Source organism: Diorhabda carinulata, chromosome 2 (assembly GCF_026250575.1).
Source record: "Diorhabda carinulata isolate Delta chromosome 2, icDioCari1.1, whole genome shotgun sequence".
Taxonomy (NCBI): Eukaryota; Metazoa; Arthropoda; class Insecta; order Coleoptera; family Chrysomelidae; genus Diorhabda; species Diorhabda carinulata.
Window position 1 is genome coordinate 17,645,344 of NC_079461.1, and position 219,503 is coordinate 17,864,846.

The 219,503-nt window shown below is 32.1% G+C and overlaps 6 protein-coding genes across 9 annotated transcripts; 5 read left to right on the forward strand and 1 right to left on the reverse strand.

Annotated features, from left to right (window-relative positions):
* The first annotated feature begins 8,485 nt into the window (after nt 1-8,485).
* On the forward strand, nt 8,486-28,527 carry LOC130903935 (slit homolog 3 protein-like). Of its 3 annotated transcripts, none has more exons than XM_057816334.1 (5): nt 8,486-8,616; nt 12,758-12,837; nt 13,416-13,640; nt 26,118-26,342; nt 27,835-28,527. In XM_057816334.1, exons 2-5 carry the CDS (start codon nt 12,822-12,824, stop codon nt 28,512-28,514), a joined length of 1,146 nt encoding a protein of 381 aa, XP_057672317.1. In that variant the 5' UTR covers nt 8,486-8,616; nt 12,758-12,821; the 3' UTR covers nt 28,515-28,527. The 3 variants fall into 3 exon arrangements, with proteins under 3 accessions (XP_057672317.1, XP_057672319.1, XP_057672318.1); XM_057816335.1 differs by having other exon boundaries at nt 8,501-8,616; nt 12,763-12,837; XM_057816336.1 differs by lacking the exon at nt 12,758-12,837 and having other exon boundaries at nt 8,487-8,616.
* An 8,220-nt stretch (nt 28,528-36,747) lies between these two features.
* Nucleotides 36,748-40,671, forward strand: LOC130903825 (uncharacterized). The gene is made up of 2 exons (XM_057816164.1): nt 36,748-36,893; nt 37,005-40,671. Exons 1-2 carry the CDS (start codon nt 36,748-36,750, stop codon nt 40,669-40,671), a joined length of 3,813 nt encoding a protein of 1,270 aa, XP_057672147.1.
* A 2,476-nt stretch (nt 40,672-43,147) lies between these two features.
* LOC130903828 (general transcription factor II-I repeat domain-containing protein 2-like) lies at nt 43,148-43,978 on the forward strand. The gene has a single exon (XM_057816167.1). It carries the CDS (start codon nt 43,148-43,150, stop codon nt 43,976-43,978), a length of 831 nt encoding a protein of 276 aa, XP_057672150.1.
* Nucleotides 43,979-45,180: 1,202 nt separating this feature from the next.
* Nucleotides 45,181-54,424, forward strand: LOC130903933 (DNA-directed RNA polymerase III subunit RPC3). 2 transcript variants are annotated; one of them, XM_057816332.1, is made up of 5 exons: nt 45,229-45,480; nt 47,005-47,731; nt 49,327-49,844; nt 50,634-50,695; nt 54,227-54,273. In XM_057816332.1, the coding sequence occupies exons 1-4, from the start codon at nt 45,334-45,336 to the stop codon at nt 50,649-50,651; spliced, it is 1,410 nt and encodes a 469-aa protein (XP_057672315.1). In that variant the 5' UTR covers nt 45,229-45,333; the 3' UTR covers nt 50,652-50,695; nt 54,227-54,273. The 2 variants fall into 2 exon arrangements, with proteins under 2 accessions (XP_057672314.1, XP_057672315.1); XM_057816331.1 differs by lacking the exon at nt 50,634-50,695 and having other exon boundaries at nt 45,181-45,480; nt 54,227-54,424.
* A 3,840-nt stretch (nt 54,425-58,264) lies between these two features.
* On the forward strand, nt 58,265-215,183 carry LOC130903929 (N-alpha-acetyltransferase 16, NatA auxiliary subunit). The gene is made up of 12 exons (XM_057816324.1): nt 58,265-58,476; nt 58,731-58,815; nt 65,261-65,523; nt 66,833-66,964; nt 67,038-67,562; nt 68,944-69,141; nt 70,808-71,089; nt 72,370-72,583; nt 204,257-204,450; nt 208,461-208,569; nt 210,629-210,972; nt 214,158-215,183. Exons 1-12 carry the CDS (start codon nt 58,420-58,422, stop codon nt 214,341-214,343), a joined length of 2,589 nt encoding a protein of 862 aa, XP_057672307.1. The 5' UTR covers nt 58,265-58,419; the 3' UTR covers nt 214,344-215,183.
* Nucleotides 91,440-127,561, reverse strand: LOC130903930 (uncharacterized). The gene is made up of 4 exons (XM_057816325.1): nt 127,277-127,561; nt 96,209-96,381; nt 95,649-96,146; nt 91,440-93,976 (listed from the first exon to the last, which is right to left on the reverse strand). Exons 2-4 carry the CDS (start codon nt 96,212-96,214, stop codon nt 91,898-91,900), a joined length of 2,583 nt encoding a protein of 860 aa, XP_057672308.1. The 5' UTR covers nt 96,215-96,381; nt 127,277-127,561; the 3' UTR covers nt 91,440-91,897.
* Nucleotides 215,184-219,503: the final 4,320 nt, after the last annotated feature.

The window sequence follows — 219,503 nt, forward strand, 5'->3', positions numbered from 1 at the left end:
TATATATATATATATATATATATATATATTTATATATATATATATATATATATATATATATATATATATATATATATATATATATATATATATATTATAGGTTTTTACATAAATTTTGTTTGTACTATTTGATCTGGTTACATGATTTAGTAGTGAAAAAATTTTTGTAGCTAACCATTTCTGTATTTTGTTTGTAAATATATTTTTATTGCAAATATGTTTTTTAAAATAAAATATAATATTTATTGCTTAATATATTTTATTCCTCGCCTTTCCTCAATTAGTTTATTTTAGTTTTTGAAAGTTCAATGCGGATCTGGGCCTTGCCCTACATGTCTGTCTAGTACTAATAATAAAACAACAAGAGTTTAGGTCCAATTACAGTTTTGGCCAGTCTGTAACTGCTACAGTCGTCTAAAATAAAAGCCGGCAATATGCCATGATTCACAATATTTGTTATTTGAAGGTAAAATATTTTTTCAAGTTATACCTCGAGTATTTTCGTATGAAATATGTATAAATATACATCGGGTTACACCTATATTCTAACCTAATAAATCTAATTTTATTTTCTTAACAGCCAAAGGTGAGAAAGTGCATTTTTTTCTAAAATGTTTTTCTCAAGGTATTGTCTTATATAAGGGTTTAAACTTCGATTTTTAAACAATGTAACGTACATAAAAAATAATTTTAATATGAAAACTCATCAATCTAAGTAGAACTATTTCTTAAAAATCGAAATTAGAAGTTGAACTGTTGCAACCAATATTCACTATGAGTAGTTCGATCATTTCATCAGTAATATTGTCAAACTTCCTATGAACTACTATATGATTACCTGGTTTCTCCGAGTTCTCAGGCTTCACATTATTTGCAACCTCAAAAAACAACTGCTCAACATCATTTTAAAAGATTTTCTTTTCTTGAAACTTCTCCCTTTCTCTGTGCCCATATCAATTTGATTGGGTTTAGTTCGTAGTGATATGGTGGAGATCTAATCACTATTTTCTGCAATTTTATTCATTCAATTCAATGAATAGAACACAAAGAATAAAGTTCTTTTCTAACAGAACCGATATGGAACTTAATATTCTTTGAATTTAGCCAACTCTCAAAATTTTTTTCAACTTAGTTGTGGACAATTTTTCTAAAATTCTTGAAGAAGAAGATCTATCATTTGTCCGAATCATTCTTCAAAAACATCAGTATTCATGTCCTCATGGTAGTTACCGGAATAAGTAGATACAAAAGTCAATAAACCACTTTTAACAAAGCCTATGTATAGTATCATCAGTTTGTGCCCTTTGCCTGTTGGTAGATTTAAACTATTATTTGAAAAAGTCTGTCTTCGACTTGTAACATTTTCATATTGTCGAAATTTATTTTGTGTATATCTCTCACCGATTCATGTAAATTAAATATATTTTTTCTTTGGATACCTCATTTCTTTTATAGTTCTTCCAATATCGATTGCAGAAGGCAGTTATACGAGGAATAATCAAAATTTGCAAATGATATTGGAAGAACTATATTAGCTCAGGTATATTTATGACAATATTAGGAAATATTTAGATTATTTTGTAATAATATTTAAAATGACCGTTTTGGATTAGTGATCACTATTTCGAAAATAAAATAGACCATAATAGAATTTAATTTCAAATAATCTTTTTTTGACATTGCTAATTTTCCGCATTCCATTTCGTACATCTTCCTTTTTACACTTTCGAACCAAATTATCTCGGAATTGTTCGTTTCAAATTAATATATGAAAATATTGTACAACGCAATCTTTGTTATACTCTCATATATTTATAATAATTGATAGTGAAAGTGATGATTACATCGAGTGATATCAACTATGTTTACTGATATCGTTTTAGTTCAATATTTTGTTATCAATAAAATTATTTGTTGTATTCAGGATCGGTGTTAGGTAACATTTCGATAATATTTGACTCAAATTAAACAGTTAATGGTTGATGAAATGAAGTGCAGACTACTAGAGAAAGATACTGATTGATTATCTGTATATCTTAAAATGAAATTAAAACTATCACTATTGCAAATTATCTAAGAATACCACATTGACTTTATTTTATTTCAACCCCCTGAACTATTGTGCTTAGCTAATCATTCTCATATATTTTTCAGACCCAGAACAAGGACATATCAGATTATTAGGAAACTGCAAAACATCTAGGCAAAGCCAGAAATTTCAGTATAAGAACACACATACCTTTAAAGCTGGGACATTTATATCACACACACATACACAGATTCGATTGTGATCAGTGTGGGATTGGTATGATTGAGTATACAAGCTTCCGGCTCATGTCCGATATTCTTGCTTGCTTAAAAAATTTAGTAATTGCGATGTAGCAATTATTGCACTGTATTTTGAAGGATAAGATCTACAGAAGGAGAGTATGCCACACTATCAATTTATCTGCTGGACCACAAGACAACAATCTTCCAATAATTTCAGAATGCATCATCAATAAGGGAACAGGGACACGCATCCCACGATACAATGAATAGACTTCAGAGATCGGAAAAAATATCGGATTCAGAGGCATTCAGCAGCACATCATATGAGCACAAGTACGGTAAGAGGAATTCTGCATACAGATCTAAATTTCCATCCTTACAAGATAACCGTCCGTCGTGCAGCAGTTAAAAGAGCAAGATTCCCAGTAGCGATTACAATTTTGTCTACAAATACTTACATTTTTGAAGAAAATGAAAATTTTATATTGGTAATGGGTGACAAAGCCCATTTTCATCTTAATGTACTTTGGAGGACCAAAAGATCGTAATTTGTCGACACGTCATCCAGATTGATGTAAACATACTGCAAAGAATTGAGGTCAGTTTCCGTCAAAGGCTACAACAATGTATTGCCCAAAATGGACATCACTAGTCGGACATAATATTTCTTAAATGAAAAAGTAACAAATGCTATGATTTAACAAGTGTTTTTGTACAAATAAAACTTTTTTATAGTAAATATTCAATTTTTTTATGATTATTTTAAAAACATCCGGTTCCCATGACCCTGAAAACAATGTATTGTAATGAATTATGAAGATTGTGGTTGGATATATGATCATGATAATATTACCATAATGCCGAATATGTTTAATGGTAGCCATAAACCAATTCAAATAGAAGAAACCATTTCAACTGATAGTAGCAACAAATTTTTTAATAACTGCAGACAACGATGACGATAATGGAAATGATGTAGATTTTAATGACGATAGTTATATGAAAAGTTAATTATTAATCCTTGTATATAATTTTTGTATGTAATAAATCTCATTCATGTGTGGACCAAGTTCCTCTTAAGGGATAATTAGTAGAATGTATCAGAAAGTTGTATAATAAAGCCTAGAGAGCGTCAGCTGCGGCACGTTGGGTGGGATGACATGAGAAAAAAAAAAGAAATTTAGTCATTTCCTCCCAACTAAAACTGTAACTATCCCAATATCTCGAGGAAACAAAATAAACAGCTGACTATACTATAATGTATTATACGGCACCGCGAACATGAAAAATATATTTATATTTTCAGTAATTTCCCCTCAAATAAAAATTTAATCAATAACAGCTTATATGTAGATGTGAATATATATATGTCAGCTGGCTATATCTCTGAGGAAAAACCGTCAGCTGATGTTTTGGAAGTTATATGAAAAGTTTAGATTTTGTATACCAATATTTAGTTAACGACTCTAATCATTTAAAAATTTTTAACACTACATACTTCACTTCACTCACACTAAAATATCGATGAGCGAGAAATCGCAACACACCCGGTAGAAAACATTTGAGAGAGGTCATTCAAATAAGACGGACGGAAGCTGACGATCATATGATATCTCGTCCGACAGGAGCGCCATTGTCAAATTTTGAATTATAATTTACCGTCTATAAGCGGACATTTTTTAAGCTAAACCCCCATATGAGATGGTTCTCCTTACCTCTACCCTCCATAGTTTTAAAGTAGAAGTTGCCACTTTCAATGTCTGCAACACGCCTACCGTGACCGTACTCTGAAGAAGAGAACACATACCAATTGTTAGAGTACCAGGTTTGAAAATTAATGTTGAAAATAAGTTTTTATGAATTCATTATAGAGAACACAAACAGATATGCATTTGATATTCTTGCACGTAGTGAAGGAGCACAGAGCCGCACTACACAGTGGAAAGATGTTACTAGAGAAGAGTTGAAACCTTTTCTCGGACTTTTATTTCACATGGGTACGATAAAACTAGACAGACTTAACGATTATTGGAAAACCAACTCTCTATTTAAAATTCCAATATTTGGGAAAATTATGAGCAGAAATCGATTTCTTTTGATTCTTCGTGCCTTACACTTTAGTAATAATGACAATCAACAAATCAATATGAATAAAATTACACCATTGATTAATTTCTTTAACGCAAGAATGAAAGATCTATATAATCCACATAAAGAATCAATGATTTTGTGGAGAGGTAGACTTAATTTTCGCCAGTATGTCAAGGGAAAACCCCATAAATACGGTATATGACCAATGACCAAAATGTAGGCGGAGAAAACACGTTCAAAAGGTGGTATTAAAGTTTCTAGAGGATAAAATTAATATGGGTCACTCGATTTATTTAGTAAATTTTTATACTAGCGTCGAATTATCTAAAAAACTGTTGCAAGTCAACACTTATTTGACTGGAATTTTACGACCAAAACGTGCAGGAACTCCTTTAACTGTTACAAACAGATAATTAACGGTTGTTAAAAGTTATTGCGTGTATTTACAGGATGGATCATGTCTATGTAAGTGGAAAGATCGCAGGGAGGGCTTCGCAATTTCTACGGAATTTATAGGCGACTTGGTACCAACTGTTTCCAAGAGAGGTAGGAAGCAACTGAAACCACAGATAATTAATGAATATAATCAGTTTAAGAGTGGTATAGATCATTGTGATCAGCTCATTAGTTATTACAGTTGTGAACACAAAACTCTTGGCTGGTACAAAAAGCTGGGTATTCACATAATTCAAGTTATGTTGATAAACGCATATATGCTTATGCATAATCAAGATGCACCAACGAAGCTAAATCTTTACGACAGATTATCTGTAATAACAAGTCTATTAGATCGTCCAACCTGCATTATTTCATTTGCCAGACCATTGCCCAAAAGACGCAAAGGGTAATACAGATGTAAGAGCTGCTTGTAAACCCGTAATGTGCGAAAAGCATCCCTATATTTTTGTCCTCAATGTCCTGAAGAACCTGGATTTTGTTTAAGTAACACCTTGTCTTAGAGTTTACCACGAACAGTTGTAGATATTATGGAATATCATATATTTCATTATTATCCTTGATTGTTCAAATACATATAACTATAATTCATAATTCCAAGTGTTTTTATTAGTTTACTGAAAAAATGTGGAAGACACGATAGGCGTGTCGGTGGCACATTCCATCAGATATCATACTAGGTGCCTTGAACAAGTTTTTTGTCAATTTATGGAAAAAAATTGTACATTAGTCTATTTGTACAAACAAAACCATATAACATAACTTAAAATTCATATTTTGGTAATCACTGCATGGCACACAGGTTGACATCCCTATGAGCTCATGGTAGTGAAAGTGTTAAGCGGAAGCATCTATTGCATCAGTTGCCCAGGCTTTTCTCGACTCACTGCTAGCTGATTTTTTTTTATATCATAGCAGTATATTAAAAATCAGCTTACAAATTTTCAGCTGGGGGGAAATGACTGGATTTCTTTTTTTTTCTCGTGCGTGGGAGGCTACTGCCACTTATCCCACTTATCGCACCGCAGCTGATATTCACTAGTTTTTTTTACATAACTTTCTGATATATTTCACCAATTATCTTTCGAAAGAAAATAATTGATCAAATTTTAACCTGGCTATCGAACTATATGTGGTCAAGAATAAAAATACGGTGATTATTGCAAAAAATTGTGGTAATGTTAGAATTAATTAAAAGAGATTTATCAATATATTTGGAAAAGGGTTCGAGTATGATTTCCGTGGTGCAATTTTGTAGATCTACCCAAAATATGTCGAAAATGAAGAATAAAATTTTTCGATATCTCGCCTCGTTTTCAAGATATCGATACTTGAATTTAAAAAAATTTATTTTTATTCAATATTTGTATATATCTAACCTAACCTAACATAACCTAACCTTTTCGTGGTGCACTTTGAGTGTAAAAAGTTCAAAAATCGTAAATTTGTTACAGCCAAAATTGTCTAAAAAATTTTTTCTTCGTGTTAAGATTTTATTTTAGTTTTATTTTATTATTATTTTTTTTTCTTATGGGGGGCCTCGCCCCCTGGACCCCGGACCATAGTCTGCCTAAAAGCCACAGGGCGCGACGAACGGATGAGTTTGGAGAGGGCATATTGGGGGAGATAAATTCGGAGCGGGTAGATTTGGAACGATTTCTTACAGTCATTTTTCTTATTCGGTTGATTTTGTCGTTAAAAATAGGATCAATAATGCAAAAATAATTGCTGGAGAACTTTACTAGGATAATTGTGAAATACTATAGTAGACTGGCTTTTCAATTATAAAACAAACGAAAATAAATAACTTTTGAAAGCATTCAGAACGTATTTTTTAATCGAAAGAGAATGTTTTTACATTAAATTACTAATTAAATCTTCATACTATCGTTAAATATTTTTTTTTATTCTATAAATAATGAAAAACAAAAGACAATTCCTTATGAAAAACATCAAATTAATCATGTCTCTATCGTATTCAAGTTATCAAAAATGGCTTATTTTGTTACAAAAATCTGTTTTTTCATTATAATTTTGGAATATCAGAGTAAATAATATAAAAATTGAATAAAAAATCTTTTGTTTATTGAATTACACGATTCATATTTAATTTGAAGTGATAAAATATTCATTTGAAACGAAGTATTGAACGCCATCTGTTCAATAAAGCGAATTTTAAACTAACGTTTGATTTAAACTTAAAGTAACGATATCTCGAAAACGAAGCGAGATATCAAAAAATTCCATTCTTCATTTTCAATTTATTTTGGCCTAATTAAATCCGCGACGCCACGGAAATCGTACTCTTCCCCATTTATTGAAGAAATGTCACGAATGTATTCAATAGAAATTAATGATTATTTGTACCTGTGTAAGCATTTTTATATTTTAATTCAAATTTCGCGCTCTAGAAAGGGAATTTTGAGAGGTTAGGTTACAAGTGTAAATAAATGACTATTGTTAGAAATTGATTTGTGTCATTACATTAGTCGTAACTAATTATATTTAATGATGGAAATTTGAAGATTTAATTGGTAATTTAATGTAAAAATATCCTTTTTCGAGCAAAAAGTACGTTCTAAATGCTTTCAAAAGTTATTTATTTTCGTTTGTTTTATAATTAAAAAGCCAGACTAATATAGTATTTCATAATTATCCTGAAAAAGTTCTCTACCAATTATTTTTGCATCATGTATGCTATTTTTAACGACAAAATCAACAGAATAAAAAAAATGACTGTAAAAAATCGTTCCAAATATACCCGCTCCGAATTTATCTGCCCTTAATCTCCTTAACAAATAATAATAAAATAAAACTAAAATAATATCCTCACGCGAAGAAAAAATTTTTTAGACAATTTTTGCTGTAAAAAATTCAAAATTTTTGAACTTTTTACACTCAAAGTACACCACGAGAAAGTTACGTTAGGTTAGTATATATACAAATATTGAATAAAAATTTTTCTAACTTCAAGTATCGATATCTCGAAAACGAAGCGAGGTATTGAAAAATTTTATTCTTCATTTTCGACTTATTTTTACAAAATGGCGGCATAGTCAAATCCAGGCTACACGGAAATCGTACTCGTGCCAATAAATCTTCAATTCTATTTGAATATGAATAATGTCTTTTAAATAGAAATTCCCCAAAATAGGTATACGATAATGTGATCAAGTACTTCCATAACGAAGTATGTTATCACGAATATCTCGTCGCTCGTCGCTCAATATTTTGAGAATGAGCCTAACCTAACCTAACCTATCTAAATTTTCAACCTCGAAAAAGTATGTGAAGGAATAATTTCCGCATCCTATATATATATATATATATATATATATATATATATATATATATATATATATATATATATTGGCAAAAACTACGATTTTAATCCATAAAAACTAGGCACTGAAATACACTGCCAGTTAACAAAAACAAACAGAGAAAATAAACTTTACTTGTAAAATTGGAAATGTGTTTTATATTTTCCTCACTATATTTACATTTTTGTTACGTCACATTGTATATTTAAATTGATCGTAATTCACAGATTTACAAAGTTTATGTGAAAAATTGTGCATACAATCCTTTAGTTTTTTATAAAATTATTTCCACCTGCCCTTTGAACCTGACCTGTTTTATCTGATCAGTATAATATATGTATCTTATGCAAAGAATAACCAACCGATAATACTTTTCTGTCTGATATTAAATAATGATCAAATAACGGAAAGGTATAATGTGTTATTGATATTATAAATAACTTTTATTTAAATCAACAAAATCTTCTCAGATTACGTAAGTAGCTATTTAAATTTCTTGGATAAAAGCTGATTCATTTCGATATTTTACAAGACAACTAAATTACAATAGGAATAATAATACATAGTGGGTTTGAGAAAACTGTACATCGATATTTGACAGTATTCATTAGATTTTAAGGAAATTTGTTTTAAGTTGTAAAATTTCCCTAATCTCATATTTTTTTAAAATGTCTGGCACATCATCATAAAAGCAATTAGATGGATTATTTAGATATAATGTTATAGTCTTTTTCAAAATGTATAGAGTAATAAAATGGGCAATTCCATCCAGTTTGGATCAATTTCGGTGTAGGTCTTGAAATAGTAGTAGAGGAGATGACAATTCCTCAGAGGACGAAGAATATTATGATTTTTTATTATTTAATTTCTGGAGAATGTATTTTTATATAATATTCAATAAAAAATAAGTGTACCTAATACTATGTACATAATGCCTAATTTTTATTATGTTAAAATAAAATTCTTTTCTTGTTCCTAGTATCCTACCGGCATGCCTTTGTCACACTATTTTCAGTGTTTGTGAATGGATAACAATAGGAATAAACCCATAAATAGACCCCAACCCGGGTGGTAATACGTGCACTTAATAAAAAGAAAGAATTTTACAATGAAATCAATGCCAAACTATGAAAGTGGCTTAAATATTCGTTGGGTCACTCCGTGGTCCCTTTGCATGAGGTTTTATTACCTTTCTGAAATAAACTATAGTAGATTATATTCACACCGTCTTTGCTTAATTGATTTAAACTGCAAATACAAACTCGTGGCCATGAATAACGCACTACCCTTTATTTCAATATCAAAACCTACAATGTTAATCTTTTGGGTTTCTTTTTTTTTCTATCACAAATAGTTAAATTATTTAAATATTAGCGATAAAACATAGCAGAATTTCTTCTTCTTCTTCTTCTTCTTCCTCTTTCAATAGGACCAGGCCCTGTTCAATCCTGTACGTTTGACTCTCTTCTTGGAGCTCCAGCTCTCGTACCACCTCTTTGGTGGTCTGCCTACAGATCTGCGAGTGTTTGGTTTATTAGTTTTAGCCCACTTTGCCCATCTGTCTTCTGGCATTCTTTCTACGTGATCCATCCAGAATCTTTTTCGTGCTTGACCCATTTCGCCACATCCTGTACGCCCAATTTTTCTCTTATGTCATCACTCCTTATTCGGTCCCTGAGGGTGATTCCCTAGATGATCCGCAGTATTTTCATCTCTGAGGCTCTCATTATTCTTTTTGTTGTTGATTTGAATTTCTTATCAACAAATAACTGGTTTTGTAGTTTTTTAAAATTTCATTTTCAAATTTTATGCATATTTAATGTTCCTTTCATTCTATTGTTGTACCAACTTGTGGACAGCAGTAATTTAAGTCAATCAAGGTGTGTTAAAGTCGAGACTAGTTAAACAAAAAATGAATAGATTTAGGCGGTTAAGTGAACGCGAAGTTGAAAGAATAGCCGAGTTAGTTGGGACAGGGACAAAGTTATCGTCAAGTGGCAAATCTGTTTGGCGTACACCACACAACCATTGGCAGATTGATGCAAAGATTTCGAGAGAACGGTACACATTCTAGGAGGTCTGGTCAAAGACGTCCTTCAGTTTTAACTCCTCGAGCATTTTTTGTAATTAAATTCATTAAGAAATCGGTCAATGACAAGTGTCGAGATCAACAGCCTTTTACGAGAAATCCGAAATGTAAATATCTCTGATAGATAAATAAGACAACACCTTCAGAATGCTGGTCTACACAGCAAAAGAACTCTCCAGGCACCTTTGCTAACCAGGCAGCTAGACTAAGATTTGCAAGGCAACATTTAGATTGGAATTTAGAAAATTGGTGCCAAGTTTTGTTTACGAATGAGACAAGTATCAGTCTAAGAGATCCAGATGGACGTAATCAAATTCGAAGACGGAGAGGAGAAAGATTTGCGCAGTCTTCTATCATTCCCAGGGTCTATCATGTTTTGGGGAGGAATTTGTTTTGATGCCCGAACAGAATTAGTGTCATTTCCTAGATCCGCCCTTAACGCAGCAAGATACATAACTGACATTCTTGAAAATCACCGTTTGGACCATTTATTGGTGATGATTTTCGTTTAATACATGACACGTTGCGGCAGATGTTCTGAATTACCTAAACGAAGTAGGAATTTATACCCTAGACTGGCCACCGAGAAGTCCAGATATGAATCCTATCGAGTATGTCTGGAATATTTTAAAACGCCGCATTCGTCGTCGAAATCCAATATAATGAAAATATCGGGTGTACACTTATATTTTATTTTTCCATAAGGTGTGAAGAACTGGTCGAATAGGAGACAGAGATTCGTCGGTTAAATTTGGTGGGATAAGAAGGATTTTTTCATATTTTTCAACTTGAATATTATATATTAAAAATTTTTAACCCCCAAAAATCATCCTTAACGACAAAAAAATCTACCAGCTCCAAAATTTAAAAAAATGTAAATAGTTTTTTGGTTTAGCAAATTAGTCGTTCAAAACGTAGATTTATAGGGAAATCTATAACCTATAAGTTTATAAACGTTTTAAATTTCTTTAGTCTTCTATTTAACGTTTAAAGGTTTCGATAATTGTTATCAGTCATACGCTAGGGTACGATTTGTAAGGTCAAATATGAGTTGTTTTAGAAATTACAAAAAATTTGGAAAAAGCAAAATGTTGGTTAAAAAAAGTACCGACTTTTTGTTCCTTATCAATTTTTATGTATATTTTATAATTTTTCAGAAATTTTGAAAAAAATGTATTTTAAAAAATTTCGAAAATATTCATTCTAAATAGTTGAAACTTTCAGAAATCATTATTAGTACGTTAATAAAATAAATCATCACTGAATTATAATTTTATTGCAATTTGGCTACTATTGCTAAGGGCGAAATTGATGTGTTCTCTACAAATATAAATCGATCTTATTTCGGTCATAACTTTCTTGGTTTTTATGTTAGACAGCAATTACCTCGAAAAGTTGACCGTTTTTCCGTTACTAACAGTGAATTTTAAAAAATGTTCGATCGATAAAAATATTCAACTTTCAATAAATTATAACTTGGTTTGTATTGTGTTTGTGTGTTAGCATATTTAAGGAAATTAGTTTTTTTGTCTTATTATAAGCTTAATTTTAGTTATTCACACTTACTCTGATAAAATCAAAAATATTCGAGTTATTCATGAAAAATCTTTGAAAAACGTGGTTGGTCTCAAGAAAAATTCAAGTTTTCAATCGCGATTTACTAAAAAACTATTGATTTATCAAAAAATGATTTTTAATTTAGAATGATTTAAAATTTAGAATTCTATCAATTTCCGTGCTTATTTTAAACATAAAATTTTCACAAGTGGTAGATATGGAAATCGGAGGTGAAACCTTGGTGGTAGCCTGGACTAATTTAAATTTTATATTGATACAAAGAATGATATTTTTTTAGATAAATACCAAAGGTAAGGAACAAATGTTATGGAAATATTCGCAATGAATATAGAATTTTGATCATTCGATGTATCAAAATAGAAGAACGTCGGCGCATTTAGAGTCAACATATTGATACATCGTCTGTTTAATTTAATCTTCGCTGTTAAATCTTTCACCCCTTAACTCAGCGTTTTGGTTTGCGAATAAAAAATAGTCGGACGAGACCAGATCGGCTATATAGTGGATGTTCAACATATGTGAAGCCAGATTCGCGTCCAGTAGCTTTGGAAAGTGAAGCGGCGTGAACTGGAGCATTGTCATGTAGCGCACAGCTGTGCTGATTTATCCGCACCTTTTTTTTTACTCAACTGTGTTAGTAAATTAAAGTGATATACCGCGTGTACAGTGTACATTTGATTCCTTGAAGTGAATCAAAAGAATACCTTTCTCTCTCCTTTCTGTTGTCACTTCATAGAATCTTTTCTTGGTGTCAGATCATAGTAAAAGGCAATAGTTTTATCGCCCGGTACAATTGATCGGATTACATTTTCTCGGTCATCGCGGCAAAGCTTTAAAAAACACAACATTCTATTTGACGCTGCTTTTATACAGTGCTGCAAATTAGACGTACCCACTTTGCACTAATTTCACTTAGAACAATTTCTTTCACTAATTTATTATTTCCTAGAGTAGTCACCGTCACAGGACCTCCAGCACGTGGGTCATCTTCTAGACTTTAATTGTTAAAACTGATGGATACAAGTCACCGTAAGCAGCCTCCATTCTGTTTTTGATTCGTATTCTTTAGTAAAAAATTTTATAACAGTGTTAAACTCAATTTATGATTTGACTGGGTGGAATGAACTGGAAGCAACAAATAGAAATTTTGTGTAAATCTTGTTGAGATTTGTTACTTACCCAACCGTACTTTATTTACTACAAAAGGCCAAGCACTGATGAAGCACTGTCAATTGTTAAACTTTGTTTGGTGCAAGTACATTTAATAAATTCTGAATTATGAAACGATGACCCCAGTTCAGCATTTATTTCTATGTTCTCATTTATCATATCTATGATAAGTTTATCGGTTCCATGATCCATTTATCGTCTTTCCTTTCGTTTTTGCTTTTGATCAAAAGATTTTATTATAAAAACTTTGCACGCTTTTATTAATATGGCATCTACCGAATACTTTATGAAACTTGTTGGTCTAGTAGAATTACAGAAAAAATAACCCAACTCGGACTAGTTGTTTTAGTTCGAGTTTTTTGTTTTTGCTTTTGAAAATAAAAGTAGTCGCATGTCCGTTCGAAAAAATTATTAATTTCATTCGTTTGATATTTCAGAATCTTTTCCCTTTTTCATTATGAAGATTTCATTGAAAAAATGCGCAATTGTAGTTTTAATGCACTTGATAACCATTTCTTATATGGTTGAAGCAAGGTGTCCGTCAATGTGTAATTGTACACAAGAAACAGTTTTCTGTATAAGTAGAAATATTGAAAAAATACCGAATTTCGATCCGCTAGAAAATAATCCCGTAGTGATTGACCTTTCTGGAAATAAAATCGGTAAGTCGATATATTAGTCTGAAATTATTCTGTTATAGTTCTTCCAATATCAATTGCGATCAATTTCAGATTGGTACTCATACCAAATTAAGAAATGTTTACTCCTCGTATAAAATTCGGTAAAACGTCAGTCCACGCGGACTCATTATCTCCACTATTTACCAATGAAAACATCGAATTGTAAACATAAATGTATTTCTATTGGCCGAAGCTGTCGAAATATTCCTTCCAGACATTCCGCGATAATCATTGGCGTGGTTTGGTGAGATTTAGAATACAATCACAGCAAGCTATTTTAAATATATTCGTATGCTTAGAAAAGGAACATTTTCAGCAATATGATATTGCAATCATAATAAAAAATGCTGAATTAACTGGAGTTAATAAATTTTCCATTTATCGAGTATTTACGAAAGTGTTGATAAAGCTTCTACAATTTACAGTTAGAGTTAAGAGTACAGGGCTAAAACATTAGAAGTAATACAGCAAATTATCCAGAGTACAATTATACCAGTTTAGAAACATTGTATCTAGGTTTGTCAGCATATAATTTTAAGCACAAAAAACTGACTAAACGGATGGCAATAACCGAATCGTCATCATCTTGTCAACATCGAACAATCATCGAATTCTTTGCGTCAATTATATGTTAAAACTTCGAATTTGGATTTTTAAAAACAAAAATTACCATTACAATATATGTTTATTAAGTAAAGTTAGAACAGAGAATGAATTATTAAAAGAAATGCAGTTTTTATTATCTTCCACGTTTCCGCGAAGTCATCACATTTATTATATGTTATCAGCTGTTACTTCATATGTAACTCCTCCCCTCTAAGATGAGAACAATACGGAGTGGTGTTCGATTTTGTACTCTTCTATTGAATTTTCTTCCTTTTTCTGGTTTTTGCAGCATTTTTGCAGCATTTTTGCAGGGTTTTCTTGATTTTCTTCTTAAAAATCCATCCCAGTATAAATAAAATTATGGCTAGTAAAGATAAGCTACCAGAAATTTTGGGATAGTGGTTGGATATTGGGATTTTTAGTGGTATAAGTTGATTCGTCATCCTGCTTATTTCTTGAATGTCTTCTAAATTGATTTTTTCCATTTTGGGTGTTTCGTATTCTGCAATCGTATCGTATTCTTCCGTAATTGGTTTGGGAAGAAGTAGTGGTTTTCCTCGTTGCATTTTGACGACGTTGAAGAATTTTTTCGCGTTGATTTCTATTTGACATGACTTTGGTATTTTTATTAGTGTAGGTTTTTTTACTTCTAGATATTTGTCTGTGTTGCATTTGGAAAAAACTTTTTCCGTTTTTGCTGGAATGATAATTATCTCGTCTTGTGTGATTTGTTCGGTAAGTGATTCTTCTAATTTTGAATTTATTTTTTGGCAACCTTTAGTCGATTGGTTTTCGAGGAGCTGCAGGGTGCAATTGTCGTCAGGACAGTGGTCTTCGATGCAGAAATATACATTTTCTAGTAGTGGACAGATTTCTTCTATAAATTGATTATTCGAGTTGTTTCGTGCCAGATAGGAGTATTTTTGGGAGAATATTTGGTTGTTTTGAATGATGGGGAAGAGGTGATATAATTTAAGGACTTCGGCTTTGATAATTGGTATATGTATAGCAAAAATTAATTTATTATTAGCAACCGAAATTTGAGTGCCTAAAAATTGGTAGTATGTTAGAATGTTTTTAAATTTTGTAATTTGGTTGTCAGGGTAAATTTTCTTTCTAAATATTTGCGAAAGCTATGGAGTCTTCCAAATTATCTAAGAATGTGATAATATTTTGACAGTCTAGATTTATTTGTGAAATGATTGCTTGAAAGGTTAAATACTCGTGTGATTCAGTGATTGATTTTTGCACGCTGATTTGAAATTTTTCGAGAGAATTTGCAAATTTTTCTTGATTTTTTGATAAGGTGTGAATTGTTACATTGTAATTTCTTATAAGATTCTTGGAAAGTGAACTTTGTAAGTTTATTTCCGTAATCATGTTTTGTTGGTTTGTTTCTAGAATTTTTATTGCGTTATCATATTTATTACCGTCATCGGTATCAAGTGTACCAAACAACCATTTTTGTAGTTGACCGACCCCGTCAAAGAAACTTCTTTTATTACGTATATGAGGTTGTAAATTATCAAGTTTCGTACGTGTAATTTTGATGAGAAATTCTGTTTTCAACAGCATGTCTTGAGATAAGGCATGATATGAGATTTCATTAGTTGCATTTCTCACTTCTAAATTATTTTTTATAATGAAAAAATGTTTTTCAATGTTGAACCATTGCTTAATAATAGGTTCTAAATTTAAATAAAGGTATGTTTACTATATATGAGACGGGAGTCTCCTAATTGTATCGGTAATAAAGGATTATCGATAGTAGTTAGGTCTATGTCTTCCGTAGCGTTACTCTTGTGCAGTTTTTGTATTGCCAGAAGTGCTAGGAATATTATTTTCATCTGCCCCATCTTCCTGAAAAATTTGTTTTTTATTAGTTTTGGGTTTTCTTGCACTTGCTTTGTGATAAATGTTTTTATCTGTTATCAATTTATTTTTTGTCTGAGCTAATATTTTCAATTTTTCGAATTTTGGAAGTTTTTTGTTTCTTGTTTTTGTACGAATATAGGCTACTTTTTCGTTCCTATCATTAATAATCTTTTCTTTTATGGTTTTATTGGTCTCTGTCATATTTTCGTAAAGTCTTGTGGTTGCTTGTTTATGAGCTTGTACATAGCCTGATATTATTATGTGATCATTAAGGTCAAAAGGGTTTGTTTCATTTATGTGTCCCTTTATTACCTCGAATGGTGTATATTTGGTGACACTATGAATTGAGTTGTTATACCCAAGTATGGCCCGTTTTATCAATTGATCTGATGTGAGACTTCGATTTTGTTCTCTTAAACATCGTACATGTTCAATAAGTGTGGAATGAAACCTCTCCACGGGGCTATTTGAATTGCTGTTTCTAGCGGTTGTGAAGTGAAGTTCAATTTTGTAAAGTTCGCAAAAGTTTTCAAGATCTTTATTTTTAAATTCCGTACCCGAATCTGCTGTTATTTTTATGGGCAATCCATGGTGTGTTATAAAATTAAATAGGCATTCTACTATAGATATTCCGTTTACAGCTGATAAAGGGTAGGCTTGGCCGTATCGAGAAAATGTATCTATTACGGTTAAGTAAGTGTTTCCTGAAATTTGAAAACAGTCAATATGGATATGTTGAAAAGGACGTGAAGTGGTTGGTGTTAGGTTGAATTTTACTACTGGTGGGTTTCGATCGTATTTGTTTTTTTGACAAATTTCGCAATTATTCACGTATTCTACAATGTCATCGGACATTTTTGGCCAATAAAATCGTTTACCAAGTGCTATTTTCATTTCGTTACTACCGCGGTGGCAAGTTTTAGTTTCATGATAAAATTTGAGTTTCTCTACTTGTGCTTCTTTAGTTTGTAAATCCTCTAAAACGGTGTTACTTTGTATAATTTTAAAAGCAGAATTTTTGAAGTACGATTGCATCGTAGTCGTGAATATTCTAGGTAAATCGCGGTGTTTGAAATAAATAGCGTATCTTTTGTTTGGGGCGATGTGTTCTTTTACAAAATTTATTATATGAAAGGAAGAAATGTTTGAGGGTAGTGTAACATATAATCTAGTATTGTCGAAAATTTTGGCAGTTTTACATTTGATCGATTCTATTTCTCCAGTTGTTATGAATATTTGGTTCTTGTATGTGTTTAATACTCTCTCGGTAATTGGAATAGAAAAAATAGGATTCTCTATCGACGTATGTTGAGTTTCAATGTCAGATTCTGAGTTTGAATCTTGAGGTCTATCTGATTCTTTTTGTATGTCTCGAACTATATTTGTTTCTTGATTTACGGTGTCAGTGGGTCTTATATTATTCAGTATTTCCTCGAGGTCAGGGCTAGAGAGTGGAGGAATTTCGTCAGGATTTTGTAGGAAGTTTTCTATTATTTCGTCCGCATCTCCTACGTTATTTATTATTGATTCATTATCCATAGCATTCAATTCTATGCATGGATTTCTACTTAGGGCATCTGCGGCTGAGTTCGACGATCCTTTTTTATATTTGATGATGTAGTCGTACTCTTCTAATTTCAATCTCCATCTGACTAGCATAGAATTTGGGTCTTTCATGGAGAAGAGCCATTGCAGTGGCTTGTGGTCTGAATATATTGTGAATTTTCGGCCGAAAAGGTATGGGCGAAAGTATTTGCAGCTCCATACTATTGCTAGGAGTTCTTTCTGAATCGTTGAATAGTTTATTTCGGCTGGATTGAGAGTCCTTGATGCATAGCATATAGGGTGGTTATTTTGTGAAAGAACTGCGCCTATTGCGTAGTTGGAACTATCTGTAGTTACTTCAAATTCTCTATCGAAATCCGGATAAATTAAAACTGGTTCAGACGTTAAGATATTTTTACATGTTTCAAAACAATCTATAAATTTTTTTGTATGTATTACTTTTTCGTTTTTCTTCAGGCATTTAGTCATGGGTTTTGTGATTTTAGCAAAATTTTTTATAAATTTACGGTGGTATCCTAATAATCCTAGAAAAGATTTTATTTCTTTTTGTGTTTGTGGTAAGGGAAAGTTCTTAATAGCTGAGAATTTTTTTGGGTTGGGTTTTATCCCGTCTGTTGTTACTATATGACCTAGAAATTCTACCTCTTTTCGTAGGAATTCTGATTTGTCTAATTGAATTTTAAGTTTCACTTCGCGTAGTTTCGAAAAAACAAGTTTTAAATTTTGAAGGTGTTCTTGAAGTCCGGTACTGAATATTATTATGTCGTCCATATAGACCATACACACTTTATTTTGGAGATCCTTTAAAATTCATCCATAACACGTTGAAAGGTGGATGGCTTGTTTCTTAACCCAAACGGCATTCTAAGAAACTCATAATGGCCGTTATCGACAGTAAAAGCTGTTTTTGGTATGGAATTTTTGTCCATTTGGATTTGATGAAAACCAGCCAAAGGTCAATAGTTGAAAAATAGTTTGATCTTCCCAGTTTGTCGAGAATCGAATTAATATTTGGTATCGGATATCGATCTGGGATCGTTTTTTCGTTGAGTTTCCGATAATCGATGACCAGACGATATTTTTGTTTCCCCGATTGGTCTTCTTTTTTATTGACTATCCAAATAGGGGATGACCATGGTGAAGTTGAGGGCCGTATTATGCCTTTATCCAGCATTTCATCTATCTGGTTATTTATTTCTTGATTATGAATATAGGGATATCTGTACGATTTACAATGTATAGGAATTTCGTCGGTCGTTTTAATTTCGTGCTTTGTTCTTGCCGTGAAGGATAATTTATCACCCGGTTTAAAGAAGATGTCTGAAAATTTCAGCTTTTTCTTCCGCGTTCATGTGGTTTGTCCTAATTAATTGAGATATATCGATATTTTTTTTTGATTTATTATTGTCTTCGTTATTTAAATTTAGAAACGAATTAACATTAAAGGTATCATAACTAGTTTTTTCAAATGACTCTACTTCTAAAGGTTCTTTAAGATTAACTGAAATTGTTTGATCTGTTTTGTTTTGGATTTCTACAAGAGCAAATCCGTTTCTGGCATCAGTCAAAATTTGCGGTATATATAATGGTCCTATTTTACCTTCATTTATCAATATTTCTCCATTAAAAATAGAAACAGGTAACTTCTTTAGAATTTTTTGTTGTGGTTCTACTGAGAATAATATATTTGAGTTTTCTTTCCGTTTATATCTGAGAGGTATCTCAGTATTTGGTCCTATTAATTTGTTATTTATAAGATCAATATTAAAGTTCATATTTCTTAAATCATTTAGTCCTATAATACCATCGAAATATTCGTGGAAATCAAATAATAGAAAGGAGATGAAATAGTTTGGATTCTGAAATTCAGGAAATGCTCTAAGTGTTGATTGATATACAATATCTCGACTACCCACAGCTGTCTTAATTTGTGCATTGATTCGATCAACGGAATTTGGATAAGTTTTTTCTATAATATCAGGTTTAATAATTGAACGTGAACTACCGGTATCTATAAGTAATTTTAATTTGGGATTATTAATTTCTATGTAAGGTAATGCGTTTTCTGTTGAGATGTTAATTTCTACTAAGGTATTCCTTGTTGTTGGCTCGTTTGGATAAAATTTTCATTTTCTGTCTTGTCATAGATATAGTACATTTGATTTTGGTCATTATCGTCCGTATTTTGGTTCTGATAGTAATGTTGTTCGTCTGATTGGTCGTAATCGTTTGTGAATAGCTCTTCGGAAGTAAAATTTGAATTCTGTCCAGAATTTCGAAATTGTTGATTTCGATTATAATTGTTATTATTTGGCCATCTTTGTCTTTGTGATAATGTGGAAGAATTTCTTGAAGTCGTTGACATAGGTGTTGGTTTAGGAAGTTGGTGCATGGGTTTTTGGTTTGGTCTGAAAACGTTTTGTGGAGGTCCGAATACTTGTTTGTTCGTCGGGTATTGTCTGGGGGGCATTTGTCTAGGTTGGATGTTAATAGGTTGACTGGGGAATTGATTAACTGGTTTATTATTATCAACGGAATGATAGGGTTGTTGGAAAGAGGGTTGTGTTTGGTTTTCGGGATAGTATCTTGGTTGTGAATAAGGTTGTCGATAATCGTTTAGATAGTATTACTATTAAATCTGGACGTCGTTGCTCGGTTATTGTTATTTAAATTTTTCAAAGTTTTCAAATTCGTTCAGATAGGCCATTGCATCTTCCAGTGAGGCTGGATTTTTAAGATGCAAGTTATTTCTTAAGGTACTACTACAACCTGCTATAAAAGTACTAAGTGCAGTTTTATCATAATGGTTCATTTGGCACACTTTCTCCGCGTTAGTTATGTTAGGATTATTACTAATTTTCTGTGCTATACTACTTCTTAATAATTGAATTCGACTTCCAAAGTTCATCAATGGTTCGTTCCTAAATGGTTTCATTCTAGTGAGTTCTTGTACTAAACAGTCAATATTTCTACGATCAGCGAAACACTGAATCAGGGCTTCTTTCAATCTCGGCCAATCTGTTAACTCAGCACGATTACCTACTAATATTTCTGCTTTATCTATAAGTTTTTCTTGAACTGATTCTCACCTAATTAGAAATTTATTTAACGTGTAGTCTGGTCGAGAAAAAATAAACCTGCCGAAATTAGTTCTCCGTCTCGGAAAAATATGGTTGATGGCTTAATCGATCCGGAATGGCATCCCGAAAAAGACGTCTTTCGTCTTTTTTCCGGGAGAAAAAAATTACAATTGTTATTAACAAAAAACTGGATGAAAAAAAGAGGGGTCCAGTTTTTTGAAAATTTCTCAAAAAGTATAAGTCGTAGGTCAAATATTCAAAAAGATTCTGAAAGAGCAGGAAATTTCAGCTAGGAAGTCTCCGATTCCCGAAATCGTACGACCAATATTTATAATTTTTATTTAACATTGAAAATAGGCTCCCACGCGGCAGTTTTGGCATGCGCGCGACGCTGCCATTTCGGAGTCTCGCTTTTAAATAATTTTTTTATGCAACTAAATGTTTATAAAAAAATTTCAAAAAATTCAGGTATTATCTAGAGACTTCAAAGATTATGACCCCGTGTTTTAGAAAGTTTAATAACCATTTTTCAAAAAGTTAGGCTATTGTTAATTAACAGTTATTTTGCTGATTTTCGCTGTTATAAAAGGCGGTGTAAAAGTTTAAATAATTATCCTGAATTTTTTTCCTCTCGTAGATTCCTTTTTATTAATATCCTGAACAAGATGGCATAAAAAAAAATTAAAAAATTTTTTTATTTCATTAATTATTAATTTTTAATCAAGTTAAAAAAAGAAAAATTGATAAAATATTATTTAAACTATTTTTTTTCAATAACTTTAAGCCAGGTATGATTTTATATTCATCCTTGGCACCATATTGGAATTTTAAAAATTTGTTTATGCCATTTGTTTATAAAAAATTTTTAAACAAATGGACTAATTGAATATTTTTCAAAAATTTTTTTTCACCACATTATTAGCCTGAGAAAATAATGATTTTTTAAAAAAAATTTTTTCTTAATAACAATATCTTATTGTTTATAATCGTTTTTTTAATATAACTATTATTTAAATAAATATTTAAGAAATTTTTTTTTCTTAAAAATCATTATTTGCATTTCTCTACATAATGGCAAAAAAAAAAATTTTTTACTCGTAATTTATTCATTTGTTTATTAAACAAATTGTTATAAACAATTTTTTTTTCTTGTTTTATTTTTTTTTCGGTAGATGAAAAAATTAGAAAAACAACGATCTGCAACAATAGGGCAAAAAAAATTTTCTACTATTTTTTATTGAATTTTATAATTTTACTGTATGACTATTTAAAAAATAGTTTAAATAATATTATATCAATTTTTCTTTTTTTAACATGATTAAAAATTAATAATTAATGAAATAAAAAAATTTTTTAATTTTTTTTTATGCCATCTTGTTCAGGATATTAATAAAAAGGAATCTACGAGAGGAAAAAAATTCAGGATAATTATTTAAACTTTTACATCGCTTTTTATAACAGCGAAAATCAGCAAAATAACTGTTAATTAACAATAGCCTAACTTTTTGAAAAATGGTTATTGAACTTTCTAAAACACGGGGTCATAATCTTTGAAGTCTCTAGATAATACCTGAATTTTTTGAAATTTTTTTATAAACATTTAGTTGCATAAAAAAATTATTTAAAAGCGAGACTCCGAAATGGCAGCGTCGCGCGCATGCCAAAACTGCCGCGTGGGAGCCTATTTTCAATGTTAAATAAAAATTATAAATATTGGTCGTACGATTTCGGGAATCGGAGACTTCCTAGCTGAAATTTCCTGCTCTTTCAGAATCTTTTTGAATATTTGACCTACGACTTATACTTTTTGAGAAATTTTCAAAAAACTGGACCCCTCTTTTTTTCATCCAGTTTTTTGTTAATAACAATTGTAATTTTTTTCTCCCGGAAAAAAGACGAAAGACGTCTTTTTCGGGATGCCATTCCGGATCGATTAAGCCATCAACCATATTTTTCCGAGACGGAGAACTAATTTCGGCAGGTTTATTTTTTCTCGACCAGACTAGTGTTACTGTTACCGTCATACGGTTTAATATTATCAATTCTAGACTTTAAAAGATCCCAGTTCATCTCAGGCATATTTAAAGTTGAATTTATTGATTTGAAAGAATTAGTGAATTGTTTATTAATATTCCGTTGAGTGTTAATATTATTTTTGTTGTCTAATCCTATATTTGAAATTCCGTTAATTATTTCATCAATATCGCTCATGAAAATAAATTAAAATTAATTATTATAATAAGCAATTTATTCGCAATGAACAAAATTTAACTATCTTTACTAAAATCCTTATACAGAGGGGTTTGGAAAGGTAAAAAGGAAAAGGCACTTACAGATTGTTCGTCGATTCGAGCGCTCTGCTTTCCTGCTCCTTTTCTTGATTCCCTGCTCCTGTTGCCACAACTTAAGGTGTAGAAACTCCAAGGTCCCGAATTTCACTTCCGGCACAATGCGAAACTGTTCACTTCCGCAACCCGTGCGTATCCTACTGACTGCGCCAATTATATGTTAAAACTTCGAATTTGGATTTTTAAAAACAAAAATTACTATTACAATATATGTTTATTAAGTAAAGTTAGAACAGAGAATGAATTATTAAAAGAAATGCAGTTTTTATTATCTTCCACGTTTCCGCGAAGTCATCACATTTATTATATGTTATCAGCTGTTACTTCATATGTAACTCGTCAGATAAAAGACTACCGAAGCTCTAATAGACGAATGGGGTACAAAAAGGGCTCAGTTCACGTCTGGTACCCTGTTTAAACCAAATCCCCTTACAGGCAGGTACATTTTACTCGTCTATTTACGTTTTCTATTGGTCTATAACTTAATTCGTGGGGTTTGATAAGAGATCGCGTAACTTGTATATTATTACCTCGTTCCAATATTCCGAACCTGCATTGGAAAGCTACTGTTATTGTACGTCTTTTCAGTATATATCACTCATTTGAATCGTTAACAACAATAATTTTTTTTCACTCAAATAAGTCGAACTTTTTTCCTGAAAAAGTGTTTTGCTGGGAGTTTTTCTTCATTACTTTAATAAGAAGAAAAATGCTGCCGAAAGTCATTGTCAAGTTTATGGTGAACATGCTCTAGCTGAGCAAGCGTGCCAAAAGTGGTTTGCACGATTTAAAAGTGGTGATTTTGGCTTGGAAAACGATGAACGTCCTGGGCAGCCAAAAAAGTTTGAAGATAATGAACTGAAAGCATCAATCGTCGAAGATTGTTGCCAAACACAAGAAGAGTTCGAAGAATCTTTGGATGTCACTCAAGCAGCCATTTCAAATCGTTTAAAAGCAGTTTGATATATTCAAAAGCAAGGAAATTGGGTTCCACATGAACTCAAGTCGAGAGACGTCGAAAGGCGGTTTTGCATATCCGAAATGCTGCTGGAACGTCACAGAAGGAAGTCATTTTTGCATCGGATTGTTACTGGTGATGAAAAATGGATCCATTACAACAACCCCAAGCACAAAAAATCATATGTGAAATCCATCCAACCAGCCAATTCAACGTCGAAGCCGAATATTCATGGCGCGAAGGTAATGTGTTGTATTATCAGCTGTTAAATCCGGGTGAAACCATCAATAGAGAACGCCACCGAATACAATTAATCCGTTTGAAGAGAGCAGTAAGTAGCCAAAAAACGCCCGGAATATGCGACCAGACACGAGGCAATAATTTTCCATCATGACAACGCTCGGCCCCATTTTGCTATTCCGGTTAAGAACTATTTGGAAAACAGGGGATGGGAAGTTTTACCTCACCCGCTTTATAGCCCAGACCTTGCCCCTTCTGACTACCATTTGTTTCGGTCGATGCAGAACGCCCTCACTGGGATACGGTTCGCATCAGAGAAAGATATCAAAAATTGGCTTGATTCATTCTTGGCTGCCAAGTTTTTTGGGATGGGATTTACAAATTACTAGAAAGATAGAAAAAGGTCATAGCTTCAGATGGGCAATAATTTGAATAATACTATTGTACATGTTTTTTTTTTTTAAATAAACGTTCAAATTTCAAATTTGAAAAAAACAGCACGAATTAATATTCAGTTCTAGCAAGTTAATAAGTTATGATAATGATTTTTTTATTAGTAGGTAGATCAAACAAAATTGTCGGCAAGGATTTTTATAATCTGCAATTCATATTGGAAGAACTATACGAATTACTGTGATATTTATTTTTTTTAGGTGAAAGTACATTTTATTTAAGTGATAATTGCTCAAAATATTACATTGTTCTTTAAATAACAACAAATAAATTAATGAAAGTATTTACTAAGCACCGGTTTGTGTAGATAGTGCGGATAAGTTGAACGGTATAATCTAATTTTCCAAATTACTTGATGATTATAAAAAATACTAAAACACTCCAGAAATGAAGTTATATTCTTCAACGAGAAAGTACGTTCCAAATTTTCAACCTTTGAATGACATGTACAACCCCTAAATTTATGAATGGGCTTACGATATTTCGTTTGATAAATTTCATAGTAGGATTGTGGCAAAATTTGAACACCAAAGTGTACTATTTCCAATATATTAACTGAATGAATATGTATGTATTATCAGGAAATTAATTAGTTGAGAATTGCGATGTCATATATTTTATTATTTCTTTACAAAAACATTAAATTCATCAACTTTAACATTCAATATTCATGACAACGCAATTTTCAACTGATTACTTACTTGATGATGAAAACATAGTTATTCGAAACTGTTCTGTAAAGAGTCCTATAAATGATAGACTACTAAAATTCATTAAAATTTATTGTAAAGTGATCGTCCTCAACGTCTTAGTTGAGCGGTTCCATATGTCCCTTAGACACGTGTAGTTCCATTAATTTTAGCTTTTCTATACAATAGGATTATTATTTAAGACCGCATAAACATGCATAGTATGGTTAGTTTTTACAAGATTGTGAATTAACATTTAATTTACATAGTCACTCAAATCGGGAGTCTTCTCAATGTTTCCTGTACGTCTTTGTGGAACCGAACTCCCACAAGACATAGATCGAAAGTTTGGGGACGGAAGTACTTTTGAATTTGGCGACTTACAGACTTTGGGTTCGAGTGACACATTTTGAGATTGTTTTGTTTATTGGCACCAACATTTTTACTAACATTGATTAGGTTTTGCATTATAAGAACCAGATATGAATTGCTATTACGACGGTAAATGTGACCAGAATTTCATTGAATCAAATATTAACGCGGTTCTCTAGAAAACTTTATTATCTTTGTATCTCTTTAAGATTAATTATACCTAGACATAATCTGATATATTTATGTACTATTCAACAAGAACTTTTTTTTAGCATTAATTGGTCCTGACGATCTTTCGTTTGAAAAAAGTATGTACGTGAAAGAATTGTACCTCAATTATTCTGAAATAATAGACATTGATAATGAAGCTTTTGATGATTTGGAAAATCTACAAGAACTTTATTTGGGCGATAATTTACTTCGAGTCATTCCTGATGATTTTATTCAGGAATTAACTGATATGGTTCTATTGGATTTATCAGGCAATCCATTCGAAGGTAAGATGAGACTTAATTTTATCTAGTTGTTTGATAACAGCCCAACATACATTTATGTGATTACGAACTTTTTTTGAAAAATGTATACTTTTTTAGTTATTAATTTTTTTGTAAAAAATTTGACCGTTGCAGACCCTTATAAATTATTTTTTTACGGGGATACCCTTGAAGATATGAAAATGGTTTCGGTTCGATTGCTTTCAGCAAGGTCAAACGTATTTGAATCTTTGTTGAAAAAGTTCTCATTTTATACAGGGTGTGTATAAAATGTGTTGTTGGTTCCACGACCGAGAAATTAAACTAACAATAAAAAAAATCAAAAACGACATTTTTAAAAAATACAATTGTGTATATTAATTACGTTAACGATTATTTAAAATCATATACATATTTCATATTTTTTTATTGTCAATTAAATAAAATTGTTGTAGGAAATATAATAAATAAACAACCTTTTACATTTTTTTTATTAAACGTTTATTATATGTATAATTTTTCAAAAACTTACTTATTTATTGAAATTAATATAAGAAAATTTATATAAATTTAATTAAAAAGATATTTACAATTAACAGTAGACTTATTCAGTAAAATTAATGTAAGAAAATTTATATAAATTCAATTAAAATTATATTTATAAACAAAACAATTACAATTTCATGTTTTTATGATAGTTTACGAAATAGTCAACTAAGCACAAGGGGGGTTTATTTGGATAGGCCAGGCCGGGATGTTCATGATTATGTCGTATTCTAACTTCTAAAAGTCGAAAAAATGAACAAAAATACACTGTGAGAAATATATAAACGATATTGTTTTTAAAAGTTAGAATGGGATAAAGTGAAATCAGAAAAAATAAAAACAGAATGTTTTATGGAGAAATATATACCAAAACTTGAAAAATAACTAAAAAAAACAAAACAAAGAATTTAAAAATGAAGATAATTCTAAAAATGGTCTCAAAAATAAATGTTTGGTCCAATTTACAAAAATGTTTATACACAACTTGCGAAGTTATTTATCAAAAATAGACTGAACGAAATGTTGAAATTAAATATTTTAAATTAGAAAAAATATCAATTTATGTTAGCGATTTAGTTATTTAGTTGTCATATTTATTTTTTAAAATGATTTTACTTACATACAGGTGGAATTAATAGCTATAACAAAAGTAAAATCTACGAAAAATGTGTTTCACTTACCTTCATTTGTCCTATTTTAAAACGGTAAACGGCGTATTGTACACTGTTTTTTCGTTAATCACGGGAGTGCAAAGCCGAGTCCTTTGGTTGTAACTGATAGTCAGTGGTTAAGGAATCGAAGAGCGCGCCGGCACGCTCTCCGTATTGAATATTATCAACTCCTACTTGATTACGGTGTTTCAGTGTATAAGACAAAATTTTTTATAGTACTAACAAAAACAATGACTATCTACATAATACGTTCTTCTATTTTGAGTTGATACACGTAACTTAAAAATCTTTTTTTTTAGGAGAAATGCCTGTAATCAAATCGGAATCCTTGGAGCTACTGGCCCTTAGTAACTGTCAAATCACGAAAGTTAGTTCCGAAGCTTTGAAATATTTGCCAAACTTAAGAATGTTATTACTTCACGAAAATAACATCCAATACATTAACCCGGAAGTTTTTGAACCTTTGTCAGAAATTTTTCTTAAGTTATCTTATAATACTTGGATGTGCAACTGCAAAACAATGGAACTTTTCGATTACTTGTCGCAAAAGAATTTTATTGATACATCGGAGCCTTACCAATGCATTTTTAATAATGTGAGTTACAACATTTTTGAATTCCAGCAATCCGAAGAGCACAGTACTATGTGTGAAGTCAATTACACCCAAAATATAAAGGAAACTGGAGAAGAACAAAGTGTAGGTAATTTAATTGTGATTAACGATAGCGAAGACGCAGCTATAGACATTTCGCAAGGGCATTTCTACGATGAAATAGATCACGAAGAGCAGCATGCTATTTTGGAACAAATGAACAAAAATGGAGAAACGTCCATTCTGTCTCTCCGTATTTTTTTAATTGCGATATTAAATTTTGTAATGGGAGTATTTTTTGGAGTTTTTCTCAATCACTTTGCGAAAGTTAGAAAACAATTAGAAATGTCAGATAGTACTTCTCAACTTATTAACTCGGTTGAATAAAAATTATACGTTACTTTTATTTTTTTTATTCATATCTATTTTCAGTGTCTTCTTCCATCAATTTTTATCCACACAAGTACTTTCATATATATAATAAAGAGCACCAAGTAATGTTATAAATTCTAATGGTTGCAGCTTCTGTTTGAATTTTGAAAATTCCGCCAATTCCCTCAACGCTCACTTGATCCCACTTTTTGACAAGTGGAATGCACCATTAGCGTATGCTATTGAAAATCAATTTTGGCAATCTATACCACCAATCAGAGGCATCGTCTTTGTAAAGTTCAATTTAGAAAATTACATAAGTGTCATACACAATTTAATAGACGTAAAGTTTCCCGGACGACAATATTGGTAACTGTATAGTTTTTGTCGACATTGACAACTCGAAAACTACATACTCAAGTTGTATCACAGATCACTTATATTTAAATGGATGAATGGATCACAAGTTATTTAGTATAACCATATATTTAATACTAATATAAAAGAATAATATTCTATTCTTTATACAATGGTATTAGCATTGTATTTATTACTGTACGTCGTAACTTGAATTACGTGTTTTCTTAGCTTTGGTTGCCGAATTACCCCAATAACAGATGGCGCCAAAATTATTTAAAATATTATTTTCAACCCTTAAGAATTGTTGTAAAGTTACTTATTTTGGGTGCCTATAGCAAAGTTGCAATTTGAATTCATTATTGTATTGTGTTCGTTGTTGAGTTTGTTGTTGAGTTTCGTTGGTTGTGCATTTGGATTATTTTTTTATTTGAGAATCTTTGAACTTGGATATATATTTCATTTTTAAGGTAAGTGGATGTTATTACAATTAATATACATCACTACTCTCTTAGTTAATATATTCAAATTATAAGAGGCGCTAGGTGTATAAATGCTTCAGCTTACAATTTCGAAAAAAAAACTGTATATTTAGCGAACTACTTACTAAAATGTATTTATATAACAAATAATCACTTCTTTTCAATTTTTTAGAAATGGCTGGAAATAAGTGTGTTTATTTCAAGTGTGGACTAAGTAAGAGATCAGATCCTACAATTAAAATGTACCGATTTCCTGTGAATGACTCTACCAGATGTCAAAAATGGGTACATACACTCGGGTGAGTTATTCTTAAGACAATTATTTTTATTTATTTATTTATTTATTTAAAGAAATAAAAAATAGTGAATGTGAATAAATGACTGTTTACAAATTTTCAATACTAAACATAAGTAGGTATTTAATTATCGTTAAATAAAAGATAATTCGTCCAATAGTTTTTTCTGATAATGAGTTTATTTGTATTATGGTCGCATTGCATATTATACGAGTACAATGATTTACTACAAATTCCAAATCCATTCAATCTTATAAACTTATCAAAAGTACTTGAATCATACCTAAATTTAAACTTAGAAGCCACCTTTATAGTAAAGACAAACAGAATAGAATAAAACATTTTTGAAAATATTTCAAACTTATACATAAACACAACTAACCAACTGAACTTGCCTTCGCGAGGCAAACATATAGGTTTTTAATGACGATATGCTTATTTATTATAATTATTAGTCAATTTAAGCGATATAGCACACTTATCTCGAATAACTAACATCACCAATGATTATTCTTAAATAATTTTCTGTCGTAGATACTCGTTTTGATTTTGTCAAAAAGAGATTTACTTTAAACATTACCTGGTGTTTTCGATATAAAAAAGAGCTTTTCTAACCAATGTAATGTCCCTCCATAATATAATCACCATTTTTGTCTATTGTTCATTTTTGTCCTCGTATCTATGAAGGGTAAGAATATAGTAATGCCACCATCTTCTGATTGTTGAATACTTTCAATAAAAATGAATTTTAGTTTCAATTTTATTATATATATTGCAAAAAACATATTTAACAAGAGATAATTTTATTTGCTAGTAAGTACCCGCTTTTATGACCATACATACTTGGTACAGATAAGTAGACCTTTTGCCTGCTTTTATTATACCATTAAACAAACAGATGATTTTGTAAGCATTTATGGTCTCATTGTAAAATATAATTTGTGAAAGTTGAAGGTAGCAACAAGCTCCTCAAGTACATTATTATACACAATACATTACACACAACAAATATTGATGTTAGTTATTTATTTCACGATTTACCTATCCATAACTTCCTACAGTGATAATAGAAATAGCCTATTTAAAACTATAGAACAAATTAATTATTTTTAAAAAATGTTACGTATAAAAAATTCTGGAGAAGAGCAATTTATATTTTCAACTTTAGTAGTTGGTGTCTTCTTTGTATAACTATATTAAATATGACGCCTTGGATATATTTTAAATGGTGTTTATTTTTTGTATTGCACTTTAATAGGTTATAATTTCAAAAATATATGACTCATGCTTGATTTACCTATAACAGATTTGATAATAAAATCATTTTGTTAAAATAGTACCAGTAGCACAGTAGCACTGGTCTGTGACCAGTAGTAATATAAATATATTTAACTCAACAATGAGCTCAGTTTTAACATTTCTATATTATTTTGTGGTCAATCAAAAAATTATGAATATATAATACAATAAATAATATTTTCGATTATTATAACTTTTGGTTCTCCAATGTGAAACCATGACTGGTCCTGGGTTATTTGGTACATTTATCGAATGAGGCCATTGTATAAATATCTTTACACAATGATAAAATTGACAAAACGACTATAAGTAGGTATTTTAGTAGTAGTTGATAGGACAAATTTTTTTTCTTTATTAGAAAGAGTTTTTTTATTTATTGGTCTTATCCAAATTTTCGCATTGATCCGTAACTTTCAATACAAAGCCAATCAATATAATAGTTATATTAAAATCAGATAATTTAAATATCTTTGGTACATATATACTTATTTGTATATTTTTTATTTCTGGTTTTGTTAAATTCTTTTGAATGGACTTTTTTGTTTGATTTTAAACCCTTATTAAAGATAAGTATGAGAGTGTTTTTCCCGTTGTTTTGAGCATACCAAGAAATTTCAATTATGTGTAGTTGTTTTTGAGAATGATACACAGGTATGGAATTATCTTACATAATTCGGGATAATGCTGTCATTCCGACGATGATATAAGATACAATTAGAGAAATTCCAAATAAGGGTACTACTAGTTGTTATTCCATTTATGCCCGTTATTGAAATGAAATAAAGTTTTTACCATAACCATTGCAATAAATATGTATGTTAACATTGATGTTACTTATTTCAGGTAATGCTATTTTGGCAAACCTAAGCCAGAAATCAATAGGAAATAAGCTGATCTGCAGCAAACATTTCAGTGAAAATTGTTGTAAAATTTTTAAGTGGATCAGGTGAAGTAAATAATAAACTTGTGAAAACTGAATACTTTAATTAAAACTCGTAACTCGAACATTTACAAGAAAAGCAAATAACCGACTGACTCTAGTAAAAATACGATACACTTTTTAGACCTCTTTAAACAAGAACAGAGCGTCATTCTTGTCGTTAGCAAAACATACACATGAACGAAAAACTAAACAGTAGATATAAAAACGGTCAACAAACGTTCGATTACAAAAAACTCGTATTTCAGCCTAAATGCTGACACGGCTAGTCAGTGATGCTTTTAAACACTTCAATAAAAATATTAGTCCATCTAAAAGATTGCAAAGTACTGCTGTACCATTCCGTTACAAAAATGATAAAGGTTCAGAAAGTGAATCGGATAGGGAAAATTTGGATGAACAAATAATCCAATTGAATGGTTCCTCACATCCACAAACATATTAAAATAGTGATTTTATTGCCCCGATTTATTCCAGAAACATTGACATGACAGATAGTTCTATTAGTAACCATGAAGATGAAGAGTGGTTGAAAGTGTTACACAGAACCTTCCATATTGTTCTATGGGAATTGGAGGTAGGAAGCAGTCATTGCAAGAAGAAAATGAACGGTTGAGAAAGGAACTAACCAATGCTAGGAAAAAAGTCAATAACCTGAATACTCAATTGAGACCTACAAAAAAAGGATTATGAAAACGCAACTTTCTGCAAACGTTTTGTATGGAGAAGGAACTCTCACGAATTTTTCAAAATCTCTTGTGAATATGCAATTACGACATAAGATGAAATCCCCATGGTTACTATCTGAAAAGAAAACTGTCCTGTCATTATTTTATAAAGGACCTAAGACACACAGATAATAAAATAATAAAATAAAAGGGTTTATTTTGCCAGCAATATCAACAGTGAAATCACGGGTTGCCAATTTCCGTTGCAAACCTGGATTCAACAAAAAAAATTTTTATGCACCTTACTTTAAAGGCGGAACGATGCTTCCTTACGAGAAGAAATGTTTTCTGATGTTCGACGAAATATCTATTAAGAGGAATCTTGATTGAGGGTTTCGAAGATCTGGGCGAGTTTGGAAGAAAGCCTTTCCCTGCCAGTGAAGCTCTAGTTCTCATGATCAGAGGAATCTATAGCAACTGGAAAATTCCCATTGCCTACTTTGTATCGAATGGTGGGGTGTCATATTCTTCTTAATGCAACTGTTGTGATCATAGGCAATACATTTTCAATTTATTATTGCGAACTCAGATTTTCAAATATTCTAAAACTTTTTCAAGTTCATTAAAAACTAACAAACAAAAAAAAAGGATAAATTATCAATAATTCAGCAATACTGAACAACCAATATATTTTGTATGTTTCTTATGGTATATTCTTTCTGTTTTTTTTTGTAAATCAATACACAATCTTTTTTATGTCAACGTTTCAGTAGCGTTGATCCAGCTACCGTTATGTTTTATAAAATTGTTGGTCCCTAGCTGACATTAATGAAAAAATTCGAAAACTAGAACAACAATAATATTATATATTATTATATATAATAAGATGGTTTAAGACTGATGCAAAAAATTGTCGTATATTTTTCAAGGTCCATTCACAGAAGATTATATTTTTGATAAAAGGTGAATATTGAAATATTTGTGTGGATTGTGATTTGATTTCAACAACAAAAAGAATAATAATCAACGTTTTAATTTTTAGTAGATGTTTTAATAGTAAATGTGATTACTTGACCCAAGAATATCTAGAGGTCATCGCGAGTAGATTCTACATGTACTACATTTTTGGGGTTTTACAGTTTTCTTAACGGAGATTCAGGTCGTTTAGTGGATTTTGTCCATTTCTTTCTGTAGTCAAAATTAAGAGCTACTTTGATACTTGATAACACAGTCCAAATGGGTCGGGTACTGGTTATAAAAAAAATAATTTTCAGGAAACAAAAATAATAGAATGTGAATAATGTTCCGAAGCAACACTATCATACTTTTTAACAAACATTTTGAGAATTTAAAAAAGTTTTAAAATTACAATAAGTTTACTCAATTTGTTGGCCATTCGAATTTCCCACTAACAATGTTGTAGCTGTAAAATGCACAAGGAATATATACAGGACCGTACTACTTGTAGTTTTTGATAATTTTTCCAAACGCTCAGTCTATAATTATTATAATTTTATATCAACAATTTCATAAAAAGTGTAGTTATTATTGTTACTTTATTTAATATTTCTAATAAATTCATTTACTAAAATTTTGAGTGTTTTATTTAGTTATCTAATATGAAGGATGCAATTACCTCAGAGCAAAAATCCGTGATTCCTGACGCGTATGCCAAAATCTAACATTTTTTGTATTTACATTCATTTATTTCAATTTATTCATAATGTACTTCATACCTTCACTTCTTCTTATTTTAATGCATATCCATTAATGGATGTTCGCGACCACATTTTTCATGGCTTCTCTATCTCTAGCGGTATGGATCAATGTCTGAATATCTTGTATACTCGTCCACTGCCTCACGTTCCGCAACCATGACATCCTCTTCCGTCCCAATCCTTTCTTGCCTTCAATCTTGCCCTCGACTATCAGCTGAAGGAATTGATATTTATGGCCTCGCATTATATAGCCAAAATATGCAATCTTTCGTTTCTTCACGATGTTAAAGAGTTCATGGTCTGAGAATATCCTCATTCCTCACTTTGGCAGTCCATGGACTTCAGGATTCTACGATATACCCACATACAATACCTTCACATTGTATTGAAAATAAAAAATTTAACTCATCCTACTCTATCTATATTGAAATCCGTCTGTTTACAATTTAACTGAAAGTCCAAGCATTGGGTAATGCCATAAGATGTTTACTGCCCAACCGATCTCTGACCTGTTAGAACATTCATGCTAAAAAATTATCATCTAGGTATCTTTAGAATTATAAGCAACAAATAGATTTAGTAAGTTCCGAATATCGACGACGGCATTTCTTCAAGAAAGGACATATTGCACAATTGAAGAATTCTACAATGTTATTAATTGAATTATTAGTACGATATTGTATTATGATACATTTAGTATATTTCATTTCGTTACCTTTAAAATATTAGTATAGTTAGAACTTTTTACAAGTTATTGTTTTTGATTTTATCAAATATATCAATACAGTACGAAAGCGGAACCAAATCAGAAATATTTTTCCCAGGAAGAAAGGAGAAAATGGATAAATTACATAAATCAAGTGAAAGTTAAAAAAACATACAATATAGCCAGGACTTATTTTTTCGCGTCTTCAAAATATCATCAAAATATGAATGTTTCAAAAATACATTCATGACCGAGGCTCTGAAATCGCAAATTCATATTATTTCAGTCACCAAAGGAAAGTATATATATATATATATATATATATATATATATATATATATATATGTTGCGATTCAACATATGGTAAATACCATAATCGTTAAGACTTTCACAATTTTATGAAATTTTAGACAATGACAAATGTCGAATGTCCTTTGTACCTTTAAACCCCTAATAAATAACTCTCTCTCCGCAAGAGACCAATCGTTAAATTTCTAAAGTGTCACTAATAACTTTCTCTCAAATAAACACAAAAGCAATTACTATTGAAAACTTTTAAAAACCTTCATTATACTTTTACAAACTATTCCAAGCTCATCTGGTCAACCCTTATACAAACAAAAGAGAAATTTCAAAAAAATCTGCTTGAAAAATATAGATTCTTTTTATTGCTTCACGGCAATTAACACAAAATATTACCACGATATTGGGATACTTTTAACCCCCATTTTAGCCCATATAAATAAAATTTAACATTCATGCACGAGACAGTAAGAGAGCAGAAAGTAACACAGTACAGAACAGTGAGAAAAAAGAATCCACAGTAAACAGAAACTAAACATACAGTGCGCGTTAAAACTAACGAACTATATCTAAATCAACTTAACGATTCTCTCTCACTTATCAAATCATAAAAAATCTTAACCTTACAAACGGGCAAAATTACGATTTACCTGAATAATCAAAATATCTCTCGCGTTACGACGCAACATAAAACGTGCAATTTTCTGTTACTTCGTTCAAGTATACCCGGAGAAATATACATATAAACTTCGCTATCTTTTGTAATCAACTATATATCACTGTGGACATTCTTGTTGATTTATCTTGTTGCTTATTTTGTACATCGATTTACGTGTAATATTGTCGTATTTAAGTGTTTTTATTAAACGTTACTTAAAATTACGACTGGTCCTTCATTCCGCAACCTCGTCGAAGAAAACAACACATCTACTTGGGTGCTGTAGTGAACGACAAACTCGACAGTCCACTTCATCCAACTAGTTCATTACAATCCCCCAAGATTGGTCCTTCGAGCCGGATCTAAACCAGTGCAACTCTAAACTAAACAAAATCTCATACACGTAAATCAAAGTGATCTCTCTCGCTAAGCAAAGTGAACTCTCTCGCTAAGCAAAGTGCAAGAAAGTGAAAAGAACAAGTCATCGAGTGTGCCATCAGAAACATACAACCGATCGAATCATCTATAAACTCACACCTGTAGGCAAGAAACCGCAGGTATCTCTCATCGCTGGATTGGAAAAGGTCAGTTTATTCCAATTTATTACTCATCAACATTTCGCTCAAGAAAACTTAAGAAAAAGACATTTATCTTTAAACTCTGTTGAAAAATTGCTTGCAATATTATTCAATTTTATATCTATATATTTAATTGTAAAAACACTGATTTATATAATATATAAAGCATTCCCAGCATCTGATTATATCCGATAAAAATATCATTAACTTTTTCGCTCTTAAACTTAAAATAAACAAACAACAATGGATTTAAAACATTTAATCAGCGAACGTGAATCTATTAAAGGTGAAATCACCAGAATAACTGAACAATTAGAATCAGAATTAAATAGTTTAGATGTCTTTGATCTGGAAATTCTACAAGAGGAAATTATCAAAAACTTTGAACAGTATAAAATCACACAAAATAAAATAGAAAGTTATACACCCAAAAAAAATGAAAAAGAAATTCCAGATCAAGAAGATAGGAACAAAGTAGAAATTTATTATCGTAAAACTAGGAGTCAATTAGCTAGAGCAATCAAAAAATTAACTATATCTGAAAGTAGTTGTAATGAGTCAGTTAGGGAAAACAGATTAGATTCAAACCACAACTCAGGTACTAGATTACCTGAAATAAAAATAAAAAAGTTTTCAGGAAATCACACTGAATGGGAAAGTTTTTACAACTTGTTCAAAACTAGTGTTCTCGAAAATCCGCAACTAAAATCAGATGCTGAGAAATTATATTATTTAAAAAGCTATTTAGAAAGTGATGCACTACATATTGTAGACGTTTTACAAGTGAACGATAGAAACTTGCAAGTAGCTATAAACTTGTTAAGAGAAACTTATGAAAACAAAACAAAAATTGTACATGTATATTTCTCCGAATTATTGAACATACCGCAGTTAAGTAAGCACAATCCTACCGAACTTTCAAAATTTGCTACTATCTGTAGGCGTAACTGGACACTCCTACAGAATCTTGAGCTTGATCACAAAGTTTTATTAGAGGCATTAATAACTTATCTTTATCAACAAAAATTAGATTATGGTTTCAAAAAAGAGTTTGAAAAATGCAGGAACAGGGATACCTTACCAACAGTAGATGAATTTTTACAATTTCTTAAAGAGGAAATTGAAATACTCGACAATGCCACTGGTAAAACTAGCCAATCGCAAACTTCGCAAAACTCATTTTCGCACAAGAGGTCACAAAGTAAAGTAGCGTTTCATTCGCAATCACAACCAAAGTTCAATAAAAACTCAAACAATCAATCATCTCATCTTAAGAATAATTCGATTAAACAAAATCAAAACATGAACGGATGCGTTATGTGTTCAGACACTGCACATAAAATTTATACCTGTGAAACATTCCTATCGTTGCCCATTACTAAGCGTAATGAATTTGCCAAAACCAAAACATTGTGTGTAAACTGCTTAGGCACTAGACACAGTGCTGAAACCTGTCTGTCACAGAAATCATGCTCCCATTGTCATAAAAGACATCATTCTCTTTTACATTTTCAAAACTCACGCAATGTAGAACAAAGGCATTCGTGCAATAACAATTTCAATCCACATAGTAACTCAGACAATTCTCGGTCGCTAAATTCGAATTTCCAACAAAACCCTCAAACTTTTAATTTGGAAAGTCCTATTCAAATTCAGGACAGGCCGTCCACATCTCAAAGCATCCAAGAAAATCAAGCGCGTCCAAATTCAACTAGCCTATCAGCTCTCTCGATAAAAAACAACTTAGTGTTGTTAGCAACTGCACAAGCAACAATTTATAATCGACAGAATCAACCTATTAAGGTAAGAATTCTTCTGGATAATGGAAGTCAGAGTTCCTTTATCAGCAAAGAACTTGTACAAAAACTCAACTACACCCCGTATAAGAAAATCTTAAACATTTCAGGTATATCTGAAACTAGTACTTTGTCTAACGAAATGTTGGACATAGTGCTACACTCAAATGTTGACCCCTCGAAGAACTTCGAAATCTCTTGTGCTTTACTCGAAAAAATTACCACGACTATTCCGCAAGTGAAAGTGAATGTAGATCACATAACAATTCCTTCGCGGATTGTGAACAAATTAGCTGACAAAACTTTTGCCACACCCGGTAAAATAGATCTGTTAATAGGAGCAGATGTTTATTATGAATTGTTAACTTATGGTCTCATCAAACTAGGTGACGGCCTACCTACTCTCTTTAATACCCATTTGGGTTACGTTATCTCGGGAAGACTGAACTCCCAACAAGAATCAAAAAACCCACACGCTATCTCGCATCATGTAGCCAGTGAAACCGAAGACCCTAACCCGGACACTGAATTACAAAACACTCTCTGCAAATTCTGGGAGATCGAAGAACTCCCAAACCTAAAATCTCTATCAACCGAAGATGAACTGACAGAATTCATCTTCAAAACCACAACTAAAATTCTCCCGAACGGACATTTCCAAGTGGATATTCCGTTAAAGTCCGTCACAGAACACAAAAAGTTAGGTGACTCCCTCGCAGTTGCCGAAAAGAGATTTTTCTCTTTAGAAAAACGCTTACAACAAAATCCCGACCTCTATTCGGAATATAAGAAATTTATTCATGAATACTTATCTCTAGGACATGCGAAATATGTACCACTATCGTCGCAAAATTCACGTTGCGAAAACAAATATTTTATCCCTCACTTGCCAGTTTATCGACAAGACCGAGTTACGACTAAGCTGCGAGTCGTATTTGATGCTTCTTGTAAAACCAACTCTGGTTATTCATTAAACGACATTTGTCTCAAAGGTTATCAAACTCAACCCAACCTATACGACATATTGTGTAGGTTCAGAACCTTCAAATACGCGTTGATAGTTGATTTGGAGAAAATGTTCAGACAAATTCGAATAAATCCCAAAGACCTATTCCTCCAAAATATTTTGTGGAGAGACTCAGCAAAAGAACCATTAAAATGCATTGAATTACAAACAATAACTTACGGTATGAATTGTAGTCCATTCCTCTCAACGAGAGTTCTGAATGAGATTGCAAGTACCAATAAACATCTCCCTCTAGCCTCCGACGCTGTTCTTACGCAGACGTATGTAGACGACATTTTAACAGGGTGTGATTCAACCGAATCCCTTGAAAAACTCTATTTGGAACTTAAATCAATGCTTGAACCAGCTGGTTTCCACTTGCACAAGTGGGGATCTAACTCTCAAACCTTTCTAAAAAAGATATCGCAGACTCGAATAACTGAATTTGACATAAATTTAGATCAATCTCCGTCTAAAGTCTTAGGCGTAAAATGGAATCCCATAAGTGATGAGTTCCAAATATCGGTACCCACTGAACTCGTCAGTGAGGACAATATCACCAAGAGAAATATCTTATCACACATTTCACAGTGCTACGATCCTCTGGGGTTTGTAAACCCCGCTATCGTTAAGGGAAAAATGCTAATGCAAAAAATCTGGAAATTAAAGTGCAACTGGGATGATAAGATCACCGACAAAGAAATAAATAGGAAGTGGCAAGAATTTCTAAGCACCATCTGCCAAATCAAGGACTTAAAAATTCCTCGTCTTATCTTCAATAACAAAGAAATAAGCAAAATCGAACTTCACTCCCTTTCAGATGCGAGTACTGAAGCGTACGGCGCATGTGTCTACATTAGAACTATCTACACTGATAAAACAGTTTCATGTGTACTGATATCAGTAAAATCACGCGTCGCACCTCTGAAAACTATCACAATTCCCAGACTTGAACTCTGTGGAATGCTATTATCCGCGAACCTGACTCAAGGAGTCAAAAACATTTTGGAACCTAAAGTCGACATAAACTCAGTTAACTTATGGACGGACTCTCAAATTGCACTGTGTTGGTGCAAAAGCCACCCAAGTCGATGGTCGACATTCGTATCAAACAGAGTAGCGAAAATACAAGCGCTAACAACAAATTTCCAATGGCGGCACGTAGGATCAAGCGATAATCCCGCTGACCTGCTGTCGCGTGGAAAATTCACACCTGAAATCTACTCCATGTGGTTTAATGGACCCAAATTCCTCAATGAGTTCAGTTCAGGTTTCCCCCAATACGAGATTAATAAGAATCTCGTCAACGTACCTGAGGAAAGAAAGGTATCCCTGCCAACCATTTCCGAACAATGTAACTTATGACAAAACACCTTTTCACGCTTCTCTTCATTTTCCAAATTACATCGCACAGTGGCGTACGTCCTACGATTTACACACAATTCGAGAAACAAAGAAAGTCAATTCAAAGGACCTCTGTCAGTCAGGGAACTAAATTCATCATTAAACTTCATTATCAAAAAAGTTCAAAATCAGTCCTTTTCAATAGAAATAGCGGAACTTTCAAAAAATGAAAACTTATCAAATAAACAACTTATATCCTTAAAACCATTTCTAGATACATCCGGCTATCTCCGTGTCGGAGGTAGACTGGAAAACGCTGAAATATCCTTTGACCAAAAACACCCTATCTTCCCGCTATCGCGCTTTCTTTCTTAAATGAAGCAGAGACTTCATTTCCGGCGGGAGAATGTTGCGATTCAACATATGGTAAATACCATAATCGTTAAGACTTTCACAATTTTATGAAATTTTAGACAATGACAAATGTCGAATGTCCTTTGTACCTTTAAACCCCTAATAAATAACTCTCTCTCCGCAAGAGACCAATCGTTAAATTTCTAAAGTGTCACTAATAACTTTCTCTCAAATAAACACAAAAGCAATTACTATTGAAAACTTTTAAAAACCTTCATTATACTTTTACAAACTATTCCAAGCTCATCTGGTCAACCCTTATACAAACAAAAGAGAAATTTCAAAAAAATCTGCTTGAAAAATATAGATTCTTTTTATTGCTTCACGGCAATTAACACAAAATATTACCACGATATTGGGATACTTTTAACCCCCATTTTAGCCCATATAAATAAAATTTAACATTCATGCACGAGACAGTAAGAGAGCAGAAAGTAACACAGTACAGAACAGTGAGAAAAAAGAATCCACAGTAAACAGAAACTAAACATACAGTGCGCGTTAAAACTAACGAACTATATCTAAATCAACTTAACGATTCTCTCTCACTTATCAAATCATAAAAAATCTTAACCTTACAAACGGGCAAAATTACGATTTACCTGAATAATCAAAATATCTCTCGCGTTACGACGCAACATAAAACGTGCAATTTTCTGTTACTTCGTTCAAGTATACCCGGAGAAATATACATATAAACTTCGCTATCTTTTGTAATCAACTATATATCACTGTGGACATTCTTGTTGATTTATCTTGTTGCTTATTTTGTACATCGATTTACGTGTAATATTGTCGTATTTAAGTGTTTTTATTAAACGTTACTTAAAATTACGACTGGTCCTTCATTCCGCAACCTCGTCGAAGAAAACAACACATCTACTTGGGTGCTGTAGTGAACGACAAACTCGACAGTCCACTTCATCCAACTAGTTCATTACAATCCCCCAAGAATATATATATTTTATATACCTTTGTGCAAGGATCCTCTTTCTATCCCAAATTTAAGTGATTAACAGATTAACAGATTAATGAAAAATCATATGTTTCATTTGCTAGTGGTACACGAACTCATTACAAAAATGTTTTTTTTATACATTGAAATTGGTGACAAATAATTAGTACTGAGATTAAGTTTATTCTCGGTTCGAGATGAATACATGCTATAACATTATTAGAAACATGATATTTCAAAATACGCCCTATCTATCTATTATAAAGATTCCTATCGAATAGGTAATTTGTGTCACTTTCGTAATAAAAAATAAAATCGGCAACAATGTACTGTCTACTATCCTATTCTTTATACCAGGGGTCTCCAAACTTTCCAGCCTTAGGGCCATACTGATTACTCCAGTAAGTTCCAAGGGCCAAAACCATATTATCATTGATACCGGTGGTAAAAAGTGAAATAGTCCACTGTTGAAAAAAGAAGTCCGAAAAAGTACGCAACGTTTAAAAAAGGCTGCAAATCGGACTAAAGTCCGCAAAACGGCAACACTGCATATTATTAATTTTCCTGCCACTATCTGTAATTTCTAGATTAATCGTAGAGTACGAGCCATGAGTAATAACGTGACACGACATCTGGTGGACACAAGCGGAAATAGGTAGTACCTTCTATCGTACAGATTAACCTCGTTGGTTCGAAAAAGTTCTGGTGTCTTCCACTCACTACTAGATGGCAGTAATTGTAATATATAAGAAGGCTAGTGGCACAACCACAAGTCAGTTCCTATGACACTGTTGTGAAATAAAATAGTGCGTACCTCCTTAAAACGCGTTTGTGCGTGCTTAAGTTTAAGACATCTTTGTAACAGTATTTTGATTTGAATTGTTGCTTTTGTGTGTGATTTAGTAGAATGGAAAAGAAGAAAAAAATTGATAGTAAATGCAGAAAATTCAAAGATCAGTGGAACATTCAGTATTTCGTAATTGATTCCAGTAACAAGGCGCTATGTTTGATTTGCAATGAAAGCATAGCTGTTCTCAAAGAATATAACATTTAACGTCATTTGAAACAAAACATTTTCAAAATTACTCAAAATATACAGGAAGTTTGCGGACAGAAAAATTCGAAGCTATGAAGCGCAGATTGAAATCGCAGCAATCTTCATTTACAAAACTCAAAACTGAACAAGAGGCTGCAACTCGTGCCAGCTTTCGTGTGGCTCTTGAAATTGCAAAACGTGGAAAACCATTCACCGATGGAGAAATGATCAAAGAATGCATAATTGCAGTAGCCGAAGAAATGTGCCCTGAAATGGTAAATTTATTAAAAACTGTCGGTATGTCAGCCAACACTGTGACTCGAAGGATTGAAAACAGCGCTGAAAATATATCTTCTCAACTGTTCGACAAAAAGGGACATATTGAGTGGTTTTCTTTGGCCTTGGATGAGTCAACAGATGTGTCAGACACTGCTCAGGTGTTGATTTCTATTCGAGGAGTAGATAAAAGCTATGAAGTGCATGAAGAACTTCTTGATATGTATAGTATTCATGGCACAACTACTGGTACAGATATTTTTAAAGGAGTTGAAATGGCCATTAATCAAAAGAACCTTCGATGGAAAAACTTGAAATGTATTACAACTGATGGAGGCAAAAACATGAGTGGGAAATGTAAAGGAGTGGTCGCTCTTGTGTCAAAGGCTATAGAAAATGACGGTGGTTCAAAACCATTAGTCTTACATTGTATCATTCATCAACAATCTTTGTGCGGAAAATGTTTGGATATGTCTGAAGTTCTGAAACCAGTCATATCAACTGTTAATTTTATCAGATCTTTTGGGCCGAATCACCGACAATTCCGACAATTTATTGAAGAGATTGGAGAAAATGACTTACCTTATCATACTGCTGTACGTTGGCTTAGTTGTGGGAAAGTTCTTCAGCGCTTTTTTGAACTTTGAGCAGTGATCGAAATTTTTTTGAATGAAAAGCATCGCCCTCTTACTGAATTACAACACAACGTATGGCTGTGGAAGTTAGCATTCTATCTTGATTTGACAAAACATGTGAACGAACTGAATTTGAGATTGCAAGGAGAAAACCAGCACTTCCTGATTTATACACTAATATCAAATCATTCCGGAAGAAATTGATACTATTTCAATCACAACTACGAAGTAAATGTTTTTCACATTTTAAAACATATATTCAGCCACACCACTGCGACTGAGTTTCCTATCGATTTTGCAATCGAAACTTTGTGTGCTTTGAAAATAAATTTTGATACTCGTTTCTTCGACTTTGATGCCATTGCGAATCAAATTAAGATTTTTCAGAATCCTTTTGATACTGACTTTGAAACCCTAGCCCAGGAACTTCAAATGGAAATGATTGATCTACAGTGCAGTGATATAATTAAGAACAAATATCAAAACTCATCTTTGTTGGAATTTTATAAGAGTCTTCCACTGACATAATTTGATAATTTGCATAAATTTGCTCGTGGGCTGTTTTCTGTTTTTGGTACTACTTATTTGTGTGAGTAGACCTTCTCCAAAATGAATTACACAAAAAATGTTTACAGATCTAAATTAACTGATAAGCATCTTAAATCTCTTTTAATAATTGGTACAAGTAAAATTAGTCCACAACTACAAACTATTGTCAGTGGAAAATCTCAATTACATAAATCTCATTAGTATTTCATATGTCATTATGCTTGTTATAAGTTATGTTTTTATTTAAAATGTATAAAATGTTGTTGGATTCATTTCAATAATTTGTTAGTTATTAAATACTGAAGTTAAATTTTCTGCATATTATACATGTCTTTACTCATTACAATTATGTGTTTCTTTATCCAACTTATCACAAAAACAATAACAATAAGCCTACAACAATGTTATGAGTTGTTAGCCCATGACCATATCAATGTAGATGTCATATTAATAATTATTTAACATAAAATTAGAATACTTCAGTAAAACTAAATTTAATTTGATATAAAAAATATGTTCTCTAAAAGGAGTTTTCAAGTATGCTAGCTCTTCGCGGGCCGGATAACATCTGTCCGCGGGCCGGATGTGGCCCTCGGGCCGTAGGTTGGAGACCCCTGCTTTATACAATGGTATTACATATAATACTAAGCATTACATATAATAATAAGTAATACATATATGGGTATAACCGAATTGACGCGACTGTTGATAAAATAAAAATGAAGAAGATTTGAGGTTGGGAACGGTAATGATGTAAAAGTTTATTTGATTTGATAATTTATTTATTTATAAATAACACATTTTAAATTTGAAAAATTATGTCTTCTCAGTTGGGTAAAGTTGTAAGCCTTATATTGCTTGAACGATTTGGAGTTGTTGTGGAAAAAGTAGGAACTTGTTTATTTCAATACGGCAGTGCTCCTTTATTGCATATAAAGAAAAGAACAGAATTGCCCCTTTCCAAGGTAAGATTAATGAATAATAGTTCATCTGCAGAATTATTTAAGAATAAAATATAATAACCTATAGTCGTACTGCAAAGATTTTGAAATATCAACTTATGTAATCTATAGCTTTAAGAATGTTCCAAATAGATATTATCAAAACTAATTTTATTGGAAACATTAAAACTAATTTCAGACGAAGATAATGATAATGTTTTTCAAAATATCTGAACTGTAGTTCAAGTGCTTGTGAACTACTTTAGAAATTATATATACCTTTATTGAAAAAATATATACTTTTTGTGATTTTTGGTGTGTTAATTTCAATAGTTAAAGTATGTATGCATGTATGGAAATTGTGGTATCTTATACACTGTAGTTGCGACAGATCATCTTGTTCTATTTCAAACACTCCCAGGTATAGTGATCTGGAGTTCCGTAGTGTTTCACACTTCAAGAGAATGTGAATAGAAGTTTCGTCCTTCGTGCAGCAAAATTTGCATGCTACATTATTTGCTAAGTCTAGCATCTTCAGGTGTTTGTTGAGGAGACAGTGCTCCTGTTAGTAGATTATTCTTACTTAGGTTGATACATTCAACAGATCTTCTCTGGTTATAGTTTCCCAGAAGAGTTTTTGCTTGTCTCAGGCCCTGTAGGTTGCCCCAATAATTAATTTCGCTCCTATCTACCTTTTTTTCTAATGTTTTTCCATTGTTCTCTAGTTGATACCACAGAAGAGTTCAAGTCCCATGAAGGGCTTGTCTGACATGCCTTGCACATGAGGTCACGGTGGAACTAGAATGTTTTCTTGGCGATTAAGATTAGGTTGGAGTTGTATGTATTTACAGGGTTTTTGTGTGTTGTGAATTTTTTTGTGTTTAGTGGCTATAATAACTTATTATTTTCTCTTAAAATATTGTACTATGAGATCATAATTTTGCCGCTACATGCAAAAACACTAATTAAAATACAGAAACAGGTATTAAATACTTTGGTTTCCAAAAAAAAAAGACTTGATGAAGCAGTGGATAAGGTCTTGTGGTCTAAACTCTAGAGAATAAAATTATGGTAAATGAATGTCGAAAATCACAAAATAACAAAGAATTTCTATTTTTTTCCAATAATTCTACTTTATTTTTTGTTGTTGTTGATTCACTTGTAGAATTATTAACAGAAACGTTTTCAGTATGGTTGGAAATATTTAGATACTATGCCCCTTATTTATGTGGTATATTCATATAATGCAAAGTGTCTAGTTTTATCAAAATATTTTGATATAGACTGAGGTTAAGTGGAAACGTCAATTTTTTATCAATCTCTCAAAAATGATTAAAAAAAACTAATTTTGAAACAGAGCCATTATCTGCTTACTCCTTGGAATTTCTCTGAGGAAATGAAAATCTCAAACAAAAAAATATAAAATGATTAAAATAGAAAATAAAAAAAAATATGCTTACTATCAAAAACAGTGGGGACATTAACGCACTCGGTGCTGGTCAGTTAGCTCAAGAAGCAAAGAAAAAAACTAATAATTTTTTGTTCTAGGTGAAAGAATCTTTGACTATTCTTATTAAATATCAGCTAGTAACTTTTGTACCAAACCAAAATGAAAATTTGGCAAATTATATCATCAAACCTGAAAAAGTATTACTTATGCTTCGTTATCCTAAATATATAAATCTTATAAAAAAGAAATTTGGAGATACTTCTGAAATGATAATTGAAGAATATCTACAAAGAAGTTATATTGTAGCATCTGAAGCTCTACTTAAGGTAAACGAAAGGTTATCAAAAAATAATGAAAATACAGTTTCTTTTGCCCAATTAAAGAATGAATTTCTCACATTGATCAATGCAAAATATTTAATCAGGCTCCCACAAAATACACAAGAAGAAAAACCTGTGCCCGTAATCGTTTTGGATGACAAAGATGTGGATGTTCAACCACCTTTGATTGATGTTAATTTGTTCTTAAGAGCACAGTCTGGTGAACAAGTGGTTTTTCCAGATAAAGATATTTATTGGCAAATTAACTTTGATAGATTTCACCAAGATATGCGAGACAAAAGTATTTTTACTGCTTTTGCCAAAAAATTTGATGAAAATGCTGGGGAGTTTGTGAAAATACTTTTGCAACAAATGTATATTAGAACACAACCGTGGGCAGATATTTCCAATCCTGTACCTATATTGGAGATAAAGGATGTGGCTAGAAAACAGAAGAATTTGAATCAATTGAATGCATTTTTTGATCAATATGTTAGTGTAATAGGTAAGACACATTTTAGTAATATAAATAGAAAATAATTTCCAGTATAACACACAAAAAATGTTTTACTGCAATTATATTACTACCGTTATTGCCAATCTACAGGGTGATTCGGATCATAAAGTGTATTGAAGTAAATGGTGGACATTTTGAGCATTTGCTTTGAAGTTTTTTATTTTTGTTTACAAATTTGTTATTGTTACATATTTAAGGAATAATAAAATTTTTTTATGAGAAAATTAAAATTTATTGAACTTTTTAGAAGCAAATAACTCGATAACCGATTGAGTTACACGAATCAAAGAAGAGTAACTTTTTTTGTAGAATTTAACGCTTTTTAATATTATTTTTATTATTTTAGTTGTAAGTTTAGCCCAAAAAAAGTTTACTTTGATTTAATTAACACAAACAAGTGTAACTAGCGCCCTCTATTAGCAATTTTAAATTAGAGTGCAAATTATGATTCCTCATGCCAAAAAACGTAAAATTGCCAATTTTCAAAGAGAAATTGTGAAAACAAAAAAAATATTGCGAAAACTTTGAACGCCCCGTATCTCGGAAATTAGCAATATTTGCATAAGGTATGTTGAGTAGAATCATCATATTTTGAGGTCTAGAATCTACAGTTCAGAGATTGGACATTCTTAATGAATCACCCTGTATAGTATTGAAAAATATGAATTTCGTTATAAAATCATTTACTTTATTGGCTCTACAGTCACAGAGGATCTTGGACCATCTTTATCATGCAGCTCCACTTTGTCTATTCTCTGGTTTTATTTTACCAACTATTAACTCACATCATTCTCTTTAGGCATTAATCTACCTCTTCTTACCACATTTTTTTGGTACATATAATAACTCTTTTTCTTTCTACTCTTCCTCTTTCTACTCTTCCTCTATAGACCTTTGTGGCTCTTCCTTTATTCATTTGCTCCAGATGTCCGAGCCACACAATTTAGTTTTCCAAAAAATCTGTGTCAGACTTGTTAGACTAAGAGTAGTCACAAAACTATTCTACGAAAACAGGACCTTAATGTCCCAGGAATAAGGGCGAGTCGTAGTTCAACATTGGACCAGGTCCTACCTGTGTTGGCTGACCCAATGGATAGAACACTTGTGTCTGTTTTTTGCTGAAATTACAGGAGCTTTTCGAATTGTTACATTGAAGTTTTTCAAACACGAATGAGTACTTTTTAATGTTGCAAAGTGTTATCTTCAGGTGGAGTTAACCCTTTTTCATTAGATGAAAAGATCTTTAGTCAGAATCAAGCTCATTTTCCACCAATTTCTGCTAACTCAGTAGAAATAATCGTTATAACTAGCATAGAATAAGTTATAAAATCCATAATTAATATTAACCATGCTGGTTTATTACTGGAGAGAGATAATAGTCTATCAAATGGGTGTCCGCTTAACCGAATTAAACCTTGAATTTTATATAATTCTGACTTCTGATGAGAAATAATGAGATGTATTACAATAAAACTGATGTAGTTCTTTAAATATCCTGCAAATCAAAATTATTGTTTAATTGAAACATGACCGTGTTAATAAATGTTGCACTTTCTATATATTGAAATATATTTTTATTTTAGAACAAGACAGTAGCAATTTAATAAGAAAATCAGGAGAAGCAAGTGGAGGTTCCTTTCAAATTTATCTAAAAGAAGTTTATACGGAATTTGCATGGGAAATAGTAGAACAATGTGTGATGGAAAAATTCGATTCAAAAGCTGCTAGAATATTTAGATTAGTTAAATTAAAACGGTGCATTGAACCAGATATGATTCAGCAGCTCGCCATGATACCAGCAAAAGAAGCCAAGCGATTAACTTATCAACTTTTAGAAGAAAATTTTCTGCAGATTCAAGAACTGCGTAAGCCGGCAGTTGGTGGTAGCGGACCAAATAAATCTTTTACACTTTTTCATATAAATTTAAATTTGGTAGTGAGAATGATTTTAGAATTATGTTATAAAACTCTATATAATGTTATGATAAGGAGAAATCACGAGAAGTTTACAAATAAGAGAATCATAGAAAAAAAACAAAGAGTGGATACCATAGCTTTAGGAATGAGGGCACAAGGAGCTGAAGAGGAACAATTGGCTGAGGTGAGATGCATTCAAAACTAGATATTTCTAAGATTTTCAAGGTGAAAGCATAGAAATATAAAAAACCCTGCTCAATCCTTATGGAAATTGTTGATTAAAAGTATCAATGGTCACAAAATCCGAAAACCAGTTAATTCCTTACATCTATCCCTGTGAGGAGGTACCTTTGGAGGAAGGGAATTAATTTTGGCCAATAGTTCTGAAATTTAGCATAATGTTAATCCAGAACAAGTTGATTGAAAGACTCAATGCCCCATAACCCACCAAATTTACACCTGAAGTATCCGAGGGTACTCTGGAATGAGAAGTTTGACCTCAATTAATTATCAGTATTTCTTTTAAATAAGTCAATTTCTCGTGTATTAATATACGAGTAATTTGTCTACCGCAAGTACCACATGCTAAAGGAAGCTTGAGATGGTGCAAGTAATTGCATGCAATTTATTCCAATGGGAAAATATTCTATGTTGCATGTCGTTTGACATTATGCAAGTCTTCTACCACTACATCATGGCTGCCCCTAACAAAAATTCGATAAGTAAATCGAAGGGTTCAATGGAAAACGTGCCTAACCAAAAAACTTGTAAAATATTACATTTTGTGTTTAACCTACTCATACTGGGTTACCGTATGGTAGCCAATAGTTGCCTATTCGATATTTCCTTTATATAGGTAGCGACATCTATGAGCATTATTGCATTGTACTCGGGTCAAGTTTATTTTTGTGACATAGTTACCCAAGCCACCAAATATGGAGGAAAGTGACTCAGAATGTAGTGTTTCTTTCAGCATTTCTGCCAGATCTAACGATCCAGATTATGAACCATAAGATGGAAGCCGTAGTAAACAAGGTAGGACAAGATATAAGATATTTACTTTTTCATTAAACCATTCATACTAGCCAAAAATGAGAAAAAAAATTACATGTGGTTTATGCATGTTTGCATTTAGTATTTATTGAGGGCATATTTGCCACTCGCATTATTTTAATACAGATGAGGAATAGGCTACAATTTTATTTGATTTTTAATACTGGACATACTGTATAGCTGTACTTTTGTTTTTCCGATGAAACTAGTGTATTGGTGCAGCCGAATGAGTCTGGAATGGAAAACAGAGCCAAACCTTCTAGAAAAAGAAATCAAAGACCAGAACAACACAAAAGGATTGTAAGAAAATTAAAAAGAATGAAAGAAGAGGTATATATCACAGCAAAAGGACAAAAAGTGCAAGCAAAGACGTTGGAATCGGGGAAATATGTGGTTGCAGATTCACAATTTTTACACGTTATCGTGGGGCTTTAAAAATGCTTTATGGCAGGACAAGAATTGATTTTCAAAAAAAAGGAAATACACTACCATTGAAGATTTTAGTAGAAATTGCACAAGAATTTCTAAACTGAATAACAATAGTGTCGAGGTAAAAGTTCGTAAAACTTATTTTAAAGATACATTACTGATCTGTGATGGTACTATTACTAACGCACTAAAAAGAATATTTGTAGATGGGGCTCACTTAGAGGATAAGAGAGGTAAACTCGAACAGGCTAATGAAAGATAGCGATAATAAAAGCAGAAAATATCTAAGACCGGAGCTTAATACTGGTAGCTATATGCACTGTATAAACAAAGGTGTGAAAACGACTTGGTTGTTCTTTTATTTTCCTTTGTCTTTAGAGAAGTTTTTAATACAAAATTCAATCTTCATTTTGACCATGCACATGCCAAAGATGTGACAAATATAACGCAAAATTTCAGTCCACTAATATCGCAAGAACAGAGGAACCGCATATATTTTGAAAGAGAGCTCCACCAGAGAAAAGCAGAAGTTGTAAAGTACACAGTGAAAAGGGACACAGAACAAGCCAAACATGATCCACTTGATTTATAAAAGACTTTAGCAACGCCGGTATTAAAAACGGGCGTCGCATATTATAAACGTCAGATGTGGACAACTTATGATAAAATTACAAATAAAGAATTTATGTACCGGGTGTCCCAATAAGAATGGCTCTCGGTCATATCTCGGGAACCGTTTATAGTACAGCTTCGGGGAAAAAAATTATAACTAAAGTAACCTCGAGAAAAACCTGGAAATTATTTACAGAGTTGTAGGTCCATCGCTAGAGGGCATAATTAAATACCAAAAATTATAAAATGAATAATTTACAAATTTTACCTAATTAAGATACATTTAAACTTTGATTATCGTACTCTTCAAGAAATTACCGGTGACAGCATAAGTAATATTGACATAATAATTAGAACTATTATTAATAGAACAAGGAAAGACAATTTTGAGGAGTCAAAAAATGTTAAAATCCGTTAAGTCAAACCGGAGTAATTTATGTTTAAAGGAAAGTGCTTAAAATTTACTCATTTCGACATGCGGTTTTCGCTATTCTGTTGCTAATTTGGTCTAATTTTATATTCCTTAATTAAAACTGCATGTTTCCATTTAACATTTTTCAAAGATGGCTAGATTTAAAAAAATAAATAAATAGCGTCCTCTAGCGTATACGTTACTCAGTTGTTTCGAAATTATAACTGTTATATTGGTAGAAATGAGCTCTCTTCAAAAAGACCAAGTTTGCATAGATAGATTAAGAAGAACTGGACTTACAGGCGTTTTTTCATAATAAAGTTCCTGTTCCCCACACATTTTATTTAAAGAGATAGACTAAAACTTGTACAATCAAATATACGCTGAATTTCTCGAAGAGTACGATAATCATAGTTTAAATGCATCTTAATTAGGTAAAATTTGTAAATTATTCATTTTATAATTTTTGGTATTTAATTACGCCCTCTATCGGTGGACCTACAACTCTGTAAATAATTTCCAGGTTTTTCTCGAAGTCACTTTTGTTATAATTTTTTTTTCCCGAAGCTGTACTATAAACGGTTCCCGAGATATGACCGAGAGCCATTTTTATTGGGACACCCGGTACATATGGGCCGAAAATGAAGCTTCATGAGGTACTCAAGAAATCGCGTCATATTCAAACATATGAAAAAAAAATTGTTACACGATACTTTTTATAGTAAAGAATTTGGGACAAAATCGCAATATTAAGATGGTACTAATGTTAACAGATTTCCTACAAAAGTCCGAAAATTCGAAACTTTTGTTCGTGGCCACAGCTATAATTCATGCGAAAAGGCAAAAAAATATGTCAACATTTTCGTTCCTGATGATTGACTAGACATGATTAAAGATTCGAAAAAGAAAAGTCCGCGTTTTGATGTATATCGAATGAAAAGAGAAGATTTCTTCAGTAATAAGAACCTCGAAAGCGTTATAACAAACAGAAAATCTTTTACAGATGGTGCTGGATACGAATGGAAAAAGATAAACCGCTTCTAATACAAATAGAACAAAATTATAATGTCGAAGCCAATTTCTCAGAACTAGACCTGTGGCATAAAAAGACCTTAATATTTTATACCCTAATTGAAAGGAATTTACTGCTGAAAAGGTAGAAAATTTATTATTTTTGACTCTGTTTACCGCCAGTTCACCACGCCTTTTATCAAAATTTGAAGGGAAATCTGAATGCATTAGATCTGATTCAGATAATGTTCCAAATGACCTTGACGAACAAAACTGTTTCTGTTCCATCTTATTATTGATTCAATTGTTAGAATTGTAGTTTAAAAACCACTTGAGAATAAAACTATTTGTTTCTGACATTATCGTCTGTTATTCTTACATGATTTAAAACATTAAAACCAAAAAATTTTTCACTTTTTATTATTGCGCCTTTTCCATTGAACCCTTCAATTAAACAAATTCCTAACGTCAAGTTTTTTCGGCTTCGTAAAGCACTAGAAATAAGAATGCGGTCATCCCTAGGTATTGTAGGTCCTGTCTCGTTCTGAACCAGGTCCAAACCCTTCTCTTCGTACCGCTGCTACACTCGTTGTATATTCGAGACACACCAACAGAATTCACGCATCATCAATGACAATACTAAATAAACTATTTGCAATAGGTAGAATAGGAATGTATGTGGCGGGTTATTTTTTTTAAACGATTATCATAACAAGATTTTTTTATTTATTAAAGCAATCATATAGGAAACTATGGTATAACCCATATATGTAATACTTGTAATATGGACAATGGAAGCTATTCCGACTAAGGAAGACAGAATGATAACGATTTCTCTATCCTCCGATGTGCCAGCTCGGTTCTGCGCATTCTCAAGCATGCGCAGTATAGAGTGTCTCGAACAAGAGAGAAAATGAATATATTCGGCACCGTAACGTAGGGACATTTTTTCCCATAATAACTGTCCATATAGGAGTATTACATATATGGTATAACCAAAACAATAAAAATTTGTAAAATCACCCTAATTTTATGCGATTAATTTTCAGATTGAGGAAATGATAACTCCTCCAGAAAAAGAAATATTGGAAAAAATTGAAAAAGGAATGAAGAAATTGAATACGGTAGAATTAGAAATTGATGACAGTATATTTTTGTTAAAATTGTTTTTAATGTATAGTGTCTAGTACTTTTGTTATTTTTTTATATAAGTAATAAATCATATATATTTATGGCTTTATACTAAATTTTAGACTTTGAATTATCAATTTAAGAATTCACTTTCCAGGTAGGGCCGATTCTAGTTTGTCGACCGTTCGTTTTCAATATCTGTTGGGTTTCTGTTTAAGAACAAAAAAATTAAACAGTTATTTGTATGCTTAGGCCGCGAAATATACGAAATATATGAAATATACGAAATATATGTAAGAGATATTTGATTGGCGCAGTTAGTAGGATAGGGCAAACTTGAACGCGCTATTACTGGAAATTAAAAAGCTCTATTTAATAAAAAAATTATATTATTTAATGAAAAATGTATATTATGATTCATTTTAGAAATTTGCTGTTATATATTTGCATTAGCTCGAAATTTAAACTACTTTTCTAACATAGGATTTTATGGAGAAGTTTTCCATTCTTTCAAAAGTATGTCTTTTAGTTGTGACAATTTCAAAGTTGGGTTTGACATTTTCAATTCTTTCAAGCGCCGTTTTTCAAAGATTTTATACGCTGCTATCATACGTTTTTCAAGATGTCTGTCTACTTGATTTTTACCGCTCAAAACTGAAATAGCTTAATCTATAGTTCTCTTTATTTCTTCATTTATTTTTATTCCAGCCATAGTTTCCTCCAAAAGTATCTGATATTGTAATAAATTATTTTGGGAAAATAAGTATATAAAAAATAAATTTTTTGGAACCATATATGCTAAATACCCTCAAAATATGACCAAAATGAATGTTTTCTCAAAATAAGAGAGATAGGGGCATTTAGTTGTACCTGTTAAGTATATAAAAAATAAATTTTTTGGAACCATATATGCTAAATACCCTCAAAATATGACCAAAATGAATGTTTCCTCAAAATAAGAGAGATAGGGACATTTAGTTGTACCTGTTAAGTTCTTATAAATTATTATTATTATCAACTAGGAGTATATTTGACATGTAAGTCTTTTCTTGGTTTTTTCAAATGAACTACCCCGTAGTATATATATAGTATCAAAATTTTCACCAACATACTTATATTTTTATCAAACACAAAATGGCGCTCATATCCTAGTGCCAAAAACCGTATAAACTTTGTGGTTTCGCGAAATACCTGCAATTAGACCATAGATGCTTGTAAGAAACTTCTCATATGCCCAAATGCAGGTTGGAAACTTGCTTAAGTTCAACCCATACTATAAAAAGGAAAAAAGGTGGATCCCAATAACCATCGTCATACTTTTTGAGTTACAGAATTTGCGAATGTCTGAATACTTTTGAAACAAACCTCGTATACGTTCTGTAGTGTTTTTCGAAGCCTCTTTTCAAACTTTGAATTGCGTTTTTGTGTAAATTAAGCATCCGTTTGCAAATGAGTACATTTTAAACCAATAGACTGAATAAGAAGAAGAAACATATACAGGGTGTTCCACTACGAGTTAAAACTAACTGTATATGGCAAAATACTTATAGTAAAATAATGAAAATTTTTACGTTTGAGTTTTCGGATACGATCTTTTTAACTAAAATATTTTCATAAATGGCAGACTCCCTATTCTACCGGAAGTCGACTGTAACTTTGTTATTTTAAATAGAACACCCTGTATATTAATACATTTTTGAAATCTACATGAAATTTTAGTATACTGTGGTTTGAAAACTTTTTTCGGAAAATGCATACTTTTTATGTTTTAACTTTTTTCTAAAAAATTTAATTTCACCGTTTCAGACCCTTATAAAGATATAAAATGGTTTCTGTTCGGTGCTTTTAGCAGGGTTAGACTTATTTGAATCTATGTTGAAAATTTTTTCATTTTATATAGGATGTGTATAAAGTGTTCAAAGTTTAACTTCATATATATAAAATTTCTTTATTTTTTCAAATATGACCCCCCAGTTTTTTTATTTTAATGCATTCAGGGGTAAAAATAAGGTAAATTCATGTATAATTCCCTATACCATTTCTAAGTGCTTGTATCAACGGTTCAAAATAAAATTTAGACCACACCTGCATCTCTAAAAATTTACAGAAAACATGGATAACGGTAAGGTTTAGGTATAGGTGAGTGTACATGAATTTGTCTTATTTTTTTACTTCTGAATGCATTAAAACAGAAAAAACCGGGTGGTTCTATTTAAAAAAATAAAGAAATTTGATATTCATTAAGTTAAACTTTGAACACTTTTTATACACACCCTATATAAAATGAAAAAATTTTCAACATAGATTCATATAAGTCTAACCCTGCTAAAAGCACCGAACAGAAACCATTTTATATCTTTATATGGGTCTGAAACGGTGAAATTTTTTAGAAAAAAGTTAAAACTCAAAAAGTATGCATTTTCCGAAAAAAGTTTTCAAACCACAGTATACTAAAATTTCATGTAGATTTCAAAAATGTATTAATATACAGGGTGTTCTATTTAAAATAACAAAGTTACAGTCGACTTCCGGTAGAATAGGGAGTCTGCCATTTATGAAAATATTTTAGTTAAAAAGATCGTATCCGAAAACTCAAACGTAGAAATTTTCATTATTTTACTATAAGTATGTTGCCATATACAGTTAGTTTTAACTCGTAGTGGGACACCCTGTATAGTCTATTTCCCGTGATAGAAACTATTGATACTATTCCAGCTCTTGCGATTCACCTCTGTACTAAACTATATTATGTACGCGAAAAAACATTAATCAACAAGAGTAATTTTACAAAAAATATAATTATTATTGATGTAATACGGTAATTTGACAAAAATCAGTTACTCCAAAATAAATGTATCGAACATCGTACATTTTGGAGTAGATGCTAATATAGTTGACGCACTGGTACGTCGAGTACATTAAAAAAAATAATAACCGCGATGGCGGTAAAACATTTGTTCATTTTTTAATGTTTCACGTATACAGAGCTTATGTTATATTTATTTAAATAAAAATTTTTTTATTCCGCTATGACGGAACTTTCAGTGTTACCGGCTCCCCGCCTATAATGCATATACTCAACAGTTGAAGAAAAAATGTACTTAAACATTAAAAAATCCACTATGGAACTAATAAATACAAGAAAAAGGAGAATTATGGAAAAATAATTGAAAACTAAAAACCTTTTTAGCCAAACCATTTTTTTTCTTATCTTTTTGCTCTTCAAGTTTATTCCAGATTTCAGTTCTAATGGGTTTGTTAGTCTGCTGTTTTGTTTTTTCAACTTCTTTAGACTCTTCAAGCCGGATCTGTGATTCTAATTTTTTTTCTTTGGTTTCTTCCATTTTCGTAATTTCCATTGCGTTTTTTTCCTTGTTTCGTTGTCTTATATTATCAGTATCTTTCCAGTAGCTCATCTTCAACGATTTCATTATTTTCTTTTTGCGGTCCATCTTTTATTTGGTTATTTTTTTCAAAAGAGGCAGCGGCTTTTGTACCAGCTAATTTTTTTTGCATTTTTTGACAATATTGTCAATCAATGATGTCATATATTCACAGTTTCGTACTCAATCCAAAAATAATCTCTCCAATATAGAATGAATTTAGTTTAAACTTTTAGAAAATCAATGTTGTTACCGCAATATAAATCCATATAAAAATAAAATTGTGTAAAGTGTAAAGGTTAATTATTTATTAATGGTTTATATAAATAACGATTACTTCTGGACATCAATACATATAGGGTGTTTCTAAATTCATGCGACAAAATTTAGGAGGTGATTGCTCGTATGAAATTAAGATGAGTTTTTATTTTTTTTTTCTAACGTGATACGTGAGCAACGTGAAACATTACAGATAACGCTATCTCTTTTAATGCTTCATACTTCCCTTCACTGTTTGGTGGATATGCCCATGTCCCTTATAGTTAAAGGTAACAGAAGCAATCTGTGTTATCGGCGACTGGCATTTATATGTCAACTGTCAGTTTAGGTCACGTGATCACGATCGACATTGGAGAAGTTTGTGGCCACGAGGTTTTAATAATCCTTATAAATTGTATATTTTGTTTTACCGGGTTTAAAACGTTCGCCGTTCAAGTGAAAAATCAGAAATGCCCTCCAGTAACCCGCTACCACCGAAAGAAAATGCCTTATTTAAAAGAATATTGGTTAGTATGTCTGATTAGACCCCCAACAATTCGAATTCTAGATAATATACCGATTGCTTGGTATGGTCCTATGTTATTTTGTATTTAAACATTTATCTTACTGAATTTTAAATTTTAATCTGACTTTTTTTAGATCTTGAATAACATTTGTTACCATTACAATTATATTTGAAGCATTGGTATGATATATTGATACGTTTTATATGATTATTTACATATTTATAGAATATTAATGTTTGGATAAATATTTTCAGAGGTGTTACGAGCAGAAACAGTACAAAAATGGGTTGAAATTTGCCAAACAAATTCTATCAAATCCAAAATATACAGAACATGGAGGTTAGTTTTGTCTATTTATAAAATCCATAATTTTTTTAATATTATACAAATATCATCCCTAGAAGGTGAACCATTGAAATTGTGTACATTATAGGAATGTGTAATCTCAATACAATTTATTTTGACAGATGTACAATTATTCTTTGTTAATTATTTCTAGTCAATTTTGCAGTTATTTATGGTAACAAAAATTCAAAAACAAAGCTAAACAATTTTGATGCCTATCTTTCAAAGTAATTTAATCCTGATCACCTATTGAACTATTTAGGATTTAGGAATTTGTTTTTCAGGACATGACTCAATATGACTATCCTAGGTTTCCCCCTTGCCAGAGTTGTGCGGGTGGAAATGTACCCTCAAAAGGGGTATTTTTTCGGTTTTAGGGTAAACTACTCACAATATCAAATTTATGGTTGTTATAGGGGTTTTAGAGTATTGAATTTTGCTTTGAATGAGACTCATCACACATTTTGCTGACTACTTGTTCTGATACTACTGCATATCAAAGTTGGACCAGTTTGCCACATTTTTGAAAAATTGTTGTTTTAACTTTAGATTTTTGGTACTATCATCTAAAATAACCCATTTATCAATAAAGTGGTTATTATAAAAGCTAAAGAGGAATAAATTCTGTATAGAATGAAACCAAATGTGAACTTTTTTGACCGACCGTTATTGTACAGTTTCTCCTTTAACCCTTTAATGCGCAATGATAAGTAAAGCTACCACAAAAGTTCTTTCACACCTTCCTTACCAAGATTTTATTAGATTCGTTTATTTTGCAATTTGTTTCAATTGGATTTTAAATATAAACATTTTTAAAAGGTTTTGAAAAGAAATACCTCGCCATAAGTGTATGTGACATAACGTCAGCACTCTTCAAGCAGGAAAGAAGAAGGTTTTGGAGAAAAATGAATCTCTTGTTGAAGAAATCAAACCTTTCTTCGAGCATGACATTCAACAGGAAGCTATTGCCAAATCTGGCCTTCGATTTTTAACAACACTCTATGCTGGTAGGCGGTACTTTGAATAAATTGTGACCAATATGGGATCCCTACCACCAACATCCAAAGCAGCCCGCCAACATTGCTTGAGAACACAAGTACAACTGTGGCTCTGACATCGGATGGATTTGTTTCACTGGGTTAGCAGGCTTCAAAGTTTGGTTATGATCCTGTTACTACCTCTAACCAGTGTGCCAACGGTAAAAGGAACTCCTACACTAACTCCCTCCAACTTGTAGAGATTGACAAGCTAGTAAACATGGACTATATATACTATATATATATACATATATATATATATATATATATATATATATATATATATATATATATATATATATATATATAAATATAAACATTATTACGTCCGTACAAAAGTCATACACTGTTGCGTCCTCAAGAAAACCAAGAGTTAACCATGATCTTATTGTGTATACTGGTTTACCAATGAAGTAGATGGATAGGACTATATGTAGATAATTGATATTCACAATTTTCAAATATACAAATTTTCATTCATTCTACAACAATGCTGCTTCCTTATAACAAGTAACTTTGTCAGCTCCATATAATGACTACACCATACATTGCTGCATCCGTGCGGTGTTGTCAAACCGCCAGGACGCAATAATATACTATCATTAAATATCACATGAAATGTATATAATCTTAAAAGAGTTTCCTTGTAGAAATATATCTCTGATTTTAAGAATATGGAAAAGACAATGTAAAATACGCAATAACTCTAATAATTAGCTACTGGTATACACTTTTTCCGACTCAAAAAAATGGAAAGCATGTGGGGATTGATCAGGTATGCCTCTAAAATATACCTCCAGAGGAAAGTGATAACTATACTTGTGAAACATCGCAATCCAACAATAACCATAAATCGTGCAAAGTCAATTGTTACCAACTTTTTAATCGTATTTTAAAGAGAATAGCCGGGAGGAAATGGATTGACCAAATCGAAAATATGGATATAGATAAAGAGAAAACAGAAATTGGGACAATAGCTAGGGACAGAAAGGGAACAGTACAAATAAATCATGAAGCTAAATTTATACCAGTTTTATTGATTTTTTAAAATATAATAGAAATCCTTTATATGCACTATCAACTCTATTTTCTGCTTTTAGTAAAATAATTTTGAACAAATACTTTGATTTTTAGCCAATCTTTGTTTAGAATTTTTTCATATTTTGTTTTCAGATCTTCACATTCGAATCTTTTAGGGGGCTTCTTAGTTTTAATATGATCTTTAAAATAGTTTAGTGTGACTTTTTTTTGGTCATCTGTCCAAGGAACCAGTTTACGAGTTTTTTTCTTTTTAGTCCCTGCAACAGGTTTCCCATCAACGTTGTTTGTTGGAACAAAATCTTGAGCAGATGGCTTTGACGTATCTAACAGTTCCCTTATTATTGGATTTTCATCCTCGTCACTATCATTATCAGAGTCTCGGTCACTTAGAAGATTTTTTTCCATATCAATGTTTATTTCATCAATAGATTTTCCTTTATATTGATCTGCTCCGCCTTTTTCCATTACCATCAACAGTTTAGATATCTTCGTCGTTTGATAAACATCATCGGGTAGTCGATAGGAATTTCTGTGAACACCACTTGTGTGTCCCATAAATGTCGCCAACTGTTCTATTTCCCCATCTGATAAGTTGAATAATTGCGATAAAGTTGCAAGATGTTTGCGCAGTCGGGTTGACGTAATTGATGATGGGTTTTGTGCTCAACATAATTTAGCATGTTTGGCTAACACTTTATAACCTATCAAATGTGAATTTGAATTCGCCATTGCGAAAAGATATGGGTTATTTATGGTCACAAAATGGTGTCTAACTTCTAACATTTTTTTGATATTGTCTTGTATGTCAGATTATTAAATGCTTGAATTGTATCAGACTTTTTTTGATATTGCTGATGGTCGATATCATCTTCTATGATATATTTCATATCCTCAGCTCCTTTAATTAGGACTCTTAAAGATTCTCCAGATAAGTCAATGAGATGATTCCTTAATAAACGCAAATCACTGGCAAGAGGTACAATGGTTACTTTGTTCCATTTGTTAAGATTAAGGTTGTAACTGGCATGTGAAGAAATCTCACAACTCCAATTAGTTTCAAAAAGACGAATCAACGTTTTCAAGTCCGCCTCTATTTCCGCAGTAGATAAAGTGGTACCTTTATTTTTAGTGTAAATATCGCAACACTGTTTCAAAGACGTAACAATATTCATGGCGAAAGTTGGAGACAGATAAACATCTCGTTCCGAATCATATTTAGCAATTCGTTTTGTGGCTTCCACGAAAATGTCGAAATACTTTGGCTTCAAAGCTGAAATGAATGTGGTTATGGATGGATCCAACTTTCTTATTTCCAAAAGGATTTTAGAAAGTTCTCTCATTTTGCGTGATGTTACGTAAATAAAATGTTTTTCACGGTGCGTTTTTAAGTACTTAGCTCCGAACTCGCAAATAAGTGGATCTTTTTGAGCTTCCAAAGACAACTTGTCCGCTCTCATATGCGGGAATTCCTCTTTCAGTCGTTGATCTACTTTGGCATTATGGAATAGTTTTAACTGTTTGCTATTTTGAGAGCTACCAGAATCTCTCTTTACACATTTTTTCTTATGTCTGTATAAAAGTTTCGAGGAAAAATACCCTAAACAGTTGTTACAAGGTACTTTATCTCTCTCTGGTACATAACCCTCCCTAACAGGCTTAAAACAAGTGCCACCGTCGGCCAAATAATTTCCCTTTCTTCTAAGGTCATTGGATAGCTCTTTTCTTTCTTTACTTTTAACGGGCTTTGCTAAAATTCTTGCTACATCTATTTCGTTTGAATGGTTCCGTATCACATGGCGGCCGAAATTTAGAACCTTAGTTTCGCAATAATAACAATGATCCGGTTTTCTCTTATATGGTGTTTTAATTGGTTTTGTACAACTTAAAGTACTCGGTAACCTTGAATTGTTACATAAATCTTGGTCTTTATCCATCGTTTTAGTAGTAATCAACTGTCTACTGCTTGAAGTATTCGGTACATTTAAATCGTATTCGTTATCTTTAGCTGTATCATACACACCAATAGAGGGCGAATTAACATAATCAGTAGTAATCTTCATCTGGGTTGAGCTTTTGTTATTAGGTTTCTTAGTCTTCTTCGGTGCTGGATTCTCATCAACATCTGAGCAGCTATCCTGCGAAAAAAATGTAACGTGAATTATCTCGTGAACCAATTAGGTGATAAATGTATAAGAATTTCTAAAACTAGAAAGAATTTAGTGAATAGCTATTTAAGTTCTTAGTGCCATAATAAGTGTTTTATAGTACGCGTCTGGAAGTTTGCCGAACGAGCTGTATGCTAATTCTCTTACCAGACAAAAGTACTATAAAACAAGAATATGCCATGTATAATATACAAGGTTTTATCTTCGATCCCTCACCGCAATTTCGATCGACTATTTCTGCAATTTTTTATAATCACTAAGAACAAAAGTAATACTAGTTTTTCTAAAACCCCTTAACAAAGTAGAATTCGACGCTTTCAAATCCCAACACAAAGTAAACGTTTTCCGGGAAATCAGTATGGGCCTGGATATTTATCTACTCACAGGCAAGGTCCAAAACCTATATTCACAATTTAATGAAAATGGAAAAAAAATTTTACTTACTTCGTCACTACTAGGACAATATAGAGAATCTTCACTTGACGAAGCATTAAAAGGATCTTCCGGTGTACATGGAGATGACTTTGTATTCATTTGAATTTTATCATATTCAAATATTTTGTTTGAGGTAATATTCAGTTCTGACTAAAATATAAAAAGCAAAAAAACGTTTGGATAATGGAGAAATTATTAGTTTTGTTTGGGAATACAAAATACAAAATGAAGGAGAAGGCGTTTTACCTATTTTGAATTTGAAAAATATTTGTAGAAAAATTAACACATGACAACATGTTTTTCAGTAGCTACAAAATTAAATTAAATTGCAAAATTTCAAAACTATCACTTTTACTCACTAAAAGACAATGAGTGACAATACCAATAATTATTAGTAATTGGAGGTAACTGAAAATTTTTATAAAGACAAAAGTCATAAGAAAGTCACGAATGTAATAATTTCATATATATTATAAAAATACTTACCTTCTTCAGTATCAAAACTCAAGTTACTGAATATTTTATCAATGCGCCTTGTCATATTAGCACACTGGAAGCAACAATGTCTTAGAATAACACGATCTCACAAGCACAAGAAACGTTAAAACACAATATTTTGGGTCTAAAAATAGAGAGCAGTGTTGCCATATCTCGGACGCAACAACATATTACGTTTCTAAAATATATACTTAAGTGTGTATACAATATTTGGTACTCTGCCGGAAAATCAATGAACTAACAATATACATTTTCATCCATATTAGTAATATTATTGCGTCCAATTCCAAATAGAAAATCCAATAAAATCATAGAGAGATCACTAGATGACGTTGAGTTTTATAAAGAAATAGAAATGTAGGAACCTTTGTTGACTGTTCTTGTTAATATTTTTCACAAACGTTGGCAAAAATCCACAAAAACATGGATTGACATTGTTGCGTCCGATATTCGGACGCAATAATTCGAAGGAAGCAATAGTGTATGTGTTTGGGATGTTTATGGACGCAACAATGATAGAAGTTTATATATATATATATATATATATATATATATATATATATATATATATATATATATATATATATATATATATATTTATTATGCTACCTCAATCTTTGTATCAATTGAACAACAGATATCTATGTAAAACCATTTTTTAATATATTTTCACATAATATTCAATCTTAATACTAGTATTATTATTAACAGCAGTTAAACAAACTGATGATTGATGATAATTATGATAAGAAATGATCTGAATTTAAAGTGACACTGTACGAAGACATTTCGTCAAAAAAGTTCAATTTTGGTTTTGTTCTATGCAGAATTTATGTGGGAAATTGGTCCAACTATGTTGTGCAGTAGTATCGTAACGAGTGGTCAGAAAAATGTGCGATCAGTCGATCAGTCTCACTAAATGCAAAATTTAATGTTCTAAAACTTTTATAATAACCATGAATTCCATATTGCCAGTCCTTTAAGATATATTACCCTAAAACCACAAAAATACCCTTTTTGGTGGTATATTTCCCCCTGCGTGAGGGGAAAAATCCAGGATATTTTTATGAGGTAGAAATGAAGCCATTTAAGCAATATAACCTTTTGTAACAATTATTCCTGATTTGAAGTATTTATATCTTTTTGTTTTAAAAGATATATCAACTTTTGCAATGTTTATTTGATCATATAGGCTAGTATAAAAGATTTAATGTACTTAGAGTTTAGAGGTAATTGATATTTTGCATATATTGAAATTTATAGAGACCCTTGCTATGAAAGGTTTAACCCTTAACTGTTTGGGACGAAAAGAGGAGGCCTACGAGTATGTGAGAAGGGGCTTACGAAATGATCTTAAATCACATGTATGCTGGCATGTGTATGGTTTACTTCAAAGATCAGATAAAAAATATGATGAAGCTATTAAATGCTATAGGAATGCCCTCAAATGGGAAAAAGATAACATTCAAATTCTTAGAGATTTGTCTTTGTTACAAATTCAAATGCGTGATTTGGAAGGATACAGAGTGAGTATTATATTTTATTCTTAATTAGAAGTCTGCATAATCAAAAGAGTTTTGCTGTAGAATTTGTTGCCAAATAATTAATTTTGTGGTTCATCTATTTTCTCAGTAATGAGATACTTCATACAAATTTATGTAAAAAAAATATATAAATTATATATTATATATAAAAACATATAAAAAATTTTGTAAATGAAGTATAAACTTTATATATAGAAAGATATGTTTTTTGTGTTGTGCTTCATTTAATTCCCAAGATATGACATTTTTTGAGAAATTCACCATAAAAATTGTTTTTCGACCCAACAAGCTTTTGAGTAACGTAGAATCGTTGAATTGGATTTTACTTGCTTCACTGAAAAATAATTACGAAGCTTAACACCCCAAAAAATATGGACGATTTCTTATTTCATTTCTGTTGCTGACTCTGTGGGCAATTATTAGCTAAATATGTCAGCAATAAGCTCAAAATCATCTCGAAGATACAAAAATTTCTTCAATTTTTTATTTCTTAGACCTTTTGATATGTTTATGTTTCTAAATGTTCTTGATTTTAGGACTCTTCTGTTCCAAAATAAGTTTTTTAATAATTTTTAAGATTGATAAAAAATTTAAGTTTTGACTAATTTTAAATATAAATCAATTTTTTATCAATCTTTTAAAAATTTAAAAAAAAATAAAAAAATTATTTGAAACAGAAGAGACCTAAAATCAAGAACAGTTAGAAACGTAAAGATACAAGAATTATACAAGTCAACAACAATTTGGTAATATTTTAAATATAATTCGAGAATTAGTTCTTTGATTGAATTATTAAAAATAAAGTGAGGATTGGGAATAACATAATTTTAAATTATGTTTGAACAATATTTTACTAGTCCTATAATATGGATATTTAAAAATACTTTTTCTCAATTTTCATACCTGCATGTTATAAATAAAATAATCCATGAGTGGTAGTATCATATTTTACAGTAATTGTAAAATTTATTATAGTTTCATATTTACATGTTTCTAAATTCAGGAGGTGATTGCTCGTATGAAATTAACTTGGGTCTTAGTCACCCTCTTTTTATGCAATCTAATAATAAAGAAAACACAAAATAATGAAACATGTATACAATAATAGCGATTAGTTGATCAGATCCCAATTACAAAATAATATTTGTGTCTGCTCAATAACCACAGTATCAATTAATTTCGTGCCTTCCTGGTGACGGTTTCGGGGAACCTATTTTGGTAACCTCTGAACTAGTAATAAAAACAATTCTCAAAGTATTGAATAGACATATAAAAATGTTTGTACTTTTAGGATACACGGTATCAATTACTTATGTTACGACCTACACAAAGGGCTTCCTGGATTGGTTATGCTATGTCTTTTCATCTACTAGAAGAATATAAAAATGCATTGATAATATTAGAAACGTTTCTTGAACAACAGGTAAGAAATTCAGCTTTTTTTATTGATAAATTATTTTCAATTCAACATATAGTATATTTTTTTTTTGTTTTAGAAAGGAAATAACTTTGACTATGAACATAGTGAACTTTTACTGTATCAAAATCTAGTTATTCAAGAATCTGGCGATTTAAAGGATGCTTTAAGACATCTTGAAGAATCGCAAGATCAAATTGTTGATAAACTAACGCTAAAAGAAAATCTTGGCGAACTTAACCTCAAATTGAAGCAATTTGATAAAGCCGCAGAATATTATGAAGAATTGATGCAAAGGAACCCTGAAAATACTACATATTATAATAAATTGATAGAAGCAAGGCGGCTGTCGACTCCTAAAGAAATTGTAGATTTTTATATTAAATTTTCGGAAAAATTTCCTCGAGCTATGCCTCCAAGAAGACTGCCTTTAAATTATGCCACCGGTGAACAGTTCAAGACATTAGTAGATAAATATATGAGAAAAGCATTGTCGAAGGGCGTGCCGCCTCTTTTTGTCGACTTGAGAAGCCTCTATGTTGACAAAAATAAAGTGGAAGTTATTGAAAGTTTGTTACATCAATATGTAGATGCATTAAAAAAAGTGAGTTTGATTTATTATGATTAGTAGTTTAAATAAATTATGGCAAAAAATCACAAGATGAGAGTAAAATAACTGATGAGTCAATTAAAGTCACCATTCTTTAAGAGTATTGGTGGAATATTTTGATTATTAAATGAGGAGCTAATTTAAAAAACCACAAAAAAATTCCAAATAATACAGTTGACAACCATTATAATAATCTTGACACAAGCATTGTACATTTGAATTCAGGGTATTGAATAAAATTCAGAATTGTTCTCATCTGCTCGGGTTCAAAAGTTGTCTGGGCTTAAGAAACTTTTGATTTGGACGAACCACCCAACTTGCCTTGAGTTGGTTCATTAATGCTAGAAATAGAATTTCGACACCGAGATGTAGCAAAACGTCTCAAAGGCTTGGACATCAGTAAAGCCACTGCCCTCTATAGAATACCACCATTTTCAAAATGCGTAGCTGAACTTAACAAGTTCACTATGCGCCATCTCTATCACATCAGCATTGAACATTTGAGTTTAAGGCATCGACTAACACTCAGAATTGTTATAATTTGCTTGGGTTCAAAAGTTGTCTGGGCTTAAGACACTTTTGATATGGATGAACCACCCAACCTACCTAGAGTTGGTTCATCAATACCAGAAATAGAATTTCGACACCGAGATGTGGCAAAATTTATCAAAGGCTTGGACATCAGTAAAACCACTGCCCTCTATAGGAACCACCATTGACGAAATGCTTTCTGTGTCTTCCCTACAAGGTCATGGAGAAAGCCGTTAACCAGCGATTCTTGAATCTGCTAACATTCTAAATGACCATTAATAGGGCTTTCGTAAACATGGATCAACCTGGGATCTCCTGGCTTATGTCACCAATTTATGGATTGAAGTTAAAAGTGCATCATGAATATTGAGTTTTACTACAGAACTTCAATTTATTGGAACTCATTTCTTTGGTGAAGTGCAAGCCTGTGGAATCAGATATCAAGGCATGTCTTACAACCTATAGAAATTCAAGTTCAATATTCACAGGCATCTCCACACGGTAGGCACCACTCGAGTGTAATAGGGTTTACTCTCTTGTGTTTGCTTTTTACATAAAAAAAAAACTTGAAAATTAATTTTTCTTGTTACCAATATCCAAAATTCCAAATGCGATGTCACTCGCTGTGACTTATGGTTAAAATATTTATAAGGGTAGTTATTACTCCGAGGTGGTTGAAAGTGCTGGTAAATGATTTTATTCTGAAATTGATATATAAACAAATTGACCCATTTCAGCATTTTTTTAGCAATAATTCGTTATGTAGAAACTGACTGTATTGATTACTATATATTGTCAGTCTGCACTTCATTTTGTGCACTTACTATAAATAAATATTTTTCAGGTAGGAAAATATAGTGAATTAGAAGTTAAAAATGGCCCTAAAGAGCCAGCGAGCGCTCTTCTATGGGTTTACTATTACTTAGCGCAACATTATGACTTTCTTAAACAGACTGAAAAAGCATTAAGTTATATTGATGCCGCTATAGAACATACCCCTACTTTGATTGAACTTTTTGTTATCAAGGGTAGAATATACAAGGTGAGTTATATCCTTTTTTATTTATCAACATGAATCAAATTATGAACCCAATAATTGTCAAGGAAAAATAGCAGAAATAGGAATACAAATGGATAAAAAGTGCCTAACAATACTCTTATTCATTGACAATCAAATTCACCATACACATCATAAGGTTTTATTTAGATCATGTATTATTTTCATTTTATAACACCAAAATATGGATATATTTGAAAAATAACAAAACCAATAGAATCCAGGAAATTATTATAGTACAAATATTTAACGAGAATTTAAAAGGTGATGTTGTCAAAGGAATATTTGGAAATATAACATAGAATATAAGGGCGGAACACCAAAAACGAAAGAGTGGATAGAAAGAATTAGGAATGAGATATAGAGAAATGTAACATAGATTGTAGGAATCTGAATGTGTCATCCTTTGTCATAAAAAAGATCAGTGATAATAAATTTGATCCAACTATCAGATCCAGAATTTAGCTATTCAAAAAGCAAAAACTGCATTGAAAGAAAAAAAATTATCCGGAAACAATGATAAACAACATATTTAAGAAAAGGATAAACAGATACTATAATCAATTAAGAAACAAAACATCAAAATATAAAACATTTCTCCTTACCATATGTTCAAGGACTTTTCCAACAACTTTCGAATCATAATATCATTAAATATGATATTAAACTAACTAAACTAAAATCTAAAACACCAAAAAACATGAGAAGTAATTTTATTTATAAAGTGCCTTGTATTAATTGTGACACTGTCTACATAGGACAGACATCTCAGTATTTAGAAAATAGACTAACAGGTCATCAGTACGATAAAAAAAATACATTCAATTATAAAGATTCAACAATTCTTGGAGGTAATTTCCCTCGATATATTTTAACACATTATCAAAAGCTAACAAAATATCTAAGAAGTCGCAGGTGCCTGTTGACTGTCATGTAGTGGACTTCGAAATTTACTTCTCTAATTTGGTTATCCACCATCTTTTTAAGTGTAAACGATGGTTTTGAGTTTGTCCAATCACTTTTATCTATTTTTGGTATGAAGAGGATCTTTCCTTTTTTCCCAGTTTACTGATATGTAACTTATCGCTAAGAATTATTATTATCGCTAACTATTTTTTTAATAGCGAGGAAGATCCTATCAGCCCTAATCCTTAGTTAATAACCAATTTCAGTTTGCAGTCATTTATTATTTCTTCCAGTACTTTCAATATGTATGGTTCGTGTCCAATGTATTTGTTGGTATGATACCTGAAAATTTTTTGCTGAGTGGAAGAATTATTCTATCGTTCTCCCTACTGTTTTTAAAATATCCACCGATTTTAAAATCTGTATAACAACCACCTCTGCAGCCATCATAAAACTTATGAGTCTCAGTAGAATTTAATCATTTTCTCTTCAAGGAACGACAAGTCGATTCCTCATGAATATCTTGTTTATCTTTGGTTGCCTGTCAATATATTTTCCATTTTCTTTAAAAGTCAATTTGTGTTGTTTTTTTATATTACTGGTGTTTTAGTTTATTGTCTAGTTCTCCATTTCTCATTAGTTCTCGTTTTTTTTAATTGATATGATTCGATGACAATGTACCTCAAAGATATATTTGTATCAAACTTGTAGCAAAGGAATGCAATTTAATTATATTTTATTACAGCATGCTAGTAATCCCCAGGAAGCCTACAAATGGTTAGACGAGGCGCAAGCTCTAGATACGGCTGATCGTTATATAAATTCAAAATGCGCGAAATATATGTTACGTGCGAATTATGTGAAAGAAGCGGAAGACACTTGCGGAAAATTTACACGTGAAGGAGTTACTGCAATGGAAAATTTAAACGAAATGCAGTGTATGTGGTTCCAGACTGAATGTGCGCTGGCGTACCAGAGACTGGAAAAGTATGGGGAAGCACTAAAAAAATGTCACGAAGTTGATAGGGTAGGTTGATATATATATCGTCACATGATATGCAGAATTATTTTCAGCGCGCGGTGAAGTGGTAAGGAATACACTCACAGGCCTACCGGGTTCCGAGTGGCTTGCCATTTAGTCTACAATGGAGCGTTAGACGGATGAGCATCGGGGTTATGCAATTAAAATGGCTAGAATTTAGTGCAAACGCGTCGGAATTTTAGACGCCATTTTAATATACCACGTTAAGAAGTTAACGTTGATCGACCTTCGTCATGCCACACACCTTCGAATAAGTCACAGATCTGTGAGAAATCTACTCCATCAAGATCTTCGATATCACCCCTATAAAATACAGGTTGGTGAATATCAACTGCGTCTCAGATTTTGTGAGGTTATGCTTGCCAGGTTGGAAGAAAATTATGACCAAATTAACAACTTGTGGATGAGTTGTAAACAAACAAAATTTTAGGTACTGGGCGGAGGAGAACCCTCGTTTGCTTCATGAAACACCTCTCTATTCTTAGAAAGTGACAATATGGTGTTCAATGTCGGCAAATGGAATCATCGGTTCGTTAATTCTGACAGATACGTTGCGATGATTCGGAACTTCCTCACACCTGAACTTCACCGCTTTCCAGTTAATGAAAACACACAGTACAACAAGCCACACTGCAAGAATTTCAATGAATGCTTTGTTCCCAAGGCGTGTCGTTTCTCAAAACGGGGATATCGCTTGGTCCCCTCGGTCTCTTACTGTCTGCGACTTCTTTTTATAGGGTTATCTTTAAACGAAAGTGTTTGGAACTGATCCATACAAGATACACGCCCTAAAGCAAAAAATTCGTGACGAGATTGAAGCAATACTTTTTGATTTGCTGCAAAGAGTTATGCAGATCTTTCAGGCTCGACTCCATGAATGGTAGTGTAGGGTATTTGGCAAATGTAGTTTCCAAAAAAATTGTTTACGAAATCTTCCCGTTTCATTGCAGAACCCAATAGTTATACAGTAGAGCGTCGATTATCCGAACTAATGTTGTCAGAGGTGTTCTTATTGTGTTCCTTGCCTTTTTCTTTCAGTTGGCGACCCCCCGACTAAGGCTTCACCCACAGATTGAAAAACACTGGGTTAGAGCATAGCTGAGTTAAATGTATAGACTTTAAAAACTATAATGGAAAATGTGTGTTTTTTCTAGTCGAAAACTTATTATACTCATTAAAAAACTCAGTATAAATTTATATGACTATATGTAAAAATCCATATAAACTCTACAGTTTCCGATCTAAATTACGTGCATTTTTTCTAGCATTTTTCCGAAATAATAGAAGACCAGTTTGACTTCCATACGTATTGTGTGAGAAAAATGACGCTACGATCGTATGTAGGCCTTTTAAGACTAGAAGATGTTCTTCGAGGTCATCCATTTTATTTTAAAGCTGCCAAATGTGCCATCGAGGTATATCTTCATCTATTTGACGAGCCCTTAAAGGATGAGAGCGCCGAACAGGAAATGAATACAGGTAAGTACAGATAATATGAATCATCATATATTAAAAATAAAAAAAATGTGATTTTAAATGTATGTGATGAGTTGATATAAAATTCCAGAGCTCTTCATACTTTTTTATAATTTATAATACAGTATTAATGATAAATATTTAAAAAATCAATCTTCATCATATTCTTCACTTGTTGACTCTACCATATATGATGTTATCGTCATCTTCAGAATTATTGGTATCATACTGTTCAGATTCTGTAATAAAAGAAGTAAAATTATATAAATAATAATCGTTACATTAAAACTAAGAATTTTTTAAATTATAAATGGAATACCTTCTGTTGAGGACAGTTGATCCAATGATGTACTTTGTCAAACCAGTAATAATGATATTTATTATCAATAAACATCCTTCCATAATCCTCTGGCGTTTTGTCAGTTGGATTTCTCATGTGCATTGCACCATATAAGAGTGACATCTTATGGGGAACAGTCTGAAATCGTTACAGTGTACAAACTGTGTAGCGAAGACAACATATAACCGTAAAGTTCTTGTTTTGGCCTGGACATGAGTCACAGAAAATAACTAAGTGGTTTACTGTTGGGCTCAGGATATTTTCAATCAAGTGGTTTAGCATGGAACAAACATCATCAGCTTTCTTTCTTCTTTTTCTTCGTTTGTGTAAAATACTGATGTCGAGTCTGACAACACATGAATGTTGAAGGAAACGAAGTTATAGTAGACGTAGTTTTATTAGGAGTGGGTAGATTTTTTTGAAAGTCAATGGTAATTCCTTCAACATTTTTTCTAGCTTCTTTGAGACAGTTTCTTTTGATTTAATAAAACTTTTCACTTTTTTTTTCGTTCTTCTTTTTATGTAGTTATTTCGCTAAATTCTTCATCAGTAACCTTTGCAATTTTATCTTCTAAAACTGTAATCTCAGATTTAAATAAATCATAACTACTGCATGTATCCTTTCGAGTAAAATAAAAGGAAATAATGAAGTTTCCATCAAAAATTTCATGAAATGTTGTCAAATCAACACGGTGATTCTATGCTTTATTTAGTTTTTCGGACAAATATATCCTTGATGTATCTTTTAATGAATAGTGGGATTTCCTCCCTTTGAGTAAATGAAGGAGATAATTCTTAATTTAGATTAATTTAGCAGTTGATTTGGTTTGCTTTTGTGTTTACCATTACAGCAAAAGAAAGAGGCTAAAAATGAGTTTAAAAAACTAAGAAACAAAGTCAACCACGTGGGAAAATACCTCAAAAAGCAATATGTGGAGAGAATAATTTTGGAAGCAAATTGCGACTCAAAGAAAACTTGGACACTAAACTTGGATACTAAACGAGCTGACAAACAGATAGAAGAAGAGTAGTAATCAGAAGATAAGATAAATAAATAGACGTAGTAAAAATTGTAGATGATACTAAAATAGCAGATGAATGAATTCAATACACATTTCTCTAGCATTGGACCCAAACTTGCATCAAATATTAAAAAACCTAAAAATTCTTATTTCCAATAAGAAGAAGGACAACAAATTATGAATCAGTGGAAGATGACAAAGTTAAGAGATATCAAGGAACTGAAAATAAAGCTACACCAGGAGTCGACTACATATCAAAGGATGATATAAATCTCTTGATTAATGAAATAGAAAATAAAATAGTGCAACTAATCAATGAAATACTGATAAGTGGCAAATTTCCAGAAGAACTGAAAGTAGTAAAAATAATCCCTATACACAAAAAGGGATGTCTTGAATTACAGACCAATTTGCTTACTAAGTACATTTTCAAAAATAGTAGAAAAGGTAATCAAAGCAAGACTTTTGTTCAGAGCAGTTTTTGGATTTGATAGAAAGCAGTATGGATTTCAAAAAGGACTCATTACCACCGTAGACTTACTTGAATCCATTTAAAATGAAATTGATAAAACTAAGAATGTCGCTGCAGACAATAACAGAACAAAAATGTGCTGTGACCTAAAAAGTTATCTCCTAAAAATAGACTGAAATATTTATATCCTAAACTATAAGAAATTTAATAATTTGACTTTATTTTTTATTATATATAAAATATTTTAGTTGTTTCGTTAAATTTTAGGCCTTGGTGCCAGTAGCATTGTACTGTTTAGGTATCAGAAATAAAGATTTTGTAAAAAAAATCTATTTGGGATTAACCAAATTCGGTGAATTGTTTCTTTAACGTTAGCACACGGCGGTTTATTATACTGTGTAAGGTTTGTGGCAATCTGTTACATCCATATAAGCTACACTGTGGCATCACCGACTGGTATTTTTTACTCAAAGTATATGTTAATAGATTAACTCGAACTACTAACTAATGCTAGTTGCCCTGTGCTAGCTGTTACATATTTACTCGGACTAAACAGCAGGGCTCACGCAGGGACTTTTTTAAAAGATTAAAAATTCTGAATCTTCCTTATTCATCTTTGAATCTGTTTGCCTAATTCATAAGCACGTTGATAGGACGTTGCATGGCTATCCATGCAGAGCACGACATTTACCTACCTACTCCACGTTCAGAATTAGTTAAGGACTCAATATTTTACAATGCCAAAAAATGCAAAATCATTTGCCAATTGAAATCAAATCGATATCATCTTTTTACCTATAATTTTGTTACTCATTCTGTATATTGAAATTTTATTTTATTTGTATTTTTATGTAGCTGCATTATTGTCTACAAATTGTAACAATTTTTAACAATAAAGCATTTCTCTCTTTCTCTCTCTTAAGTAACTTTGTGAAGTGCTTTCCGCTTATTCATATATCTGTCTAATATGACATTTTAATTGGTTTGTTCGCTTCCGCCTCCGACCGACTGCGAAATACAATCTGTAATCTGTTCTCCATCTATTTACACAGAAAACATTTTATAGGTCGTATTTAAATATTTGTTTTTGGAAGGCATGAAACGTAGACATGAAAAGTAGTTGGACACTATGTACCATCGTAAATTTTGAACAGCTGAATTCAAACATACTATCATGGTGGCCACAAAACTGGAAAACCTGGAAACGTCAGGGAATTTTCAATTTACTGGAAAAGTCAGATTTCTCTAAAAATCTGGAAAAAACGAAAATTTTCAATTAGGATTATTTAAAATTATTCAACTACTAGAATTTTTTCGATTCCTTCAAATGAAAAATCTGTCTTTCGGAAAGGTGTGCGTAAAACATACCAGCTGATCATTGAGCAACTTAACCTTACAAAAGTGAGAAAGATTTATATGCTTATAACTTTTTGGATATTCAAGTTGTTGGATTGATTAATTAAAAAAAGGTTTAATCATGTCTCGATAAATACTGCGAAGCATCCTATTTAGACTGATTCTCAACCACTGTGCCGCGGCACTTTTGTGTGCCGCCAAATTTTGCAAATATATAATAATTAAATTATATCATTTAAAAAGAAAAATATTTTTAACATAAATATATATTTAAATCCACAAAAAAATAAATTATTTTATTTGCTTTGCAACGCGTTTTTTCTTAGTGCCAAATTATGATGAAGCGGCGTGCATAGCAATAGGAATATGTCTCAAGTCGGCGCATACTTGCCACTTCTGCGTACAAAACGTGTTGTTTTAGTGATAGTTGGGATTCACAAGGTGTTGCATAGTAGTTACTGCACCTTTTCTTTCGTTAAAATTGGCAAATGCATGTGATTCGGTTTAATGTTAATTTATTTGTATGTAGTGTCAATTTATAAATTTGTAAACTTATTAACTTTGCAGTACACCTATCCCCCGATTTACACGGTACTTGTTTTACACGTTTTCGCTTTTACACGGTTTTCCAAATAAGTTTTTTTTGTTTTTATTGCACTCTACTAAATGCTACTGTGATTGAACACGTGCGCTGTGTACACATCTCACGGGGAATTCCGAGCTTATGTGCTGACTTGCTGCACACGCGCACTGTGTCTGTATTTCTTCGCATCAAATTTAAGTTTTATCTACGCTAAACTGTATTTGAGCGAAAGTTTAACAATTTCAGAAAGGTTTAATTTTCCATATTCATAAATTACAAGTGAGTGCATAATTTAGATTATTATAAATTCAAAGGTAATATTTGAACCATTTTTTAAAAATGTTTCGACAATATCATTTTTATTTTATCAGATCCTTCTGAAAATGGATAAATGGTTAAAAAGAAGAAAGTTTAATGATGATAATAGTGATACTGATAACGTTAGGAACCAAGTAAATGAGCCAACCCCCGGCACAAGTAAAAATACTTTTTGCTCAAAAAAATACGTTGTCCATCGGAACTATAATTTTATGAAATTTGGATTTACCTCTACCTACCTCTATATGTGGTTTTAAATTATTAAATAGTGCTATGGTTCCTAGCAAATTCCAACGTCACTTGGTGACTAATCATCCTTCGCTTTCAACAAAAAGATAAAAGCTACTTTGAAAGGTCTTTATCATCAAAAATTAAGCAAGTAAAAGTTTTTGAAAAAAAAGTATGTGTGTCTGAAAAGGCTCAAGTAGCTTCTAACGAAATAGTTGAATTGATTGCTGTTAACTTATAAACTGACAATTTGGATGATGAAATTATATTACCTGCTTGTCGCAAAATTGTAAAAACAATGATTGGTGGTTCAGCTGATATTGATATTTGCAAAATACCACTTTCAAATGATACAATCCATCGCAGAATTAAAGATATGTCAGAAAATATTGAGCAAAATACTGCAAAAACTCTTACAAATTTGAATTTTGCTCTACAAGTTGATGAAACAACAGATATTACAAGAAATGCTCAATTAATTGCATTCGTTAGATTTATTCACGAAAATGATATAATTAATCAATTTTTAATTAATTAATCAATTTTATGTTTTTATTTTAAAACATTCAGAAGAATCAATTAATTCTTATTTGTGTGAATTCAGATTTTCAGCATTAGCCAACATTAAAACTAAAAAAAGATCAAGATTGTTAAATGTAGAAGATGATATGAGAGTAGCATTGTCATTTTTACTACCAAATATAAATGAAATTATCAAAAAACATCAACTCAAATTTCGCATTAAAAATATTTTTATTATTAGCTTGTAATTAATCCCTTAATAAACTTTTAGTTATTATTGTAGTATATATTAGTTTATTTCGTATATTTAAAATTTTTGTCATAAACTATTTATGCAGTGTATTGTAGTAATTAAATAATTTTTATCTTTTTCTTTTTGTGCCGCCAAATTTTGAAATCGTTAAATATGTGACGCAACAAAAAAAAAGGTTGAGAATCACTGGTCTAAGATCTCAGCGCTTGATCCTGCAGGTATCTGTTTTTTTGATGAAATTAATTTTAAAGGAATCTTGAAGATGTATGGAATGGATTAAGAATAGGTTGCCTTGTAAAAATTAGCCGCAATTACCTATAATTAATTTTAATGTCATTAATATACTAATATAACTTCCAGCTATATGTTTTTTCAGTCAATCTTACAGCATTTAAAAGAAAATCAAAATAAAAATGGTTGCTAGCTCTCAGTCGGCCGCAGCATTAGGGTTGCCAGGTGTAAACAGGTATATTAGTGTTAATTAACTGCATTCACCATTTTTTTTTAAATTTTTATACAAAATTAAAGTTTTATATACATTGAACATGAAAATCCATTGTTGCCAGTTGCACTATGGCCGCAAACAGAGGTTGCCATGATTTTTGTGAACGACTTTCGCTCCAAGTAAGTGATAACGCAAGAGAGAAGATGCACAAATTGTTACGTGCTGATAATAAAGTAAAGAGTTGTGATTAAGTTTTATTATTTTTTCACTTATTACTTATTAAACATAAGTTTTTGAACATAATGACAATTTTCATCAATTGGGTAAAGACCCATTTTTCTCATTGAAAAAGTTTTCTACAGAATCTTTAGATCAAAATGGAGTGGATACTAAGATTTTTGTTTTTATTTCATTAAGAAGTACATTTGCTTTTATTATTAATTTTAACAATATTATTTTTTATTTGTACAGATTGCACTGGTGAAATAATTTCTTCTGCTTCCGTGGACGATTCGTTAGTTGGTGCTGTAGTAGATAACTCCTCGGATTGCAATGAAGTCGATGCTGAAGGCGAATCCTGGAATAAAATTGTTTTCTTTTTATACACAAAAGTGAATAGTATAAAGCAAATGGGGCAAACGATTCTCATTGCACTGGGCGAAATGGAGTAAATGCTCCTAAATTGACTAAAATATATTTACATTACAATAATGAATTAATTAAGAATAATGATGTACTTACGGTTTGCATTTGTATGCAAATAATTTTCGTATTCATTTTTATCCTTTTGTTTTAAAACGGTAAATTTCTTGTAACATGCTAGATGATAACCATGTGCTTCCATCATATCACTATTGAAGGTTATGTTGCTGTGTTTATAGTTTTTCTTTTTACGAAACGACATAAACTCACACTTTTTAAATGATTCACCATTAAAATCGGTTAGTTTTCCACCTTATTGGCACAAAAAACACGTTTTCATTTTCAGAAACATAAATCAAGGCAACCTCTGTTTGCGGCCATGGATTTTCATGTTCAATGTATGTAAAAAACGGTGAATGCAGTTAATTGACAATAATATACCTGTTTACACCTGGCAACCCTAATACTGCGGCCGACTAAGAGCTGGCTACCATTTTTATTTCGATTTAAGACATCATTTCCCTTCAAATGCTGTAAGATTGACTGTCATATTAGTATATTAATAAACTTTTAGTTATTATTGTAGTATATATTAGTTTATTTCGTATATTTAAAATTTTTGTCATAAACTATTTATGCAGTGTATTGTAGTAATTCAATAATTTCTATCTTTTTCTTTTCGTGCCGCCAAATTTTGAAATCGTTAAATATGTGACGCAACAAAAAAAAGGTTGAGAATCACTGGTCTAAGATCTCACCGCTTGATCCTGCAGGTATCTGTTTTTTTGATGAAATTAATTTTAAAGGAATCTTGAGGCTGTATGGAATGGATTAAGGATAAGTTGCCTTGTAAAAATTAGCCTGTAGTACCTGTAATTAATTTTAATGTTATTAATATACTAATATGACAGTCAATCTTACAGCATTTGAAGGGAAATGATGTCTTAAATCGAAATAAAAATGGTAGCCAGCTCTTAGTCGGCCGCAGCATTAGGGTTGCCAGGTGTAAACAGGTATATTATTGTCAATTAACTGCATTCACCGTTTTTTACATACATTGAACATGAAAATCCATGGCCGCAAACAGAGGTTGCCTTGATTTGTGTTTCTGAAAATGAAAACGTGTTTTTTGTGCCAATAAGGTGGAAAATTAACCGATTTTAATTGTGAATCATTTAAAAAGTGTGAGTTTATGTCGTTTCGTAAAAAGAAAAACTATAAACACAGCAACATAACCTTCAATAGTGATATGATGGAAGCACATGGTTATCATCTAGCATGTTACAAGAAATTTACCGTTTTAAAACAAAAGGATAAAAATGAATACGAAAATTATTTGCATACAAATGCAAACCGTAAGTACATCATTATTCTTAATTAATTCATTATTGTAATGTAAATATATTTTAGTCAATTTAGGAGCATTTACTCCATTTCGCCCAGTGCAATGAGAATCGTTTGCCCCATTTGCTTTATACTATTCACTTTTGTGTATAAAAAGAAAACAATTTTATTCCAGGATTCGCCTTCAGCATCGACTTCATTGCAATCCGAGGAGTTATCTACTACAGCACCAACTAACGAATCGTCCACGGAAGCAGAAGAAATTATTTCACCAGTGCAATCTGTACAAATAAAAAATAATATTGTTAAAATTAATAATAAAAGCAAATGTACTTCTTAATGAAATAAAAACAAAAATCTTAGTATCCACTCCATTTTGATCTAAAGATTCTGTAGAAAACTTTTTCAATGAGAAAAATGGGTCTTTACCCAATTGATGAAAATTGTCATTATGTTCAAAAACTTATGTTTAATAAGTAATAAGTGAAAAAATAATAAAACTTAATCACAACTTTATACTTTATTATCAGCATGTAACAATTTGTGCATCTTCTCCCTTGCGTTATCACTTACTTGGAGCGAAAGTCGTTCACAAAAATCATAGCAACCTCTGTTTGCGGCCATAGTGCAACTGGCAACAATGGATTTTCATGTTCAGTGTATATAAAACTTTAATTTTGTATAAAAATTAAAAAAAAAATGGTGAATGCAGTTAATTAACAATAATATACCTGTTTACACCTGGCAACCCTAATGCTGCGGCCGACTGAGAGCTAGCAACCATTTTTATTTTGATTTTCTTTTAAATGCTGTAAGATTGACTGAAAAAACATATAGCTGGAAGTTATATTAGTATATTAATGACATTAAAATTAATTATAGGTAATTGCAGCTAATTTTTACAAGGCAACCTATTCTTAATCCATTCCATACATCTTCAAGATTCCTTTAAAATTCATTTCCTCAAAAAAACAGATACCTGCAGGATCAAGCGATGGGATGCTGTACAAATTTGAATATTTGATTTTTTAAAATGACATAACCAATGGTTGTGTTACCAAAAGCTATCAAAGAATGCAAAGACATTAAAGAACTTGATGTTGTAGAATTTAAAAAAAGATTATCGTCAAGCATATACTACTTTGACTGAAAAATTACTTGAACAATCTCCAGTAAAGTACAGATCGACCAACATAGCTTTGCCTCTGGGAATTGGATGCGCAGTCGGCGGAGTAGGACGAGAGATCATTAATGTCGTGCATTCAACATAGGTTAGTACAGTCAGTGCAGAAATTATTTAATGAACTGTTCGTTACTTTGAAAATGCTTTTGAACAGTAAAGTGAAAAACAAGGTTCTGAGTGGACAAAACAGAGAAATTGTCAACAATGTTTTGAGATTTATGTAGGCAGAAGCATCGGCAGATGGGATAAGGATTCCTCTTGCGAAGGTAAGAAGTAACGGTAGAAATAAGTCAAAATGTACTAATAATTATTTTTTATCATCGAAGGTTCAAGAACGAATAGCAGAGGCTACAGGTGTATGTATAAGAACCGTAAGGAAAATTAAATCAGAGATGAAAAAAATAGAAGAGGGTGAACAGGAAACGTTTTCAACTCCAAATAAAAAGAGAGTGAAACAATAATACCTCGCAATGGATGATGATGATTTGGCTATTTTACTTAGGTGCATAGTTAATTTTCATATCACAGAAAAAAGAATCCCTATGCTAAGGGTAATTAATAAAAATATCATTCGCGATATGGACTATCAGGGTTGCAAAGAGTCTTTGAGAAAAAACATTCATAAACTTGGATTTCGATGGAGGAAGGTGGAAACGAACAGAAAAATATTAATAGAGCGCTACTGAGAATAGAATATTTAAAAAAAATGCGGACCTACAGAGAAAAGGGTGCACCTATTATTTACATGGATGAAACTTATATGCATGCTACACACACGAACCAAAAAGGCTGGGGTGATAATACCGAGGATGGTCTAAAAAAACTTGTTAGTAAAGGGCAACGTTTAATCATAATACATACAGGTGGAGAAAATGGATTTGTGCCTAATGCTTATATAAGATGGAAATCTAATTGCAATACAGGTGATTATCATAATGAGATGAATTTTGATAATTATAAGAAATGGGTGTCAGAACAGTTTATTCTGAATTTGCTGCCAAAGAGCGTTGTGGTTATCGATAATGCACCTTATCATAATAAACAAATCGACAAAATGCCAACGACATTGACCAAAAAAGCCCACTTGCAATCACAGAAATATTTGCCAAAATATAAGCGGTTTCTGCGACTACCACCATATCATCCGGATTTGAATCCAATTTAATTTAAAGAATTATTTTTGACCTGCCATGCACTTGTCCCAATGTTAAATCGATAACTGGAAGCATTTTTTACCTGAATGGCTTTCATACACTTTATAATAACTTGAAATGAAATGAAATAATGAAAGTTAGAACTGGTTTCCTTTGAAAAAAATTATTTTGAGGAAGTGTTAAAAATCAGATGGTGGTAAATATGGTGATTTATGCAGATATGATAAATCGAGAAAGATTTTAGGGGCTAAAAATTTGAGATATGATGCGTTATCCTGATAATTTACATAACAGCTAGTCAATTTCTCAGGTATCACTTTCTTTGCAATTATTGTCCTCACACGTTCCAATACCTCTGGTACAGTCAACAAACGAGTTAGTCAATTTTTCCATATTTTTTATCGTTTTTAAGTGAAAGGGTGTCCGACCGTTCCTCGTCCTTAGCTGACTCATTTCCACTTTTGAATAGCTCGTATCATATTCGGAAATTAAGTTTATATATTGTTAATGAGGAGAGATTATTTTAATTTCAACGATGTTATGCAACATTGCGATGATTTTTTCAAAGAATTTTCTCCAGGGCAGTGGAAATCTTTTAGCAAAAGAGCGAAGAAATTTGAGGACGATTTCCTGATGAATGAACCCATAATAGACATAGTAGATGATATGGTTATTGATTTAAATGACGAGGATAGCGATACTGAATCAGAACAGGAAGATGAAGGTTGTAATCTATCCGGAATCGAAGAACTGCCTGACGAAAACCAATCTGAGAATGTGTCAACAGTACGAGAACAGTGTCAACCGTGCGAGAATTTTCTCCAGGGCAGTGGAAATCTCTTAGCAAAAGAGCGAAGAAATTTGAGGACGATTTCAAGACGAATGAACCCGTAATAGACATTATCATAGGTGATGTGATTATTGATTTAAATGATGAGGATAGCGACTCTGAATCAGAACAGGAAGATGAAGATTGTAATCTATACGGAATCGAAGAACTGCCTGATGAAAACCAATCTGAGAGTGTGTCAACAGTGCGAGAAAAGTCGTATTATAATCTATAGGCAGTAGTACTCAAAAAATTCTTGAAAATAGTTAAATAATTATTAAATAATCATCAATTTAAAGGTTGTCCATTTTTCCCAAATACTGATTATGCATAATTCCTTTAATTATATTCTACTTGCGAATGAATAAGGATGTTGGGATTCCTATCCTCTACTTGTTTTTCGTTATCGTCGATTGATACCAAATTTGTTTCGACGTTGATTCGGGTACTGCATTCAATCAACGGTTTTGACTAAAATTCTTTTCTCGATTGTACTTCCCGGTGAAAGGGCAAAGTCGGTCTTTGTCGCATCTCAGAGGCAAAGCTATGTTGGTCGGTCTGTACAAATTAGTGAAAGGAATAAGGATAAACGGGGTTGACGCAGATAAAATACTTAATACAAGAAATTATGCAGAAGATCATCCTTTCAAGATGAAATCCTAAATTATTTTAACTCAGATTATAAAAAACTAAATTGTTTGTGGTTAGATAATATTATGGCTACGCCAGATGATTTTAAATAATTTACCAAATACATAAAAATTATTTTTTCATGGTAACTCATCTCTTGACGATGATTTTCTATCAATAGAGACTGCTTATAGTCCTCGGACCCTCGACCCATTTTTTAGATGTTGACCAACAAGCTGGAAATTTGTAAATCGCTTGTTTAGGTCAAGACCGAAAACTTTTTCCTCGATTTTGCGCCTTTCGCCCCGTAGAGAGTGGTAAACATGTAATTCGGGCGAGTTACCAATAATTAATTACCAACTGGTTGATATTTATTTCAAACGGGAGATTATTCATTATTATTACTTCAAAGAAATTTATCCAACAAAAATAATGCGCCATTTCCCCCCTGTCCGACAGGCTAATTATGTCAGTTTACCACGCTTATATTAATGGCTGATTTTTTGAGAACTCGAAGGTTAATAAATTGAAAAAGCGTGTACTCATGTTGTCCGACGTACAGTGCGCGCCATAAAGGGAGTTCGACACTTGGAATCTGCGTTGGTAATCACTGATTACCAACAGGCTGATTTTTTTTCACTTCATAATGACATATGAAACCTATTAAGTTCATTGGCCGATAAAAATCATTGGGCAAACTTTTTAGACAATTAAAAAACACAATTGCTTTTCTGTCCATTATAATGGACAAACTGTATCTTTTTTGGCTTTTTCTCTTGATCTACTTAATTTAAAACAGCTGAATGCGAACATATTCTTATTTTTAATAATAACTAAAACTAAAAATGATAAAATTGAGGATTTTTAGCTTTCTTAGCTCAGTTTTTGATTCGATGAATTCAGGGTTGACTTGTACAAAATGTTTATACAATTGTATAGAATTTTCTAAAATAAATTTTTTTCCAAGCTGTCAATACTCGTTCATTCAGCATAATCACACATTTTTCAAGTTTATCCAGCCAGCACAAAATACTTGTGAAAGATTTAAAAAGGAATAAGTGAAAGATCCCAGAAATATTTCATTATCTTTTTCGGAAATTCTTAAGAGATCCATCAATAGTTTTTTATTGTCTAAGCTTGAAATATTTCAGAAATAAACACCCCACAAAAATTATCGCATCACACATTATTATTTAAATATTTTAAATGTGTTGCTTGTTTTTCGAATTTTATTATTATTACGAATTAAAATACCAATAGATACGCATTTTGCAACATTTATTTTATATCAGTTTGATTAGAGAGAGGACAAAAAGTTTGATTTACCAAAACAGAAAATATTAAAAAAATTGTACAAAACATCTATACACCAAAATGAACGGTGCTTAAAGTAAAACCAGCCAATGAATTTATAATAGCGTTTGTTGCCGCCCCTCGCTCTAATTACAGCTTCCGTTCGTCTTGGAAGGCTTATAAACAGGTTCTGAACGTATCCTTGCGGCATGTTTTTCCAGTTAAAGTTAAAAAGAACGTTTTGAATATCATCTAGTGTTCTTATTGTTGCTGAATTTGCCATCCTAGATGGTCCCAGATATGCTATATTGGGTTAAGGTCCGGGCTACGTGCAGGCCAATTCAGGGTGGGTATCTCGACCTCTTCTAAGTACTGCCGAACCACTCTAGCAGCGTGTGGACGAGCATAGGGCACTACATGGGGTTCTAGGATATTGGTTATGCACCTGTCAGCATTTAGTCTTCCATCATTCACTGGAACTAACTCCGTGCGACCCTCGAAAAAATCTCGATTCATCCGTGAATAAAATATTGGACCAATCTTGAATATTTCAATTTGCGTGTTCTCGAGCAAATTCCAATCTTGCTACTCGATGTTCTCTGGTAAGACGTGGACCTCTAGCTGGCACTCTGTTTGTAGGCTTATTCGGACATTACAAGCAGCCAACAGATTTGTTTGCAGCCTTAGAGAGGTGGTATGCCTAATTCTTAACGCCGTTAACCTCAAATAACGATCATCTACTACCGAAGTTACCCTTCCGCGGCCTTGTCCGGGTCTTCTGGTTAGCTGCCCTGTTCCTTGGTAGCGAATAACAACTCTGGATATGGTGCTTTATTGAACTCTAATTACCTCGGCGATGTATCTTTGACTGCGGTCATCTTGTATGAGCGCGATGATTCTAGCGGCTTCTTCATTCGTCACATATCTTGTTAAACGTTGAGGCACATCCATTATTAACAAAATAAATTTAAATTTTCACTATACAATAACACAATTTGCTTAGAAAGTTCTCGATCTCATTGCATTCACCATGACAGAAATGATTTACTCGAGCATTTTTGCTTCCAAAGAAATTTGTAAGAAATTGTGATATTTTTTTGCCCATGATAAGAGACCAGAAATATCTATTAAGTTGATACATATGCAGATTTTCCCAAAAAAATAAAATTAATTCTTAAAAATATCCTAAAATACCAGTGATGCGACAATTTTTGTGGGGGGTATATTTTGTGTTTTCTGGGTAGTAATATGCCTGAATAACAGAGAAGTATTGGTACTATTCTTCAATCTGTGTGTGCGAATACAGCTCGCCACGAATTCCATGCACATACTCCTATTTGGAAGAGAAGAGCAATCGACAATTGAGAAAATTTTATCCTTATTTCATGTACCTTTCAGCTTCTTTAAAGTATATAGAACAGGAAAAAATTATCAAAAAAGAAAAAAAATTCAAGAAAAAAATGAATTTATATGTTCTTTGTGTCAGACTACGTTTATGGCTCAATATTTCTGTCGGTCAAAGTTATATTCAGTTAGAAAATATGTGGAGTGTCGGACTCCCTTTATGGCGAGCGCTATACGTCGGACTACGAGTACACGCTTTTTTAATTTATTAACCTTCGAATTCTCAAAAAATCAGTCATTAATATAAGCGTGGTAAACTGACATAATTAGCCTGTCGGAGAGGGGGGAAATGACGCATTATTTTTGTTGGATAAATTTCTTTGAGGTAATAATAATGAATAATCTCCTGTTAGAAATAAATATCAACCATCCTCAAAAAAATGAGTCGAGGGCCCGAGGACTATTAATTGAAAATCTTCAAGAAGATTCGCTCATCGCCCAAAGATTAATTTATGATAAATTGAGAAATGTTGGCATTGAAAATATTGAAATATCGAATAGTCTGATTGAGTCGGTTAAGAATTCAAGAGAAATTAAAAAAGAATTAGATGATAGTAAGAATAAATATTTAAAGAAACAGTAATTGAAAAATCTTTTGGATAAAAAGAAAGCTCTAGTCGAAACTAGTCGTTGACATATTTTATCCAAAGATGATGATATTGAAAAATTAAAGAATAAACGAATAATTATAAGATAAAGAAGAGAGTATATTTGTATTACATATGCTATTTAGTTTTTTTGCGCTAAAAGTGTTAATTTTTCATATTTATTCAATAAATATAAATAAAATAATATATAATTGAATATTTTTAAACTTAGTCATGGAATTTTAAAATTAGATCTCTGGAAAAGTCAGGAAATTTTATTTTAAAAACTCTGTGGTCACCATGACTATACGAGGAGTACCCTAAAGTAACCGGAATACCATTGCCATGGGTGGAGCTTTTGTAATACTGATTTCTACCGCTAGTTCGGTGCCGCGCGGGCCGTTGACCTGCTACGTCACTGTGACCGTTTTTGCTAGTGCCGTTTCAATGCTGCTTCGTTTTTTTATGATATCAAATATAAGTGAACCACGTGCCGTTGTGAAATTTTATTTTCCACTCGGTAAAAACGCTGCCGAAACTGTTTTAATGTTGAAAACTGCTTACAAAGATGAAGCTATGGAAAAAATTCAAGTGTATGAGTGATTTTCGCGATTTAAAAATGGCGACATGTCGATTGATGGCAAACCTCCCTCTGGACGTCCATCAACTGCCCGAATCGATGAAAATGTTGAAAGAATTCTAGAGCTTGTGCGCACAGACAATTGATCAACTGTCTGAAATCAGTAGAATATCTTGGAACTCGGTTCAGCAAACAGGTGACTGGTTCTTCCACCATGACAACGCACCTGCACGCTCAGTCATCACTGTTAGCCAGTTTTTGGTTCAAAATAACATGGTTCCACTGCCCCACCCACCTTACTCGCCTGATCTGGCTCCGTGCGACTTTTTATTGCTTCCACGCATGAAAAGGGGCATGAAAGGACGGCGATTTGAAAACATTGAAGACATCAAGAAAAAATGAGACAGGAGCATGCAGCCATCTCTAAAGATGAGTTCAAACAATGTTTCGAACAGTGAAAGCACCGCTGGGACAAATTTATTACTTGTAATGGAAAGTATTTTGAAGGGGATAAGGTTGTTTTGTAAATATATAGCATTTAAAAAATAATTCCGGTTATTTTTGGGTACTCCCTCGTATAATCAAAAGTTCAGTTGGATACCGCGCTCATAACAGTAGAAAAAACCTGCATCTTCAACTACACTCCTGAAATGAAAAAAAAAACAGCCAACATAGTGAATTACAAAGGGCTTCGAAAAGGTTTCATCGGCTGGAAAGTTCGTTCAATCGTTTTTTATCACGGGATTGATTCCTTCGAGTATTTTCCAAAAGTTAAACCACAAATTTAATCTCGAATCTTGTGTACAGTGCTTTGTGGCGGAAAGGAGATTTTTACGGGGAGTAAATAAATCTGGCCAAAAATAATTGTGTGGTTTTTGGGGTTTAGAATGACGAAAATAAAACATGCAAATTATACACAGACAAAAAACTGTATTATTACTTACTCAAAAAAAAAATAAAAGCAAAAATTAAAAAACAATTATTTTTACAATATAATAAATTTATCTCATCCTCGCTTTCTTATTGAAGTGATTCTGATAGGTTTTTCGGTGTGACAGGCAGAAGCATGTTCAATGTTTCAGGTAGAAACGAAGAAAAATTTCTTTTTTTTATAATTGATGCACCGAGAAAAGGATCTGAGCTCAAAAGAAGCCTATTCAAACCAACTCTATTACAGGATTCTCTGGAGAATTTTCTTGAGTAATCCTGTCTGTATGTCCTAAAATATTTGTTACGTCCTTCTGCCGCTTCCTCAGACAATTGGCCTATTGGTACCAATGCATTTTTTATTATGTCTGTTCCGGGCACCAGTACTTTGTGCAGTGTGGGCGTCATTGGATGCCATTGGTATAGTTTTACGGATAAACGAGCAGTTTTTTCTGCGTATTTTTCATATTTTTCTACATCTATAATATAGTCACTCGAGATCGTGACTTTTAATCTATATATTAATTCCTAATCTAGGCTAATTTAGGATCCTTAAAAAATCTTCTGCTCGTATTTCCATCATTTGTATTTCCGAAGTTTGTTTTCGGCATGTCAACTAATAAGCCATTTTCATTGCGAAACCTGGCCTGTATTTTAGTTTTTCCGTTTTTCTCCATTTGTTTTACCTAATCTGTTTTTCTCTCCCGATACTTTTTAACGGGCAGCTTGTATGCTAAATGAAGAATGGTTTCAAAAAAATTTAATTCTAGCTTGTAAAATAGACAGGCCGAATTCAGTAGCACTCTCTGTAATTTTCCTTTTGTCCTCTAAATTATTAAAATCTTTGGAATTTTTTCCAGTAGCCGCGTTGGAGACCTTCCGTCAACCATAGTCATTACCAAATGGGAATGCACCAAAATTTTTTTTCCGTCAATTTCAACCTCAGTCGCAGTTAAATTGCTAATGGAATTTTTAACGTAATTAATCTCTTCATTAGTAATGTCAGTTGTATCTTTGACGTATTGGACGACAAAATCGGGAAGACGAAGGTGTTGGGTTTTGCCACAACATCATTTCATTGTTCTTGCTGAAAACTAGTCGCACAGATACAAAGCAGATTGGAAAATATTTGCGTCTGAGTCAGCCTTATAATCCAATTTTTGTTTGTATTGTGCTTGCTGGGATCCGTCACAGCCCCATTTATAAATCAACTTTAAAGTGTTCCACTCTTAATCTTTTAATGTTAATAAGACCTCTTCCAAGAATTCCGATAAGCGCCGAACGGTAATATATATTAAGGGTTGTAGCTGGGTTTCAGCGTAGGTGCTTGTTATCGTGAACGTTTCTGGGGGAGGATAATAGTTTTTTTGCTTCTTGTATTAAGCTATAACTATATTAAGATATTAAGCTTCATATTGTCCTCGAGTTAAGTCTGCATCTATAAACATTGTTAATGCTTGCATGGGGTTTAGACGCGAAGGATTTCTACATTTAGATGTATCGTAAACCTTTTTATATTTTGTTGCACAGATCGGAGAGCTCGTAATATCTTTGAGTACGTTTGAAACATTACGTTTTCCCGATTTACACAATTCAACTTGAGCTGCGTGAAGTATTACACCGTCTTCTAAATTAGAACGGAACTCTTCCGTTTTTCTTTATTTACTTCTTTCGCTGGATTCGCCAAACGATTTTCGAGGGCGACTTAGACGGTGTAGTGTTGAGCCTGGAATCTCAAATGAACCTTCCTGCCAAAGATGATTGTTTTTAAATAAACGTCTTCCTTTTTATGGGCTTTGACCCATTTTTGTTTTAACTCACGTTTAAAATGTACAAAATCCTTTTTCAATTTATTTAATTGGTTTTCAGTAAGGTCATCACGATTGAACGGATAATCTCTTAAGGAATTTAATTTTCCGTCCAAATTGCGTAAATTTTCATTTTTCATAACATCCAATATGTATTTACGAATCACTATCTTCACTCCAAAGGTACCCGCTGTGCCTGGAATAAACAGAGATTGTTTTTTTAGACTCGAATACTTTTTACGCAAATATAACTTTTTTGACCGTTACATTCAAAGTGCTACGGGTTAGCGCATCCGCGTTTTTCCGTGGCTAATTCTTTTACTATCTAAGTGCTTAAAGGTTGAAGTTATACAAATTACAAAAATTGCTGTATCTACCCAGATACTACAACAAATATTATTTTAAACAGAAATTTCTATGAAAAAATAGCACTATTTCAGACGTCATTTCTCGATTTCCAAAAGTATATGAAAAGAAAAACAAATTTGACTTTTATATTACATTTATGTTGTTACATACCTGTTTTCTCCGAATCAATTGATATTTTGCACTAGACAAACACAGAAAAGTTTAATTAACAAACTTAACGCTTCATTGGAATGTCCCATAACCACAGGTATTCATTGTAGAAGCTTTCTTTTAACTTTATTATTTTGACTTTTGATCGCGTAGATAATTAAAATACCTATATGTGCGTCGTTTCGAACCCAAAGGCGTGGTATTTTGAGCAAAGGCATCATTTTACCTCAAGATAATGCTTGTCCCTATGCGACTAATCGAAGATAAAGTATTCGAAGCTTGCTCCCCACTGTCCCTATCTAGCGCCAAGTGACAATGCCATATGTTCCTTCATTTGAAGAAACACAACGACGATGATGTTATCGATGAAGTTGTTGTCAAGACAGGCGGAAAAATTATTTGAAAATGAGAATCAACAGAAAAAATGTCTTAAATTTAATGAAAATTTGTTAAAAAATATATTGAAGTACAGGCTTTTAGGTAAAAATAAAATTACTTAACAATATCTGCTCGATTTTTAATTTTTAAAATGCACTCAAAAAACATTCCTCGTTAATTGTTTTATACAAATAAGAAGGTTTTTTTTAAACATTGTTTTAACCATAAAATATTTCTTCGAAAGTTGTTTAATTAATTTTTAGTTCAATATCATTTGGACAAGATTACAATAACACATTGATAAATATTTTCCCATTATAATAAATTATTTCCGTTTTTTTTTCGTCAAAATTGTACCCAAGCAATATTGAACGGCCAATCTTATAAAATCCTTCAGTTTTTATCGCTTATCACCAAAACATGATCACAGACCAGTTAGAATAGGCACTAATTAGTTTGAAAAAATAAATCAGTTCAACTGTGTCCCAAATACAATTAATTCATCTTTGTACGTCTAAAGTCTTGTCGTTTCTTCTTCGCCTAGCTTTCGAGAAGTAGAAACCGGCGCCTTGGTCTTTTCTTTGAGCCAATTGAGGTGTGAGAAAGTAAAAATGTGCTCCGTCGTCTCCTGGTAACTCATAAGATATAAAAGAACCGTCCCGGGGTTCACTAGAAGGTACTTCTATGGCTTTGATTATCTGAGAGTTACCTTTTTGAGGATTCCTCGATGAGTATCTCTCCATGCTTGGATACCTCGGGGTATTGTCAATGGGTAGGATTTCAGCGTCCGGATTGATGGTAGGTCTTGGATGAATGTAGTTCACCAGCGTGTCTCCTTCTAAAGATACGGGTTTTTGTTGGTAATTTGGACTTGGTTGTACGCGGGGAATTGGTGTTGTACTTGTCGGCAACTTCCTACCAAACATTGTAAAGTACGTTTTAGTTCTATCGTCAAAATAATTCACTTCAGGTTTAGTGTAATAGTTTTGGTATACCGGATTAGGTGTCACCTCGAATGAATATTCCGATACCGGTTTAGATGTTGCCATATCATTCACGTATCGCGTAACTTCTTGTTTACGAGTTGTACTAGGATAATACGGCCGCTGGGTGGTATGCTGGTACAAAACATTTTCTTGATATTTGGGTGTTATTATTTCTATAGCTTGCTGAATTTCTACTGTATATTCTGCTGGTATACGTTGGAATCGATCTTCTTTGTGTATTTGGGCTGATGGATAATTGGCAGCTTGGAAACTGAATTGATACACCGGCTTAGGTTCTGATCGCAAGGTACTACTAGTAGAAGGAGTAGTATAATAATTCTGTATCTGATTTTTCAATTTACTTATGTGAACGTTAAAAGTATCTCGATTCACGGGTTGCTGAATGAATCGGAATCTTGGTTTTTGCGTGTTGTAAGGTTTCGCTGTAACATACACATATTGAGGTCTTCTGTGTCTCGACGCAAGAGGTTTCGGTCTAACATAATAGGGTTCATTGTTTTCTTTGAACGTGTTAATTTTACGAGAGTTTTCGTCTTCATTTTCGTTGTAAAAATAATATTGTCGAGGTCGAGCGGTAGTTTTATATTTTCTACTTCTACTATAGTTTTCTTCGTCGTTGCTTTCTGTCGATTGGTATCTCGAAGGCGTTGTCGTAGTGACGCTTATTTTTTCAGTTTCTGGTGGACCATAATTTTTGAATGGTTTATTATTGGGTATTTCGTTTTCGTACGTAAATAATCTAGGTGGTGGAGGATTTACCGGTCTTAGAATAGTAACACCATTCTTTTTACCTTGCGTTATTTGGTGTCTAGATTTTTGAGGTGCGGTGTATACTTCTGGCACGATAGTTACCGATTTTATAGGAGGACGTGCAGTAGCCGTTTTCCTAACTTCGCTGAGGTACTGGTGATTTTTTATTGGATAGATTTTAACTGTTTTTGGAGACGAAGTAGCTTTTTTCGTTGTGGATTTTGAAATTGTTATTGTGACTTGAGTTGTCGTTGGCTTTCTGTATCGCTGAGGTTTTCTTGTAGGAGAACTAGTTGAGGAAGTGTCTTCTAAGGGCGCGAAGAAATTTGGAGGAGGAGGTAAAATAATCCCTGGTACCAACGGTCCGGGAGGAACGTTGGATGTATTATCTTTTGGATAATAAAAACTGTAAGGCGGAGGATAATAAATTGAAGGGTCGTCGTAATCTATGTAATCTGTTTGATTTCCTGGTGGTGGTAATATTACGGATCCTGGAGGTAAATAATTCAAAGAAGGCGGCAAGGTTCCGTTCAAGTGGAATGGGGGTAACGGCAACCCCCCTGGATACTCCCCCTGTGGAGGGTTGCTAGATATTGGCAACGCAGCTGACCAGGGAGTAGAGTTGGCCTTATTGGTATTGTGAGGTTCGTAGAACGACGGAGGTGGGGGATATCCTTCGGGTGATGGAATAGCATTGAGGGCATTTTCGTACGTTCCATTAATCGTTCTCGAAGAGTTTGTGCCCAGGATTTGGAGCGGCCCGTTTTCAAAGAGCTGGACAGGAAAGGGCGGCGGTACCTTTGGATTTTTCGGTATTTTCACCTGTGAAACAAAAAAGAATATTTCAAATATACAAACGCTTCATTTGGAATTATTAATGGACACTCTAGATAGAAGGCAGGCGCGGCCTGGGTAGAAAAAGATTTTCATGGTTGAAGAACCTTCGAGATTGGTTCCATGTACGTGATGCCGTAAAACTAATACGCATGACTGAAGATCGTGAGGAATTCCAAAGGATGTTTGCCAACCTTCATTAGAATGAAGCAGGCGCTGAGAGAAGAAGAAGAATGGACAAAATTTATGACAAAATAATGAGGAACGTTAAACATATTAATAGATGATATATTGAATACCTCCTCAACCAAAGAAAATAAAAGAAGTTACAGGCAGTGAAAATATCTAAGATTTACAGAAAAACTTGACATCTGGAATAATACACCAAAGAAATTCGGTATGACGACCAGAGGATTAACTGCTGGGTTGATAAGAAATAAATCTCATAAAAGACAAACAAAAATGTTTATGTAGCAATTTTTAGATCGATATTGACTTGAAGCTGCGAAATATGGACTTGATAGACAATGGAGTGCATTGCAAGCTGAAGAGATGAAATATGGATAGAATTCATTGAGCTATGACAGTTAAGTTGGTGGGGCAAGATTCAAGACTAGTGAAGAGCATATGGGACGCATAAATAAGAAAAAATTAAAAAAAGGGGACAACCTAAAGCGACTTCACTTTATATTCGAACAAGTTGAAGCAATTTTTAAAATGAAATTAAGCTAGAATTCTCAGAATTGGTCAAAGAACTGAATAAAATCTTAGGCGAATAAATCACAATCCGTTACTGGTATTTTTGTATTCAAAGCTTTTTAATAAAAACCCGATTTCAAGCATTATTTTAGAGAAATCTTTCTAATATCATGAACTTATAAATGAAGATTTGGAACTTGAAAGTTCGTAGGCTAGCATAAGAACAATATTTTTCAGTACGATTTGTCTTTAGCCTCAAAATAGCCATCAGTTTCGACAATCTCTTCATCGTCGCAAAATTTCTGTCCAGCTAGCATCTTCTTGAAAACAGGAAAAAGTCTTTGGAGTCAGATCTGAAAAAAACGGTGGACGTGGATGTTATTCGAAGCCTAATTTACTATCATTTTCATTAGTTTGTGACCCGGTGCATTTCTTTGATGAACCAGCACTTTCTTCTTCAAATCGCCCTTCAAACGCTCCATTAACGTTATGATTTTCCCCTTTTTAAGATTGTCGATGAATACCCATTCCAAAATTTCAATGCCATAACCTTGCCAACCACATTTTTTCACTCTTTGGAGTCTGTTGATCACGTGCAGTCCACTAGGCTGATTGTTGTGGACTGGAGTCTGTAGTGGAATGATAGAGCCACGTTCCTTCCATTGTCACACAAAAATTTCAGCTTCAAACATTGCTTGGAGCGGAAATCGTATTTGGTGCTCATTTAGCCTCATTTAAATTTAACAAAGCGTTTCTCAATGGTTGATTTTCCTGTGGCAAAGTCCGAATAATGTTTATCAAGCCAAGAATTAGCTTTAATTGTCTTTTTTGTCAACAGATGAAAGCTTACGAACTTTTCAGCCCACCTAATGAAGTGAGTTCAGCAATTTAAAAAAATATTTTTGGCACCAGATGACTCAAAATCGATTATTTTACATTTATATCTGTTAAAATTACGAACCTGGTGTAAGGGAGCTTTGTAATTGTCCAAAGGTGCCCAAGGTGATTCGCCTGTGTCTTTTCGATCATCGTAAGGTGGAAATACTCCACCTCTCAATACCAAGAGATGATTTTCCGCCAACCAAATATCGTTTTTATCCAAACCCCCTAGATTTTTAATATCGTCATTCGGTACCTCATGATTAATATCGTAACTCAATACTCCCAATTTTTTTGGAGGCTTACTAAATATCTCTTTTTGTATTAGAGCATATTTTCCGTCGGCTATTTGTTGAGATAACGTTTTGGGTTTATCATCATCCGCAGTTTTGTTTTTTGTTTTTTTATTAATTTTATCACCTGTCGCTTCGATTTTCATATACTCGGAATCGCCGGAGTCATCATCTGCAGTTTGTAAATGATTGTTGACGATAGGGTCTGTCGGTTTCAATTTTCGTTGATCCAAAGCCAAAGTTACCGTTGCAAACATCAGAATTAAAAGGAAACGGAATCGGCTCATCTAGAAAATCGAGAAATTCGATTCAAAGTTATGATTAGGTTATATTTTATATGCGAGGATACCTTCATAACAGTTTCCCTACAGTTCTTCCCGCGACACTCTATTCCAAAGGACACCGGCTTGATGACAAAGAGACTTTGAAAGATATCACTCAAAAGATTATTAAGAATTATGCCAGGATATGAAATTAGACTCGATCTTCAAAATTTCGAACATTGCATGGTGTTTCTCCCACCTGAAAAATATTTTTCATGTAGTGAAAAAGTTCTTTATGTAAAATTATGTAGAATTTATTGATATACGAGGTATGATGGAAAAATGTAGTATTTCTAGGGGGCTGATTTGTTAGTAGCACTTTATATACAATAATCGAATTCTTCGATAAATTCTGCGCAATTTTCATTCTACAAGGCTTAATTTATCTCTTCAAATAAGAGAAGATTGAGAACCTTGTTATGAGAAATGCCTGTAAGTCCGGTTCTGCTTTCTATTTCTGTGAATTTGATGTTTTTTGGAATACCTTTTGTCCGGTAATACTAAATATTCAAATACTTAAGGCCGCTTGACATAATGCAATACAACGTACAGTAAAAAGTAAAAGTAAACAAATTCCTAACCTCAAATTTTATCTAATATTTTGTACCTAGTTTAATAATGAAAATAACGAAGTTTTACGAAAGTCAGCCGGATCTGTTGAGTCAAAAAGTAACTAGATCGCAACTTCCATGCAATAAAAATGGCACCAAACCGATGATGTTGCAAGTTCGAGATCTTGCATGAAACAATCAGATGAATTTCATATGCGCATGCTTTTCATCAAGAAATATTGCGCTTTGCATTGCATTGCATCATGTCAAGTAGCCTTTAGTAGTTCTATGAATGTTCGAGGGCGTTGTTCCAATTATTGAAGATAATATTGTGTTTTCTCTTGACAAATTTGATTAGAAGATAGATAGATATCTTGAGAAATATGTAAACAACGAGATTTTTCTTTCAAACGTCTATTAGGTTGGTTCGAAAAATAATTTCAGTTGATAATTTAGTGTTTTATGAAAATTGGACTTAAAATGACGGTATAGTAAATTAACCATGCTGTCACAACTCTTCTTCTGTGATATCGCCTGTTTGGGACTGCTGTGCATACAGTTGCGTTTCTTAAATATTCAATATAAACCCCAGATATGTCAAAAGCTTCTCAATTCGTAAGAATTCTAATAACTGCATTAACTAACTAATAACTTGACACGATGAGTAATTTTTGACATATGTGTGAAATGTTTCGTTTTCATTGATTACTAATTCATATTTTAACTATTACTTGCAGTTCTTCGATTAATATATAGGTTTTCAATTTTATCTTATGCTTTGATTCACTGAAAATCAAATATAACATTTTTAAATTATGAAAGATATTTTACGTTTACATATTGCTTAAGATATCTCGGAAGAGAAACTTTGAACGCTTCTATTTAAATTTGTTAATCACAATATCTAAAATATATGAAACAATGCCTTCTAGCACTCACATGTATCAGAATAAAGGTTTTCTACTATATACTTTTGTCAATATTAACATCCCCAATGGCTTGCAATTGCAAGGAGAGACTGTAATCACTGACTAGTTTCGACGTTATCACGTCTTATCAGAGCAGTTTAACGCCCCTAATTGGGGTTGGAGACCCGAACTGAAGACAACGTCAAAGAGCGTCGCATTTGGTAGTTAAACATTTCCCAGCGAACGCTAATTAGCGCCATCCTCATTTCCAACTGCGAACCATTGGTCAGGTAGGAATCTAGCGTGGTCTCCGATAATATAGATTTCGATGGTAAATGAGGTGTGCAAAATGTATCAATATGAAGAATTTCTACTATTCACCTTTGAAATAATTTCGAAAATGTTTTCCGCCGTTCTTTAAAAGGGAAAACAACTACTTTCATGGCTAATGCCTCTACTAATATTGAATTACAGCCCCTCCTCACCTCATTTGGTCGTCTTCTGCGATGCTGGTCTTCGCAGGTCATACAGCCTCGTTCAAAGTTTGCTATTCAATATTCTACTGTTGATACCGAAGGCGCTAGTTCAGATTGTATATTGGTTGGGCTAACGCCTTTCAAATAAAAGTATCACACAAGATGACCAATTTTTCCTCGTATATCGTATTTTTGCTCTTACCTCGTACATTTGGAACTACGTTCAACGTTACTTGAACTATGTTGAAACGTTGTAATAATAGGCTTTCTATATTTTGTATATAAATAAACTTTTTATCTTGTTCCTCTCCAAAAATTATTGATTGCACCCAAATTTATTTTAATTTTGATATCCACAATGATTAATATTAGTCCTGTTTATTAAAAATGTTAATGGAGCTTTGATGGAAGCAACCTTATTAGATTTCTACACACCAACACGACAAAGTTGCGTCTTAAATGGGTGTGATTGTTGAGATTGTTCGTTCGGCACCTACCCTTAAAGAGAAAGGAATCATGACAAGGTTGTTCCCATCGATATTCTATTGTCTTATTTCGAGACATGTAGCAATCAACTTTTAGAGAAAAATAAAATTCTACCAATTATGTGACCTTTTCTATAAACGATCTTTTTGAAATAGACATTGTTTGTTAAAGCGAGTTTTTTCCTAGGAATTCGGAGTATAAATTATAGTATGTATTATATATATAGTATTATAGTAGTATATAATTATAGTATAGTATATAATCACGTAATTAGCGTAATAAAATATTTTACTATTTATTTTTATGATAAACTTTCTTCATGTTAGGTCGGTCATTTTTTAGTCAAAATATATCAAGATGAAGGATTTTGACTATTCACCTCTGAACTAATTTCGAAAATCAATATTTTGAAAATGTATTCCGCCGTTCTTCAAAGGGGAAAACAACTACTTTCCTGGCTAATGCCTCGACAAATGTTGAATTACATCTCTGAATCCTCTCCTCAATGGCTCGCAATTGGAAGGAGAGGATGTAACCACTGACTAGTTTCGACTTTGTTGCGTCTCATCAGAGCAGTTTAACACCCCTCGTTCGGGCTTGAAAATCGAACTGGAGACAACGTCAAAGAGCGTCGCATTTGGAGTTAAACATTTCCCAGTGAACGCTAAGTGGCGCCATCCTCATCTCCAACTGTGAACCATTGGTCAAAATGTATCACAATGAAGGATTTCTAGTATTTGTTAGTCGGAGTTTTTTTTTTTCAATTTAACGAGAAATTTCAGTTTGTTGCACGTGTTTTGGGACGTGCAAAGACAAGATATTCAATAGCCAGACCTCGTATATATAAACTCATGATAAAAGAAAATTAAAAATGGAAAGTTTTCTCTGTAAAAACATTTCTCTAGTTCGTCCAACCATGTAATGAACGTCTGTCTTGAACTTGGTTTATTTAATTCACTCACTTGAGAAATAGAAGGAAAAAAATTAGCACGTTGTTGGTACACGCCACCTTTCATTAATTTATCTTTATGTTTATGACGTACGTGGGTTGTATATTGCGAGTTTAAAATGTATGAAATTCAAATCTGAAATCAATTACTATACTATACACTTGATCCAAGTTTCACTCCCCAATAGTCCTTCCGATATAGAAATAACACCATATAAAAAGACATTTTCAAATATTATGTAATTTGATTTACTTCAATTCGCCACAATTTGAAATTTGTGTGATTGTGGATTCACTAACAAACAAACAACGAAGCAAAATAAAGAAAATAATGTAAATACGTGTCAATAGTAGGTGAATGTAAATGAATGTAACTGGGGGCCGTGGGGGGGGGGGGGTAGTAGTTGTCCCCCTAGAGATTAAATGTAGCTAGCCACAAAGCAACCAAAGTCCTAAGGCTGTTCAGCAATTGATTTCCTTACCTATTAATAAATTCCGCATTGGGATCATTTACTATAAGTCCTTTTGTAAGTTCAAACATATTCACGAGCAGTGCAAAAAGCACTTCCATAAGGTGGCATTGGAAGCTGCTAAATCTTTTTCCGAAGGTGTGCCTGTTGATTTGCAACTGAACAAATATTCCCAGCGAATTATTGAAGAAAATCGCAAAATCATAAAATCTATTATTTCCTGCGTTAAGTCACACGAATTAGCACTGAGAGGTAAACATTATGGTGAAGGCATTCTCTCTATTATACAGGCTGCGAATTAACTCTGGAGATTTGATTTTAAAGAAACATTGAGCAAGGGAAAAAGAATGCCAGCTACCGTTCATTGGATATTCAAAATGAAATTATTGGTATTTGAGGAAGCGTTATTAAGCTACTAAGAAGCAGCAGCATATAGAGTGCTAGCAGATGAAACAGATAATATTTCTGGCACTGAACAACGATTGGTATGCGATATTTTGATGAAAAAACACAGTCCAAGAAATGTTTGTCGGATTCATTGAGCTAAAAGATTTGGATGCGAAATCGATTGCACATAGCATAGATAACTTTTTAACAAAAGAAGATCTGAATATAAATAAATGCGTTGGTTTTGGTTTTGATGGTTGCTCAATGATGTCCAGAAAAGATGGAGAGTCTTACGCAAAAAGTACTCCAAATCCCTCTACTTCCATTGCTTGTCCCACAAACTGAATCTAGTTATCAATGATCTAAATTCACTTCCCGAAACTAGAAATGCCACTGGAACCACCAAAGATACTATAAACTTTTTTCTGGAATTAGTTTCTTTCGTATCTCCATATATTTCAATTTCGCGTTATCCCCATTCAATTCTCAATATCAATAACCTAGAAATGTTCCACTATCTCATTTTCGCCATCATGATCTCATTTGATTTTCTTTCAGTTAGTTTCTTCTCATACGAGCTTCGTTCTGTTATTTGGAACGCTTCTGGTGTTGAACGCCCACAAGCATTGGCCCAAAAATTCGTAAAAGCTGCGGAAATTGCGACGTTTTATTCCAAACAAAAGAATAAATGCTTATTGCAGCTGTTGGGCTCTTCCACATATGACTCGACTCACGGTAGCTGCTTCGACGAGATTTGGCTGAGAGGATTTGGTTTTGTTGAATCTCAAGAAATACCTGTCCTTCGCTGAGGGATAAAATCATATGTGGCAGCTTTCATATACGTCTCGGCATAAATTTTTAACAAGTTTATGTTAGACTCACCTGTATGTGAGCTTTTTTGTTTGTAACTCTTCTTTGTGGCTTATTACTTTTAGTATATCAAACCACTTTAATTGCGTAAGTTAGCCGAGAGAGTTAAGGCATTAACCTGCGGATTTGGTGGTCGTTGGTTCAAATCCCGTTCAGACTACAATAAAAAATTTTATTCTTGGAAATTATCACTGCAAATTTTCTCTTTACATCGAAACAAATTTTACAACTGTCTGCCCTCTGTTGGAGACTATACTACGAATTTTACATCCGTGCAGTATCTGTTGGAGATTTACAACACTAATGATTAGAACTTGAAGAAAAATTTTATTTAATAAATCGAACCAAAAAGAAGAAATTTTTTTTATAAGCTTGAAACAATAATGAATGTAAAATACTATTAATATTGTGAAAAAAGCGTGGGGTGGTTTGTTCAATATTTCTTGTGCATCGATTTTATTTTCAATATTGTTTTAATCTTATTTTAAAAACTTTTCAGTTTTATATGGTTTAAAAGTTTGTTTTTTAAACTATATTCATTATTATTTGCTACTATAGCTAAATCGTCCGCGTACGCTATTACTTGCCTATTTTATTGACATTTTCTGTTAGATAAAAGAGAGCTAAGATAACACTGGTCGACAAAAAAATTTTATAGATACAATTTTAAAAGTTTATAAATAGAAATTTTATAATAGATAGATAGATAGATAGATAGATATTGTGATAAAATATATACAAATACGAGAATATGAAAAAAATAATTGTAACAGCTAAGGTTTTTATGTTATATATTCATTGGTAAAAAAATTAATATTTATTAAAAAAATAATTTCACGTTTCTTAAATCTTATAAATTGAAAATATTTGCACTTAATTAACTAACTGTTGGTAGTTTCAATCCATATTGTTGCCCAAAAGTCCCCTCACTACACTAACAAATGCCTTCCATGATCTAAGTTCCTGCCTGGCGAGTTTTTTTTGCAAAATTGTCGTCGTCCAGCAATTTTCCCCTTCATACTTTCCTGCTAATGCAACCAGGGATAATTAAGCTATTGAAAAGTGGTACCAGTTAGGGCTTAACAAATATTTTTTCTATTATTGGACGGGAATTTCCATTTTAAAAATAAAGTTTTAGTAGTAATTACTGTTTTAATAATGCTGCTAGTCTATTGTCTTGTCTCACCCCTTCATTTATTTTTTGTGTCATCATAGTCACTTTTTTAGTGGATACTTACAAGAATGATAAACAGTATTTATACGAATCATATTTCGAAATAAATCATTAATGTTACATTTTTTTACTCTGTATCATACGATAAAAGGGATGATAATTATATTTATTACATAAATCATAAACATTGTTGAAATCTTTACTTGGTTCATTAAGATAGTCGACATAAGCGAATACGTATTTACACAACTATTATCAAATTGTGTGGAAATGGACGAAATGTGCGTATTTCAGGAAACTACACGATCAAATTACATTTACGTGACTGAACAACTAGAACATAATGTGGTTTCTTTTCGAAATACTCAACGACCACTCCCAGTTGGAAGGTGGTAATTATAACAAATAATGTTTCGAATGTGCACTGATAACTGTTGGTCTACACACTTACTTGTTTGAATAGAAAATATTTTATATACAATAATAATGTAAATTGTCTTAAATGGCAACGCTGTTATATTCAATTTTCTTCCCTACCAATTACAAAAAATAACTAAGTTATTATTCCGTCTATGAAAATATTTTAGTTGAAAAGATCGTATTCGAAAACCCAAGCGTAGAAATTTTCATGATTTTACTTTGAGTATTTTGCCATATACAAATAGTTTTATCTTGTAGTGGGAGTTATGGAAACGCTTCTAGTAACCCGACACCGCTAGACTGCTGAATTGCAATCCCACGGATACTTTTCATGAAAATTTTAATGTCATAATTAGATATTTTTTAGCTTTCGAGTTGTAAGGTCTCACTTTTAGTTTGTAGAAATAAAAAATTATTTTTAAAAAGTAGTTTTAATAAACTACAAATTTAATTTGGGACAACCTGTATATAGAAAAAAATATTAACGACGAATCGGTACTTATTCGTTATACCACCACCACGGAAATTGCGTATGAATAATAAAAGTGTCTGGATGGCGTGGAAGACTATTTTACATAAAAAATGACTAGGTTAGGTTGGTAGATGCGGAGAGAGTGAAAAATAATTTTATTTTTTTGGAAATTTTTTTTTCAAAATTTTGTAATTGTGAAAAATATTATATACTTTTATTTACATATGTTTCATAAATAAATTTTATGATTTTCACGTGATATTTTTTGGGATTATGTATGTAGAATTTTTTGAAAATATAAATTTTTTTTTGCGTTTTCCACTTTAATTTTAATTGCTTTTAAAACACTGTATTTGTCGTTATTATTATTATTATTATTATTATTATTATTATTATTATTATTAATATTTTGGTGGTGGTATCCAATGTTGCTGCATGAAATATTTTTAGCGGCGGGTCCGATTTCCATGTAATCAATACATTCTATCATTGAAAACGGTTTTTTGGTATGTTTGATTCTATAATTTCATCAATATTCTCGTCAGTATTACAAACAAGTCGTAACATTTTCGAATATTTAATATTTGAAACGAAATCGAAATAAATCAATATGTATCCGTGATAAAGTGAAACCAGTCCACTTCAAATTAACCGATTTCATTGGATTTCTAAACAATTTTCACTTAAAGCTGATGTGTTATATTAAAGTTTACTAAATTATTACCATTCATTAAAGAAATCACGAGCTGTAAATACTTTCATTGTTATGATTTTACTACTGACACTTTATTGTGTTTTGTTGAAAATGTGTACAATACTTGATTTTTATTTTTCTAATTCCGTTATAATATTCATGTTTTTTTTTCATTCATTTGCATTTATAAAGAATGTAATTTCTGAATCGGTCAAAAAGCGTGAAAAAAATCTATATAATAATTAAATCTATTGATCCTCTTGATATTATCAAATATTCCAACTATTTTTTTTACCAATCATTTATTGTCATCCAAAGCGATAAAGTGTGCGACACTTCAAGTTAATGTTTTGCAGGAAATCGCTAAAAAAGAAACCGACCATTGAAAAGCATACAGTCTATTTGTTTTAGAAAAATTATTTTCTATTTAATTTCTATTTTATTTAAAAAAACTTGTAATTCACCGGTTTGTAGAGCTTACACATGTAGGAGCTCCTAGACTTGAACGACGAGGCTTAGCTTGTGCTAACACTGGAAAACCTGACCATTTTATAGTCAGCCAGGCTTGGCAGAACTCTGAATAACTATACAGGGTATCCTACGACGAGTTAAAACTATCTGTATATGGCGAAATACTTTTAGTAAAATCATGAAAATTTCTACGTTTGGGTTTTCGGTACTACCGGAAGTCGACTGTACCTTTCAAAGAGAAAAACCACTTTCAGATTGAAAATATTTGTTTACCATATATTTAAACCCGGTAAAGTAATTAGGTTTCGATGATTTTTTTCGTTCAACCACAGAAAAGCTTTTAAAATTTTAGTACTGTGATTATGCTCCAACATTTATAGGGGCTATACCACATCACACAGTATTTTGAATCGTTTAAAAACATTACAATATAAAAAAATATATAGAAACCCTAGATACTGATACTGAATTTGGATGGGTACGTGTAAAGAACAAAGGTTTGGTAATCAGAAGATATCGCTGTATTGGTAGAAAAATGACACAAGTCAAAATTAGTAAATGTTCAGTAAGGCGGTTGGAAAATTCGAAAGTAAACACAGCATCTAACAAGTTATAAAAAATATTTCATTCAACACTTTTCATGTTATAACTTGAACTAATAATGCATTATTTATTACGGATTAATGTTTAATAGGAATATTTAAAGTACACGACACTTTTTCATAAAAATTACTCATTACTTAACTACATTTCTGAAATCTACGTAAAATTTTAATATTTTAGTATTTTTAGTATTTTGACTGAAAACTTTTTTCTAAAAATGCATACTCTGTATATACTGCAAAATACTTAATAGTAAAATTATGAAACTTTCTACGTTTGGGTTTTCGGATACGATCTTTTTAATCAAAATATTTTCAAAGATGGCCTACTTCCGGTTTTAGCGGAAGTCCACTGTAACTTTGTTATTTTAAATTGAACATCCTGTATATTAATACATTTTTGAAATCTACGTAAAATTTTAGTATACTTTTGTCTATAAATTTTTTTCGAAAAATGCATACTTTTTGAGTTATTAATTTTTTTGTAATAAATTTGACCGTTGCAGACTCTTATAAATTGTTTTTTTACGACGATACCCTTAAATATATAAAAATGGTTTCTGTTAGGTTGCTTTTAGCAAGATCAGACGTATTTGAATTTTTCATTTTATACAGGGTGTGTATAAAAATTGTTAAAAGTTTAACTTCATAAATATCAAATTTCTTTATTCTTTTAAACTGTCATTAATGAATTGTTGATACTTTCGAAAATCGTTAAAAAGGCTCGTTCTCAATTTAATAACGAAGATTATGTAAACAGCAGCAAATAAAGTACATGTTCTCGTAACAACTTTGATACATTCACCATGTTTTAAAAGCAAATTTACATAATCTTCATGATTTTACTATATATACTGCCATATACTGATAGTTTTAACTCTCCCTGTACACCCTGTATAAAGTTTTGTTCTAATATCTTATCCACAAAAGATATTTGAACATTAAAAGTAATAATTTTTTATGAATAAAATTCTTTTATGCATAAAAGACAATAAAAATTGTATCATTTCTTTATAAGTTTAATTATTTAACTAATATTTTCATGTACATTAATTAGTGCATAAGTGCATTGATAGAAATTTGTCATACAACTATAATTTTATTTACAACATATTAAAAATCTATTTTAACAAGCAACAAGCCTGGCCCAGGGATGCCAACCAGTCTTGGGTTTACCTAGACAACCAGGCCTGGTCGAGGCTTGCAAACCAAGCAAGGTACATTATTATCATCTCTGAGGTTCGCCAAGCCTGGACCAGATTTGCAAACTAGCCTGGGACCTATCTAAGCAACCAGCCTGACCCAGGGATGCAGACAAGTCTTGGGTTTATCTAGGCAACCGGGCCTGGTCTAGGCTTGCAAACCAAGCTAGGGACATTGTTATCATCCTAGAGTACCACCAAGTCTAGGCCAATAACGGCTTCCAAGCTAGTACCAGAGTTGTACATATTTGACCTAAGTCTGGGCCTATACTGGGCCCATCGTAAAATCCTATATGGGTAAAGCGGTTGTTTATGGTTAAAATGAAAAAAAAGTAAAAAAGCACTAAAGAAAAGGCATAAAGACAAGTTTATTTCACGCTCTACACGCTACACAGTTGATTAGTGCACACACCACACGCCTTTGATTTTGGCATAACAGCACAAGAACTGATTCGACTTTAATCGGTAATTCGGTTTGTCTTAATTTAGAAGTGGTTTTCTATAATTATTATAGTTAAGATGGAAAGTGAAGATTCCGAGTTTGAAATTTGTACTCCTGAAGAAATCATAGAAAAAGCAAATGTGGCAAAATTCAATTTGTTGCTGGAAAATTCTAAAGAAAACTATCTAAAAGAATATAACACTTTTATAAAATGATAATTTCTACAGCTTTACAGAACGCGTGCTATTAGCTTATTTTGAAGAAAGGTCTAAAAAAATTCAATCCACTCCAGCTATTCTAAACTAAAATCCAAACATAATTATATAATGTGGATTTAAATAAATATGCTAAATTAATAGTAGTTTTCTACGTCCGTTATAATGTTTTTTCTAATCATTTGCATTCATAAAGAATGTCATTTTTGAATCGGTCAATAAAATCCGTTTTGTGTCTAATAAAAGGAGTTATTAGTGATGGAGAGTAATAGTGAAGAAAGTTTAAACTCTACACCAGAAGATGTTGTTGAATCGGCAACTGCAGCGACTATAAATCTTCTCCCTGAGAAGTCCAGGTAACAGTATTTAAAGGAATATAATTCTTTTATGGAGTGGCCCACTAAAAAAAGCATAAATAGCTTCACACAAAGAGTGCTACTAGCTTACTTTGAAATTGATTCCAAAATGTGGAAATCTACAACACTTTGATCGAGTTATTCAAAACTGAAAAGCATCCTAATGGTAAATAACGACGTAGACATCGGTATATACTTGAAACTCATTTAATATTTGGAAAATAAATCAGTTGGAAAAAAATCTAAAACATTTGCCCCTGAAGAAATTAGTAAGTTTCTGTTGCAAGATCCAGATGCATAAGGTATGACAGCAAAAAAATTTAATGTAAGCTTGGACATTATTTGTAACATCTTTCAGGTTTCTTCAATATTCGGAATCACAGGAGCTTTGCGGAGGGAGGAATTATATAATGATATTAATAATACTGAAAATGTTTTAATCATCACAGTACCTGATACAAAATTCAAGTTCAACATCGATTTTACTGTTATTGGTGAAATATCAAACAATAGATTAAACTTTATAAACATTTATAAAAAATATAAAAACCAACGACCCAAAAATGTAAAACAGATCATTTCTTTTTGCAGTATAGAAATGGTGAATTCAAAACCCAAGTTGTAGGTATCAATACCTTTCAAAAATTCCCTCGGAATGTATTTGAATCTATCTAATCCAAAAAAACTACGCTGGGCATACATTTCGACGCTATTTAGTTGATTCCGGTGGTGATATCGTCGGCACCATGTTAAAATAACGAGTTCGATGGTTTCTCGTAGTAATAAAAAAGGGCTACCTACTGGTAAAATGATGAATCTGTTAGATGGTCGTAAGCCAATGTCATTTTTACGAATTCACAGCTTTACTCGATGAATTTATGCAAAATTTATGAATATGATATTCAACAGTTTACACAGTTAAACAAATAAAAAAACTTCCCAAACATTATTATAATCTAAACTAGCGAAAATGACAGATTTTGAGGCTAAAGCAAAAAATAAACCTTACGATGTGACTAGGCTCTAGCATGATGATTTTTTAAATTTTAATCCTTACGAAGCCAAATTTGTTCCAGAAACCACTGAGAAAAGAAAAACCCAAAAAGTTTCAATTCTTGTCTGTGGTTTCAATACCGGAAATCTGAATTGAATCAAATTTTTGTCAAAAGTAATTTTGATGACATTGATTTCCATGTTTTGATCCGAGGGAAAAATTCATTACTCCCAATGATAGCCTTCCTGAACCTTTTATGCCATACGATGGTCAGATTTGTTTATCGGAGGTGAAAAAAAAAAGAAAGATTTATTGCAAATATGCAATCAAAGGCTGGTTCCCAGGGCATACAGGTCTTTTTATGAGCAGCTTCCGAGTTTCAAATCAACTCGCGATTCTCTGGCAGAACCCGATAATACCGAAATTGAACAGCAAATTTTTTTTTTATGTATTATGTGTTTTTGATTAATCGTTTGTAAAATGTAACTAAATTATTTACCTGATTATTATTTATATTATATTTTTAAGGATTTATTGCCTTGTCTTGTGTTCAATAAAAGTTTTTCTTAGTTTTTTTTATCTTTTCATCCATTATTGTTAATTTTATGGCAATTTTGTATCCTAGATGAATGTAAAGTATAGAAAATGGAAGCCATGAAACTTCATAGCAAACTATCGAATATTCTCTAAAATTTCATATTCGATACTTTACCTTCAATTCAGTGACTTTCGAAATTTAAAATAACCAAACGCGCCAGGTGGGAAAAAATTATATTTAGTGTTTTGGCTCTCCTGGTAAGTGCCGATTTTCACATTCGTAATTTTAGCATGGTGCCGACGATATAATTCAACTGAAGAAACACGGTGGGTGGAAATCCAACACAGTTGTGGAGGGTTCCGTAGAAGACACAATAAGAAACAAAATGAATTCCGTAGTAAAAATTTTAACTAGAACAACTAATTCGACTTGAAGCAACATTATAAATGTTCACGATCCTACCAATACAACTATAGACGATGTTATTTCTTTGAACTCGTTAAATGCAAGTACCAACTTCTTCTTCATTTCAAATTGATAATGCTCACAGTTGGATCAAGGTTAAAGAGATGGAAAAGACTATCGGTAAATCAAAATACCTCCTTTTTCATATACTGAGGATTATGCATGCGTGAGTAATCAGTGCGATGGATGCCGCATTTAAATCAAAAGCGCGATGAAAAAGAAGATTTTTCGCTTCGATTCATAACTGCAGTGAAACCTGGATCACCACGTATTTATAGAACAAAGTGCTTTTCCCCAGCGTTTCCCACAGTTGTACTTTTGATATTACTATCACAAAATAAAAATTGATAAAAGTTTTGTTGAATTGTTTCAAGTCTACGGACGTAGAAAAATTTTTGTATGAAACTCGTGAGTAAATTAACGTTTTTTTTTATTAGTAGGAATTGCCAAACCGTCCTACTCGTGAAAAAAAGCATCACCCTACTCACTTGTTGCATAAATAACTATTTTTTTACTTTATTTTGATGTAAATTTCGTAATATATCGGTAAGTTATGTGGTAATTCTTAATGAAGGCTTCAACCTAATTTCGCTATAATTTGTTTAGTTTGGACAATTGGACGAAAGTGTTTTGTTTGAACAGGTTCGCACGTTTATGTTGTGAATGGCGTATTACAATTTTAATTCAGATGTTTTACAAGCAGCGATTCATTTTAATTGTTGGATGTCTATGTAATAGTGTATAAATATTGTAAAAAAATTCATGGTACAACAAGTTCGAAAGTAAATAACTTGATATGAAGCTATGACTTAAAAATACACTATATCATCATGTACTGTTTGCTATTAATAAGCAAAAAAATTTTGTTCATTTATATATCGTGATCATGATCAAGTTGTCTAGAGGTGCATCTCTCGTTCTCTATCGAATGATATTCAAAAATCGAATCTTTTGGATTTACACGGTGCTAAAACATAATCGACAATACATAGTAATTACTTTACATTTAACGTCTTACAAAGATATAATTGATAGATAGACACGTTTTAGTTTGCAATCTACTGTGTGTTACAGTCTATGTTTTGGTTGGTTTTTCTTCTAGAAGCGTAGCGGTGGATCCAGTTTCATCCACAGTTAAGAATCAACGATTTGCGAATGCGCTCTTGATTAAAAATGATAATAACGTTCTCATTTCACAAGTTGGAAGTTGAAAATATATTGAATCTACAATTACCAATGAAAAATTAAGCAAAAAAGTTAATAACGCTCTTAAAAGAACCGATTTTAACGGTAAATAGCCTTTTAATGCAAATATGTCGCTAATTAATGTGAAATAATGGGAAAATCTACATAACCTCAAAATTACTTAACAACAAACTAAAACGTGTCTATCTATCAATTATATATTTTTAAGACGTTTCCGTTAAATGTAAAAAAACTGTATTGTCGATTATGTTCTAACACCGTGTAAAGGCAACTCCATGACGTACACTTGGATTCACATTCACCCCTGAACATATTAAAAAAAATTCCTGTTCCCGTACGTTTTGAAAAAAAAAACGGATATTATCCTTCGTGAGAAACGCATATTTTTTTTATTTTATTGTTTATTTTTAATCTTGGACTGAGTTTTTTTCGTATGACTCTGACATGATTTTTTCCTCTACGGAATTTCATTTGGATTGTTTTCAAATGGTGTTGCTCCGCATTTGTCAATGAACTACGTATATATATTTTAATTTAAATTATAAATGTCTTCTTTTCAACAACCTCCAGCAATGACAATTAATGCGATAACTTTCAACAGTAAATAGTCTTTTTCTGGAGCGTTTCAACTTCTTGCTTTGTTAGCACCTCCGACTGGTTTGGATGGTAGTCTAAACTTTATTTCTTATTCCATCAAACCCTCATAGAACTGATTATGAAAAATGTTAACTTAGTGCGATGTTAACATAAGTATTCGTTGTCGATGGGCGCAGTTTGTTCCAGTACATCCGAAAATTCTTAGGTTTGATTACCACGTTATCGCGGTTGACTTTTTTTTGGTTCATTTTAATTTGATTTCTATCAATTTTATGTCACCGCAGTATCCAAAATATCAGATTCAAGATTCATTTCCTGCTGTTGGTTTTATTTTGTATATGAGAAAATTTCAAATAGCTATGTACTATAATTGGGGATAATTATCATCTATTCTTCTATCCCTATTATTAAATATTCTTAGTTTCATTATATTCTTACAAAATAGATATAGCGTAGTTATTCATTATTTTTACAACTATAGTGTTAAGTAGTGCGTTAAGTGCACAATTTGATAAATCTTATAATTGTAGTTTTCGGAACATATCGATTCTCGAGGAACTTTTTAAATTATTCGGCGGTATGTTTTTGTTTTGGACAAAAAGGAAAGTCAGCGACGATTCACTGAATGAGAACACAAATCATGCAAAATCAATTTCTGTCCCAGATTTTTAGAGTATAACAACATTCGATAAATTGCTAACGTTAATAACATATAGGTTTGAATATGTTGGATAAAAATATTTCATTTTCAGTCTTTTTTGTGTTCTAAAAGTTGTGTCAAAATGACGTTTCGGTGTTGTTGAATGACATCGGTAAAAACAGTTTTTAACGGCTCTCTAGGTTTTTGTTTAATAAATAATTCAAACTATGTACTACGGTTTCAAGGAAACACCTCTTGTATGGTTTAAGTCATACTAAGCCATACTTGTAAATATTGATACAACGATGTCTACTTGCAAGTCAATAGAATATGGAGTGCCCCAAGGCTCAGTACTAGGCCCTATTTTGTTTCTTCTGTTTATAAACGATATCTAGACACTTCTTTAAAAGATTAAAAATTCAGAGTCTTCCTTATTTATCTATGAATCCGTTTGCCTAATTCGTAAACACGCTTCTCCGATTTCAGAAAGAACATTCCACGATCTTTACCTACCTACTCCACGTTCAGAATTAGTTAAACGTTCCATATATGAATTTTTTCCGCATTCCGCAATAATTTGAGGGCATATTTACTGTACTCTGTAAACGACTTCTATTCTTATAATAATATTTAATTCTAGACATGCTGTATACTGCTTTAATTTTTGCTTTGGACTTATTTACTAATTATTACCTATACTACTACCTATATTACTATACTTATAAATTAGTTACTCATTATGATTTTATTCTGTATATTGAAATTTTATTTCATTTGTTTTATCTTTATCTAGATATTCAACAACAACAACAACAATATCATATTTTTTTAACATTCTTCTCATAATAATTATTTTTGTTGCAGGTTAGTTCCCCATTCAAGACGCTCGTAGTAAGTTCAATAAACTTTTGTTAGGTTAAGTTGCATCTCTCGGTTTGTCACTAAACCATTCGCGGACGAAGGATCCTATCTCCGAATCGCAGTCCGCCAAGTACCTCTTTCGGTAGATTAAATAAATAATAGTCGCATGGCGACAAATCGGGACTAAACGGAGGGTGTTCTAGAATTTTATAGTGTATGAATTTCTGCACAAAAAGTCTTAGCACTCATCATCATGAACTATTTGCTCAATACTACCTATGGTAATGCGCCCAATTTTTCAACCGTATTGACTTGGTACTCCAAAATGAGTTTTTCTATAGCGCTGACGTTCTCATCTCTAACACTTGTTCTGGGGCGCGCATGTGGTAAGTTTGCCATAACTTTTCGACCTTTTCGGAAAGCACTATTACCCCGATTTGCTCAAATTTTTGATAAATTTTACATTGTCTCTGACCAAACAACGAATAATGAATTGCGCAATAGACACTGGTAAACGAAGCACTTAAATTTTCCGCGCGCTTATTCAAAAATTTTTCTATATGCCAGAAATAAGGTGAGAAAACTGCTCTGGAGAAGGCTGGATGAATGCAGTTCTTGACTAAGTCCGGAGATTGATGGTATGGTAATCGTAATTCAGTAGTGTTCTTTAAATTTTTCGCCCTGCATAAAACGCTGGCTGTGCGATGGGTGCCGCGTTCGTTCTCTGCGGATATCAACCACAACACTTGTGTTTGACGTTGTTTAAACGTAATCTGAAGAAGTTTCTGCGTCGTTTCGTGACGGTTGACAAAACATGGGTCCACTGTTAGACACCAGAAACCAAGAAATGATCAACCGGCGAACATGCTCCACAAAAGGCAAAGACTGACCATCACCGAAGAGATTATAGCCTAACCTAAAATATTACAAAAATTTGTTTTTCTGTTGTTTTTGGCTCTACTGATTTGTTTCGAGAAGTTTTTAAGGCGTTTGGCAAGTCGCATTTCTTAATTACCATACTTTGTATATATAGTTTTCCAATAAGGACTTGACAACTTTTTTGCAAAATAAAATGAAAACCATTTGAGATATTCCAAAAATTTTATATTATCGGGTTAAAGTATATTCAAAACATATAGCCACCGTGGTCACGTTTGCGCGGTTGATTCGTTGGACCCAATTTTCCATGACTCGGTCACACATTTCGGCCGAAACGGCTGCTATTTCTCGTTTAATGTTCGCTTTGAGCTTTTCCAACGTCATCGGCTTATTAGCATAGACCAATGATTTGACGTAGCCCCAAAGAAAAAAATCTAGAGGCGTTAAATCGCACGAACGAGGCGGCCAATCGACCGGTCCATTTCTTGAAATAACACGCTCATCGAACTTATTCTTCAATAAATCGATTATAACGTGTGCTGTGTGGTTTGTGGCGCCGTCTTGTTGAAACCACATGTTCAAATATTATAATTCGGGCCAAAAATAATCGATAATCATGGCGCGATAACCATCACCATTCACAATAACCACACCAAACAGTTTCTTTTGTGGATGAAGTGGTTTTTCATTAAGAACATGTGGATTTTCACCGTCACATTTCGTTTATTGACAAACCCATTGAGCCAGAAATGACCTTCGTCATTGAAGATGATTTTACCATGAAATTGATCATCTTGACGCAATCGGAGAACGTACGTCGCTTCGACTGGTCCATCGGCTTCAATCTTGAGTGAGGCTGAACTTGTATGGTTTTAAAGTAAGATCCTTACGCAAAATTCGCCATATAGTGGTCTTGGCGATGCCCAACGCAGTGGAATTGAATGATTTGGATCATTTGCTAAGGACGTTTCAACGGCAGCGATATTTTCGTCTCTTCGACCAACCCGTAGTCTCACTGACGCGGCAACATCACACAACGATTATATAGACTCAAACTTTTTCACTGAACTTGTTACTTGGTCGAGAATTACGACCGCAAATCGGATTTACGCTCTTTAAGTAGCGGCCACTGACTCCAACTTTCTGTAGTAAATTTCTAAAATTTGCAGACGTTGTTCTTTCGTGTACTTCACCATAATGAAAAGTTTATGTCTACTGAATAAACGGATAGTGACAGATCGATGTTAAGTGAAAAGGTGCGTTCACAAACTAAATTCAAAATTGTCGAATCCCTATTGGAAAATCACGCATTTGTCAAATGTAATATAAAATAATAGGTGTTCGCGTAAAGTCGTGACCGAATTTATTATTAAATTATTTAAAAAATGTAAAGAATAGTGAAATGTCGCCAATTTTGATGAGAATATCAACACTTTCCCATATTGTATTCAAAATTACCATTGTTGCAGATGGAAGTGGGTCAAATAACACACTCGTTCACAATTACCTGGGATTTTAATAATTATTTTTTACTTTAAACTTGAAAAAGATGCAACTCGTTTTATTTAAACAATTAAAATATTTCAAGAAAACGCCTAAATGTACAAGGTTTCTGTAAAAACTATCAACATATCGGATGAAGTGGATGAAATAAATATGACATTGAGAGAATCTATTTTGGTGCTGTATAAATTTGTGTTTGGTTCAATTTTGGAAAATATTAAATTGTAAAATTTTTATTCGGTAAAAAAAAAATTAAAAATGTACAAAACCCTAATAAGTGATCACATACGCGATGGAAACAACAGTAATAAACAAAAGAAAAGAAGTAGTTAACAAAACCGAAAAAAAGATAATGAGAACTATAACAGGTCCAAACATATCACAGGAAGGAGAAACAAGAGCAAAGAAAAACGGAAAAATGGAGAGAAAATCAACAGAATGACGCAATGGATCCCATTGTGGCCAAGGAGAAGGGGCAGGCCAAGAAATGATATAGAGGAAGACAAAGACAAAATGCCGGAACCAAAAGGAATGGAAAATAATAACAAAAGCAGTCAAAACAAACGATAAACTATAAAGAAAATAAAAATTAGAAAACGAGGAGTAATCCATCTCAAAAAAAGGATTTAAAGCGCCAAAAGCGATAACCACAATTCAAAGGATTGAAAGGCTTGATGATGATGATGATGATGATGAAAGAAAAAATACGAAAAACAACGTATGTTTTGGAACGCTGTGTAAATTTCAATAATGCTGCCGGCCCCTGGGCCGTATCAATAAGTCACGCGATCGCAATGTGTCAGAAAGAAGAATCATGTTTTTTAGAGCTTTTACACTTCATTCGATTCCTCTACGGATGTTTTAAATACTTGTATTCTCAAGTCTACGGATGTTTTAAATACTTACATTCTCAAGTCTACGGGTGTTTTAAATATTTGTATTCTCAAGTCTATGGATGTTTATAAGTAATTACAAGGTCAAGCTAGAAAGACAGTATCGCCATTTCTTACCAGATAGTGGAAATATCTTATTACTTTTGTCGAGAACGATAGAATCTTCCACGAGCTTCGAGTCTACACTATAACCTTCATTAACCATATAAAACGGGTGCGCCGACGTGATGTGAGTCAGTTGAGTCGAGTAATCGAAGCGATAAGGCTGCAGAAGAATTTTAACTGTACTGCGAAGTAGTAATTTTTTGGTGGATATGAATAAACACTCGACTGATCTGAATATAAAGTTATAGAGTAAAAATCTGATTGTCACTCAAATATATTCATATATTCAAGCCTTCGAAACAAAGTTGAGGCTTTGGGAAAATCAGATAAAAAATCAAACTTTGGAGCATTTCCCTCATTTAAAATCATTGGATGAATATTCTCAACTTCTGCAAAATTTGATTTCGAAATTCAACAATCGTTTCGAAGACTCAAAAAATGAATGAAATGGAATTCCGAATTTTCAACAATCTATTCAATTTTGAAGCTTCACAAGCACCAGTTCATTTGCAAATGGAGTTGATAGATCTTCAAACGGACTGTATTTTGAAAGAAACTTTTACTGAGATTAACACACTCTCATTTTATACACAATATTTCAAGAGTTTTGAGAATTACCTGAAATTATAAAAGCATACAGCATTTTCTGCATATTTGCTAGCACTTATTTATGTGAGCAGATATTTTCCGTCATGAAAATAAATAAGAACAAACATCGCACAGATTTACGAATGAATATTTTCAATCAATTCTTAAAAAAACTATAACGAATATGATACCTGACATCATCAGGTATCTGGATCCTCGAGCTCAACATAATCCACCATTTACCATCTTTTATATTATATTTTGTATTTCTTGTATCTCTTAAGTCCTGATGTAGAAAGGGACATTCATTGGCGATGTCGTCCATGATTTCTTATATTTCCAAGGTCCTATTGTACCAAGGGACATTAATTGCTATCTCCTGACGATACCTTCCATGATTTTTTATATCTCGAATGTCCTAATATACCAAGGGACATTAATAGTTATCCCTGGAGATGTCCATGATTTCTTGTATCTCCAAGGTCCTAATGTACCAAGGGATATTAATTGTTATCTCCTGGAGATATCGTTCTCCTAGCTCCTAAAGTACCAAGGGGCATTCATTGGCGATGTCGTTCATGATTTCTTATATCTCCAAGGTCCTAATATACCAAGGGATATTAATTGTTATCCCTTGGAGATATCTTCCATGATTTCTTGTATCTCCAAGGTCCTAATGTACCAAGGGACATTTATTGGCGATGTTGTCCATGATTTATTATATCTCCAAATCTTTTTTCATATCTTTTGGTAGTATATCCCTGTGCTTTATGACATATATAACTCAATCTGATCAGATGGTTGTCGATTTTAGTTGACATAGTCCTTTGACATCAGTCCTTGGTCCAGAATGAATCTATATTTTCCCTTGGTGGTGTAAACGTCGTTGGTCGCTTCCTGGTGGCGATCGGACTGTGAACTTTTACTCGAAAACTTTATTTTCAGAGCTCTAAACAACAGAGACATCTATTTAGGTTTCGATTATATGGAAACTGATTTACATAACGTAATTAGAAGAAAAACTATATTGAAAGACGTCCACAAGAGGTTTGTGTGTATTTTGTAAATTATATATTTATATAATGTATGAAGGAAATATGGGGTGGTAGCGTAGAGTGTGCGCGAAGTGTCTATTCGTCGCCTTTTCTAACAGCTTGGTGTATTTTACGAGAAAATCTTTTTTTTAAAATTCAACTATTTCAAAAACTGGAGTCGACTGATCTACCGAATCGTTTCCATTTTAGTCGTTTGGGTCTTGATAATCTCGCAGATTTTCGACAATATTTTATCGCTTACACTCAAACGAAAGCCCATATTTGGGGGGCTAGCTGATTCATGATCTATTCTAAGTTCAGTTAAACAGCTTGGAGGAGTGAGTTTATTGAAGAATTCATTGACAAATAGAAAAAAATCTATGGAGGAGCAATGGCTCTTGCGCAGATGATGGTATCTACTGTTGAACCTGTGTACAAATTATTTCTGAAATATCGAAACCATTTCAAGAAAGTATGAATTCAAATATAGTTCAAACAAAAAGAAAATCAATAAATATCTCGAAAGCTCATTCGTTCGGATAAAAAAATCTCCTTGACTAACGTCTAAGTATTAATGAAAAAGTATCAGGTCCATTAGTTATATGCTAGTGATCTACGAGTATTTCTGACTTCATTCGAACCACGAACTGAAATCAAAGAAACAGAGAATCCTTTAATTAGTAATTGCTCAACCGACAGTGATTGTAGTTTTTTCAGCCCACCTAAGAAAAAATGTATCACGGACTATTGTTAAATTATTACAACATTTTTCGAGTTCCCATTATATTGTTTTATAAAACACGATGGCAATGTCATACTGACCGCCTTGTTTTATTAATATGTTAGTTTTACATGGACGTGGTTAAATAATTTTAGAGAAAATTAATCTTTGTTCTTACGAAAAAAAACTAAATACACACATTCTTCTTAAATAGTTAATAGAAAAATCGGCAGTTATGATGGAATTTTATTGAATGTACTGGTTGTGAAAAAAAATTTTATTAAAAAAATTCTCCCCTTCCCTCGCCACACACCTTTCCATACGTTTTTTCCATTGATCGAAGCAGTGCTGGAAGTATTCTTTGGTAATGGCCTTCAGGAGCTCTGCCGTTTTTTGCTTTACCGCTTTCATCAGCTCAAATCGGGTCTCTTTCGAAGCAGATCTTTTTCTAACCTTTTAAGGAAATTTAAGCAGACCCGTTGACGCAAGAGCTTTTGGTCAGGAGTCAGATTTTTTGGCACCAACTTCGTACAGACTTTTGTCATGTGTAATTCTTCGTGTCAAATTTTTCTAACTGTTTCTTTATTGACGGTTACAGCCTCGGCAATCATTTGACGATCTGCATGCACAATTTGGTTGATTTTGGTCACTGCTTCCGGTGTTGAAATAGTCACAGGGCGACCTGGGCGCTGGTCATCTTCAGTGCTATCTCGGCCCTCTCTAAAGTGCTTACACCACTCAAAAACACGCGCACCAAATAGAGAATTGTACCCATAGGCCTCTTGCAATAATTTACAGCACTCAGTCAGAGGCTTTTTACAATTTAACGAGAAATTTGAGATTGAGGGTCTCGTTATTTAATAGCCAGACCTCGTATCTGTGAGAGTGGCATCAATAGCCTTCTTCGCGGGTCTGATTCCGAATCAGTTAAGGAACTGATCTCATACGCACTTTCAAAATTGTCAAATTTATTTGTATTCATTTAAGAGAAGATGTGGTGGATTTTCGCTAGCCCAGATAGCAATTGTTGTCTATTTAGAAAAGAACATTCGTCTGGAAAAAAATGTACAAATGTATCTTGTAAGGATAAAATATTCAATGAACGGTAGTGGTTAGGTGATAGAAACTACCCTACCCTTTCTTGTACTTATCTAATACATTGTACACAATTGTACTTATCTAATACTAAATTGTCTACATGTTCACTTTGACGTAGACCAATATGAGCTTTCACTTTCTCGTCTTGCGAAATATGAAATGTGCTCACAGAGGAGCAGATGATATCCATTCCAAAAGAGGACTTGCTCCTACTGAACGCACTGTTTACACCAACACTCGCAATTACATTGTCTAACGCGCGTTTCGATAACCAAGCTATCGTCTTTAGAGATTGAAGGTAAACTTAATCTGATGTCTTAACTTACCTTCCAGCGGGAAAAACTCCTTGAAGGGAATCTTCACATTCATTCCTTGACTACTAAACTATAGAATGGACCGTGAGGAATTAGCCTTTTGTCTCTATTTAAGTAATTTCAATGCTTTTAAATGCTTTCAACAATTTATTATTGGATACATTTTTTAATAAATTCACATCCACAATTTCACAGCTATGTGCTCTTTAAACCTGACAATAACGAATCTCTTAGTCTGCCCAATATACTTCCCGTCATAATTACCATAGATAATTTCATATAAACCCCATTTCTCCAAATTTGGTATTTTATCCTTAGGATTGCACGATAATTGTTTTAATGTATTGTTGGATTTACAAAGTTACGAGTGTTGTAGGAAAAGTATCCGACCTCAACCTCAACCACTTAGTAATATAAGATAACCAAAATGTCAGCTATTGTGGACGCTTAGTTTCTGTTTGATGAGTTAGATACGATAAAACTTCAATCTACACCATAAATTACGACCGCAAGGTGGACTGCGACGCTTAGCGAAATAATTAAAAAAGTTTTTCAAATAGCTTACCGCCGATGTAGGATTAGAGGGACGGAAGAGGTTATCAGCACACCATAAATGAATACAGAACGAACAACTTTCAGATGGCGTCGTCTAAAAACTATATTGACTTTTTATATTACGAGGATGTATTGATATCTAGTTAGCCTAAACCAGTTCCATGCATAAACAAAATATTGCATTATCATAGCAACGAACAATAACTTATTAGAAGTGTAAGTGTAAAGTTTGACGTCAAAAAAGTAAACCAGAGTTACGCAATAAATTAAAAGAAAAAAGATATCTACCGAAATTGTGAAAATCGAACCATCATCAAGTACCTGTATTTAAAAGGGTCAAGAGGTAAGCAGATTTACGAATCTATGCTTAATTACTCTTGGTGATTAATGTCCTTCGTATGCAAGCTTCAAAAGAGGTAAATTTTTTATTGAAGATGATGACCGATCGGGAAGGTGGCCAGTTTCTGTGCGAATTCCCGAAAATATCGATGCAGTTCATGACACGATTTTATCAGACCGTCGAATTGGGCTAAAACGGATATCTGAAGCACTGAAAATTTCATACGAACGCGTTCATCATATAGTTCACGTCAATTTGAACATGAGATAAATTGCTGCAAAATGGATCCCCAATTGTTTGATTGTTGACCAAAAGCGTGAAAGGGTAGAAGCATCGCTGTGCTCGATTTGAAAACGATGTAGACTTCTTAAACCGAATTGTTACTATGGATGAGACTTGGGTACATTACTAAAATCCAGAAACAAAGCAAGCATGATTGATTTTTTTGGATAAGGGTAGAACAATAACTGGAGATTACTATTCTACATTACTGACCACTCTACGGGAAAAAATTAAAGAGAAAAAATGCGGAAAGCTATCCAAAGGTGTTTTGTTTTTGTAGCACAACGCACACAAATTTCATGTTAAGAGAATATTTTGAGTAATAAAATATTTTGACATTGAAATTTTGTTTGGTTCTATAGTAGGCTAAGAATTTTTCTATATATCCTCGTATTTATATCTATCAATGAATGTTATGTGTCTTGTACAATTCATAACCATTATGGAAGGTGTTTTATCAATCAAAGTTTGCTCTTTCTTAATTCATAACCATTGAATTACCTGATTTATTATCAAGAACAATAAATTAGCATTATTTTCTATTACAAAATGCTGTTGAGGTTAATAAGTTAATTAGGTCGTATATTATCTTCTACACACCTTAACGTTTAATATTAGACAAAGCTGAGTTCACAGTGCAATTTATTTATAAATATATAGCGTAGAAAAATATATTAATTTAAGTAATGATCATTAATCTATTTTTATTAAGAAAATAATCCCCGTGTCAAATTTATAGTTTTCTTATTCTTATTTCGTTTCCTTTCAATAGTCGTCCAAAAATTCATATTTATGAAGAAGATAAGGCCAAAGTGGTTTAGTAATTTATAGTGTAAGATTTTTAAATATTTCAAACTGGTCCACGTAAAAAAATAATGCTATTATTTAAATAATTTTCGACATCACTATTCAGGGTTTCTGGCTCCTGCACTACGGTTATTATAGTCAAATAACACAGGCCAACAAAAAACTTTTGCTTCAAGAAGTTGGCAACAATAGACTTATATTCTGGGTCTTTTTCATTTCCCAAAAATTTGATGACAACTTGTTTGAAAGATACCCATGCTTCTTTTTCATTTGAGGTCATTGTGGATTTGAAGTTAACGTCAAACATAATTTTTCTAATATCAGGTCCGATAAAGACGCCTTCTTTCAATTTAGCTTCTGAAAGGTGTGGAAATTTCTGACAGAGATATTTGAAACAAGGACCGTCTTTAGGCAAAGCCTTTACTAACTGTTTCATGAGGCCTAACTTTATATGTAGTTGTGGTAGGAGCACGTCTTTTGGGTCCACAAGGTTTTTGCGTAGAATGCTCTTTTCGCCAGGCTTTAAAGACTCTACCAGGCCAGTTCTTTTTGCACCAATGTTGATTCCTAGCTCTACTGTCCCATTCACACAGGAAATATGAAAACTTGGTAAAACCACCTTGCTGACCAAGGAGAATGCACGTTATTTTCAAATCACCACATAACATTCAACCATGTGCAGAATGACCGACAGGTACAAAAGCATACACGTTACCGTTGTGTAGTAAAACAGCCTTCCAACTATTTTTGGATGAATCAATAAACAGCCTCCAATCTTCTTTTTTGTATTCAATTCCAAACTCACTCATTAGACCAGAAATGTCTGAGCAGTACACCAAATTACCCTCTTGTTCAAAATACTTTGAAAATTGCTGTTCTCTCTTCCTATACACACGAACGCTAGTTCCAGCCGCCAACAAGTTCTTTTCTTGTAGCCTAGAGCCAAGAAGTTCAGCTTTTTCTTTCGTTAGATCCCTAACTAAGTCGTTAAGCTCGACCTGAGTAAACAATTTAGGCTCTATATTTTCTGTAACACATTGAAATTCTTCATCGTGTTTGTCTAACTCCGACTGTACATCAGAAAATTCTTCTGATACAATAGAATTTAATTCCTCTGGTGGTTCAGGGACCAGTAAATCTACACCGTGTCGTACTGGTCGGATAGCGGACGGACTGCAAAAGTAACAGTCATCAAAAAGATTTCTTGGTTCCCTCCAAGTCATAGGAACAGCAAATTTGAAGTGTTTTTTCTCTTTTTTTTACCATTTTTACCAACACGTACATAACAAATCTTATGCGGTGCCCAAGATTTATCCTGATTTCCAAGTTTAGTTCCAAAATATGCTAGATAAACTTTTTTTACAAAGTCTGTAATGTTTCTTTGGTGTTTTTTAATAACAAATTTACCACAAATATAACGAAAACTGTAAGCAGAGTTTTCACAACCGCGATTAGGTATTGCACTGAGCACATGTACATACAGGAAACGGAAACGTGAAACCTAGATTAGATTGAACCTAAACTAAACATCAGCTGTTTAGCATATGTTTCAGCAGTACTATCCCTAGATAGGTATGGAGTCGGTCTGGCTTCATTAGACCTATTTTTTCAATTTTATTTTAACTATAAAAAAAGCTGTTAAATTCTAAAAATGTGAATAAATGGTGGGTGATACAGCTTTTTAAGCATCATATTTGGATTCAGTAAACCTAAAAAACATAAGAATAAGGTATTTTCAGTAAAAAAATTTTTTTATCGTTGGCCTTTGTAATTTGCACAAAATTCAACATTTGGGCAGTTTCTCGACATTGACAGTGCTAAAAATTATGTATAGTCCCTAGAGACTCCACCGTACCATTCTAAACAAAACGCAGTCTCTTGAGTAAAGGCATCATTTTACTTCATCATAAATCCTGCATGTACAATGTGCCTAAGAGACAAGATCTGATTTTTTGGATATGTAAAACTTGGTTATTTTTCCTACAGTTCTGATCTAGCGTTCATGACTACCACATGTTCTTTCATTGGATGAAACACGTGGGCGGTGAACGAGAAGAGATGTATTGCAATCACTTATCGAGATTTGAGAATTCGTCAAAGACAGAACTCAAAAGTGATTTGGCTTCAGGATTTTATCTAAAAACGGAATTGCTAAAAAACTATTTTCATTTTTTCTTCTTTTTAAAACGGTAGTTTCTTGAAAAAATATGATTCGTAAAAAATTATTTTCAAGGAAAAAACTGTATGTTAAAAGATAGTTTGTGAAACAATGTTTGACAAAAGATAGTTGGATAAGAAAATTTGAAAAAGGAAAATATCTGTCTGTCTAAATAACGGCGTCCAATTTATAATGATTCGATTTATAATAAATTTATAAAATGAGGTATCTACGCCTATGGTAGATCAAACAAAATTGTCGGCAAAGGTTTCGAACCAGTTTATATAATCCGCAATTGATATTGGAAGTACCATAAAATATATCGACCACGAACAGCCTAGAACCTAGAACTACGTACACATCTCACATCTATTTTTGAAATTGTATATATATACAAACATCGATCGGGGCTTCCCCGACAAACTCGTGGCACGTCACCTTATCGTGATTTGGAAAATATGATGATTGAGACCTTTGGAACGGTTGAAAAGCGTTGGTTCAAAATGAGCACGAATTTAAGTAAAAGTTCTGACCTTAGAAAATAAGCTCGAAATTAAGTAAAAGCGAAAAGCACTATTTTTCTAAAAACCAATTATTTTTTGACCTAATGTATACTTAAAACGGTATTACTGGATAAGTTGCTTACAAATTGGAGTATAAGCAAAATTGCTTAGAATCCGATTTCTACTCATGACAATGTTATTTGTTCCAATCAAATTGACGGTCTGCTGTGATATGCTATATTCCTTAAAGCTGAATATTTCCAAGATACAGTATCACAAAAATGAAATTTCAAGAAATATTATGAAACAAATGAAATTTATTAGTCGTTTTTGTGCCAGAGTTAACTAATCCAAAACAAAACTTATCACAACGGTGCATCATTATCAATTAATTATTTGTTACAATGAACTCTAACCTCATTAAGTTTATCATTACTATAAATTGTCTGTATTCCATATTTCTGTCAATTTTATAGATTGTCAACTTTTACCCCATTAAGGTATCATTTTCAATTATTTATTATTTAATTATTTTAAATTATTATTAAATCATCAGTTTGCTAAATAAATTGTTTTTAAAAAGCAAGTTGGTGAATTGAGTTATTCAATTCCAGCCATTATTTTGTCGAGTGAAATATAGATAAATTAGACTTCATTTTAAAAAATTTTATTGCTGAATTTATTAGTATTGTTTATAGCTATTAATTATTAATTAATAATTATTGGAAGCTTAAAAACAATTAATTAACGAACCAAAAAGCTATATAATTCCGCAACAGCTTTTAATCTACTACAAGTCCCAGATTCGTCCATCTTTGGAATATTGCTCGCACATTTGAAGTTCGACTCCCAAGCTTACTCCAATACAGAAGAGAGCAGTTTGACTTACCGGGGATCCAGAGTTGATCAAAAACTTGGATAGCTTAGAGCAGTTTTTGCAAGACCTACTCGACAGGCAGACGTAGCTCATAAACACGGAGTTCGCCTGCAGACGCCCAGAATTTTCCTTTGGAGAAGTGCAAGCCTGTGGAATTAGCTACCAAGGCACGTCTTACAACCTACAGAAGCTCAAAATCACAGGCATCTCCACACGGCAGGCACCATTCGAATTACCCTCTCGTGGTTGCTTTGTACATTAACAGTGTAGTCAAAACGACACATAGACACAAGCACAACACACTGTAATCAAGAGAAATTGAACAATTCATACCACAACTAAATCATTCGGCTTGGTGTCAAAGCTACTCCAATGATTATCAATAATGTAGTTTCAATTATCTCTGCATGGGTAAATTTATGAGAAAGCAAGTATTCTTTATGGCATTATTCAAAACCTTCGAGTGGTGGTATTGAAGGTGAGAGATACTGGGAACCTCCGAAAGTATTTATTATTTCCAAATAACTAATATTGGTTTAATTGATTATCGCTAAAAAATTACATACGCTTCATTCACATGTTATGGTAGTTGAATATTTTATTTATTTACACTAACAGTTAATATTATTACCGGTTTGAGCAATACGCTTCCTCAAAAATTATTATTACATGCACGCTAAATTGATTAAAGTTGTTTGTGTTTATAATATATTTATCTACGATCGCATAAAAATTAGATGGACAAAATTTGTGGCCAAGTTAATAGTGAGTTATAAACCTCAAACTAACCAGAAAGTTATACGCCAATTCCAAACAGCCGAGATAATAATATAATGAAGAGACATTTTTTACGGAAACAGAGGTAGAAGAAGAAACTGAAAAGATTATGCAGGCAGAATGGCTGATGATCGTATAGCTAAAATCAGACTTAGGCCTCTATTCAGTTTACCGAAGAGATGGTTCGAAAGCTGGACCTCAACAATACCACCATTTCTCAAAACAGGAAACAGATGAAGCAATTTACTATAAACATTTCATCCTTAGATGTGGGTGTAGAAGAAGAAACTGAAAAGATTATGCTGGCAAAATGGCTGATGATCGAATAGCTTAAATTAGACTTGACCTTTATTCAGACTACTGAAGAGATGGTTCGAAAGCTGGACCTCAACAATAGGACCATTTCCTAAAACATCACCCGATACAGAAAGATTATCTAAATAATTGATTGATTGAACTCGGAGATCCAACTTTAAAGAACGTGAGAACCGTTTCAGCTGCAAACATGATCATTACGATTCTTTGGGATTTCGGATTGTGCTCTAAAATTTGAAAAATTGTTCAGTCGTCGATGATTAAAGAATATTACTACAACAAAATAAAAATTGATAAAAGTTTTGTCGTGTTTTTTAAGTCTACGTACTTAGAAAAATTTTGTACGAAACTCGTGAGTAAAGTAACTTTTTTTTCACTCGTAGGAATTGCCTGTCAAACCATGTTGCATAAATAACTATTCCTTGAAAAATATTTAACAATTTTATCTACAAAATGAAAATTTCTTTGATTTCTTAGACCTTTTGGTATGTTTGTCTAATGTTTCTAAATATTTTTTTTTAGGTCTTTTCCGTTTCAAATAATTAACATTTCGACTAATTTTAAATCTTTATCAAAATATATTTTGATATTTTTATCTACCTTTTAAAAATTATTAAAAAATTTAATTTTGGAACAGACAGAACATTTAGAAACATAAACAAAATGAAAATTATACACTTGAGCCTTATGTTGTTGATATATTAAATTAATTTAAAATACTAATAACTTGATTCACCTTGTATTACATAAATATTTAGTAGAACAAATAAATTTGTTCCAAATCATATAAAAATAAAAAACAAAAAAACCGAAACTACTGCTCTACCATGTTGTAACTTTATTAGAAATTGAATCGAACGATGTGAAAATGTATAAGAAAAATATGAATTTATAAATACCCTTGTGGGTTTCCGTTTTCTGCGAATCCTTATTTTCAGTCCTTAAAATAATCCTTTTGATAGATAACATAAAAAAATCGTTTTTATTACACACTTTTCACTAGCACATTCCTATCAACTAACGTGGATTGTGCCGTTTGGATTTATTTATTTATTTCTTTTATTGTATTTAAAATCGGAGCTAGTACCCTATAATGCGAATATGATTTAAGTCCGGCACCAACTGCACAATCAAAATTCAACAGCAACGTGCTCGCCAGTCCACATTTCTTGTAAGTGGGGACGTCTCCGGTAGTCCATTGTCCTGGTGCACGTCAATGACGCTAATATTGGCGAAACAGTTGTATCTGCATCACGTTGGCTGGATAATTTTTTATTCAAATAATCGCATACCCGTATAAAGATTACTATTTCGAAAATTTTATTTTCAATAAAATTAATCGACACTTGCACTGTTTCTGCTGTCGATTTGATAATCAGAATTAGAACAAGTTCGTAGAAATAATATAAAACATGGAATGTACAAAATTTGTCCCGGGAATAATGAGAAAAAGTATCTAGCGTATAGTATAAGCTAAAAGAATTATAGTATTTCGTATAATTGTCCAATACATGCTATCGTTTTCGCATTATAGGCCTCCAAAACTCTTATTTTAATTTCGTTTTTAGTACAGTAAACCAAGCAAATCACAACGCAATTTTAAAGAACTTCATGGATTATTTTGAAATTTTGACAGAAGCTCAAAAATTATGCAAATAACAAACCTGATTTGGTGCCAATGTATGCTTCTACCCCAGGGGTGAATGTCACCCTTACTCGGAGGTGGAAATTTAAAATTTCAAAATAACACCGGGAATCGATAGAGAAAGAGATTTATGACGAAAATAAGTTGAGTAACTCGAATTTGAAAAAAAAAAAATGTAATAAAATAAAAAACGTAATTTTTTCAAAATATCTCAAAAACTTGTAGCTTATGAAATTCCCTACAAAATGATGTATGGATGAATGCAAAAAAGCTTAAAGGGAAGCTATTATTTAAAAAAACGAATACATTTTTCTAGAGATAATGCTGGAAAATCACGAAACGTCTAAGTTTTGATCTTTTTGTTGATGAAGAAGAAATAGACGAATTAGAAAGTTAGGTTTTTCAACATAAACCTACAAGAAATCTCACGTTTTAATAAATAACTAAATATTGTACAAATGAAAAAAAATGTTGAAAAGGTTTTTTTATTTTTCTGATAAAATTTCCCCTAGTGATGGTAATCGTTTTTAACACCATCAGAAAGTAGATATTTCAAGGAACAGAAAAACCCACAGGTTTTCTAAAAATAGATTTTCACCTTATTTAGAATTAATATCGAAAAGCACCCTAATTTTCAATCGAAAATACTCCTGTCAAATTATCCCCTTTTTTTAAAAAGCTTTCATATTTTTTAAATCTACAAGAAATCTCACGTTTAAATAACTAAACATTGTACAAATGATTAAAAAAAAATTTCGGAAACGTTTTTTTTTTGACTTTTCTGATAAAATTTCCTCAAGTGATGGTAATCGTTTTTTACACCATCAGAAAGTAGATATTTCAAAGAATAAAAAAACAACGGTTTTCTAAAAATGGCTGATATTTTGAAGTGAAAATTTTCGATTGAAAATTATGGTACTTTATGGGTATAAATTAAATTAAGTTTAAAAAATAAATATTTCATATCAAAGAAATCACAATATAACTTGATTTTTTTAATTTTTCTTATAAATTTTGAAGTTACGTGAAAAAGGTGTAAAAGCAAAAGTTGTAGATCTCTTTAACACCTACAATTTAACTATTCAACTTTTTTCCATAGGGCTCATAGTTTTACCGGAATTCGTTTCTTACCCTCCAAAACTTGCCCTTCCCGACCTCAGATCGCCCGCAAATTATTTTTTGTTTCATTTTTATCATATCCCCCCATATATATATATATATATATATATATATATATATATATATATATATATATATATATATATATATATATATAACTTTGAAAGTAGTTGATACTTATAGTTTTTTTTCTGAAGATATAAATTGTATCACTATCATTCGGCATAATCGCTTAACCTTTAATGTAAAAAAAAAGTGAGAAATTTCAGTACAATAGTGGATACTATTTTCTTAAGCAATCTTGTCCCGAGATTCAACCGATTAATTATTGGGATGATTCAAGGTTCAAGGTATGTTCAACAAACACTTGAACCGTTGCATTTCTGGGATTCTTATTTCATGAGTTAATTTTCACATATTAATTGCTAGGCAATTCATGAAAGTGTTATATAAAAGATTGTGCGATTTATATGAAATTTATATACTGTAGTTGTGCAAAATTGTAGTGCTCTAATTAATACCTATAATATCTCTAATTGCCATTATTGGACCGTTCAAAGTTTTTTTATTAAGTGCTATTATGTAACTGTTAATATTCAAATTCTTCTAGTTGAAATATACATTATTCTACATTTGTAAAAAAGACTTAATATAAAATTATAAGTGTCGTAATTTTATTTAGATAAATAAGTCTTCCTTCTCTTTTTTTTAAATTTTTTCAACGACGCTGCTTAATGATAACTAGCTTTCATACTTGCAGTTTGGTAGTCTCCTTTGAATTAGGTCTCTTTTCCTTTGCAACTTTTATTAATCCATACTATTGACTTAAAGCTTTTATTCTAGTTATGACATGCACGAAACATCACGTGTTATTTTGATGGCGTTTCTCATTGTTCTGTGTTTTCACATGTTTCTTAAAAGCTGTTTATTGTATATTGTATATTCCATGAAGCATATTTTATGTCGGGTGACCCAAATACCCAAAAAAAATTCCCTGAAAGTTTGGGCCTTAGAAATTAATATTCCTCGATCGAGGGGTGTGAAAATTTCCTTTCAAAAACCCCAGGAATCTGATTTTTCATTATTTCTAGAGCTCGGTGGCATTTCATAGCATCGCTTCGTCCAAGAATGTTTTTTCAGAATTGAATGCTCTACAAAAGTGTCCTAACTAACCAAACTCTTGTCACACACGAGATAAATCGCGAAACCATGGAAAAATCAAATTTAGAGGCCTGTATTGCCTAATTCTGAAAACCCTTTCATGGACGAAGCGATTCTATGAAATGCCAGCTGAGCTACAGAAATTTGAAAATGAAAAATCTGGGTTTGTTTGAAGGGAAATTCCTTACACCCTTCGATCGAGGACTTAATATTGAAGGCTCAAACTTTCAGGGAATTGTTTTTGGGTCTTAGCAACAAAATTTTCTTTTGAAAAATACTAAATTCTCTGAGACCAATTTGGATTTTCGAAATTTTTAACAAGTCGTTTGTTATAGATGAAGTGAAGTGAAAACATGTTCCACACTAATGTTGCATTTAGTTTTTCATATATTGGTAAAATTTGCTTGGAGATAATGAAACGTAGAATTCTCATGTTTATTCATAGTTCTTCTTGGTGGTTATCCCAATTTTTGTATGGGTGACTTTACACAAGAAAAAGAGTTATTAGTGAAAAACTGTACAATCAAAGTTTATACTACCCCAACTAAATCTAGAAGATCTTTGATAAAGAATCGTAATAGAAAATTGGAGAATTGGATATTCTATTGAAGGGAAGTTGGTTTCAAAAATTAGATCCATTGAAATTATATTAATTAACTATAGGATAAATATGGATTTTCTAGATTCAGGCCACAAACTTCCAAAGATCGAAAATTCAAGTCGTTTAAATTCAAACGACAAATCGATTGGAATCATTGGAATGAGAACTTTCTAACCTCAAATTTTCCTTTGAGTTATCATCTTCAGAGACTGAAGGTAAACTGACAATTGACAGATGAACTGACAGATAACTTGGTTATCGAAACGCGCTTTCAACAGAGTAATTGTGAGTGTTGGTGTAGATAGTGTATTCAGTATGAATATCACCAACGGTTCCAGAAATTCCAACTTAACTATTGATTTAGATTTGTTTATGTACTTTCAGAAAAAAAATACAACGCTCTTCTACATTTTTAGGAGAAATTGTTGAAATTCTAGTTTGCGCCGAATGCGCCGAAAAAAAAACAAAATGTAATATGCCATTCGACTCGTTAGGTTTGTTCACGTGTTGTGACACAGTAGTCTCTTTATTCTAACACAATAAGTTTTTGAAGAAATTAATTTGTTATCGACCTTCCACTCCATTCGAGAAATTCAATAAAACCTCGGAATGTATTCAAAATCGTCCTTTACCTATGTTCACTTCAAGCAAAAGTAAATTTTCAAAAAATTTTGGTGATTTTATTTTCTATATTCGCTGGTAAGTTTTTCTTTACTTTTTTTTATTGTGCTCACAAAAATTTCAGATTTTCGTATTTTCTATTTATTTGGGGAACAGAACGAATAGAATAAAACAGTTGGTTGTATTTTAAAAAATATAAATTCAGTTTTCTCATATTTTAGATCTTTTAGATCATTTTTACTCAAATCTATTCTTTCTACTCGTTCCATTGCATCTTTGTTCCCGTTTCCTTCTTCATTATATTTTTTCCTGCAATTCTACAGCTGCCAGGTTGAGAATTTCCGCAACAACCACCAGACTACAAACTCAATCTCAATTCTAACATTTGGGAATCCAGGTGAGAGCTGTAGCTATCCAGGATTTCCATATATAAGTCCCAACTTTTTATCTTTAATATATACAAAACTGAGTTGTTTTTAATTTATAACTAATTTGTTGTGCTCTTTTGGAAACGCAGTTAATGCAATTTATCATTTTTTCAATAAATTTATTTGTTGCTGAAACTTTTCTATGTTTCTTAGCAATAAATATTAATTTGGAGAATCGTGTACGAATATAGTTTTAGATTGTTTAATTTTCATTTTTGACTTAATTTATCCAGCTTTTCCGCGTTTTTATAAATTTTTTACATCGTTCGTTAAAAACCTGGTGGTGAATTGTTCACCCCATCTTAGTACTAGTTTTTATATAATTTAATATCACTTCCTAGATAAAAGACTCCTGCCGAGTTACAAAAAAAGGGGTTGAACTATTAATGTTCCGATTTTTTATGACCAACGTAGGGTGGACCCCACTTCCAAATAATAAACCCCTTTGTTAATATATCCTTGATTTGATCGTACTCATTATATATAATCTGTAACTAGGAATTTTCTCCATAAAAAATGAGAGTAATGTTTATAAAAATCGTCGATATAAGATTGCATGATGACCTTAGTTTTTATTTCAGCCTTGACTGAGAAGCAGCGCAATTAACAAAAACCGAACTAGAAAAGGGTGTGGTACATTCTTTGAAAAAAAATTAATCTTAGATTGAAAAGTGAATTAAGAGTAATGGATTTTTTTTTCAAACTGAATTGTCAAGTCATTTATAGTTATATAAAATAGGAGAAAGTTATTCAATACATTTAATATTTACATTTATTATCATTAACCGGCGATTGAGTTTGAATTACGATTATTTGTTCTTACTTATACAAATTAAGTTGAGTATAAACAAGAAATGTTACACGAGAATTTAAACATCAAAGATTTACACACCAAGATGTTACCAAGAGTTCTCAGGAACGAAAAACGAAAATCTGATGTGTCGCATAGAGCCATAGTGGAAGCTGAATATTTGAGTATGATCCAGAGACCTTTACACAAAATATTCTGTAGTAAGTATCTTCGTGCTATCAAAAACAGTAATTGGACTGTACTATAAGTACTGTAGCGACTGAGGGCTTATGCTTTCTGAAATCACCAAGACAGGCTGAATCTTTCCCGCTACAACGCACCGGCCCACACTGTGGCAGAAAGGTCTTATACCTGGAAATAAATCGAAAAAGTAATTAGCAAAGTAAAGCCTTGTTCACCTTCGAATTTTCCTTAGAGTATCATTACGTAAATCATATTGTTTATCAGTTTACCCACCACCAAACGCGTTCCGAGGCATAGTTTTGGTTAACTAACCTAACCTAACATAACATAACCTAACCTAACCTTTAGTCTTAAATAGTGCCGTGGTGGTAGGTACTAGGCACATCCAAACGGAAAAGTACCTTGAGTGTCAGATTAAATCTTCGTTCTTCAATAATATCTGCCCCACATTAGAAATAACCATTGTATTTTTGAGTCTTTGCTAAAAAATTTCTTTATTCGAATGTTTCGCCACGAATCAGTGGATGTAATGGCTCATATTGCGGAGTTAATAGTAGCAATGTCTTTTTTCCACTAAGGCATATCATGGCTCTTCTTCAATGTGCCACAATATTTGCAAACAACGTACATGGGTCTAATACAAACGCATTAATCAGTATTCCACGGTTATCTTCAGTCTTTGAAGACGACTTGGTTACCAAAACGTCCATTAGGCTGTGTTGGTATAGTGGTAGTATGAACAGTATGAATATCACCAGAAATTCCAACTTATATTGATCTACACAACCCGTCATAAGTTTCTGTCTATCTTATAGTACAAAATAATAAAACTTGTAGTACACTTTTCCTTTCCAATTCTTCAAAATAGTCTTTGAAGAGCTTAGAATGAATGCTTGTGATCATTGTAAGGCTGAAAGATGGAAATAATCCTAGACTCAAAGACCTCAAACTTTCATTCATCTCTAGTGGTTGTAGTCTTTTGAGCTCGCCCTGAATGTTTTCTATAGCCAAAATTGTTGGTGGATGCAGATTTATTCACGTTGTAGTTCACAGTACGTCGAGGTTTCTTAATTCTGCGACAGGTTACTTTTACCCAGTCTCTAAAGATTTGCGACGAATGAACGAGTTTCCACTGATTGTTTCTTGGGTTTTATCCATTCTAAATCAAGTCTGAAATTGCAAGAGCGAAAATAATTTGTTTACAAACTTCACAAACAGATGTCCTCGGACAAAACGACAAACATAAATACATGTGAAATAATTCACTGTCAAATAATCATCAAATCAGTACCTGCAAATATTAACTTTCGTAATAAGTAAACAACGGAAACTATTATTTGTGGTTTCTAAGACACCGTTTAGACCTCCGCTTGAAAATACGAAAGCGAAATTTGTTAAAGTGTATTTTGGAATTTAATGAACGGATTATGGACTGGGAAAAAATTTTGACCGATACACACTGGGGCAGAAAGGTCCTATACATGAAAATAAATCCAAAAAGTAATTAGCAAAGTAAAGCCTACTTTTCATAATATACCCTTCATTATAACACAGGTAAATGTTATCATTAATCCCAAGCGTTTACTACCGATCCTTGTACTAAAGTCATTTTTTACGGATTTGTACTGTTGTAGATTTAAATTTTAAATTTTTGTGTGGATTTAAAGCTATATGTTCATAGTTTCTGTTCGAACTTCAACATGCAACATTTCAGTTATATAACAACGTTTTTAAAAAATTATATCTGCAGAAAAGTATTTAGTTAATATTATTTTAACATTTTCCGAAATATATGTAAGCTTTTAGCTGTCTTTCAATATACTCCAAGTTTTCAAATAATTTTTTTATAATTGGTATTAATTTAGCTTTTCAAAATTGTTTAGTTTTCTTGCACTTATTAGCATTTTTCTTCCAAAAAAATTTTTGTTTGTGTATTGATAAAATTTATGTGAGAATAATGAAAAAAATGAAATTGATGAACAATTTGATTATTTAAAAGTTGAAATAAGGAAGCAAACGAAATGTGAAAGTGAAAATCTTTTAAAGCGCTTAAATTAAACTTTATCATATTTCAAATCCCAATTTCAATCGCGCTGGATGAAAGCGTTCAGGATAGAAAAAAGCTTTCTCAAAAATAATGCTGAGTGGTTGATACATCAATTTCATGAGAAGATGGATTTCGATGACGAATGCGGCGTTTTAAAATGTCTCAGACATGCGCGATAGGATTCATATCTGGACTTCTCGGTGGCCAGTCCAGGGTATGAATTCCTACTTCGTTTAGGTAATTCAGAACATCTACCGCAACGTGTGGTCTAGCATTATTATGCATTAAACAAAAATCATCACCAATAAATGGCCCAAACGGAATGACATGATTTTCAAGAATGTCAGTTATGTATCTTGCTGCGTTAAGGGCGGGTCTAGGAAGAGACACTAATTCTGTGCGGACATCAAAACAAATTCCTCCCCAAAACATGATAGACCCTCCTTAGAACGGCTTCCTGGGAATGATACAAGACTGCTCAAATCTTTCTCCTCGCCGTCTTCGAATTTGATTACGTCCATCTGGACCTCTTAGACTGATTCTTGTCTCATCAGTAAATAAAATTTTCTAAATTCCAATCTAAATGTTGCCTTGCAAATCTTAGTCTAGCATCACGACGCTGCCTGGTTAGCAAAGGTGTCTGGAGAGTTCTTCTGCTGTGTAGATCAGCATTCTGAAGGTGTCGTCTTATTTATCTATCAGAGATATTTACATTTCCGACTTCTCGTAAAAGACTGTTGAGCTCGACACTTGTCGTTGACCGATTTCTTAATGAATTTAATTGCAAAAAACGGTAATCTCGAGGAGTTAAAATTGAAGGATGTCTATGACCAGACCTCCTAGAATGTGAACCGGTCTCTCGAAATCTTTGCATCAATCTGCCAATGGTTGTGTGGTGTACTCAGATTTGCCTTTCACGATTACTTTGTCCCTGTCCAACTAACTCGGCTATTCTTTCAACTTCATGTTCACTTAACCGCCTAACTCTATTCGTTTTTTGTTTAACTTTAACACACCTTGATTGACTTAAATGACTGCTGTTCACAAGTTGGTACAACAATAAAATGAAAGAAACATTGAAATATGCATAAAATTAAAATTTTTGAAAACCACAAAAACAGTTCTTTGCTGATAAGAAATTTTGCTAAATTTTATCGCTAACATTTAACTTTTTGTGATAGAAAAAAAGCAAACCAAAAGATTAACATTTTAGGTTTTGATATTGAATCGGTAAGTAAGGACAATCGGTATATTTATGCATTTTTATCTACGACTCGACGCGGTGGATCACAGGTTTATGAATGGTAACTTGGAGCGATCGAAAAAGAGTAGCATCTGACATAGTCCAGGCGCTGGATGGAGTTGAGTATGCAGAATGTGAGGCTTGGCAACTAATTATTTTACCTGAGACCCTAAATAATAGAAAATCACATGTTGCCGGCAGCTGTGCTGGTCCGTTTCCCTTTTCCCCTTCCCCTTCTCCCTGCTCGGCACGTTGCCGAGTCATAGCGCTTGGAGTAGTCAATAGAAAAGAATTTGTAGCCCATAACGGTTTATTTTTGCGTATTTAAATAATAATATAGTCAAGTTTTTTCGCAGTCGACTGTTTTATTAGGTAGTGTTATTTATTTAAATAAAAGAATAAAGAACTGACAATGTCACTACAAGTGATAAATGTGAATAAGCGAAAGATAAATGAATTGTTGTGTTTGTTTTGTGATAAAACGGGTGATTTAATGAAGAATCCAAAACCACAAACGTTTATTAGTATTAAAAAAGCAGCGGATCGCAGAAAAGATGATATTAGTACAAAAAAAAGAAAGTGATACAGACACAATTGTTCCTGGCCTCGAGCTTGTATTGCAACTTATATTAGTGAAGAGAAAATAAGGCGTCGAGAATTCGCATTACTAAAGCGGGAGAATGCCTCTACTTCCACCTCCTCTACAGAAGCAAATGTTTCAGGTAGCCAACATGTTCGTCGGTCATCAAGAAGTGAATTAAAACTTGATACGAAACAGAAATGTTTAATTTTTGGTAAATAAACAAGAAATAAGAACAAAACTTTTTTTTATGTTCTGAAATTTCAGCAGCGAAACAAATTTTAAATACTGCCCAAAAAAAAAGAAGTGAAGTATCATAAACATTGTTATCGTGATTATCTGCGACTACCAAGAAATTCTGACAATCCAGCAGGCAGACCCTCAATTAAAATACCACATGACATACTTATAGAGGCATTTGAAAAGCTGTTTGATGAATGGAAACATCAATTAACATCTCACTCTTTTGAAGTGCCATTCTTGGCCAAGCGACTAGCTGAACTCACTGAAATAGAAGATGCAATTGTAGAAAATCGCGTTATGAAATCACTGCTCATTAATAAGTGTGGTGAAAATGTTTTATTTTCATATCCGAGTGACAGATCAAAATCATCATTGGTGTTTATGGGCAATATACCACTGGATGAAGTCATTGAATATATGCGTACCATAAATTCAACAAACTACACTGTTCAAGTAGCAAAAAAAATATTAAATACTAAAGTAATACTAGATGGATATTTATGTGATGAAATTTTAATTCAACAATTTTAATTACACGCTCTGAGTGGTTGCGATTCGACTAACATATTTGGCTCGAAAAATATGCTTTAAAGGCTGCATCGTTGGATTTTGTACAAGAAGCTCTATACCATTTGGGAAATCCATACCTAAGTGTCGAACAGCTAAAAGAGTTGGAAAACATTTGCACCTATCTTTTTTCAAAAAAAAACTTAACAGCTGATGAACTTCCCAAATTATGGGTTTCGGCTTAAATTTATTAAAAGTTATTTGCACATCAGATGCTCTACATTTACATCTATTAAGAGCTTCAGCACAAACATATGTATGGATAAATGCTGACCAAACTCAACTACAGCCAATTGATTACACGTTCTTAGGCTATGAAAGGAAGGATGGTAATTTGTACCCACGACAAATGACCAAGCAACCACTGCCGGAATTGTTGATTCAACCGTGTAAATGTGCACCCAATTTTAAAACAATGGCTTGCTCTTGTAAAAAACTACATATTTATTGTATTTCTCTATGCAAATGCATAAATAACGATTGTCAGAATAAAAAAGATTGATAATTATCATTTTTTCACTTATAATATATGAAAATTTGATTTTTTTGAATTAAAAATTTTTTTTATCAATAATAATTGTTTTTATTTTTATTTTTCCTGTTGTTTTTTCATTTGACTAGCTGTAAGTATCTTTAATCATAAAAATCAATTGGATATTCTCACTAAAACAATCGTTATAATGATATCAAAATATGTGTTCAGTCCAGTCTAAGGGGGTGGGGTGTAAAAAAAATTGACCAATATGGCTCCTGGCAACATCCAGAATTATAATCTGCATGCTTTTCTGAGTTCAAAACCATACACCGAATGCGGACCTCACATTTTGCACACTCAACTCCATCCAATGCCCGGTCTAATATTCAAGTGAGATGGGCTTAACAAGAGGAAGAGCTTAAAGTGAACCTTCTTCTCTTGTTAATATTTGGTGGTTCTAATTAAAGAAAAAATCAAAAATAGTTTGTTATAATAATTATTATGAAGTTAATTCGTGTAATTATAGAAAAAGCGTTGAGACTATTATTATCGACAACGTTGTAATAAATATTGTAGAAATCGATAAGGATATCCTGTTCTTTGCGTTTCTGGTTTCTACGGAAGAATTTCTGTTATTTTCAGATAATGCATCATCTGTCTATAAAAATCTAACTACTATTTATGGTTGTTTCCCGTATTTTATAGATTATTGAATGCAATTGTGTTTTAAATATTTAAAAAAATACAATATTGTACATAAAATTACCTTCGAATGAAAAAAGTCAACTTATGACTATAAGAATGACTTATGACTATGACTGAATATAAATTTGGCGAAATAACACATTTAACCCACAGCAAAACCATTAGTATTTTATATTAAACTATAGTTTCTACAATCTATTCTATTGCCGTAACAGCTGCGCGGAGCCCTATTTTCCAAGTCAAAATAAAATTATAAATAATGGAATATCAGAAATTTCCTCCTCTTTAATGAGCTTTTCTCAAAATTGCTTAAAAATTAATATTTTTCGAGTTATTAACGAAAAACTGAAAACCATTTTTTTTTCAACATATTTTTATAATAATATTTTTAGTACCTTTATCTCTATTTTTCACGTTTTTGAACTTGTTTATCCGACTACTAGGATTTTTTCTGTTTGAAATTTTCTGTTTTTATGTATTCTCTTTATTTACACTGTTTTTTATATGCAGTATGCTTTTATTTTAAAAGCTCTAAAAAATGCTGAATATTGTTTCTATACCTTATTGCTTTAGTTTCAGAGCTGCAGCTACATATGTTATTTAAAATAATACATTGAGATGTCTACAAACGTTGACTTTTGAATGAATAACACTGGTCGATAAAAAAAGTTTTTTATTGTAACCCAAGAATACGAAAATATGAAAAAAATAATTGTAACACGTAAAGTTCCATTAAAATTCCAATAGGCTAGTTGACAAAATTTGGAAATTAGTTTAAAACTATAGCATAGCATCTATTTCACCCCAAAAATATATTATTAAAAAAAAAATAGGTTTTTTACGTTAGTATTTTGAGTTTTTAGAAATAAACTTGAAATTGACCGCGAAAAAGGCCAAGACTGTCGTGGCGTCTTGAATGACGTCACACCTCGCGAAACAGCTGTGTTTGTTTATAGCAGTCAATTGTGTTTCTTTAATATATAATGAATTTCTCGTATTATAAGTATAGTGCCCCAATGTGAAAGTACAAGGATAAAAACGTTAGACGACAAATTATTCATATACATTCCTAACAATAAATAAATACGAAGAAAGTAGTTAAAAATGGCAAGGAGGCAAGACGCTTTTATTTTATCAACTAATTCCACAAATTAATTCTGTGAAGATCATTTTGATGTAAGTATCAAACAAAACTTGATGTATCTATTTATAAATGTACAAAATCTACCATAATATACCACACATAACATATAAAATGTTATGACTTAATTAATTTAAAGTTATTGAAACTTTGTATGCGCTAACCTCAAAATCAGTTAAGTATTTTCATGCCACAGTGGGTAAATGCGACTCTCTGACTGGTATTTTCTAATTAAACAAGAATTTTTTTGTTCTTCGCACAATACTTACAAATAAGCTTTAACACCGCGGACTTCCGATGAAGAAAAGTAGGTGTTCATTGCAAAAAAATTTGTCGAGCACAACGACGTCAATTTTGGGCAAATTACTGCAGTTTGCTTTGTTAAATTCTGATTTCATGGCAAATTATACCTTTTTTTTCAAGATTAAACTAAAAACGAACTTTATTCATTTAACAATAATTACTGGAAACTCGAAATAACTTTATACGAAAATGACAGCTACAACATAGCGTTTCGCGAGGTGTGACGTCACGCTTTTCTGGTTGGTGTTCAATGTCACGTGATTAAACGCCTCATTTGATTTTATTTTCCAAAAATATTATTAATCTTTCATTATTTTGTGGAAATATAGTTTTTTCATTTACTTATTATCATGGTAATCATTAGAAACTCGAAACCATCCGATTTATTCTTAGTGGAAACAAGCCTATTGCGCGTTTCGTTATCGTCTTCTATCTATCTATCCAGAATTTTGATGATCGCTGATGACGTTAGCAGACTCAAAATAAAATTTCTAACCGTTTCTTTATTGACATTTACAACTTCAGCAATCATTCGATGATCTGCATGCACAATTTGATTGATTTTGGTCAATGTTTCCGCAGTTGAAAAGGTCACAGTTCGACCTGGGCGCTGGTCGTCTACAGTGCTATCTCGGCACTCACTAAAGCGCTTACACCATTCAAAAACACGCGCACCAGATAAAGAATTGTCCCCATAGGCCTCTTGCAACAATTTATAGCATTCAGTCCACAGTCGCGGTGAAGTGGTGGCGAGATACAGAAAAATTTAACCAGTGGCGTGCTGTCACAGGGTTAGTTGTCACTTTTTCCTCCTTCTTAGTGGAAACAAACCTATTTCGCGCTTCGTTATTGTCTTCCTCATCCATAATATTGATGATTGCTGATGATGTTAGCAGACTCAAAATATCTCAAGATTTTCTGATTAACGATTTTCTCTATGACCTTGGCAATAGCTATGACTAAAGCAATCGGATATTAGTCGTTGGGTATCGTTTTTTTCTCTTTTTGGTATACGTTTGAACTAATTGTCGAAGCATATTCTCCATTCCCATCGAGGTACTCCAAAACAGGTGATTTGAACACATCAACCGCTTCTTCAGGTGTAGAAAAAAAGTTGATCTTGAAATTTATTTTTGATCTGCGGGAATAAGAAATTATCGGGTGCCTAACAACGGCGGATGACTCTTCAAAATTGATATTTTGACTGTTCAAAAACGTTTTTGTTTGAACTGGTTGGTTTCCCTGATTTCTTCTGACAAACAAAGGCTGGTATATCACTCAGAATCTACGTTGCTGTAAAGAATCGTGGCGACATGTCCAGTTAATCCCAAAGCCAGACGACAATTTGCTTCGAAGATCTTCGTGCACGATCAACTTTTGTTGGATTTGGCTCGTCTTAGAAGACTAATACAATCGATTCTTGATTAGCTACGGATTCATATGCATAGACCCATGATTTGTCGCCAGTCAGGATCTTATAAACGTCTGTTAAAGAACTGCAATTAAATTTTCTTAGCATTTCTTTGTACCAATCGACATGAGCTTTTTTTGAGCGTTTGTCATATTATGAAGTATCCAACGCGAACAAATCTTTTGACCATCAAATGTTCATGCAATATTGAATGTATGCGAGTGAAACTAATGTACAAGTATGCCTCAATTTCGTGGTATGTAACATGACGATCTTGCAATATCAATTTACGCACAGCATCGATGTTTTCTTGCACAACAGCCGAAGTAATAGAAAAAAATCAAAGTTTATGTAAGGCAGTGCTAGATTTGACATATTCACATCGGTGTTGCCATATCTCAAAAGTAAAGTACCAACCCTCGTTCTATATGGTGGTTTCACCTTTTTCTATTTGGAATGTGAATACAACCAAGAACAATATTATTGTATGTTAATGTTTATGTGGAATTGTTACAATTTCAGTCTGTAATTGGACAAGGTCACATTAGAGAGATCGAAACAATAGAAAAATTCTTCAAGAAAAAAAGTGTGTACTTGATTGGGACAATACTACTTTCAAAACATTTATCAAACTCGAATATTATAATGGAAGCGAAAAGATGAAAATATGTACGAGGTCTGGCTATTAAATAACGAGACTGGTTACGAAAAAGGGTTTTATTATAAAAATTTCCGTACACACACACACACACCTTTCCATACGTTTTTCCATTGATATAAGCAACGATGGAAGTCTTCTTTGATGAGCGTCTTTAGGAGCTCTGCCGTTTTTTGCTTTATCGTTTCTATCTACTCAAATCGTGTCCCTTTCAAAGCAGATCTTTTTCTAATCTGTCAAGGAAATCTGAGCAGATTTGTTGACGCAAGAGCTTTTGATCAGGAGTCAGATTTTTTGGCACCAATTCTCACAAATATTTGTCATGTGTAATTACTCGTATAAAATTTTTCTGTTTCTTTATTGGAGTTTACAGCCTCGGCAATCATTCGACGATCTACATGCACAATTTGGTTGAATTTGGTAACTATTTCCGGAGTTAAAACAGTTACACGTCGACCTGGGCGCTGGTCATCTTCAGTACCCTCAATAAAGCGCTTACACCACTCAAAAACACGTGCAGGAGGTAGAGAAAAATTTAACCAGTGGCGCGCTCTCTGGGTTAGTTGTCACTTTTATCCCCCATTTTTTACGCCACTGGAGCATATTCTTTCTCAATTTTGTCTTAAATTGCCTGATTATTTTTAGTTAAAAAACTGATAACCTTTTATGGAGCTGGATATTTCCATTCAAAAAAACTTGAGCACAATATTACATCTCATTTTGATAAATTGAAATTCTTCTATAAATCGAGAATATGTGTCTGTGAATTTTTTCTCCAAGTTAAAAGGTAAATTTAATTTTTTCGTTGTAGTAAGATCAAGTGATAACAATCGATAAGTAATAATCCAGTTTTTATCCAGGATTTTCAAAGAAAAAAATTTTTCACTTTCCAATCCTGCTGAAGCATCTCCAAGAAAGTAATTCCTCTATTGATAAACTCCATTTTAAAATAATAATTTAAACTATGAGGTAAGCCTAGCTCAGCAGGTTTCAGGAGTTTGAAATCCTCTAAATGCTACAATAACCAAGTTGAAATTTTCTCCTTTGGAAATTGACATTGGTAGTTTTAAATTACAATTGGTGGATATTAAAACAAAACATAGCACTTTGAATACGAACTTCTTTGTGTTGAATTGGAAATATTGTCTTAGAAAAAATGTGATCTTAGTTCAAAACACAAACGGTTTGCTTTTAATTACCTGGAGAACGAAGATATGAGCTTGGGTTTGCCGTTCTTTCCCTTTTTGGTTCTACAATATTTTTCAAACATGAAAATGATCAAGGGTAAACTCAGAAGTCGTCTTATTGATGAGAACTCGGAATCATGCCATTAAAAACATCAACATTCAAACCCGACTTACACAAACTTTCCAAGGAGATACAAGCACATTGCTAAATATGAAATTTCGTGTAATAAAGTTAATAAGTAGATTTGGCTCCAATTTTTTTTAAGTTGTTGTACTGCTCATATTTGGGCTCTTTAGCTAATAAGTTTGCCGACCGAATATGAGGAAAAAAATCATAATATAATGGAATGTAGAACTATGTCACGTTCTGTTGATTATTACCAACATGATATGCAACATAAGTCATTCGCACGTGAATGTCGAAATAACTTCCTTTCAAACCTATTTGGAGCAACTTTTCGATCGGCATATAGATTGATAATATTTGTTATTAACTACAATATTGTTGATTTTATTACCACCCATATTAACAATAAATCCACTAATAAAACACAATTTTTAAATGTATCCTAGAAATTGATTGATTTTAATGTTTGATAAAAAAAAGAAAATATAATGAACAATTAAAAGTGACAAAATCATGCAATGATTAGTAAATAGACAGAAATCGAACAGAAAAAAAATCTCTATAACAAAAACACGAAAGGAAAGTATATGGAAAATGAATAAACGTAGGGGGAGTTTGGGAAACAAATTTCAGAAAAAAAACCCTGAACAATTATTAAAAAATTCATGGGAATCAAAATAGAACTGACTTGCTACAAATAGAAACCTATAATAAATAGATGAATCCAAGGTAAAGAGAATCGTTGAATCATCAATAAAAAATGTTACTTAAAAGTCTACTTTTGCTAGAATTAGCCTTCAAAGACAGCGAAGTGGAAAAAAATCAAACAATTGGTTTAAAATAAATTCTTGCGATTTTATGATTTTTTTGATCAAGTTATGATAGAAAATGCTACAAAGTAATAAAAACTAGTCTTAGAGGTTGGTTGGTCAAGAAAAGTTTTAGGTAACAAAAAGGTATTGTAATAAATCACACATCATAATGTAAATAAAAAGAAATTTATTTATGAAATTTAAAGTAAGTTTTCAAAGTGGCCACCTCCCGCCGCAATGCACTTTCTACACCTTAGACCAAAATTTCCATAATTTTTATCAAAGTTACGAAGCTGGGTATTTTACGTATAATAGTACTATTCATGACGATTTAGTTACAAAAAAATATCAGAAAAGTCTAATACTTTTTTTTGTAGATTATTTTTAAGATGGTCAAGTCGAAAATTCTCAAAAATTTATAAAAAAATTCATAACTTGAGAAAAATCGCAGAACATACATGGGGGTGATTAGAATACTCCATGACACGAGAGACCTTTTTTTTGACGTCAATCTTCCGGCCACCCTGTATGATGAAATTACCTTCCGTTTGTTAAACTCTCTGTGAGTCCTTCTACTAACGCGTGAGGGATAAATAATGAAAATAATAGAAGAAAAACCAGAATTCACTAGGTTACAGATAAAACAGCAGAAAATCTGGAACACCGAGCAAAAGGAAGTATTAATAGCCCGGTAAAATTAGACTAAAAAATAAGAGTGAAGCTACATAAATTCCCACCAAACTGAAAATCAATAAAATTGTTTAAAAATAATTAAAATTAAAATTTTGAAGCTCCCCTTGTGTGGAAAAAATGTTATTCAAGGTCAAAGGTCAAAAAAATGAGCTATTCGCGATTTTCAGCGACACGGTGAGTTTTATCAATATTAATGTCCCGAGTGCATGTCAAATTGTCGATAATTTAATTTTCTCGCGTGAGCGAATGCGCACGAGAGGAAATTATGAGACAATTTGACATGCACGAGAGGGCATTTTGGCAGACTATTTCCTGAGAAAAATTTAATTTAAAATAAACTTAATTCTGTGTTTAAAATTTGTTATTCTTTAAATTATACCGTAGTTGACGATCATCATATTGGCATTGAATTGGTATCTACGGTAACTTATTGACAACAGTTTTGTTCGTGAAAAAATATTTCAAAATGAGTTTACATCCTAGACGAAAATTTGGCACTAGTGCAAATTATCGATAATTTGCACTAGTGCAGTATTATCGCTGAAATTTGGTCGTTGCTAGGTAAACATAAAATATTACAGCTTTTTGGTTGGCTTAAATTTTTCGAAGGAAATAGTCAAAAAAATTCCATACAAAAAAAATTTTAGATTATAAAATTATCTACAAAAAACGTATTAATATTTTTTTTCCTGCGAGGCATCGTTTCTGAGTTATAACGATTCGAAACTCCAATTAAAAAAACTATTTTCTTATTAAAATCAGGAAAAGCTCAACATCAATCGAAAATCTCCTCATCCAAAAGTTTATCCACTTTGGATAGACAGAATTATGTAACTGGATGTGACACGACATCGGCATTTTACAGGAAGGGTAAAATAACAATTTTCAGAATTTTTGAAAAACAAGATTTAGTTCAATGTGCTGAAGTTTTTAAAAACAATAACTCGACAAGACAACGGCATTGGCTTTCTTCTTTCTATGTATGGAGCTCCTAAAAAAACTACCTGCGTAGATAAGTATCGATATGCTTGTTTAGTTAAAAATACTAAAAGTAAAAAAATAAGTTCAATTGGCTTGTCTTCCTCCAACCTGAGTTGCTGCTCATCAACATCTTTTTCGGGTATATTAACAAGTTCAAGTGTGGCTTGGTTATCAGCTGGACCCTATAGACTGGGGTTGGAGTCGGTCAACAATACGTTACAACCCGTTCATACTTAACTCCCACCACACACAATTTTTTTGCAACTGAATAAGGGATGTAGTGCTAAATGTGGTTGCAAAAAAGTCGGACGGTTTTGTTCTCTGGCATATACACCTTGTCGAGGCTCGAATATTGAATCACCAACAGTGGATAAACCGTTTGATTCCAACGAGGCGACAAGAAGAAGAAAAATTTGAAAGTTACGACTCGGATGATTAAATTTCACAACTTTTTTTTCAATTTAAATCGATATTATCTTTTCAATCTTTGCTAATTTGCATTATTTTGCAATAATTTCAAATTAAACATTATCCGTGAAATAGGCCTACTGGGGAATCCACGTTAAAAAACGCGTTAATTACACTACCTGGAAACGTGTGCATATTATGATTATTACAGCTTTTACAACTTTTTGAATCATTATATCTCAGATATCAGTCATTTGTAGGGAAAAAAGTATTGATCTACAATTTTCGTCTAAAGTATTTTTTTGATAAAACTCACCGTTTTGCTGAAAATTTTACTGATTTTCAGCTTGGTGGGAATTTATGTAACTTCGAATGTCTAAATTAACCGGACTATAACAGGGAAGAACAAACTGCAGATATATATATATATATATATATATATATATATATATATATATATATATATATATAAGCAAAAAGAAAAAATAACTACTTGAATAATTTTCGATAGCTGTGTAATCAAATGGATCCCTTCAAGTACGAGGGTTATTCTAATTGTAGAAACCAATAATATTTTAACTCAGACGTTCGAAATATTTAATAAAAAAATCCAACGTGTCCATTCTAGTTGTTCCATATTTACGTACTTCATTAAAATGTGGAAAAATTGATCATTAAACATATCAGAAACCGGAAATCGGTTCAAAATTCATGTGCTCACAAACTTGGAAAAAGGACATTTTAATTTACACAGTAAAAACGTGGAAGTACAAAAATACGTGGTTGTATACATTTAGTATTTACAAATTCAGTCCTACATATAAAACTATGCAAACAAAATTTTATATGAAAAGTGGGTCCCTTTTTTTCTATAATAGACAATAAAAAAATCCTAGTTTCCGGCTAGTGCATTCAAAATTTATCCAAAGTTAGTTGATAAAACGTGAAGAAAATCCAATAAGGAATTTATCTTATATCTTTAAACAAGCAATGATTGTATATACAGAGTGAATTTTATGTATTGTACGAATTTTATAAATTTTTTTGTACAATGGTTTTGTTATACGGCCAGTATTATGGTGGTATTTAGATTGTTGTTAAATCTTTATTTTTTCCTCCTTAGTTATTTTAATAGATCACCCTTTATATTTTTTGCTTTTCGAAATTTTTAAAAAATACGTATAATTTTTCATCTAATGTTCTCTATACTGCTCTACAATGCCATAATTTCGGAGTTATACTGTTACAATAACAAATTTGATGTTTTAATAAATTATTATCGTTAAAGTTTATTGAAAGTCACGATGGATCGTTTATCTGAAAAAGAACGAATTGATATTTTATATAGATATGGTGATAGAAGTCAACAAGAAACATGTAATGTATTTAATAATGTATATCCTAACCGAAACAAGATCTACTGTCAGTAAATTAGTAAAAACCAAATCAGGACGCAGATAAACTGCATCAACTGAAAACAAATATTTAGATGTCTTGTTAGAAGACGATCCACACTTGAGTCCTTGACAAATATCCAGGGAACTTAATATTTCTCAAACATCGTAATGAAAATTTTACGTGATACTAAATTCCAACCATACAAAGTAACGTTGGTTCAAGAGTTGTCAGATGACGATTTTGATAGACGTGAAAAGTTTGCAGACCTAACGATGGAAAAATGTTACAGTCAAAACGATCCAAATTGATATTTAATGTTGTATTTTGCGATGATGACACTTTTTGTATTAATGGAAACGTAAATCGGCCTAATTGTACATACTGTTCACGTAACAATCCTCGTTGAATGCGTAAATCCCATACCCAATATCCTGAAAAACTGAATGTATGGGCTGGAATAATAGGCGACAAAATAATTGATCCTTTTTTCATTGAAGGTAACTTAAATGGTTCGTCGTATTTAGAATTATTGGAAAATAGTATTATACCTGAGTTGGCTCTGATATTTCCAAATCCAAATAAGTATTTTCAATTACTACATTTAAAAAAACTTCATTATCAGAAAGTTTCACCATGCGTGTGTGGTGAGGCGTTTGCCGGAAAATGGATTGGAAGACGTGGTTTTATCTAATGGCCATCGCGATCACCCGACATGAATCTTTTAGATTATTTCCTGTGATGTCACTTAAAAACATCGTTTGTAAAACAAAACCTGCCAATATTCAAGAGTTGAAAGATAGGATTACCAATCAAGCTATTGAAAAGTGGTAGGTGTTAGGGCTTAATAAATATTTTTTCTATTATTGGACGGGTATTTCCATTTTAAAACTAAAGGTCTCGCCTGTGTTACGAGAATCTTGTCGGCCAGTGTAATTACAAGTGGAGTATTTTGAAAATTACAATGAATCTAAAGCAGAACAAAATTTAATTTCATACTACTTGGGTTTTTTATAATCTTACTTGAAAGTTCAACAAACATTTTGAAGGATGTATCTTGATTTCAAGGAACTACATTTAAGTAACACAAAACGTATTCGTTCATGGACTTTTATGCCGATTACGAAAAAATTTATATCGGGCGACTACAAACAATTTCTAAAAATAATACGTCTACATAGTATTTACGGAGTCGCACCCAAGTCGAAGGTTCATGAAAATTGAACTAAATATAAGAAGAGTGATAGTTGATTTTGTACCGATAAATTGTTCCAAAGCTATATCAATGAAACCTAACCTAATCCAACCTTATCTAACCTAACCAAGATGGTAATTATTTAGAATTAGTTACGTTAGGTTTCTTTAATCTATCATATGTAAGTTGTACCACGTAATGTCTAAAAAAATGGAAATAATATGTCTCCCCCCACCTTAAATTTACTATTTGTACCTTCCGCAACAACCCCAAATGCGTGAAAAATTTTTTGGAACGATTTTTGCCTGGAGCCGCAATTCTAAATAATTACCCATTTTTTAAATCTACGTAAAATTTTAGTATAATTTTGTCTAAAATCTTTTTTCGAAAAATGCATACTTTTTGAGTTATTAATTTTTTTGTAAAAAATTTAATCTTTGCAAACCCTTAGACAATATTTTTTTGCGAGGATACCGTTAAAGATATGAAAATTGTTTCTGTTCGGTTGCTTTTATATATATTACAGGGAGAATATGTAATATTCTCCCTGTTTTTTTTTAAAGGTATATCAATTCAAAGTCTTTGAAACAAAACAAATTTAATATCAACAAAAAATTATTCAATTAACTAAAAGTAGGATATCTTTTGACAAGCTAAAATTAGTAATTTGCTTGTTCGAATATTTCCTCAACGTTTGGTTCTTTATTATATTTGTTTTGGTATATAAATTTTATGTAAATATTGATGGAGTTGTTGATTGAAAGTGATATTTGCGTTTCACTCATCCCATGTAAATATTTTAAAATTTATCACTTCGCTTGTTATAATGAATAAACATTAATATTATCGGAAGTGTTAACACAGAAGATGACCAAGAACAACTACATCAACAGCTCTCGTACCTGACAGCAGGCGCTCGTGTCTATTGTGTATTTAACATGGAACCAGTTTCTTTAAACTTTTAATCAAATATGTGACATATTCATATTTTTTTGAGGTCGAAACTTATGAAGCCCAACTGCAGGCTATACGTTCCGATTCTACAGGTAGTCGACTGTAATTTTGTTATTTTAAATAGAACACACTGTATATTAATAAATTTTTGAAATCTTTGAACACTTTTTATACACATCCTGTATAAAATGAAAAATTTTTCAACATAGATTCAAATACGTCTGACCTTGCTTAAAGCAACCGAAAAAAAAACATTTTCATTTCTTTAAGGATATTCTCGTAAAAAAATAATTTATAAGGGTCTGTAACGGCCAAATTTTTTACTAAAAAATTAATAACTCAAAAAGTATGCATTTTTCGAAAAAAGTTTATAGAGAAAAGTATACTAAAATTTTACGTAGATTTCAAAAATGTATTAATATATAGGATGTTCCATTTAAAATAACCAAGTTACAGTGGCCTCCCGTAAAACCGGAAGTCGGTCATCTTTGAAAATGTTTTAATTAAAAAGATCGTATCCAAAAACCCAAACGTAGAAATATAATCATAATTTTACTATTTTAACACACTTAACTAAATTTTCGATTCCTGGAAATATGTACCATACATAGTACTTGAAGAATTATTCAATAAATTTAACATCTAAAATTTATTTTTGAAGGCACCTTCGGAATTTCAAATTTTGTATGAAAATCGTATTCTAAACAATATTCCGTTTTATCTTTTATAACCGCGACTATGAAAATGAAAAAACAATAAAAAAGTTTGTTATTTAATAGCGTGACTATCATCTGCTAACCAGGAATCCTAAACGGCCTTCAATCTAACATGCAAAAGACCGATCACGATGTAAAAGAAGATACAAACGAACATCGATCTACACACCATCCTCATATTTCTCATTTTATGATACATATCTATAGTTATGTGTAAACCATTCACATTCTACCTATCTCTTATGCATATTTGTAATGATTGTTGAGAGTAGAATGGATTTGATATAAGCTCATTCACCATTAAAATCGAAACACTCTTAAGATCGTATGTTACCAGTGCCATCTTCATACGATCACGGTTGATAATAGATGGGATTCCATCGCTAATGGTGAACTTGATTATTCTAAAGGTTATTTTAGGTCGTCAACGTCTACCATTTATTTTATAGTCTAGTGTTGAATCGTGTGGATAAATCGAGTGAAACGTCTGGTTTTTTATCATTTTGTAATGTTGCAATTATTGGATATAAACTAAACGTAAAAGTTACCTTTGAAATTTTCATTGTAATTAACGCCTGATCTAATTTTCACGCTGTTCGTTATATCAACAAACGTCAAAGTTATTCAATAACTGTCTTCTAAATGTGGTACGAACTTGAGATCTTTGAGGACAAGAAATCTGGTGAATAAGGGGAGTGTTCTAGTAATTCAAACCTTAAATCACGAATTTTTTGTATGGCAACATAAGATTTGTATGCAGGGGCGTTGTCCAAAACACCTTTGGATAGCTTTCTGCATCTTTTCTCTTTATTTTTTCCCGTAGAGTGGTCAGTAATGTCGAATAGTGATCTGCAATTATTGTTCTACCCTTATCCAACTTTTCCAGTAGATTTTTGGACACGCAACTTCTTAGGTCTTGGAGAACCAGAGTGCCGCAATTCCATCGATTGTTGCTGTGTTTCTGGATCGTAGAAATGTACCCAAGTCTCATCCATGGTGGCAATTCGGTTTAAGAAGTCTACATCGTCTTCAAATCGAGCACAGATCAAACGCGATGCTTCTACCCTTGCACGATTTTGGTCAACATTCAAACATTTGGGGATCCATTTTGCAGCAGTTTTTCTCATGTCCAAATTGACGTGAATGAACGCGTTCGTATTAAATATTCGGTGCTTCAGATATCCGTTTTAGCCCAATTCGGCAGACTGATAAAATAATGTCATGAACTGCATCGATATTTTCGGGGACTGACACAGAAACTGGCCTTCCAGATTGGTCATCATCTTCAATGGAAAATTTACCTCTTTTGAAGCTTGCAGTCCAATTTTTCACGGTCGCATACGAAGGACATTAATTACTAAGGGTATTAAGCATATAAATCTGCTTACCTCTTAACCCTTATAAATACAAGTACTTGATGATGGCTCGATACTCCAATTTTTCGATTTTCACAATTTCAGTGGTCATCTTTTTTCTTTTAATTTATTGCGTAACTCTGGTTCACTTTTTTGACGTCAAACTTCTGATAAATTATTGTTCGTTGCTATGGTAACGCAATATTTTGTTTATGCATAGAACTGATGTAGGCTAACCAGATATCAATACATCCTCGTTTACGTCTTCGTCTGACAAAAATCTCTCTTCTGCAAGTGAAACTTGAGACAATGTAGGAAACGCTTGCTGTGGGTCACATCTGGTGAATAAAATTATTAGTGCAGTTCTCGAATTTTAGGCGATCGCTCAAGTGTGAGAAGGTGCGTTGTCCAGATGAAAAAGCACTTTTGTAGTCTTGAAATGTGGTTACCTTGTTGAAATTTTCAATACACATAATCCTATGACAGTCCCAAAAAGGGGTCACCTTCACTTTTCGTCTTTATTTTTTTTAAAAACAGGTTCGCTCTTTGCAATCCACTATCTTTACAGTTTTCTCATTTCAGTAGTGGATCCTGCTCTTCTCTACAGTTATGAAAAAATCCTACTCAATTTGGCCTGAGAAATGTTCATGTCCAATGTGAGCAAACGTGGCACTCAACGCTTTTGCAAGAATTATTTTCCAGTTTATATATGGCAAATGCGCTTTTTTGATATGCCGATAACCCTTTCTACATCTCTAACCTCAATTCGACGATCGTCCAGCGACTTTTACTGAACTTTTTCGATGTATATTTTTTGATTGTACATGATGGTCCAGTGTCAGTCAGTACACAGTGTCTAACTCCTCTATCATTTGCGTTGGCGGTTTCTTATTGGGAACGTGGCAATAAAACACCAAAGTGGACTAACTTTAATATATTTTCCGAGCTTTCGAATACTTACAGTACTGTATTCATCGTCTGGGACTTAAATTATGGTCACATACAATATGAGAAATATGTATAAATGTATTACAATAATAAAATTTTACTTGCAATAATTAATCGAGATTTGTGGTGGTTTTAAGTTGTATAAATTCTTGTAAAAATTTCAAATTCATAGGATTCAGAATTCAATATTCAAAATGACGTTGATAGAAATATTGATTAAGTTAAATATTGATTCTGGTTACTATAGGAATTTTTATCAATTTTTAATTGGTTAGATTATGAACGACGTTGAATTTTTATATGTTAGATAAGGATAAGTTGTAATGAATGATGTTCAATATTGATTGGTTGATTTATGGTTAACATTAAATTTCAATAGGTCGTTATGAATGTAGCTGAATATTTATTGGTTAGAATATAAATGACCATAAATTTTATAGGTTAGATCGTTATAAGTGAAGTTGAAATTTATAGGTTAAGTGAGGTTAGTTGGTTGTTGTTGTTGTTTGTTTTTTCAAAATCTAAAAGATTTGCATAAATAACACTAAGGTTATTTGAATCAGTTTTCCTATTAATGCATTGATTATTTTGAGCCATATATGTTGTTTCTAGAAATGAACGTTTTTTGTAGTATTTTTCAGTTGTCAAGTCAGTGACCTTTTCGAATGACCAACGTACTTTTTTAATTAAGGTATTTCATATACTATGTTAGGCAATTTATTGATTGGTGTTTTATCTTTTACTTTAGTAAAAATAGATTGAATATTAAAGGTATGACAGTAAGATTCCAAAAAGTTTAGGTGTAACTAATTTTATATATGATAAAGTTTTACAAATATATGGAATAGAAATGCTAGAAATGAGGTTTGAAAATGATAATTTAATGTTAAGTCAGTGTCAGATGTGTTATAATAAATTCGTTTTAAAAGGTATGGAGGATACGAGTTTTCATAAAAAAGTTTGTAAAGTATTTAATGTTTTTTCATGAAAAAGTGGATCAGAAATTTTAAGAACTCTATTTTTCATCTGTTTGATTAAATTAATTACGTGTTACGTGGCTGATATGAATGAATTTTTTTTAATTTCTTATTTCTAAGACCTTTTGATATGTTTATGTTTCTAAATCTTCTTGAGTTTAGGTCTCTTCTGTTTCAAAATTAGTTTTTTTAATAATTCCTTTTCAAGTCTTTATCAAAATATGATTTGCGTTTTTCGTTCTTATCATGGTGAACCATTTCTAAAAATTCTCAAGAATTTTTGTATCTTTATGATTTAATTTATGTTTTTTTGATATTTCATGTTTCGTATTCGGTTTATTTTTATTTTTTTTATCATATTGATGACCTTTTAGTCTATTTTCTAAATACTGATATGTGTGTTCTATGACTAATATCATATTTATTGAAATAATTTTTGGAAAAGTCCTTGTACATATGGTAACAAAAATGTTTTATATTTTAATGTTTTGGTTTCTGTTCTGTTATGTTTTTCAATTGATTAGGTTGTAGTGTCTGTTTATTCTTTTCTTGAATATTCAAACATGGGGATAGCTTGAATCCTATCTGTTATGTATGTTGATAACGAAATAGATAAAGGATAAAAGTGACCTTTTGATTGCTAGGCTACAAAAATATGCAATCAGTGAAAATTATTTCGCGCCTGTATGCATATGAGGTGGTATTTGCAACTAATAGCAGAAGCAAGTGTAGAAATCGTAAAAAAATTAAGCAACGGGATCAAAATATGTATTAAATAAAATTGAGAAACTGCACAAAGAAAACGAAAAAATAGGAGAAATAATAAATGAGGGGAATGAGAGAAAATTAGAATTGAAGTAGTATCTAAGATTTGATAAAACACCTGAAACAAAACAAATAATGAAGAGAAATTAGGAAGTGATAATAGGAGGTAAACCGAATAAGAAGGATTGATCAAATCAGGAAAATAGAGAATCAGAAAGAAAAAAACAGAGATAAAATAAAAAGAAAAATAGGAAATTATGGCCAAGGTAAACTTTAAATTTCATTCGCTGTATATTCCAACATTAGTACTATAAAGAATTTTGACAATACAATTAACTTATTCCAAATGTTTTCTTTTTACCTACAATATTATCCACGTAACCATTAAATATGTTGAATAAAAACATAATAGATTTAATGTTCCGTGAAGAAAGAAAATAAAACACTTTTAAACTTTCTTATTTTAAACATTGTCTGCATTCAAGTTAAGAATTAATTTAACGCAATAACAAGAAAACCGAGAACATGTAATACTGTTGAATTTTTCATGAAAGTTGATACTTAATATGGATGAATAAAATCTCCGAAATCGTTAGAAGTGCATTTGAATTACTTTATAGGGTTTGGACACACAATCTACCAACCAACTCATTTTCTTCTTTTATATTCAATTCACAGCGCATAATATCGTGTGTTTCTGTGTAATATATCAATTTTTGTTGTTAATTTAACAGACAGGATTTTTATATTTGATTGAAATGAAGTTATTTTGGTTAGAAGTGTATTTGAACTTCTATATATGGCTCTGTAGAAGAAAATTTTTGCTATATCAGAGCCTTCCCTAAAATAAACCGTAAACTACATGAAAATTTCACTATTCCTCCAATGAAATAACCCAATGAATCTTCTTTTTTAACTATTTTATCGTGTTGAGAAACAATCTGTTGGTATAGTACAACCAACTATCAATTTCTAGAACAGGGATTCCCAAACCATTTTATGCAAGAGACCCCTTTTCCTAACTGAACTGATATCTCAGACCCCCGTCATTAATTAAAAAATTCTGTCTCTATTTTTTTTCTATTGATACAAAATACTTACCAATTTTGAAACTTTGCGGTTGGTTAAGTGAGTGAATTTAACATTCTTAGTCATCAAAATTTATCAAAATCAATAAACTAAAACTCAGTAAATATCAAGTGTAATTAATAATTATTAATACAAGTTACATAAGAATACTTGAGTAGGAATTATTTTTTGAAAAAACATTTAAATCGCAAACTGAAGATGAAAAAATGAAAAATTCAGTGCGATGGATGAATCTGGTGACTTTCTACCAATCTAGCTAAATTCGGTTTAATATTGGGGAGTTGCAGCCTTAAATCGCCACCTTCGTTGATTTTCAAACGGTACCTTTGTTTTGTCAAAATGTTGTTAATACGGCCCGAGTTTTAGACGTCATCGACCCCCCAAAAACAGTTTTTGTTTATGTCGGTTTGACTCAAGGGGTCAATATCGACCACTTTGGGAATCTCTGGTCTAGATAATTGTTCAAAGTAAGTGATTTATCTCCTAGATACTTTATTTCATTAGAAAGTATCAATTTGATTTTCACTAGTGGTCGATGCATCTTTCTTATTGTATATAGGATTAGTGCGATTTTACCAGCCCTAATTAAAAGCTTCTCTCCATACCTCTTGGTTTTTATTATGCTAAGACAGTTTGCATCCTGGCAAAGATTATACCTTCACGCTTGCCCCTTACTACCACTATCAGATCAGCGACGTAGACAAGGACTTTGAACACAGCTAATAAGTCTAATAAGAATTTTGTCAACTACCAGTGACACTGTAAAATTCTTAGGGCTTGTTGTGGACAATTCTTTGAAATGGGAGTTACATATTATATATTTCGCATCTAAAAATTTCTCCTGTTTTGCGCTGAGATCAGTTTCCAAAGAACTTGACTTATCTATCTCCTTAACAGTCTTTTATGTCTTTATTGAGTCCCCTTCTGGGGAAGGAGTGGTGCGACTCAATTTGAGCCAATCGAAATCAAATCGATATTATCTTTTTCCAAATTCCGCAATAATTTGAAGACATATTTACTATGGACTTATATACTAATTATTACCTATAATTTTGTAATTTTCTTTTGTATATTGAAATTTCATTTTATTTGTAGCTTTATTTAGTTATTTTTTTTCTCTCTCCTTCTTTCTATTTGAAATTAGGGATTTCCCCCCTCCCGTTCTTCTAACGCTCTCTTGATGGATTGATGTGTCAAAAGCGCCCTCTAAGTCAATGAACGCTAGACTAATCCCCTCGCTATGAATAGCCTTTTTTATGTCTTTAACTAGATAATTTAGTGGACTTGCATTTTTGATAAGCGAATTGTTTTGTGTGAAGTAGCTTTTCTATTAAACCTTTTGATGTATCATCATTCTACATCTTTCTCCATAATTAGACTGATTTTTTGGTCACCTATCCGTTTTTGGTATGAAAACTACTTTCGCCTCTCTCCATTCTTCAGGTATGTATCCAAAAATCATGCTGGCTTCAAACATATTTTGAAGATGTTTCTTCATTACTTCTAGTTCTTAGCATTTTTCATTATTTTTGAGCCAGGAAAGTGAGTCTTTAAAAGGATCCCAAAATTTTCTTGCTTCCTTGTTGCAATATTCTCCGTTTGGCTTTTGAATTGGTCCAATTTCGTTTGTATGGGTTTTGGCTTCGATTTGTTCGAGATATTATACTTAGGTTAACTCATGTATGTTTCGCAGAACTACCTCCAAGTTCTTCTAGATATCCTGAGTTCTTTGGCCGTTCTATAGTTGGCAAAATTGCTTTGTTGATCTATTTTATTAACGCAGTTGTTAAAGCGGTTCAGTTTCCTTTTCCACCAAGTCACGTCCCAATGAATTGCCTTTTATTTTACTAGGCAATTATTTTCATCTTGCCATCTTGATTAAGAAGAACAAATGGTTGAAGACTTATTTTAGTCCCTTTACCGTCTCCATATAATAGAGAGATTCTTCCAGATTCATTTGGTGACAGAAGGTACACTAATAATTAATGAACTAAAACATTCAAGAGATAAAGAGAGACAGTGTCTGTTCCAAGCTTCAACATTGATTTCATTGGGCTGAAAACAAATTTTAATAGTGCTGAGATCGTCTCAATACTTGACATAATACTTCAATGATTGAAATTTTTATTGAATGTTTAAATTTACTAAACAGAATTCAATATTGTATATTGTTGTACCAAAGCAGAACTGGTTTGAATAAGAAATTATCTACTAATTGTTTGTGTTGGCACACATATATTAATTTCTATTTTAACTGCCCTAGATATATGTATATACATACACCAAGATATCTATTTAAAACCAAGTGAAAGTTTTCATTTTCATTAGAATCATATTCTGACACAATTTTTACACATCGCATATTTCTAGTTCAAATTTATGATTTAAAGCGAGTACGATGCTTCCTTGTAAATTATAATATGTTATTTTTATGGGTAACCTTGAAAGGTTACATTTATATGTTGATTATTAATAGTTTTATGTAATACATCCGGTGTTTGTTTGTGAAATAAGCTGAATGAAGACACAATATGAGTCTCCAATTTGAAATACATTTAAAAGTTGATTTTCTCTTATCAGTTTAGTCTACAAATTCAAATCTATGTTAATACGACTAGAATTACAAGGTCTGGCTATAAAATATCGAGACTGTTTACGAAAAAGGGTTTTATTATGAAAATTATTCTACATTCAATAGCTTCCCTTCAATATACAACCCTTCTCTCGCCACACACCTTTCCATACGTTTTTTCCATTGATCAAAGCAGTGCTGGAAGTCTTCTTTGGTGAGTGCCTTTAGGAGCTCCGCCGTTTTTTGCTTTACCGCTTCCATCGACTCAAATCGGGTCCCTTTCAAAGCAGATCGTTTTCTAGCAAGAGTTTTTGATCAGGAGTCAGATTTTTTAGCACCAACTTCACACAGACTTCTGTCATGTGTAATTCCTCATGTAAATTTTTTCTAACCTTTTCTTTATCGGCGTTTACAGCCTCGGCAATCATCCGGATGCTGGTTCAACGATCTGCACTTGTAATTTGGTTGATTTTAGTCACTGTTTCCGGAGCTGAAACAGTCACAGGGCAACCTGGGCGCTGGTCATCTTCAGTACTCTCAATAAAGCGCTCACACCACTCAAAAACACGCGCACGAGATACAGAATTGTGCCCAAAAGCCTATGGAATCAATTTATAGCACTCAGTCAAAGTTTTTTTCAATTTAACGAGAAATTTGAGATTGATGAGGAAAACACGTTCGATGCAAACAGCTACTGCACAAATTTTATAATAGTGACGGACACGTTATCTCTATTATGAATAATTTTAATTTAACTCTGAAAACAGTCCTTCGCGCGTCATTTTTAGGTATACCGCCTGTAAATTTAGTACTTCAATTAAAAAAATGTTTTCAGGTAGTCAAAATAAAGAAAAATCTTATGAAATGTCTGAGGATTTATTAACTTTCACGCGTAATGATGTAGACATCATTTGGGATCGAATGAGCTTCTTCAAAGTATTTTAGTAATAGTATGTCGAACTCAAAGACTCTTCCACAAAGAATAGGATATCAACCTCACACAATCCAATTTTATAACTTCACAAATTACAGCGAACGTGTAGCCATCCTATGAAATCTTGCATCTTGGTAATATTGACAAGAACAACGGTCATGTCAGTCCAGTTAATGGATTTTCAATCTTTGTTGTTAATATATTACTCCACTTTAATTTTTTGGATCCGTTTTTGCTCATAAATAAAACTTAGGAGCTACAAACATTTTCTTCACCTTATAAAGTGACGTTTATATTAAAGAAACGCCAATAAAGAAACGGTTAGAAAAATTTTACTTCAGGAATTACACATGACAAAAGTCTGTGCGAAGTTGGTGCCAAAAAATCTGACTCCTGACTAAAAGCTCTTGCGTCAACGGGTCTGCTCAGATTTCCCTAAAAGGTTAGAAAAAGATCTGCTTTGAAAGGGACCCGATTTGAGTCGATGGAAGCGGTAAAGCAAAAAACGGCAGATCTCCTAAAGACCCTCACCAAAGAAGACGAAACGCCAATAAAGAAACGGTTAGAAAAATTTTACTCCAGGAATTACACATGACAAAAGTCTGTGCGAAGTTGGTGCCAAAAAATCTGACTCCTGACTAAAAGCTCTTGCGTCAACGGGTCTGCTCAGATTTCCTTAAAAGGTTATAAAAAGATCTGCTTTGAAAGGGACCCGATTTAAGTCGATAAGTCGATGGAAGCGGTAAAGCAAAAAACGGCAGATCTCCTAAAGACCCTCACCAAAGAAGACTTCCAGTACTGCTTCGATCAATGGAAAAAACGTATGGAAATGTTTGTGGCTATGGGAAGGGAGTATATTGAAGGGGAGGATTCGAATGTAGAATACTTTTTATAATAAAACCTTTTTTCGTAAGCAGTCTCGTTATTAATAGCCAAACCTCGTATTGCCAAATTGGTAGATGGCTGAACTGGAAGGTATAATGAAAATTTTTTGTTAATGATTATTTCATATTGGTAAACATGGCAACAAGTATCTGATAAATTTACACATCTAATAAATCTGTCCCAAGACGTGAATGCTGTTTCAATCAACAGAAATGTACTACCAGGATTGACTTGAAAGTTTCCGATGTCAACATGAAGATGTCAGCACTTCTCAGTATTTGTACATGCGTTGAGACATATTTCTAGGAAATATTATAAACTCTTCTTCTATAAGAAATGTTTATTTCTAAGTTTTTCGGTATTTTATGTATAATCAAAAAATGCATTCTCCTATTATGGACTCACAACTTCCGCCACCAATTTTCTGGTAAACCATTTTTTTTTCAAATACTTATCATGAAAATATTTTTCAAACTTTTAACATATAAATTTCAAATTATATGGCTAACTCTCAAAGATTTTACTCATATATGAGAACCAAATAATAATAAATTCATTTCTCAAAATTTTAAGTTTATCTCCATGAAATAAAATGAATTTGCATCCCTTATGTAATCTACACAATTATAGATCACTTTATTTAAAATTCTTAGTTTATCCCCATAAATTAAAATCAATTTACATCCCTTAATGTAATCTACAAAATGATAAATTAATTTTTTCAATGTTTTTAGTTTGTCCCCATAAACCAAAATTAATTTACATCCCTTAATGTAATCTACAAAATGATAAATCAATTTCTTTAAAATTTTTAGTTTATTCCCATGAAATAAAATTAATTTACATTCTTTAATGTAATCTACAAAATGATAAATCAATTTTTTCAAAATTTTAAGTTTATCGCCATAAACCAAAATTAATTTACATCCCTTAATGTAATCTATAGAAATGATAAATCAATTTCTTCAAAATATTTAGTTTACCGCCATGAAATAAAATTAACTCACATCTCTTAATATTATCTACAAAACGGTAAATCACTTTCTTTAAAATTTTTAGTTTATCCTCATAAACTAAAATTAGTGTATATCCCTTAATGTAATCTACAAAATAATAAATCAATTTTTTCAAAATTTTAAGTTTATCCCCATAAACCAAAATTAATTTACATCCCCTAATGTAATCTACAAAATGATAAATCAATTTTTTCAAAATTTTAAGTTCATCTCCATAAACCAAAATTAATTTATATCCCCTGATGTAATCTACAAAATGATAAATAAATTTTTTCAAAATTTTAAGTTTATCTCCCTAAACCAAAATTAATTTACCGCCCCTAATGTAATATATAAAATGATAAATCAATTTCTTAAAAATTTTAAGTTTATCTCCATAAACTAAAATGAATTTACATCCTTTAATGTTATCTATAAAATAATAAATCAATTTTTTTAAAATTTTTAGTTTATTCCCATAAACTAAAATGATTCTACGTCAATAGTTTTATTTTACTATACATACTATAATTTTATAATTATTTAAAACTATAATTGATTTTAAGATCAGATTGAAATGCCGCTTATAGAGAGGCTTATATCTGTCATATTTATACTTACGTTAAGATTTTAGAAAAAATAATAATGGACTAATTTTATCAAGATAACGTGACATGTTTGAAACAATTTATTATAGATATAAAATCCGATTAAATAGTCGTGTGTCACGAAACGGGTGTATTTATGATTTTTTAGAGATTTTCCTCAAAAATTGTACCAATTTTTTATTTACTGACCACAAATTATCCAATTATATAATAAAAGTTGTGTGTATTCAAATGAAACTAATAAATATATGTAGCAATTTTACTACATTTAGAAATGCTCCAATATTAAATGTTTTAATCGCTACTTCTTAGAAAGTAAATATAAGAAGGCATCAAAAACTGTTCATAATCTGTAATATTTTGTGTTGGATAATGACCTCCTATAGTAGTCGCCAAACTTTTGAGTTAGTGAGCCCATTCTAGCATTTATAAACCTTTTATTGAGCTACCTAGCAATATTGGGCAAATGAAAGTACACAAAATGGAATTTAAACCAGTTTATTACGAACGAAACCTTAATTTCTAGTACTGGAAGCAGTGGAACTCTTTTTGGTCAAGAAGTACTGGAAGGTGTGGAACTCTTTTTGGTCATCAAGTATTGGAAGGAGTGAAACTCTTTTTGGTCATCAAGTACTGGAAGGAGTGAAACTCTTTTTGGTCATCAGAATTTTGTTTGTCAACGATTTGTTTGTATTCAATCTTTTCGCACAGCTCGAGCTTTTTTAAAAATGATGTTACATCTGAAATCATTCCACCGATGTTCTTATGTTTGCCTTGAAGCTGCAAGTTTCAGCCAACTGTACCACAATCAATATGCTTTTTAAATCTTGAAATCGTTGATCAATTTGTTGTCTTAAGTCTGAAAGAATTTTCACGTATTCTTGGTTATTGCTGGGGTGTTGTGGAGAATTTTGTTTGATAACGATCTGCTTGATGTTTTTTTGAATGTTTTCAGATTCAATGTGCTTTTTAAATTCTATAAATATATAATTTCCAGTTGTATGCCCAGTAAGCGGCACAACTTTTACAAGCTCTTCTTTTGTTTCAAAATCTTCAAAAACCAACCTTACAAAAATAACCAACTGAGCTGTATCAACTATATCAGTTGAAACTAAATCAACTCATAGCTTCAACTCTTCGCATCAATGTATCAGCGGAAAGCTGATATAGATTTAATACCTCACCTGATCTCACCTTTGTTTTTGAAGTTATCAAATAATGTATCTGCACTTTCTAAAAATACAGTTTTAATCAACTCACCATCTTCATATGGTTTCCTATTGAGCGATGACCTTGGAAACCCCGAATAACGCATCGGTAGCTGCCTTGTTGATTGTTGTGCATTTAGCTGAGATTTTAAATGCATCATCTTCTCTATTGTCAGAGCTGATTTCAGCGGATAATCTTTTTCGATTCCACTGTGAACTATCTTGAAATGACGCACAACATTTCCATTAAACAGACTTAATCTCACTCTGACTACTTGCGTGACAATAACAGTCTGCGAAACAAAAACATGTAACTCCGACAATGACTAATCGGATGCAGCGCTTACAGACACTTAGTGTTGCCAATCTGCTGAGCTTCTCCGCGAGCTGTCCAAAATTACACCGCGAGCCATCGGTGGCTATTATATGAAAATTAATTCATATTTTAAAAAACATATTATCTGTGGGTCTCGGAAAATCAACAAAATTGTGTTATAAGTACTTAGACTTGATTCTAAGCAATTTTTACAGAATATCGAGTACCTTGTAAATGATTTTTCAATTTTTTTCCATCAGCTATAATGTAGAAGATGGAAAAGTGGTAGAGTTTGAGCAGGGATATAATATTGAAGTCGATAATAGGGTAAAATGATTGAATTCACAATGAAATAATTCAGAGCGTATTTCTCGTTGTTTATCAACCACACCTCGTATGTACATTCCTTAAAATATAATTTCAACAAAAACTACTTCTAAATATATATGTAATTAATTATACCATCGAATTAAGTAATCCAGAATTATTTTGATTGCAAATAACGTTGGCTAATTATCATATGGGTGAAGAAATGTACGAACTAGTTGTGTCGAGGAAGTAGCTTCTAGTTGTTACAAGATATATTTAGTATTAATCGAATATTATTCGAAAATAATTACTTCCATACCCAAAGGAAAAATGTTTTGTAACTGGGGTAGTTACAAGAATTATTATTATTATTTGAAATTGCCTTTTCGCTTTATTTTCTTGTCTTCGAGGACGTGTTTTTCATTTTCAAACTTCCCGTTGCGCTGTCGCACCAGGGTTATATTAGTTTATCACAATTTAATTTTTGGCTATTTGAATTCTTTTCCCGTTTGTTTTCTTGGCGTGGGTTTTTCGTAGTTACAAGAATATTCGTTAGCCTCATTAAATATTTTGTAGCGTATGGGCAACTAAAAACGGTCTACGGCTATATCTCAGGAACGGTTTACGAGGATGTATTGATATCTATTTAGCCTAGACCTTGTTCCATGCATAAACAAAATATTGCGTTACCATAGCAACGAACAATTACTTATTAGAAGTGTCAGTGTAAAGTTTGACGTAAAAAAGTAAACCACAGTTACGCAAGTACATACCTGTATTTAAAAAGGTTAAGAGGTAAGCAGATTTATGAAGAATATGTTCATCATATAGTTCACGTCAATTTGGACATGAGAAAAATTGCTGCAAAATGGATCCCCAAATGTTTGAATGTTGACCAAAATCGTGCAAGAGTAGAAGCATCGCGTTCAATCTGTGCTCGATTTAAAAACGATGTAGACTTCTTAAAGCGAATTGTTACTATGGATGAGACTTGGGTACATTTCTACGATCCAGAAACAAAGCAACAATCGATGGAATGGCGACACTATGGTTCTCCAAGACCTAAGAAGTTTCGTATCCAAAAATCTGCTGGAAAAGTTCTTGCTTCAGTTTTTTGGAATTGCCATAGAGTAATCATGATTGATTTCTTGGATAAGGGTAGAACAATAACAATAACTGGAGATTATTATTCGACATTACTGACCACTCTACGGGGAAAAATTAAAGAGAAAAGACGTGGAAAGCCATCCAAATGTGTTTTGATTTTGCAGGACAACGCCCCTGCACACAAATCTCATGTTGCCATGCAAAAAATTCGTGATTTAGGTTTTGAATTACTCGAACACCCCCCTTATTTACCAGATTTGGCTCCGTCCGGCTATCAACTCTTTCCTCAACTGAAAAAAAATTTAATTTTCTTCCAACGCCAAAGCTGTGGAGGTCTGCTTTGCAGAGCAAGAAGAAACATTTTTTTTTATATGAATATTTTGAAATTTTGTTTGGTTCTATAGTAGGCTACGAATTTTTCAATACATCCTCGTGTATTATATAAAAAATATAACAAAAGCGACCCCTAGAAACCCGTGGAAATTATTTTCACAATTTTGGGTCCACTATTTGACGATATAAAAGTAAAAAAGGAAAAATTTTCAAAATGAACCCAATTCACTGGCACTCTTTATACAATAATCAAATTCTCCAACAACTTCTGCTCATTTCATAAGTTTTTTCTTGTCAAATGAGAGGTGGAGGTGGGCGAGAACCTTTTTCTGAAAAAATGCCTGTAAATTCGAATGCGCGTATCGAGCGAACGGTGGTTCGAGCGTTCGTTTTGAACACTAATTTTAGAAAATCTTGGATGTTGCTGATGATTTTTCGTTTTGTCTTAATGTTTAGGAGTTTCTTAGGCAGATCAAATTTTCTTGTGCACTCGTCGACCGATCACCTTTAGAAAAATGATTTTGAAGGATTTTGGTGAAGTTAAATTATTACAATTGTTATTAAAAAAGATGGTATTTAATTTTTTGTCAATAACTCAAAATATACTAATATTAAAGAAATTTTGAAAAGAACTCGTTAAAAGGACGAAATTTCCGATAAAAAAGTTCTAACTTTTTGAACTTTATCTCCATTATTTATAATTTTAATTTAAAAAAAGGGCGTCGCGCGCTGCCGCTCAAAATAAAAATAATTTTACTATAACATAAAATGTCATTTCAAAAATTTGAAAAAATTCTGGTATCTTGAAAGAATTGAACCCCGTAGAAAAAAAGTTGTTGTGCGCTCCTTGGATCCCACCGTAAATTCGGTCTGCTTATTCGATTTTTATAAACTTGTTTGAAAGAGCTTCCACCCACCAATACAAAATATTCAAATTATAACCAATTTAACTAGCAACGTAAATGTTAGAGGGCGTTGATCCATATATTTTAGATAATATTGTGATTTTTCTTCACAAATTTGAATAGAAGCATGAAAGTTTAAGTAGGTCTTTCAAAAATAAACTAGAATAAAAATAGCCATAATCTCATTTGGAAAACTTTTTCTTGCTCGAGATATCTTAAGAAATGTATGAACAGCGAGAGTTTTCTTCAAACGTCTATTAGAGTGATTCGCGCTAATGGAAATTGAACATTTTTTATTCTGGATGGAAACATTACATTGGCCTACCTGCAATATTTTGAACCGTTACCATAACAATCTTATTATTGCCGTTCCAGAATATTCCCCCCTTTTATTTGATAAGATAGATCAAATCTTGTGAAATGAAAAATACGCAGATTATGTTGAAGAATTTGATTATAGGCCAGGGAATTCAAGCATTTCCTCTCCGAATTTTTTAATGCAAGCATTTCCTCTCCGAATTCTTTAATGCAAGCATTTCCTCTCCGAATTCTTCAATGCAGCACCGATTTCTTTGAATTTTGACATATGATAGGTGTGTATCCAAAAAGCGCCCCCTTTTATGGAGTGGAAATTTTTTCACTCAAAATAACCCCAGAAAGATCAGCAAATTTAAAGTAAAAAGTCATATAAAGTTTTACCGCCAGATCAATAGTTTTTGAGTTATTCGCAATTGAAAAGTACGATTTTTCGTTAAAAAACAGCATTTTTCAGTTGTTTTTTAACGTATAATTCTGTAATGATGCATTTTATCGAAAAAAGTGTAATGAACAAAAATGAAGCTTACCTTCGCACGAAATGACCGCGATTTTCAACTTTGCGAGGTCGCGGAAATTTCAAAAATATCGACGTCACCTGTAAAATTTCATTGGCGTTTTCAAGTTCTGCCAAATTTTTTCCTAATCTCCGTTGGCATAAATTATGAGATAAAAGGTATAAATAAATAATTTGGAACTTCGTGGAGCCCTTAAATACCTCAAAAGATCCTGAGATAAATGTTCAGAAAAGTTCATTAATTTGCTTGTAACCCAAAAGGTCACATTTTGGGCTCCGACTAAGCTCATCATGTTAATGTGTGTTGTCGGGGTTCGTTGCAAGATTTTGTTGTGTTTAAGATGTATAAAAATTTTGCTTCCAATTTCCCAATGGGGCACCACTCAATTTTTTTTAACCTAAATTGAGAAAGGTATACAATAGGTTGAGGAATCTTTAGTAATAAAGCTGCTTGTTGAAAATAAAGTAATTAAGTAAGTAATAAAGGAGTAAATTTTACGACCAAAAAAACTAATATGGGTTGATCTGACCTTTAACAAAACAAAAGGGCTCCCTACTTGTCAAGAGAATAAAAATAGGACCATATCCGTGGATTGCGGTTATGAATTAAAGTAATTGTCATGGACTAGGTAGTTCCACGAGTCAAAGTTTGACGTTAAATCCAAATTAAGGTCGTCTAAGTTTTAAACCCCAATAAAGGTCCTATGTACAAAACTAGGTCCCTAATTAAATTGAAAATAAAAATGTACAAAATGCAATCTGTGAAAAATTTCGCCAATTTATAGTCTACTAAAAAAATAATTTATAACTTAATTTTCTAACATTTTTAACATTTCCCGAATGCAATAAAAAAGATAGTCTATAATTTCGAGCCTAAATTAGTTCATAAGACAGTAATTAGAACTATTTCTGCTTTTACAAAAAAAGAATCTTACCTTCCTTTTTAACGAAAAGAAACTTATATCTGCTTTTTATTAGAAGTCAATTAACAATTTTATATTCCAATTTTTAAAATCGGAGGAAGGCTCCTTTAGGCCGGCTAAAACCCGCTTCTCGAAAATCTCTGGAGAAATTAATCTTCAAGCTACCACGGTCGCTGACCAAAAGAACAAGGAAACTAACTCTCCAATTGTCAAATTCTCAGTCGGAAATAACACGACTTCTGCAAATATAAAATTTGGAGCCAAATTTAAAAATTTATAATCAAATCCATAATGAAAAATTCCACATTGGTTGACAGTCAAAAGGAAAATATGAATGAAGTTAGCAGCAGACTTCTTGAGCAAAATCGGGTCACACGTCATGACGACAATCTAGCCAGGTGCAACAATAGCTCACTTTCAAAAACACCAGCTAACAAATCTCTCACCAAAACAACCTTTCAACGGACTGAACAGTCAAAAATCAATATCCGCAAAATTCACAAAATACTGCACGAATAACTTCGTGAACAGTTAACTAGATGTTGCTCGAACCTTGCAACTTGCAACTTTGCTCTTACAAGGAACATAATTCTGCAACCAGTTATACCACGTCTGGCAAATTTCGAATAATGCTTGCGTCCTGTAGACCAAGACTTACCCTCAAAAGAAAATAAACCAATCATTCACTTTGTTTAAATTAAAATAGTACAACAAAAAGACAAATTACATTGTATTAAATAACTTAAATTTCAGGAACCTAGTATGTCACCAACAAGTACATACAAAACTACAAAACAGATATGAAATATAATATGTAAATATTTCTATTCGAAGATAAAATGACTAAATATCTTGTGAAGAAAATTATTTACAAAAAGAAGTAAGTGGGTTTATATCGTATAATATTTATAACAACAAAAGTAACTCAAGCTTTGAGCAGTGAAAACGTTACGTGCTAATTAAGATTTTTCATAACTATTACAAAATGAAATATCAAAAAAAATTATAACATTTATTGTAATTAGAAGAATTAAATTTCCTTTTATGTGATAAGGAACAAACATTAATCTTTCGCACATATATATGACTGACTTGTCAACCAGCTATAAGTCTAGATCAAAATGATTTATTATATGCGCATAAAGTGACTAACAATACAAAGACGGTTATTACTTATTAGTAATCGATCATCGGGTCGTTGAAAAGACCTAAATTCGTTGTATCAATATTCTTCATATTTTAATGATTCTATTTTGAAGTAGTGTTGAATTTATTGGTTTATATGGTTATCTGATATTTTCTTTCTGATACATAATACATGATGATTCATTACACCTCCTTTTTCGGGAGTAGGTGTTGAATTCACAAGGTGCAATAGGTATGAATCGTGCTAACCGTGTCCTCAATTGGATAATTTCGTTAATATAATAAACACTTTGATCGTATTCAATAACATTATGCTCTATATTCGATCACGATTATCCAATTATATTGAATGAATAATAAATTGTTTTACTGAAAAAAATTCAAGGGGAAATTGAACATAATTACTAAATTACAAACAACAATTTGTGAAAAAATATTTTTTTCTATGTCCGTTATAACATTCACGTTTTTTTTCATTCATTTGCATTCATAAAGAATGTAATTTCTGAATTGATTTTTCCGATAAACTGTCTCACTCGTGAAAAAAAGTATTACTTACTCACTTGTTGCATGAATAACTATTAAATGGTAATAATCACGACTTTATTAATACATTCTGTCTGACCCAAGTGCAAAATTAGATAGATAATCCGAAAGAAAATATCGGTGACTAGATTAGGTTAAACCTCTCCGATTTCGTTAAATTTTAGTTATGTTATAGAGAAAATTATGCTGAAAAATTCGATATATATATATATATATATATATATATATATATATATATATATATATATATATATATATATATATATATATATATATATATATATATATATATATATAGGGCATGGTGGAAATAATCCCTTCAGGTACTTTTTTGCGTTTAAAAAATCAAATATTTGTAATGATTTTTCAGTGATTGTAGTATTTAAATTAATCATTGAAACCTAACCAAATCTAACCTAACATAACCTACATAATTATCTACAACATGAAATCCAATCATAAGAAAGGGGCTGCTGTTATCGACTTGGCTTATTTTATTTATTGTCGACCACCTCATCAAAAAAAAATCGTGGAAGAGTTTTCGATAACTGCAATCCCTGTTTGTGATTGGATTTCATTTTGTAGAGAAGTATGTAGATTAGGTTAAGTTAGATTAGGTTAGGTTTCGACGATTAATTTAAATATTACAATCGCTGAAAAATCATTACTATTATTCGATTCTTTAAACGCAAAAAAGTACCTGAATGGATGATTCCCGCGCCCTCTTGTTCACCGTAATTTTCTTCATAACATACTAAAATTTTAATGGAATCGGAGGGGTGTAAATTAATCTATAAAATTATCCGATTTTCTTATATTCAAAATTTTTCGTAGTTTAAACACTTCCCTTATACACTGGCGAGCAAAAAATTTAGGTCACTTCAGAAATTGCGAATAATTCAGAAATTGCGAATAATTTTAGCGTCAATATTGATAAGGATTAGTACGACTTTGATGAAAAATGTGCCTTTGTGCTAATTGAACATTCACATTTCCCTTGCCTGTTTTCCAGTCTACTGTTGATTCTTTGTGTAAAACCTTACGATTGCAAAGTGTAGCGATTTAACAGGTCCATAATGCCTTTAGATCCGATTGTTGTCGCAAGAATTGTTGCGCTGTTTCAAAATAGTTGGGGACGATATGAAACTGCAAGAATTGTTAGACTGTCATGCAGAAGAATGGCTACAGATCCCACGTTGGAACGCCAGCATCTGACTGAAGGATTGACATTTGGTAGAGATCACGTTCGTTTGAATGATGATGACTGGAGCTGGGTATTGTTCTCAGATGAGTCGCGGTTTTGCCTCACTGGGTCAGATGGAAGTCGACGAGTGTGAAGAAGACCTGGGAAAGATATGCTGAAGTTTGCATTGACGAGTGTCTTCCATTTGGCGGTGGGTCAGTTATGGTTTGGGCGGGAATCACTGCACAAGCTCGTACATATTTGGTCTTCATAGAAAATGGCTCCCTAACTTCTCACAGGTACATTACGGAGGTGCTAGAAGACCATGTTATTCCTTTCATGGTGACTATGGGGGAACGTGGGATTTTTATGTAAGAAATGCGAGACCACATACAACCAGAATTGTCAGGGAGTAACTGGATGAGGTACAAATTAGGCGGTTTAATTGGCCAGCCCGCAGCCCAGACATAAATCCCATAGAACATGTCTGGGACGAGTTGAGACGACTGACCCGCAGACACTCACCAACACCAAGAACTGCCCAGGAGCTGAGAAGATTGCTGTTGCAGGAATGGGATAACATCGACCAGAATGTGATACGCAACTTAATTCAAAGTATGCCGCGACGACTTCAAGTAGTCATCAATGCAAGAGGAGGGAATACACTTTATAAGTTTTATTTATTTTGTTCGTTCCATATCTTTTGCTAACAACAAAACATTTAATTGCGCCCAAAATGTTAATTTGTTTCTTTTTTAAAATAAATCATTAAATCCAAGAAAAAAAATGCATTTTTCTTTAGTATAGAGTATTACATTCAGCTTACAAAAGCACATGCAATGAAGTTTGTGAATACTACCTGAAAACGTAAAATTTCAAAGAATTTTAAGGTGGCCTCAATTTTTTGCTCGCTTATTTAAATTATTTTGAAATCGTAATAATCACTCTATTAATACATTCTGTCTGACCCAAGTACAAAATTAAGCCCGATAATCCGATGTTTATTGAAAGAAAATTTCGGTGACTTATCAAAGCCCTCGAGACTGCTTTCTTATATTCCATGTTTTTCTTAGTATAAACACTTCCCTTATATGTATATAGTCAGCACAACAGACAGAAAGAAAATATTCTGCAAAAAACACATAAGAAATCAATACATTACATGGCAAATTGGGGTTTACCCACAAACTTCGAGGTAGTTAAAACTTCAGTTTAACATGAAACGGAGGATCCGAACCTTTTTCAAATTTGTTACATTTTTAGAATATTATAAAGAGTTTTGGTTAGGTTAGGTGAAGATTTCCACGTTATATTTGATGAACTCAACGATGATGCTGAGGAAATTAACAATATTTTCGACGCACCGAGAAAACAAAAAGTTATCCTTCCAAATTACTGTATCAATTTTTTTAAATTCGGCTGTTTCTTTGTATTTCTTCAAAAGGTTAACCAACAACAGTACTTGATAGAATTTACACGATTTTTATGTTTTTAGCTTAATTTTGTTTAAATCAATTTACGTACGTGTATTACACCGATTACGGTTTTCGCTAGATGTGACTTTTTGCAAGGTTAATTACGATGAACGAATCGTGAATACACCACTATGATGTAGAGGCTAAAATACAGACCAAGGAGCGGAAACACCGCCGAAAAAAGCAAGTTTATTATTATTATACTAATTTGCAAAATTTCATAAAACGAAAATAGGAAAATGCCGGAGGAAGTTGCTCAAAGATGTTTGAGTTGCATTAAGATAAAAAATCGCAGTCCCCAATAGCTTAGATAGACTTCGGATTAGTTGAGCATAGAAGGTGGTATCAGGACTAAATGTCAACCCGGAGTAAAACCCACTAAGTTAGTTTATAAAGCTAGACAGGGAAGCGATTGGGTGGAAAACAGAGAGGAAATATGAGGAACTTACCTTAGAGCAAACATTTAGCAGGAATGAATTGGAGTAGGCCAAAGATCCTGTACGCGAGGATAGTCATCACTTATGGGACAAGAACTAATCTGTACACCTTATATTATTGGAAAGCGAGGCGGGAAAAATGTCATTCAGAATATTCAGAGAAGGCATAATCCGAAATATTAAAATATCTGGGGTATGCCTACATATGGCAAGCATCAGCTTCAACACGTTGAGCCCCTAACTTGATGAACTTTCTCTTAGGATCAAAAATTTTTGATGCTTCATATTGAATACGGTCCATTCTAAGATGTTGCCCCATATAATGTATACCCATATTTCAAGATGGAATGAATATAAGCCTTATAGAATGTATACGCAAGGTTCGCATTTGCTTAGCATTTTCTTTTGGAAACTACTTTTAGCAGATTCATACCTTCTCCGCATTATTTTTAATATAATTGGTATGGTTCGTCCATAGTAATTTTTTATCTAAGACAATGCCTAGATATTTGAATTCATCGACGAATGGAATAGTGAAATCAGCAAGGAAAGAAGTTCCAGGAGTCCTAACTCGATATCGAGTGAAACAATGGAGTTGATCGTGCCAAAAAATCAGATGGAAGTGTAGGGTAATGTTTCTATGACTAGAACGGTCTAACTAAACTGTAAAGCATGTTTAAATACAGTCCCTTAGGCCGAGGTGAAGGTTTGGAATAAAATACATCGTTCGGTCCTCTCTGGGCTGTAGAAAAAGTTCATTTGCGGGCCCATGGACCGCAACGGGACTTAACGTGTTAAGAAAGAATTTACCTCAAATCTAATCAGTAGAAGCAAATGAAGAGATCAAGTTTAGATCAAGACACAATACTAGAAATGAACAGAAATGCCATTCAAAGGCAATACACTAAGTTTTTTTCAAGCAGAAACATATGCCCTCGAAAAATGTGTCTAGTTCAACCTAGAAAAGATTTATCGTCAACATTTTATCCAATAGCCGAGCAGCCATGAAGCTCTAAGCTCCGATGTCAACAAATCCAAGCTGGTTTGCGAATGCCTGGACGAGGTAAATGAGCAAGGTAAGGAGAATAGAGTTAGCCTCTAATGGATTCCGCGACATATGGAGTGGCGGGAAAAGTTGATAGATCGCCAAGAATAATAGAGAAAACACTGGAAAAAAAATAGATAGGGGTAAAACCAGCTACTGGAAAAATGTACAAGGGTTGCTACAGATAAAGATATGTGTCGAACTAAATAAGTTTCAGTTATAATCTCTAATTATATCTTCTAAATGAACGAAAAATGAGTCATTTGAGCCTAACAAGAAAAGAAAAACACTGTCTTTGGAGTGTGAACTGAATATGATTCAAGACTTTGAAGCAAAGATTATAATTTGTGAATTGGCAAAGAATTTTGAATCAATAGCCCGAATAGTTATAAAAAGTAAAGAAAAAATTATGAACGCTGTGAAAGACTCTCAATCTTTGAATTCAAGTACAGTCATGGTGTGATAATCAAGTAGAAAGAAAAATTGTCCTATAGATCAAAATACAGCAAAGCAGATTTTTGAAAAACTAAAAGAAGAAAATGGGTAGGCAGCAAAAAATGAAGTGTTTAAAGCTAGTAACGATTCAGCCGATTTAAGAGTCGTTTTAATTGGCATAGAAGCGGCAAAGTCTGATAAAGAAGCTGCATCTCTATCCAGAAAAATTCAAAACAATGATAGATGAAGGTGGCTACTATAGCCAAACCATTTTCAACGTAAATGAAACCGGTCTTTTTTGGAAGAAAATGCCTAAAAGAACTTTTATTGCGCGTGAAGAAAAAACTTTTCCAGGTTTTAAAGCCGCCAAGGATCAGACAGTAATGGTTAGTGCAAATGCAGCTGGAGATTTTAAATTGAAATCTCTCTTAGCCTTAAAAAATAAATCCAAAGCTGGTTTGCCTGTCATTTGGAAGTCTAATGCGAAAACTTGGGTGACAGCTTCTCTTTTTGAAGACTGTTTTGGCCATCATTCTATTTCTAAAGTTGAAGGTTACTGCCAATTAAAAAAAATCCCATTTAAAGTGATGCTACTAATTGACAATGCACCAGGTCACCCTCCCGCAACTTTAATTAATTTCGATCCACGTGTGGAAGTTGCATTTCTGCTACCAAACACTATCAGCTTTCTTCAACCAATGGACCAGGGAGTCATTAAAACATTTAAATCTTATTACACAAGACGGTCATTTACACATCTACATGAAGCTATGAGAAAAAACAATTAGCTTTCTGTTAAACACTTTCGGAAGCAATTCAATGTTTTAGATGCTGCAAGAATTATTGGACAATCTTGGATTGAGGCTTCACACAAAAATCTCCATAGTGTCTGGAAAAAACTGTCAGTTTCAGATGCTGAACAAATCGATAGCATAATAGAAGAAGTGGTCAATATCGCCAAACAATTCAATTTAGAGGTCGACAATGTTTACGTTCAACAATTGCTAGATTCACACAATTAAGAGCTAACAATTGATGAAGCATTGAACAAACTGATTCACTAGAAAAATCGCAAACTTAACAAAAGAACTCAATTCAATTAAAAAGTGGTTACAAATTTTAGAAAAAATGAATTCTAATTAAAAACGCGTTTCTACTACAAAACGGAGAATAAAAAAATTACTGGTATGCTACGAGGAAATTTGGCGTGAGAAGAAGAAAAACTCGTCAGGCAACATTGTTAGAATATGTGAAACCTTCGATATCAAAATAATTTCGGTTTAGGTTACTTTATTCATAACAATGTAAATTGTTTTTTTATTTTACACTTTATTAAACATTTTTCTTCCAAATTATTGTTTTCTTTAAATTTAGGTCCCGATTAAATATATTTTGTATGTATTTAAAGTTGAACTCCGACTTACGCGGATTCGACACGGCAATCGCTCGTACCCACATACCGCGTAAGTCTGGGGTATTATTGTGCATAGATAAGTACCCGCAGTATTGTCAAGATTTGGCTACTAGCGATTAGCGGCTGTTAGCAAAACTTGAAGAAGTCTTATGTGGTAATATTGTCATTCATGCGAAAAATTAGTGGTTTGTAGATATTGAAAAATATTTAGAGTCGTATTATCTATAAGAAATATTGATATTAAGCTTAATGGAGACTATATTGAACATAGTAATTTTTTGTGGTAAGTGTGACAGATGTAGCTCTACATGCCATGTAGACCTAGGGCAACAATGGCAGTATTACATAGTTTTATATATTATATATCAAAGTCCTCTATTTTGCATTTTCCACACAATATTTCTCCATTCCTTCCTGTTTACAGGAAACAATTATTATTACATTATTATTTATTAACCAAACATTATTATTTTTTGGTGTCTTCCATTACACAGTCATGCCATCTCTTCCTTGATCGCCCCTTTCTCTTTTTCCCTATTGGTCTTCTTTGCAGTACTATGTAATCTCTCAACATGTCCCAACCATCTCAATCTCTGTCCCTTCTTAATAAACGAGCTTATTGTAGCTTCTCCATAAAGTTCCTCCAATTCTTTATTAGTTCTTCTTCTCCAGCCCTCTTCTGCGTGTACTCCTCCGTAGATTCCTCTTAGTATCTTCCTCTCCCATCTTTCCAACATAGCTTCATGTGCCTTTTTTAATATCCATGTCTTACTACCATTTTATATATTTTTATTTTTGTTTTTCTTGACTCGTATTTTGACTTCATCAGTGATCTAGTACTTCTAGTGTTCCTTTAATTATTCTGGCTCCCTTGTCTTCTATTACTACTATTTTGTCTTCTCTGGATTTATTTCTAGTCCAAAATTTTTGTCTTCCTCTTCCAATTTTATTACTGCTTTCTTTAAGTGCTTCTTGGATTTTGCTATCAACGCTATGTCATCTGCGAAAGCTAGACATTGGCATTCGTAATTGAGGATTGTTCCATCACTTGTGAATTTAGAATTTTGAATAATTCTAGAACCATATCAAATAATACAATGGAGAACAGGTTACCTTGTCGGAGTCCTCTTAGTGCTGCGTACAAGTTGTTCCTATTTATTTTGTCATATGCCTACTTAAAATCTATAATCAAAGAATAAAGTGGTATCTTGTATTCATAGCAGGTGGTTTGTAATTCTTTTAGGAAGAAAATCTGGTCCTTTGTTGACCTATTAGCTCTAAAGCCTACTTGATATTATAATATGTACATAATACAATAAATTACAATATTCCACAAAGTCCGGACTTTATATTAAATTAAAATTTAATCCGCGTAAAACTCACTATCAAACTTAAATATCGAATGGAATAATTCTAAGTACCGAATACTTAACTCTCAATTTTCGAAACAAATTTTTCTACAGACAATGAGAAACCGCTTGAACTAATTTACTTGGAATAATTCGATGTTAGGCGGGGCGAGGAAAGTCGCCCAGTCAGTATCGACCTTGATCCAATCACGAAGTAATTGACTAAATTGTTGAGCTAGTTGGACGCGTGCCATGATACTCACGATTTCGGTGCTAATCAGAGTTGGTACCTGGTATAATTTGTATACGCTTCAACTAGAAGACATCATCAGAGATGTATTTCATATATTTATCATCCTTTTAGTTTTACATTCGAGTCTGGAATGTCAATATTTTTACGATAAAACATTGTCTACATCAGAGGTGTCAAACTCAATTTTGCAGAATGGAGAATGGTAACACTGAAATGGGAAAATAGTAAGAACGACTAAGCAAACAAAAATGTGTAGAACTGTTGAAAGGAAGGTATGACTAGAGAAAATATCGTATTAGGATTTAAAAATACTGGAGTTTTGCCCGTTTACTTATAAAAATGTACTTTCTATCTATACGAGGTTCTCCTTAATGCAAGGAAACAAATCTAAATGAAATGATTTTTCCTAATCATACTCTACAGCAGAGGTGTCAAACTCAATTTTGCAGAGGGCCATATATTAAATTTTGAATTCGTAGGTGGGCCAGATTGAAAATAAAAAAAAATGAACTGAATTATTAAAACATTTTATTTATTAAATTATATAAGTATATAATATACGGTTGTTAAAAATTATATTAAAGTTATAAAAGATGGTAGGTAATTATGTTGAGCACGAGGATCCAGATACCTGATTTATCTTGTTTATAACAAGCTCATTGATGTCAGCTATCATATTCGTTGTAGTTATTTTAAGAATTGGTTAGAGATGTTGATTCGTAAGTCTTGTGCGATGTTTGTTCTTATTTATTTTCATGGCGGAAAACATCTGCTACTAAATAATAATAAATAATAACATAAATATGTAATACTAAACATGAAGAGAATGCGTGCTGCATGCTTTTTTAATTCCGGGCTATTATCCAAACTCTTGTAATATTGTGTATAAAATGTGAGAGCGTTAATCTCATTAAAATTTTCTTTCAAAATACTGTCCGATTGAAGATATTTCAACTCCAGTTGCAAATGAACTGGTGCCTGTGAAGCTTCAAAATTGAATGGATTGTTGAAAATTGGGAATTCCATTCCATTCATTTTGTGAAAGTCTTCAGAACGATTGTTGAATTCCGAAATCAAATTTTGCAGAAGTTGAGATTATTCATCCAATTTTTTTTGTTTACTGTGCCAAATGATTTCAAATGAGGGAAATGATCCATAGTTTGTTGTCAAATTCGTGAAGCACAATTTATTATTGTGTTGAGATAATTTCTCACACATTTCCATCCTCCATGTTGTTTAAATTGAAAAATGTCTTCACACGAATCAACAAGCAGCGATGCCGAAGTATGATCTGTTATGCGTCTGGATGCGGTAAACTTAAAATATTAAGCAATTAATGATAATATTTTCGAAAAAGTGTTTATACCAACAATATTTTCTATTTCTATATGATAGGAAGTAGTTCCTAGTTGCGCTTTTCAGTCTCAGATTACTATCGGTGGGGTGAATTTGTAAACATTACTGTTTTTTACTAATTTAATTTATTTACACTACACTTAACTAACTTATATAATGATTAATTTATGGCTAATACTTAACTAACTTATATAATGATTAACTTATCACTAATACTTAACTAACTTATTTACACTCTTCGGTTAATTTTCTACTTCGTTCCGTTCACTAAGACTATTTATTATGAACTTACTAACTGCGCTAAACAAACTCGACTATGTATCCAAAACTGATGGTGGGGTGGATAGTAGACTCTGTGTTGGAATAACTGGCATGAGCTTGGCAGATTGGCAGAATACGTCTTCTAAATGCTTGAGATGTTCCTTAAATGTCTTTCCCAATACCACGATGTCATCCAAATAAACCAGCCTTGTTTTCCATGCCGTGCCTTAGTCCAGATCCGGTAGTAAAAACATTATTCTGTTTATCTCCTGTCTAATTGGCTTGGCATCACCAGAATCGATTTTGTGTTTGACGGCTGATGTTCTACCAGTCATTATCCATTTCTCAGATCGATTCAAGGAATGATCAGCTACTGATATCATTTGTTCGATACAGTTGGAAATTGTCAATTGTCGTCGTTGGGTGGATTATAGACGTTACTGATACGCAGGATCCAACCCTGGTTTCCTGTTTGATGGTCATCGGGTAATCGTTTATATTCATCACACGGGCTGGAATTTCCTTCGTCGACGTAACTAACGCTTTTCCAATTATTACTCGTTTGCCAACCTCTACGTCGTAGGCTTCTTCAAGAGGTGTCATCTGGAGTACATCTAAGGCATCTCTTCGCAGTGCAATGGTTCAGTTCACTGCCTTTATTTTATCGGACCAATTATTCACTCTAGTGGCAGCCTCAAACTGTTTAACGTTCAAAACGTCTTACCATCAAACGTTAGGGCCGATTTTAGTTTCAGATATGCTATTAATTTGGGAAATCTTTAGCTGGATTATAATGTAGAGGACTTGAATTTTTAAAACCTTTCTTCAAAATAAGCTCCGCCATATTCTTTCAGATAATTTTCTTTGGATTTTTTCGGCAACAAATTGAATGGTGCTACATTTGATGCCACTACTAAATTAAGAAAAAATTGAATTACTGATTAAAGTCATTCAGATCAATTGATATTTTTTTTTTCAATAAACATGTGGACAAATTGGACTAATCAACTATGTTGCGTGAAATAAAATTAACGTTATGGCACCTTTTTTAACGCTTTTTCACTTATTTTCACTCTACCCATAAACAGCAGCTTTAAGCCTTACAAATCGTTGAAATACAAGGTACTTTGAAGATAGGACGTAGAAAAAAATTGTTATTTCTGGAGGTTTGGTGTTTGGAATTAGATTTTTTTGGTTACTTCGCAACTCTGTTGGATTTCCACTCACCGTGCTTCTTTAGTAGACCAGTAAATATAACAATTTTTCTCCCAAAAGTTCAACTTAAATTGCTCCTACGATTTTTTTTGCTTTGTGGTCGTCACAGTGTACTGAAACATTACCAACAATCTTATCACCCTCTTAGGGGGGTGCTAAGGGAGAAAAACGTATTTTTGGGGGGTATTCTCTATAAAACTTGCAATTTATAATCTATAAATATATTGGGCTATAAATATGAATGAAAATGAACGGGAAATATAGAACGAAATTCTTTACAACGATTTCAACCCCTTGGTGTGACACATCCTCCCTCTCCAAACCGATAAAATGGCTTTCTTAAGAGTGTTTTCTAGAAATATCTGAGATTACCGCTCTTGCGTAATGAATATAATGAAAATTGTTAAAAATAGTAAGTAAAATTTATTAGCACTGATTCTCCCCTCCCCATGCCACGGAACCCTCATGTCATCCCTGAAACGTGTTTGAGATGGATATTTGAAAAAATATGTGGAATCACTGCTTTCAGATATAAATACGAATGAAAACTCAAGAAATGTTGTTATTGAGTTTTGAAAGTCCAGTTACGTGAATCGTTTTCATTAATAAATTCAGATAAACGGACCTAACGGATAAGTGTTTTTTTCATGAATATTGAAGACGGGTACAAAGAAATGAATTCTCGAGACATCACCATCAAGAAATAGGTAGAACAATCATCCCTCTCATCGTCACTATCTGCGTCTTCGTTTTCACAGTCTGAGACTATCACCGGCAAATTTTTGCAAACTTCCATCGTACATTTATTACAAATGCTGGTACATTTTAGACCACTCTTTTTACATGTGCAGGTATCTCTAATACATCCGGTATTGCTATGGAATTTAACAATTAAGTACTCCTCAACTCTTAATTTTACGCGCTACAAGGATAGAGACAAGATTTCAGTGATTTCGAGCATTATTCCACGCAGTTAGAAATAGTAGTGTAATGAAAACTTAAGCTGCAATTTTGCTGCTGCTCACTTTGCGTATGAGAAATAATAATATGTCAATAGAAAGCTGAAATATTCATCTTCAAAATGACGTGAGATTCGTCAAAATCGGACATTTCTATCGAGAGTTATGGATTTTTATTGCCCGCGCTGCATAAAAAAATGCAGCTTGCCGCGCGTCATGCAGAGTGCGAAAACGCTTACCTTCAACAATTTTTTTCAGGAATTACGGTACAATTTGGCGAAATTGTTATAAGGACTTTTTTTTAAATTTTGTGCCCTTTCTAAATCTACAGTTTTTTTTGATAAGAAAATGATTTTCTGAGATATTCTGAAATTAACTCAAAAATAAGTTTGACGCGTATTTTGGGGGAGTAGCACTCCCCTTATGGAGTGGTGAGATTCTTCATAAGTAATGTGCAGGTTATGACCTACAATTTAAAAAAATCTGACAGGAGCAATTTAAATTGAAGCTCATAGCCCTTTTTATTGGCCTATCGTTTTTTTCAGAGAGATTTCGGATTATTCCTGGTGACTCCTTAACTGAATATTCTGAGTGGAGTTTTTCTTGCCTCGCTTTCCAATAATATAAGGTGTTCAGATTAGTTCTAGTTCCATAGACCACTATCCCAAATCTGATGATTGATCTCACTATTGCCGCGTACGTCCCCCGCAGGATATTTGGCTTACAACCCCAATTCATTCCTGCTAAATGTCTGCACTATGGTATGTTCCTGATATTTCCTCTCTGTTTTAGACTCCATCGCTTGCCTGTCTAGCTTTATAAGCTAATTTAATAGGTCCGGGTTGACATTTAATCCCGATACCACCTTCTATCTAAGCTATTGGAGACTGTGATTCTTTATCTTAATGAAAGAAAACATCTTTAAGCAACTTCCTCCGGCATTTTCCTATTCTCGTTTTATGAAATTTTGCAACTAAATTGATATAATAATCACCTGTAATTATGTGTAATTTTTGCAGGTAATTATAATTTCAGCAGCCCAAAATACAGTTAGAACTTTCCTGCTTTTTTTGGCGTTGTTTGCTCCTACATAATGGTGGTGGATTCACGACTCGTTTATCATAATTAATCTTACAAGAAAGAATATTACAAGTCACATCTAGCGAAAACCGTCATTGGTGTAAACACGTACGTAAATTGATTTAAACAAAATTGAGCAAAGAACAAAAAAATCGTGTAATTTCTATGAAGTAGTGCTTTTGGTTAACCTTGTGAAGAAATACAAAGAAACAGCCTTGGAAGGAAAAGAAAAAAAATTGAGAGGAGTTAGCAAGGTATATGATGGCATATGATGAAAATAACAAAAACGATAATGTTTTCGATCGAAGCACAACAAATTTGAAAAATGTGAGACAATTCAGAGATTCTAGAACCAATAACTTTTTGTTTTCTCGGCGATTCGACAACGTTGATAATGTCTTCATCATCGTTGAGTTCCTCAAATATAACGTGGAAATCTTCACTTAACCTAATCAAAACTCCTTATAATATTCTAAAAATGTAACAAATTTGAAAAAGGTTCGGATCCTCCGTTTCATGTTAAACTGAAGTTTTAACTACCTCGAAGTTTATGGGTAAACCCCAATTTGCCATGTAATGTATTGATTTCTTATGTGTTTTTTGCAGAATATTTTCTTTCTGTCTGTTGTGCTGACTATATACATATAAGGGAAGTGTTTATACTAAGAAAAACGTGGAATATAAGAAAGCAGTTTCGAGGGCTTTGATAAGTCACCGAAATTTTCTTTCAATAAACATCGGATTATCGGGCTTAATTTTGTACTTGGGTCAGACAGAATGTATTAATAAAGTGATTATTACGATTTCAAAATAATTTAAATAAGTGAGTTTTTGGTTTTTTTTTATATGATTTGGAACAAATTTATTCAATCTACTAAGTATTTATGTAATACAAGGTGAATCAAGTTAGTAGTATGTAGTAGTAAATTAATTTAATATATCAATATAAGGATATATATAAGGGTATAATTTTCATTTTGTTTATGTTTCTAAATGTTCTTAATTTTAGGTCTTTTCCGTTTCAAAATTAGTTTTTTTAATAATTTTTAAAAGATAGATAAAAATATATAAATATATTTTGATAAAGACTTAAAATTAGTCGAAATGTTAATTATTTATCAATCTTTCAAAAATTATGAAAAAAACTAATTTTGAAACGGAAAAGACCTGAAATCAAGAATATTTAGAAACATAAACATAAGGTCTAAGAAATTAAAGAAATTTTCATTTTATAGATAAAATTGTTAAATATTTTCCAAGGAATAATTACAATTACAAGTGAATAAAATAATACTTTTTTCATGAGTAAAACGGATTGACAGGCAATTCCTACGAGTGAAAAAAAGTTACTTTACTCACGGGCTTCATACAAAATTTTTTCTACGTACGTAGACTTAACAAATTCGTCGAAACTATTATCAATATTTATTTTGTGATAGTAATAATAAAAGTACAAGTACAACTGTGAGCATTATTAATTTGAAATGATGATTGATTAATGATTTGAATAACATCGTCTATAGTTGTATTAGAACTTGAATTGGATTGTTGGTAGGATCGTAAACCTTTACAATGTTGCTTCAAGTTGAACTAGTTCCAGTTAAAATTTTCACTAAGTAATTCATTTTGTTTTTTATTGAGTCGTTTACGTAACCCGCAACTGTGTTTGATTTCCACCCACCATGCTTCTTCAGTTGAATTATGTCACCACCGGAATCCTCTAACAGAGACGCCGAAGAGCGTCGAATGTATGCCCAGTGTAGTTTTTTGGTAAACTCAGATATATTCTGAGGGAATTTTTGAAAAGGTATTGATATCTACATCTTGGGTTTTGCACTTCCCATTTCTATACCACAAAAAGAAATCTGTTTTGATATTTGTGGATCGTTGGTTTTTATATTTTTTATAAATGTTTACCAAGTTTAATCTATTGTTTGATATTTCACCAATAATAGTAAAATCGACGTTGAACATGAGTTTATCAGGAACTGTGATAATTAAAACATTTTAGGTATTATTAATATCGTTATATATCATATAATTCCTCCCTCCGCAGAGCTTCTGCGATTCCGAATTTTGAAGAAACCTGAAAGATGTTGCAAATAATATCTAAGCTTACATTAAAATATTTTGCTGACAAACCTAATGCATGAGATAATGATCTTTTGGAGCTTGCAACAGAAACTTATGAATTTCTTCACGGCCAAATGTTTTAGATTTCTTGGGTCTATAGCCAACTGATGAATTTTTCAAATATGTAATGAGTTTCGAGTATTTACTGATGTTATTTACTATTAGGGTGCCTTTCAGTTTTGAATAAGTCGACCAAAGTGTTGAAGATTTCCACATTTTGGATTTAGTTTCAAAGTAAGCTAGTAACACTCTTTTTATGAAGCTGATTATGCCTTTTTTAGTAGGCCAATTCATAAAAAAATTCCATTCTTTTAAATACTGTTCCCTGGATTTCTCAGGCAGAAGATTCATAGTCGCTGCAATTGCCGATTCAACAACATCTTCTGGTGTGCAGTTTAAACTACACTCCTTTGAATTAAACACAAAATGGATTTTCTTGAACGAATATCAAGAAATAAAAGTGACAGTTTATCGTAAAAACGAATTGACTTAAAAAAGAAAGCGTTCACATCCCGCTATTTTGTTAAAACAATTTCTTTCCTAGTATTTTGGATGTGATATTATTTTCGTCACTTTCCAATCTTTTTTCCATCTATTTTCAGCTTCTGATGACCTATTATTTATTTACCCTTCTTCCTTCGCTCTTTCTCTGATTTCTTTCTGAGTTCTCTCTCAGACCATCTTTTATCATGTCCGCTTCTTTGCAGATTGTATCTAATAATTTACTTATTTCTTGGGCAATATCTTATTTTCATTTTTTGGTATGAAATTGTCTATGTTCCTCGTAATTATTTGTCAGTTTAAATATTTGTTGTATATTTATAAATAATAAAGTAGATGTATCAAAATTAATTATTCCAATGTCGTTAATCGATACAGTAACAGTCTTCCTTGGCAATAAATGTTTATTCGCTATAAGTTATTGAGAATTAATGTTGGTATCTCAGGTCTGCCTTGTATTAAAAAAAACTGTTCAACGTTTATCATAAAACACCTCTTGGACATCTGAGTGATTAAAATATTGTCCTCCGGCATATTTTTCAACCTTCGTATACGAGCCAAAAATAGGCGTTTTCCACACCGTGTTGATAATTCATTCGACATTGTAAATTATATTGGGCACAATTTTCGTATTATAAAAACTTGAAAGGTGATTTGATTTGATTTGTATTAGATAATTTGATAAAATTATTTAAATTAGATAGAAAATTGGCCCGTTACCAAAAATAATATATGAACAAATAAATAAAAGGTGTGAAACATAAATCGTTGAAATAATCGGCTGATCGATGAATTCTGTCATTTATTCAATGAATGATGGCGTTATAAAGTTAATCGTTTCAGTTTTCTCAAAGTTTTTATGACGTATTTAAGATTTTTTTGGATATTTTTTCAATTAACAACGTCAATCTGACGGTTTATTATCAAGAATTAAAGAAAATTATATTGTTGGTTTTCATAATAGCCAAGTGATTATAGAAACACCAGCAAATATTGTTTGTCTGTGACTTACGTCCTTTAAAACAGTGTCAACAAACATTGTTACAATATAGGGAGAAAAAAGTAATAATTTCAATTTTTTGGAACAACTGGATGTGATAATATGTAAAGGAAGACCTCGTTTGCATTAAACAAAAATCATTTTTCATCAAAGTAACGCACCCTCTTACATATCTTAGAAAATTCTTTTTCGAACGAATAGGAAATCGAAAAATCAACCGATTTCGATGATTTTGTTTAAAAATCTTCATTTTTGCGGTGGATTTACAAAAAAAATTTAGGAATTAAAACTTATATTGTTTTCGGGGCTTTAAATGTTCATGAAAACGCACTCATTCACGTATAATTTTTGTTAACTTTTTTCCAAATAATCAAATGAAGTTGTTATATTTTTTTCGTAAAGTTTTAGTAAACTGAAAAAAAAATTATACAAAAATGTTGATTCATTATGTTTTTACAATTGAAAATAATAACAATTGCTCTTGAAATTGACGTTTTCTCACATATAATTGTTTGTACCTTTTTTATTAAGTAATCATTGAAGTTATATGAACAAAAACATTTTTAAAATCACTTATTGTAATCAAGTGTACAATATCAAAATTGAAAATTTTTACCATTAAAAAAATGGTATTTTACTAAGGTAGAAGAGAATTGGGAGTGTGGTGAGGGGCGGAGGGGTGTGTTTGAAAAGCAGACCAAATGTGAACATTTGTTCTGAATTTTTAGCTCACCCCCCTTAACCTAACCTCCTAACATAACCTAACCTATTCAATATAAGTTTTTATTTTTTTTATTCCCATAATTTTTTTCGTGAATCCGCCGTAAAAACGAAGATTTAAAAAAAAATTCATCGAAATCGGATGATTTTTCGATTTTCTAGAGCCAAAAAACGAAGGGACCGCGAAAGTTAGTCTATTAGCCTTCATGAGATAATGGCTACTTCCGGTATCTCCGGAAGTAAATAAATATGATAAATTGATTTCTCGTATCATCAATAGAGTTTCATGATGATCGTCATGGGGTGGATTATCATACTTGTGCTCAATTTAGTTTATATTTTCTTAATTTAAAATGTTCTACATTCCCTTATTGTATTTCTAAATTAACAAATTGAATTAATTGTTTGGCAACAGTGTTACAAGTGGTCTAGTTGAGTGAAAGTCTTCCTAACGGCCAACCTTCGCTCGAAGCGTTTCGTTTAAAGACTATACAATAAAAAAATTAAGTCGATCAGTATGCAACTACCTATAGGCATTCTCCACTAAAAGCGTGTACATTGACCGTATATAGACTTTCAATGCAAGGGATTGTTTCGTGTTGTATAATATGGAACGTTCATATTTTATACATTCGTTTGCATGTAGTTACAAATAGTCCGGGAGCCAGCTACAATTATTTTTCTCGAGCGAAACTATGAATACTATTAGTCCCAAGCTGGCTAAAAAAACAGAGTCGATAAACTTGCAAACTGGCGGCCCCAACTTAGTACATCACCAAACGCCACTTCTTAAGGTCGGTACAAGTCGGATATGAAAATGCTAGCCGGTTTTCCCGAACGATAAAATTGGCTGTAAAACCTCGCGCACGCGAAACTTTCTGTAAAGTAAGGTTTAAACTTCAAATAAGAGCGGTGTAATAACGCAAGAAGTTTTGCAGGCCGCAAAACCCTCGTAAGAAGTGATCGAAAGTGCCGGAAAACTCATCTGAGAAACCTCATAACGTGCATGTGCGAAACCTTCAGTAACGTAAGGTTTAAACCTCAAATAAGAGCAGTGTGATAGCGCAAGAAGTTTTGCAGGCCGGAAAACCTCCGTAAAAAATTGAAGAAAATCGGCGTAAATTTGAAATAAAAATTTTTCGTATTCGACTTAATGTAAAATTATTTTTGATGTCTCTATTCAAAATATCTGTTTGAGTTACCCTAAATTAAAAACAATCATCAGGATACGATGAATATTCGCTGAAATATAATCATTTTTTATAGCGCTTACTCATTTTTAGGGCGGTTCGTAATGACTGGTTAGGTTATGTACGAAAGGGAATTTTTTCTCATAGCTGTAGTTTATTTTAAGATTAACATTTACATTTACATGACATAAATCGAGCTGAAGAAAAAAATTTTCAAAAATCGCAAAATAATAATAGTTTATCATAAAATGTTATTTGATTTGATAACTATTGATATGTTTTGATTTGTGGTCATTGAAAATCAAATGCGCGCGCTAGATAAGTAAATACTTTAACGCATTTTTGCGTTGATAGAGGCGAGCGCCGGGGTACCACCTGCCGTTACTCAATACTGAGCAACTTTATCAAAAAATATAACTATTCCCAAAAGTTTTAAAAAAAATTTGATCAAAATCAATTGATGATTGGCGCAGTAAATGAATAAAAAAACAATTAGAAGCCCGTTTTTTGCGTTTTTGGCGGCGGCTTGAGAAGGTGGAAAATGAGTAAGCGTTATAAAGTCACGCGCGCGATAAAAAATGATTATATTTCAGCGAGTTTTCACCGTAGCCTGATGATTTTTTTTAATTACGGGTAGCCCAAACAGATATTTTGAATGGAGACATCAAAAATAATTTTCCATTAAGTCGAATACGAAAAATTTTTATTTCAAATTTACGCCGATTTTCTTCAATTTTTTTCGGAGGTTTTCCGGCCTGCAAAACTTCTTGCGCTATCACACTGCTCTTATTTGAGGTTTAAACCTTACGTTACTGAAGGTTTCGCACATGCACGTTATGAGGTTTCTCAGATGAGTTTTCCGTCACTTTCGATCACTTCTTACGAGGGTTTTGCGGCCTGCAAAACTTCTTGCGCTATTACACCGCTCTTAGTTGAGGTTTAAACCCCATGTTACAAAAGGTTTCGCACGCGCACGTTATAAGGTTTTTCAGCCAATTTTTTCGTTCGGGAAAACCGGCTGGAATTTTCGTATCCGACCTGTGCTGACCTTAATAAGTGGCGTTTGGTGATGTACTAATAATTTTTCCAGTTTTTCAAATTCACTAAAAACGTTCACTATTGATGGCTGCCGAACAAATACTAGACAACGTGATGTCTTCAAACTTGAAACATGTGTTGCATAGATTGTGTATTATTGTATTTTTGAAGCAACTGCCGCTATCTCAAAACAGGTACTTCCGCGACCATCCTCGTAGTGTAGAATCTGAATGTAATATAAGAAGAGTAAGTTTTATCCTTTTAAAGTAACTCTAGTAGGTACTAGATTCACGATGGAATTTTTGTGGAACCATAATGCAGAAAGTAATTAGTATCGTATAGGTAATCGTCACAATTGTACAAGGAGTGTTCAAATGAATAGTTCCGAAACGATCCTGCAAGTAAGAGAAAGTCAAAAGTTATTAATTTCCTTTACTGTGGCGCATCATTCGAGAAGATTTTCAACTGTCCGTAGAGCGGATTCTCAATTAACTTGACTAGTACATTTTGCGTAAACTTGGAGACGTGTGGGAGTTCGTTATTGTGGGGTTGAATCACTCCCCTTTCTTAACAGCTCCGGTCAATTTGCGTTTGATAGACTTTTATAGGATACAGAGTGTCCACAGTACATGACACTCATATTCTTATTATGAAAACTCGATCACTTTTAACCTGGCCCATGATTACCGTGTTTGTCTGTCCTGATCTCTGGTAGTCACTGTATTTTAAAGAAATTGGAACAATATCAAGGAGGTAATTATAAAATCCAATTGTTGGATTTTTAAATCGAGCGCCAATAACGCGAGTCCAATTTTTGAAGGATACAATGTAAATGAGATTATAAAAAATATATATCTATCAAGCTTCAAAGTACAGATACGAAGTCTGGCTATTAAATAACGATTCGTTAATAAAAATAAGTTCTATCAAAATCGTTTTCCACGAGCTCCTAAGAGGATAACAGCTTCTCTATTCTATGTACGTGAGTTTTCGTCAAACTTAACCATCGTATCTTATTTAATTTGATTACTTAGTGCATTGGCAACTAATTTTTCATATGCTTTACGTGATGAAACTCGCGAAACTACTAATTTATTTCAATAATTGTTGCTTAAGATCACTAAATTTTTCATGAACTGCGAAAAAATTCCTGTTGTGTTCTGGTTGTCTCTATATAATCAATTATTTTTAAAACTGTTAGTTTATGCATTTCCATTAATTTAACCATATTTCAGAATTGAAATTGATAGTTTTCAAACTAAAAGCTAATGCATTTCATGCCGCGGTAACTCTTCAAAGTATTTTTAATGAATACCGACTAAAAATCTCGGTGAATTACGAGGTCTGGCTATTAAATAACGAGACTGCGCGCTTAGAGGGCGCCCTAGACGGTTGGGTACCTAAATATCTTGTCTATGCATGTCCCAAATTACGTTTTCGTCACTGTTATAGTATTTGTGCAGTTGCGGTTTGAAAAAAACGTGTTTTTTTCTCACCATGTGTGACAAAAACTCCGACTGAGTGCTATAAATTGTTGCTATGAGGACAATTCTATATCTCGTGCACGTGTTTTTGGGTGGTGTAAGCGCTATTAGAACTTATTCTAGAAATCTAAATTGCATTACTTTGCATTGTATATGTTCCTAGTTTTCTTGAGGGTTTTGTTTCTTTTTATGACCAATTTCTAGTAGAATTTTCGTGTTATTGCCGTAATTTTCAATTGCGGTAATCACGAAATGATGTAACACTAACCAAGACTTCATTAAAAAGTCTCTGTTTCAATTCGTATGTACTGTTTTTCTTTCATTCATTTTTTAATTGAATAAAAATAAAGTATATTTCATTTCAAGTTAATGTCGTTTGATTTACATAAAATGCATAAATACTGCTGTGGTTCACAGGATTTATTTTACACCAATTGCTAATAAGACCCCAAAAAATCACACATAAAAAATTACATAACGAGCAAAGAATTGTAGTTGATCCACCCTAGTACGATTTGTTTTTAGCCTCAAAATAGGCTTCAGTTTCAGCGCCAACCTTTTCTTAGGCGTAAATTTCTGTCCAGCGAGCATTCTCTGGAAATCTGAGAAAACAGGACAGTCATATCTGGTGGGGTGGATTTGGAAGCAACTCAAAGCCCAATTGATGAAATGTGGTTTTCGTTGTGTCAGCCTTCAAACATTTTAGCCCAACTAATAGTTGTTGATAAAGTATAGTACTCAACTCTTTCACACCATGTATGACAAAAACTCTGAGTGCTATAAACTGTTGCAAAAGGCCTATGGGGACAATTTTCTAACTCGCGCGCGTTTTTGAATGGTGTAAGCGCTTTAGAGAGAGCGCTGAAGATGACCAGCGCCCAGGTTGCCATGTGACTGTTTCAACTACGGAAACACTGACCAGAATCAACCAAATTGTGCGTGGATATCGTTGAATGAGCATCCGGATGATAGCCAAGGCCGTAAACGCCGATAGAGAAATGGTTAGAAAAATCTTACACGAGGAATTACACATGACAAAAGTCTGTGCGAAGTTGGTGTCAAAAAATCTAACTCCAACTAACCAAAAGCTCTTGCGTCAACGGGTCTGCTCAGATTTCCTTTTTATAATGAAACTCTTTTCCGTAACCAGTCTCGTTATTTAATAGCCAGACCTCGTAAGCTTTTTGCATTTAACTTCACCGTTAAATTTACAATTTTATATGTTTTTTTCTCAACAAATATACTGTTTTGTCGATTCATTCAATTTTCAAATATATTTCTACATATTCTTCTGTAATAAAATAAAATAGGAAAGTATTAGATTCAAAAACAATGAAAATTTCTCTTGAATACTACCTATTATGGATCAAAAACCTTCTGCTCGAAAATAAAAATAGATGAAAAACAATAAATAAATAAATAATACCATATTTTACTGCTGGAATATGCCTTTGAGGTAAACAATAATTAAGGTGTATGAGCAACAAAACCTTGAATCAAATAGCCGCACCTTTCACCATAAAAAACGTAACAAAATAAATAGCATTGGAAGTATTTTCTGATTTTGAATGATTTATATATTTTTATCAGGTCTTTTTATCTGTTTATGAGCATAATAATATTAGACAATTTTTGTAAGTATGAGTTGTTGAAAGTAATGAATCACCCTAACATTAATCTATGAAATAGCATATTATCTGTTAAATTATCGATTTAAATACATAAAATTTAATTATCTGCCGACATATTAAATTTTTTAGTATACGAGATCTGGCTATTAAACAACAAAACTGGTTACGAAAAAATTATTCTACATTCGAATGCTCCCCTTCAATATACTACCATCCCCTCGCCACAAACATTTCCATTAATGGATGCAGTCCTGGAAGTCTTCTTTGGTGAGTGCCTTCAGGAGCTCTGCCATTTTTTGCTTTACCGCTTCCATCAGCTCAAATCGGGTCTCTTTCAAAGCAGATCTTTTTCTAACCTTTCAAGGAAATCTAAGCAGACCCGTTGACGCAAGAGCTTTTGGTCAAGAGTCAAATTTTATGGCATCAACCTCGCACAGACTTTTGTCATGTGTAATTGGTGTAAAATTCCTAACCGTTTCTTTATTGGCGTTTACAGCCTCGGCAATCATTCGACGATCTGCATGTACAATTTGGTTCATTTTGGTCACTATTTCCGGAGTTGAAACAGTCACAAGGTGGTACACCAGCATTTGTTTACCAGAAGTGTTCGAAAAAGTCAAGGAAACTGCTTCGAGTTGTGTTCTTATTGTATCATCGCGTATTTCTTATTGCTAGTTACACAAGTTGAACTTGATTCATCATCAAATTTTTCTCTGTAATTTTTTTTCAATATCATTCATTTAAAACGCTGTTACAGAGCTCCAAAGTTGACGGGGTTCGTCAATGCATATGAGAATCCGTTCAAAATGAAATGTGTAACTTATTTTTGATTTTTTTCTTTGTAAATATATTCTTAAAAATTTTGTCAAGTTCGTACAACAATTATTCATTTCTAATTTACCTGTACTGAATTATGAATTCGTGTAGACGTAATTTTCAGGCTTCGCTCCTATAAATCAAATTCAGACGTTTCTAAAATGCTTAGTAAGGCGAGGTTGCTTAAATAATAACAAATAAATTTCAACTATATGGTGTAATATTTTGTTATAGAAAAGGGGGTACACTGAATATATTGGCTTGTTTGAACCCCTTTTAAGTTTAAAGCCAGTTTTGAATTTTAATTTGACCAAATATTTATATAGTGGGTACAATTGGAGCGGCAAAGAAAACATGTTGAAGAAGATCTTATAAAGAATGTAAAAGTAAACGAGGGATCGATGGAATAACAGTTATAGGAAGCTTTAACAACTGTAGATGTCGTTAATAATTGGAGAGAACGAGAAATTGAGAAAAATCATGAAAAGAGTTTCAGAAAATTTGGGAATAAATTACCATTACTCCTCTCTAGGTCTGCAAAGCCTGTAACAGATATTTATATTGTAATGTTTTCACTTCTCACAGCTTGCTTTACTTTTGTTGTTATAAACATTATACGATACAAACTTACCAACTTCTTTTTGTAAATAATTTTCTTTATAAGAAATTTTGTCATTTTATCTTCGAATAGAAATATTTACATATTATATTTCATACCTCTTTTGTAGTTTTGTATGTGACATACTGGGCTCCAGTTATTTAACACAGTTTAATTCGTCCTTTTGTTGAACTATTTTTATATAAACAAATTGAATGTTTTCACAGATTGCATTTTGTACATTTTTCTTTTTAATTTAATTAGGGACCTAGTTTTGGACATAGGACCTCTATTGGGGTATAAAACTTAATTTGGATTTAACTTCAAACTTTGACTCGTGGAACTACCTAGTCCGGGTCAATTAACTGAATAAACTTCTTTAATTCCTAACAGCATTCCACGGATATGGTCCTATTTGTATTCTCCTGACAAGTAGGGACCCTTATGTGTTGCTAAAGGTCAGATCCACCCATATTAGTTCTTTTTGTTGTAAAAGTTACTTCACTATTTTCTGTAAACCAACAAACTCATGAGTTTTGTGGGTAATTTTTTTTAACCTAGGTTTTTTTGTAATTTGTTATTTCAAAATATAGATCATCGTATTTTATTTTCAACAAGCAGCTTTATTCCTAAAGATTCCTCAACCTATTTGTATAACTTTCTCAGTTTAGGTTAAAAAATTGAGTGGCGGCGCCCCATTGAGAAATTGAAAGCATACAAAATTTTTATACCTCTTAAACACAACAAAATCTTGCAACGAACCCCGGCAACACACATTAATAAATGATGAGCTTAGTCGGATCCCAAAATGTGACCTTTTAGGTTACAATATAATTAAAATAATCACTAAAATCACATGAATAAAACGAATATATTTCAAAAATTATATTATTATTATATTATTAACTATACGGTATTAATCTTAAGTGTGTTATTACTAGTACTTTCGTGAAAGTAATGATTCATTACTATTTTGCTCTAAAATTAGTGTAAAAAATATAAAAGCATATTGAAATTTCAATGATGAAGACTCTCACGTTTTCACTTCCTGTAATTTTATACTAATAAATTATTCCTATTTTCAATAAAAGATCATCAATCAGAAATTGCAATCAAACATATATGAGGCATTTATAAATTACACTGGCCGACAAGATTTTCGTATCACAGGCGAGACCCTTATTTTCAACCTTTCGTTGGGCGCATTTAATCTATAAAATGAGTAGAATATATTTTGGTCTAACAAGTTTCTGTGTTTCACAACAGAGAGTAGACCTTCCAGCTTTCTAAGAGTTAAAGACGCAAAACCTACAGAGGTAGCTGAATTCAAGGAATTTATCGGATTACTCTATCTGGCAGAGGTACCACGGTGTGATCCGAAATTCATTAGGACGGGTATTGAGCGAAACGGTTTCATTCATTATAAAAGAATAAAATTTCTTGTGACGTGCACTCGATTTGATAATATTAACACCAGAAAAACTCAATAATAATTGGCAGTCCACCATATGGTTCAATCATTTGTAAATAATTAGATAAAATTTGGATCTGGAAATGCCGCAATTAGAAGCAAAGTTGTTCCAAATATCGCTCAGCTGTTAAATTCCAGTAAAAGAAATATAGAACAATAAATTTCGCTACCAATATATAATTTTTTCGGGGCGCTGGATGTGTTTTGATCGAATCCCCCAGTGAGGGTTTTCCCAAGGCCAGAATTGTGTAAATTCACTTGAACAAAACGTTTTATCACAATGCCTCATGAATATTTCACAAAATTCCTTTCTCAAGAATTCGTGAACAAGTGGAACTTTGTATGGGTACAGTTTTTATTTCTTCAAAAACTTTACTACAAACGAGTGACTAATATTTTATTGTAAGGCAATTTCTGTTGCGATGTCTTCTATTGATAGCAAAATATAAAAATTTGCATCGTCGCTTGTTCCTGGTCTCGTTAAATGAAACTTATGCTTCAAGTAACCTACCGTCATCAAAACTTCTACCCTCTTTTTTTTCGGTTAAGGGAACCATAATAAGAAATATACTTGATCTCTGAGATGAGATGCGTCCATTCAAAAAAAAACGTATTGAGCCCTAGCACGTACCACTTTCTAATAGCTTAATTATCTCTGTTTACATTAGCAGGTACCTGAACTGTATTATTCAGAATAATAAACATGAAAAATTAGTAAGTAGTTCTCTGTTTATAGTACAAAAAGTGATTATAAAGACGAAAATGTCGAGTCAAATGCACCACAGTATCAAAACTTCTCCTCATAAATTTTGCTATATTTGTGGAGAATTTATGGTGAAAATGCAAGCCGAAAATGTGAAAAAAGCCTATTTCAAATATTTTGGTACTTTGATCGGAGACCAAGACAAGCAGTGGGCCCCCCACGCGTGCTGTGCTAGTTGTAGCGTGTCATTGGTGCAGTGGATGAATGGGAATATGCCAATGGTATGGAGGGAAATTATTTACCATTTTGACGACTGCTATTTTGTCTAACAAAGACTGAAGGTTATTCTAAGAAAGGAAACACGAGTATCCAAATTTGCCGTCTGCTAACGAAGCCTCACAATTACCGATTGCGCCTTTAGATCCCCAAAATATTTTTTTAGAAGATACTGGAGACAACGTATCATGAACCTCCGAAGAACAATGCACCGAACTATTTTTACTATAAGTACCAGTTACGGAGAGCCACATTTGATTGTTCAAAGTGAGTTGAATAATTTAGCACGTGATTTGATGTTATCAAAGCAACAGTTTGAACTTCTTGCTTCCCGTCTTGAGAAATGGAACTTGGTAGCCAAAGAGACAAAAATTACGATCTTTAAAAAAAGAAGTGCTACATTTTTTGCGTTCTACAGTATGGAAAATTCGTTGTAAGCTTGTACGGATATTGATGGTCTAATGAAGGAACTTGATATTGAGCATAATCCCAGAGAGTGGCGCCTATTTATCGACTCGTCTAAATACAGTTTAAAAGCAGTGTTATTACACAATGGAAATTTAAAACCGTCTTTACCAATTGCTTATTCTGTAAAGATGAAAGAACCTTATGAAAATATTCGCTTGCTTTTAGACAAAATCATCTACAACAAGCATAAGTGGGGACCTGAAGGTGATTAGAATTTTAATAGGACTTCAAGGAGAGTTTACGAACCATTACAGTTTTTTTTGTCTATGAGACAGACGAGCAGAAGATCAACACTATTGTAAAAAAAATTGGCAAGCAAGAAGTGAGTTTCAACAGAGATCTGAAAATATTAAGTTTATACTGAAAAACTTTATGAAGACTATCGATAAAGAGGGTGATGGATTCAAATACCTTATAGAAGTCTTTCCCCAGTTGAGTGATGTCAAATTAAAGCAAAGTATTTTCATTGGGCCACAAATGAGAAAATTGCTGGACGATGACAATTTTGCAAAAAAGCTCACCAGACAGGAACTTGGAGCATGGAAGAAATTTGTTAGTGTAGTGTGGGGATTTTTGGGCAACAATATGAATGCAAACTACAAACAGTTAATTAAAGAACTTCTACAAATCCCTTGGTGCTCGAATGTCATTGAAAATTCATTTCCTGTCCGGTTTAACGATTGTAACAGTTCGATTTTGAACAGAATTGACTTATATTTTTAATGAAGAAAACTGTTTCCTATGACTTTTAGGTAAAATATCTCCTTTTATAATGATATTGAAACGTTTTTTACTATAAATATTATTTGTAATAATTTCATTAGGTTTCAAATCAATGGCATCATTGTAAGCTAATTATACATTAATTATTTTATTTTAAATACGCTAATTTTCGATTATTTGAAATTCTGATGTTTAATAATAGTGTAGTTAAATATTTCGGCATTTCAATTCGATTCGATTATTTGAAATTCTGATGTTTAATAATAGTGTAGTTAAATATTTCGGCATTTCAATTCGATTCTGGATCTTAAGAACTTACCTATGAAATGAATTTTAATTTTATGGGGCATATATTTTATTACAAAATTTTTCATTATTCAATATTATTGTTTAATTACTATACAATTGGGTTTCTTGCTATTTCTATTTTTCGATTAGACTTTCATTGATAAATTTGAAAATAGGTATTAAAAAAAATTGTAAGAAATTAACCATTTCACAAAATTATTGCATCTTAATTAGGAATTTGGGAGGCTTTGATCTGGTCAATAATAAAAATCTCAGTTTTTCAGTTTCGTCATTGTATGAAAAATAGGATAGTAGGTTAACCTTATGAGGATATCATTTGACGAGGTGGACGCCACCAATAGATGGCATTGAAGAGTTGGCGTTCACAGCACGACTTTTCTTACTGTACGTCGTAACTTGAATTACGTGTTTTCTTAGCTTTGGTTGCCGAATTACCCCAATAACAGATGGCGCCAAAATTATTTAAAATATTATATTGAACCCTTAAGCTGTGTTGTAAAGTTTCTTATTTGTGTCTATAGCAAAGTTGCAATTTTAATTCATTATTGTATTGTGTTCGTTATGTTATTGTTGAGTTTCGTTGCATTTGGATTATTTTTTTATTTGAGAATCTTTGAACTTGATATATATTTCATTTTTAAGGTAAGTGGATATTATTACAATTAATATACATCATTACTCTCTTAGTTAATATATTCAAATTACAAGAGGCGCTAGGTGTATAAATGCTACAGTTTACAATTTCGAAAAAAAAAACTGTAAATTTAGCGAACTACTTACTAAAATGTATTTATATAACAAATAATCACTTCTTTTCAATTTTTTAGAAATGGCTGGAAATAAGTGTGGACTAAGTAAGAGATCAGATCCTACAATTAAAATACTGATTTCCTGTGAATGACCCTACCAGATGTCAAAAATGGATCATACACTCGGGTGAGTTATTTTTAAGACAATTATTTTTCATAAAGAAATAAAAAATAGTGAATGTGAATAAATGACTGTTTACAAATGTTCAATACTAAACATAAGTAGGTATTTAATTATCGTCAAATAAAAGATAATTCGTCCAATAGTTTTTTCTGATAATGAGTTTATTTGTATTATGGTCGCATTGCATATTATACGAGTACAATGATTTACTACAAATTCCAAATCCATTCAATCTTATAAACTTATCAAAAGTACTTGAATCATGCCTAAATTTAAACGTAGAAGCCACCTTTATAGTAAAGACAAACAGAATAGAATGAAACATTTTTAAAAATATTTCAAACTTATACATAAACATAACTAACCGAATACAAAGGACTGAACTTTAATATTTCACAAAAATTGAAATAGTATTTTTTGTTATTTTTTTATGTTTATGAACTAAGCACATAATAATAAGGTAGTGTGTCTGTGTGTTTATATTTGGAAATTATCCTATCAATAAGGCAAAAATTTCACCTGTTCAAATGTATATAGACTGTTTCTTTATCACATATTATAATATGGTTATTATAATATTCGACGTTTCGTGCCGTCACGAGGCAAACTTATAGGTTTTTAATGAGGATATGCTTATTATAATTATTAGTCAATTTTAACGATATAGCACACTTTTATCTCGAATAGCTAACATCACTAATGATTATTCTTAAAAACATTTCTGTCGTAGATACTAGTTTTGATTTTGTCAAAAAATGAACTGAGAGCTTTACTTTGAACATTACCTGGTGTTTTCGATATAAAAAAGAACTTTTATAACCAATGTAATTTCCCTCCATTATATAATCATCATTTTTGTCTATTGTTCTTTTTGTTCTCTTATCTATTAAGGGTAAGAATATAGTAATGCCATATACCATCTTCTGATTGTTGAATACTTTCAATAAAAATGAATTTTAGTTTCAATTTTATTATAACGGATGATATTGTAAGCATTTATGGTCTCATTGTAACATATAGTTTCTGAAAGTTGAAGGTAGCAACAAGCTCCTCAAGTACATTTTTCCAGTCGCACATTATGAATGAATTTATCATCCCAACAAATATTGATGTTAGTTATTTATTTCACGATTTACCTATCCATAACTTCCTACAGTGATAATAGAAACAACCTATTTAATTTAATTACGTATAAAAAATTCTGGAGAAGCGCAATTTATATTTTCAACTTAAGTAGTTGGTGTCTTCTTTGTAACGTTATAACTTTTTTAAATATGATGCCTTGGATATATTTTTAATGGTGTATATTTTTTGTATTGCACTTTAATAGGTTATAATTTCAAAAATATATGACTCATGCTTGATTTACCTTTAACAGATTTGTGAATAAAATCATTTTGTTAAATTAGTACCAGTAGTAATATAATTATATTTAACTCAACAATGAGCTCAGTTTTAATATTTCTATAGTATTTGTGGTCAATCTAAAAATTATAAATAGATAATAAAATAAATAATATTTTCGATTATTATAACTTTTGGCTCTCCAATGTGAAACTAAGACTGGTCCTGGGTTATTTGGTACATTTATATGTAAGAATGAGGCCATTGTATAAATATCTTCACACAATGATAAAACTGACAAAACGACTATAAGTAGGTATTTTAGTAGTAGTTGATAGGACAAATTTTTTTTCTTTATTAGAAAGATTTTTTTTTATTTATTGGTTTTATCAAAATTTTTGCATTGATCCGTAACTTTCAATACAAAGCCAATCAATATAATTATATTAAAATCAGATAATTTAAATATCTTTGGTACGTATATACTTATTTGTATATTTTTTATTTCTGGTTTTGTTAAATTCTTTTGAATGGTCTTTTTTGTTTGATTTTAAACCCTTATTAAAGATAAGTATGAGAGTATTTTTACCGTTGTGTTGTGCATACCAAGAAATTTCAATGATGTGTAGTTGTTTTTGAGAATGATACACAGGTATAGAATTATCTCAACACAATTCGGGATAATGCTGTTATTCCGTCGATGATATAAGATACAATTAGGGAAATTCCAAATAAGGGTACTACTAGTTGTTATTCCATTTATGCCCGTTATTGAAATGAAATAAGTTTTTGAACATAAAAAAATATTTTACCATAACCATTGCAATAAATATGTATGTTAACATTGATGTTCCTTATTTCAGGTAATGCTATTTTGGCAAACCTAAGCCAGAAATCACAAGGAAATAAGCTGATCTGCAGCAAACATTTCAGTGATAATATTAGTCCATCTAAAAGATTGCAAACTGCTGCTGTACCATTCCGTTACAAAAATGATGAAGGTTCAGAAAGTGAATCGGATAGGGAAAATTTGAATGAGCAACTAATCCAATTGAATGGTTCCTCACATCCACAAACATATTCAAATAGTGATTTTATTGCCCCGATTCATTCCAGACACATTGACATGACAGATAGTTCTATTAGTAACCATGAAGATGAAGAGTGGTTGAAAGTGTTACACATAACCTTCCATCTTGTTCTATGGGATTTGGAGGTAGGAAGCAGTCATTGCAAGAAGAAAATGAACGGTTGAGAAAGGAACTAACCAATGCTACCATTTTGTATGGAGAAGGAACTCTGACGAATTTTTCAAACTCTCTTGTGAATATGCAATTACGACATAAGATGAAATCCCCATAGTTACTGTATGAAAAGAAAACTGCCCTGTCATTATTTTATAAAGGACCTAAAACACACAGATATTTGCGACAAAAAGGGTTTATTTTGCCAGCAATATCAACAGTGAAATCACGGGTTGCCAACTTCCGTTGCAAACCTGGATTCAATAAAATAATTTTGATGCACCTAACTTTAAAGGCGGATACGATGCTTCCTTACGAGAAGAAATGTATTCTGATGTTCTGATGACATATTTACATTCAACAAAACCCTGTAATCGTGTTCTGAGCGGTACAAATCCAGAAGTGCTAGCAGCTTTAAGCTCAGGATGTGATTTATTGGAAAATCTATACAAAGTTGGAAAAAAGGGAAATTTGACCAGACCTGATAGCTTTAATGGTTTTCTTCTCATCATTAACTCCGTTGAACAATTTTCAAGTGATCAAAAAAATGAAGGTTTCAATTATTTATTCACAGGCAGACTAATTCAAGATCCACTTGAAAATCAATTTTCTGTTTATCGTCAAAGAGGAGTGTATAACAGAAACCCAACAGTGAAAGCATTTCGAGCTGCATTTAAAATAAATATTGTTGCCAATTTAATGAGGCCACCTAGAATTGGTAATGCAGGCAGTCAACTAGATGATAATGATAATATACTGCTTTTACCAAAAGATGACAATGATGCACTCGCTTCATTAAGTGTTGAAGAAGAATCATCATCAGAACAAACGGATTCATCCACCAATTCAATTTCTTCCGAGGTACATTCAAAAATTGTTTTGTAGTATATTTTGGGGGTTATTTAATTAAAAAATGTTTAAATCGCTTTAATTGCAAAGACTGTAATGTCAGTTTAGAAGCTTCTGATGACATAAACAGTGGACAAGAGCTTCTTATATTCTATAAGAATTATTATTTAAATGATAAGTATGCATTGAAAACTCCAACAACATTATTGAAAAATTTCACCATGATAGTACTTAATAGCTTCGACAAAAATATAAGGAAAATTTCAGATAAAAATTGAAAAAGAAAATTGATGGAAAAATGTAAAAAATTCTTCCCGAGTGGTATGCAACAAATGCAATCTGTTCTAGTCATAGGCAATACATTTTCAATTTATTATTGCGAACTTAGATTTTCAAATATTCTAAAACTTTTTCAAGTTCATTAAAAACTAGATAAACTAAAAAAAAATGATAAATTATCAATAATTCAGCAATACTGAACAACCAATATATTTTGTATGTTTCTTATGGTATATTCTTTCTGGTTTTTTTTTTGTAAATCAATACACAATCTTTTTTATGTCAACGTTTCGGTAGCGTTGATCCAGCTACCGTTATGAAGAATAATGTTTTATGAAATTGTTGGTCCCTAGCTAACATTAATGAAAAAATTCGAAAACTAGAACAACAATAATATTATATATTATTATATATAATAAGATGGTTTAAGACTGATGCAAAAAATTGTCGTATATTTTTCAGGGTCTATTCACAGTAGATTATATTTTTGATAAAAGGTGAATATTGAAATATTTGTGTGGATTGTGGTTTGATTTCCAATATTCAACAACTAAAAGAATAATGAATAACCAATAATAATCAACGTTTTTATTTATAGTAGATGTTTTAATAGTGGTCAAAATTAAGAGCTACTTTGAATATTTTTCTTGATAACACAGTCCAAATGGGTCGGGTACTGGTTATAATAAAAATAATTTCCAGAAAACAAAAATATTAGAATGTGAATAATGTTCCGAAGCAACACTATCATACTTTTTAACAAACATTTTGAGAATTTAAAAAAGTTTTAAAATTAGAATAAGTTTACTCAATTTGTTGGCCATTCGAATTTCCCACTAACAATGTTGTAGTTGTAAAATGCACAAGGAATATATACAGGACCGTACTACTTGTAGTTTTTGATCATTTTTTTAAACGCTCAGTCTATAATTATTATAATTTTATATCAACAATTTCATAAAAAGTGTAGTTATTATTGTTACTTTATTTAATATTTCTAATAAATTCATTTACTAAAACTTTGAGTGTTTTATTTAGTTATCTAATATGAAGGATGCAATTACCTCAGAGCAAAAATCCGTTATTCCTGACGTTTATGCCAAAATCTAACTTTTTCTTTATTTACATTCATTTATTTCAATTTATTTATAATGTACTTCATACCTTCACATTGTATTGAAAATACAAAATTGCAACTCATCCTACTCTATTTATATTGAAATCTGTCTGTTTACAATTTAACTGAAAGTCCAAGCATTGGGTAATGCCATAAGATGTTAAGTGCCCAACCGACTTCTGACCTGTTAGAACCTTCATGCTAAAAAATTATCATCTATGTATCTTTAGAATTATAAGCAACAAATAGATTTAGTAAGTTCCGAATATCGACGACGCAGTTCTTCAAGAAAGGACATATTGCACAATTGAAGAATTCTACAATGTCATTAATTGAATTATTAGAACGATATTGTATTATGATACATTTAGTATATTTCATCTCGTTACGTTTAAAATATTAGTATAGTTAGAACTTTTTAAAAGTTATTGTTTTTGATTTTATCAAATATATCAATACAGTACGAAAGCGGAACAAAATGAAAAATATTTTTCCCAGGAAGAAAGGAGAAAATGAATAAATCACATAAAAGTTAAGGACTTGACATGATCCTAGATCAGATCACATATCAGCTGATTTCAGATCCTCAACCAGATACAGATTTTTATAAATGTTTCGCATTTGATTTTGAGCGGAAATTTAAAATTTAGAATTCAATCTACCTCTTATTTTAATTACTTTAGTTTCAGGCGTTATAGTTTTTCTGTGCTTGTAGACCTCTAGATTTTGAATATTTCAAAAAAATTATTAAGCAGTTATCAGTTAACTACACACACAGATGTAGGAAAAAAAGTATTGATACGTTTTTTGTAGATAATTTTATGATCTACAATTTTCGTCCAACGTATTTTTATTATAAAACTCACCGTGTGAATTTATGTAACTTCGAATGTCTAAATTGACCGGACTATTACTATTATACGTATTTATGCATGCAAGAGATGGAGATAGATTTAATATTACTTCCAGATGACAATATTACCTAACCTAACCCCCCAAACTTTATTTCTAAGGGTGATGGATTGCTAATTTCTTGATATTTGTAAGGGGACACACACTAGGGGATGGTAGGGGTCTACCATCCCCTAAACTTTCAACCCCCTCCGAAGTGGGGGTTGAAAAGTAAATATTTACCCAATATTTTTTTTAGTTTTTTTTTCGTCCTTTATTCAAATTATTTAGGTAATTACTCATGTATTTCTTTCATCATGTTATTTTTATCAAGGCACAATAAAGATATTAAAATAAAAATTATTTTCTCCAACTTTTTACTTCTTAAACCTTTTTATATGTTGTCTGGATAAATTGTCTTGGTTTTAGGTCTATTTTGATATAGAATAAGTTTCAAAAAAGGGGTGAAAATGAACGATTTCAGTCTTTATTAAAATAATTCGCACTCGTACTAATATGATTGTTTGTTTTTTCAGAGAATCTCGCACCTTCGGAATTAAAAAAATTAAGGAATAAACAAAGGAAAGCGAAGAAAAAGGCAGAACAAGAAAGCGCCCAGGCTCGAGAAGCTCAAGTTAAGAGGGATCAGCATCACAAATCCCGACAGCAAGCAGATTGTGAACCTGACGCTCCACAACTTGACGAACTAATTCCGGATAAACTCGCCAGAGTAAGATTATTACGTAAATATTATCAAATTAGTCGTCTCTTTATTATTTTTTATCCATATTCTTAGATATAAAGAAGTAAATTAATCAAAAAAATAATGACGTGTGTAAAACACTGAGAATCCATAGAAAGATTGAAGGTGATCAACCCTGGAAGAAAAATGGTCACTACGACATATGCAATGTTACTAGAACAACAAGAACACACCCAAAAAGTAGGAACAGCCCAAAGGTAATCTGCAAAATAATAGAAGAACCAAGAAAGATAATGTAAGAATAGAAGGCAATGACAAGGTATTGGAAAGTAATCAATTTTCAAGCTATGTACCTAAACAGCCCAGGTATGGCAACTTAAGCTGAAAATTCAGTCAGAAATAAAAGTTATTCCTGAAGAAACTTTTCAAAATTATCGGAAACAACAAAGATCCAAACTCTCCTCCCCTATGAATCAGTGCAAAATCCTTAGTATGACTTATGATTCTCGAACTGGAATCACCATATTCATGATGTAAAAGGCATTTGCCTAAAGAGGCTGAACATAATTAAAACCCTCAGCCAATGGGGCTTAAATGAAACTATACTGCTGAGAGTTTACAGAGCACTCATACGCTCAAAACTTGACTATGGCTGTTTTATCTATATGTCCGCTTCCAAGTCTAAATCTGTCTTATTGAACTCTGTACACAACACCGATCTTCGGCTCTGCCTTGGTGGCTTTCGCTCAAGCCTCGCCACTAATGTTAATGCTGAAGTTAATGAGCCACCACTGTCCTTAAGACGACAATCTCTTCTCCTGTCATATGCTGCTAAAGTATCTTCTAATCTTATCCATTAGTTACTTACCACCATGCCCGTACCTACTAACTCACGAACAATTACAAATTAAATCCTTCAATTGCTCGCACCTCTACTCCAAAATACCAACCTCTCTTACACCTTTCCACTTTCTTCACCTTCTTCTCCTCCTTGGACCAAAATTATTCCCATAGTAGATACCTCACTTACCATTTACAATAAACATGAATCCCCTAGAAATTCTGCATATAAAATCCTTAATCGACCTAATTCACTATACGGATGCCTCCAACGCTGAATCCGGTGTCTGTGAACTATACAGTATCCTTCAAGCTTTCGAATTTATCTCTCCTCCCCATAAACATATCGTCATATGTACTGACTTTCTTTCATCCACACAGTCAATCTCAACCTTATTCACTGACCATACAATAGTCCAAAACATTCATGACATCTAACAAACTCTCATTGCTCTTGATATTACATTCTCTCTCATCTGGCTTCCATCGCACACTGGAACTGCTGGTAACTAATCTGCAGATCGCCATGCCAAAAAAGCCATAAAGAATCCTTCAGTACATCTTGCGAATGATCTGAAGACTAACCTCATGCAAAAATCTTGGCGCGATATATGGAACAAGAGTACTAGAGCACCAGCATCTACTTCTCACCTTTCCCTAAACTTTTTGAATAGGAGAGAAGCTGTGACAATAAGAAGACTACGCATGAACCACACAAAACTTACTCGTAATAGATTTTGTAACAGTCCTTTATTTAACTTATGTACGAGTATCTTATGATTATTTTTATGTGCCAATGAATAGCGCTGTTGAGGCACGTTAAACTGAATTAAAAAAAAGATCCATACCAAAAGGAATCGTTGAGATCAATAACTTAACCTTAAATCCCCGACAGGAGTCTCTTCCTCAGGAAGTGGTATTCGGCCTCAGTTAAAGTATATAAGCAACTCAGACTTGTCTATATATTAAAGATAAGACTGGAACTTAGCTATGGAAATCCGGGATGGTTGCAGCTCTCAACTGGATTTCCAGATGTTAGAGTTGAAGTAGAATTTGTAATCTGGTGGTTGTTGTGGAAACTCCCAAAAAAATATAATGAACAAGGAAACGGGAACACAGATGGAAATTTCGAACGAAAGAACGAGTGGAAAGAATAGATTTGAATAAAACGAAACTTATGCTCTAACATATGAGAAAATTGAATTAATATTTTTTAACATATAACCAAACTGGAATCTGTTCTATTCTATTCGTTCTGTTCACCAAATAAATAGAGAATACGAATACAGTACAATGATAAAAAAGGAAGGAAAAACTTAGCAGCGAATATTAAAAATAAAATCACCACAAATTTATTAAAATTTAATTTTGATTGAAGTGTAAATAGGTAAAGAACGATTTCGAATACATTTCGAGGTTTTATTGAATTTCTCGAATGCAATGGTTAGAATAAATAATTCGAAAGTGAATACTGTGCCCGAATACAAGAAAAAAAGGAATATTCAAAATGTTTAAAACGCAACAAGTCAAATGGCATGTTACAACCCAACAGATAGATTCCACAGAAAATGCCTGTGGTATAAAGTAAGAGAAAACAGAATGATGGTTTATAATTTGATTCTGATTATGTTTTTTATATTATTTAGTCGTTTGTTGAAAACTAAGGAGCTTATCGTAGTAGTAATTATAGACTTACCTATGAAAATGAAAAAAAAAATGATGATGATATGAGAGATAATAACCTGAAGGATTGAGTTGAGAAGTTTATTTTTTCCTACCTAACGGTTTTTATTATAGAACTCATATTTTAGTGGTTATTATTAGATGGCGTTCTATTAAATCAAATTCTTCAATACAAACCAGTTGCTGCCTATCTCTGGCAATGTTTTTTCCAAACATGTTCATTGTTGTTGCTTGGCCAAAAAAATTGGACCACATATCATTATCATTCCAAACAAAGTTTGGGAGGTAGTAAGTTATTTAAAAAGTTTTTAATTAGTTTATTGTTGTATAACATGGTATAAGGTGTTTTATGCCAGAAGGTACTTTTAGCAATATTTATCACAGTAACTACAAAAAATCATTAATCACTAAAAATATACAGGGTGTCCTACGACGAGTTAAAATTATTTGTATATAGGACAAAATACTTGAAGTAGAATCATGAAAATTTCTACGTTTGGGTTTTCGGATACGACTTTTTACATATAATGCATACTTTTTGAGTTATTAATTTTTTGTAAAAAATTTGACCCTTGCAGACCCTTATAAATTATTTTTTTACGAGGATACCCTCGAAGATATGAAAATGGTTTCTGTTCGGTTGCTTTTAGCAAGGTCAAGCATATTTGAATCTATGTTGAAAAATTTTTCATTCTTAACAGGATGGTGATAAAAAGTGTTTAAAGTTTAACTTAATGAATATCAAATTTCTTTATTTTTTTAAATAGAACCACCCGGATTTATCTATTTTAATCCATTCAGGGGTTAACAGTAAATTGTTGATACTTTTACTTACTTACGATTTTCGAAAGTATCAACAATTGACTGTTAACGCCTTAATGCATTAAAATAGAAAAAACCGGGTGGTTCTGTTTAACAAAAAATAAAGAAATTTGATATTTAAGAAGTTAAATTTTGAACACTTTTTATACACACCCTATATAAAATGAAAAATTTTTCAATATAGATTCAAATACGTCTGACCTTGCTAAAAGCAACCGAATAGAAACCATTTTCATATCTTTAAGGGTATCCTAGTTAAAAAAAATAATTTATAAGGGTCTGCAATGGTCAAATTTTTTACAAAAAAAATTTATAACTCAATAAGTATGCATTTTTCGAAAAAAGTATACTAAAATGTTAAGTAGATTTCAAAAATGTATTAATATACAGGGCGTTCTATTTTATATAAAAAAGTTACAGTCGACTTCCGGTTATACCGTCATCTTTTAAAATATTTTAGTTAAAAAAATCGTATCCGCAAATCCAAATGTAGAAATTTTCATGATTTTATTATAAGTATTTTGTAATATTGTACAGATATTTTTAACTCGTAGTGGAACACTCTGTATACGATCGTGAACGCAGTTAAAATTTTGTTTGGAAAGTCTATTCTGGATCGTATCGTATAAAGTATATTTGGTATGAGCGTAGAATATTCTGTTACTAGATTTTATCAAAATTTGTATTTTTAGGTCGATGATCCCTTAGAACAAGCTATAAAATTTCTACAACCTCTACAAACTTTAGCCAAAGACAGGATAGAAACGCATTTAATGGCATTTGAAGTATATTATAGAAAAAGTAAGTTGCATGTTGAACAATAAATCATTTTGATGATTTACTCGTACCCGAATAAGTTTGAAAATAATGATATTAATTTAGAGCTTGCTCTAACGGCATGTTTCAATTCATTGATGTTTTGGGATGTGTTTAGCCATGCCCATGTATGTGTCTGGAGATGTGAGGTGTGGAGAATATGAAGGATAAAGTGACTCAGTAAATTGTAAAAGGGCTCTGGTTAGAAAATGTTCCTGAAAAAATTGGTTTCGAAATGCCAAATTACGTGCACGACAGAATTAACGAAGATCATAGATAAAGTATGTTGTATGTACCTTTGTTGATAAAGTGTGACTTGACTACTACCATTCTCTTCAATAATAAACGGGACAATGACCAGAAATTGCACACTAAACACCCACTTTCGCACTATGTAAGGGAATTTCTTGAAGCTCATCTGGTCTGAAAAAATCCAAAAATCGATTTATGTTACCATTTACATTCTCCGAAAATGTGCTTCGTCTGAAAACTATACATTTTTCAAAAAATAAATATTTTCATACTGTCACATAAGAATTCTGGGGCAATGTTTCATTTTGCTGCGATAATCCCGAGGATGTACCCGAATCACTTAAGAAAATCCACCCAGTTCCTTAAGGATTCATTTTCGTCAACATGCAACCAAAGTTGGCTTTTGGTTTTTCTTTGGATTCGCTTAAAAACACGTTCATGGTTAGGTTGTCATTTTCAACTGTTCTGGGACAATACACAACCTTCAAAATTACAGTATTACTTGGAGAAACTTATTACATTGTTTGAATTGCTATAACTAGAAAGTGGTGTCAAGCCCATGAACCGATTGCATAGCATGATGGACATACACATTCCATTCAAAGTGGTAATCAATAACTCTCAATCATAAATCAAAAAAGATCTTCTACAAGCTCGAAATGCATCACTCTAGTATGCAGATGGTTCTAAGGTAACACGAGGAGCTGGTAATGTGATTATGAATCTTTTGAATTGTCTTAACCCTGGAGTATTTCTATTTCTGTTCGTTATTGATGTGACATCTCATGGGGTCACATTAGCGATCTGTTCGTTGCTACTTTTTTTATTGCTCTGCTTCCTCATTGCCTGGTATGTTCCAGTGGCACAGTAATAACATAAGGATCATTTTGTTTCTCTTAGCTAATGCTTATAGAGTTTGTTTGCACACTCGCGCTAGCTTGGGCATGCACTCAATCATTTTCAGGGTATCATGGCCGTTTAGATATTGAAGAGAATGTAAATGTGCTTCTGGAAAGGTTTCCAACGAACACAATTGATCTCACATATTCATTGTTAGTAAATCTATTTAAAAAATTGTGAATGATTTTTCCAGTGCCCAATCTAGCTCATCTCGCTACCTTCGAAATATCTGTATACTAGAGTGATGCATTTCAAGCTTGAAGAAGATCTTTGTTGACTTACGATTGACCTCCATTTCAAATGGAATGTGTATGTCCATCATGCTACGCAATCGGTGCATTGGCTTGACACCACTTTCTAGTTATAGCAATTGTAGAATCTTTAGGGGACCTGTGAGATTCCTTGACTTTAATTTTTTGTCTGGTTTATCCTGTGGGTACTGTTGAATGGATCTTTTTAGCTATAAAGTGAAGGGGAGGCAGGCTAGCAGCGCATCTAAGACTGTAATGGGAACTGTTGACATTGCTCTTGAGATACCCAAACTTTGTAATTTTGTGAACTTGGGATTAAATTTAAATGGGATGAATGGAACAATTGTGAAGTTTGATTAGAATTATTTGTTTGGACAGGTCATGGAAGAATAACACATCAATTACCAATCGGAGTCTATTTTTCATCATGAACTTGGCCATAGCGGATGTGTGTGTTACAATAACACATAATACAAAATGCTTTTACTATGAGTACTTCCAGGACTGAATACTTCCAGAATATGAAATGATATCTTCAGAGCTATCTCATATCAAATACATTAGTTTTATATGTCTTTGAAAATGTATTTTGTTAATATCTCGTATATAGGATGATTCTATTTGTTTTTATTTTATTTTAGAAAAAGCTCTTCTGATGTTACAATCACTAAAACGCGCCTACAAAGTCGATTCGACAAATCCAAAATTACACAGCTGTTTAATACGTTTTCACCAATTTGTACAAAAAAACAAAGGCTCGTGGGACCTCAACGTAGAACAAGTGATAACGCAAGAGACCAAAGTTTATTTTGAAGGCAAGGATGCCATTAGTTTAAATAAGGAATTTTTGGAAAAAAATTCGAATAGTCTAAAAGCTGTGCTAGAAGGCGCAAAAGTGATGTACCGCTTAGATAGTAAGAAGCAAAGTGAAGCCATAAGTTTGGTTACTAGTCTGGACAATAAATATCATGATGTAAATATTGAAGTAAGTCGAATATTTTTATAATAATTTTCTTAGGCATAATTATATTATTAATCTACAAACAAATCTACTTTATAAAACATTCAAAAGTCTGCTTTGTATAGTGGGCAAATGTGAAATGTCCAAAGGAATGAAATAATATTTTACTAAAGTCTAACAAACTAATAATGGAATTAGTCAACTAAATAATCAAGCGAATTATTTATAATATTATAAAATAATTATAATCTTAAATATTGATCATGCTTATTTTTATAAATCAATGCTTTGTTTGATATTTGAAAAATAAAAACTTTGCGTGGTAAAATGATAAATCAAAGTACATCACTCAAACGGTTTATTCCTCTTTTGTTACTAAATTGGAATTTCTGCAATCGTTGGTGGTATTCTCACTGAATACACTGTTTACACTACCACTACACCAATACTCACAATTACACTGTCTGAAACGCGTTTCGATAACCAAATTATTGTCTTCAGAGACTGAAGTTATAATGTTAACAGAAAAAATTGGAACTGATAAATTTCAGAAGTCGAGAAATTGGAAGAAATTGAATAAATCTATGATCGTTTACTGAACACACTATTTATACACCACTACACCAACACTCATGATTAAACTGTCTGAAGCGCGCTTCGATAACCAAATTATCGTCTTCAGAGACTCAAGTTATAATGTTAACAGAAAAAATTGAAGCTGATGAATTTCAGGAGCCGAGAAATTGAATAAATCTTTGCTCGTTTACTGAACACACTATTTACACTACCACTAAACCAACACTCACAATTACACTGTCTAGAGCTCGTTTCGTAGTGTAAACAGTGTGTTCAGTAAGCACAGTAACTCATTTAAAATATGTACGGACCGATAAATCGAGTAATGCCAGTCATAATCATGAAATTAATGTGAATAATGTAAAATTGTTAAAAAAATGTATTCAATTATTGGATGCATTTGAAAGCATTAAGATTTGGGAATATACGAACAGTTTAAATATGACAAAGAGATATTCCTAATTATCCACTCTACAGTTTAGTAGTTAAGGAATAAAAGTTTCTCCCTTTTCCCGGTGGAATTATTTTTCGCTGGAGAAGACTCATTGGTGGGAAAATTTAGTACAAAATAGGTAATCCAGTTATTAGGTCTCTGAAGACGATAACTTGATTATCAAAAAGTGTGTCGTGAGTGTTGGTGTAATTATAGTGTAAATAGAGAGTTCAGCATGAATATCAGTATGGTTTGAAAAATTGCAATTTAACTTTGCTCTAAATAGCTTCTTTTAAAATAAAACACCGCTATTAATTGTGTAATTGGCGCTAACATATGGTAATATATTTGTAGTTCCACTATAGGTATTTATTTCATAGAATATAATATATTGCAATCTCAAAATTTGAACAATAAGCATACAGAATAATTCAAAAAAACAAAATATACTTCTATTTTATCCTTATGACTCTCAGGGGTCGAATGAAGGTTCTCATCTTGTATCTGATTTTTTCAACTGTCTTATTTTAACAATTTGTTATTTCTATTTTTGTCTCCAACTCCTGTATCAATTTTTTATCTCTTTATACTTTTCTTCTACATTTTTAATGATGTTTTACTCTCCATCATTTTTTTAGTTTCTATCTGACTTCTTACAATTCATTTTCTAATTTCTTTGTCCAGTTTTTTTTCAACATTTTCGGTTGTTTATGCCAAACATATTAAAAACATGAAATATTTAGAGTTTTCCATTTATTCATGAGAGCAAGTTTATATAATTTGGAGCTATCCCGTCTTCTCTCTGACATTTCCTTTTTATGTTTTTCTTTCATAATTTCTTCTTCTTTCTCTGTATTTTGAAAATTAATGTTTTTTATTTTCCTACAACCACTTGAAAATGATTGATTCCACACTCATTTTTACTTAAGAAAATAGCTTATTTCAAACATGTACTAAAAAATAACAAAACATGTATGAAATGCTTCTTTTTATTATGTTATATATGGTCTCGAACGATAGAAGGAATAAGCGAATATAAATCTGGCTGAGTGGCGAAAGGTAAAAGGCCAAATTTAAGAAGACTGAAGAAGTAGACAATATGATTTTTTGAGGTTATGTCAGTATTTTCCCACGACCACTTATGAAAACGATATATTGCACAATCATTTTTACTTAAGAAAGTAGCTTATTTCAAACATGTACTAAAAAATAAAATTACATGTTTTGAAATGCTTCTTTTTCTTATGTTATATATGGTCTCGAACGATAGAAGGAATATGCGAATATAAGGCTAAATTTAAGAAAACTAAAGAAGTAGACAATATGATTTTTTGAGGTTATGTCAGTATTTTCCTACGACCATTTATGAAAACGATAAATTGCTTACTCATTTTTACCTAAGAAAGTAACTTATTTCATACAATTTTGGTAGATGCAGGAGTAGATTTTGCTACACACACAAGTACATTAAACAAAGAAGTTGCAAATAAAAACATTGAACATAGTGTTCAACAAAATGCTGAACGACATACTGACACTGCATAACCCAAAAACAATGCAAGTTTGTGTACTTCATATATACAGCAACAAGAGGCATTAAACAAATATGTTAGGGATACCACCAATAATGCAACATCACAAAATCTACTGCAATTTAGTAATTGTTAAAGTAACAACTTTATATTTAATTTTTCTAATGTCTCGGAAAAAAAGTAAAACAAAATCATTAATAGTTATTTAGTTCTTGTTAAGTATCTAATATAGATATAAAAAATTTACTGTTCTATTGGTTCTTTTTCTGTTTTTAAGTTATAAAATATTTCATAATCATTCTTTTCGTTTCGTCATCTTTACTATTACAAAATATTACAAAATAAAAAATATTTTGTAGGATTTTTCAACTTTTCAGCACACGTGTTTATATGCATTTCAACAAATGTGTAATTTTGTTTAATTGACTTTCTTATCTAAACAATACGTTTTTTGTAGAATTTTTTACGTGGTCGTAGGAAAAATAGTGTACACAACTCGTTGGAAAGTGTATTTCGCCCCAAATTCGTTATGTAATATACTATTTTAGGACTTTTGTGGATTTTGTATGATATCGAATCTAGTGTCTAGTATTTGACCCATCCCTATTTGTAGTTAACGATAAATCTAAATTTTAAAGATTTAGTTTCTCAAATATTTTTAATTTCAGGTATGTACAGATATATTGAAATCGCTTAGAAATGGCGACTTGGGTAACTGCGATGCTCAATTAGAAGAATTTATAAAGAAATGCTACGCTTTGTTTCCGTACACGGCTGCGTTTCAACCTCCATCGGAAGTGGAGCCTCCTAGTAGCGAATCGGTAAATCACGTTCAAGAACAAGATAGCAATTGATGACGTCACGGCGTGCCGAAAATAAAATTCTGTAGTGTTACAGAAAAAAATAAGTGGACAATGGTGTTTTTTTATGGAATCAATTTTAATTCTATTGAATGAGGACTTGATCATAGTTCATCTACAAATTATTTATACTACATTACTTTTTAATTTGTACATTTATTGTAAATTATTATACTTAACCGATCATCTCTAAATAATAATAAATGGGACTCGAGAATCTTTTTAAAATAAATCGTTTAGATAAATATGTTTTTTCATAAAAGTTAAGATCGGATTTTGAAAATAATTTACCTAACAAAGATAACGTGTGATTTTTGTTTGCTTAAATTTGCATGCTATATAAAAAAATTTTAGTAGCGACTTTTAAAAAATTACAGCATTCGTTTTTACATTATTGCCATTACAAAATCTTTTATTACAAAATAAACACTTGTCAATTTTACATTTTAATAATAATTTTTTAATTATCAACAATAAAAGATAAATATTTCTTGTTAGAACTGAAATCACAATCATGAGTAGAAGAATTAAATTTAATCAATCTCAAGTATTGTTATAAAGGTAGCATTTTGTTTTGTATGAAAACTGTTAGGTATAGCTTTTGCTATTTTTTTTTAATAAAATATACTTGAACTGCTACCCTCAAACTGGTAAATCTCCAGAGAAATATACTTTTTCGTTTTCTTATTATTTTTGGAGCGTTTCAAAAAACTTATGTAAGAAAAATAATCTATTATTTATTATTATGTAGATTTCATTACGTCTCTGCCTTCAGATATTCATACCACTTTTGTTACTTTGTTAAACAAATTAAAATAAATGTGTATTAAATAATTGTTAATTTCTCAAATAATTGGATTTTGACCTAAAACGGCTTTTAGAATTCTAATTTGGTCCAAAATTGACTTTTCTTGGTTCAATTTTGGAAAGAAAATTAATTTCAGAATCAAATTTAGATTAATTGAGCTTTTCTGGGTTTAGTTTGGAAAAAATTAACTCGTCAAATACATTATGTTTCTAAATTGGCTCTTCTAGTTACAAGTTAAAAATTCCATTGGGACAAAAACGAGTTTCTTGATTCTGGTAAGGTCAAAAATTGTCTATATTCAGTTTCATCAAAAAATTTAATTTAGACAAAATATGGTTATAGCCATTAAAAAAATTTAACTTTTTCGAAAAAAAAAATGTCTAAACTGAACACCCTATTGTATTTACTTAATTTACATCATAAATCTTTAAAAACCATTTTTCCTGTTTGTCTTCTACCAATGAAATGTTTATGAGGTAAAATCAAATAAAGAATGGGATAGCAACTTTGGTAAAATATATGGATTGGTGCATTATTGTAAGCCCCCAGTAAATAGTTAGGGTCAGTAGTGCCATGGGGCATGGATTTTATATTTCCCCAAAAATAATCATATGATGGAAACCGCTCGAAGGTTTTTTTCTCGGACCGTTGATTTGTTGAATGGATTTTTATATTATGTTATAAATTACGAAGTCCATGTGCTTTTTTCTTGTGCTAGGGATTTTATATATTATAGATATCAATTGAGCACATAACCTCAATTTGAATAATTTTTTTTGTATTTGTTTTATATTTTTCAAGAATATTTATTGAGGACTGAGAGAAACTTGCAGGTAATGAAAAATGGGAACAGACATCTTTGAACTGATATAGATGCGTCCAGATTTACTAGAGATATAAATCTTAATTCCTATGAAGCCTTTGAAGGTGTTCTTGAAGTAATGAATGAATAAAAAAGGAGAAAATTTACAAAAATAGATAAAATAAATACTCTTTTTCTTTCGCGATTCTGTATTATATCATTCTTCCTAAACTAAAAGTTTGATTTCCCACTTTCATTCATGTGTTATATGACTGGCAAAATTTCATTTTAAGATGTTTTTTCTCTTCTATCTCTTATGTTGCAATATTTACAATTAATATGCTCGAGTCTATTGTAATGATAATTTGTGTCTTGAAAAATTCATAAATAAAATAAAATAATTGTTATTTTACGAGGAGTGCTACTTATGTTTTGAGATAGACGAATAAAAACAAGTATTCATAATTGGATATGACTTTATTATTTTCCAAAATATTCTCCATTAAGATCAATACACTTGTATGCTTTTGAACCAATTGTCGAATTTTTTTTGTCATTCTAATTGAGTATAATAAGAAGAAATCGTTGAATTGTGGGACGGATGACCAGTCAATTCGATGTTTTGACTGTTCGAAAACGCTTTCGTTTGAACTGATGTGAGGTAGCTCGCATTGTCGTGGTGGAGAAAGATTCGTCTTCTGCGATTGGTTTCCATGATTTCTTTCGGCAAACAACTGCTGATGTACCGTTCAAAATAGATTGTTCTAAGTTGCTGTAATAGAACTGTGGCCACATATCCAGTTATTCCGAAAAAACAGGCGACCATTGGCTTCTAAGTGCTTCGTGCGCGAACAACTTTTGTTGGATTTGGTTCATCTTGAAAACAGTCGATTGTTGTTTAGATTCGTCACTTGTCGCGATTTTATAGACATCTTTTCTTTGTACCGATCAACACGAGCGATTGTCAAATTATGCAACGGTCGAACAAATCTTTTTGACAGCGACAGTTTAGACGCTGATAATAAAGGCCAGAGACAGAAATGACTTTGCTGGGGTTATCCCCAACCTTCTTTAGAAGAGGACACCCAAAGAAGAAGAATTATTTTATATAATCCTGACTTTGACAATGATCATGATGTGATAAAAATGATTTTTCTCTATACCAATTCACCATGTCCATTTCCAACAAAAGTTGCCATTATGTCATGGGCTGATATTAATTTTTATAGAAAATTTGTTAATTAATGTATAAAATTTATGATGAAATACATTTGTAAGTACCCTCAATAGTAGCAAACTGCTACGTAAAAATTAGATTTCAATTTTTTTTCGTTCATATAATAAATATTCACTTAAAACACACTTTAATGAAATGATCTTGAATTGTAATGGGCTCATCACTAAGGCGCCATCGTAATTTCTAATACACCGGGTTTGGTTGTACTTTACATTATGGTTGAACATTTCAAGTTACTACAATTATATGCGTCTATATTTTCACATGAGAATTGATCGTGAGTTGTGTATGCCCTGTTGCCGGTTGTTGAACTATAACTATCGTCATATATTGTTAATTTTCATTATTTACCTCAAACACACTAAGTATTACCACATATGAAATTTATAGTATCATTCTATGGGATAATTCAAAATCATTCTCCAGTTTGTGATGTGAGTAATTCATCAAATATTTTGATCGACATACAAAATTAATAATTAAAACACTTCATTTCGTCTTCTTATCCTCTCCATAACAGTAGGATGCACCCATTCCTTTTCTACGTTTTACGAACCAAGATACAGCAAGTATCGTATTACGTCGAGAAATGATAAACAACAATTAAAATGGCAACAATGTCACTGAACATACGGCAACATATAAAATATGAAAGTCGTATGGTAATTTGAATATTTGGTCTGAACGAACGACACTGATAAAGTAAATTTAGCCACGGACTGAAAACTCGAGACTGCGGAAAATGCCCTGTGAATTGACAATTTGAAATTGAAAATTCGCACGAAAGAATGAAGGAGGTATTTATATTGTTACTTTCATTTGTGTGCTTTTTTTGAGTCCTTTAGATGGTTTCTCAGAAATGTGCAACGGTTCTTTTGGTGAAAATTTAACAATTTGAACACAAACTTTCTGGAACATTATTTATATCAAAAACACCTAGAAAAATTGTATGACTTCTTTGGTTAAGATTCAATTATTCTGTATTTTTTAAAGTAGATTCACAAAATGACGTGTTTGGCAATTTTAAGATCATCAAATCTCCAAATTTAATTTTTCACGCCAAATTTAATAGATTCTCCAAAACACGTCTATCAAAAAATAAACTAATCGTTTGGTCATGTGAACATATTTTAAGAAAATAGAAATTTAATAAAAATCGAATGTATGTAGGTATGATTATTATTTGAACACGTATTGTAATGAGATCTGCGAAAAATTTTTACATGGTATTGAAATTTATACAGAGGTGCATGAATTCCAGAATATCATCACCAAATATTAGTATTTAGTGAATCACTTTTAAACCAAGTGGTGGCGTTTCATTACTAATAATAGTATTTTCTTGCATACATAGAAAATAGTATGAGCACAGCCTTTTGGATGGATTATTATGATTATATATCTTATCAGTTTATAGATAATTTTGAGAATACTGTCTGCAATACATTATGAAAACTGGAAATTTTGGTTAATAAAAAAGTTGATCATCTCCCGTTGTTTTATTATGGTACTAGCTATGTGTTAAAGGTCAGTGAAAACAATGCTCCATAACTTTTAAACCAATTTTCAATTTTTCCAGTACTATGGCCAAATTAAGAATAGGTGTGTTTCGATGATCAAATTATTGGTAAATTGAAAATGGGGAACAAATTGATCAGTCGAACGCCATTTATGTCTATACAGAAAATAAATATGCGGGTTGTTTTTAAAGTTTATGACTTAACAAAGAAACAAGACATATTTTCCAATAACATTTTTATTTTTCAACATAGTCTCTTTTCAAATAATAGTTGCAGTCCTCCTTTTTACGTATACCATAACGCCCCTCATCTAATGAGAATCTCTCTTCTGCAAATTAAACTTTGAGGTTAGAAGAGAGAAAGTTGCTGGGGGCTCGATATGATGCATTCATCGTCATTAAAGCTGAGACGCCAATGTTTGAATTCATTTGCTCAAAGTTTTACAGTCGTAAATGATGGACAGAGTCTTTGTACACAGTGTCTCATTCTTTTTTCATTTGCTTAAGTAAAGTAGGATTAGACTAGACATTTAACAAACTGGGGGACTTTATAAGATAGGATAGGACTTCGCATTTCAGTTGTTTAGTTGCATTAAATAGTTTGCCTTATTTTAATAAGCCTTCATCCCCAGTAGATGAGCTTAGTATTGAAGTTATCCCCTACTATGAATAAAGCGCTGTGATAGTTAACTTGTAATTTTTAGTCTTAATGTTTACTCATATAGCCTGTATTATACTTTTTTGTATTCCATCTCCTAATAATGGGTTAAACCGTCTCTTATTATGAC

Excerpts from the sequence above, each read along its gene's own strand:
- LOC130903935 (XM_057816334.1), top strand. Across the intron at positions 13,641-26,117 it reads CCTTTCTGGAAATAAAATCG|CATTAATTGGTCCTGACGAT; the intron begins GTAAGTCGATAT and ends ACTTTTTTTTAG. Across the intron at positions 26,343-27,834 it reads ATCAGGCAATCCATTCGAAG|GAGAAATGCCTGTAATCAAA; the intron begins GTAAGATGAGAC and ends CTTTTTTTTTAG.
- LOC130903825 (XM_057816164.1), top strand. The coding sequence starts at position 36,748 with ATGGATTTAAAACATTTAATCAGCGAACGTGAATCTATTAAAGGTGAA. Across the intron at positions 36,894-37,004 it reads ATTATCAAAAACTTTGAACA|GAGTCAATTAGCTAGAGCAA; the intron begins GTATAAAATCAC and ends TCGTAAAACTAG.
- LOC130903828 (XM_057816167.1), top strand. The coding sequence starts at position 43,148 with ATGAAGCGCAGATTGAAATCGCAGCAATCTTCATTTACAAAACTCAAA.
- LOC130903933 (XM_057816331.1), top strand. The coding sequence starts at position 45,334 with ATGTCTTCTCAGTTGGGTAAAGTTGTAAGCCTTATATTGCTTGAACGA. Across the intron at positions 45,481-47,004 it reads CAGAATTGCCCCTTTCCAAG|GTGAAAGAATCTTTGACTAT; the intron begins GTAAGATTAATG and ends TTTTTGTTCTAG. Across the intron at positions 49,845-54,226 it reads AAGAGGAACAATTGGCTGAG|ATTGAGGAAATGATAACTCC; the intron begins GTGAGATGCATT and ends ATTAATTTTCAG.
- LOC130903929 (XM_057816324.1), top strand. The coding sequence starts at position 58,420 with ATGCCCTCCAGTAACCCGCTACCACCGAAAGAAAATGCCTTATTTAAA. Across the intron at positions 204,451-208,460 it reads TTCCGGATAAACTCGCCAGA|GTCGATGATCCCTTAGAACA; the intron begins GTAAGATTATTA and ends TTGTATTTTTAG. Across the intron at positions 210,973-214,157 it reads ATCATGATGTAAATATTGAA|GTATGTACAGATATATTGAA; the intron begins GTAAGTCGAATA and ends TTTTAATTTCAG.
- LOC130903930 (XM_057816325.1), bottom strand. Across the intron at positions 93,977-95,648 it reads ACAAAGCTCCCTTACACCAG|GTGAAAATACCGAAAAATCC; the intron begins GTTCGTAATTTT and ends TTTGTTTCACAG.